This window comes from Cetorhinus maximus, chromosome 6 (genome assembly GCF_964194155.1).
Source record: "Cetorhinus maximus chromosome 6, sCetMax3.hap1.1, whole genome shotgun sequence".
Taxonomy (NCBI): Eukaryota; Metazoa; Chordata; class Chondrichthyes; order Lamniformes; family Cetorhinidae; genus Cetorhinus; species Cetorhinus maximus.
Window position 1 is genome coordinate 93,956,126 of NC_135884.1, and position 288,069 is coordinate 94,244,194.

Genomic DNA, 288,069 nt, shown 5'->3' on the forward strand with positions numbered 1-288,069 from the left:
CTGTCTCCGCTCTATGTGGGGATTTACTGTCTCCCCGTGTGTGGGTAATTACTGTCTTCCCCCTATGTGGGGAATTACTGTCTCCTCTCTATGTGGGGAATTACTGTCCCTCCTCTATGTGGAGGAATTACTGTCTCCCCCCTGTGTGGGGAATTACTGTCTCCCTTCTATGTGGGGAATTACTGTCTCCCCTCTATGTGGGGAATTACTGTCTTCCCTCTATGTGGGGAATTACTGTCTCCCCTCTATGTGGAGGAATTACTGTCTCCCCCCTGTGTGGGGAATTACTGTCTCCCTTCTATGTGGGGAATTACTGTCTCCCCTCTATGTGGGGAATTACTGTCTTCCCTCTATGTGGGGAATTACTGTCTCCCCCCTACGTGGGGAATTACTGTCTCCCCCCTACGTGGTGAATTACTGTCTCCCCTCTATGTGTGGATTTACCGTTTCCCCCCCTTTATGGGGAATAACTGTCTCCCCCCTGTGTGGGGAATTTCTGTCTTCCCCCTGTGTGGTAAATTACTGTCTCCCCTCTATGTGGGGAATTACTCTCTCCCCTCTATGTAGGGTATTACTGTCTCCTCCCTACATGGGGAATTTCTGTCTCCCCCCGATGTGGGGATTTACTTTCTCCGCTCTATGTGGATAATTACTGTCTACCCCCTATGTGGGAATTTACTGTCTCTGCTCTAGTTGGGAAATTACTATCTCCCCTCTATGTGGGGTATTACTGTCTCCTCCCCATGTGGGGAATTTCTGTGTCCCCCCTACGTGGCGAATTACTGTCCCTCCTCTATATGGAGGATTATTGTCTCTTCCACTATGTGGAGGAATTACTGTCTCCCCCCCTATGTGGGGAATTACTATCTTCTCTCTATGTGGGGCATTACTGTCTCCCCCCTATTTTGGGAATTACTGTCTCCCCCTCTATGTGGGGGAATTACTATCTCCTCCCTATGTGGGGAATTTTTGTCTCCCCCCCCCCTAGTGGAGGAATTACTGTCTGCTCCGTATGTGGGAAATTAAACTCTCCTCCCGCCTAAATGGAATACTTATTGTCTCCCCTCTATGTGGGGAATTAATGTCTCCCTTCTATGTGGGGTATTACTGTCTCCCCTCTATGTGGGGAATTTTTGTGTCCCCCCTACATGGGGAATTACCGTCCCTCCTCTATATGGAGGATTATTGTCTCTCCCTCTATGTGGGGAATTACTATCTCCCCTCTATGTGGGGAATTAATGTCTTCCCCCTATGCGGGAAATTACACTCTCCTCCCACCTAAGTGGAACACTTATTTTCTCCCCACTATGTGGAGGAATTACTGTCTCCCCCCTATTTGGGGAATTATTGCCCCTCCTCTATGTGGAGGAATTATTGTCTCCCCTCTATGTGGGGAATTACTATCTCCCCTCTATGTGGGGAATTAATGTCTTCCCCCTATGCGGGAAATTACACTCTCCTCCCACCTAAGTGGAACACTTATTTTCTCCCCTCTATGTGGAGGAATTACTGTCTCCCCCCACTATGTGGGAATTTACTGTCTCCGCTCTAGTTGGGAAATTACTGTCTCCCCTCTATGTGGGGTATTACTGTCTACTCCCCATGTGGGGAATTTCTGTGTCCCCCCTACGTGGGGAATTACCGTCCCTCCTCTATATGGAGGATTATTGTCTCTCCCACTATGTGGGGAATTAATGTCTCCCCTCTATGTGGAGGAATTACTGTCTCCCCCCTTTGTGGGGAATTACTGTCTCCCCCCTATTTGGGGAATTATTGCCCCTCCTCTATGTGGAGGAATTACTGTCTCCCCCCTTTGTGGGGAATTACTGTCTCCCCCCTATTTGGGGAATTATTGCCCCTCCTCTATGTGGAGGAATTACTGTCTCCCCTCTATGTGGGGAATTACTGTCTCCCTCCTACGTGGGGAATTGCTGTCTCCCCTCTATGTGGGGAATTACTGTCTCCCCCTATGTGGGGAATTACTGTATTCCCTCTATGTGGGGGAATTACTGTCTCCTCCCTATGTGGAGAATTACTGTCTCCCCCCCTGTGTGGGGAACTACTGTTCCCCTTTGTGTGGGGAATTAATGTCTCCCCCTATGTGGGGAATTGCTGTCTCCCCCCTATGTAGGGAATTACTCTCTTCCCACTATCTGGGGAATTACTGTCTCCTCGCTATGTAGGGAATTACTCTCTTCCCGCTATCTGGGGAATTACTGTCTCCCCGCTATGTAGAGCAATTACTGTCACCCACTAGGGGAATGCCTGTGGCAGGAATGCAGAGGTTTGAGCTTTTTCCTTTGTATTGGCATTGCCTAGCTCTCTTCAGAGGTAGTCACATCTTATACATAACCCTTCTTCTAAATGTTCTCTGTCAATATTCCTGGTTTATACTTACCCCGCAACAAGATCATTTCTTTGATCTTTGACCAGCTGGACACTCATTCAGGTATCTGGCTGGCTGGTCTGTTGTGTCTTAATGACTATGCGGAGGTTACAATCACTGACTCCCTGGACCTGAGCGAGTCCATCAATGGTCGTAAAACCCAGCCCTCTGAGCTTGCGCTGTTCTGTCTGTCATAAAATGTATGTTGTTTTGTGACATAAAAGCAGCAAATGCTGGAAAAAACTCAGTAGTTCTGGCAGCATCTGTGGAGTGAGAAACAGAGTTAATGACTCGAGTCTAATATATCTCTTTTTCAGAACTGAGAAAGAGGTAGAAATGTGATGGGTTTTATGCTTTTGAAAATGGAGGGGATGCGGGGAGGGTGGAGCAGAATAGAAGATCAGGGATAGATTAGAGATCAGGAGAGATTAAATACAGATATCATGGAACACAAAACAAAGGGAGTGGTGATGATAGAATGAAAGACTAAAGCAGGTGTTAATAGCGGAATAAAGGTCAGTGCTGTCTGAAAGCAAAACATGAGAACAAGATACAGACTGGCATTTGTGAGGGGATTCAAAATGTTGGACAGAGTACCCCTGGCCTCTATAATAGGGCATCCCTGATCTACCTAATGACTTGATGAGCTGCTGACTGCGAGATGCTACCTAGGCCTGTAGCTGATCCCTGGAATGACTTGGATGCAAAAAGGTTCAGCGTCACAGTGGCCTTGACAGCTGCAGGTAGGGGACAGCCATGGAAGCCATGAGCCAATGGGATATTGTGGACCAGAGCGCAAATATCCGAAACTATCTGCCTTGAGAGGCGCAGTCTCTTATGGATCTGGTGCACTGTAATTGCAGGTAGCTGACTCTTAGGTGGTTCATGACTCTCCTTTGCTCTGAAGAAGAGTCATGCAGAGTTGAAAAGTTAACTCTGTTTCTCTCTCCACAGGTGCTGCCAGACCTGCTGAGTTTTTCCAGCATTTTCTGTTTTTATTTCAGATTTCCAGCATCTGCAGTATTTTGCTTGTATTTTAGGAATTAATGAAGATCTGGAGGGGTGTTGGTACTCTTGAGTTATTGGAACTTGCAATCCTTAACACCTGAAAGGAAGACAAAAAATGTCTTTCGTCAAGGCATTGCATGAGATGGACTAAAACTTTGCACCAGGACAACTTTGAGATAAATTGAGTCGGAGCTGCTGAAGAGAGAAGCAAGGTGAGAGCGTGTATGTGGTTGTGGATGGCATTGTGTGTTTATCTCAGGATACAGCGAGAACAATGGTTCGAGGAAATCTGAATATCTCAGAGATACCTGTATTCATGAGTAGATCCGAAACATGAAGGGTGGAATTTTAGTTGGAATCCACTTAGAATAAGTCAGAGCTGGAGGCAGCTGCTGAGCAAGGAGATGGGACAGTGCACGTGAGTTTTGGCAGATACTTGATCAAACACAAGAAGGGAAATAGAAAGCACAAAAGATGAACAAGGCAAAGAGACACATGAAAATCCTGTCAGAGAGAAGAGCAGAGGTGGGCCTTCCTGGATGAGAAGCGGCAGTAAATTAAACACTAATGCAAAAGCAAAACACTGCGGATGCTGGAGATCTGAAATAAAAATGGCAAGTACTGAAAATACTCAGAAGGTCAGGCAGCATAAAAACTGAATTAATGATTCAGTTCGATGACTTTCATCAGAACTGTAACACCACTTCCCCAACCTCCACCTCAACCAGGATCAATGCCTGAGGTGCCTGTGATTCATCAAGGAGACAATCACTGAACTGTGCCAACTCCTTCAACCGGAGCTCCAGCCTCACAGCAGGGGGAGGATGGCACTGCCAGTGACTGTCAAGGTCACTGTCACTCTCAACACCTACAGAACTAGATCCTTCCAAGTGGAGCAGGTAACCATTTGACTCATTTTCCCTTTTGAAGTACTTACTCTCTTTCATGTCTTCCTTTGCTGTTCTTTCTGGGCTAAAAAGTAGTTTATCTCCATTTTTTGGGCATGGGGGTATCACAATTCATGAACTGCCCAGACCCATTTAATTTGAGGTGGGTAACATTCAGACATGGTACACCCATTTCATCTGCATGATTGTAGTGTTTAGTTGAGCAGGTGCTGCAATGCTGGCTTCTTCTTAATACTATTGTCTGCCTCTGTGCTCAGGATGGGAGGCCTGTACCATTGTTCACAAACCACATGGTTTTATTTTATTCATTCAATGGATGTGAGATTTGCTGGCTAGGCCAGCCTTTATTGCCCATCCCTAATTGCCCTTGAGAAGGTGGCGGTGAGCTGCCTTGTTAAACCGCTGTAATCCCTGTGGTGTAGGTACACCCACAGTGCTGTTAAGGAGGGAGTTCCAGGTTTTTGACTCAGCGACAGTGAAGGAACGGTGATATATTTCCAAGTCAGGATGGTGAGGGGAACTTCCAGGTGGTGGTGTTCCCATCTATCTGCTGCCCTTGTCCTTCTAGATGGTAGTGGTTGTGGGTTTGGAAGGTACTGTCTAAGGAGCCTTGGTGTGTTTCTGCAGTGCATGTTGTAGATGGTACACACTGCTGACACTGCGTTGGTGGCGGAGGGAATGAATGTTTGTGGAAGAGGTGCCAATCAAGCGGGCTGCTTTGTTCTGGACAGTGTCAAGCTTCTTGAGTGTTGTGGGAGCAGCACCCATCCTGGCAAAGGGAGAGTATTCCATCACATTCCTGACTTGTGCCCTGTCGATTGTGAACAGGCTTTGGGGAGCCAGGAGGTGAGTTACTCATCGCGCAGCTCTTAGTCTCTGACCTGCTCTTATAGCTACAGTATTTATATGGCTAGTCCAGTTCAGTTTCTGGTCAGTGGTAACCCCCAGGATGTTGATACTGGGGGATTCAGTGATGGTAATGCCATTGAATTTCAAGGGGTGATCGTTAGATTCTCTCTTGTTGGAGATGGTCATTGCCTGGCATTTATGTGGCGTGAATGTTACTTGCCACTTGTCAGCCCAAGGCTGGATGTTGTCCAGGTCTTGCTGCATTTGGACATGGACTGCTTCAGTATCTGAGGAGGTGAATGATGCTGAACATTGTGCAATCATCAGCGGACATCCCCACTTCTGACCTTATGATGGAAGGAAGGTCATTGATGAAGCAGCTGAAGATGGCTAGGCTTAGGACACTACCCTGAGGAACTCCTGCAGTGCTGTCCTGGAGCTGAGATGTCTGACCTCCAAAAACCACAATCATCTTCCTTTGTGCTAGGTATGACTCTAACCAGCGGAGAGGTTTCCCCCTGATTCCCATTGACTTCAGTTTTGCTAGGGCTCCTTGATGCCACACTTGGTCAAATGCAGCCTTGATGTCAAGGGCATTCACTCTCACCTCACCTCTGGAGTTCAGCTGGTTTGTCCATGTTTGAACCAAAGCTATAATAAAGTCAGGAGCTGAGTGGAGTGGCCCTGGCAAAACCCAATCTGAGCATCAGTGAACAGGTTATTGCTAAGCAAGTGCTGCTTGATAGCACTGTTGATGACCCCTTCCATCACTCTACTGATGATGGAGAGTAGACTGATGGGGCAGTAATTGGCCAGGTTGAATTTGGCATGCTTTTTGTGTACAGGACATACCTGGGCAATTTTCCACATAGCCGGGTAGATTCCAGTGTTGTACTGGAACAGCTTGGCTAGGGTCGCAGCAAGTTCTGGAAAATAAGTCTTCAGTACTATTGCCGGAATATTGTCAGGGCCCATAGCCTTTGCGGTATCTAGTATCCTTAGCATTTCTTGATATCACGTGGACTGAATCGAATTGGCTGAAGACTGGCATCTGTGATGCTGGGGAGCTACAGAGGAGGCCAAGATGGATTATCCACTCGGCATTTCTGGCTGAAGATTGTTGCGAATGCTTCAGCCTTATCTTTTGCACTGATGTGCTGGGCTCCCCCATCATTGAGGATGGGGATATTTGTGGAGCCTCCTCCTCCAGTAAGTTGTTTAATTGTCCACCACCATTCACAGCTGGATGTGACAGGACTGCAGAGCTTGAATCTGATCCGTTGGTTGTGGAATCACTTAGCTCTGTCTATCACTTGCTGCTTATGCTATTTGGGATATAAGAAATCCTGCGTTGTAGCTTCACCAGGTTGACACCTCATTTTTAGGTATGCCTGGTGCTGCTCCTGGCATGCCTCCTGCTCTCTTCATTGAACCAGGGTGATCCCCTGGCCTGGTGGTAATGGTAGAGTGGGGGATATGCTGGCCATGAGGTTACAGATCATGTTTGATTGTGTTGCTGCTGCTGATGGCCCACAATGCCTCATGGATGCCCAGTCTTGAGTTGCTCGATCCGTTTGAATTCTATCCCATTTAGCGTGGTGGTAGTACCACACAACATGATGGAGGGTATCCTGAACATGAAGACGGGACTTGCTCTCCACAAGGACTGTGCAGTGGTCACTCCTACCGATACTGTCATGGACAGATGCATCTGCGGCAGGCAGGTTGGTGAGGATGATGTCAAGTGTGCTTTTCCCTACTGTTGGTTCCCTCATCACCTGCTGCAGACCCAGTCTAGCAACTATGTCATTTAGGACTCAGCCAGCTCGGTCAGTAGTGGTACTACTGAGCCAATCTTGGTGATGGACATTGAAGGCTTCCACCCAGAGTACATTCTGCGCCATTGCCACCCTCAGTGCTTCCTCCAAATGGTGTTCAACTTGAAGGAGCACTGATTCATCAACTGAGGGAGGGCAGTATGTGGTAATCAGCAGGAGCTTTCCTTGCCCAAGTTTGACCTGCCATGAGACTTCATGAGGTCTGGAGTCGATGTTGAGGACTCCCAGGGCAACTCCCCCTGACTGTATACCACTGTGCCACCACCTCTGCTGGGTCTGTCCTGCCGGTGGGACAGGACAGACCCAGCCAGCCTGCTTTTCTTAAAGGCAGGCTGTCCCTCTGAAAGGAAAGCTGCACTGAATAATATTGCTGCCATTTAAATGATGACAAAATGAACACCAGGGCAGGGTGGGATGTAGCATTGGAGGTATTACTGGTGGTGGTTTTGGACATGAACAGATACACCATGGCTCCACAGAGGACCAGGAAGCCCTCAAAAATAACCTTCAGAAGGGAGTGGGAGAAAGTGGCCAGAATAGCCAACTCCCAGACTCTGGACCCATGGACCTGGCAGTAATACCACAGATGTCTATTGACTTTATGCGGGTGGTTAAGATTAGTGAATGCATCTTCACATTACCTCTTCTGCCCACCTCAACATCAACATTTAACACTGCTCAATGCACAACCATCACTCCCATCACTCATCTACCAGCAGCTTCTGGCACTCAGGACTCACGTCTAACATCCCGATACTCCACATCACCCTCACATACCTACTAATGCTGCCAACCTCATACCATCTTTCACTGTCTCCACATACATGCATATATTCAGCTATGGCAGGCACATCACCCAAACATTGTACAAACATATTCACTGACATTCTGCCCTCTCTCTTGCAGGACAAGGTGACACACAATAGAAAGGAACAGAGAAGAACCAGTGGGGGTCAAGGACAACTGCATCTCTTGAATCCCTTGGAGGAGATGGTCATTTGGATCATGGGACTGACTGCAGTGGGGCCTGTGGCATCCTGCATCGGTGAGAACATTGAGGGTCTTTCTGCCTTTTGCCTCTTCTGAAGGCCCAGCTCACCCTGATCCTGCTCTCTGACATGTTGAGCGAGCTGCAGAGGATCTCCTGTTTCCCATCCCAACTGCCTTCCCTTGCCCCAAATCCCCCCCTTCTGAGTTCCTACTTTCAGATACCGAAGAACTGCCGCTTGCCCAGCCATAGGGGTCCCAAGAGGAAGTGAAATGATAATTTTGACCAGTTTGTTTCTGTCAGTCTCTGCCTCATTCTATTAAAGTTAGTGTTACTAAAATGAAGAATTAACTGTGTTAAGTTTCTCCTTTTTAAACCTAACTTTGAATTTGATCTTGTTATGGCCACTTTCTCTTCACAATGTTCTCTTACTGTTAGCTTATTAACTAAATCTGGCTCATTACTAAATCTAATGTGGTCTGCCTTCTTGTTGGTTTTAGAAAATTATTCTGAATGCACTCAAGAAATTCACTACCTTTCTGACTTGAGCTAATCTGATATTTCCAAACTACGAAAAATAAAATCTCCCATTCAAGCAAGTCTGCTTTTGCTTTACGCCTCTATAATCTCTGAATTAATACCTTCTACCACAACATTGCTGCTAACAGGAGGCCTGTAGACAACTCCCCCTATGATTTTGAGTCCTCTCTCATTCCTCAGTTCTCACCACAGAGTCTCCGCTGATTGCTTTCCTTCACCTATGTCCTCTCTTAATAGTGTTTTAGCAATATCTTTAATTAATAAGACCACCCCTCTTCCTCTTCCAGTTTCCTGATCCTTTCTAAAGATCTTATAACCTGGAATATTTAACTCCTAATCATGACCAGTTTGCAGCCATATCTCAGTAATGGACACCATGTTATAACCTCTAAGCTGTATTTGAGCCTCTAATTTACTCAATTTACTCAGACAGCAATGGGACAGACAAGGGAGGCGGGTGGGGAGGGTCAGGAGAGGGCTGTTTTCAAGAAGGAGTTAGAAAAAGCTCTTGGGGCGAAAGGGATCAAGGGATATGTGGAGAAAGCGGGAGCAGGCTAATGAGTTGGATGATCAGCCATGATCATAATGAATGGCGGAGGAGGTTTGAAGGGCCGAATGGCCTATTCCTGCTCCTATTTTCTATGTTTCTATGTCAGGGCAGACACCCTTGTCAGCCAAGTATCCATAGGGAACCCATCCCAAATATAACTTCCCCCATCCCCAGAAACACTGGCACACCCATCCTGCATTTATCACCATCTGTGGCCAGAAAGAAAATGGGAAGTATGGTTAAGGTCTGAAGTTTTTAAAGTCAATATTAAGCCCATTAAAACTTAGTTGTGTTGGCGGCAGAAGAGTTTGCATTGCCCTTTTCTGCACCTGCTCCTTCATTGTGCCAAAGCTGAGTGCAGATTTTTCTTACAGTTGGAGGTGGCGAATATGGAGCAGCAAACAGATGCTCAGGATTCCAGCCTGAGGCACTCCTTAGTCATAGAGACAGAATGGGGGTGTCCTAAAACCCATCCATCCAGTGTTTCTTATCCTTTGAGAAATGGAGGACATTGTTGAACTCTGCACATTGAAGGCACCAGTGGCTGCTTCCTATTTAATGGCCACCAGTTGCTACCTGAACATTATTTAAGTGCTAACTCTTGCTATCAGTCTAAGTGTGCCAGCTGTGGTTCAGTTGGTATCATTTTTGCCTCTGAATTAAATGGTTGTGTGTTCAAATCCCACTTCACGACTTGACAAAAATCTAAGCTGATACTCCAGTGCAGTACTGAGTGCTGTTAGAAGTCCTCTCTCTTGGATGAGAGGCCCTACCTTCCCTCTCAGGTACAGAGAAAGATATGGTGATATAATTTTGAAGAAGAGCAGGGAAAGTTCTCTGCAGTGTCCTGGCCAATATTTATCCATTAATCAACATCTCAAAAATTGATTATTTGTCCATTTTCACATTACTGCTTGCGAGAGTTCACTGTGCTTCCTTCATTACAACAATGTCTACACTTCAAAAGTACTTCATTAGCTGTAAACTGCTTTGAGACATCCTATTGTGAAAGGTGTTATGTAAATGCAAATCTTTTTAGTTTTGGCCTTGTATACCAATATTCTACACTTGCTTTTTAAAATTGCTTCTCCATGTTATCTCAGTATTAAAGATGACAAACCTGCTAGAAGCCCCAAGTCTTTTTTCAAGTCTATCTCTGCTCATTTTGTTCCCTTTATAGTATACTTTGTTACTTTCCCAAAATTTGCATCACTATGTAGTTCTGCAATAGTCCCTCCCTACCACCAGATGATGCAACTGCACAGTATATAAGCATTTTTAATTCGACTGTGGCAAATTGTGGTATTGCCGGAACATAAAGATCGAATAGAGATTCTTAGTGCAGCACAACAGTGAATTACTTTTTGCAGCATGGTGCCTGTTATGTAGACAATATACTAAAAGTGGAACAGAGGTGAAATGCAGAGAGAGAAACAGAGTTAACATTTCAGAAATGTTATAAGATCATAAGAAATAGGAGCAGGAGTAGGCCATTCGGCCCATCGTGCCGGCTCCACTGCCCAGTAAGATCACGGCTGATCTGATTGTGGCCTTTCTGCCTGTTTGGAATAACATGACTCCCTTGTCAATAAAAATCTGTCTAACTCAGCCTTGAATATATTCAATGACCCAGCCTCCACTGCTCTCCGTGGAAGAGAATTCCAAAGACATATCTTAATTTAATTTGGCCATTGTTTTTTTGATACCAGAGTTTTAGTTAATGAACGTACTCTCCACAAATATACATAATATCCAGCTTCCATCTGTAATACAGTTGAGTTGTTGCATATGGCATATACACATTAACTTTACTTTCTGTGGCATGATTTTTGAATAATACTTTGCATGCAAACATTTTTAAGTTGGCCAATTTCCCTAAGTGGATTCTTCCAATATGTAGCATGCTCAGTCCATCAATACAATGGAAGGCAGATAGAAAACTGTTCATGAAAAAACTATTAATGATGTATGAAAACACATGATCCTGAATGACAATTTGGTAAAACCTAACAATAGTTTTTTAAAAGTTTAAAAAGTGAACCACTCAAACTACTCGAAAGATTTTTTGAAATGCATATCTGCCATCTTTTCTCAGTAACAGAAAGCTCTAATGTCCAAACTTTGGTCTTAAAATATATATACATTTTTTAAAAATGATCAGTTTGACAATAGTCTCAATAAATTTACCTCTCTTCTATCTTTTAATGCCTTAATTAGCTTTCACTTTAAGACACATTCGTCCTTAAAGCCTGAGCTTTGACTGAACATTTCCCTATAGAATATATGGAGGATTAACAACTATATTTGTGCATTTTGAACGTGTGCAGTTGCCAAAAATGCTCAGCATGCACCAGTAGGTTTCTGAATTAAAGTAGAAATACGTCTCAAGCTCACCCTGTGAGGAATTGTGAGCTTTCTTTTCCCAGAAACCTAGAAAGAAACTGGAGACTGAAATTTCAAAACTTTATTTCAGGCAAGCTCACATTTAAAATATTAACCAACAGCTGTTCTTTTTTCCATTATGCACTGTTTGCAGATGGACAGTGTTTGTGGTTAACAGCAACTGTGGCTTCCTTTGACAGTTAAGAAACAATAATCTTATCAAGAATGTGTTTGCTTTATGTGTTTAAAGGTCAAAGAGGATTTCGGTTTGTTTTTTCAGGTGGTTTAAACCTAGCTGAAAGATTTGTTTGATTTACTGCATTTCCCCCACCCCGATTGGTTCTTGTCCATGCCAATCAAGGTAAGCCCCTTACCTTCACATGGCAGTTGAAAATTCAGGTTAAAAAATAATCCTTCTGAACCATCTTTGTGATCTAAACAATCAGGGAATCCAAATACATATCCAGCAACTTTAGCTTTAATCTTCTGCTATGCAAATGATGGAAAGTTGGATACTTCTGCAGCTGAAGTTATGACGAGCCGGTTTGTCACTGCACTAGTCAGCTGTGGCTCAGTTCATAGCACCCTCACCTTTGAGTCAGAAGGTTGTGGGTTCATGTCCCACTCCCGGAAAAAAAAAAGAAGAAAAAAGAACTGACACTTCTCTGGACGATGGTGTAATATTCAATCAGTAAAATTAGATGTTGAGTCACTATGCTAAGGGCTGCTTTTCAGTTGTTAACCTTTGTTTGGTTGGAATGCCTCCAGAGCCCTCAGCTGCTGTCTATCTTTTATTTATTCTGTTGTCTATGAAATAAAGTAGGCTGTGAGTTTAGTGCCTGCAGACCCAGCCTTAGGATTGTGATGATTCTAGCGAGGCTTGTCATGGGAGGGAACTCTACCCGAGGTGTACTTTCTCATTATAATTTTTGTTTTTTGTCCTTTCTTGGTATCTTTTCATTTATTTTGTTTGTTTCTCTGTTTTTTAAAAACTTTTTAATCTCTTTGATAATTAATATAAGCTGTTAATTCATTAACCTGCAAATATTTAATTAACGTCTTCCATTTTTAAAAATTCATTCATGGGATGTGGGCTTGGCTGGTTGAGCCAGCATTTATTGCCCATCCCTAACTGCCTTTGAGAAAGTGCTGTTAGGAAGGGAGTTCCAGGATTTTGACCCAGTGACAGTGAAGGAATGGTGATATAATTCCAAGGTGAGTGACCTGGAGGGAAGCTTCCAGGTTGTGGTGTTCCCATCTATCTGCAGTTCTTGTCCTTCTGGATGGTAGTGGTTGTGGGTTTGGAAGGTGCGGTCTGAGGAGTCTTGCTGAATTCCTACAGTGCATCTTGTAGATGGTACACACTGCAGCTACTGACCGCTGATGGTGGAGGGAGTGAATGTTTGTGGATGGGGTGCCAATCAAGTAGGCTGCTTTGATTTGGATTGTGTTGAACTTCTTGAGTGTTGTTGGAGCTGCACTCATTCAGGCAAATGGACAGTATTCCATCACACTTCACACTCCTCACTTGTGCCTTGTAGGATGGTGGACAGGCTTTGGGGAGTCAGGAGGTGAGTTACTTGTCGCACAATTCCTAGCCTCTTACCTGCTCTTGTAACCACAGTATTTATATAGCTAGTCCAGTTCAGTTTCTGGTCAATGGTAACCCCCAGGATGTCAATGACCTGTTAAAGGACTATGCTCATTGGAATGGGGTGGTGTTGGGTGGGTGTTAGTGAGGGCTCTCGACATTGAGTTGACAGCAGTATTTCATCAATACTGAAAAATGTGTGACTCTAATATATCCTCTGCTGGAAAAGTCTTTAGTAAACACACTCGGGTTAAAATTTAACTTATGTTGGGGTGCAAAATGACAGTAGCATCTATTCCAATTCCATTGGCATCATAGGGCAATAGGGCAAATGCATTGACACAACAAAAATACTGAGTGAAGTGCTACAACATGGGCACACCCATGTGTTTAGGTGAACAGACTCCAGGGTGATGTTCATTCTGCAATGCTCCCACCAGTTTACAGGAAAGTGCTCTTAAGATAGATTTTAAGGTGACACTGCAAAAGGTTAGCTACTCTTAGGATTCCAGTTAATGTCTCCTTACACCTGTTCCAAGAATCTGGTCACACGTGAGGAATCGTTCACTCTTTCTGTCACCTCCTACAGGTAACCCCTGTGCTACTCATCAAAGCAGGATCCACTCTGCTCCAAGAAGGAAAATGCCAGTCTAATACTCTGTTCAGAACTTCCTACAGCAGGACCCCTGAAGTTGAATCCTGGAAAGTGTTATCTTGGTTTTGCTCCAGCATTTCTACACATTAGTAAAATGAGGTTTAAGCCAATCAGGAAACCCTTTAAGAGCTGCTGATAACAGACAATGCGTCTCGATTTCTTTGCGTGCTATTCACCGATGGTAGTCTGATATTTTGTCAAGTAGTTGACCTTACATTGCTGTGTGAGTTCAGCTCATAGTCTGACATGCACCAACCAAAAAGGAGTGTCCTTTTGGCAACAGTGTCAGGACAGCATTATAAGCCGCCTTCAAACTCTATGTGAATCTGAAGCACACAGGTTCCTGATTTCACAGCGAGTATAGTAATTCAAAAGGAATGCCAAAGTAGGATGGAGATGGAAATGATGAAAGGAGGATTAATCTAAACAATGAGATGAGCGAGATTGGCTGAATTATGCTTCTTTTAATCATATCTTCTGATACCTATGCGTTTGTGTACCATGACATTAGTAACACAGGCTAGGTAATGTGATGCAGTTTTATTGTTAGTTTCTGTCAGTTTCAACAATGAATGGTCTGATCAGCTTTCCTTTTCAAGAATCCCTACTTCATTCATTTTACTTTAAGGTTACAGATTGAAAATAAATCTTCTGCCGTTGTCACTGCAGTTGTGGGTTCAGCGCAAAAATAGAAAAACAATTGGTGATTTGATTTCCAGTCGTGTCCTATATATCAGATCCTTTAATCACAAAGCACATAAACCAATGTGAACCATAAAGTTATTTGAATGATTACTTAGTTTTAACCTGCTCTTTCACTTCAGGATAACACAGATTGTCATTCTTGGAATAACGCTAGGCCAGGCTTTGCTGTCAAGGTAATGTGAAACTAATGGAATGCAGTTACTGATGTGCAAATGGTACAGCAACTTTGGCAAGGGAAAGTTGGGCAGTTAAATGAAAACATCAAAAAGCTGCTGTGATATGCTGCTCCACTGTTACTTTCTCTGTTTGCTTTATCATACAATGGTATGATGTTGCTATACCTGCGCAATAGATATAAACTAAATTCACTACAGTAGGTTAACCCTTGTAATTTCAAGTGTAAATAGACTTCTAACTATACATTAAATGTTAATTACTGTCTGCCAATCTCTTTGGCTCTGAAAATTAACTGTCATAAGTGCAGAGGCTTATTCCTTCAGGTATTCATTGCTGTTGGAGATTTTAAAAAGTAACATTTTAAATTTGAACTTCTGCTTTTACTTTTCTGTTTTTGTTTATTTCTCTTTTAATCCAATCTTTTCCCACTCTTTTATTTTTCTTTCCGTACAAGATTTGGTCATTAATTCACCCATTCAAATAATACTCTTTATTTTACAGTCTGATTGGTTAAGATGGCACACAGTTGCTTGTCCTTTTCACTTATGTCCTAGATTACTTCTTTCCCTCATTGCACCATTGTCAGGTCACAATTTTGGCAACTTGCCGAAACTTGCTGAGTCCACTAATATTGAATCTTTTTTCTCCCCTGTAACAGAATTGATCAGCAACCAATCCATGTGAATTACTAGGATAGTAATCCTGGTGATACTAGTGAGATCCTAGAGCAAAGAATCTGGCTGAATTTTCTCTCTTTTCTTTTCTCTCTTTACAGATGCTGACAGAGTTGCTGAGTATTTGCAGAATTTTCTGATTTTATCTTCGACTGAAGGGTTTGGTTATGCAGATATGGGGAGTGTTCCTGCATTAGAATGCGCAAGATCCGAGCTGACATCTGTCTAGTCACCCTTTGCGTTGCCTGCAAGAAACCACAAATGTCAAACACGAAAATGAGCTAGATGTTTTATCTGCGAGCAACGCTGCGGGAGGTTGGCGAGTGGTAGGTAGGCTCCCTATTCTGCAACTGCGCCCCACTGCGACAGGAGCGGGCAACTGCTGTCTCTCTGTGACTCGCCCACGCTCTCGCACTCTGACAGTCACCCAGAGCGACGGTGATGATTGGCCGCTGGGTTTGTCAATCAGAGCTCTCCGCGGGTGTGATTGGCTATGCCGGGTGTCAGTCAGCGAGGAGGGCTGACTGACGGGGAGAGCAGTGGGCAGTTTTTGTAAGCCGGAGATTGTCCGCGGCCGGAGCGGCGAAGGAGTAGGGGGGGCGGTGAGTTGAGACTCGGCTTGGCCCGATCCGATAACTGGATAGGGATCCGGAGTGTGGGTGAGTGCCGCCGCGTCGACCCCCTCCTGCATGGTTTGTTTAGGGGGTGGTAGGGGGTGGTGGGGGGGGGACAGAGCCGGACCTCTCTCGCCGCTCGGAAAGGGCCTGATTTACGGCCTCGAGTGAAGGGGCTGCCCGAAGAGCGCAGGCCCCTGAGCGAGAGGAGCTGGAGCAGGAGCCCGGGGGGGGGGGGGGGGGGTGGTTGCGCTAGGAAGCTGAGCCTCTCCCTGCAGCCGGAGGGACGGAGCAGCGAGGCCTCGCCGGCAGCTGCTGGAGGAAGCTTCCTTATCCCTAATGGGAATCTCCTGGTGTCCCTGACACTGGCTGAAAGGGACAGGTTCCTTCACTGGGAAGTCTGGACAACTTCTTGTTTACTTACAGGGCAGAGCCGCTCACTCATATTTACAGCTGCTGTTGGGATTTGTACTGTCACCTTGTGTGTTCCATGGACACATGAAATTGTTGCCCAAACCCTGAAGAAAGTGTCTTTAAACAAAGTGGGGGATAGAATTTCATGTTTTTAAGTGTTTCCCTAGCCAAGTACTGTAGTGTGTGGTGCGAATGGAGTTTCTAACAACTTAAATTTTATTTCTTTTGATGGGGTTGATGGTTGTAATTAAGGCTGCAGCATGTCATGCTAACTTGGATGGGTTGGCTGGATACCAAGTGCAGTTACCTGGCTTGTACCAATTTTTGAGATGGAGGCTAAACTCTTGTTATGAAAATGCCTACCCCTTTAGCAGGGGGCTGCAATGACAAATGTCGACAAAGTGGAATGAATATAATTGTTTTTCAATTTATTTTTAGTTGAATAAATTGTATGGTATAATTGCGGCTGTGGCGCAGGGCAAAGTTATGATTTCAGAAAACCTTAACAATCCGCAAATGTGAGATATTGTGGGGTGAGTGATAAATAAACAGTGGGAAGCATTTAAAGAAATGATTCAAAATGTTCAATGAAAATATGTTGTTAACAAACAAAAGCTCAGCAAGAAAGATCCACCAGTGGCCTACTAGAGATGTTAAAGATAGCCTCTTTTTAAAAATTTAGTTCTTATAATGTTGTGAAGAATATTTGTAAGCCTGAGGATTGACAGAGTTTTAGAAAAGAGCAAAGGGTTACCAAAAAGTGGATAAAACAGGAAACAATGGAATGAGAATAAACTGGCCATGAATATCAGAGCAGTTTGTAAGAGCTTTTGCAAGTACATTAAAAGGGAAGTAGCTAAAGTGAATGATGATCCCTTCAGTGGTAGTGGTAGAAGATGTCATAGGGATTGAGGAAATGGAAGAGATGTTGAACAAATACTGTCCAAATTGAGAAGACTCAAATTGCATACCAGAAATACAGGATAGCCAAGGGGCTAATAAGAGTGAGAAACTTGAGATAATCAATATGGGCAGGGAAAAATGTATTGGAGAAACTTAAGGGACTAAAAGGTGACATTCCCTGGACCTGATTATCTACCTCCTAGGGTTCTAAAAGAGGTAGCTGCAGAGTTAGCAGATGCACTATTATCATTTTCTAAAATTCCCTAGATTCTAGAATGGTCGTTTGGTAGCACAGAACTTGAATACTGCTGAAAAAAAAAACATTTTGTTGAAGCTTTTTGTCTTGCACTCATCAGGACAATCACAAGAATACTAAAACAAAAACAGAATTACCTGGAAAAACTCAGCAGGTCTGGCAGCATCAGTGGAGAATACTAATGTCAGGGGAAGCAACAACTCTATACTGTATGAGGAGAGTGCTGATTGGTTGACAAGTGGACTCTGATTGATAGATATGTTGCCATGGAGAATGCACCACCGTTAACTGCCAAGCATTTTGAAGTTTTAAGCTTGACTCTGGTCAAGGCATTGCCCTGAGGAATGAACCAGCGAATGGCTATCACTTACTTTGTTTAGCTGAAGCAAGCATAATGTGTGTACATGTTCTTTCTGTTTGTAAAGAACAGGGCCCAGTGTGTTAATGTATGCAGCTTCCGGTGCGCACACATGTGCCACACTGAGCCCAACTGACAATCTTAAATTAGTTGTCATAATTTTTAGCACACAGGATTATTAAGCAAATGTTGTCCAGTTACAGAATCAAAGCCCGTGCTTGCACAACTCAGAACACAGTGTCCAACATTAGATGTGATTCCGCTTTGGACAACATTTGCTTAATAGCCCTCAGTGTGCAAAAAATTATGTTGGCAACTAATTTAAGATTGTCAGCAGGGCTCAGTGTGGCGTATGTGTGTGTGTACTGGAAGCTACATATATTAATACACAGGCCCCTGTTCTTTGCAGACAGAAAGATCATGTACAATCATTGTGCCTGTTTCAGCTAAACAAAATAAGTGATAGCCATTAACTAGAGCATTCTCCAAGGCAATGCCTCTACCAATCAGAGTCCACTTGTTAACCAATCAGCACTACCTTCTCATAGTGTAAAGTTGTTGCTTCCCCTAACATTGGTATTCTTGCGATTGTCCTGATGAGTGCAAGATGAAGCTTTGACAAAATGTTTTATTATCAGCAATACTCAGGTTCTAAAATGTTCCCACTGCATTGCAAGTTAGCAAATGTAAAACTGCTTTTCGGGAGAGAGAAAATGGGGAACTACAGGCCACTTAGCTTAACATCAGACATCGGGAAGATGCTTGAATCTATCATTAAGGAAGTTTTAACAATGTACTTAGAAAGTTGTAATATGATCAGACAAAGCCAACACAGTTTTATAAAAGCAAAACTTTGTCAAGCACGATTATTTGTATTTCTTTTGAGGGTCTAACCATTAGGGTAGATAAAGGGTAACCAGTAGAGATAGTATATTTGGATTTCCAATAGGCATTTAGTAAGGTGCCACACAAAAGGTTAAAATGCAAGATAAGGACTCATGGAATTGGTGGTAATATGGCTAGGGATTGGTTGATTGGAAGGAAACGGAGTAGGGATAAATGGGGCATTTTTAAGTTGGCAAGCTGTGACAAGTGGAGTGCCACAAGGATCAGTGCTGGGGCCTCAGCTATTTGAAATTTATGTCAATGCCTTGGGCAAAGAGCCTGAGAATAATGTTCCAAGTTTGCGAGGATACAAAGCTAGGTGAGAGTTTAAGCTGCGAGGAGGACGCAGGCTGTAAGGAGATATAGACAGGTTAAGTGAGTGGGTAATGAAATGCGGATGTAGGAAGTGAGAGTTTATTCACTTTGGTAGTGAGAATAGGAAAACAGAATATGGGTGTAAACTTCCGAATGCTGATGTTCAGAGAGACTTGGGTATACTTGTACAAAGAATGCAGAAAGTTAGCATGCAGGTACAGCAAGCAATTCTGAAGGCAAATGGCATGTTCGCCTTTACTGAAAGGGGATTGTAGTACAAGAATAAAAAAATCTTGCTACAGTTGTATAGGGCTTTGGTGAGACTAAATCTGAAGTAGTGTGTGCAATCTTGCTGATCATCTGGTATGTCCCCTTATTGAGCCCTTCATTAATACATCAAAATACTCATTTGGGGCTTTCATTTGGATTCCCATTTGGAAAATCCGTTCTGATTTTTTTTAAAGAAAAATATTGCTGCTTGGTTACAACAACAAATGGAGATTGCTACTGGAAAACAGCTATTCCAACATTCCTGGTCATATTGAAACAAATCAGTATAATTGTGGCCTGAAAAATAAAAAAAAGGGAGCATCTTAGTGGCCACAGATGTGCTTTCTCACAGCTGTGGCACAGAATGAGGCTGTTTGGACCATTCTGGTGCTGCTAGCTTTTCAATTTAAGGAAGATATAATTGTATTGGAAGCAGTTCAGAGCAGGTTCACTAGGCTGATTCCTAGGATGAAGGGGGAAAGGGTCTTATGAGGAAAAGTTGAGCAGGGTGGGCCTTTACTATACTCATAGGAGTTTAGAAGAATGAGAGATGATCTTGTTGAAAGATGTAAGATTCGGAGGGGGACTTGACAGAGTGGACGCTGGGAGGATGTTGGGGAAGTCTAGAACTAAAGGGCATGGTTTAAAAATAAAGGGTCCTGCATTTAAGATGGAGGTGAGGATTTTTTTTTCTTGAGGGTCTCTTCACCAGGGAGCAGTGGAGGCTGTGTTACTGAATATAAGGTTGAGTCAGACAGATTTTTGATCTACAAAGGGATTCAAGGGTTATGGTGAGTGTGGCGGTGCAGCAGTGGTGGTGGCTGGGGGGTGTAGGTAGGAAAATGGATTTAAGGCCACAATCAGATCAGCCATCATCTTACTGAATGGCTCCTATTTCTTATGAACCTATGAACTGGCATTGCCTGTCTCTTTAATCTCCTCCAGCCCCACAGCACTCAGATCTCTGTGCTGATCTAATTCTGGCCTCTTGAGCACACCCCAGTTTTTAATTGTTCCATCACTGGGGACTGTGCATTCAGCTGCCTGGGCTCTAAATTCTGGATTTCACTACCCCTCTGTGTTTCTCTCCTTTTTAAGACGTCCCTTTAAAACCTACCTCCTTGACTAAGCTTTTGGTCATCGGCCCTAATATCTTCTTCATGTGGCTCCGTGTCAAATTTTGTTTGATAATGTCCCTATGAAGCGTCCTGGGATGTTTTATTGTATTATAGCCTAGGTGTGGTTTTAGGACGTGCTGTCTTGCCTTGCATCTGACCATACACCAATCCCCTGACCTGATAGGCTAAAAGCCAGAAGAAAGGTGAAAACGTATACATCTGGGCCACAGTCGGTTGCAGGAGTTGCTTGAAAGCGCATGCTTGAAGGGATCATCACCTAATGGAGCTCCACTCCCAGATTTCATTTGGGTTTACTCCCTTGGCCTTTACCTCTTCCGATATTGTTAAAGGTGGTATCTGGCAGGGTCCAGGACATCCCTCGTCACTCCAACTGCCCCCACCGAGGGGCCTCCAATGGCAAATCCTGTCGCCCAGGCCTATATAAATACAAATTGTTGTTCACTATAATGGCATTTTTTTCCCTCTGCAAGGATTTATCCTCGATCTCAGTAGCCCCTTGGGCCATTAGAACATGGTTTGTCAGTAAGTATAGGAAACAAATCTATTAACTTACCTTTTCTTCATAATGATTTATTCTATTGTTACCAATTTTGACAGCCAGTGGAATCAATCTTTTGCGATTTATCTTAAAATATTTTGAAGTTGTAAAGTTCTTGAGTGGATTCCACCTTAACCTCTGTTCCATTTAAAAAGCATTTTGAGGCTATTTTATAATGATAACCTTGCATTTATCTTGTTTTTGTTGTATGCATTTTGACCGTAATATTCCTACTGTAGGATCCCTCGCCTCCATAAATCCATATGTGGGCTAACTAGTGTTCTGTACAAAATTTAACATCATATTGCTTTTGTATTTAATGCTTGTATGGGTTTTAAGTTTTTATGTATATAGCCCAGAGCCCTGTTTCCACTTGTAGTCTCACCTGCCCAATGACATATACATATTTTTTTCTGTAGTTTGAGAACATTTGGTTTTTGTCACTCTCCTGGAAACAGCAGGAAGGTCATGTGGATTCAATAGTGATGGCCACTGTTTTGTCAGTAGATTAAGTTAATGGAAGTTGATGGAGGCTGACTATGTACAGTACTTTGGACTGTAAACTAGGTAATGGCAATTAAAGCAGCAAACAATTGCTGTTATCTTGTTAATGTCAACCCCCAATTGAAATTTTGGGGTTAGTGTCAAATTATATAAAAACTAACCCTTTTTTGTATAAACAATTTTTCTTAGGATATGTGCTGGCAAGGCCATATCTGTTGCCCCTTGGTTTCCTCTAAGACGGTTAACAGTTTTTACAACTGAGTAGCCTTGTGGGCTACTTCAATGGGTGTTAAGTTTAGGCCAGATCAGGTAGGGATGGCATAAGTGACTAAGTTGAGTTCTTATGACCATCTGGCAGCATCGCTGCCCCCTCACAAGTGCCAGTTCACAGCATTACATCTATTGAAATTATTTTCATAATTTGCCATTATTGGAATTTGAATGCTTAATATCTGGATTGCTAATCTAGTACCATAACTAGTGGGCCAACTTCCATGCAGGCATGCCTGAGAATCCTGCCAAATATATTCACTTCTGATTTTATTATTGAGTTTTAGCACCTCTTGCCCACCAGTGGGGATCTCAGCCTGGCTCTGTGTGACAGTGTAGTCAATTCTAGCACTGCTATCTGAGAACTGCTGCTGCTGTATCGTTGCCAGACCTCGTTTCCTGGAGTCCGAGCTTGGGCAACATTGACAACTCTGGTTCTAGCAGAGCTGACAGCATGTTTTCAGAGGCTCCACTTTGAACTTGGGTACCTGCTTCATGCACACAATGCTGTAATGCACTGTTTTTGTTTTGATTAGTTACATAATCAAAGTTCATGCAAAGGCTAGAGGGCGGGCGAGATTAAATACCAAAGATGCCATGGAACAGAAGGCAAAGGGAGTAGTAATGATAGTAGTAAAGAAATAAAGCAGTGGTCCAGAGTAGGTGTTATTCGCAGAATAAAGGTCAGCTCTATTTGAAAGCAAAAACATGAAAACAAGATACAAACTGGTACTGGTTGGGGGGGAAGGAATAAAATGGAGGACCGTGTTTATGGTTTGAAATTGTTGAACTCAACCTTGAGTCCAGAAGGCATTAAAGTACCTAATTGGAAGATGAAGTGCTATTGCTCAAATTTGCGCCTGGCTTTCCTAGGACATTGTAGCAGGCCGAGGACTGAAATATGAGCATGAGAGCGAGATCGTGAATTGAAATGATGAGCAACTGGAAGGTCGGGGTTCATGCTTGCCGACTGAGCGGTGGTGTTCTGCAAAGTGGTCACCCAGTCTGTGTTTGGTCTCCCCAGTGTAGAGGGGACTGCATTGTGAGCAGTGAATACAGCCGACTAAATTGAAAAAGTGCAAGTAAATCGCTGCTTCACCTGGAAGGAGTTTTTGGGATTTTAGATAGTGAGGAGAGAGGAGGTAAAGGGCAGGTGTTAGATTTCCTGCAATTGCATTGGAACAGGATGAGGTGTTGGGGTGATAGAGGAGGAGACCAGGGTGTCTCAGAGGGAATGGTCCCTTTGGAATTCTGACAGGGGAAGGAAGGGGAAGATGTGTTTCATGGTGGCATTGTGCTGGAGGTAGCAGAAATGGCAGAGCTAATCCTTTGAATACGGAGGTTGGGTGACCGCTTTGTGGAACACTTCCATTCAGTCCACAAACATTACCTGTCCTTCAGTTGCTTGCTAATTCAATTCACCATCTTGCTCTCACATTCACGATTTTGTCCTTGGCCTGCTGCAGTATTCCAGGGAAACCCAGTGCAAGCTGGAGGAACAGAATCTTCTGATTAGGCATTTTACAGCCCTCTGGAGTGAACATTGAGTTCAACAACTTTTAGACTGTGAACACTGCCTTCTGTTTTGAATGTTTCCCCTAATTGCCAGTTTGTATCTTGTTTTCATGTTTTTTGCTTTCAGACAGAGCTGACCTTTACTCTGCTATCAACACCTACCCTGAACCAAAGCTTTTTTCTTCACTAGTACTAATACACTCCCTTTGCCTTTTGTGCCATGGCATTTTTGGTATTTACTCCCCCGGCCCTCTAACCTATCCCTCACCTCTTTTGATCCCCCTCTTTTACCCCCCCGGTCCCTGTTTCAACAGTATAAAACCCATCACATTTCTACCTCCAGTTCCAAAGAACTGTCATATTGGACCTGAAATGTTAACTGTTCTCCCTCCGCAGATGCTGCCAGACCTGCTGAGTTTTTCCAGCACATTGTTTATTTTGTTTTTATTAAAGATATTAATTTTGTTTTTACTAAAGATTCCCTATTTGACTTCCAGCATTTCTTACTTTTCTACATCAATATAGTTGTGGTGGGAGGAGAAGAAGAGTTCTTGCAAAATGATTTGAATAACAGCAGCTCAATAACTATCCCTGCTAATCTTTTTTTCCTTTGCTGCTGTAATTGTTACCCTTGGTTGACAGATATATGAGTCAACCCTGTCCTGTTCAACAGGGTTTGAAGGTTTGAGCCCTCTTGTCTATATAACGCAATAGAGACACAAGTTGCTTTCGATCAAAAACAATAATTTAAACAAAAGGCCACTCACTTTAAACTTCATACTATGCTTCCCAAGCCAGGCTGGCACCAACTTTAAAACCAACTAACCTCTCAGTTTTTAATGATGAGCTCTGCACAAATGCTGACTGCCCTTTTTGACCAATTTTGGACAGCTAGTACTAGTACAAACCTGAGATTAAATCTGTTCTAACAGGTATTAATCATAAAGGGCTGTAGCCAGTTAAGCCATTGCCCTTTTGTCATTGATTTTCAGAACCGCTGTCGGTTCAAGTCACTAGTCTAGGTTGAACTGTGACCAGGACCTTCTTGTAACCTGAGTGGCCATGTGCCACGGTAGACAGATTAAGTAGAACAACTTCTTAAGTAACAAAGTGTCCTGAGGATCAAGCTCTCTAGCTTGAGCATGTAAGTTGTGCTCCCTGGGATGGTTAAAGATTATCACTTCAGGTCACCATTGTTCTGGTCAAAGTGAACTTGCAGTTTGAGGAAACCATTCCCAGACAGTTGCTTGAGGTGACCACTTCGTTCTTGGGAGTTAACCCCCTATCTGCCAATTCAAGCAATACAACAAAGCAAGTTTACAAAAATTTCTAGCACAGCCAGCAATCCGTTTTTGCCACAATTAAATGTGCATTTAACTCTAGTCAAAAGCAAACCCCCTGTGCTGCTTTAAAACCTTCAATTTTCCACCTCTGCCATCCTTATAATCTGAGTGAGAGTTGCATGCTAGTTTTGAGTTCCTTGTAACTATTGTACAGTGCCTATGCGTATGTCTATATGTAGAAGTACAATATCTTTTCTTGTACTTTTTAGTTCCTGTCTGACAGGTGGAGGGGGATGGGAGAAATATCCCAGTTCACTCCATCATTTGCCACAATGTATGCAAGTAGGCACACTTCTGATTTGAATGGGGTGTTAAGGAATGATCGACTTGGGTATGATGACAAGCTTAGTTTTGTTGCCTCAGATGCCTTGGAGCCCTTGAGTCAAAAGCATTTACTGGAAAAACAAGCTTGGGTCTTGAGTGGGCACAAATCTAATGCAGAGATTTGAACACAAAAAAGAGTGCAGCATATCCTGTTCGACAGGATAACTTGTGGTTTGTTCCTTTTCTTTCACATGGGAACTTCCTGAAAATTCTGCCTAAATTACTCATCTGGTGCTCATTTAAAGCTCACATCGGCTCATCACTTCATGAACCCACGTACACATTGTGTGACCATACCATCAATACAATTCCTATCTCTTCCTTGTATGAGGATGGCACCTTCTGTTATTGCTGCAAACAGCCATTATGGTCACAGAACTGAATGAAGCACCAAGGCATGTGACTGAAAGGAATGGTTTACAAAACTGACCCACACGTGAGCTAGAGGTCAGTTGACAATCTTGCACAATTTGGCTGAAGTATAAATACTTGTGTGCATATTTGTGGTTTCACTATGCTTTACTTTATAACAGTTTTGTATGTTCTGTAATGCCCTTGCATTGTTGTTTTCAAACTTTGTGTAGGGGAGTTGTTCCAAATAGTGATAGAATAGAGAGTAAGTTTCTCTTGGGAATAACTCCTGAAAGACATTGTCAGCTACCAAACAGAAAACAATGTTGCAGAAAATACTCTCCATATGCTGCAACAGAAATAGCAAGCCTGTAAACCAGGAACATAAATCTTGAGTATCGCTGAAAAAGGCACAAGTTGAAGCTTTTCACCCCACACTCATCAGGACATTCACAAGAATACCAAGTGTATCGAGAGTGCTGATTGATTGGCAAGTTAACTTTGGTAGAGGCATTGCCATGGAGAATGCACCAGTTAACCAGCACAGCACACTCTTGTGAATATAAGGAACATATCTTTTTATTTCTATTGGACCGTTGTAAAAAATATAGCTTTTTATTTTCTGTTGGACTGTGGAAAAATTACAACGGTTGCAGTTTGAAAGACATGGCCACTGGAACAGGATGAGAAATATATACAGAGTTGCAGTCCTGGAACAGTGTGTGCCATGAAAGACAGGATGGTGCCAGAAAGGAGTCCTGGACCAAGGGAGCTGCCTGACAACAGCATTTTAATTGGCTCCTGACCAGGTGACCAGGATTTTGTGTGAGAGCAATGCAGAAAGCTCCTGGCCTGCAAAGAGAAAACATCTAAAATCTCTTTTCCTCATATCTCTACAACCTGCTCTCTTTCTCAGGAAACCCCTGTAAAAAGGAAAAGGGGAAAACCATTATTAGAAACATTGAAAAGCAAGTTCTCAATCAGTGAACTAAATACTGAAAGTGCTGGAAGACCACCTTATATCAACAAAAACTGAAAGGAATTTGGAAGACATTGATCAAAATCAACTCATTGAATCCTGTGCTAAGTGCGTGAGTGCGTGTGTGTAGGGATTTAAAAAGGGGGTAGAGTTTAAGCTGTAGTGTTAGAAGTTAGCAGTTCATATTTCTTTCCTTTGCCGCTAAGACAATTTGTTCAATAAACAGTTATTTACTTTTTAAGTTTACAATCCTGGTGCTTGTATTCTGTTAACCTAAATTAAACAGCTAAGTAGAATTGGGGCAGTCTGGTGGTTTGATCAAACTTTTCACATTTGTCATGGTTCGGGGAACAGTGGGGTTTGATATTACAGTGCACTATCCCCAGTGAGTCGTGACATGTACAAATTGTTGAAGTGTAAATTGTTGTTCCCTTTATATTTGGTATTCTTGCAAATGTCCTGATGAGTGCAAGAGGAAAAGCTTTGACATGTCTTTTTTTCAGCGAGACACACATCTGATGTGACTGGGATCCCTAAAGCTTTCCTTGTGAATCTCTTTTATAGCGTGATACTGCATATGCACTAGTGATGATTTCTACAGTGTGGTAACTACTGCTAAATACAGGATTAATATAATCACTTGGTACTGTAGATAATAACTGGGGTGGGGCAAATTATGACCTCTAGTAGAAGTTGCTTGTATTGCTTTTTACTTCAAATGGAACCTGTCACTTGTGCTGCAGCTTTGATTCACCACAACCTGACTACCTAGTTGAGCATTTGATGTTCCTTTTCATAACAAAAAAAGAAACTGCAAATGCTGGCAATCTGCAATATCATTAGATTTAGAATAGGTATGGAAGAAGATGAGCAATCAAATTAAATTTATCTCTAGATCTGGCTATTCTAGCATGCTCCTGGCCTACCTCCCAAATTCTACTCTCCCTAAACTCAATGTCATGTAAAAACCTGCCTGCGCCCTAACTCGCACCAAATCTTGTTCAACCTTGTACTCGCTAGCTAAGGTACACTCCCTCCAGGTTAAGCAATGCCTCAATCTTAAAATTCTTGTCCTTATTTTCAAATTCCTGTGTGGCCTTGTCCCTCCTTATTTCATAATCTCCTCCAGTTTCTCAAACCCCTGCAACAGCTGCAATCTAATCTTGGCATCTTGATCATCCCTGATTGTAATTGCCCTACTGTTGGTGGCTGCACCTTCAGCTACCTTGGGAGATGTCAGCTGTGGCTCAGTTCATAGCACCCTCGCCTTTGAATCAGAAGGTTGTGGGTTCATGTCCCACTCCCGGAAACCAAGAACTGTGAATGTACTCGAAAGAGTTACATGCGATCCCTGTTGATAACTCGAAAGAGTTACACCACGTGGACTTCAATAAGGCAATTTACCACCACCTTCTCAAGGATAATTAAGAGGTGTCAGCTGTGGCTCAGTCCATAGCACCCTCGCCTTTGAATCAGAGGGTTGTGGGTTCATGTCCCACTCCCGGAAACCAAGAACTGTGATTGTACTTGGAAGAGTTGCAATCTGTGACTGTTGATAACTCGAAAGAGTTTCAGCTACCTTGGCCCTAAGCTCTGAAACTCCCTCTATAATTCCCTCTATGCTTCCACCTTGCTTTCCTCCTTTAAGAAGCTCCTTAAAACCTGAAAATGATGGAAATATTCAACAGGTCTGGCAGTATCTGTGGGGAGAAGAACATGGGCCCAGACCTGAAGGATTAACTTTCATCAGCCCTGGAGCACAGGACTTTGGGTGAAAGCAGGGGAGTGGGACTAACTGTATAGCTCTTTCAAAGAGTCGGAATGGGTATGATAGGCCGAATGCTGCCTTCTGTGCTGTAGTTTTCTATGAAAACAGAAAATACTGGTGTAGACAGTCAGTATCTGTAAAACAAAAAGACAGGTTTTGGTGCATAGCCTTTGTCTATCTGCTGGAAGAGTATACATCTGTAATGTCATCATCTTTCTCACTCACATGCTTACTTAACCAGCTCTGTGCTGCTAGCATTTTTTTTCTTTCATTGTGGTTTCCAATGACTGTTGCTGTAAGTTTTACACTTACATTTGGAACAGTCTGCTCCATGATGCTCCAGTTAGTGTTTTTGATGCTCCCAGCACCTGATGGCAATTTAATTAACTCAGATTAATTTTGAGGGCAGAAGCTTCTAAATAATGACATTTTATTGAGGACAAGTACAGCTGAAGAAAATGGTGGAGTAGGTAACTGGATGGAGGACCGCTTGCTAGTCACTTGTTGCCAAACATCTCTGTGTTTCACCTCTCCTTTCTGCTAGCAGGACTGGGATTGTAAACTTGTCTTTCAGGTGGTCGCAACGTACCTACTACACCATGTGCTAACTGGTCATATGAAAGTTTTAAAATTTATAACATTATGATGCTCCCTTCCATCCCATCCTACCAAAAATATTCTTGCCCGGACCTTCCTACATCAGCTGTGGCTGTTTTGAGGTCGAGCTGGTGAGTGTATATTTTTCTTAGCCCCATTAAATGGTTACAAGCTGAAGTTGGGCCAGGTACATTTAGCAGTCCAGCCCAAAACACATACCTTTTGATGTAAATCTAAAATTCCATCCTTCAATTGCTCTTGTATTATCTCTTGGCAAACTGGTGAGAGTTTTTTAATCCCCTGTTCATCTGTTGCCCAATTTTATCCCCACAAGCAGAAGAGCTCACTCCCCACCCACACACCCACAGCCATGTTCCCGCTTTCTAAACATAGCTTTGACTTGTGTAGACACTATGGTGTTGGTACTCTGATCGTTTCAGAGTTCCATGAGTCCCTGGTCCAATGCCAGTGGAATGGTTGACAAAACAAGTTCCATTGTTCCTTTTTATTGTGGTTAACAGTGGGCTTTTGTCCCCTAGTGAAGATTGACAGATATAAATGATTGGGAGGTTCCTGGTAATAAGGTATTAACCACTGAACCAGCTTTTATTCTTCCTTAAGTAAACAATTTGTTACTATTCTGTGTTATAGGAATAGACAGATTATATTGTGAATTTTATTTTTAAAACATGAGTCTACATTAAGATATCTAAAGGTCAGTATGATATAATAATTGCAATGGAGAAGTCTGATATTTTAACTGCTAATTGTTATTTGCTATGCCGCAAACTGCTCTCTTGTTAATGACCTTCATGCCTATTTCTTTTGGCTGGACCAGATGAAGTCTGAAAATAAGATTTGGTAAATGTGATGCTGGATTGTCTTAAACTCAGTTGGCTCACACATGCCCTTTAGGGGAGGGACCCTGCCTTTCTTGACTGGCCTTGGTCTATATATATATGACTCCAGTGCCACACTAAGGTGTTGACTCTTGAATGCCTTCTGAAGTGGCCCGGCAAGCCATTCAGGTGTGCACTATAAAGAATACAAACTGTGGTACTTCAAGGAGGTGAATCACCAATTTATTTTTGAAGGTAATCAAGGATGATTGAACAACGCATTCTAAGAATGAATAAAATAAGTGTGTGACCTTGATTTCATTTTCCAACTTGAGGTGAGTATCCTATTCATCACCATGACCTCCTGTTTTTCCTATTTTTTTTGCCTTAGCCCCATGGCTACTGAATTGTGTCATTGTTACTTCCAGATTCTTAATTCCAGTTCTAGTGTCTCAGCCTCCATGAATCCATTCATCCAGAGCTCTGCCAGTAAGTGCCATTCAACTATTACTTCCATCCTTGCTTATATACACAACATTCCTGTCCCCTTTCAATTTTTGGCTTTGTTTTCAAATTCCTTAATAGCCACACCCAAAGCTAATTCTGCAATCTCCTCCTATGTTTCTAGTCCTTCAACTTTGTCGACATTGCTCAGTGCCCCCCTCTCCCCCTCTTGCTTTGGCCCTGCTTGTATAGCTTTTTAAAAAAAAAGATAGATTTTTAAAGCCTATATTTAATTTGACTAAGCCTTCAGTCACACTCGTCTCTTTTTTTATGGTTTAGTATTTTGTTTTTTTTTCCACGCGTCTATAGAGACATGGGACTTGATGAATATTGTAGAGCTTTTTAAGCTGAGAAAAGTTCTTAATGTGGGGATGAGGGTATACTAATATTCAAAAATCAGGGCTGTATATAGATGAAACAGGCACAACTAACCATTGCCCCTTGACATTGAAAGGCATTGCTATCGCTGAATCCCCACAATCAACATCCTGGGGGTTACCATTGAGCTGAAACTGAACTGGACTAGCCATATAACTACTGTGGTTACAAGAGCAGGCCAGAGGCTAGGAATGGGGACGTGGTGGTGTAGTGGTATGTTGCTGCACTAATAATCCAGGGACCCAGGGTAATGCTCTGGGGACGCAGGTTCGAATCCCACCACGAGATGGTGGGATTAAAATCTGGAATTAAAAATCTAATGATGACCCTGAAACCATGTCAATTGTCTAGTGTCCTTTAGGGAAGGAAATCTGCCGTCCTTACCTGGTCTGGCCAACATAGGAACAGGAGAAGGCAATTCAGCCTGTCGAGCCTGCTCTGCCATTCAATACGATCATGGCTGATCGAACACTTCAATGCCTTTTACCCACACTATCCCCATAATCCTTTACGCTACTGTTAATCAGAAATCTATAAATCTCTACCTTAAACATACTCAATGACTAAGCTTCCATGGCCCTCTGGGTTAGCGAATTCCAAAGATTCACACCTCTGAGTAAAGAAATTTCCCCTCATCTCGGTCCTAAGTGGCTTCCTCCTTATTTTGACATTGGGCGCCTAGAACCAGGGGACACAATGAGGGGAAACATCTTACCCTGCATCTACCCTGTCTATTCCTTTAAATATTTTGTAGGTTTCAATGAGATCACCTCTCATTCTTCGAAACGCTAGAGAATACAGGCTCAGTTTCCCGAATCTATCTTCATAAGACAATCCTGCCATCCCCGGAACAAGTCTACAATTACAATTACAACTGCAACTGAAGCAAGACTTCATTACTCCTGTACTCAAATCCTCTTGTGATAAAAGCTAAATTCCATTAGCCTTCCTAATTGTCTGCTGCACCTGCATGTTAGCTTTCGGTGACTTATGGACAAGGACACCCAGATCCCTTTGTACATCTACATGTTCTAACCTTTTACCGTTTAGGAAATACTCCGCACATCTGTTCCTTCTACCAAAGTGGATGACCTCACATTTTTCCACATTATTTTCCACCTGCCATGTTCTTGCCCACTCACTAAGTCTGCCCAAATCCTCCTGTAGCTGTTTTACATCTTCTTCACAACACACATTCCCGCCTAGTTTTGTCATCTGCGAACTTGGAAATATTACATTTGGTCCCCACATTCAAATCATTGATATATATTGTGAACAGCTGGGGCCCCAAGTACTGATGCTTGCGGTACCCCACTTTTCACAGCCTGCTAAAGCGAGAATGAATCGTTTATTCCTACTCTGTTTTCTGCCTGTTCGCCAATCCTTAATCCATGCCAGTATATTACCTCCAATCCAATGTGCTCTTATTTTGCTAATCAACCTCCTGTGGGGGACTTTATCGAAAGCCTTCTGAAAATCCAAGTATACTACGTCCATCGACTCTCCTTTATCAATTTTTAGTAACATTTTTAAAAAACTCCAAGTTCATCAAACATGATTTCCCATTTGCAAACTTATGCTGACTATGCCCAATCAGATCATGATTATCCAAGTGTTCATTTATTACACCCTTTAATAGATTCTAGCATTTTCCCTATTACTGATGTAAGGCTAACAGGTCTGTCGTTCCCTGTTTTCTCTCTCCCTCCCTTCTTAAATAGTGGAGTGACACTTGCTACCTTCCAATCTTCAGGAACCATTCCATAATCTATAGAATTTTGGAAAATGATCACCAATGCATCCACTATCTCTGTAGCAACCTCTTTCAATAATCTGGGATGCAGAATATCAGGTCCCAGGGACTTGTCAACTTTCAGTTCCATTAATGTCTCCAATTCAACCTTCTTTCTTATACTAATTTCCTTCAACCCCTCATCCTCCCTAGTCCCATGGATTGTTAAATCTGGGAAATTTCCCGTATCTTTCTCAGTGAAAGCAGACACAAAATAATCATAATGCTTCTCTGCCATTTCTGTATCCCCCATTGTGAATTCTCCTGACTCTGCCTGTAATGGACTCACATTTGTACTTTTTACATACCTATAGAAGCTTTTACAGTTCGTTTTTATGTTTTTTGCTAGATTGCATTCATATTCTATTCTCCCTTTACTAGTTTCTTGGTCTTCCTTTGCTGTATTCTAAAAACCTCCCAATCCCCAGGTTTACTACTACTTTTGGCAACTTTATAAGCCTTTTCTTCTAACCTTTTACAATCCTTAACTTCCTTTGTCAGCCACAGTTGACTGACTTTTTTTGGGTTTTTGCTCCTTGAAGTTTAGGTGCTGTAAGAAATATAATTGTTCTTTGAAGACTATCCATGCCTATGTACAGTCGTACCTTTTAATATATTTTCTCAATCCACCTCAGCCAACTTGCCCCTCATGCCTTCATAATTTCCTTTATTCAACTTTAACACCCTTGCTTCAGAGTGAACTACCTCACTTTCAAACATAATGTCAAATTATATCATATTGTGGTCACTCATCCCTAAAGGTTCTTCTACAACAAGATTATTAATTAGCCCCTTTTCCTTATGTAATACTGGATCTAAAATAGCCTGCCCTCTAGTCGGCTGTTCAACATACTGCTCCAGAAAACCATCCCTAACAAACTTGTCTTCCACAACATTAGTGCTCAATTAGTTTACCCAGTCTATATGCAGATTGAAGTCACCCATAATTGCTGTATTGCCCATGCTACATGCTTCTCTCATCTCCTGATTAGTACCATGCTCCACATTACCACTACTGTTTGGTGGCCGATAAACAACTCCAACCAATGTATGCTGCCCTTTGCTGTTTCTTAGCTCTACCCAGTTTCCACACATTGTTCTTCCGATTTGAGATCCTCCCTTACTGATGCACTGATCCCATCCCTTATTATCAGCGCAACCCCACCTCCTTTCCCTTCTTGCCTGTCCTTCCTAAATGTTGAATATCCTTGAATATTCAGTTCCCAGCCTTGGTCACCATGCAGCCATGTTTCCGTAATGGCAATTAGATCATACCCATTTGCCTCTATTTGTGCGTTTAGATCATCTACCTTATTGCGAATGCTTTGCACATTCAGGTAGAGTGCCCTTAACTTTGTCTTTTTGACATAATTCTGCCTTCGAAGCATACTCAATGCTACATGTGACTGCAGATCCACAACAACGTGGTTGAATCTTAACTGCTCCAGCAAGACAGTCAGACTTTTTAGCGGTTTGATGCAACTAAAAGGAATGAAACTGGATAGACCACCTGGCATCAACCTAGGCACCAGAAACGACAGTGGCAAGCTCAGCCCTGTCGACCCTGCAGAGTCCTCCTTGCTACCATCTGGGGGCTAGTGCCAAAATTGGGAGAGCTGTCTCACAGACTAGTCAAGCAACGGCCTGACATAGCCATACTCACGGAATCATACCTTCCAGATAATGTCCCAGACATCACCATCACCATCCCTGGGTATGTCCAGCAGAAGTGGCAGCACAGTGGTATACAGTTGGCTGGTAGTTGTCTCAACATTGACTCCAGACTCCATGAAGTCTCATGGCATCAGGTTAAACATAGGCAAGAAAGCCTCCTGCTGATTACCACATACTGCCTTCCCACAGCTGATGAATCAGTACTCCATATTGAACAGCACTTTTTTTTATTCGTACATGGGATGTGGGCGTCACTGGCTAGGCCAACATTTATTGTCCGTCCCTAATTACCCTTGTTCAGAGGGCATTTTAAGGGTCAACCACATTGCTGTGGGTCTGGAGTCACATGTAGGTCAGACCAGGTAAGGACAGCAGATTTCCTTCACTAAAGGACATTAGTGAACCAGGTAGGTTTTTAAAATAATCGACAATGGTTTCATGGTCATCATTAGAATTTTAATTCCAGATTTTTATTGGATTCAAATCCCATCATCTGCCTTGGGATTCAAACCCTGGTCCCCAGAGCATTACTCTGGAATGCTAGTCCAGTGACAATACCACTATGCCACCATCTTGGAGGAAGCACTATACTCTGGGTGGGGGAGTTTAATGTCCATCACTCGGAGTGGCTTGATAGCAGCATCACTGACTGAGCCGGCGGAGTCCTTAAGAACATAGCTGCTAGACTGGGCCTGCGGCAGGTGGTGAGGGAACCACCAAGAGGGAAAATTATTCTTGACTTCATCCTCACCAATCTGCTTGCTGCAGATGCATCTGTCCTTGACAGTATCGGTAGGAGCAACCACCACACAGTCCTTATGGAGACAAGGTCCTGTCTTCACACTGAGGATACCCTCCATCGTGTTGTGTGGCACTACCACTGTGCTAAATGCGATTTTGAACAGATCTAGCAACTTGAGACTTGGCATCCATGAGGCGCTGTGGGGCAGCAGCAGAATTGTACTCATCCTCGCACTGTAACCTCATGGCCTGGCATACCCCCCACTCTACCATTACCACCAAGCCAGGGGATCAACCCTGGTTCAATGAAGAGTGCAGGAGGGCATGCCAGGAGCAGCACCAAACATACCTAAAAATGAGGTGTCAATGTGGTGAAGCTACAACTCAGAACTATTTGTGTGCCAAGCAGTGTAAAAGGCATGCAATAGAGAGAGCTAAGAGACCCCGCAACCAACGGATCAGATGTTAGCTCTGCGATCCTGCCACATCTGGCCGTGAACGGTGGTGGACAATTAAACAACTCATTGGAGGAGGAGGTGATTCCACTAATATCTCCATCCTCAATGATGGGGGAGCCCATCGGTGCAAAAGATGAGGCTGAAGCATTTGCAACAATCTTCAGCCAGAAGTGCCACGCGGTTGATCGATCTTCTCCAGTGTTCCCCAACATCATAGATGCTGGTCTTAAGCCAGTTTGATTCACTCCACGTGATACCAAGAAACGGCTGAAGGCACTGGATACTGCAAAGGTTATGGCCCCTGACAATATTTCGGCAACAGTACTGAAGACTTGTGCTCCAGACCTTGCTGTGCCTCTAGCCAAGCTGCTCCAGTACAGCTACAACACTGGCATCCACCCGGCAATGTGGAAAATTTCCCAAGTGTGTCCTGCACATAAAAAGCAGGATAAATCCAATCTGGCCAATTACTGCCCCATCAGTCTACTGTTGATCATCAGTAAAGTAATGAAAGGGGTTATCACAGTGCTATCAAGTGGCACTTGCTTAGCAAGAACCTGCTCACTGATGCTCAGTTTGGGTTCCTCCAGGGCCACTCAGCTCCTGACTTCATTACAGCCTTGGTTCAAACATGGACAAAAGAACTGAACTCCAGAGGTGAAATGAAAGGGACTGCCCTTGCTATCAAGGCAGCATTTGACTGAGTGTGGCATCAAGGAGCCTAAGAAACACTGGTGTCAGTGGGAATTGCTGATTGGAGTCATACCTAGCACAAAGGAAGATGGTTGTGGTTGTTGGAGGTCAATCATCTCCATTCCAGGACATCACTGCAGGAGTTCCTCAGGGTAGTGTCCGAGGCCCAACCACCTTCAGCTGCTTCATCAATGACCTTCCTTTCATCATAAGGTCAGAAGTGGGGATGTTTGCAGATGATTGCACAATGTTCACTATTCATGACTCATCAGGTACTGAAAGTTCCATGTGCAAATGTAGCAAGATCTGAACAATATCCAGGTTTGGGCTGACAAGTGGCAAGTAACATTTGTACCACACAAGTGCCAGGCATTGACCATGTCCAACAAGAGAGAATCTAACCATCGCCCCTTGACATTCAATGGCATTACCATTGTTGAATCCCTCATGTATCAACATCCTGGGGTGTTACCATTGACTAGAAACTGGACTAACCATATAAATACTGTGACTACAAGAGCAGGTCAGAGGCTAGGAATCCTGTGGTGAGTAACTCGCCTCCTGACCCTCCAAAGCTTGTTGACCATCTACAAGGCACAATTCAGGAGTGCCATGGACTACTGTCTACTTACCTGGATGAGTGCAGTTCCAACAACGTTCAGAACGTTTGACACCATCCAGGCCATAGCCTGCTTGATTGGCACCCCTTCCAGAAACATTCACTCCTTCCATCACCAATGCACAGTGGCAGCAGTGTGTACCATCTACGAGATGCACTGCAGGAATTCACCAAGGCTCCTTAGACAGCACCTTCCAAACCCACGGCTGCTACCATTTAGAAGGACAAGGGCAGCAGATAGATGGGAACGGCACCACCTGGAAGTTCCCCTCCAAGACGCACAACAGGGATGCTTAGAAATATATCGCATTCCTTTGCTGCTGCTGGGTCAAAGCCCTGGAAGCCCCTCCCTAATAGCATTCTGGTTGTACCTACAGCACATGGACTGCAGCGGTTCAAGAAGGCAGCTCACCACCACCTTCTCAAGGGCAATCAGGGATGGGTAATAAATGTTATTCTAGCCAGAGATGCTAGAAAAAAAAACATGAATTTATTTGACCGGCCACAGCAGTATACTGTTTTTGATCTGTTGACAGCAACATTTGGCTCCTACCTGTAATTTCTCATGCATTTCCAGTTTGCTCCTAGCCAGTAAGTAAGAATTTGCATATTTATATAGCGCCTTTCGTGGCATCCAACTTAGAACTCATGAAGTACTTTTGAAGTGTAGTCACTACTGTAGTGTAGGACACCGAAGGAACCAATTTGCAAACAAGCTCCCTCCAATAATAGTGATGTTGATTAAAGGATAAATACTGGACAGGGCTCCAAGGAGAATTCCTATACCATGGGATCTTTTACATCTGCTAGAAAGGATGGACGTGGCCAGAGTTTGATGTCTTATCAGAGAGAGAGCGTTTCTGACATTACAACATTCCTTTGGCACTGCACTGGAGTTTGTTAGTGCCTAGTCTCTGGAGCAGGACTTAAACCCACAACCATCTGATTCCAAGGCAAATGTCTTGTCACTCGGCCACAGCTGGCACCATGTAATAGATGAATCACTTGCTGGCTTTGTGTGGACTTTCTTCATTGGGGATGTTCTGATGGCCAGAAAATATAATTTGTCTTTAATCAATTGATCAAGTGCAGCTATTTTTATTAACATCAGTGCTCTGGAATTAGTCTGTGTGTACAGCCTCGGGCCGTGTTGCAGGATTGTCAAACTAGTTCTAGAATATAAAGAAACATTAATGTTCGGAAACTCAACACCTGTGTAACATGGTCTTCATCTGGGGAATTTGGGCCCTCACTTCCTCTGCTTAGAAAAATATCAAGAACAGTGATTCTTGCAACAACATTGTTGTGGAGGAACTGGAGAAAGGCAATGGTAAGTTATTCAAAATACTAATATTAGTTAGGTTGAAAGAATCTTTGCATAGTTTTGTCAGTTTCTTATGATTTTAGTTGCATTTGGAAACTAATCTTCTGGCCATTGCAATCCTCCTTTCCTGTTTCCATCTGGTGTACAGATTGGCCTTGTCATTGTTTGAAGATGAGTTTGACTTTCGAGGCATTGCTAATTCATTGTGTTTACATCCTGCTGGGTGATTCTCCTCCCAGCTCAAAATGAGAAGCTTTTTTTTTACCCCCAGCTGCTTGTTTCTTAGCAACAGCTGACACTGTCTTACTAATGGTAGATCCTGTGACATTCTAACTCTTGGCCCCTTTCTTCCACATCTCCCCGAGCCTCAACGCCCTCCACTCAAAATAAAAATACCTGTAGTGGCATCTTGTTCCTAAGAGCTCTCAATGACTTATGTGGCTGGGAAATACCAGCATAATATTTGTAAAAGAGAGGAAATTTTTCTGAAAGCTAAACTTTTAAGACAGCTTCTTTGGCTGTAAAGGGCTTTCTTTCTTCCTTCATTTGTACATTCTTTTGTTGTTCTTCTGGAAATGAGTTTCATGTCAGGGACCTGTTAGCTGTTGTCTTCTTTCTCGAGGACCCTGGACCTAAATTTAATCTGGGTAAATAATGACAGTACCTGTGGCAAAAGGGTTTGGATGTAGACACAGTCGATGCAATTCCTTGTATTTGTGGCACTGAACTATCCACAGTTGTGTGGCAGTGTTATCTGGAGCATAAGAATGGCTGGCTGGCTGGTGAGGGAGAGAAAGGATAATGTCACATTGGATAATGTTATTCTGAGTTTATGGATCATGAGGTATTGCTTGACATGGAGGAAAGTTGAATACTCTGTTGGAGCAGGTCTGGTTTTATTTTAGTACTATTCCACTTTTTTTCCTGTTCCTTTTCTCCTCTTCCCCTGAACCCACCCACCTCCATCCTCAACCCAACACATAAGAAAGCAATAGATTAAACTGGTAGGAATAAATTTCAGATCAGTTATCAACTCATGATTTTTCTCCCTTCTCTCCCCTTTCTCCCCCCTCCCCACCCCCTCCATTAAAATGCTCATTTATCTTCCAGTTTTCTTTAGTGTCTAAATTGTTAACCTATCTTTTCCTTGCTATTGCTGATGGCTGATTTGTGTATTACTTTTTGCTTAAGTTAGCGTTTGGCAGATTTCTATTCCAATATATAGTAATTTATTAGAGAGACTAGAGAATAAGTATGGCCATTTATAAATTCATTTCATTTATAACAGCCTAGGTTGCTAAGAGCAGGCTTGCAGATGCAGTCATGTTCCTAGCTATAAATGATGGCTTTTAAATGCCTGCAGGTTGTGGACTAGTCTAACAATAGAATTGGTGTCCTCCTTCCAACACTTGTGCTCACAGCAAAAATACAGTTTCTGTAAGTAAGCCTATTAATTGAAACTTGAAACCTTATGTATGCCATGAATGGAGTTGCGTGCTACAAGAGTAACAGTGAACCATTTTAAATATTGGGCCCAGTACAATGCTCATCAGACCCTTTTGTTTATCTCAAGAAGTGGTAACTAATACTCTGAATTCAGATTTCATTTAGTAGTCAAGTTTATTTACAAATAACAACATAACCACATGGAAGCAGAAAAACACTAACTTTGTGAGACAGATCTTGACTTTGATAATGAATTGACAGCCCATATTTTATCTCCCAGCTTCAATGGAAGTAAGAAAGTTGAGATGTTGAAATGTTGCTGACTCACTATTGCCTGTTTTGAACCATCATAAAGGAGATCTGCCCCCTAACAGTGAAATGTTTGCTCTTGTCTATGTAGGTTGCTTTAAAACAGAAGGAATCTGAAACCTCTTATCTTTGCCATAGTTTTTGACTGAGTTGAAGTTGCCCACTCCACTGCTGTGACCTAGTTTAAACCTCGATCATGGTGATGCTCAACTCTCTGATAAGTTTTGCAGGAGTACCCATCTCTATATTGGGTGATATTATACCTGACTGGCTTTACTTTAGGCTTTTAGTACATGTGTGAATTTATGGCAGGCTATGTCCATTAGAGCCTAGTGGTTATAGTTTTGGACTATCAACCTAGAGGTCATGGGGTACAATTCCCAAGTGAGATCTCTTGCCCAGATCAGCAGAAAATATCTGGTCTTCTGCTGAAGTTACTGTTTGAAATTCAAGAAATCCCAGCAGAAATTAGATACCCAGATGTAAAAGTTGGGAAATTGAATTAGATAAATCTAGAGAATATGAGGGCTTGCACTGGAAAAATAACCATGAAAGCTGCTGGTTTACTTACCCTCCCTGAAGGCTAATTTGTTATTCTGGATGGCCTACTACACATAACTCCAGTCTCAGAATATCTGCTTGACTCTTAACCTCTGAAGTGGAATGGTAAGCCAACTAGTTGTTTAAATTTAATTTAAAAAAACTGCTACGGAACCATATTGCAGTGGGAGCAACATCACCATGAGGACTAAAATAATTAAAGAGCTGCCGCCATCTATGGGTGACTAGAGATGTGCAGGAAATATTACATTGCCCACGTCCTAACAAAATCATAATAAAATACTCTATAGGAACTTTAAATAAGTGCTATTAGGTTCCCTGGGTGTGGTCTTGTGTAGCTGACTTAAAGCAAAATGTAAAACTCCTGGAACTTGCTTAAGAGTGGTTGTAAGACTGAAAAGTCACTAATAACAGGTCTCCCTTGAAGCTGACCTTGGTAAATCCCAGGATTTTATTTTCATTCGGCTGTACGGTCCTGCACTTTGGGGCCTCTGTGACACACAATCCAACAGAGGGCGATAGTGAGAAGTGACTGAGAAGCATTCTGGGAGAAGTCAGCGCAGTCACCGCAACTCAGAAGGGGATCGAGGAGAAGGACCCTTGCACTCAACAGGAGGAAGAGCACCCAACAGAGGGCGGTAGTGAGAAGTGACTGAGAAGCATTCTGGGAGAAGCCAGCACAGTCACTGCAACTCAGAAGGGGATCGAGGAGGACCCACTGTCAAAGAATGGAATAGCCCCAAACATTACATTGCTGTAGTGTTTCCATCCCTCCCTCCTCCTCAAACCAAAAAAAAAGAGAGAGGGAGAGGCAGTACCTTCAGGAGTGCACCAGACCTGCGAGGGATACTCTTCTGAAAGTGGATTTTTTTAAAAAAGCAGCTGATTGGTGAGTAAATTCTGGTGAGTTTTTTTTTCAATCTATTAAAGTAATTCAGTTAATAAAGTAATATTAAATAAAGCTTAGACGAATATAGGAAATGCAGGGACGAAGTAAAAAAGGAAATAAGGAAATCAAAGAGAGGGCAAGAAAAAAATTAGCAAGTAAAGTTAAAGATAACCCAAAGATGTTTTACCAATACATTAATGCTAAAAGGTTAGTTAAGGAAAAAGTGGGACCTATCAGAGATGAAGATGGAAACTTGTGTGTAGATGCAGAGGCTGTGGGAAGGGTTTTGAATGAATATTTTGTCTCCATGTTTACAAAGGAAAGGGAGGATGTAGATATAGTAGTCCAGGAGGAACACTACAAGATATTGGACGGGATAGTCATAAGGAGAGAGGAAGTACTCGAAGGGTTGAAATTCTTGAAAGTTGATAAGTCACCAGGGCCAGATGGATTGTTTCCGAGGCTGCTGAAGGAAGTCAGGGAGGAGATAGCAGATGCTCTGAGGATGACTTTCCAATCTTCACTAGATACAGGGGAGGTACCGGAGGACTGGAGAAATGCAAATGTAGTTCCATTGTTTAAAAAGGGATCAAAGGAAATGCCAAACAATTATAGACCAGTTAGTCTTACATCGGTGGTGAGCAAATTAGTAGAATCAATCCTGAGAGATCAGATTAACTGTCATGTGGAAAGGCATGGACTAGTCAGGGATGGTCAGCATGGATTTGTAAAAGAAAGGTCTTGCCTCACAAATTTGATTGAATTCTTTGTGGAAGTGACAAGAAGGGTTGATGAAGGTAGTGCAGTGGATGTTGTGTACATGGATTTTAGCAAGGCATTTGACAAGGTCCCACATGGCAGATTGGTCAGAAAAGTAAAACCCCATGGGATTCAGGGTAATGTGGCAAACTGGATAAAAGGTTGGCTTTGTAACAGGAAACAAAAGGTAATGGTCGATGGATGCCCTTGCGAATGGAAAGTTGTCTCAAGTGGTGTTCCACAGGGCTCGGTGTTGGGACCCTTGCTGTTTGTGTTATATATTAATGATTTGGACGTGAACGTGGGGGACACGATTGGGAAATTTGCAGATGAGACAAAGATTGGTTGAGTAATGGATAGTGTAGAGGATAGCCATAATCTCCAAAATGATATAGATGGGTTGGTGGAGTGGGCGGTAAAGTGGCAGATGGATTTTAACATAGAGAAGTGTGAGGTCATACGTTTAGGGAAGTCAAACAGTTACAGGGATTACACAATAAATGGGAATATACTAAGAGGGGTAGATGAAGTGAGAGATCTTGGCGTACAAGTACACAAGGTCCCTGAAGGCAGCAGTTCAAGTAGACAAGGTTATAAAGAAGGCATATGGAATGCTCTCTTTCATTGGCAGAGGTATAGGATATAAAAGTAAGGATATAATGTTGGAATTGTATAAAACACTGGTGAGGCCACAACTGGAGTATTGTGTGCAGTTCTGGCACCACATTACAGGAAGGACGTAATAGCTCTGGAGAGAGTGCAGAGGAGGTTTACAAGAATGTTGCCAGGGTTAGAAAAGTGTAGCTATGAGGAGAGATTGGATAGGTTGGGGGTTATTCTCCTTAGAACAAAGAAGGCTGAGAGGTGACTTGATTGAGGTATACAAAATTATGAGGGGATTAGATAGAGTGGACAGGATAAAATTGTTTCCCTTGGTGGAGAATTCTAGAACCAGGGGACATAGATTCAAGATAAGTGGCAGAAGGTATAGTGGGGACATGAGGAAGAACTTTTTTACGCAGAGGGTAGTGGGTGTCTGGAATTCGCTATCCAAGTTGGTGGTAGAGGCAGAAACTCCTAAACTCTTTTTAAAAAGTACCTAGATCTGCACCTTAAGTGCTGAAAGCTGCAGGGCTATGGGCCAGGTGCAGGAAGGTGGGATTAGATAGGGCACCTGGGTGTCCTCGGGCTGACATGGACACGATAGGCCGAATGGCTTCCTTCTGTGTTGTAACTTTTCTATGGTTCTAAAAGCACATGCAGCCTGAATAATGGGGAGCACCAATGGTCTGGTTAAAATTGGTAATGCATGCACCTTAAACAAAGTGTTCTGCAGAGTTCCTGGAGCACTGGCAGAGCCTAACTCTAGTTAATGTATTATGGGCTGAAAAAAATGTCTGCATGACCCTTGTGATTCTGCATTGTGGGAAGAATTATAATTAAATGTGGCATTCAGTGTGGGAACAAACAGTGCCTTATGTAAATTCTTATGCTCTGTTGATCCTGGTGTTTGGAATATCGCTGAATTGTACTGGCCCTAATTAGTTTGAACAGAATATTACTCAGAACCTTGCTGTACTTTCACAGTTTCACTGTGCCCCACCATACTGATGTTTTCCAGGTTTTTTTTCTTCATTCATGGGAGGTGGGCATCGCTGGCCTGGCCTGTCCATCCCTAATTGCCCTCGAGAAGGTGGTGGTGAACTGCCCTCTTGAACCGCTGGAGTCCATGTGGCATAGGTACACCCACAGTGCCGTTAGGGTGGGAGTTCCAGGATTTTGACCCAGGAACAGTAACATATTTCCAAGTCAGGATGGTGAGTGGCTTGGAGGGGATCTTCCAGGTGGTGGTGCTCCCATGTGTCTGCTGCCCTTGTCCTTCTAGGTGGTAGCGGTCGTGGGTTTGGAAGGTGCTGCCTAAGGAGACTTGGTGAGTTCCTGTAGTGCACCTTGTAGATGGTACACACTGCTGCCACTGTGGTGGTGGTGATGGAGGGAGTGAATGATGGCGTGCCAATCAAGTGGGCTGCTTTGTCCTGGATGGTGTCAAGCTTCATGTGTTGTTGGAACTGCACTCATCCAGGCAAGTGGAGAGTATTCCATCACATTCCTGACTTGTGCCTTGTAGATGGTTGGCAGGCTTTGGGGAGTCAGGAGGTGAGTTACTCGCCGCAGGATTCCTGGCCTCTAACTTGCTCTTGTAGTCTCAGTATTTATATGGCTAATCCATTTCAGTTTCTAGTCAATGGTAACCCCCCCAGGGTGTCGTTAGTGGAGGATTCAGCGATGATAATTCCATTTAATGTCAAGGGGCGATTGTAAAATTCCCTCTTGTTGGAGATGGTCATTGACGGACACTTGTGTGGCACGAATGTTACTTGCTACTTGTCAGCCCAAGCCTGGATATTGTCCAGGTCTTGCTGCATTTGGACATGGACTGCTTCAGTATGTGAGGAGTTGCAAATTGTGCTGAACATGGGGCAATCATCAGCGAACAACCCCACTTCTAACTTTATGATGGAAGGAAGGTAATTGATTAAGCAGCCTAAGATGGTTGGGCCAAGAACACTACCTTGAGGAACTCCTGCGGTGATGTCCTGGAGCTGAGATGACTGACCTCCAACAACCACAACCATCTTCCTTCCTGCTAGGTATGACTCCCAAGTTGAAAGGTATACTGATTTCTTGCTGAGTTCGAAGGCCTATCGGTGAATTTTAGTGCCCATAAATGGAACCGCATACAGATCTTGGACTCAGCCTTACAGTGCATCTTTTGAGACAATCTTCAGCTTACTTCCTACAGGAAGTATCATCAAAAAGTTGTACCCACAAACATTTCCCTGCTGAAAACTGCAGTAATAACAGAGAACCCCTAGGGAGCAATATTATGGTACAACCAGAATGGAACACTTGCATTTATGTAGTGCCTTTCACAATCACAGGATGTCTCAAAAGTGCCTTACAGCAATTAAGTACTTACATATGTATTCACTGTTGTAGTGTAGGAAACAGTGGCATACAATTTGTGCACTGCAAACTCCCTCAAACAGCAATTTTATAATCAGTATGTTTTAATGATGTTGATTGAGGGATAAATATTGATCAAGGTGTTCGGAATAACTTCCCTGCTCTTTTTAAAATAGTGTCATGGGATATTTGTGTCGATCTGAGAGGGCTGACTGGGTCTCTGTTTAACATTTCAACTGAAAGATCTCTTCCTTTTGAAAGGAAGGAGCTCTCGGTTAGAACTGCAGTGCTACCTTAATGTTTTTGTACTCAAGTCCTGGAGTGGACCTGAACCCACAACCTTTGGGTTTAGAGGCAAAAGTGATAGCCATTGAGCCACAGCACGCCATGCCCTGTTTAGCTATCAGTTGTCAAACCTGATGTGGGAGATGCTGTATCTGTTTATTAAGCTGTGTTCATTGTCTCAGAAGTTTAAAATAAACCTCTGTTCCAGTGTTTAATCTATTGTTGTTTTCCTCACATTTATCATTGCATTTCAGAAGAATGGTTTTAGTTTCTAAAATATTTAAACTTTTTTTTAGATGAGTGGTGCATGTTTTAAGCTTTTGTTTCAAACAGACGTGATGGCGCAAATCTACTCCTGTAATCATATTTAGTATGCAAGTAATTGAGTCTTGGGCATCTTTCCCCTCACTTCACCCTGTTCCCACATCCTCCTTAAAGTGCATGTCCGCTATAAGCTTCAGTGTCTGTGATTACTGTTCATTTGTTGCTGCCTGGGAGATTTGATCAACATTATTTTCCCTGCCATTTCCCCTACTGTCTGTTCCATAGATCAATTGTGGGAGACGTAAGACATTGCTCCAGCTGGCTACAAAGCACAGTGGGTTGGCCTCATAGTTACTTTGTTCAGTACAGACTGAAAGGATCACATTATTCCAGTGAGGCAGCTGGTCCCATTAAATGTGGTCAATTCCCTGAGCAATTTCAATGAAATATTAAACAGTCTTAAACTATATTTGGAACTACTGCCGTTTCTGGCAATTTTAATGTTAGTGTTGACCTTTTAATTGGTTGTAAGAGTATGTGATAGTTGTGCATTGAGGTTAGATTTGTTTTGAGGCTGTATTTAGGCCCAATGATACCTTTTTTATTCTTCTTAGATAAATGCTAATTAAACCCTGCAGGTTTTTAGGCAGTAAATGGTATTTGCATATATTTTGCTTTAGATATTTAAGGGTTCGCCCAGTGCATTAGCATGAAGCTTTGAATGTCACTCCGCAATCAAACATTTCTTCCTTTCTACTATGTAGTTTAATCTTTTATAATTAAAATAAATCACCGTTAGAGCAAAAATGTCTTAAATTCTGCCAAAAGAATTGTAAGATATTTGCAGCATAGAAACAGGCCATTGGCCATAAAGGTCTATGGCAGTGTTTATGCTTCAGAAGAACCTCCTTCACCCCTCTTATTTCAACCCCATCGGCATTCCCTATTAAACCATTTTTCTATGTGCATATCTAGCTTCCCCTTGAATGCACCTATGCTATTTGCCTGTTTTGTATCTTCTGAAGTTCAATTAAGGGCTTATAATAGGATGGGTTCAGAATTGTCACTGTAGCTGAATTGCACCCTTTTTATTGGAATGCAATTTTGTAGTTTTTTTTTGATTTCTGATGGGGAAAGAGAAAACCATGCATTGTGAAAATAGAACAAAGATCAGTTAAGAAGTCTGGGTGGGCGGGTGGTGGTGGTAGCAGGGTGATGGGGAAACTCTTTCGAGTTACCAACAGTCACAGATTGCAACTTCTTTTGAGTACAATCACAGTTCTTGGTTTACCGGGAGTGGGACATGAACCCACAACCCTCTGATTCAAAGGCGAGGGTGCTATGAACTGAGCCGATGCACTTAATTATTTACCTAATGAGGTTTGGTTGATTTGCTTGACAATCATGGCATAGTAGACTTGACTCGCGCAACAGACAGACTTTATATAAAGATGCAGATAGCTGGTGTCAATTGTAATTAAATTCCTACTGAAATTGAACAGATTCTCCCTGTCTAGTACCATACACAGATACCCTTTTAATTGGTAAAAGTAAGTCTTGGAGAAATAAAACCTCACCTGATTGTTGAAATTTGTAAGAAGAGCGTGGGACTTGGGCTACAAAAGAAATATTGTCACACTGTCCATTGTTCTATGGGAAAGCACATTGTGCGAGTATGGCTGAAACATTTCGGAAAATAAGTTTGTGACTTTAGCGGCATTGGCTTTTCTATGGAGCAAAAATATAAACAATTTCAAGTTATTTCTCTTTCTCTTGCTCCCCCACCACCCCTATTAGTTACAATTTTGTTTCTAATTTCCATCAAAGAAAGATGCTTAAACTTAAATATATTGTGGACTGGCTTTAGATGCTGGATATGAACTGGCTGTGTTTCATAAAAGTATGAAGCCTGGGCCATTATGGATTGTCGGAATTCTTTAGAAGGTCCTTTTGCACGTGGAATTTCTGTACTGCTTTTCTGAATAATGCTGCCTTCACTCTGTTGGAGGCCTGGGTGGTACAATAGCATTCCACTACTTTGCAGTGTAACTGTTGATTCCCTTCATGAGTTTACTTGTTCTGCACCTCTTTTGAAGAGAAGTAAAAAATCCTAGGGTTGGTCAGTGAGGGATGCTCCAGGAGATCTAGGAGGAGATTTGGCCTCTTGTCCCTTTCTTATTGTCTCTGTCAGAATAGGATTTCTGGGTGGAGAAAAGAGCTATAAAAGTCATTTGGCTGTTCATGTTTTTTTTTGCCCTGAAGATTGCATTTGAAATCCTAACCTTCTCTATTTCTCTCCTATTCCAATAGATTGGTTCAGCAGCTGAGCTGAGACTGGTGGATTTCCCTCTGGCGTTCCCCCTCTTTAATGACAAATGGAATCTCCTGTTCATGTATTACAGCATTAGTGATTGCAGCAGCCAGGTGCCATGGAGAAGAAACGGAGAAAGAAATGAAAGCCTTCTGAACTTGGTTGTGCTGTCAACCACTGCTTAAATATCATGAAAACAAAAATAGTCTATTTTGCAAACGTCTCTTGCAAATTGAACACCAGTAAGCGAACTTTTTCAGTGAGCAGAATGAACTGATCCTTGAGACAGCGCAAAACGGATTGGATTTCTGGATCTTTGGAAACTTTTTAGGATTTTGTGACCATGCGATTGGAGAGTGGCTGGCTGCTGTTGGTGGTGATTGTTGTATTGTGCAGTGGGGGACGACTTGGTACAGAGTTGCGGAACAAGATTTGTCCAAATTGTACCCATCTGGCTCTGAAGTTGGAGTACACTTCCAGTGCTGTTGAACACGGTAAGCAGATCTAATTTAAATTATGATGACTCACATTTCACAAATATTCTGTTAAAATAATTGCAATTATTGTAATTTTCGACCGTTAAGGCTTGGATGTTATAGTAGCAATGACGGCAAAGCTGTCAGTGTTCACCGTCATTAATTCTCTGAAATGGACATCAACTTGGAGTCCACACATCTGCATTTGAACACATAACCAGAAGTTGCAGTCAGTGATTCTGTTTCTTCATAGTGTTCTGGTAAAGTTTCCAGACTCCACTCAATTAAAAATCAGTGAACTGACGAGAACTTGCCCTTTTACACCATTAGTCTGGCTGAATAAACCCCTGAAATGTTATGCCTTCTAATAAGGAGTAGCTGGATTTTTAACAGTGTACTAAATCTTAACTGCTGAATAACCTGGCTGGAAAACTAATTTTATATTTGTCAATGCCAAATTTTTACTTTTTAATTATTTTAATTTTTAAGTTTGATATTTCAGCTTCAAATGCATATGTCCCAATCACTTATCTGTCTTGCTGCTCTCAAAATTTATAAATTTTAGGATAGTCAATGCATTTTACTTCCTGGTTTGGCATCTGAAAATACTTCAGTGTGATTGGTTGCTTACACTGCTTGATGACATTACTGTTGCTGGATGCCTGGAATTCCCCTTGCCTTGGCACCAGATAGAAATTAATGTATGCAAAGGTGAAATCCATGCCTCACAGATCACTAGATCTATGTGGGCAGCCTTCTATGAGATCAGCAGTGAGTGTCATTGCTTTGTCCCTGCCCACAAAATCCAGGCCTATGTGGGGAGCTGGCTTGTCGATTTAGCTGGATTAAGTGTTACATTCACAGGGCTTGGGTTTGAATTCAATCAAGATTGTTATCTTAAATCCCATCCCGTCTCCCCACCCTTCCCGCCAACAAAAAGTGAGGAGCTCATGGACGACTTTTTCATATAGATTATTTGATTAGCTGCCTCTGCCATTTCCCTCCCTTTTCTTAGCCCACCAGGTGAAACTTCCTCTAAAGCTCCCCTCTCCAACCTTTCTGCCTTAGCCCTGAACTCTAGTTTCTCTCTTACCTTCCCTTAGGCCCTCTGAGCTTATCTTGGTCCATGAGACCCACCTCCTGCTCCTTGACTTTGTTCTCACTAAACTGCACACCACCCAACTTCCTTTCCTAGTCCCCATGTTTGCTGATATGCTATCATCACCCGTCTCAAAAACACAACTGTTAACCTTTCAAACTACCATCCCTGCTCCAACATCCTTTTCCTCAAGCCCTTAGCATGTTGTCGCCTCCCAAATATATGCCCATCTTTCCAGGAACTCCATGTTTAAATCCCTCCAATAAGATTTGCAATCTGACCACAGTACTGAAACAACTCTTGCCCAAGTCAGAAAAGACATACTAGTGACTTGAGCTCCCTTTAAGCTGCATGGGCGCAAGACTGCTCACAAATCAAATTTGCTGCTCGGAGTGGGGAAGTACGTGGGTGGAAGGGGAAAAGAGGCCAAGCACAAGTGCGGCCCCTTAGGATGTGCGCGTGCGAAGTGATCTTAAAGGGACCGTGCAGTACAAGAACCAGGTTGTGGCCAGCGAAGGTTAATTAGAGGGAACATAGCTAGTGGCTGTGACAGAAGTGAAGATGAGCTATCCACCCTTGTCCCTCTTGATCTGCCTGCATTCTTGACTGACCATACCATTCTGCTACACAATTGTCCAGCTGGTTGGGACTGTGCTTGCGTGGTTCCATTCTTGTGCATCTAATTGTACAGAGTATCACCTGCAATGGTTTCTCTTCCTGCTCCCACAGTTATCTCTGGTGTTCCCCAAAGGAAGGTGTTAAGGAGAGATCTTATTTGTTATTTACATGCTGCCCTTGGCACCATCTTCTGAAAACCATGTCAGTTTTCACATGTATGCTTATGATACCCAGCTTTACCTCATCATTCCCTTCATTCTTCCACCGTCGCTAAATTATCAAACTGTTTCTCCAACATCTAGAATTGAATTAGCAAAAATTTCCTTAAATTAAACATTGGGAAGACTGAAGCCACTATCTTCTGTCCCCGGTACAAACTCCATTTTCTAGCTAGCCCCAGCTAGCCTCCAGCCCCACTACCCTCCGGTATCTGCACTCCTTTAATTCTGGCCTCTTGTAATTATAATCGTGTCACCATTGGTGGCTGTCTTCAGCTGTGTTGGTCTAAGCTCTACAATTCCTTCCCTAAATCTTTCCATTTCTCTCTCTTCCTTTAAGATGCTCCTTTAAAATTTAGCACTTTGACCAGGCTTTTGACCATCTGCCCTAACATTGCCTTATATGGCTAGTGTCAAATTTTGCTTTACATCATTCCCATGAAGCACCTTTGGAGATTTTATTATGTTGCAGGTGCTATATAAAACCAAGTTACTGTTGCAGTAATGAACGCCAGTCAGCTGTGAGTTGTATAGGTTGACATTGAGACAAAGTCTTTGTATCAAATACAGGGAGTTAGTTATACCTTCACCTGCCTCATTGTTTGTCTTATGTGTTTGAAGCTGACATTGGCTGTCCACTCTGGACTATTATGCACTTTCTGTACTTCTCAATGAGGTTAATGGGGAGGGGTGGGGATGAGTCAGGGGCAGAAATAATGAAAGCTATTACAAATAGCATGAAACCTTCTATTCTTAAGGAAAGACAGTAAACCAATTGAGTCTGTTTTCCAATTAAAATTGATCATGGCTGATCATCTAGCACAACTCCACCTTCTTGTGCTTCCCCATGTCCTTTAATTCCATAATACCTAAATATCGATGGATCTATGTCTTGAATACTCTTGAATTGAGCTCAGTGACTGAACATTGACCACTTTGGGAGTAGAGAATTCCGAAAACTGACAATCCTTTGAGCAAAGAAATTTTGCTTCATCTCAGTCCTAAATGGCTGACGTTTACTTTATGACTGTGATCCCTAATTTTAAATTCTCCAGCCATGGCAAACATCTTCCCAGCATCTGCCCTGTCAAACCCCTTAAAAATGTTATGTTTCAGTGAGATCACCACTTGATCTTCTAAATTCTAGGGAACATAAGCTGAGTCTTCTCAATTTCCTCCACATAGGACAATCCCCTAACCCAGGAATCAATCTAATAAACTTTTGTTTCACTGCCTCCAAGACTGTTATATCCTTCCTTGGGTAAGGAGACCAAAACTTGTACAGTACTCCTAGTGTAATCTCATGGAGATCCAATAAAGTTGCAGTAAGACTTTCACCCTTGCAATGCAATCTCTTTGTAATAATGGTTCCCATACCATCTGCTTTCCTAATTAGATTATTTATACACTATTTCCCTTTCATACGTCTGTAACTCTGCCTCATCATGTTATGATTTTCCAAGTGCCCTGTTGTCATGTCCCTAATAAAAACAAACATTTTCCCTGCTGCTGATGTCCACGTTTTCTGTTTTTGAGTAGCGAGGTTACATTTGCTACTTTCCAATCCAGGGGCACTATTCTAGAATCTCGGGAATTCTGGAAGATCAAAACCACTGTGTCCACTATTTCTATAGTTACCTCTTTAAAAACCCTAAGATGCAGGCCTTTGGCTCCAGGGGATTTGTTGACTTTTAAGTCCATTAATTTCTCCAATACTATTTCTTTGCTAATATCCCCAAGTTCCTCATTTTCACTAGGTCCTTGGTTTGCCACTATTTCCAGAATATTTTTGTTCCTTCTACCAAGAAGACAGTAGAAACTATATTTGTTTAATATCTTTGCCATTTCCTTATTCCCCATGATAATTTCTCCTGTTTCTGCCTCTAAGGGACCCATGTTTAATCTCGCTAATCTTTCCTTTTCACATACCTATGGAAAGTATATATTTTTTATGCATCTTACTGGCTTACTCTCATTCTCTTTCTTTATAAATGTCCTTGGTTATTCTTTGAATTCCAAAAATGATGCATTTGCAGCACATAAAATACACTTTTATTCTTGTGTGGTCCTTTCTTTAATTTGCTGTTTGAAAGGGAGTGGGTCTATTTATTTTTAGACTTGAGTCGGTGTGTGATTTTAAAATGGTTCCTTATGGTTGTACAGTGAAAGGCATCCAGGGTGTATAAATATGGAAAGAACTCTAGACTCCTTTAGCTGATTGAAGGGCTGACGAAAAGCTTAGTTTGGATGCTGGTATTTTAATTATATTTTATACTTGGTTAGGCTGTTTCAAAGTAGGGCAGTTAACTGAAAATAGAAATACAGCTAATGCGTAAGATTTGTTGGTGAAGCTGGTCAATACAGTGAACTCCAATGGTGGGGTTCTCTCCAACAGTAAAGTTCTCAACTGAGGCCAACACTTGCTTTTGGAAAAATGACACGGGATGTTTGCTGTAATTATTTACCATTCATGTTTGGGGGCTGAGGCTTTGGTGCCTCTGAAAGGTTTGTCCTTTATGGTCTTCTGCCTTCGTCATTTGCCTGAGGGAACAGGTATGTCCCCTTTTTTGTGGGGCTGGTGGCAAAGAGAGAGAGAGAGACGTTGCACCAGTAATTTCAGCAGCAGCATGTGCTAAAACTGGTTGCATGCACTACTGACCAAGCTTTGATGGCTGACTACTTGTTATCTTAATCAGGGAGTGCCTTGTGGTAGGCTAAAGGGAGAGAAAATAACATTTGAAGATTAGGAATAAACCACAGGAATCTGAAATGGTTCCATACATGGGTTTCCCCGCACAGTCTGCCTAGTCAGTTGATAACTGGGATATGCTGCCTATTCTCAAGTGGCAAGGAACTAATTGGATGGCATAAAATATTCCTTTTGGAATCTATGTAAATATATATTTTTGAGAAAATCAGCTAGCTGTATGCTGAGGAGCGATTAGAATAAAGGAGGCCTTCCATCAAGATTTTAAAATAACTTCAAGATTGGGGAAAGATGATCTCATTTTTTGAAAGAAAAGTCCTGGTATATGCTATTATTGGAATAAAAGGCAGAGGGATTACGTGGCCCAGATCTTCCAGTCTATGGATTGTATGACCCAAGGTGTGTGTCTCAGGAAGTTTGAACTTCCAACAGGCAGTTCCCCTGTCCCTAGGACCCTCTGTGAATGTCTCCCGTCTCCCAGTAAGAGTCGGAAACTACAGACAGTTCCATGGTACTTACCCGAAATAGCTACCTAGGAAAGGTTAGACCTAAAAACCCTAGTTTTTAACTCCTGGGTAACATACAAGTGACACCCTGCACCCCCAACTACCCCTTCCACCATACTAACATGGTAACCCCTGACCAACCCCGGTCTGCCTTCCCAACCTGCCCCCCCTTGCCAACCTGCCCGCTTGCTAACATTCAGCCACTCGCCCATTTACCAAAATTCACACTGGACATTTAACCTTCCCAAACGGCAGCTAGTACCATAAAAAGGGGGTGTGGCTATTGTCTCCTCTTCTCCTGTCCCCCTCACCGCCATTACAAAGAGATGGTTGCAAGGTGACCAAGGTTGGGAAATTAATATTCCAGGATACACAACATTTTGGAAATACAGACACAATGGCAAAGGAGGAGGGGTAGGTGAAGGATGACATAAGGACATTAGTGATCTTGGAAGGATCTTGGCACAGAAGATCATGAAGTGGAATCAGTATGGGTGGAGATTTAGGAATATCAAGAGTTAGAAAAAGCTAATGCGAGTCGTTCATAGGCCTCCTGACAGTAGTTGTACTGTTGAACAGAGCACTAAACAGAAAATTATTGGAGCATGTAACAAAGGCAGTGAAATAAATATGGGGGACCTTTTTCTTCATATAGACTGAGACAATCAAATTGGCAAGAGTGGTCTAGAAGATAAATTTGTAGAATGTTTTTGTGCCAGTTTCCTGAAGCAATACATTTTGGAACTGATGAGGGATAAGCTGTTTTAGATCTTGTATTGTGTAATGAGCCAAGGTTAAATAGTAATGTCATATTAAAAGATCCGCTGGGAGCTGATGATCATAATACAATTGAATTCCATTAAGTTTGAAAGCAACGTACTCCATTCACAACAAGAATCTTTAAACTTTAAATGAAGCCAATTACATAGCTATGAGGGGAGAACTGGTTAAGATTGTTGAAGGTATGGCAGTAAATAAACAGAAGACACTTGAAGAAGCAATTCAAAATGCTAAGTAAAAATACATTCCATTGAGAAACAAACATTCAGCAAGAAAGATGTCGGCTGCATAAGAGAAATGGAAGGTGACCTAGGGGCTAAAAAGAATGAGGAAATCAAGGTAATTTATATCAGCAGAGGAAGAAGCACTGGAGAAGCTAAAGGGACTAAAATCTGACACATACCCAGGACCTGATGGCCTACATCCTCTGCTTCTAAAAGAGATAGCAAATCACAGCCAGAGCATCCAACAAAATTCCCTAGGTTCTGGAAGTTCTGGAAGCAGATTGGAAGTTAGCAAATGTGACTTTGTTATACAAGAAAGGAAGAAGAGAGAAAACCGGGAATTACAGGTCATGATGGCCTGGCATCAGTCATTGGGAAAGTGCTGTAATCAATGTTAAGGAAGCCTTAACAATGCACTTAATTACTGTCTGATCATATTATGATTTATCTAAGTTTGCTGATGATACAAAGTTAGGTGGAAATGCAAGTTGTGAGGACGGCGCAACGAGATATAGACAAGTTTGAGTGAGCAACAAGATGGGCAGATGGAATATAATGTGGGGAAGTGTGAAATTGTTCACTTCGGTTCTATGAATAGAAAAGCAGAATATTTTTTAAAAGGCATGAAACTTAGAAATGTTGATGTTCCAAAAGATTTGGGTGTGCTCATACAAAGCACTCTAAGTTAGCATGCAGGTACAGCAAGCAAATCAGAAGGCAAATGACATGTTGGCCTGCATTACAAGGGGACTGGAGTACAAGAATAAGGAAATCTTGCTACAATTGTACAAGGCTTTGGTGAGAACACACCTGGAATACAGTGTGCACTTTTGATCTCATTTAAGGATATGCTTGCAGTGGAGGCAGTACAGCAAAGGTTCACTAGATTGACCCTTGGGATGAGAGGGTTGTGCTAGGATGAGAGGCTGAGTAAATTAGGTTTATGTTCTCTGGAGTTCAGAAGAATGAGAGGTGATCGCATTGAAACATACAAGATTCTGAAGGGGTTTGACAGAGTCGTTGCTGAGAGGTTATTTCCCCTGTCTGAGGAATCTAGAACATTGGAGGGGGCCAGTCTCAGGATAAGGGGATGGTCGTTTAGGACTGAGGCGAGGAGAAATTACTTCATTCAAAGCGTTGTTAATCTTTGGAATTCTCTGCCCCAGAGGGTTGTGGATGTTCCATTGTTGAATACAGGCTGGGATAGACAGATTTTTGGTGTCTAAGGGAACTGAGGGATATTGGGCAGGAGGTGGTGGGATGAAAAGTGCAGCTGAGGCCTGAGATCAGCCATGATCGTACTGAGTTTTGGCACAGGCTGTATGGTCTACTCCTGCTACTATCTCTAGTGTTGTGCTGATGCAGTAGATGCATAGCAGATGCCACTCACTGACTACAACAATTTGCTTAGACTGCAAACATGATTGTGAAAAGAAAACTGTGATTGGCAGAAGTTCACATCAAATGGTTGAAGATGTGATAAATTGAAGAGTTGGGCTTAGTTATCCAATGGCTAAAACCCAAACAAAGGAATGATTCAGTTGGAGTCTGTTGTTCTTTCAGAGATCACAATCATTTAGGTGGCTCTTGCCTGTGCCAGCTATATTTCCATCAGCTGGAGCCTATTTCCATCAGCTGGAGCATATTTCCCTGTTGTTTTTCCCTTCCTCTGCCCTCTCGCTTGTGGGTGGGTGTTTGTGAGCCTTGGGGTGGAAGGGAGATGTGAACTTGATAATACCTTTTCAGGAGTGACCTGTCCTGAACGTGTGAACGGGGTCACTAATGGTGAAAGCTTCTAATGTTTAAGCATGAAGAAAACCCATTTTGTACCATATTTCCTTGTTCAATCCTAGAGTACATTGTGGCCTTTAAGGGATACTTCACTGCCACAGCCAGGAGCAAATTCATTTCCAGTGCACTGAAAAATACAGATGTGGTGGAATGGCGAATTGTTCCACGTGACAACCCTGCCAGTGACTACCCAAGTGACTTTGAAGTTGTTCAGATTAAAGAGAAGCAACGGGATACTGTACTAACTCTGGAAGACCATCCGCACATTAAACGAGTTACACCTCAGAGGAAAGTCATTCGCTCCCTCAAATTCACAGAGAGTAAGTATAATAAGAGAATTGAAATTTTGTGAAAACCATGTTATATAATCTATATAGCTTTTCGGTCTTCAGTTGCAGAGTAATTTTAATCTTCAGGATAACTCTACAGATTTGGAATTCTAGCCATTTGGAGTGTTAGGAACAAGGTGCTGATCTGTTAAACTGAAACCAGGAAATTTAACAACATGGCTGGCAACTGACTTGGCTAATTGACCTGTCTCTGTATTCCTGTTAAATACTGTGATCCTGCAATCATAAAGCTACTTATGTAACCTATTTGAATTTTCTGTAAGAAACCTCTTGTTTGCCTGCATCTTCATTTATGCAAATTTGTATATTAAATCAAGGTGTGTGTGTGTATCTGAAAGACTGTTTAGAAAACAAAGTTTTAAGAAAAAGAGAAACCCACAATAATAGTTTCCATAAAATTGCCATTACAAAACGTTTGCATAACTTCATCAGTTGCCTGAAATGACAGCTTTGAGAATTTACCACTTTTATTTTGAAGCCTTTTAGTAAAAGCAAAAACAAACACTTTCAAATCTTAATATGATGAGAAGACACACTCTTCTATCTTGCTGCTCCTGTAGAACATTGAGAAATTCTACGAACTGCACATGCAGTGAATGCTTAGATGTGACTCAAAGCTCCGTCAATTGTCATCAGGCCAGGCATCTGAGACCTTGAAGTGAAACCTTTAATGAAGCTGTTAAAAGATGCTATGGATGAATTTCATCATGTAGTAAAATATGTAATTTTTTTTGTTTTATTTTGTTCAAACCATTGCGTTAAATATTATACATTTTAGTTGGGGTGGGTTTTGATGGGAAGAGTGGCAGGTAAAGTTGTTTATTTATCATATTTAACATCATAAAACATCCCAAAGTGCTTAACAAGGCAAGATCTTTGACACAGACAAAAAAAATCAAAACAGATGACCAAAGACTTGATCCAAGATGTAGGTTTCAAGGAGCATCTTAAGAGAGGCAGAGATGTTTAAGGAGAGATTTCCAAAGCTTGGGGCCCATAGCAGCTGAAATCTCAGTGGTGGGGTGTTTAAAAATCAGAGATACTCAAGAGGAGGCTTGTAGGGCTAGAGGAGACAACAGAGAGAGGGAGGCTGAGGCCATGGCAGGATTTTAAAATTGAGGTGTTGTCAAATGGAGGGGCAATGAAGGTCAGCAGGTGTTGGGATGGGGGATGAATGAGATTTGGAGCGATTTAAGATGCAGACATCAGTGTTTTGTGAGAATACAAGTTTACATAAGGTGGAAGATGGGAGGCTGGCCAGGAGAGCATTGGAATAGTCAGTTCTAGAGGTAACAAAAGCATGGGTGAAGATTCCAGCGAAGATGAGCTGAGACACAGTGGATTGGGTGATGTTACGAAGATGAAAGTAGTTTAGGAAATGGTGCACCAAAAATTCAGGTCATAAACTCAATTTGGGTTCAAAACAGCACCAAGGTTGGGGGCAACCTTGGACAGCTGAAGGCAGTTGCTATGAGTGGAAACATACAAGGGAGTTTGTAGGAAGAACCAAAGACAATGGCTTTCATTTCCCCAATATTTAGTTGAAGGGACTTGCTCAATCAATATCAGAAGTTGGACAAGCAGTATAACAAATCGGTCAATGGAGAAGTACAAGGTCATGGTGGTGAGAGCGCTGAGTGTTGGCAGCATACATGAGCATCTGATATTGTATTTTTAGATAGTGCTGAGGGATAGCCTGTAGAAGGGGAATAGGAGGAGACCAACAGATCCTTTGCATAAGAACATACATATTAGGCGCAGGAGTAGGCCATTCAGCCCTCATTCAGCCCCGCCATTCGTTAAGATCGTGGCTAATCTGATTGTGGCCTCAACTCCACGTTCTACCTTCTTCCAATAACCTTTGACCCCTTCTTAGTGAAGAATCTTTCTACCTCTGCCTTAAAAATATTCATTGATCCTGACTACACCGCTCTCTGAGGAAGAGAGTTCCAAAGATTCATGACCCTCTGAGAGAAAAAAAGTCTTCTCATCTCTGTCTTAAATGGGAGACCCGTTATTTTCAAACTGTCTCTCCTGGTTCTAGTCTCTCACATAAAGGGAAACGCCCTCTCAGCATCCACCCTGTTAAGTCCTCTCAGGACCTTGTATGTATCAATAAGATCACCTTTCAATTTTCTAAACTCCAATGGATGCAGGCACAGCCTGTCCATCTTTTCCTTGTAAGATAACCTCCCACATCCCAGCTATCAGTTGATAGTGTGTCTCCAGAGGAAACAGTGCAAGAGTGGAAAGAGTAGTGATTGTCTGGCTATGATGAAGAAAGAATAGAACCAAACTCGGATGGTTCCACCCAGCTGGTTAATGGAGAGGTGTTGCAGGAGGATGGTGTGGTCAGCTGTGTCGAAGAGTTGGCAGGGATTGTTTATCATGGCAGAGTGCCATTTGTAAGTGCCTTGAGGGAGAGTACAGGACTGAACACAAAAGTGAGGTTGACCTGATAAAGCCATAGTGATCATGATCTTGGTCAAATTCTAAAAGCCTTTTAAGCATTCTGGGAGGTGGGCTGGTAGAAACAATGGCACTTGGTTGGATTCTATAATTGCATAATGGTGGACAGTTAAATTTATTTGCAAGTAAAAGAAAGCAGTCAGAAACTGCAGGTGTTATACTTATGAAAAAAATTGATTGTCATCTAGTATTTCAAAATAAATTCCAGAGATTGTTGAGTACATAATCCAGTAAACAGGATTTGTAGAAATTACCTTTTCATATTTGGTCAGTCCTTTCTCAACCGCCACTGTCAGCTGACTTGGATGGGGCTGTGAACAGCAGCCTTGTTACTATATTAAGGCATGTTCACGATGCAAGACCTGAAACAAGATGCCGGAAATCTTGTTTTCCTTTTTGTTGTTGCTCCTGTTACAGGTTTTGAAAATGAGACATAACAAATTTTCATACTGCAGTGAGGGAACTGGAGGTCTTGTGACACAGTGGGTAATGTCCCTACCTCTGAGCCAGAAGCTCCAGGTTCAAGTCCCGCTTCAGGACTTGATGGCCATGGAAAGTGCGTGTATAACATGGCGAAACAGGTTGATTATCAGCCTGTAAATCCTTCCAATACACTTGATGACAGGCTGTAACGAGCAAGAGTGTTTCCTGGTCACCCATACTGCAGAAGGCAATGGCAAACCACTGCCAAGCATAATGATGGATCAATCCAATGCAAGTTCATGGTCGCCAATGCTCTTAGCGCATGGTACCTGAAGGAGGAGGAATAGGGTAACAGAATCTGAGAACAGAACTATTGTTGACCAGTTAGTAGCACTGAGCTGGTTAAGGCCCAAAGGAGATGGTTTCCAGACTGGACCTGTGGCTGTTGATTGAGGAATCAATGTAAGGAAATAACCTACTTTTCAAAGGTGCATCTGTCCATGATGGCAGTAGTACAAGTAACCAAAACAATTATTTTTGTCAAGACAAGGCTTTTTCTCCACTGTGAAGATGACATCTATTTTGTCAGTCAGTAAGGTCAGGTTAAACAAAAAACCTAGATCTAAAACTTAGCAACTATGAGGTGTTCTGGGCCATGTGCAGAATTGTATACCTCTGTAATCTGCAGAATTTAGCTTTGGAGGAGCCTCAGCCAGTACCCTTGCCCAATAGGTACAAGGTTCTTGCTCCCGATGTGGACGAGGCACAGACTCCAGGGAGGATGAGCGAACTGACCCCAGCGCTGTGGTACAGAGCGCCATTCAAGTAAGGGGAGAAAAGAGAAATGGAGTAGTAATAGGGGATAGCATAGTTAGGGGAATAGATACTATTCTCTGTAGCGAAGACAGAGAGTCGCGAAGGCTGTGTTGCCTACCTGGTGCCAAGGTTAAGGACATCTCTTCTGGGCTGGAGAAGAACTAGGAGTGGGAGGGGAAGGATCCAGTTGTCATGGTCCACGTAGGTACCAATGACATAGGTAGGACTAGGAAAGAGGTTCTGCTGAGGGACTACGAGCAGCTCAGGGCTAAATTAAAAAGCAAAACCACAAAGGTAATAATCTCCGGATTACTACCTGAGCCACGGGCAAATTGGCGTAGGGTAAATAAGATTAGAGAGGTAAATGCGTGCCTCAAAGATTGGTGTGGAAGAAGTGGGTTCCAATTCATGAGGCACTGGCACCAGTACTAGGAAAGGAGAGAGCTGTTATGTTGGGACGGTGTTCATTTGAATCATACTGGGACCAGTGTCCTGGCAAATTGTGTAACTAGGGTTGTAGATAGGACTTTAAACTAATTAGCGGGGGAGGAAGGTTCAACTGAAGGGAAGTTTAAAAAAATCAAAATGAAATGAGAGTGCAGAGGTGCAGGGCAGTGAAGAGGCGAACGATAATGAAAGTGAGACAGGAAGAGGCAAAAATACAAACAGAAGAGTGCAGCAGAAATTAGAACCAGAATGAGTAATAATGGTAAAAAGTCAATGCTTAAGGCTCTTGTTACAAATGCTGCGTGCATTCAGGTAGAGATGGATGAGTTGACGGTACAAATATAAATGAATGAATATGACTTGATAGCTATTACAGGAACGTGGTTGCAGGGTGGCCAAGGCTGGGAACTCGATATTCAAGGCTATTTGACGTTCCGGAAAAATAGGTAAAAAGGAGAAGGAGATGATGTAGCATTGTTAATAAAGGAAGGTATCAGTGCGGTGGCAAGTAGTGATATAGGTGCAATAGATCGTGATGTGGAATCGGTTTGGGTGGAAATAAGGAATAGCAAGGGAAAGAACTCACAGGTGGGAGTCGTATATAGGCCCCCGAAGAGTTGCTTCACTTTGTAGGACAAAGTATAAATTGGGAAATAATGGAGGCATGTCACAAGAGCGAGGCAATTGTCATGGGTGATTTTAATCTGCATATTGACTGGACAAATCAGATTGGCAGGGGCAACATGGAAAACGAAGTTGTATAGTGCATGAGGGATTGTTTCTCAGAGCAATACATTATAGGACCTAAGATAAAAGCAAAAAGCTGCAGATGCTGGAAATCCAGAACAAAAACAAAAATACCTGTCAGCAGGTCTGACAGCATCTGCGGAGAGGAATATAGTTAACGTTTCAAGTCCGTGTGACTCTTCAACAGAGCTAAGGAAAAATAGGAAAGAGGTGAAATATAAGCTGGTTTAAGGGGGGGGTGGGACAGGTAGAGCTGGATAGATGGCCAGTGAAAGGTGGAGATTGCCAAAAGATGTCGTTATATGACCTACCTGGGAACAGGCTATTTTAGATTTAGTAATGTGTAATGGGGTGGTATTAATAAGAGATATCGTAGTTAAGGATCCTCTGGGAGGTAGCGATCACAACATGATAGAATTTCAAATTCAGTTCGAGGACGAGCAACTCGGGTCTCAAACCAGTGTCCTCAACTTAAGAGGTATGAAGAAAGAGTTGCCTAAAGCAGGCTGGGAAAATAGATTAAGAGGAAGGTCAGCGGATGAGCAGTGGCAGACATTTAAGCAGATATTTTGTAACCCACGGCAAAAATTTACCCTGATCAAAAAGGACTCAATGAGAAGGATGAACCACCGGTGGTTAACAAAGGCGGTCAAGGAAAGTGTCCAGTCAAAAACTAAGGTGTATAAAGTGGTGAAAACTAGTGGTATGCCAGAGGTTTGGGAATTTGTAAGGGACCAGCAGCAGATGACTAAAAAGCTAATAAAAAGGGAGAAAATTGATTATGAAAGTAAATTGGCAAGAAGTATAAAAACAAACAGCAAGAGCTTCTACGGGTATATGAAAAGAAAGAGAGTGACTAAAGTGAACATAACGTAAGAACTAGGAGCAGGAGTAGGCAATTCAGCCCCTCGAGCCTGCCCCGTCATTCAACACGATCATGGCTGATCTCATTTCGGCCTCAACTCCAATTTCCCGCTCTCTCCCCATAACCTTTCAACCTGTTACTAATTAAAAACCTATCTCCTCCTTAAATTTATTCAGCGACCCGGCATCCACTGCACTCTGAGGTAGTGAATTCCACAGATTCATGACCCTATGAGACAAGTAATTCCTCCTCATCTCAGCCTAAAACTATGGCCTCTCGTTCTAGAATGCCCCACAAGGGCAAACATCTGCTCCACGTCTACTTTGTCTATCCCCTTTATCATTTTATATACCCCAATTAGATCTCCTCTCATCCTTCTAAACTCTATTGAGTATAGGCCTAAACTGCTCAATCTCTCCTCATAAGACAAGCCCCGCATCTCTGGAATCAATCTAGTGAACCTCCTCTGACCCGCCTCCAATGCAACTACATCCTTCCTCAAGTAAGGGGACCAAAACTGTGCACAGTACTCCAGGTGCGGTCTCACCAATGCCTTGTACAGTTGCAACAACACTTCCCTATTTTTATACTCCATTCCTTTAGCAGTAAATGCCAAAATTCCATTTGCCTTCCCTATTACCTGCTGTACCTGCATACTAGCTTTCAGTGATTCATGCACGAGGACACCTAGATCCCTCTGCACTGTAGAATTCTGAAGTTTCTCTCCATTTAGATAATAAGTCACTTTTTTATTCGTACGACCAAAATGGATAACCTCACACTTATCCACGTTAAACTCCATCTGCCAAATTTTGGCCCATTCACCTAACCTATCCACATCTATTTGTAAATTTCTTATTCCTTCTTTGTAACTTACTTTCCCACCTATTTTGTGAGCATGGGTCCCTTGAGGGATGCGACTGGAGAATTGATAACAGGGAAATGGCAGATAATTTAAACCAGTATTTTGCATCGGTCTTCATGGTGGAGGACACTATAAACATTCCAAAGAGACCAGATAAGCAAGGAGCTAATGGGAGGAAAGATCTTGTAACAGTCTCTATGATGAGGGACAAAGCATTTGACAAAATAATGGGACTAAAGTTGCCAGGGCCTGATGGCCTCATCCAGAGGTTTTAAAGAAAGTGGCTGCAGAGATAGTGGAGGCATTGGTTGAAGTATTCCAGAACTCACTGAATTCTGGGAAGGCCCCAGTGGATTGGAAAACTGATAATGTGATGCCCTGTTCGAGAAGGGAGGAAGACAAAAAGCAGTGAAACTATAGGCCAGTCAGCCTAACATCTATTATTGGAAAAATGCTAGATTCCATTATTAAGGAAGAAATAGCAGGACATTTAGAAAAGCTTAGTGCAATCAAACAGAGTCAACATGGTTTTGTGAAAGGGAAATCATATTGTACAAATTTGCTAGAGTTCTTTGAGAATATAGCAAGCAGATTTGATAAAAGGGAATCGATTGATGTAGTGTATTTGGATTTCCATAAAGCATTCGATTAGGTGCCACATGAAAGGACACAAGATAGGAGCTCATGGTATTCTGGGTAAAGTATTAGCATGGATTGAGGATTGGTTAACACACAGAAGACAGAGTCTGGATTAATGGGTCTTTTTCAGGTTCCAAAGACGTAACTAGTTGAGTGTCACAAGGTTCAGTCCTAGGGCCTCAATTATTTACCATCTATATTGAGTTTGTTATGGACAAAGAAATCGACAAGTTGCAAAAAAGTGTTTTGGATTGGGGGAGAGTGAATTTTAGTAAAATGAGGCAGGATCTGGCCAAGGTAGACTGGGAATGGTTACTTGTGGGGAAATCTACAGAGGAACAGTGGGAGGTGTTCAAAAAGGAAATGGGGAGGGTACAGGCTCAACTTGTTCCCTCTAGGGTGATAGGCAGGAGTAACAAGCCCAGAGAACCATGGATGACCAGAGATATTCAGGTTACAATGAGAAGGAAAAGAGAAGCTTTTAGCAGGTACAAGGGAAGCAAATCAGCAGAGGCATTAGTGCAGTACAGAAAGTGCAGGGTGGAGCTTAAGAAAGCAATTAGGAGAGCAAAGAGGGGATATGAGAAAGCTCTGGCTGGTAAAAGTAGGGAAAATCCCAATATATTCTGTAAGTATATCAATGGGAAGAGGATAACCAGGGAAAGAGTAGGGCCCATAAGGGACCAAGGGGGCAATCTATGGGTGGAGCCAGAGGACACCACTAGAGTGTTGAATGAATATTTCACATCCGTCTTCACCCAAGAGAATGAGGATGAAGGTATCGAACTAAGGGAGAGAGACTGCGAGGTTCTTAAGCAAATTGATATAGGGAGTGACAAGGTATTGGAGGTGTTGGTAGGCTTAAAAGTGGACAAATCTCCAGGTCTGGATGATTTGTGTCCCAGACTGCTGAGGGAGGCAAGGGAGGAGATCTCAGGGGTTCTGACCCAAATTTTTAACTCCTCTCTGGCCACCGGGGAGGTGCCAGAGGACTGGAGAACAGCTAATGTGGTTCCACTATTTAAGAAGGGTTGTAGAGATAAGCCAGGGAACTACAGGCCAGTGAGTCTCACGTCAGTGGTAGGGAAACTATTGGAGAAAATTCTGAAGGAGAGTATCTATCTCCACTTGGAGAGGCAAGGTTTGATCAGGGATAGTCTGCATGGCTTTGTCAGAGGGAGGTCATGCCTAACAAATTTGATTGACTTTTTTGAGGAGGTGACCAGGGGTGTAGATGAAGGTAGTGCAGTTGATGTAGTCTATATGGATTTCAGCAAAGCCTTTGACAAGGTCCCACATGAGAGACTTATAAAGAAGGCAAATGCACATGGGATAAAGGGTAATTTGATAAGGTGGATTCAAAATTGGCTTAGTTGTAGGAGGCAGAGGGTGATGACAGAAGGATGCTTCAGTGACTGGAAGCCAGTGTCCAGTGGCGTACCACAGGGATCTGTGCTGGGTCCCCTATTATTTGTCATTTATATAAACGTCATAGATGACTATGTGAGGGGTAGGATTAGTAAGTTTGCGGATGACACAAAGATTGGCTGGGTGGTTAACAGTGAGGTTGAGTGTCTTGGGCTACAGGAAGATATAGATGGGATGGTCAAATGGGCAGATAAGAGGCAGATGGAATTTAACCCTGAAAAGTGTGAGGTGATACACTTTGGAAGGAGTAATTTGACAAGGAAGTATTCAATGAATGGCATGGCACTAGGAAGTTCTGAGGAACAAAGGGACCTTGGCGTGTGTGTCCATAGATCTCTGAAGGCAGAGGGGCATGTTAGTGGGGTGGTGAAAAAGGCATATGGGACACTTGCCTTTATCAATCGAGGCATAGATTACAAAAGTAAGGAGGTCATGTTGGAGTTGTATAGAACCTTAGTGAGGCCACAGCTGGAGTACTGTGTGGAGTTCTGGTCGCCACATTATAGGAAGGATGTGATTGCACTGGAGGGGGTGCAGAGGAGATTCACCAGGATGTTGCCTGGGATGAAACATTTAAATTATGAAGAGAGGTTGGATAGACTTGGGTTGTTTTTGTTGGAGCAGAGAAGACTGAGGGGTGACCTGATCGAGGTGTACAAGATTATGAGGGGCATGGACAGGGTGGATAGGGAGCAGCTGTTCCCCTTAGTTGACGGGTCAGTCACAAGGGGGCATAAGTTCAAGGTGAGGGGCAGGAGGTTTAGGGGGATGTGAGGAAAAACTTTTTTACCCAGAGGATGGTGACGGTCTGGAATGCACCGGGATGAGCACTTGGTACGTCATAACATTCAAGGCTATGGGCCAAGTGCTGGTAAATGGAATTAGGTAGGTAGGTCAGGTGTTTCTCATGTGTCGGTGCAGACTCGATGGGCCGAAGTGCCTCTTCTGCACTGTGATTCTGTGATGACTTGGAGGAGGGGGCAGAGTGCAATGTATCCAAATTTGCTGATGAGACAAATAGGTGGGAGGGCATGTTATGATGAGGACATAAGGAATCAGCAAGAGGATATAGGTTGAGTGAGTGGGCAAAAACTTGGCAGATGGAAAGTGTGAGGTCATGCACTTTGGTAGGAAGAATCAAAAGGCAAACTCTTATTTAAATGGAGAGAGAGGTCCAGCAAGTAATTAAGAAGGCAAATGCAATTTTGGCCTGTATTGCTAGGAGTTTGGAGTTTAAAAATAGGGAAGTCTTGTTACAACTGTACAGGGTGTTGGTGAGGCCGTACCCTGGAGTACTGTACAGTTTTTGTCCCTGTATTTAAGAAAGGATATACTGGCATTGGAGGCAGTTCAAAAGAAATTCACTAGACTGATTCCTGGGATGAAGGGGTTGACTTATCAAGAATGTCTAAACAGGTTAGACCTTTATTCATTAGAATTTAGAAGAATGAGGGGTGATCTTATTGAAACATACAAGATTCTGAGGGAGCTTGACAGGGTAGATGTTGAGAAGATGTTCCCACTTGTGGGGGAATCTCGAACTACGGTACATAGTTACAGAATAAGGGGACACTCATTTAAAACTGAGATGCGAAGGAATTTCTTCTCCTGAGGGTAGTTAATGTCTGGAATTCTCTATCCCAGAAAGTTGTGGAGGCTAGATTGCTGAAAGTATTTAAAGAGGAAGTAGATAGATTTTTGAAATATCAGGGAGTTGAGGGCTATGAATAACTGGCATGAAAGAGGAGTTGAGGCCTGGGGCAGACCAGCCAAGATCTTATTGAATGGTGGGGCAGGCTTGAGGGGCTGAATGGCCTACTCCTGTTCTTATTTCTTCTCAGAAATCTGGAGTGCAAAGGGACTTGTGAGTCCTAGTCCAGGATTCTCTTAAGGTTAACTTGCAGGTTGAGTCGGTAGTTAGGAAGGCAAATGCAATGTTGGCATTTATTTCGAGAGGACTAGAATATAAAAGCAGGGATGTGCTGCTGAGGCTTTATAAGGCTCTGGTCAGACCACATTTAGAATATTGTGAGCAATTTTGGGCCCCGTATCTCAGGAAGGATGTTCTGGCCCTGGAGAGGGTCCAGAGGAGGTTCACGAGAACGATCCCAGGAATGAAAGGCTTAACATATGAGGAACGTTTGAGGACTCTGGGTCTATACTCGATGGAGTTTAGAAGGATGAGGGGGGATCTGATTGAAACTTACAGAATACTGAAAGGCCTGGATGGAGTGGACGTGGGGAAGATGTTTCCATTAGTGGGAGAGACTAGGACCCGAGGGCACAACCTCAGAGTAAAGGGAAGACCTTTTGGAACAGAGATGAGGAGAAACTTCTTCAGCCAGAGAGTGGTGAATCTATGGAATTCATTGCTGCATAAGGCTGTGGAAGCCAGGTCATTGAGTGTATTTAAGACCGATATAGATAGGTTCTTGATTAGTATGGGGATCAAAGGTTACAGGGAGAAGGCGGGAGAATGGGGTTGAGAAACTTATCAGCCATGATTGAATGGCGGAGCAGACTCAATGGGCCGAATGGCCTAATTTCTGCTCCTCTGTCTTAAATATCTTAAATAAATATCTTAAATTGAAGCTGCTACGCAAGGCTAAACTGCAAAAGCAGTAGGCCATAGATGATGTTGAGTAGTCCACAAAGAAACTGATCAGAGGAAAACTCTGAAATACTATTGCATCCAACCAAGAGTGAGAAACCAGGTAGCTAACACTTTTATCACCTGAGCAGGTAGCTGCAAATGCCATCAGGACAGAATTCAATAGAAAAAATTTATATTTTTCCATTCAGTGAAGGGAACACATTTATCAATATCACAGCAATTTCAAGTGAATGTTAATTGTTTAGAGCTTGCAGTTAGTCAGGTAGCACAAGTTAATGGAGAGCTTTCTGCAGTTTCCAGATATATTATGCAGCAGGTATGAAGGTCAGAAGATCCAAGCCCAAGCTCCCCAATCAGTCAGTGTTTTTTGGGACCTGGCCAAAATTCAAAAACTGATGGACTATTCATGAGAATTGAACAAAGGAGCACAATAATACATAATACATAACCTATTACAATACTAATTGTTTGATTTGAGGAACACTACGTATGCAAGTATTCTAAATATATAAATATTAGCTAGATTTTTAAAACAACAAATTAGGTCTCTTCAACTGAAAGGTGCCATCAAGTATACTTTGGAGCAATATTTAATTGACAGGTGAGTTAGAATTGAAACTGAAAAATCCATTCCTTTTGTATTCCAGTCCCCTGAGTTAAATGAAGACTAATGTTCCAGGTAGTCTCGCTCATTGCTTTTTGTACTTGCCTGTTAATTTGAAACCATACATTTCAGGTAGGCTTGAAGATCAGTTCTGCACTTGCAAACAAAAGTTGGCCACAGGGTGGGAACCCAAATTTCCCAGACTGTAACTTGGTTTCCGGGTTCAGCTGCTGCATAACCAACTTGGTTACAGCCAGGGATGCAATTGTAAAACGAGTTGAAAGATTCCAGCTGCAATAACTAGGAGAACTGCGGACTACACCTTAGTTGGCAAAAGGTAACTTACTAAAGCAAGTGGTGTTCTAGTTAGAAGCACAACAGTAAAAAAAAAATGCAGTTGCTGGAAACATTCAGCAGGTGGGCAGCAGCTTGGAACAAGAAACAGTTAACATTTCAGGTCAGTGATCTTTCATTGGAACTGGAGGAAGTTAGGATTGACTGTTTATCAGCAAGTACTGAACTGGCAAAGAACAAGGAAGGATGGCATGGAGAGCTGGAGTGATTTAAATGACAAAAGGGACGATGCAGCCATGTAGTCTTGCATCGCATTGGAATCTGCATGTAAGCATTTCCATTGGGAATTCCAATGTTAAAATTCATGTCTGTATGTTGCCAGTAATACCAAAAAGTGGCGTTAAAATGGGAATTCTGCCATAGCATTTTAGTGTAGCACTATAGCACATAATTTGCCATCAGCAGTTCATCCCAGATTCCAATCCATGGGATTGCAATCCCAATGAGATTTTGAGCGCTGTCTCCTTAGGCTAGATACAGTGTGTTAAGCCTTTTTTCAGGGAGTTTCTACAAAGCTCAGCTCCAAAGGTAGATGATGTGACTCTTAATCTCAGGGTTGTCATTTTTGTATTGGGTAGTTTATTTTGACAATAAGGAAAAATTATTGATTTTTACCAAAAAAATCCTTAAACTAAATATTACAATCATTCTACACATTGCAAGTTGAGAATCTAATTTACTGATTTTTTTCTGATTATTTATTTTCATCATTTAACTGAATTATAAGAAGCATGTTTTCAGAGGGAATAGTTGCTAAATGATGGGTGGACTAAATGCAAGAACTTGCAATTGCTTGAGGACTGCACACACTTAAATGGATACCTTGAATTTTATTGTTAGCCTGTTGTCAAGTCAGCTTGTTTGTTTTAATGATGTTGCCTGACTCTCTGACACTGAACTGAGCATGTGCAAGAAGTGCTCCCCTCATGTTGCAGCACAAATAAACAGCTGGGTGTGAAATTGGGTCTGAAAGTAGTGCCTTAAGCTTGGGCAATTACAAAAGTTTTAAGACTGAGTTGGTTAAAGTGGACTTGGAAAATAAAAGGTAAGACTTGTAGATAAGCTGTGGCAGACATTTAAGGAGATATTTCATAGCTCTCAACAAAGGTATATTCCATTGCGAAAGAAATACTATATGAGAAGGATGAAACATCCGTAGCTAACTAAGAGAGTTAAGAATGGTGTCAAATTGAAAGAATATGTATATCATGTTGTGAAGGTTAGTGGTAGATCAGAAGGTTGGGTAAAGTTTAGAAACCAGCAAAGGAAAACTATAATGAAAGACAAAATAGATTGCAAGTAAACCAGCAAGAAACATAAAACAATCAGTAAGTGTTCTACAAGTGTATAAAAAGACAAGTAAATATTGATTCCTTGGTGGATGTGTGTGGAATTAATAATGGGGAAACAAGGAAATGCCAGAGACTTTAGAAGACACAAAAAGCATCCCAATAATAATAGTAGAAAATCAGGGAGCAAAAGGGAAGGACGAACTTAGAACAATCGCTATCACTCGAGGGGGAAAAGTACTAGGCAAACTAATAGGACTAAAGGCTGACAAGTTCCCTGAATCTTATGGCCTGCATCATAGGGTCTTAAGTGTCTGCAGAGATAATGAATGAATGAATTGTAATCCCACAAAATTCCCTAGATTCTGTAAAGGTCCCAGCCACAAATGTGAGATCAGTTCAAGAAAGGAGGGAGACCGAAAACAGGAAACCATAGGCCAGTTAACCTAATGTCTGTCATAGGGAAAATGCTGGAATACATTATTGAGGAAGTAGTAGCAGAGCATTTAGAAAATCATAATACAACATGGATTTATGAAAGGGAAATCGTTTTTGACATTTATTAGAGCTCTTTGAGGATGTGATGAGCAGGGTGGAAAGAGAGGGCATTTGATTTCCAAAAGGCCTTTGATAAGGTGCCATAGAAGGATCTACTGCACAAGATAAGAGCTCATGCTGTTGGGGTGCAGAGGGCGAGGATAATTGGATCATATTCAGTTGGGAGAACTGTAACTAGTGAGATGCCACAGCCGTGCTGGGGCCTCAACTGTTTACAATCTATATTAAGGACTTGGATGAAGGACAAGGGTATTATAGCCAAATTTGCTGACGATACAAAGATAGGTGGGAAAGCAAATTGTGACAATGATATCCTCTCCAAAGGGATATATATAGGTTAAGTGAGTGGGCAAATATTTGGTAGATGGAGTATAATGGATGAGAGTTGCGGGTTTGGGAGGTTTTGCTGTTGGACTGTGATTGAAAGCTGTCACATTTTTGAATTTTATCAGTTCTACCCCCAGCCCCCCGCCCACCTTTTGCTTTAAAACACAATTAAGTCAGCCTATTTCAAATATCTTCTGTGGGAAGTAAGTTTTTTTCCAACAGTGCAAGTCAAGACAGTCACACTTTTGTGTTCCATGTCGTATTAGACTTAAATGTATTTTTTGTTGCAGCAGACTCGGCTGCACCATGCAATGATAGTCGATGGACGCAGAAGTGGCAGTCTTCAAGACCTCTGAGGAGAACCAGCCTCTCTCTGGGCTCTGGATTCTGGCATGCTACAGGCAGGCATTCAAGCAGACGTCTGTTGAGGGCCATCCCCCGGCAGGTAGCTCAGACACTGCAGGCAGATGTATTGTGGCAGATGGGGCATACAGGTATGTATGGGACTCCAGTTGGTAATGTTATGTAACTGGACAAACAATTTATTTGATTTTGTGTAATTGAAAAGAGCTGAAAGGAGGCATCCATTGTTCTTTTTTGACTATTTCTATGGTGTTCAAAATTGGACATACTCTAGTACATTTGGCTTTCCAGAACAATTCTAGATAACAACTATAAATTAGAAATCATTTTAAAGGTGATGCTCGTGATTCCCACAGGACTCTTGCAGTGTTAACCCTCCCCCCGCCCCAAAGTGAAAACGGTTTGTAAGAGCAATGTGCCGAGGATGCTGGAAAACATTTTTTTTTTTTCATTTTGTGGATGGCCCAAGACATTTGTTCAAAGAAACTGATTTGTATGCCTGTTCTTTGGAATACACAATAAATTTTCTCTCCATCTTAATCAGTGTTTAGCAAAAAATACATTTTTCTGGTATAGCTTTATGAAGGGCACTTAGTAGCTTACTAGCTGGGGTTTTGTAATGTTTTTCTTTGCTTCATATGTCAAAAAGATGAATAATTTTCAAAGCTTTCAGTGAACTTTAAATTGCTGCATATGCTGTGGAACCAGCTTAACCTATATCTCTTAATATGCTAAATAATCTAAGTTTACATCTTAGTAGCTGTCACCTAATTTTATATCCAAAATCAAGAGTTTTAATATTGGATCATATGCTCTTCAGTGCACTTGAAGATGTGAGATCTCTCATCCCAACTTTTGCCTCTCGTGGGCAGTTTGTAGTCACATGCAGTTAAATTTCCACTGTCTCCTTTGGTAGCTACATAAGAGGTTGGCTGAAGATATGTGAAGTTCTTGAACATACTTGCTGAGTTATCTCTTGAAGTCAAGAACCATGCTCACTTAGAATTTGACTATTTTTAATACTCTGCTCCCATTTCACTACAATTTTGCTTGGCAGGTTATTCCAGATATTTACCACCCTTTGCAACAAGTTCCTTTTAGTTTTCTGTTTGGGCTATATTCAAACAATTTGACGCCTTATGGCTAGCATTTGTTTGTATTATCACACCTCTACCATTCCTGGATCACAAAGTACCATAAAACTCAACAGTTGCTCAAATTTTTGCACCAGTTTCTTTCATTGACATGTTACTTTTCAGTCTACTGACTATATGCGTTTAAACTTAATTCTCCAAAACATTGCATTTGACCACAAACCTATCTATTTTACCTTGGAAATCCCTTGAAAAATTTCTTTTGCACGGGTTTGTCCTTTTCTTTAGGGTCTAGGACTGGAGTTCTACTAGGTTTTCAGAGTTGCTAATGTTTACCTCTCTTCCTAGCAATGAATAATAATCTTTGAACCATAAGTTATGCTTGCAGACTCTTGTCTCTTTATGCAGGAATCTTGCAATTTTCCAGTTACAACCTGAACTGCAATGCCTGTTGATTCTAGTCCTCCTACTACTTGCAGCTTCCTGGCCTCTGAACCAATGCAGACCTACACCGCATTTCAGCCGGATGAGAATGTCCATGGCCACCACATGAAGTTACACTTCTAATGTAGAAAATGTTCCAAGGTTTTTTCCAGCAATATTGAATCTGGTTATGCTGCATGCAGTTGTGTAAGGATGCTTAGAGAATGTTAATGTTGTGAACTATGTAAGAAACGTTAGTGACATGGTATCAGATGAATCTTTAACCTCTTGAAGTTTACATCAGTGAATTGGCTATTGACTTGCAATCCATCTCTCCATTAAAATGCCTAAAATTTAGGTAGTCTTTCAGCTGCCTTGCTTTGCCTAATCCAAAGAAGGTGAACAGTTATATTACTGAATTAGTTAGCTTGACTTTTGCCAGACTCACCGGAGATGAAGTTAGAGAGAAATTTCAAACTGAAAAATTAATCCTGCAATCATGGCTAAGTAATGCAATCCTTAGGTTAGCATCAAGGAGCGTACTAGAGTACATGGGTAGCTATTAATTGACTAGGCCTAAAATCTGAACATTAGCTGGGCTTGTTTCTCAATTATGTTCATGATCAATATGATGGCACAGTTAACACAGTTGGGTTTGGTGGTTGGATTCCATCTGTTGCTGCTAAAGTTAATGGCTTTGAACAATGTGACAAACACATAACTATGCCCTTCCAGTACCAGTTGTAGTTAAATTGGCCTGTTTTCTTCTGTTTCCCCACCTGCTCTCCCCCACCCCACAGAAGTCTGACTGCTTACTCATATTTGTTTCTGTTTCGGTAACTTCAGTAATTACATTCACAATTGCATTTATTCTGCACCTGTAGCACTGAGATAATGCTTTGCACTGTGATAATGATTCAAGTTGTTACAGAGGTCTGGAATCATAGATGGGACCAGAGCTAACTCTGGTGGGAAGAAAGTGGAGTAAGGTTCCTTGAAAGGTGGACTGCCTTCACTGTGCTCCGGACCAGAACCCCAACTTCAGCTTGTTACTGCAATAACTTGGGAGTTTGTACAAAACGAAAAGGCTATGCTAAATTATATGCCCATCACAGGCAGTGTCATAATCCAAGCTGCCACCAGAACTACTCTTTCTCTCTGCTATTGTCGAAAAGATATCACTTATCCAGGATGAGACATTATTTCAAATTTAGTGGTAATTGCAAACCATTCGTTTCGTAGTCATGTCTATTTGATGTGTGCCCTAATGTAACCCATAGGAATTAACTGGAGCGAAGATGCAGACAAGTTGATTGTAACTGCGACTTCCAACAGGAAATTACTAGTAGTAACATTGTAACCGTGTTGCTACAAGTCCATAGTTGTGACAGTTTTAAGTAAAACAAGTGGGGAGGGCATTCAGTAGCGCGTATACAGTCGCCATGCTGTGCTAACTCAATGTTGTTATAATTAGGCAGCACTTTCTTGAGGATTTTTCCAGCTTGGTTGATACCCTTCAATGACAAAGCTGAAATAAGAAACCCTTTTTACTCGGAGCTTCCATCTCAATTGACAAGGCGTCCACATCCAGCAACCTGCTCTGAAAATTCTGCTCACATTTTGACTGCTGGGACAAATTCTAGCACAGCAGCTGAGACAATCCACAATATTCTAAAGCAATCCACAACATCCTAAATAAAACAACCCACAATATAAACAAAAAACGTCAATTTACCCTATCTCCCAATGTTAATGGATCCATTAAAAAAATTCCAGGATCTGCATCTGTGCCAAAAACTAATCAGTTCTTCCTTGGGCCATATGCTATCTGTGTACCAAGTTTCATTGAAATCTGTCTATTGTTTTCTGTGATGTTGTTTACTGCCAAACTGACTAAAGCAGGTGAAAACATTACCTCTGCCCACCTTCAGTGGAGGAGGTAATTAAAATTACTAAGTGTTCAAAGTGGGCCAGGCAGTGTCTGAAGCAAAATGGTTAATGTTATAACAACTATGATTTTCACGGAACTGGTCGTCACTGTGTATAGATTTTCAGTTTGGTTTTTAATCATGTTTCTAGGTGCTGGTGTAAAAGTAGCAGTGTTTGATACGGGACTTAGTGAAAAACATCCTCACTTCAAAAACGTGAAAGAGCGGACAAATTGGACAAATGAGAAAACTTTAGATGATGGTATGTATTCTCGAATTCTACAAAACCTGTTGCTGGTTTTTGGACGTGATTTAGTGTTTGGGGTTTACTTTTCAGAATATGATGTCACACTCAGCTGCTTTAGCTGAGCACAAAAGATTTTTGGACTGTTGGGACCACATTTCCTGCCCCCAGCCTGTAGCTGCGGCAAATTTTATGGAAAAAACATGTAATAGAAGATCTAATGTCATTAGATAGAGACTACTTATGTCATTAGATAAGGACTATTCATCTGCATTTACCATTTATGATCTGAGATTTTACTCGATGAATTGACAAGCATTGGCAAAAAAGGATTTAAGTTCATTTTTTTGTTTGTTGGCAGTTTTATATTTGTACTCATGGCAAGTATTTTAATCCAAACCAGAACTGGTTTTAGTGAATTTAACAAAGAGGGATAATTTTGAAGTATCACCACCACAGTTTGTGAATTGTTCAGAGGAGTTTTCTGCCCAAAGCCAATGGATTAGTAGTCGTTGGCACATGTAATGCTGTGTAATAGGGGACGTGGTAGATAACTGTTGAATTGCAAATGACAGGGAGGTACAACTTATAGCTGCTACAACTGCAGGCCAGGAGTCTGCCAAAACAGTGCACATTAACTAGTCATAGGGAGTAATGCTTAAGGAGTCTGGAAGGTTGTGAGCATGGTGCAATGACAGTCAACCATTTGCAGTGAAGATCAGCAATATCCTCCACTCTTGCTCCACAGGGTTCTTATATGTAACATATGGAACATCTCAATGATTTATGAAGTGAATTGCTTTCATTAAGTTATTGGTACCTATGGCACCCATATTCAACATTTTTTGCTTCCACTTTTAGTTTTAGATGAAAGAGTGGGGAAAGGCAATTTAGTTAATCAAATTCATCCCGATCAGAAATGATGCAGCCTCGCACACAATTGTCCCTCTCTAGTCACAAGATGCCTTTAAGTAATTAGCTCTAGGAGACTGGGAACTGGTATATCTTGCTTCCCCCTATCAGCCCACAGCTTGCTGTCCATAGATTGTCATGCCCTCCCTTCTCAGGGGCTTGCAGAAGACGCATGGAATTCATGTTCACTGTGTGCTTTTGTAATCTCTTGCTCAATCCTGCTGAATGAGTTGCCATGGGGGCCTTTAACAAGTCACCAGGACCAAGTCCTTGATCCAGCTGCATCCAAATTGTTTCAGCACTTCATTATTCCCCATCTCCATTACATCTATATCCTCATTTATAAATAGTCAAACCAATACCTTTTCTGATCTGTCCTAGCTTTTTTATACCCTTTCAACTGAATTTTCTATCCTTACCTCCTGTTTCCAAGTGGTTGGTCTTGTATTCCTTTTCTCTCTTCATTACTGTGAAGTGTTCTGAGACATTTTCTGCACAAAGGAGAGCTGTATAAATGCAAGTTTTATTGTATTGAGATTTGGCCAGATAGAGCAGTTAAGAACAACTAGCTTTGTGATGGCCACCTTTTCAGGCAGTATGTCCAAAACAGCAAATAAGGAAACTAGAATTACAAGTTGAAGGAAAAAATGTAGATGTTTTAAATATGCTATCTGGATGGTCCAGAGCTGCTTTAATCATCTTTTCCAAACAACTCTAAAAGCTGAAGAGACAATTACTTTTTATTGGTTCATGGGATGGGATGCCCATCCTCAATTGCCTTTGAGAACTGAGTGGCTTGTTAGGTCATTTCAGAGGGTATTTGAGAGTCGACCATGATGCAATAGGCCTGGAGTCACATGTAGGCCAGACCAGGTAAGGACAGCAGATTTCCTTCCCTAAAGGATATTAGTGAGCCAGATGGGTTTTTACAACAATCGAGAATGGTTTCATGGCCGTTGTTCCAGATTTTTATTGAATTCAAATTTCACCATCTGGTGTGGTGGGATTCGAACCAGAGTCCCCAGAGCATTACCATGGGTCTCTGGATTACTAGTCCAGTGATAATACCACTACACCACAAATTAAATTGTGTAATGCCACTTCCAGCAGTGCTACACAGACTTACCTGGTGGTAGACAGCGTCACAGGCTGCTGCCTGTATGGTCCGCATGGCGCTCTTCAGTGATGTTGAACGCCATGCTGGTAGTGGCCCATGGGGGTTCCTGATCCTGGGGAATCATGGTAAATCTGCGTAGCGGTGCTACATAAATGAATTTATCCCCCAATATGTCTAGTTTGTTTTAGTAATTTTCTTTTTTTTTATTCTTGAGATATTTTATTCAAGTTCTGTATTATAATATTTAAAAGCCTAGCACTATTGCAACTTTTCAGTATTGTAATGATTCAAAGCTTTTGTGTTAAAATAATTGCTTATCATTTAATTTGTCAACATGAGTAACACAACATGGGAGCTTAGTGATTGAAAGATCACATTGAAAATGATTTGAATGAAGTGACTTTAATTTTTAATTATTTAGCTTTATGATCTGGGCACAACTACCAAGCCACTGTTGCTTGCTCATCTCTAAGTTACCCCAAAGACAGCAAGAAGTCAACCACAATGTGTGGGGCTTCGCAGTAGGACAGACTGGGGTAGGTATGGCAGGCTCCTTTCTCGAAGGACATTAATGGCAATGCAGTAGCATTCACAGTTTTCTAGTGTTAGCCCACAAACTACGAGCTCAACTGAATCAAATTTTACAGCTTGAATATGAACTCTCAATTCTGTTTTACCAGTTTTGTGACCAGTCGAGTACCATAAGTATTATGACACAGCCGATGGTAAATGCTGAGCTGTTCAAATCCCAGAGAGAAATTTGAGACAACTGTCATAGCCCATTTTTGCAATTTGTATGTTTCGAGATGCAGGCTTTGAATTCAGTAGTAATAAGACCACCGAGTCTCGAGGTTTTTATAAAACTAAATTAAATATTTATTAATACAAGAAAGATTGTAAGCACATACATATATCTACAAAATTACTACTATAATAACTACAAAAATGCCCTAATTAATCTGACTCCTAGTTACACCTCCGTTAAGGCAACAGTAAAATACATAGATTTAAACAGACAAAGCACACTCTGGACAGTTGCATTCAAAATGAGTTTCTTTCAGCTCTGGGTCCTTGCAGACAGCACCTTGAGGCTTACAGGAAGGAGCTTTAGATTTTAGAATCCCTCTCCTTGTTGCCAACAGGCCTTCTCTTCCTTTATACATATTTTCCTCTTTGAATGCAAATTTTCATTGTATCACTGTCTTTTGAACTTTACCTCTTCTAATAATAAATCCCTTTCATAAACACTAATTTTATTAGTAAGTTTTGGAAAAAGTAAACACATTGTTTGACTTCTTCTGGCTAAGTGTAATATTTCACCCATTCTTTTGAATGGTTTATTTAAAAATGCAAATTGCACCCTTTACACTTCACCTTGTAACTTCCCTCTGTTTACCTAATTACCATTTCAAACCTACTTCTCTTCTATACATCAAAGCCTCTAGACTAGCTGGCTTTAATCCAATTAAGACACACACGCATAGACACAGACACCACCAGAACTCTATTTTAAAATAATTTCCAAAAACATTATAGACATTATATCTTGACATAACTAATAGGGACTGTATTTTGTTTTAAAAAAAAGCAGAGATTTTTTGAGGTATTCGGGATTTACAACAGCCCAGGGGCAGCCGAAAGAAGGGACATTTTGGATAACAAGGACAACTTCTGCATGTTAAATAAGAGGTTGGAGTTCAAGTAATTATAGGCTGTATGGTTTATGTTGTCAGTGGCTATGTTTGTGCTGTCACCAGCTTAATATGCATCCTTCAGCAAAAGCAACATTAACTGGGAAATCTTTACCAAATGGAGGATGGTGTTCCTGCTGCTAGCTTGGGTTTGGCAAAATCTCTTTGAGACAGTGATGCAGGTTAAGTTATCATTTATACAGCTCTATATCCAGAGCTAAAAGGCAGAAGAGTCATTTTCTTGTATTTTTTTGCAATCATTCTTTGGTAACAACATTTTGATATGTACCTCTTAAGGTGTAGATGATATAGAAAGATGATTCATTAAATTCAAGTTTTGTTCTTGAACCAGCTGAGAACAATGCTGTAAACTAAGTTTTTCTCTGTCTTCCTTTCTTTCTTTCTTTCATTCTCCTTTCTTTCTTTCCCTCTCCTTTCTTTCTTTCCCTCTCCTTTCTTTCTTTCCCTCCTTTCTTTCTTTCCCTCTCCTTTCTTTCTTTCCCTCTCCTTTCTTTCTTTCCCTCTCTTGCTCTTTCTCTCTCCCTCTCTTGCTCTTTCTCTCTCTCTCTCTTGCTCTTTCTGTCTCCCTCTCTTGCTCTTTCTCTTGCTCTTTCTTTCTCTCGCTCTTTCTTTCTCTCTCTCGCTTTTTCTCTCTCGCTTTTTCTCTCTCGCTTTTTCTCTCTCTCGCTCTTTCTCTCTCTCTCTTGCTCTTTCTCTCTCTCTCTCTCTCTCGCTCTTTCTCTCTCTCTCGCTCTTTCTCTCTCTCTCTCTCGCTCTTTCTCTCTCTCTCTCTCGCTCTTTCTCTCATTCTTTCTCTCTCTCGCTCTTTCTCTCTCTCTCTTGCTCTTTCGCTCTCTCTCGCTCTCACTCTTTCTCTCTCTCGCTCTCGCTCTTTCTCTCTCTCTCGCTCGCTCTTGCTCTTTCTCTCTCTCTCTCTCTCTCGCTCTTTCTCTCTCTCGCTCTTTCTCTCGCTCTTTCTCTCTCTCGCTCTTTCTCTCTCTCTCTCGCTCTTTCGCTCTCTCTCTCGCTCTTTTGCTCTCTCGCTCTTTCTTTCTCTCTCTCGCTCTTTCTCTCGCTTTTTCTCTCTTGCTTTCTCTTTCTCTCGCTCTTTCTCTCTCTCTCTTGCTCTTTCTCTCTCTCACTCTTTCTCTCTCGCTCTTTCTCTCTCTCGCTCTTTCTCTCGCTCTTTCTCTCACTCTTTCTCTCTCTCTCTCGCTCTTTCTCTCTCTCTCGCTGTTTCTCTCTCTCTCGCTCTTTCTCTCTCGCTCTTTCTCTCTCTCTCGCTCTTTCTCTCTCTCTCGCTCTTTCTCTCTCTCGCTCTCGCTCTTTCTCTCTCTCGCTCTTTCTCTCTCTCTCTCTCGCTCTCTCTCTCGCTCTTTCTCTCTCTCGCTCTTTCTCTCGCTCTTTCTCTCTCGCTCTTTCTCTCTCTCTCTCTCTCTCGCTCTTTCGCTCTCTCTCGCTCTTTTGCTCTCTCTCTCTCGCTCTTTCGCTCTCCCTCTCTCGCTCTTTCGTTCTCCCTCTTTCGTTCTCCCTCTTTCGTTCTCCCTCTTTCGTTCTCCCTCTTTCGTTCTCCCTCTTTCGTTCTCCCGCTTTCGCGCTCCCGCTTTCGCGCTCTCTTGCTCTTTCGCTCTCCCTTACTCTTTCGCTCTGCCTTGCTCTTTCGCTCTCTCACTCGCGCTCTCTCTCTTTCGCTCGCGCTCTCTCTTTCGCTCGCGCTCTCTCTCTCGCGCGTGCGAGAGAGAGCGCGCGAGAGAGAGAGCGCGCGCGCTCTTTCTCTCGCTCTTTCACACTCTCTGACAATACATGAAGTATATGCATCAGAATCTGAGTGGTTCACCTATAGTACTTTCAGTTGGCATCTTTTGAGATAATGTGCACCATTTAATGAATTACACTAGTTCACTAACAGAAAACACTACTTTAAAAACAGTGGTAACTTACTTTGGCCTAATGACTGTATCACATGTTCACTTGGACTGTAGAACAATTCACACATGCCTGTATGAATCTCAATTACTGATACTGTAATTTTAGAGTTATTTTGGTGTCTTCATCTTTCTATTTTGTTAAAACTTGCCTTGTAAATATGTGAAAATGCCTGAAAAGAATGGGAACAGCCCTTGCTGAAGTGTCTGCTGACTTGGGAGTTGGCAAGTTTCTCAGTGGACAGGATACACAGAGGTCTTAGACAGCTTCACTGACAAAGTGTAGAGTATTTAGAGTTCTCTGCCCTTCTCTCAGCCATCTATGCCGGTGTAAGAAAGAGCTTCACAGTTCAGACTAATACTGTGGTGCTGTGTCTGTCCCATCACTAACGATTAAATATTGAACATATTTTTTAAGATAGAGTCCTTTTACTCTATTGATGCGGGAAGGAAGAGGGCGAAGGGAAGGTATAATCTGTCAAAGTATGGACATGTCTAATGGGTGAAGATATTCATTGTTGATGGCATTTCATCCATCTTGAAAATTTGTCTTTTGTTTGCTTTTTGTGTTGACATTAGGCTTGGGGCATGGGACGTTTGTTGCAGGAGTGATTGCCAGCATGCGGGAATGTCAGGGATTGGCACCAGATGCAGAGTTGCACATCTTCAGAGTCTTCACTAACAACCAGGTAATGACTATTCACTTTCACTCTCCACCGACTTTGTTATCATGACGGATGAGTTACAAGAACAGTTTGCAGAATGATTATTGTTTCAGGAGAAATTGTTGTTGCCAATCAAATACGCTCTAGAAAATCTTTTAAGTTTCCTTCTAGGTTTCGCAACATGTAATACTTGCATTTAAAACGTAAGGGTAAGTTCATCTTGCGATGCACAGTTTCTACAGTCTAGTTATTTACTACGTGCCACAAGCAAACTTGTCACCTGATTTAATACCTCAGTTAATCAAACGATACATACAAATTTTCTTTGGCAAGTTCAATAACTTGATCATCAAATTGTTCTTTCAAGTCATGCAAAAAAAAAACTATTTTTAATGTGAATGAACCATCTAGATCAAGTGAAGTGGGACCAGTTGTTTGCACTAGCTGAACTGTTCCAAATAAGTGCCTTATTTTATGGTTGTCTGGGCTGCGACATGGACTAGAATGTTGCCTTGGCTTCCCAGCAGGCAGAACGAAATAGATTGTAGAAGTCTTAATTTTGTGAAGCCTGATGAGATAGATTAGTAAAGCAAGTTTGAGCATTTGGGGTAAGGGCATATAGGCATCAAGTTAACAAAACCATCAATGAAACAAGTTCACTGGAGAGAAACTGAGCAAGGTCTTTTCAGGTTGCTAAGTATCCTGGCGAGGAGAGCAGAGACACAGGATAAAATAACACAAGGAGAGCGGAGACGCAGGCTAGGAGAGCGGAGACGCAGGCTAGGAGAGCGGAGACGCAGGCTAGGAGAGCGGAGACGCAGGCTAGGAGAGCGGAGACGCAGGCTAGGAGAGCGGAGACGCAGGCTAGGAGAGCGGAGACGCAGGCTAGGAGAGCGGAGACGCAGGCTAGGAGAGCGGAGACGCAGGCTAGGAGAGCGGAGACGCAGGCTAGGAGAGCGGAGACGCAGGCTAGGAGAGCGGAGACGCAGGCTAGGAGAGCGGAGACGCAGGCTAGGAGAGCGGAGACGCAGGCTAGGAGAGCGGAGACGCAGGCTAGGAGAGCGGAGACGCAGGCTAGGAGAGCGGAGACGCAGGCTAGGAGAGCGGAGACGCAGGCTAGGAGAGCGGAGACGCAGGCTAGGAGAGCGGAGACGCAGGCTAGGAGAGCGGAGACGCAGGCTAGGAGAGCGGAGACGCAGGCTAGGAGAGCAGTGCAGAGCGGCCGAGACGCAGGCTGGAAGAGCACGAGGAGAGTAGAGGAGAGCGGCGGAGACACAGGCTGGAAGAGCACGAGGAGAGTAGAGGAGAGCGGCGGAGACACAGGCTGGAAGAGCACGAGGAGAGTAGAGGAGAGCGGCGGAGACACAGGCTGGAAGAGCACGAGGAGAGTAGAGGAGAGCGGCGGAGACACAGGCTGGAAGAGCACGAGGAGAGTAGAGGAGAGCGGCGGAGAAGCAGGCTGGAAGAGCACGAGTAGAGGAGAGCGGCGGAGATACAGGCTAGAAGAGCGTGAGGAGGCGCGGGTGGAGACGCGGGCGGGGGGAGCGGGCGGGGGGAGCGGGCGGAGACGCGGGCGGAGACGCGGGCGAGGGGAGCGGGCGGAGACGCGGGCGAGGGGAGCCCCTTCAACCTGTTTCTACCTGTCAGAGCTGAAGTGTGACGTCACAGGAAAACAGGCAGGTAATTGGTGGGTATCTCTTCTGTGTCTGTTTTGATTGGCAAAGTGGCCTAAATCAGGAGACATTATTACAGCTGAAGAGCACAGTTAAAGAAATTGACATTTAAAATATTTAACATCCAAATTAATTATTGAATAGAATAGAGGTGGCTGGGCAGGCGATGTGTTGCAGCTGTAGTATTTGGAGGCTGGTGGATGCCAGTGCGATCCATGGTGACCACACCTGCAGCAAGTGTTGGCTGCTCGAGGAACTTCGGCTCAGACTTGATGAACTGGAGTCTGAGCTGCAGACACTGTGACACATCAGGGAAGGGGAGAGTTACCTGGACACTGTTTCTGGAGGCAGTCACACCCCTTAGATTAATTACATCAAATTTGGACTGTGGTCAGGGGCAGGAGGGTGCAACTGCGAGTGAGGCAGGTATGGGGATCCAGAATGTAGCTTTGGAGGAGTCTCAGCAAGTGTGCTTGTCCAATTGGTACGAGGTTCCTTCTCCCATTGTGAACGAGGGCACAGACTGAAGGGAGGATGAGTGAACTGACCACAGCGCCGTGATACAGAGTGCCATTCAAGTGGGGGGAGAAAAGAGAAATGTAGGAATAGGGAATAGCATAGTTAGGGGAATAAATACTCTTCATTGCAGCAAAGACATTGTCCCAAAAGCTGTGTTGCATACCTGGTGCCAAGGTTAAGGACATCTCCTCTGGGCTGGAGAGGAACTTGGAGTGGGAGGGGAAAGATCCAGTTGTCATGGTCCACATAGGTACCAATGACAAAGGTAGGACCAGGAAAGAGGTTCTGCTGAGGGACTAGGAGCAGCTCAGGACTAAATTAAAAAACAAAACCACAAAGGTAATGATCTCTGGATTACTACCTGAGCCACGGGCAAATTGGCTAGGGTAAATAAGATTAGAGAGGTAAATGCGTGACTCAGAGATTGGTGTGGGAGAAATGGGTTCCAATTCATGGGGCACTGACACCAGTTCTAGGGAAGGAGAGAGCTGTTATGTTGGGACAGGCTTCATTTGAGCCATGCTGGGACCAGTGTCCTGGCGAATCGTATAACTAGAGTTGTAGATAGGACTTTAAACTAATTAATTGGGAGGGTTCAATTGAAGGGAAGTTTAAAAAATCAAAATGAAATGAGAGAGCAGAGGTTCAGAATAGTGAAGAGATGAACGATAATCAAAGTGTGACAGGAAGGGGAAGAAAATATAAGCAGAAGAGTGCAGCAGAAATTAGAACCAGAGTGAATAATAATAGCAAAAAGTCAAAGCTTAAGGCTCTTTATCTGAATGCACACAGCATTTGTAACAAGATAGATGAGTTGACGGCACAAATAGAAATAAATGAATATGACTTGATAGCTATTACAGAGGCTTGGTTGAAGGGTGACTGTACTCAGTATTCAAAGGTATTTGACGTTCCGGAAAAATAGGTGAAAAGAAAATGAGGTAGCTTTGTTAATAAAAGAAGGTATCAGGGTGGTGGCTGAATAGTGATATAGGTGCAATAGATCGTGATGTGGAACCAGTTTGGGTGGAAGGAATAGCAAGGGAAGAAGTCACGGGTGGGAGTCGTCTATAGGCCCCCGAGGAATTGCCTCACTGTCGGACAAAGTATAAATTGGGAAATAATGGAGGCGTGTAAGAAGGGCACTACAGTTGTCATGGGTAATTTTAATCTGCATATTTACTGGACAAATCAGATTGGCAGGGGTAACATGGAAGAAAAATTTGTAGAGTACATCAGGGATTGTGTCTCAGAGCAATACATTGCAGAACCTACCCAGGAACAGGCTATTTTAGATCTAGTAATGTGTAATGAGTTGGGTTTAATAAGAGATCTCGTAGTTAAAGATCCTCTAGGGGATAGCGATCACAACATGGTAGAATTTCAAATTCAGTTTGAGAGTGAGTAACACTGGTCCCAAACCAGTGTCCTCAACTTAAAAAAGGACAATTACAGAGATATGAAGAAAGAGCTGTCTAAAGCGGATTGGGAAAATAGACTGCGGGGAAGGTCAGTGGATGAGAAGCGGCAGACATTTAAGCAGATATTTCATAACACTCGGCAAAAATTTATCCTGATCAAAAAGAAGGACTCGATGAGAAAGATGAACCACCAGTGGTTAACAAAGGCGGTCAAGGAAAGTGCCCAATCAAAAACTAAGGCAAACCAAGCGGTGAAAATAGTGGTAGGCCAGAGGATTGGGAATTTTTAAAGGACCAGCAGCAGATGACTAAAAAGCTAATAAAAAGGGAGAAAATTGATTATGAAAGCAAATTGGCAAGAAATATAAAAACAAACAGCAAGAGCTTCTATGGGTATATGAAAAGAAAGAGAGTGACTAAAGTGAGCGTGGGAACCTTGGAGGATGCGACTGGAGAATTGATAACGTGGAACAGGGAAATGACAGATAGTTTAAACCAATATTTTGCAACGGCCTTCACGGTGGAGGACACGATAAATACCCCAAAGATATCAGATAAGCAAGGAGCTAATGGGAAGAAAGTTCTTGTAAGAGTCTCTATCACGAGGGACAAAGCATTTGACAAACTAATGGGACTAAAGGCAGACAAGTTGCCAGGCCTGATGGCAGAGTTGATAAAGAGGAACCGGTAGATGTAGTGTATTTGGATTTCCAGAAGGTGTTCGGTAAGGTGCCATACAAGGTTATTGTACAGGATAGGAGCTTAAGGTATTGGGGGTAATGTATTAGCATAGATTCAGGATTGGTTAACGTACAGAAGACAGTTGGGATTAATGGGTTTTTTTTTCAGGTTGGAACGACGTAACCAGTGGAGTGCCATGAGGATCAGTCCAAGGGCCTCAATTATTTACTATCTATTTTAATGACTATTTTAATGGGGTGGCTGGGAAGTGTAATGAAATGTACAAGATTCTGAGGGAGCTTGACAAGGGTAGATGTTGAGAAGATGTTTCCACTGGTGGGGGAACCTTGAACTAGGAGACGTAGTTACAGAATAAGGGGACATTCATTGAAAACTGAGATGCAAAGAAATTTCTTCTCTGAGGGTAGTGAATGTCTGGAATTCTCTACCCCAGAGAATTGTGGGGGCTAGATCACTGAAAGTATTTAAAGAGGAGGTAGATAGATTTTGAAATATCAGGGAGTTGAGGGCCATGAGAAGCTGGCATGAAAGAGGAGTTGAGGCCTGGGGCAGATCAGCCATGATCTTATTGAATGGTGGGGCAGGCTTGAGGGGCCGAATGGCTTACTGCTCCTATTTCTTAGTTCTTATATGTTCCTTGGGAACAACTGGCCAGATCAAAGAATGCACAATATTTGAAATACTTCACTGCTGACTGGTTATTTGTTATCTACTTTCCTGTTGGCTGAAGCCCAGGTGGAATTTGTTTTTAAAGTGTAATGTTTGTGCATCCTTTCCTTAAGCAGATTTATATTATACAAACTATTATGTACTGTTTGATAATTAGTCCACGATAAACAGGTTTTATGGCTGTATTTGAAGCAGATTCCACTTTTATGATTTTGCCTCTCATTTGTCGTCTTGGAATATTGGCTTTGTTTTTACTCATGCATACCTCTAACAGCTGTACACATGGTGTTGGCCTGTGTTTTGTACTTGGTATGCAGTTAATTAGAGTCTGTTAAGGACAAAGTCCTAGTTTTGCCAATTTGTGTTTGAGAGTCAGTGAGGTGAATGCTTAGAGCTCTGATCATGAAGTTACGTTATTATATCCTTCATCTTTTTCAATTTAGCTGAGTATTTAAAAGTGACCTCTTTGAAAAGTTAAAGGGAGACTGTGTCCATGTGGCTTATGATTAGTTTCCCATTCCTATGATGTAAAATATAAATTATATGTATATATAAATATATATTCAATTAACAGAAAAGATAGCAGTGGAAAATTCCCTGGGATCATTTCAGAAGTAGTTTGGAATTGTGATGTGGAGGAGACAAATTGTAAACTTGTTCATGAATGTGTTTTGCATGCTAAATCTTTTCTACCCGTTTACTTCTGAGCAGATTTCAGTTCTCTTTGTCTAATCAAAGCTATTGATTGGCCAGCATCAGTGCGTAGCCACTGGATGTCCATAATGCACATTCTCAAAGTGAACTGAATGTATATCTATAGCCCTTATGGCACATTTACATATAGTAAATCCTCACTTAGCGTTCTAGTTGTGTTCCTGAAAAGTGCGACTTTAAATGAAACAATGTTAAGCGAATCACGTTTTCCTATTAGAACCAATGTAAAAGCTGTAGTTAGGTTCCGCAAGATCTTTCTTATAAAAAAAATGGAAACGTTATGCCCTGTAAATTTAAATACTGTATATTCCTAAATTCCAATATTTGTAAATGAAATAACTTTTAAAATAAAATAAATTTTAAAAGGTTAAAAAATATGCTTTTCCACGTTTGTACTTGCTTCCTGCTGTGAGCGAGACCTTGGGAAAGGAGCGGCAAGAGGGAGGAAACCAGCGGGAGGGTTGGAGAGCAGGAGAGGCCACTCCAATTGGGCCATGTCTGCTACATCGACGTGGCGTGAAACAACACGAAAACAGAAACCCCACCGCTAAGTGTACATACTGGCCCTTGTTATATTTGCAACATTAAAGTGGAATGAGTTAAAATGGGCAATTACTGTATGTTTGAATTTAAAACCGAATGTGTGACTTTAGCAATTTGTATTTTTTCTTTTCCCATTCTTTTGTCCCTCCCATAATTTTTCATTTTTGTTCTGAGTATGATCAATTCTCTTCAGTTACAACCACTGCAGCCTTCAAGATAGTAATGTACAGTTTCTAATCATTAAAAATATTGCATTTTATTGTCATAAACTTTAAACTCTTAGTTCATTCCTCTTCCACAAAGATGTTTGGCTAAATAGCTCTTGTTGAAAAGTTAAAATTTAACGATGCTTTAGTGCCAAACTACGATGCCATGCAGAATTACCTTGGCCTGGTCTTGCATAGCCGTTTATTTAAAATGGGACAAAGGGGCACAAGGAGATTTAGGACTGGTGTCAGCAAGTTCTTCACTCAGTGATCAACAAATGGAATGTACTTTAAAGTAGGATAGTCTCATTGTTGCCCTGGGATCATTGGAAAAGTTGAAGTTGGTGAATTTTGGAGAGGCGGGTGGGTGGCCAACATTTTGTGGATGAGTGAGCTAAGTAGCCATCCTCTGTATCTCGGACCTTGAGTTGAAATACCTGTGTGGATTTTTAGCCAAGGAAATTCTGAGAAGAGGAGGAAGGAAGAATAAAAACAGAAAATGCTGGAAAACTCAGCAGGCCTGGCAGCACCTATGGCGAGAGAAACAGAGTTAAAGTTTCGAGATATAAGAACATGAGAACTAGGAACAGCAGTAGATCATTCGGCTCCTCGAGCCTGCTCTGCCATTCAAAAAGATCATGCCTGATCATCTTGTGTTTCTATTTCCATGTTCCCATCTAACCCTGATAACCTTTGATTCCCTTGCCTAATAAGAATCTGTCTACCTCTGCCTTTAAAAATATTCAATGACCCCGCCTCCACCACCTTCTGAGGCAGAGAGTTCTAAAGTCACACAACCCTCTGAGACAAAAGATTTCAAGTCCGTATGACTTTGCTTTGGAGTCAAATGGACTCGAAACATTAACTCTGTTTCTCTCTCCACAGATGCTACCAGACCTGAGTTTTTCCAGCATTTTCTCTTTCCATTTCAGATTTCCATTATCTGGATGGTAAAATAGATGGGGAAAAATTAAAAATAAAGTCTGTGTGCCCAGATGGTAGTGACTCCAGGGGCCTAGGTGTTTTGAATGCCTCTGTGACTTATAATAGTGTCTAGACGAGCACTTCTAAAGTCACCTAGTGATACACGGGTTTGCTCCTTCACCCTGACACCCCCAGGGCAACTTTACTGCAAGGGGACCTCAACAGATACCTTGATGTGAGTTTTTTATATTCATTCACGGGATGTGGGCTTTGTTGGCTGGGCTAGCATTTATTGCCCATCCCTAGTTGCCCTTGAGAAGGTGGTGAGCTGCCGCCTTGAACCACTGCAGTCCATGTGGTGTAGGTACAGCCACAATGCTGTTAGGAAGGGAGTTCCAGGATTTTGACCCAGCGACAGTGAAGGAACGGCGATATATTTCCAAGTCAGCATGGTGAGTAACTTAGAGGGAAACTTCCAGGTGGTGATATTCCCATCTATCTGCTGCCCTTGTCCTTTTAGATGGTAGTGGCCATGGGTTTGGAAGGTGCTGTCGAAGGAGCCTAAGTGATTTCCTGCAGTGCATCTTGCAGATGGTACACACTGCTGCTACTGTGTGTCAGTGGTGGAGGGAGTGAATGTTTGTGGATGTGGTGCCAATCAAACAGGCTGCTTTGTCCTGGATGGTGTCAAGCTTCTTGAGTGTTGTGGAAGCTGCAGTCATCCAGGCAAGTGGGGAGTATTCCATCACACTCCTGACTTGTGCCTTGTAGATGGTGGACAGGCTTTGGGGAGTCCGGAGGTGAGTTATTCATCGCACAATTCGTAGCCTCTGACCTGCTTCTGTAGCCACAGTATTTACATGGCTCTGAAGAAGGGTCATACGGACTTGAAACGTTAACTCTGTTTCTCTCTCCACAGATGCTGCTAGACCTGCTGAGTTTTTCCAGCATGTTCTGTCTTTGTTTCAGATTTCCAGCATCCGCAGTATTTTGCTTTTATCACAGTAGTTATATGGCTAGCCCAGTTCAGTTTCTGGTCATTTCATGCGTCATCCTTTTATTCATAAGGTGATAGTTGTTCAGATGTAAGGAACTGCTAAATGTGTACAAAAATATCCAAATAATTGAGCCTAGCCCTTTCTGTGGGGAAGTACTTTGTGGAGCCAAGTTGCTTTTATTTGTATCTGCCATCTGCTTCTGCTTGGTTCAGTAGTTGCACAATAGCCTGTAATAAACTGAATTGTGTAAAATGCTCGGATGTCGTGACTTTTTAAACAAAATGAAAGATTGCGACTAATTGGGATTCATCTTTGGTTCTGACCAACTTGATATCTGACTGAATTGTCAAGGAGCTATCATATTTTTCCTAATATTATTGTGGGACACTTTAAAGCAGGGGTGTGTGTGTATGGTTCTGTGTGTGGCTACTTTAATTAAACTGGAGATGATTAGACTGTAAGGTTTAAATTATCAAAGAAGCGAGGTGTGAAGCAGGTGTTTGAAATGGAGATGAATAAAACTAGGGTGAGGTCTCAGCAGAGATGGTGTGAATGAAATTTGCATTTTTAGATAAGTGGAGAAGTGTTTGATTTTCAAAAGAACTTGGAAAATATTTGCAGTTGGCAAGGTTATTACACATCGGTGTAAACATCGTAGAGTAGTTATAATGGGGGACTTTAATTACCCGTATATAAAGTGAGATAGTGGTAGTGTAAGGGACAGTGAGGGACAAGCTTTCCTAGATTGTGTTCAGGAAAATTTCCTACAGCAGTATATGTCCAGCCCAACAAGAAAGGAGGGACTGCTAAACCTGATTCTTGGGAATGAGTTGGGCCAAGTAGATCAAGTGACAGTAGGGCAACATTTAGGGGACAGTGATCATTGTGTCATAAGGTTTAGGATTACAGTGGAAAAGGATATTGGTCAATCCAGAGTAAGAATAATTAACTGGCACAGAGCAGAATTCAATGGGGCAAGAACGGAGCTGGGCCGGATAGACTGGAACCAAAGGTTGGCAGGAAAAACAGCAGTTGAACAATAGGCTACCTTCAAAGAGCAGATGGTTTGGGCACAGTCAAGGTATGTTCCCTCAAAAGGGAAGGGTAGGACAAACAAATCCAGATCTCCCTGGATGACAAAGGAGATAGAAATTAAGTTAAAGAAGAAAATGTGTGCTTACGACAGATGTCAGGCAACAAATACAATTGAAAACCAAGCTGAATACAGAAGGTTCAGAAGGGATGTGAAAAAGCAAATACGAGAAGCAAAGAGGGATTATGAAAAAAGACTGGCGGCTAACATAAAAAGAAATCCCAAAGTATTCTATAAGCACATCAATAGTAAAAGGATAGCAAAAGAAGGATTGAGGCCGATTAGGGACCATAAAGGGGATTTCCACATAGAGGCAAGAGGCATGGATGAGGTGTTAAATGAATGCTTTGCATCTGTCTTTACCTACAAGGTAGATGCTGCCCAGGCCATGGTGACAGAGGAGGAAACTCAATCGCTAGAAGGGTTTAAAATTGATGAGGAGGAGATATTGGATAAGCTGTCGGTACTTAAAGTTGATAAGGCACCCGGACCGGATGAGATGCATCCAAGAATATTGAAGGAAGTGAGAGTAGAAATTGCAGAGGCACTGGCAATAATCTTTCAATGTTCCCTGGATTCAGGGGAGGTGCCGGATGACTGAAGAATTGCAAACCTTATGCCCTTCTTCAAAAAAGGTTGTAAAGTTCTGCCCTGCAATTACAGACCAGCCAATTTAACTTTGGTGGTGGGGAAACTTCTATAAACAATTATTCAGGATAGAATTAATAGTCACATGGAAAAATGTGGATTGATTTGTTAAAGAAAATCGTGTCTAACTAATTTGCTGGAGTTTTTTGAAGAGGTATCAGAGATGGTTGATGAGGGCAAGGCCGTTGATGTGGTGTATATGGACTTTCATAAGGCGTTTGATAGTGCCACACTATAGACTTGTGAGGAAAGTCATAGGTCATGGAATAAAAGGGACAGTGGCAATGTGGATACAAAATTGGCTGAGGGATAGGAAACAGAGTAATGGTTAATAGGTATTTTTCAGGCTGGACGAAGGTTTGTAGTGGAGTTCCCCAGGGGTCAGTATTGGGACCTTTGCTCTTCCTGATATATATAAATGATCTAGATCTTGGTGTGCAGGGACAATTTCAAAGTTTGGGGATGACACAAAACTTGGGAGAATTGTAAACTGTGAGGACAGTGTAGAACATCAAAAGGACATTGATGGAGTGGGCAGATAGATTACAGATGAAGTTCAATGTGAAGAAGTGTGAGGTGATACGCTTTGGTACAATGAATATGGAGAGAGAGTATAAAATAAAGGATACTATTCTAAAGGGTATGCAGGAGCAGAGAGACCTGGGTGTCTATATACATAAGTCATTAAAGATGGCAGGACAGGTAGAGAGAGCCGTTTCTAAAGCATACAGTATTTTAGTTCATTAATAGGGGCATAGAGTACAAGAGCAGGGAGGTTATGATGAACTTACATAAGACACTGGTTAGACCTTAGCTGGAGTATTGTGTACAGTTCTGGGTGCCACACTATAGAAAGGATGTGAATGCATTGGAGAGCGTGCAGAAGAGGTTAACGAGAATGGTTCCAGAGATGAGAAACTTCAGTTATGAGGAAAGATTGGAGAAGTTGAGACTGTTTTCCTTGGAGAGGAGAGGGCTGAGAGGAGACTTGAAAGAAGTTTTCAAAATAATGAGGGACCTGGACAGAGTAGATAGGGAGAAACTGTTCCGCCCGTAAATGGATCTAAAACCAGAGGGCACAGTTTTAAACTGTTTTGCAAAAGAAGCAAATGCGAGGTGAGAAAAAACTTTTTCACACAGTGAGTAGTTGGGGTTTGGAATGCACTGCCTGGAAGTGTGGTGGAGGCAGGTTCAACTGAGGCATTCAAGAGGGATAATTATCTAAATAGAAACAATATGCAGGGTTACAGGGAAAAGGCAGGATATTGGCACTAAGTTTTAAAATGCTCAGAGTGCTGGTGCAGACATGATGGGATGAATAGCCTCCTTCTACACCCTAACAATTCTGTGATTCTGATTACGTTGATTTTTCCCAAAATTGCTGGCCATAATGAGAACATGAAGACTTTTATATTCTGGGAAAAGTAACTTCTAAAGACGAGTGGAAACAATGGGATTTACAAATCAAAAGAGAAAATATATATGTAAAGAAGGATGGAAGGATGTGAGAGGTGTAGCCGTGAGAGATCTGGAAAGGTGCCTGTGTGAAACAGACTTGGGAGGGGTGGGGGGGAAGCTTCTAGCCACCCTGCAGAAGTTTACTGTTCCAGTAACCAAAGTTGTGTTAGAAGCCTTTGGAATTCCATTGTCCAGTGGGTGCTTGTAGTAATATTGCTGGATTACTTTATAAATTTGGAATCTATTTGGACTGTTACCTTAAAGGGGGTGTGTAGTTGGGAGTTTGGTTAAGTAGAAATTTTGGGAACTGTTATACATGCGTAACTGTAATCTTGTGCATGTTTAAGTTTTTACATCTTTTGTTAATAAATGTTTTAATGTAATCTTTAAAATCTCTAAAGGTGCTAGTGGACTCATTACTTCTGACTTCAGTGCACCAGCCTTCTTGTAATAAATACAAATTGCAAAATTGTTGTGATAGTATGGCCAAGCTTCCCTTGTGGATTTGGTCAGCCTGGCAAATACCACCTGCCATATCATAAGAGTTTCTAAGCTTAGTGTTTTTTTTTAATCAAACGTGTTGGTGGGCTATCCCTTGGTTTAACTGAGGGTAAAAAGCTGTGTTCATTTATAGACCCCCTTTTTTTTATTGTTGCAGTAAAAGGATGATTGCTAAGCCTTTGTTATCCTGTTAGAATTTATCTTGCATTTCATTTGTCACAGGAAATTGTGTTCTCAATTTATCTGTCACTTCACATTTTATCCTGTTTTTTTAAATTACCTGTAAAACCAAAGTGCCTTTGGCAGAGTGCTTTAATTCTTGTGAGACTCCAGAGCTCTGTGTGCCAATGAACTTCAGTACTTCACTATCACAAGTGCTGTGTATTCATGACAATGGTGCACTGGATTGCCATTTGGAAGAGTAGACTCAGAGCTCAGCCTGAAACTGCATGTGACACTCATTAGCTTTACTCTGTTAGTTGAGATTCTTGTTGAAGTAGCTTGTGTTACTGGAAGGCCTTTTTATTAACTGCCTGTAAAGCGCCACTTGATTGATCAGAGTGTGGCAATGATGACTCTGCAGAAGTATCCTAACAGACTGCTTAGCAACAGTTAAGTAGGAGACATGGAGAAAGGGATTTGTGAAATAAAAGAATGGATATTTAGTTAAAAGCAGAATACTGTGGATGCTGGAAATCTGAAACAAAAACAAAAATTGCTGGAAAAACTCAGCAGGTCTGACAGCATCTGTGAAGAAGAAGACGGAGTTAACATTTCGAGTCTGGACATTTAGTGTTTTTTGATGTGGACCTAATGTAATTTTTGGAAATAAGTAATTCTGATTTTTTTTTAAACAGGTCTCTTACACCTCTTGGTTCCTGGATGCTTTTAATTATGCAATTTTGAAGAAGATAGATGTTCTGAATCTCAGCATAGGTGGACCAGACTTCATGGATCATCCTTTTGTCGATAAGGTAGGTTTTTGATTGACAGATGCAAAGAATATTCAATATGTAGCCATGTTTCTTAATGAGGGCATGAAATTTTTGATTTAATCAAGGAACGGTTGCTTTGCTGAAGCCAGATATCCTCCTATGTTTTGTACTGTAGAAATTATGTAACAAAAACTGTCTTGTATACACTACTTTACTAAACGTCCTTGACATTTTTGGTTTGGTGGCGATTTGGTGTGCTTAGCTTGGGTAGATCCAACAACAACTTTTTTTTGCATCAGAAGCAGATGCCGGTTGGTAGCTGCCTTTCATTCACCTAGTATCTGCCAAGTGCACAGTCTCATTTTCCTTACAGATACTGTCTGTGTACCTTAAATTCTGTGCCTCCTTGGCGAAGAGTCATAGTAGTATAAATCATCATTTTGTATAAACTGAGGCTTAGAATTGAGGGGTACTCTGTAAAGACATTTGCTTTTGAGTATCCCCTTTCAGAGTACTTGTGGATTGACTTGGCTTCAAAACCATTCCATTTTTATAGAGCTAATGATTAAATTTGTAGCTCGAGATGAATTGATCTTAAAGCTTGAATGTACAGTGTCATCACTGTAAGGAGGCAGAAGTGTGACTCTGACATGGGCATCTCACCCAATAAAAAAATGTCTTTGTTTCTCTTGCTGAGCTATTGATTTAGAAATTAAATTAGTGCCATGACAAATTTATTTGACAGATGGGAGTGCTGCAGTTCAGTGCATGCAAATAGTCCAGTCCGACAGCTGAATAAATGTGGCAAATCAGACGATGTGGTTTAATTATATTGTACAGGTTACATTGTATATGCAATTTCTCTAGATTTTAAAAAGGCCTTCAAAAAGATGCCACCTAATAGACTAATCACCAAGGCAGGAGAGTGTGGAATTGGTGGAGGTGTAAACTGGCTGCAAGACAAAAAGCAGAGAGTAGGAGTAAAGGGGAACATTTAGAGTGGAAGCAGAAGGTGGGAAGTGGAGTCCCACAAGGATCAGTACTGGGACCATTGTTGTTCACACTTCTTATACTACTGATTTAGACTTTGGAATCAAAAATGCAATTTCTAAATTTATGGATGATGACAAAGTGTGGGATGGTGTATAGAGGTAATACTGAGGAAGATTACAACAAATTACAAGAAGATGAATTTGCAGAATGGGCATAGAGCATAGATAACTGAGGTATTACATTTAGGTAAGAAAAATAAGGAGGCCATATATTGGAAAACAAGAATCCAAGTAGGGTAAAGAAACTAAGGGACCTGGAAATATAAATGCACAAATCATTAAAAGTAAAATACAAGTTAATAAGGACATCATAAACCCAAATACTTGTTTTTGTTTTACTTCTAGAGGGATAGAATTGGAAAGTAGAGATGATATGCTAAGCTTGTACAAAAGTCCTGATTACAAAAAGGATATCGAGACATTGCAGAGGGTTTGCAAGATGATATCAGAGTTTAAAGTTATCACTAAGGATGAATAAGCTTGGTTATTTTTCTGTTTAAGAGAGAAGATTGAGGGCTCACTGATGGAGATATTTTAGAATTATGAAAAGCTTTGATAGAGTTGACAAGAGTTTCATGAGTGGGAAAGATCTTGTCAATATAAGATCGTCATCAAGAAATCAATTGGAAAATTTAGAAGAAACTTCTTTACCCAGTGTTGAAAATGTGAAACTACCTACCACAGGGAGTAGTGAGGCAAATAGTATAGATGCATCTGAGGACAAAGAGAATACAGGGTTATTCTGATAGTTGGATGGGAGGGGGCTTGGGTGCAGCATAAACGACAGCATTGACTTGTTCTGTTGGATGTCCTGTTTCTGTATATGTTCAATGTAGTTCAGGGTATTTTAAACACTTCAGTTCTTAAATAGTTAATTAGTTCATTGCATCTGGCATGGAGTCCCAATCTTGATTTTTATTCCAAAGATATTTGCGTCATTAGCCTGATCAGATTGTGCACTTAAAGACAATGCCACAGTGTCCTTTCTTAATATTGTTGGAATAATATGCAGAGTCGCTTTCCATCCTGGTTTATCCTGTTCTATGTTCCAGTACTAAACAATTAATCCTTCAAACACTGGCAGGCTCAACAAGCCTGTAGGCTCCTCAGAACAACTATGCTTTTAGCTCACACCCTGGCACTGCAATAAAATGTTGCCAGAATATCTAAATGTCAGCAATAAGTTTAGTGCGATAATAATGTTATACAACTCAAATAATTTTAGATTTTTAAAAGGTCTTCTGTCTTTCCTCTTACCTTCCCCAATATATTTTTTGTTACTTGAAAACTTAAAACAAATTAGCTTGAAAATTAAATATTATCATTTAACACTTGCATTTTTACATTTTGTGAATGTTTGCCCCACCCTTTCTGGAGGAGAGAAGTCTCTATTCTTGGGTAAAGAAATAAATCTGATGCTAATGGTAATGTGATGAGATGACTGTAAGGCACCTTTAGAGGTTAGAGACAAATTTGCTGTTGAAACAATTTATTTGACAACCCTCCTTGATTTTATAGGTTTGGGAGCTGACAGCTAACAAAGTGATTATGGTCTCTGCAATTGGTAACGATGGCCCTCTCTATGGGTGAGTTTTGTATTCTTGATCTTGGTGTTCCTGTTTAAGTATGGGTATCAATATAAAAAAAGTAATGCACCCGAGTACACAGTACTGAAAATATATAGGCAGCTGGGGCACTGAAAAGCAAAATGTATAGGGCTACTGTTCTTTAAGTGGGCTGTATAAAATTTGGTGGCCAGATCTGCAATCAGAATGGAAACCGTAGCTCTTTGGGGGAAAAAATTGTTCCTGTTTGGAACCGAGAAGAAATGAACCTTTTGTTAACATTGTCTGTAGATTCCATGGATAAAGAGACAGCAAAGAAAGTTAGAACTGAGAAAAAGTGAATTTTGGCAATGTTCCACACCTGAAGTGTGACACAATTAATACAAGTGCACGGGCTGTGTGGTCTGTACTCACTAATTCAGGCAGTGGATGACTCCAACACATTAATTGTACTTATTAAATGGCACTTTGCACAAAACTCTTTACCTCACCCTCTTGAGTAATGCTGTACATCCCTGTTGCAGCAAATGCAGTGATGTGTTTCATTGTGTTTTGTGACTAGGGAAAGAAAATGCTAAACATTTTATGACATTGGTACCTCTTTAATGTCTGATTTTTGGGGTATTGAAGCCAGGAGGTTGGAAAATTACAGTGCCAGAATCACGAATGAGGATGTTGAACAGATTATCAGATATAATACCACAGCATTCATAGAATATAAGGCAGCTGAACAATGACTGGAAGCAGATGGTGAAAACCAGTTTGGGCATGTACAGTCTCTCTTGCATTTAACAGTAGATCTTGAGGCAGGAGTTATCCTGTTGTATCCAAACTCCGTGTCTAAATGGACAGTCTTTTTAATGTCAGCAAAACTCTGTCTTGCTTTCGTTGGATGTGGATGCTTTTAGACTTGCTGGAGTCTTCTGTTTAATTATTAACCTCCAAGTGCAATTTGTGGATCCCTTTGTGAATTCATTTTAAAAATAAGATCCATTTGTGATATGGAAACTGTTTCAAATCTGGGAAGTGACCAACATTGTTGTACTGTATTGTCATGTTTGCTGATATTAAACATTCTAAAAACTGAGATGCAAGATTTTCTGTATTCAGAAATGTCACGTAAAAATATAATTTTTAGCTTCAGGTTTCCAATCACAATAATTCCCACGTTTTGGGACTGTGGTTTCAGCCATTTTGGTTCCATTTTCTTTAACTCCATCCTTAAACATTTCCGCTGACTTTCTTCTACCTGGCTGAAAGCATTTCTTGAAATTATCAGGAGATGCAACTCAAAGACTTTTATGTTAACTCAAGAAAGTAGTGATTCAGACCAACTGTATTAAAGGGAATTTTTAAAAAAAACTATTCTTTCATGGGGTGTCAGCATTACTGGCTAGGCCAGTATTTATTGCCCACCCCTAATTACCCTTGAGAAGGTTTGGTGAGCCGCCATCTTGAACTGCTGCAGGCCATGTAGTTTTGGTACACCCACAGTGCTGTTAGGAAGGGAGCTCCAGGATTTTGACCAAGCAACAGTGAAGGAGCTGCCGATATTGTTCTAAGTTGGGAAGGTGTGTGACTTTGAGGGGAGCTTGCAGGCAGTGGCGTTCCCACGCATCTGCTATTTTCCTTTGAGATGGTAGCTGTAGCGGATTTAGAAGATGCTGTTGAAAGACCCTTGGTCAGTTACTGCAGTGCACCTTGTAGATGGTACACACTGCTGCCACTGTGTGTTTAGCTGAGTGAACAGCTGGGGAGGGAGACTGAATCAGTGCATGAGGCGCTAAGCTTCTGCTGGATGTTGAATAGTGTTAGATGTTGAGCTGAAGAAAGGATTGGGTCATCCAGGACTTATAGACATGAGTACATCTCAAAGTGCTTTTTGTCATGTTTTCTTTGGCACAAATGGGAGTTTAACATGACTGACTTATATCCCACGCACAGAATTTTCTCTCTGCTTATTGTTCAAGGGGACGGTCCATTGTAAAATTTCCCAAGTGACAGTGACTGTTGCCATAAGTTTATTTCTCTCACAAAACGTAATGCCTGATGCCTTGTTGACTGTTAATGCAATTACCAGCTAGTGTCATGTTGGCAGAGGGCCTCTATTGAAGTTTGAGGGATATCTTCAGTGTGGTTTAGTGTTGCTTAACTACAATTAACCATGCACAGTTGCTTGCCAGTGCAATAGGTTTTGCACAAGCCAGCATAGAGGTACCTAAGGATTGACCATGGATCAGCTTTCGTATAACAAGCTGTGACATTAAACTGTTATGCACCAGCTGTTTTCCATTACACAGTTAAAGGAATTGAACTCTTCCTTAGCAAATAATCCTAATTTGTTGTAGTTAGAATTTATTGTAGTATTATTTGTTTGAGACGATTGTATTGCCTTGACCTTTTCCAGCACCCTCAATAACCCCGCTGACCAGATGGATGTAATTGGTGTGGGTGGAATTGACTTTGAAGACAACATGGCTCGATTCTCTTCCAGAGGAATGACCACTTGGGTAAGTTGCAGAGTCACTTGCATGTAACACGGTGCTGTTGATTTTTTTGTATCCTCTTGTTGTACTGGATGACAGTGAGGTACATATAGTGCACACTTTGAAAATGGTTCCAATGAAAATCGACCTGAGTGACTTAACAGTGCAGAGCAGAAGAGAAAGTGTAGAGCCTCCCTATAGTTTAATACAAACTATAACAGTTGTCTTTTAGTGCTTGGACTTGTGCATACAAGAGATGGAATTCCTACTGACTATACCGCGGAGAGTTTCACAGATAAGACAAATGTGTGAAGCTTTGGTATTGTGTGTGAACATTTGGATTTATTTGGATTGTTGATCTGCAGCAGTTCTTTGTTTATTACAGCAAGGTAGAGATCATACCCAAACAAAATATATAACTTTATTGAATTGTATTGTTCAGAATTCTGTGCAATAGGTGTCTAGTGGGTGATCAGTCCATCAGGGAATAATACATTTTCTAGACTTTACACTGCTGGGTTTCACTTTTGGACAAAATCAGTATTGAAGAATTGTCACAAGATGATTTCTCCAGGTGAATTCTGGCTCTTAATATTGAGTTCAACAATTTCAGATCATGAACTCTCTCCTCCATCCCCACCCCCTTTCCGTCCCCCCTTTTTCCAATAATTTATAATTTTTTTACAAACATATTTTTCTTTTCCCTCCTATTTTTAAATTTATTTCGATCTATTGTTTCATCTCCACCTTTTCGCCTATTTCGATCCCTTCCCCTCACCCAACCCCCACTAGGGCCATCTGTCACTTGCGCATCCTGCTTTCTACCCTTAATGTCCCCCATTAGCACATCCTTTAGATAATATCACCACAGTTAACACCCCTTTGTCCTTTTGTCTATGACATCTTTGGCAGTCTCTTCTTGGCCTCCACCTATCACTGGCCCCCTATTGAGCTCTACCTGTCCCACCACTCCCCTCTACCAGCTTATATTTTATCTCATTTCTATATGTCTTAGTTCTGATGAAGGGTCATATGGACTCGAAACGTCAACTGTATCCCTCTCCGCAGATGCTGTCAGACCTGCTGAGTTTTTCCAGCTATTTTTGTTTTTGTTCTGGCTCTTAACTGATGGCCCCCTGATAAAGCAAGAGACTCATATTCATATATAAAAACAAAAAACTGCGGATGCTGGAAATTCAAAACAAAAACAGAATTACCTGGAAAAACTCAGCAAGTCTGGCAGCATCGGCGGAGAAGAAAAGAGTTGACGTTTCGAGTCCTCATGACCCATCTATGACATCTTTGGCAGTCTCTTCTTGGCCTCCACCTATCACTGGCCCCCTATCGAACTCTACCTGTCCCACCCACCCCCCTCTACCAGCTTGTATTTTATCTCATTTCTATATGTCTTAGTTCTGTTGAAGGGTCATGAGGACTTGAAACGTCAACTCGTGACTCATATTCATGCTTCTGTAGTAGTGCATTGGAATGCTGATATGTACTTGAGCTCCAGAACTAACCACGCCCCTAGCCAAGCAGTTCCAGTACAGCTACAACACTGGCATTTAACTGGCAATGTGGAACATTGCCCAAGTATGTCCTGTCCACAAAAAGCAGGACAAATCCAAAGCAGCCAATTACCGCTCCATCAGTTTATTCTTGATCATCAGCAAAGTGATGGAAGGTGTTGTTGACAGCACTATCAAGCAGCATTTGCACAACAATAGCCTGCTCACAGGCACTCAGTTTGGGTTCTGCCAGGGCCACTCCGCTCCTGGTCTTATTACAGCTTTGGGCCAAACATGGACAAAAGAGCTGAACTTAAGAATTAAGGTGAAAGTCACTGACCTTGACTTCAAGGCAACCTGTGACCTCTACCACCTAAAAGTACAAGGGCAGCAGATACATGGTAAAACCACCACCTGCAGGTTCCCCTCCAAGCCAAACATGATTCTGACTTGGAACTATATCGCCGTTCCTTCACTATTACTGGGCCAAAATCCTGGAATCCCTTCCCTAACATCACCTGTGGGTGTACCTACACCACATGGACTGCAGTGGTTCAAGAAGGTGGCTCACCACCACCTTCTCAAGGGCAGTTAAAGATGGGCAATAATGCTGGTCTAGCCAGTGAAGCCCACATCCCAAGAACGAATATTAAAAAACTTCATGTGTTTCTGCCTTCTCGTGTATACCATAATAATGCACCTTGAGTACTTCTGTGGTACCATCTGAAGTAACTCATCTCTTGCATTTTTTTTAAAGGCTGTACTGGATGTGAATGACCTTTATTGGACCCTATACTTATGAAATTTTATCTGCACAGCTGCTGAGAGTTTTATAGCTGAGAATTGTACCTCTTACAGGATTAGGAAACAATGGAATGCAGTGGGCTGGACTGCACACGTTACCTAACCTAACCCTGACATAAAGCGCATTTGTGTTAAATTTGATACAATTTCTTGTAACCAAGTGTAGAACTAGATGATGGTTTAAACATTAACACTCATTCCTTTGGTGCTGCCATGGTTTCTGGATATTTTCTTGGAGTTGAAAGCTCTGATGCATGGTCATTGATTTGAAACATTAACTTTGTTTCTTTCTACACGTATCGCCAAACCTGTTGAGTATTTCCAACATTTTCTGCTTTTCTTTTCTCTACTAACTGATCTAATCATTGAGCGCTTGTCTTCACCTTTTTAAATTGCAGCCCTCTGAAAATGAACAATTACTTAAAGCTCTCCTGTTGCACAAGCATAAATTAATAAGATACTTTTTGTTTTCTGGCAATGGTACAGGTGTTCAGAAATGTTGTCATACCTTTGGGCTTTTTATGTAATGATCCGAGTCCTGAATTCAAGTACAGGGTTTGAAAAAAGAAATGACTGCTGTGTTCAACCACTTAATTTAAGCAGAGCGTCTGTCAGAACACAAAAGGTTGGGTGACATGTTATTATAATAAACTGCATCTGCACTGGAGCTTGGTGTGATCTTAAATTATTTTGTTGAGGGGAAATAATTCAGGGCCAACACCCCCCACCCCTCCACCTCCTCCCCACAGGTATTCTCGGTAACATGCATCAGTTTGTTGTCATTCATGATTAAATAATTCAGCATGCGTTGGAGGACAAATGATTGCACAATGTTCACCACCATTCACGACTCCTTAGATACTGAAGTAGTCCATGCACGTATGCATCAAGACCTGGAAGCATTCAGGCTTGGGCTAATAAGTGGCAAGTAACATTCACGCTACACAAGTGCCAGGCAATGACCATCTCCAACAAGACAAAATCTAACCATCTCCCCTTGATATTCAGTGGCATTACCATCGCTGAATCCCCCACTATCAACATCCTTGGTGTTACCATTGACTAGAAACTGAACTGGACTAGCCGTATGAATACTGTGGCAACAAGAGCAGGTCAGTGGCAAGTGACTCACTTCCTGACCCCCCAAAGCCTGTCCACCATTGACAAGGCACAAGTCAGGTGTGTGATAGAATACACTCCACTTGCCTGGATGAGTGCAGCTCCAACAATACTTAAGAAGCTTGACACCATCCAGGACAAGGCAGCCCACTTGATTGGCACCCCATCCACCACCTTTAACATCCATTCCCTCCACCACTGACACACAGTGGCAGCAGTGTGTACCATCTACATGATGCACTGCAGGAACTCACCAAGGCTCCTTAGACAGCACCTTCCAAACCTGCGACCTCTACCACCTGGAAGGACAAGGGCAGCAGACACATGTGAGCACCACCACCTGGAAGTCCCCCTCCAAGCCACTCACCGCCCTGACTTGGAAATATATCGCTGTTCCTTCACTGGCGCTGGGTCAAAATCCTGGAACTCTTTCCCTAACAGCACTGTGAGTGTACCTACACCACAAGGACTGCAGCGGTTTAAGAAGGCAGCTCACCGCTACCTTCTTGAGGGCAGTTAGGGTTGAGCAATAAATGCTGGCCTAGCCAGCGACACCCACATTCCATGAAAGAATTTTTAAAAAGTACTGGGCCCCAGGTTACTAAACTGGCTTTAACACTTTTAGGCCTTGATCAAGAGTGCTTTTCTCTTAGGATCTTGAATAATTGTTTTAATATTTAAGAGTTTAATACAGAGCCAAGGGTTTAATTTGTCCAGAAATATTACTTCATTTTGTATGATAATTTAACTTCACTATAATGGTGTTCGAAACTAACATTCCTTTAGCAGTTAAATTACAGAATGAATTGAATGACTGGTCTTGCATCTGAAGGGCTAAGTAATTTAAAAGTTGATGTACTGGTACACTGTAGAAATTATAAAAAGAAAGATTGGATTGCTTAAAGATGCACTCAATTCTTGAACTGATTTAAAACAAAACATGAAGAAAACCAAGCTCAGGTTTGTAGCTTTTTTCCTGTTGTGCCAGCTTGGCTCAGTGGTAGCAGTCTCCCCCGAATCAGAAACTCGAGGGTTAAAGTCTTACTCCAGGGCTTGAAAACATAATTTAGGCTGATATTAGCGTAATATTGGATAAGGTTAAATCAAGGCCCTGTCTACTGTCTCTTATGATGTAAAAAGATCCCATAGTACTATACGAAGAGGAGCAGTGAAGGTTTCCCAGTGTTCCAGTAACTAATGCCATCAAAACCATTCAACCAGTGACTTACCTCATTTTGTTTTGGTGAGATCTTGACTGCTGCATTTCCAAGATAACAATGACTACACTTCAAAAACAAGTCATTGGCATTAAACTCCTTTTGAATGTCTTGAGGATATGCAATATACCAGTACAGGTTCTTTCTTTGGCTGGGAATTTTTATTCGTTCATGGGATGTGGATAGGCAAGTATGTATTGCCCACCTCTAATTTCCCTCGTTCAGAGGGCATTTTTAAGGGTCAACCACATTGCTGTGGGTCTGGAGTTACATGTAGGCCAGACCAGGTAAAGATAGCAGATTTCTTTCCCTAAAGGACATTAGTGAATCAGATCGGTTTTTACGACAAGTGGCAATGGTTTCGTTGTCGTCATCAGACTTTTAATTCTGATTTTAATTCAAATCTCACTATCTGCCATGGTGGGATTCAAACCCGGGTCCGGGAGCATTACCCTGGGTCTCTGGATTACTAGTCTAGTGATAATACCACTATGCCACCACTTCCCCCTAAAGAGAGGTGTGTGTAGTATTTTGAGCTTTGGATTGTTGTACTGTATCCATATTTTACAATCAACTGATGCGAGTTCAGTACACAAATGATGTTGCCATCTATATATAAAGGAAGAATCTAGGCTTTTCAAAGCTAGCTTAACGTTAACTGACCACTACATCCAAATTTACCCCCCTTTTGCTTGTTTCAACACCCTGAACCTTGGCTATTCTATTTGGTTTCTAAACGCAAGCTAAAAAGTAATCGTTACATTGGTTGGTAATGCAGTGAAAGGCATGTCAAATGACCACCTGTACCTTATGACACTCATTGTGCAGCATTGACCAGTTGCTAAAGTTCATGTATATTCAATATTAGGCATGTTTGTAACTTCAGAACTTGGGTTCCAGCCAGCTGAATACTTTTCTTTTCACCTTTTTTCATAGGAGCTTCCTGGTGGTTACGGAAGAATGAAACCGGATATTGTGACCTATGGCTCTGGTGTCCGAGGTTCTGGTATGCAGGGTGGTTGCCGCTCACTTTCAGGAACTAGTGTGGCATCACCAGTAGTGGCGGGTGCTGTCACTCTGCTTGCAAGGCAAGTAAATCATAGAGCAAGTGAAAGTTATTGCATATTATGCAGTAAAAGTGCATCTGGATTATTGGATATACCACTGTATGGGTCTTCGTGCAGCCTTGAAGTTCAAAATAGCAGCAGCCTGCATCTAATTCCATTAGCACTTGAAACTTCGTGCCACAACATAATCTAAAAGTACAATGTACCTGATGAACCGATTACAACAATGCATGCTGTTTCCTACATTACAGCAGTGACTACACTCAAAACTACTTCATTGCAGTAAAGCATTTTGCAACATCTTGTGGTTGTGAAAGGTGCTTTACAACATTAACTCCTGCCAACGCAAGATGCGCAGAATCCAATGACATTATTTGCAGGAAACACAAATCCACCCTCGTAAACGGTGACAGCTTCTTTTAGGCAGTCTTCAAACTTTTAATAATTAATCTTATTTCATTGCTCATGTATCCCCAAAATGATTTATACCACAAATAAAATATAACCAGGTGGACCATCACTCTGAGTTAATTAAATGGCTGGCCTGAAATTGGGGGCTGGGGTGAGGGTAGTTGGATGGAGTGGGCCCCTTTTGCCACTTGCTCTTTCCAGCCCTGTCTGAGGTTTGGGGTGAGCTGTGGATGGAGGACATTGTTAAAAGCGTTAACTTAATGCTACCGGCGCCATAATATTTGCAATTCCAGGGCCAGTGATGGCCGCTCATGCGCCTTGCTGCATATTGCCCCCTATAAAGCTGGCAGCCGTGCATGCAACTGAGCATGCGTGGCATTGACAGCAAATGAAACCGCTATATAAATGCAGGTCTTTCTTTTTGTGTGTTATCCCAGAATCATTTGTAGCCCAGCAGCACATCAGTGATGATACGCATGTCCGTTTCCTCCACCACTGAAGTTTTTGATGTTGGTGGAGGGATTACATTGATGCTGTTGCGTAATTGTGGGGTGGAAAATATCCCATGTGCGATCTCTCCTATAACTTGCTTATCAAATTACATGCAGGATGTTTCTCTATTTTGGGCAAACATGACCCAATGTCTGTAAATATTTAAATAGTATTCACCTACTGTAAATTAGCTTGAGGTTACAGTGGCTTTTGCAACATATGGGGAATGCTGTGTTTTCCTAAGGGCGTTGCTTTTTTAAGTAACTTTATGGATTTGGGGGCAGGGCCTGCTCCTGAAAATCTCAAAATGAGGAAACAATAAACCAAATAAGGACAAGCCTGGTTTTGCTTAATCTGTTCTTTGATTGAAGAAAAAATCTTTCATATTCAGTAACTGCTTCAGAACCATTGCCAGTCCCAACAGCACCAACACACTTTGGGCAAATGGTGCATTATAATTGGTTAGGCTTCAATTATTTATTCTTCAGTTTTGTTTGAGATTACGTGGTTATAGCTATTTTACTTATTGTGCCCTCTCCTCCTCTTCATCTTTTCTGTTCCTCCTTCTGCATTATTTCCCCATCTCTTTCCCTCCCCCCCCCCCCCCCTTGTTTCTTTAATTCACCTAGCTTCCCTAACCTTTGCTACTAAATGATATTAACCACTTACAGCATAGTTCCTTTCACTTTTATGCCTCAAGCTTAATTTATTTTTATCGCTGCCTCTCCTTCTGTGATCACTGGGATCTCATCTGAGAGACGGTATTCAGATTGCCTGCTTTGTGCCTCTGCAATGCCACTTTTTATCCAGTGTCTGCGATTACTTCTCAGCCTTAGAAATCTATTTATTTTCCGATTATGTGGAGAAGCATTTGGTACCTTTGCTCAGTTTCTTCCTTTAACATGATTGTTCAGGAGCTCTGTGTGAGGAAAATAAATCCACAATCTGCCTCACTGTAGCATAATAAGCTGGAACACCCATGCACTGTCTCTTATAGACTCATAGATGTTTAGAGCACAGATGGAGGCCATTCGGCTCATCATGCCTGCGCCGGTCAGCAAAGATCTGACTACGCTAATCCCATTTTCCACTAATGGTGCTGTTTAGTTATTTACTAAATAATTTCCAAGATTTTACCTTTTATAATTAGCTTTAAGTCTTGCATTATAGGTAGATATTTGAGCAAGCCACATTGTAGATTGGTCAAACATTAGTATGTGCCAATGTTTGCAGTTCTTTTGGAAATACCTTTACAGCCTGAAGTTAAACGAATGAGTTATTAGAGATATGAGAAACGGATGCCGGATTTGGGTTCAAGTTGCTACTGTTTGTTAACTAAATGACAGATGTTTTAAATTGGTTTTGGCTCAAGAGTTGGTTCAAGAGCTCAAGAACCTTCCAATGAAATTGGATTTATTTTCCTCGCAGAGTAATGCAATTGGGGGGAGATGTGGATTCAAGAAAATGGTTATAGATAATTCATAAATTAAGTGAACCTGTGTAATTAATGTATTATTCCCAAAAGTGTTTGCTTGTGTCTCCTAAGACCTTATTGGTCTATGATGCTCTTTGTTCCTATTGAGTGATGACCCAGACAAGTAACAAAATAGCATCTCATTAGTACAGCCTGCTGTAGACTATGAACTCTGACCTAGTATCTTTTAGGAAAACCATGAGAGAAATATTTAACTATCCCACTTTTACTCACTGGACTTCAGGAGTGTGCATTAAGATTAATGACATTTTGTAAGGTTAGCTGACCTTGGATAGTTGGTTGCATCGCCTGGTTCAAATTCACTGAAGTTTTGAAGGTTTTCAAATTGTGATGTTTTTGATCTATTTGATAAAATATTTACAAGTTATTTTTAAGTGAAAAAGCATGTGAGATGGAAACTTGATTTGGTAATGAGGAATATGGTTATCTTAGCTGAGCCATTCCAACTTCAAAAGATAAGTTTTTTTGCAATTTGTGCAAAATTCCTACCTATTTAATCAGCTGAATTCCCCTGTGAGTTTCCTTTGATGAAAACTTTCTTTTTGTTCTTTTGTCAGCACTGTGCAACACCGTGAGATGGTGAACCCAGCCAGTATGAAACAAGCATTGATAGCCTCTGCACGCAGATTGCCTGGGGTCAACATGTTCGAACAAGGTCATGGCAAACTGGATCTGCTGAAAGCGTACCAAATTCTCAAAATCTATAAGCCTCAAGCCAGGTGAGTACTGAAGTGAATTCGGGTAATGTACCTTTTTGTTCCTTCCTGTTTCCTCATTTTGTGTGTTGCAGGCAGTGATTCTTGGTTTTGAGTCCAGCAGGCCCTACCTTGAATACCTTGACCATTTCTTGAGTGTTGTGGGCTAATTTGACTAGAATGGCTGAGACTGATTTGCATCTCATGGATACAGTTGTTGCCCAGCTCTGCCTTTCCTCTAAGCTCTTGACTGCCTTTGTGCTGTCAGACTGCTTGTCTGACATGAAGGCTTGGTTAAGTCATAATACTGTCTTCAATCTCTGCTACAAACTCTGCACTCTTGCCTGATACCTTCCAGTTCCACAGTCACTGCATCAGGCCAAACCATACCACTCCATCACTGACATTCACCCAGAGCTGTACTTCAAAATTTGAATCCATAGTCATGACTGCTGACATCCATCTCTACATTATTGCCTTCCTCTGACCCTGTACTGAAATCCTTATTTATGCCTTTGTTGTCTCTAGGTTTAACAATAATATTTTGCTTGCTGGCTTCCAACTTTTGCTACATATGTCCTGTTCCATACTAAGATCTTTCCTAATCCCTTGTCCTTTCACAATGTGTTCTGCCATTGAAGAGCAATTTAATTTTTCATGTCATGTATAAGAGGTTTCGAAGGCTGTTTGTTAAAATGAAAATTAAATTCAGTGCCTTCCTTGTGTGCAATAAATGCAACAACATGGCTTCCTTCAATGGGTTTGTAATTAAAGCTTCAACTTTCTTGAGTGCTGGACGACAGGCCAGAAAATTCCAGGTTTGAATCAGTGTCTGTGTTGTTCCCCACAGTGGAGAAATTGAATCTTAATCTTGATTTCAGTGTTCCAATCTGCTTGCTACCATCTTTTAGTAACTGTAGTAGGTAATTGAGATAACATGGAACTTTGTGTGAGCAGTCACACTAATTTTCTCAGATTTTAGTGAAGCTCTTCTTTGTTACCTGTTTGAAGCAATGCATATTAAAACAACAGTACAGAATGACTTTTCATGAAGTATGTGAAATAAAACTTGATGGTTTGAATCTGACTTCCTGTTTTGAAAGTATTTCTCAGCCTCTTTTGAATGTGTTTTGTCCTGCTGCAAAGGTGCTCTTTGCCCTGCAGTATCTCTCCACCCGCCCCAGCCCTGCCGATATGGTGGCTGTTCATGCAAATGCTGAAAATGCCAGCAGGCAATTTCATTACTGGTGGGGGCGGGGGGAGGGATAAGTTTATCATAGCAAACTGGATCCTGAGGCAGAGCAAGATAGCATCATTACTGCACCCCTGACCGAGAACAGCTCAGTTTGGGGATCGAACCTCAAATTGGCCTTATTTACTTGGCTCAACTCATCAAATAAGCTTACAAACCATGAGATTGTTGATCATGCATAATATTAATTGTGCACGAATTAATTGACCAATTGTGCCCATATTATCAATGTAGTTTAGTAAAGAAATAATTTTTGAATGCATTTGTAACATAGGAGACTTGGAAGTTAACTGGCATCCTGCATTGAAGACGTCCAGAATCCAGAGTTTCTTGACACTTAAGGGAGAATGAGAGATTATTTTACATTTTGAGGCCTGCAATCAGGTTCACCAAAAGTCTTCTGGACAGGCAGATAGAGAGCAGATAATTGAACAAATGTGAAATCTTTGGAGAGCCTAGCTTTATTGAAACTGTATAATTTTTAAAATTAATTTCCTTTCAAAATACGTAATTTTAAGTAACTTTTTCTGATACATTATAATTTGGGATGTTGAACATAACAAATCATAGAAATGACAGCGTTGACTTCGGCCATTCAGTCTGTTGTATCTGTACTGATCCCTTAAAAAAGCAGTTGTGCTTAGTCCCACATCCCCATCTTTTTTCCATATCCTGTTAGTTCTTCATCCTCGAATATCTGCCCAATTTTCTTTTAAAACTAATATGCAATTGGCTTCCCCCACCTTTTCAGGTAGAGTATTCCAAATTCCAAGAACTGAGTGAAAAAATTCTCCTCATATCCCTTTAGATCCTGTACCAATAATTTTTAATCTGACCTATAGTTAGTGACCCACTTATCAGAGGGAATAACCTGTTTTCTCATCTTGAAAACCTCCATTAGGCCACCTTTTAACTTTATTCCTAATTTTTACAACTTCAGTGCCCCAACAGAAGTCCCTTATTCCTGATTAACACCCTAATACACCTCTTGCATACCTCCTCTAAGATCTTTAATCATTCCTGAAATATGGGACCCAGAATCATCCACAATACTCCAGCCGATGTCTTACCAGTGATTTATGAAATTCCAGCATGATTTTTTTGCTTTTATGCTCCATTTCTCTATTTATAAACCCAAGTAACCCATAACGTTTTTTTAACCACCTTATTAACTTGCCCTGCCATCTTTTTAAGAATTGGTGTAAATGGACACCAAGGTCCCTCTCCTCATCTACATTTTTCAAAGTCATAACATTCATTATATTTTTCCATTTAGTCCTCTCAAAATATATCACTTCACACTCCTTTGCATAAACTCCATCAGACGTCATGTCTGCCTGTTACACCATCCTGTCTGTGCAATCTTGATGCCTATGAACAGTTCTTATCACTATCTACTACTGTGCCAAATTTCATATCAGCTGCAAACTTTAGAATTTTGTTCCCTACACTAAGCTATCTACAAAAATTGGGGACAAAACTTGATGGACTTACTATTAATCTGTAGGGAATACCACTGCAAACCCCATTCCAGTCTGTGAAACATTCATCCATCATACCTTCTGCTTCTTGTTACTGAGCCAATTTTGTATCTGTACCACCACTTTCCGCTGAATTCCATGGGCTTACTTCTTAAATCAATCTCCTTTTTGGCACTTTGTCGAATGCCTTCCAAAACTCTTATACAACATTTATGGTACTCCAATACCTTGATCAGCCTAGGGAAGGCGGTGGTGTAGTGGTATTGTCAGCAGACCAGAAATCCAGGACCAGGGTAATGCTCTGGGGACCTGGGGCCTAATCCCACCACTGCAGATGGTAGATTTGAATTCAATAAAAATCTGCAATTAAAAGTCTGAAAGTTAAAGGTCTGGTTCACTAATGTCCTTTAGGGAAGGAAATCTGCCATCCTTACCTGATATGGCCTACGTGTGACTCCGCATTCACAGCAATGTGGTTGATTCTTAAGTGCCTTCTGAAATGGCCACTCAGTTGTAACAAATCGCTAAAAAGTCAACAAAAAGGAATGAAACCGGACAAGTCCCCCAACAAACTCAGCCCTGTTGACCCTCCAAAGTCGTCCTTACTAACATCTGGTTTGTGCCAAAATTGGGAGAGCTGTCTCACAGACTAGTCGAACAACATGCTTCCTCCAAGTGGGAGGGGAGGGGTGGGGAGGGGCGGGGGAGAGAAGGGGGAATAGGAGGGGGCGGAGAGGTGGCGATAATATCAGACATTACGGATAATGTCCCAGACACCACAATCACCATCCCTGGGTATGTCCTGTCCCACCAGCAGGACAGATCCAGCAGAGTGGCGGCACAGTGGCGAACAATCAGGAGGGAGTTGCTCTGGGATCCCTCAACTTCAAGTCCAGGCCCCATGACGTCTCATGGCATTAGGCCAAACATGGGCAAGGAAACCTCCTGCTGATTACCACGTACTCTTCCCCCTTAGCTGATGAGCCTCCATTTTGAACACCACTTGGAGGAAGTACAGAGGGTGGCAAGGACACCAAATGTACTCTGGGTGGGGGACTTCAATGTCCATCACCAAGAGTGGCATGGTAGCACCAAATTGGCCGAGTCCTAAAGGACGTAGTTGCTAGGCTGGGTCTGAAGCAGGTGTTGAGGGAAAAACACACTTGACCTCATCCTCACCAACCTGCCTGCTACAGATACAGCTGTCCATGACAGTATTGGTTGGAGTGATCACTGCATAGTCCTTGTGGAGACAAAGTCTCATCTTCACATTGAGGATACTCTCCATTGTTTTGTGTGACACTACCACTGTGCTAAATAGGATAGATTTCAAACGGGTATAGCATCTAAAGACTGGGCAACCATGAGGTGCTGTGGGCCATCAGGGGCAGGTTCTTGACCACAATCTGTAACCTCATGGTACAACGTATCCCCCACGCTACCATTACCTCCAAGCCAGGAAATTAATGAAGAGTGCAGGAGGGCATGCTGGGAGCAGCACCAGGCATACCTAAAAATGAGGTGTCAACCTGGTGAAGCTATAACATAGGACTGCTTGCGGGCCAAACAGCATAAGCAGAAAGTGATAGACAGAGTTAAGAGATCCCACAACCAATGGATCAGACCTAAGCTCTGCAGTCCTGCCACATCCAGTTGTGAATGGTAGTGGATAATTAAACAACTCGCTGGAGGAGGAGGACGAGGCTCCACAAATATCCCCATCCTCAATGATGGGGGAGCCCAGCACATCAGTGCAGAAGATAAGGCTGAAGCATTTGCTACAATCTTCAGCCAGAAGTGCTGAGCAGATGATCCATTTTGGCCTCCTCTGGAGGCCCCCAGCATCACAGATGCCAGCCTTCAGCCAATTCAATTCACTCTACATAATATCAAGAAACGGCTGAAGGCACTGGATAGTGCAAAGGCTATAGAACCATAGAACCATAGAAAAGTTACAGCACAGAAGGAGGCCATTCAGCCCTTCTTGTCCATGCCAGCCTGAGGACACCAAGGTGCCCTTTCTAATCCCACCTTCCTGCACCCAGCCCATAGCCCTGCAGTTTACAGCACTTTAGGTGCAGATCCAGGTACTTTTTAAAAGAATTTAAGGTTTCTGCCTCTACCACCAACTTGGGCAGCGAATTCCAGACACCCACTAACCTCTGCGTAAAAAAGTTCTTCCTCATGTCCCCCCTACACCTTCTGCCACTTATCTTGAATCTATGTCCCCTGGTTCTAGTGTGTGGGCTCTGGCAATTTCCCGGCAATAGTACTGAAGACCTCTGCTCCAGAACTTGCCGTGCCCCTGGCCCATCTGTTCCAGTACAGCTACAACACTGGCATCTACCCGGCTATGCGGAAAATTGCCCAGGTATGCCCTGTACACAAAAAAGCAGGACAAATCCAACCCGGTCAATTACCGCCCCATCAGTCTACTCTCGATTATCATTAAAGTAATGGAAGGAGTCATCAACAGTGCTATCAAGCAGCACTTGCTTAGCAATAATCTGCTCACTGATGCCCAGTTTGTGTTCCTCCAGGGCCACTCAGCACCTGACTTCATTTCAGCCTTGGTTCAAACATGGACATAAGAGCTGAACTCCCGAGGTGAAAGTGACTGCCCTTGACATCAAGGCCGCATTTGACCGAGAGTGGCATCAAGGAGCCCTAGCAAAACTGCAGTCAATGGGAATCAGGGGGAAAACTCTCCATTGGCTGGAGTCATACCTAGCACAAAGGAAGATGGTTGTGGTTGTTGGAGGTCAGTCATCTCGGCTCCAGGACACCACTGCAGGAGTTTCTCAGGGTGGTGCCCTGGGCCCAATCATCTTCAGCTGCTTAATCAATGACCTTCCTTCCATCATAAGGTCAGAAGTGGGGATGTTCGCTGATGATTGCACAGTGTTCAGCACCATACGCTATTCCTCAGATTCTGAAGCATGTTCAAATGCAACGTGACCTGGACAATATCCATACTTGGGCTGACAAATGGCAAGTAACATTCACACTACACAAGTGCCATCTCCAACAAAAGAGAGTTTAACCATTTCCCCTTGACATTCAATGACATTACTATCACTGAATCTCCCGCTATCAACATCCAGGGGGTTACCATTGACCAGAAACTGAACTGGACTAGCCATATAAATACTGTAGCTACAAGACCAGGTCAGAGACTAGCAATCCTGCGGCTCGTAACTCACCTCCTGATTCCCCCAAACTCTGTCTTCCATCTTCAAGGCACAAGTCAGGAGTGTGATGGAATACTCTCCACTTGCCTGGATGAGTGCAGCTCCAACAACACTCGAAGCTTGACATCATCCAGAACAAAGTAGCCTGCTTGATTGGCACCCCATATCCACAAACGTTCACTCCCTTCATCACCGATGCACAATGGCAGCAGTGTGTACCATCCACAAGATGCACCGCAGGCCGTAATCGTGACTATCCTCAAGAAAGGCGACAAGTCCGACTGCGGTAACTATTGAGGAATCTCCCTGCTGTCAGCCACAGGGAAGGTCATCACATGAATCCTCCTCAATCTCTGCCTCCCTGTGGCTGAAGAGCTCTTCCCAGAGTGAAAACGCGGAATCCACCTACTCAGGGGCACAACAGATATGATCTTCACCTGCAACTGCAAGAGAAATACAGGAAATAGCACCAATCCTTGTACATGGCCGCTTTTGACCTCACAAAGGCCTTCAACAATGTTAACCGTGAAGGATTGTGGAGCATCCTTCTTTGTTTCGGCTGCACCCAAAAGTTTGTCACCATTCTCCGTCTGCTCCACGATGACGTGCAAGCCGTGATCCTGACCGACCTATCCACCATAGACCGAATCCACAATCAGACCAGGGTCAAGCAAGGCTGTGTCATCGCACCGAAGCTCTTCTCGATTTTCCTTACCACAATGCTCCATCTCAACACCAGCATGCCCCCCTGTCCTTACAAGCTACCCACTGGAGTGGAGTTAAACTATAGAACAAGCGGGAACCTGTTCAACCTCTGTCTCCTGAAGGCCAGATCCAAGGTTGTCCTGCTCTCTGTTATATAACTACAGTATGCAGCTGATGCTTGTGTCTGCACACATTCGATGGCTGAGCTCCAAGCCATCGTCAACACTTTCACCAAGGTGTATGAGAGCAATGGGTCTTACACTAAACATCCATAAAAAAAAGGTCCTGCACCAACCAGCCCCCTCTATGCTGCACTGCCGCCGGCCCCCCCACAGATTAGCAAAATCCACAACAGGCCTTGGACAACATAGACCACTTTCCATACCTTGGAAGCCTACCGCCAACAAGGGCAGACATTGACAATGAGGTTCAACACCCCCTTCAGAGTGCCAGCACAGCCTCTGGCCCCATGAGTGTTTGAAGACCAAGAGCTGAAAGCCGGCACTAAACTCATGGTCTACAGAGCAGTAGTGATACCCAGCCTCCTATATGGCTCAGAGACGTGGACTATATATAGGAGGCAGCTAAAAACCCTGGAGAAGTACCACCAGCGCGACTTCCACAAGATCCTGTAAGCCCATTGACAGGATAGGCACATGAACATCAGTGTTCGCGCTCAGGCCAACATCCTTAGCATTGAAGCATTGACCACACTCGATCAGCTCTGCTGCGCGGGCCACATCATTCGCATGCCTGACATGAGATTCCTGAAATAAGCGCTCTACTTGAACCTTCGATATGGCAAGCAAGCCCCAGGAGGGTCGAGGAAAAGTTTCAAGGACATCCTCAAATCTTCCTTAGAAAAAGTGCAACATCCCCACCGACATCTGGGAATCCCTGGCCAATCCCTGGCCCAAGACCCCCCGAAGTGGAGGGAAAGCATCCACGAAGGAGCTGAGCCTCTAGAATCTCATCGCTAAGGGCTAGCTGAAGCCAAGCTTTGACAGTGAAAGGAGCACGTGGCAACCTGGGCACTCCACCCGCCAGTTCCCCCGACCACCATCTGCCCCACCTGTGTCAGAGACTGTAGATCGCGCATTGGACTCTTCAGTCACCTGAGAACTCGATTTTAGTGTGGAAGCAAGTCATCCTTGACCCCGAAGGACTGCCTAAGAAGAAGCAGCACTGCAGGAACACACCAGGGCTCTTTAGACAACACTTTCCAAACCCATGACTACAATCCAGAAAGCCAAGGGAAGTAGACACATGGGAAAAGCACCACCTGGAAGTTCCCCTCCAAGCCACTCACCATCCTGACTTAGAAATGTATTGCTGTTCCTTCACTATCACTGGGTTAAAATCCTGGAACTCCCACCCTAACAGCATTGTGGGTGTACCCACACCACATGGACTGCAGCGGTTCAAGAAGGCAGCTCATCATCACCACCTCCTCAAGGGCAACTAGGGATGGGGGGTAAAAGCTGGTCTAGCCAGTGACACCCACATCCCATGAATGAATGAATAAAAAAAACATTCTCTGTTATCTCATCAAAGAATTCAGTCATGATGTTAAAAGACAAATTGTGTCTGAATAAGCCTATGCTGGCTTTCCTTGACTAAACCATTCCTTTCCAAAGGAAAATTTATTCTGCCTCTGTTAGTGGTTTCCAATAACTTCACACTTATGTTCGACTGACCGGCCTGTAGTTTCCTGGTTTATCCCAATTCCATTTCTTGAAAATTGGTATTACATTAGCAACCCTCCAGTCCTTTGGCACTACTCCTGCATCTAATAAGGGTTGAAAGGTTGTTACGAATGCCTCTGATATTTCTATCTTTACTATTTCAAACAACCTAGGATGCATTCTGTCTGAATCGGCTCACATCAACTTTAGATCATGTTAATCTTTTTAGTGTGTATTCTCTATTTCTGTTCTGTCCATAACTTTTTTCATCTGTTACTTTAAACCTTCAGATCATCTTCTTCCTTTGTGAATATACTCGCCTCTACAAAAAGATCCCCTGTCAGGTCCTTAATGGGCCCCAACTTTTTCCTTAGCTAACTGCTTACACATTTTAGGTTTAAGATGTTTTAGGCTTCAATTTAATCCATCCATCCATTTTCACACCACATCTCCTGGTGAGGGTGTGGTGGCAGCAAGCTAAGCGGGGCTGACCAGACTTCCCTTTCCACAGCCACAGATTCCAGCTCCTACGAGATTCCCAGGCCAGCTGAGAGATGTAATCCCTCCAGCATACTCTGGGTCGGCCTCGAGGTCTCCGCCCAGTGGGCCGCGCCTGGTACAGTTCCAGCAGGAGCCTACCTGGGCATCCTTATCAGATACCGGAACCACCTCAACTGGTCCCTCTCGATCCAGAGGAGCAGCGTTTCTACTCCGAGGCTCTCCCAGATTGTCCAACCCTGTGGAGAAACCTCATCTCCGCCGGTTGTATCCGCAATCTTATCCTTTCGGTCATTACCCACAGTTCATGACCATAGATGAGGATGGGATGTAGATCAACCAGTAAACCGAGAGCTTATTCCTAGAACTTAGCTCCCACTTCACCACCACAGACCAGGAGAGCACCCGCAGAACTGCAGCCATCGCACCGATCCGCTGGTCAATCGCACACTCCACCCACCATCACCCGCGAACAAGATCCCGAGATACTTGAGCTCCTCCACTAAGGAAAGCTGTTTCCACCCCCCCACCCCCCCCCTCACCTGGACAGAGCAACCTGCTCTTTTATGGGAGAGAACCATGACTTCTGAGTTGGAGGTGCTGATCCGCATCCCAGCTACGTCACAATCGGCAGCGAAACGTTTAAGTGTGCACTGGAGATCACAGTCGGATGAGGCAAGAAGCGCAACATCATCTGCAAACAGCAGAGATGCCATCCTCAAGCCCCCAAACTGAATACTCTCTGTACCTCAGCTGCGCCCTTGATATCCTTGATGAAAATCACGAACAGTAGTGGAGACAAGACACCCTTGAACGAATTTGGCTTAATGCTGAGAATGCAGACACAGCTCTTGTTCCGTGAATAGAGGGACCTGATAGCACGCAGAAGCGGCACCAGCACCCCATATTCCCATAGCACCTCCCACAAAATACCCCGAGGAACACGGTCGCATTCCTTTCCCCGGTCTACAAAACGGAGGTAGACCGGATTAGCAAACTCCCATGAACCCTCAAATATCCAGAGAGGGCACAGAGCTTGCCCATTGTTCCATGGCCAGGGCAGAATCCGCATTGTTCCTCCTGAATTTATGGGACAACTAACGGATGAAGTCTCTTCGCCAGCACTCTGGCATAGGCTTTCCCGGGAAGGCTGAAGAGTGCGATCCCTCTGTAATTGGATCACATCCTCTGGTCCCCTTTCTTAAAGATGGGGGCCACCGCTCCAGTTTGCCAATTCAGTGGTACTGTCCCCGCCTTCCATGCAACATTGAAGAGTTAACCATGACACCCCAACATTGTCCAGCACCTTCAACATCTTTGGATGAATCTTGACCACCCCTGCTGCCTTACCGCCACGGAGGCCCTTGACCACCACAGCGACTTCAGCAACAGTGATAGATCTGATCTCACTGGGGGGTTTCTGGCGCTGCCTCCTGGAAGGACGACGTGCCCACTGGGTTGAGGACTTCCTCGAAATGCTCCTCCACCTCTTGACGATCTCTCCAATTTGGTCAGCGTTTCCCCACCCTTGCTGAGAACAGCTTGGGCGACATCCCGCCGACCCCTCCTAAGATGCTGTATGGTTTGCCAGAACAACTTTGACGCCATCTGATTGTCAGTCTCCATCACCTCTCCAAACTCCTCCCAAGCCCGAGCTTTCGCTTCAGTGACTGCTGCTGCTGTAGCCTTCCTGGCTGCGAGCATTGCCTAGAAGGCCTCCTTTTTCGAGTTGACAGCCTCCCTCCCCACTGGTGCCCACCAGTGGGTTCTATAGGGTTGCTGCCAGGGCAGGCACAACTTTTCGTGGCCACCTCAGCAATTGAGGACCTGAACATGGTCCATTCAGACTCAATGTCCTTGACTTCACCCTGGATACAAGAGAAATTCTTCCGGAGGTGGGAATTGAAATCGTTTTGCATGGATACGTCTACCAGACGTTCCCAGATTACCCTCACAGCACATTTGGGCCTCCCATGACTGTCGGCCCGCCGAATTCAACTCACCACCAAATGGTGATCAGTTGATAGCTCTGCCCCTCTTCCACCCGAGTGTCCAGAACATACGGTCTTAAGTCCAATGACATAACTATGAAGTCGATCATCGACCTTCAAGCCAAGGTGCTCTGGTGCCACAGGTACGTTTATGAGCATTCTTGTGCTTGAACACCCTCCGAGGATTGTAACCTTGTTGTGGTGGGGGGGCTTGTGTGATCCAATGAACCTTGGAGCTATGTCAGCTGGAGGCTAGAACTCCTGGTAAGGTATTCCTCAGCGAACAAGTCTAAGGTGAGGTTCTTGACAAAAAGCGATTCACCAAAGACCTCCATGATGGTTCTAGAAATAACACAGGGAATCTCGCCCGGAACAGGGATACCAGGACCTACACCTGGAGCCAAGCCTGGGGATGGTGTTCGCTGGCAAGCACCTGGTGGCCGGGCCACCCACGTAACCCGGCCGGGCTCAACCCGAAATGGCTTCGTGGAACTGCCTTCTGGGCCCACCACCCACAAGGCGAAGGGTGGGAGTCGGGTGTGATGCCAATATGGCAGTGAGCGAGAGCGGGACAGATCAAGACGGACTAGACCTTGGCTTCAATTTTATGTTGCTGCTAATCATTTCTCATTACCTCACTTTGTCTTTCTCCCCAACCATCCAGTATTAAAATTTTCAATTCCTTTCTTTACTTTCCATAATCTTCCTGGTTATTAACTGAATTTTGCTCTCCATATTTGTCAACCTTTTTCCTATTCTATTTTAACTTTTATTCCCATTTTCATCGATGGCTCTTGACTTTGGATTTTCTATCTTTTACCTTAACAGGAATATGCCTAGTTTGCACCTGAACTATCTCTTCCTTGAATGTTTTCCGTTGCTTCAATCCCGCTTTACCCTGCATTCGTCCTTTCCAATCTCCCTGTGCTTGGCACGTATATTATTGGAATTAGCTCTTCTTGAGTTGAACATTTATACCTTTGATATTTTCTGCTCACTTTCCATAATTACTTTTAACTGTATTAGGTCACTATTAGCTCACTGATCTCATTCTGTAACACGCTCCACTTGCCCTAATCTTCTAACACGATTCTTAATTCTTTGAGTTTCTAATCTTCTGTTGTCCCGGCTAGAAGTTGAAGCTAACGGTTTTGCCACAGACAGAAAGAAGGGTAACTGTTAAGAATGGATATCTCGTTATATAAATTCTTCTGTCTCCGGTTGAAGAGTGACATTGCACACAGTGAGCAAGTGACTTGCTTTCCGGCACCAAGCTAAAATATTGCAGACAGATCAGAAGATTGCGGAGAAATAACATTTTATAAAATGAGCATTATTAGGGTGCCTTATATGTATAATGGTTTGCAGTAAGAAAGTTTTGAATAGTAAGCACAGCAGACATGCATACAATTTTCATAAAACTTGAGCAAGGTTAAAAATTAGAAGCAAACATTTTTTCCTCACTGAACTGTGGATTCCTGAGAGAGTAGTTGAATTACAGGACAGTTCTGGATCAGGAATGCCATTTGGCTTATCTTAGTTTTTGCATCCAGTTGTTTCTTAGAACACCAACTTATATTTATATAACATGTTTTTAAAAAAAAAGTAAAATGTCCCAAGGTGCTTCACAGAGGCATCATCAATTGGGGAAGGTGACTAAAAGCTTGACCAGGTTTAAAGGAGTGTCGTAAAGGAGGAAAACAGAGTAGAGAGTCAGAGTGGGTTAGAAAGGGAATTTGAGAGGCTGGAGCCCATGCAGCTGAAGGCATAAACACCACTGGTGGAGAGTTTTTTTAAATTTGTAGTGTTGGAGACCTAAAATGAAGGAACACAGATATTCCCGAGGGTTATAGAAATGGAGAAGATCAGAGAGAGAGGGAGGGGTGTGGGATTTGAAAACCACCAAGGGAATCTTAAAATCAAGGCGTTGCTTAACCGGAAACTATTGTAGGTCAGCAAGTACAGGGGTGATGGTGAATGGGATTTGATATGTGTTAGGACACGGGCAGCAGGGTTTTGGATGAGTTCAGGTTTGCGAAGGCTAGAACATGGGAAGCTGGCTCAGGAGTGTGTGGGAATATCCAAATCTAAAGATACTGACGGAATAGCTGAGGGTTTCAGCAGCAGCTGAGCTGAGGTTTGGGCTGAGTCGAGCAATGTTTGAGATGCATTATGGAAAAGATTCCAGGGTTTTTAACCTTACATTTCTTTGAGGTTTATTCCATAACTATGATCACTTAGTGAAGAAATTCCTCATCTTTACATGCTTAAATCTGTATCCCATTTTGTACTTTTGAAATTAATTATATATTTAATTAAAATTTCAGGTTTATCTTTCACATCCCTTGAACACCTCTATAAAATCCCATCTTTGGCACCTTCTTTCCAGGATGAAAAGCCCAATTTTCCCTTTTCCTTCTAACTCAATGCTTAACACTTGGGGACCATCCTTTTGGCTACCTCCAGTATTTAAATATTTCCCTTGTGTCTTGCTGATCGGAACTGGATACACTGCTCAAGGTTCTGTCAAACCAGAGCACTCTACAGACTTCAAGTACATAACCATAACAATAGAATATAACGTTCTGTTTCTGTTGTCTTTGCTGCTCTGCATATTTGGAAGTGCTGAATGTTTGGTCTGCGGAGACCCCCACATATCTTTAGATATTGACATCATTTATGGATTGTGTGCATCACTTACTGTACTTAGAAAAGAAAGGTACTTTACATTTGTTTGCATTACCATATAGGCTGAGTAATGGTTGATCTCATGTAAAAACCAGCCCCTGACTTTTGGCCAAAAAAATCATTCATTTGAGGTGAGTTGAGGGTGACTGCCATTTACATCAAGGCAGCATTTGACTGATAGTGGCAACAAGGAACCCTAGAAAAACTGGGGTCAATGGGAATTAGGGAGAAAACTCTCTGCTGGTTGGAGTCATACCTAACACAAAGGAAGATGGTTGTGGTTGTTGGAGGTCAGTCATCTCAGTTCCAGGACATCACTGTAGGAGTTTCTCAAGGTAGTGTTCTAGCCCAACCATCTTCAGCTGCTTCATCAATGAACATCTGTCCACCATAAGGTCAGAAGTGTGGATGTGCAGTCACCATTTGTGACTCCTCCGATACTGAAGTAGTCCATGTCCAAATGCAACGAGACCTGCACAATATCCAGACTTGGGCTAATATGTGACAAGTAACATTCACATCACACAAGTGCCAGGCATTGACCATCTCCAACAAGAGAGAATCTAACCATCGCTCCTTGACATTCAAAGGCATTACCATTTCTGAATCCGCGACTATCAACATCCTGGAGGTTACCATTGACCAGAAGCTGAACTGGACTAGCCATATAAATACTGTGGTTACAAGAGCAGGTCAGAGACTAGGAATCCTGCGGCTCGTAACTCACCTCCTGACTCCCCAAAGCCTGTCCACCATCTAAAAGACACAAGTCAGAAGCGTGATGGAATACTCTCCACTTGCCTGGATGAGTACAGTTCCAACAACACTCAGGAAGCTTGACACTATCCAGGACAAAGCAGCCCGCTTGATTGGCACCCCATCCACAAACATTCACTCCCTCACAGTGGCAGCAGTGTGTACCGTCTATAAGGTACACTGCAGGAACTCACCAAGGCACCTTAGACAGCACCTTCCAAACCCACGACCACTACCCCCTAGAAGGACAAGGGCAGCAGACACATGGGAACACTGTCACCTGAAAGTTCCCCTCCAAGTCACTCACCATCCTAACTTGGAAATATATTGCCATTCCTTCACTGTCACTGGGTCAAAATCCTGGAACTCCCTCCCTAACAGTGCTGTGGGTGTACCTACACCACATGGAGTGCAGCAGTTCAAGAAGGCAGCTCACCACCACCTTCTGAAGGGTGATTAGGAATGGGCAATAAACACTGGCCCAGCCAGCGATGCCCACATCCCATGTACAGATCGACCCCCAACTTTTGGCCAGAAAAATCCAAGCTCTTCGCACTTACCACCTGTTCGCCGCTGAAGTCAAACTTGCCCTGGTGCAAGTCTATTTGATAGAATCAGAGAATAGCACGGCATCAAAGACGGCTGTTCTGCGCCTTGTATCTGTGCACGTCAAGGCTACCACCCCTCTGCTGTGCGCTGTCTTCCCATGATGTGAAGGAATGGCAGATACCCAGCCCAGTTCAGACTTAAAGTCGTCGAGATTGCAGAGCAGACAAATACTGTTGCAGCAGATAGAGAATTCAGGATATCGGAGAAGAATGATAAGAGATTGGAGGAAGCTCTCTACACAGCTTGGGCAGATGCCTAAGAATAAATGCACAGAGGAAAACCTAGAATGTTGCTGCAGTTGGAAGACACAGTTGCAAAATGCGTCCATGAAAATCGCCAGAATAGACTCTGTTTTTTGGATCTATCCAAATCTTTGCCCTGAAAATTGCAAGAAAATTAGGCATTGCAAATTTCAAAGCTGGATTCCAGGGCTGGATGGCATACCAGGTTTATGAAGAGAAACAATTTTATCCTGCAACAGAATACCAAGATTTAACAGTGACTGGCAACCGAACTTGATGGTAGGCTTATCACATTTCAGCAGTTTATAATCAAACATCGACAAAAGAATGGATACAGTCTGGCCTGTATTGAGAGCATGGATGAGACTAAATTTTCACATGTCAGCCAGTCAAATGGTGAGCAAAGTTGGAAGGAAAGGTTTTTAGTGAAGACAACTGGCTGTGAGAAGAGTAGATTGACAGTTGTGCTGCCGTTCATGTCTGGTGGGATAAAGCTTAAACCAATGGTTTAAACATCAATTCCCAAAAGGAGTACTCATCCACATTCATGATAAAGGATGGATGGATGAAGGTGGCTTGAAAATATGGCTGAGAAAAGTTTGGAGTTTCCGACCAAGTGAATTATGTAAAGGTAAAAGTCTTCTCATCTGGAACATTTTCAGATCTCGTGTTGTCGATGATGATGTTGCTGAAGTTAGATCGCAAAACAATGGTACTGCAGTGATTCTTGGTGGTTTAACCAGCCTTGTTCAACCATTGGATGTCACTCTAAGCAAGCCTTTCAAGGATAGCATGAGAGAAAAGTGGATTGACTGGATAATTGGCGGAGAGAAGACATTCACCAAGAGAGGAAGTATACAGGCTCTGACATTAGCAATTCTACGTGAGTGGGTTGTGGAGGCCTGATATGAAATTGGAACAGAGATTTCCGTCATATCATTCAAGAAATATAGGATATTCAATGCACTTGATGGCATAGAAGATTTGTGGGATGAAATGGCTGATGTCAATATGAATACTGATGAAGATGTTGACGATCCATACAATGATATCATTCAAGAAGCAGATTGGGGCGCATTATTTGGTTCTGAAGATGAGAGTGATTTTTATGGATTTTAATACATGTTCAGTGCACACCCTGCTGCTAGAGTGAAATTGTATAAATTCCGATATTGGATTTTGTTTTTGAATTTGATAAATTTAATGAATTTAGTGTAAAGAAATTGTCTGCCTCCATGGAGTTGGTTATTTATAAATAAAAAGTTTAAATAATACTTTCAGCTTCTTTTGCAATACTTTTGGGGAAGGGTTGGTGGGGACAGTGATGTGGTAACTCTGCGATAGCGAGACAAAAATGTTACTTGTGTAAAAGTTGACCTCCCTACTTGTTGAGTAAAATTTAGTCTTAGAAACTCAACTTTTATACAAGTATATATGGTAAATTTTATCCACCAATGCTCTGCCCAGTTTAATATTTTATTCAGCTCATTCTTTAATTACAGTGTTGCCTTCACTGATTTTTATTAATATCCTGAAAATGTAAATTGCTGGTATCTGTTTAGGAAGAAAGCAGAGGTTCACAGAAATATTAACACTTCCTTTTGAGAAGAGTTATGGGAAGGGAGTTAGTGAACTGTAAAGCAAGGGTGATGAGGAAGTCCCTGATGGAATAATCAGACGTAACCTCGGCGGATCATGCTTAGTGAGTCAGTGATATTTTCTTAGTCCAGAATTTTGTAAGTAATGGAAGAGGATCCCCTCCCCAAAGTGCAAACTTGCTAAAAGGGTTAGTTCCAAGTGATTTTATATCCTCCAACTCCCTGTGCCCCCCTCCCACTCCCTCTAGTTCCTGTAGGTTAGTTCCAGTTCCAATTCCAGTTATTGTGTATGTGTCTTATGTGTTGATCATGTGAAGTTGGAAGATAAGTTTGATTAATATTACCTGTATTACTGACAATGCAGTATATACTATAGTACAAGCTTTCAGTTGTCTAGGTTGTGCCTTTTGGAATGTGTTCTCTAAACTAAACATTTTTGTATTACTACTTTGCCTTCTGCCTTAAAGGCTTCTGATTTACCTATCTATTTGATTATATATTCAATCATTGCTCCTAATTCATCTACCACTAGGTCTGTTCTCCTATGTGCTGACCTTGGAATTAAGTTAAAGGTACTGTACAAGTGTAAGTCATTGTTGCTCACTGAGCAGTTGGTAGAAAGAACAGAGATAAGTGGCATGTCTGTACAGTGCAGATGCTAATCACTTTTGAAACATCAGTGTCTTTGGAATTAATGAGGACTGCAGAAGGCTCTTTATTTGATATGCAGACATCTGTGAATCCTCACTAAACGCCAAACTGTTTATTTTGTGAGCAGAACCTGTTACATCCAGTTGCATTCTTTTCTTGTGATGTGATTGCATTATATTCTGTAATTGCCAACTTTATTTCCTTTCAGCTTGAGCCCAAGCTACATTGATCTGACTGAGTGCCCTTACATGTGGCCCTACTGCTCCCAGCCCATCTATTGTGGAGGAATGCCAACTATCGTCAATGTAACAATCTTAAATGGCATGGGTGTCACAGGTCGGATTATTGACAAGGTAAGCAATGTAATGTGATGGTGGTAACAATGTGGAATTTGCAAAATCGTTGAAATGTCTTTTTGCCCCTGTTTATGGGTAGTACCGATGTCTGATACCGACACTCATTTCCTCAGTAAATACTGTATAGAATATGTCCGCATCTAACACTATGCAAAACATATACACCAGCAATGTTGAGTATTCATATTTTCGAGTACATTATCTGTTAGGATCATATCTCTCAAGACTGAAGTTTTCTTTTACAAAATGGAATGATTTCTCATGACCTGTTCATCTGGATGCTAACCTGGGATTTTTTTTTAGAAAAGGTCGCAAGTTCACCTTGGAACTATCAACAAGCAGCCATCACCTGACCTGTGTGGTACTTGAGAAGGAGCTGCTTGTTTGTCTTGAACTGCAAAGCACTTTAATTAATGAAAAGCTGGGAGACAAAAAGGCAGTCACATGACAGAGGAAGCTTAAGTTGTGAGCCTGCACTTTTGGAGGGCAGTCTAATTGGAGAACAGGCTGAGGAAAGAAGGCTATCTTGACTGGCTCCTTTCTACCTTGCCAAAAATTTGTGTGTGGCTTTCAACCTGTAGCCAGATAGCCCTCACCTGAGTGTAACTAGTCTATATTTGGACCTGCAAAGCTGAGTTGGTGAGAATTTACAGGCATCCAGGTCGACAGCGTTGAGACCCTGTGGACTTTATCCTTTATTTTATAACGACCACCCTCCATAGCCCATCTCTGTGAGAGAGAGACTCTATCTGTTTGTCCTTTGTTTGTCTGTGTGTGTGTGTTTGTGTGTGTGCTGGGGAATTCTTTAGGAAGAGATAGATAGTTATACTTCCTGATTACAGTTGTGTGTTAAACAGTACTTGCAACTTGTTAAAAGAAGTTTTGTTTTAAAACAAATTAATCATTGAATTTTTGGAAGAAGCTTGGTCAGAGTCTCTTCTTCTAGTTCCTAGATGTATAGGTTCACAATTGGCCATTTTGGTGAGAAAATTAAACATTTAAGTTAATGATGCAACCAGTCAAGTAATGGGTCTCAATAATTCGCGCACTCTTCCCATCCTGGTCATAACATACCCTTGTAGCCCCATTCCTTTTTATTGAGTAAAATGAAATTGAATGGTAAACAAGAATAGTTTGGGGTGAGGTGGCATGATGCTTTAGTACATCTCAGTATAAATACCCAATGCCGCAGTGTGGGTGGATGTTGTTTTGTGATTGCCTCTCCCTCAAGAAAGATTCAGATCTGAATTGCGTTACTGTTTAGAGAAATCAGTTAGCGCTCCTGCTCTTCTCCACAGTGAGGGAGAGTTGTTGCAGGTTACACTTGTATAACTCCAAATAGTTGCCTTCATAGTAGCTTTGATACAGGTCTGAAAATGGTCCTGGGAAGTGCATTGTATGGGGAGGCAACCACCTTGGACAAATAAAAATATATTATCTTGTAATGTAGAATGGAATACAATATCTGAATGCTTCCGAGGCGAAATTACCTCTTAACCCAGTGCATACAAGTTACACTCCCTAGCACAAGAACGTGATTGATTTAGCCTCTGAAGTAACTGAGGATGTAAGGTAGGGTAGTCAACAGCGCATACTAAGCAACCACTGTTTCCAACTTTATTATGCTAAATGTAGACCTCTTTCCTCATTTCTCTTCCTTTCCTTTCAATCCATGGAGTCAAATTGCAAAACCAAGCCGTCTATTTTCTAGATTTTCTAATCTAATTAATTTTTTAAATAAAATGAGTAACCAAATTGGATGAAGGACAGAAAACGAAATGAGCCTTGCTCAAGGGTAAGAATGTGAAATCCTGGTGCTTGCATCAAAAAAAATAAGGAAGACATTCAGCTCAATTTAGTTCATCCACCTGAAAAAATCTACAATATTCTTTAATTGCTGCATCCCACTATATGTTAAATTACTGTTTTCTCTCCACAACCTTAACTGACGGTCCATTTTTGAGTGCTGACTGCTCGACCTAACTTATTTCCTGACATTGGCCCTAAATTTACTTCCAGCAGTTTGAAACCATGTTTGTTTTTCCTATTGTGGTAGCATATTTGGAAGTAGTGTCTCTTTCATAAAATTTTACTATCGTTTTATAGTGATCTCTCAGCCTCTCCAAGACTATAGAGCTCAAATTTATCAAATCTGGTCATTCAGAATTCCATACTCTGACACCCTGAATCAGGAATGAGGCTGCTCTCTACACCAGTTCCGGGACTTGTATAGTTTATTAAAGGTCGACACCGGACTAAAGCTGTGGCCTGAGCAGCGTACTGCATAGCTTCAGAATAATATTTGATTTAGTAATAAAGTTGAACTGCTTACTTGCAGCCCTCCATCTGTTGGTGTTCAAAAGTTGCACTTTTTTTTTCTGTTTCGATGACTGCAGAGATCAAGAGGTTATTTACCAGAGAGGTTTGATTCGTTCCATAGCTTATAATAATAAAAATAGGAAGTGGCCCACATTCGATCTCAGTCCCCTAATGTTCTGGGGAAAAATGTGCAAGAGATCGGCAATGATGGCTATCTCTAATATTTAAATGGATGTTATGACGTGGCAGATGATGTGTGCCAGGTGGATCAAATCCACGAGGGAAACTTTGTAACAATTTGTAAACAATTTGTATTTTATTTCGAGATGTGTGCCTTGAATTCAGAAGTAATAAGATTATCGTGACTTCAGGGGTTTTTAGAAAACTAAATTAAACATTTATTAGCAAAAGAAAAGATTTGAAACATGTACATAAGTCTACAAATTATTATTATAAACTCCTAAAACCCTAATTAATCTAACTCCCAGTTACACCCCTGTTAAGGCAACGGTAAAAACAAATAGATTTAAACAGCCCCAGGCAAAGCACACCATACCCTGGACAGTGAATTTCAAAGTGAGTTTTCTTAGCTTTGGTTCCTGTAGAAGGCAACTTGATGCACAGAGGCTGGAGGCTTTTCACACTTGTGTTGGATCTTAGAATGCTTTCTCCTCTTACAAATGGCCTCATCCCCATTTATGCATGTCTCTCCCTTTTTAATGCAAATTCCATTGTTCCGATATGTCTTTGAAGCTTTAGTCCTCTCATAATACAAATCTTTTCATAGTACCAATTTTATCAGTAACCTTTGGGAAAAATAAACACACTGTTTGGTTTGGCTTCTTCAGGCTAGCTGTAACATCTTACCTTCTCTTTGAAATTCAAACTACCCTAATTTATCTATAAATGCAAATTTTCCTCACACCTCACATCCTAAAACTTCAGCCATGTTTACGTATTTAGCATTTCAAACCTAGCTTCTTGTTGATAACTCAAAGCCTCCAGACCAGCTGCCTCCAATTCAATTAAATCCTCCCCACACACACAATAACTAATCGAAACCCTACTATGAACTCACTTTTACAATAAATCACAATAATATAATGAAAATGATTATATTTTCATGACAAAGGAAGAAAGGATATAGAACTGTGCAAAATGACCAGTGGGGGCACAATGCTGCTGTGCTCCTCCTCCGTTTGTCACCATGGTTTTGAGTCACACTACAATAATTTCAGCAACCTTTTAGCTCCATACATGTTTCATGTGCCTTGCCAGGGATTTAGTATCAGTACTGTGTGTTGTTGGAAATTATGGCTACTACTTGCATTTTGTGGCAAACTGTTGTCTAAATTCTTTTACAAATCTCCTTTTGTCCTTTCCTTCCCCAGCTGTTTCCTAAACCATTTCTGTTACTTGTCAGTTATACGCAAGGTTTTTTGCACACACTTTATTCTTTTCTAGCCCATATGGCAGCCGTATTTACCTCAGAATGGAGACAACATAGAGGTTGCGTTTTCCTATTCACAAGTCCTCTGGCCTTGGTCTGGATTTCTAGCTATATCGATATCTGTAACCAAGAAAGCTGCATCGTGGGAAGGCATTGCTCAGGGCCATGTTATGGTTACTGTTGCCTCACCAGCTGAAAATGATGTAAGTGTGTCAGATCAATGATTTTTCTTGTGCTTGATATGTTGTAAAACTGAAATATTGCATAGATTCAGGAAGTTATGTCCCATACTTATCTGCAAACTCATTGATGCAACAGCAAAAATGAACCAGTGCTATGTATCAAGTAGCACACCAATAACAAACACCCTTCCTGCAGGTGACCTGTGTGTATAATACATGCTTATAGTCCACAGCAGTGTGGTTGACTCTTAGCTGCCTTCTGAAATAGCCTAGCAAGCCACTCTGTTCAAGAGCAATTAGGATGGGCTACAAATGCTGGCCTTGCCAGCGATGCCCACATCCCATGAAAGAATTTTAAAAAAACACTAGAATTTGTGCAAATGTGGGATAAATGTCCTGGGTATTACAACTCTGTTAGGTTCTCCTGTGTTTTGCCAGAGTTGCCTACAAAAGTTATTTCATTTCAGAGCAATATGTTGTACATGAATCATTTTGAACCTCTAGATTTCTCCAGATCTATTTGCCCATATTGATGCTAATTTTTACATGGGGATGAAGGAACAGGAATAGACTATTCAGCATTTGGAGTCTGTTCTGCCGTTCAATTCCTGGCACTTCAACACACTTCACCTCGATGTCCTTAGCTAACCAAAATATGCCAATCTCAGTCTTAAATTTCAATTGATCCAGCATCTGCAGCCTTTTTGGGGGAGGGAATGTTATGTTTCCACAGCTTTTTATGTGGGTGGAAAAAAAATGCTCCTGATCTCACTGCTGAATGGTCTTGCTCCAATGTTAACATTGTGCCCCTTATACCGAATTCCCCCACTGGAGAGAATATCTCTATCAAATCTTTTTAATGTTTTAAATGCCTGAATTAGATCATCCTCAACCTTCTAATCTCAAAGGAATACTAGCCATGTTTATGTGACATGCCCTTATAATTTAATTCTTAAAGTTCCATTACCTGTTTACAGTCGTTATGTGTTTAGCTGTCTCTGTGTTGCCTGTGGAGCTTTGGCACTCAAAAGGGGTAACTGTATACCGCAGCTTGCTGCTTTGCTTAGCTTAGTTGGCAGTGTTCTCCCCTCAGAAGTTTGTAATTCAGCCCTCACTATCATTTGAGCATAAAGTAAGCTGACATCCTGTTCAGCATGGTGCATTATCCTCCTGAGGAGATTAAATCAAGGTACAGTGTTGCTGGTCCTATGAATGTTAAGAATCCTATTACATTGTTTGAAGTGAGGTGTTTGTCCTGGCTAACATTTCTTCAACTAAAGTCACCAAAAAATGATTTTTTTGTGGGATCTCATTGTACTCAATGGCTGCTTGGTTTACCTACCTTACTAATTTTATTTGAGTAATTTGTTGTACTTGGAACAATTTAAAATGTTTTTGACAGATGGAATAAATCATATAAATGCAATTTTTTGGCTTGTAATGGAGGTCGTTTAGGATGCAAGTCAATTTTTTGGAAGAAAAATATCATTCATTACCAGCCAAACAGCCACAGATTAGAGGAAGACAAAATTATATCTAACACTTTTTTTCTGCAAGTTCCCAAATTAATTTGTGGATCATCTCTAATCTACAAGAACTCATGAGTTTGATATAATTCCATGCCACTTCTTTCACATCTTTCCTCAAAATTTTAATACCACTAACTGTCGGTTCAAGGGACATCATCATTCACTCTCTCACACTCACTGTCATTGTCCTCATCCAGTCCATGTGATCACTCACCACCTACACCCAGGCATACTTATCATCTGGCCTGGCAAGTGTCCTGCTTACACTTTCTCCATCTCTAGTCATGCAGGACAAACTGGCACACAACAACAGGGAGGGGTCACAGGCCGGTGGAGGAATGCCTGAAATCAAGGTCCTCACGGACTTTGAAAACAGAGCCATTCAGCTCAAGCAGTGCCTAGACTTTAAACCTTTGAAACATGGTTAACTTTCTACAAAGTGTCTCAATCTTCCATGTTGTCCACCCATGAGGTGAAGATGGTTGAATTATGTGAAGTAATGAGCCAATCTAAAAAATTTGGGTTGTCATGGCTTTACCATATGGAAACATAATAGTGCCATCAACTTTCAATTTTGCTTGGGATTTCTTCCAAACTATTGCCAGTTCCCAGCAAAAAAAACACCTTCAGTGAAGGAGAAATGTAACAAAAAAAAGTTACAGAACAATGAGTAAATTAGAAACCAGAATGGAGAGCAACCAAAATTCAGTACTAAAGGAACAAAATTAAGGCATTAAATTCAGTATAAAATTTGCTTTCTCCATTTTTGCTTTTGCAAGCCTGTCTTGCTTTTAGATAAGGCAGGGAAATGAGTTCCTAATTTTTTGACTTATTGTCACTCATTGACACTAATATTCACATAAATCTTACTGATCAGCTTCTCAGTGTTTATTGAATTAATTCTATGTGCTATCTGCACCACTGGCTTTGATCTGAAACGAGTGTCCTTTGGGGAAAGTGAAGTGGCTATCATGGCTTCCCAGGAACAATTCAGACCATCAATTCTGATAAATAATTTATGTGATCTTGCAATTGAAGTCAAATTAGTTGTTCAGGAGCCACTTTTCAATGTTGAAGATTATCATTTCCAAATATTTTGGGTGCAGGGCAGACTAAGAGTTAAATAGGATTTTCTATTTTTTTTGCTGAGTAGCCTGAAATTAGTGTGCAGTGTGTTGACAATTTCTGCAAATGTCTGTGTAGTGTTAACTAGTCTTCTCTGTTCCTCTCCTTAAGTCGAACAATGGCAATGAAATGACATCAACTGTGAAGCTGCCAGTCAAGGTGAAGATCATTCCAACACCACCTCGCAGTAAGAGAGTCCTGTGGGATCAGTATCACAACCTACGTTACCCACCTGGTTACTTTCCAAGGGATAACCTGCGCATGAAAAATGATCCGCTAGATTGGTGAGTTCCTTCAAGGATTCTTGTTGAACTGTGTTTATTCTCTTCACAGTTCCTGTGCTATATTTTGAGTGAAAAACTCCAGTTTTATTGAAGTAGCGTGTGCTGATGGAAGCAGCTATAGGAGTTAAAGCAAATATGTTCCGTGGTTTGCAAATTTTATTAATGTGTGTGTTGACAATGGTATATCATTTGGAGCCAAACTCTGAAAAACAATTCTTTGCTGTAACGTTAATGTAATTGAAAAATCCTAATTGTATTAAATGAGCAGACTATTTTAACCTGACAAGCTGGTCTCTTTACAGTCCCTCTGTTGGAAGAGAATATTGCTTAATAGAGCACTGAGCACAAACTTCTAATGTAGATTTGACACAAAAATATTGGCTATTTGGTTCATTTGGTACTTTATTTTGCAGAAGTTAAAACCATTTTGGCAGATGGTGGTGGAGTGCAATTTTGCCACTCCCCAACAGGACAGAGCCCACTTGGGAAAGCCAACCTTAATGTATTCATGTTAACACATATTTGGGAGTTGATCTGTGAGGCTGAAACATGGAGCAGTTTGCATTCTTTCAACAAGTGCTCATGTAGCGACCTGATTGGAAGGCAGTGAGGATATAGCACAATGCTACTGCAAAGTGGCTGGGGGAGATAGAACAAGCTCCAACTGCCAGTTCCTGTAATTGAAAGTTGATTGAATGAGGAAAGATGTCAATTAGCTTTAATATTGTATATTCTTTCTTATTGAGCTTCAGCCGTGACATCTGGAGAAACTTGATTTAAGAGATTCAAACATGGGAAATGACATGGGTTTGGGAGGCAACAATGTGTTCAAGGACATTGAAGAGGCAAGGGAGGTTGGAGATGGAGTGATAGAAGGATTGAGCGTAGATTTAGAGGGGTTACTGATGGCAACTTTGCAAGGAAGGGAGCAGCACCTGCAAAGCGAGTGAAAAATGGTAGCTTGCATCAATGCCAGAAAGGGAAGTTGGGTAGCTAGTGGTAATGGAGTCAAAGGGATAAGAGATGTATCCCAAGGATATGATGAGCTCTAAGAGGGGTGGGGAGGGATGGGACAAACTAGTAAAAACTGATCAGGGCTTGGACCAGGGATGCCCCAAGACAAGGGGAAGGGAAGCAGACTCAGCTCCTTACACATTGGAGATGAAGGTCGAGAAAGCAAGGTGAAGGGTTGAAGGAGGCTTGGTAGTGGAGAAAAGAAAGCTGGCTATTATCTTTGCTATGGCCTTAGCATAGTGGGTGGTTTTAGCAGAGGAAAGGGATATCTGATTGCACTTGATGTGATCTAGTTAGATACATTGATGGTTGTTAGCTTTATTTATCTTATTGGTACCAATATGCTTTGTGAAAAATCACACTTAAAGAACCTTACCGACCACTATTAGAAGCTATTAGGTAGCTCAAAATGATCTCAAGATGTAAGCTAGTTTGAAAGTGCAAGTTCTATTGATGTTGGCTGGTTATTTTTCAATTGAAAATTTAACATGCTTACATTACTACTCGACCGTATTAAAATTTCCCCAAAGTATTTAAATGTAAGATTATTTCAATAATGAAAAAAACTATTCCAATGTACATTTATTTCTTTTAATTAGGAATGGTGACCATGTCCACACAAATTTTAGGGATATGTACCAGCACTTGCGAAGCATGGGATATTTTGTGGAGGTACTCGGAGCACCTATCACCTGTTTTGATGCCAGCCAGTATGGTATGTTTTATATTAAACTTTTATCTGCTAAACTTTCTCTCCATCATAAAGTTTAAAGTGTTGATTTTCACTGCGTAGTGTTCAGTACCATTCAGTCCAATACCATTTAGAATTCCTGGACAACATTCAGGACTGGCTGATGAATGACAAACATGCGCACCACACAAGTGCCAGGCAATGACCATTTCCAACAAAAGAGAATCTAATCATCTTCCCTTGATATTCAATTGCATGGTAATTGCTGAAAACCCCCCACCATCAACATTCTGGGGATTATTATTAACCAGAAACTTAATTGGAGCGACTATCTTCAACCAAAAGTGTCAAGTGGATGATTCATCTGAATCTACTTCTGAAGTCCCAGCATCTCGATGCCAGTCTTCAGCCAATCTGATTCACTCCGTGTGATACCTAGCAGCTGAAGGCAATGGATACTGCTATGGCTCTGGGCTCTGACCACATCCCGGCAATAGTACTGAAGACTTATGCTATGCCCCTAATTAGGCTGTTCCAGTACAGCTTAAATACTGGCATCCGCCTGACAATGTGGAAAATTGCCCAGGTATGTCCTATCCACAAAAAGCATCTGGCGAATGACTGCCCCATCAACCTCCCCTCCATCAGCAGCAAAGTGACGGAGGGGGTTATCGACATTGGTATCAAGTGGCACTTGCACAGCAATAACTTACTCACTGATACACTGTTTGGGTTCTGCTTGGGCCACTCAGCTCCTAAACTCATTACATCCTTGGTCCAAACATGGACAAAAGAACTGAACTCAAGGGCAGGTGAGAGTCACCGTCCTTGACATCATGGCAGTATTTGGCTGAGTATGGCATCAAGGAACCCTGGAAAAATTGAAGTCAGTGGGAACCACGGGGAAAACTCTCCACTGATTGGAGTCATCCTAGCACAAAGAAAGATGGTTGTAGTTGTTGGAGACCAATCGGCTTGGCCCCAGGACATTGCTGCAGGAGTTCCTCAGGGTAGTGTCCTAGGCCCAACCCACTTCAACTGCTTTGTCAATGACCTTCCCTACATCATAAGGTCAGAAGTGGGATGTTCATTCACCATTGTAACAATTTTCATCACCATTTTCAACTGCACAAATACTGAAACAGTCTGTGCCCATATGCAGCAAGACCTGAACATGTTTCAGGCTTGGGCTAATATGTGACAAGTAACATTGGTGCCAGGCAATGACCATCTGCAGCAAGAGAGAATCCAGCCATCACCCATTGACATTCGGTGACATTACCATCACCGAATCCCCCACTATCAACGTTCTGGGGATTACCGTTGACAAGAAATTGAACTGGACCAGCTATATAAATACTGTGGCTACAAGAGTAGGTCAGAGGCTGGGAATTTTGAGGTAACTTAGTCACCTGCTAACTCCCCAAAGTCTGTCCACTGTCTAAAAGGCACAAGTCAGGAGTGTGATGGAATACTCTCCAGTTGCCTGGGTGAATGTAGCTCCAAAAACTCTCGAAGCTCGACATCATCCAGGACAAAGCACTGCATCCACCACCTTAAACAGTCAATAACTCCTCCACTGGTACTCAGTGGCAGCAGTAGCACCATCTACAAGATACTTTGCAGCAACTCGTCAAGGTTCCTTCGACAGCACCTTCCAAACCCATGGCCTCCGCCACCTAGAAGAAGAAAGGCAGTAGGTGCATGGGAGCACCGCTCTTTGAAAACTCCCCTCCTCGTCGCACACCATCTGACTTGGAACTATATCGCCATTCTTTCACTGACATTGGGTCAAATTCCTAGAACTTCCTCCCTGACAGCACTGCAAGTATACTTACATCACATGTGGCTACAAGAGCAGGCCAGAGGCTAGGAATCCTGCAGCAAGTAACTCACCTCCTAACTCCCTATCCACCATCTACAGGCATAAGTCAGAAGTGTGACGGAATACTGTCCACTTCCCTGGATGATTGCAGCTCCAAAAACACTCAAGCCTGACAAAATCCAGGACAAAGCAGCCTGCTTGATTGGCACCCCCTACACAAGCATTCACTCCCTCCAGGACTGATGAACATTAGCAGCAGTGTGTATCATCTGCAAGATGCACTGCAGGTGCTCAGCAAGGCTTCTTAGGCAGCACCTTCCAAACCCATGACTGCTACCATCTAGAAGGACAAGGGCAGCAGACACATGGAAACACCACCACCTGGAAGTTTCCCTCTAAACCACTCACCATCCTGACTTGGAAATATATCGCCATTCCTTCACTGTCACTGGGTCAAAATCTTAGAACTCCCTCACCACCATCACCACCTCGAGGACAATTGGGGAAGGAAAATAAATGCTAGCCTAGTCAGCGATGTCCGCATCCCGTAAATGAATTTAAAAAATTTTAGCTGTTCAGGGTATCGTACCACTACCCTTCCAAAAGGCTGTTGGAGGGATGGGCATTAAATGCTGGCCTTGCCAGCGTAGCTCTCATCCCACAAACAATTTTTTAAAAAGTTTAATAGGACTATTGTGGAAGTTTGTGTTCAAATACAGTTCTTCTGAGGATAGTGCATGAAGTTTTGCGAACCAATCTTAGGGCTTCAAGTGATGATGAAAATAAGATTTTCAAATTGGCACCTGCCAAATCACAAGAGTACTGAACCTCAAGTTGCTGAAGGCCTTGGACTTCAGTAAAGGCTATTCTCCACCTGGTTCTTGATGCTCTTTAAGTCTTTCCCAGTCAGTTTCATGATCCGTAGCCCTTTCTTTGGCTGTCTGTGATTGGAAGTTACCAACTGATTGAATAAAATCAAACTAGTCTTTGTAGGCAACGTGTTTTGTTTTCCTGCACAGTTTTAAGCTTAGTCTGAATTAAGTTGCTGGTGAGTAGATTGAGTGCTGACAAAACATAACTGCTCACTTCCTTTGTTGGCAGGTGGCAGAGAGAGGCACTGTGCCAGCCCTTAACAATGTTTTTGTGTTTTGAAGTGAAGTTCTGGTTAACTCGCAGGCTTTCGGAGATGTGCAGCATGCAGGCTTTGTTCTTGTCTGCTGTTGATGCTTTCAACTTAGTCTACCAATGAACATCTAATGTGGAACTTATTAATAGAGCTGTGTCCTACAGTACATTTTTGAGGGTTGTTAATCATGTATGCTGAAATTAATTTGTCAATATTGCCTGCACCTCCATGAATCATTAAACCACCACCAGGCTACCTTATCACTGCTCTGCGCATTGATTGGGAGGTGGGGCCAAGCTGCAGACAGGTGAAATGTGTGGCTGAAGTTTTCCTAGCCTGTCAGCATTCAAAAAATAGCAGAAGTTTCAGAGTGCTTTTCTTTGCAGAAGTTTAGTGGAGTTGCAATATCGGCCTTCCAATTGCCAGAATTAATTGAGGCATACTATATAAGTATAACCATTTGTTTCTTTCTCTTTGAAGGACCACCTAGTTAGAGGTCTCAGTTATGAAGGGGTTTTATGGGGTGGAGATGTTTACTCTGTGAGGGCTCATAATTTCAAGATAGTCACCAGAAAATCCAGTGGAGATTTCAGGCAAAATGTCTTTACCCGGAGAATGATTATTAGGTGGAACTTGTTACCCCAGGAGCTGCTTGAGGCATAGGTGCATTTAAGATGAAGCTTGAAAAGTACATGAGAAATTTGCTTGTAATAACCAGAATGAGGTACTTTTTCATGTTTGGATGAGAAGAACACTGTTACATGACTTCTATGTAAACTATTAAAAGGTCATGTTAGTGGTTGAACTACATTTAAAAGTTGAAGACAGCCATATGCAAAGTAAACAATATTGCATTTATTTTGCTTGGAAGCATTGGCTGCTGGGCTTTATCCAAGGCACTGTGTTCCAATGAAAATTTTTGGTTTGCTTTCTGAAACTATTTTGAGGCTTGACTAACTTTTCAGGCAAGAGCATACCCCCAGCTGTAATACTACCAGGGTTTGAGCTGGCTTGAAAGGCAGTTCTGTGATTAATTGCATTTAAGGCCTATTTAATGCAGCCATTTGAACTATTGGGATATGCTTCCAGCTATGAATTGGTGTTGCTTTTTCCCCTACAGGTACCCTGCTGATGGTAGACAGTGAAGAAGAGTACTTTCCTGAGGAGATTACTAAACTGAGGCGAGATGTTGATAATGGCCTTTCTGTAATTGTCTTTAGTGATTGGTACAACACATCTGTAATGAGAAAAGTGAAATTCTATGATGAAAATACAAGGTATAAACATACTGTATTGCCTTTTACTTGATTTTATATTTCTCTCACCCCTCTCCACACTCAAAGTATCTCGTGGCAAAATATTTTTCTTAAAAAGAAATGTTAGCTTAGGTAGAATGCACATCTTCCCTTTTTTTCAGATGGTATTGGAGCTATTTTTGGATCTCCAGTTTCTGTCTTTTACAATGACTAAAAGCCATTTGGCTAATCAGTGCTCATTCCTTCAATACTCAAGTACCCCTGTTCTAGCATTCAACTGCATTGAAGATGTCCTAAAGTTTTAGTTTTTGCTACCTTGCTTGTCTGATAATCCCAGTAATTTATCTAAGTGAAGACATTCTTCATCATTTGCCTCTAAACTTTGCAGTGACTTTCATTTAAGGTCTATGGTCCTACAATCTGACTTGCTCTGAAGTAACATCTATGTTTACCACATGTATGCGCATTCAATGTAAAATCCATCCTCACAGAATAAGTGTGTAGAAAATTATAACTTTTCACCTTCCATCTTAAATCCTTCTTTCCAACTAATATTCTTTATCACAAATCAACCCAAGTCTGCCTTTGTTTTTAAAGAAAAGCACCACATGTGGTACTAGGCTAATCTGCTCAGGAAGGACTAAGTTTGATACCAGGCATGTGCTAGTTTGGTTAAATCTCCATTGGGGTATGGCCATGTGGCATTGCCTGGGCAAAAATCTGCCAATCTTCTGTTCAGCATCCTTTAATCCTAGCTGCTGTGTGTGTGAATGTTGAATGCAAACAGAATCTGATTTAGCTGTGATGCCAAGTATGATTGAACAGTCATAATTTTTGAATGGCTGCCTGGGGTCTATGAAGGATACATACTAGATGGTGACACCTTTTAAAGTATAACTCAGGAGCAGTCATGATTTTAAACAGGAAGGTGAGAAAATTAGTCAGAATAAAAAATAATTCTTGCGGTATCTTTTAGTTCAAATTAACAAAAGTTAATTGCACTAACTAACTAAAGCAGTACCTAACTGTGATTGTTCCTTGCTTGTCCCTTGGTTGTAGGCAGTGGTGGATGCCAGATACTGGAGGGGCAAACATCCCAGCACTCAATGACCTGTTATCGGTGTGGGGCATGGCTTTCGGTGATGGCTTGTACGAAGGAGATTTCAGCATGGCAAACCATGACAGTGAGATTCTAACTGTGTTACCTTGAACTGCCTACAATGTAGCACTTCATTTTTTGCGCATGATTATACCGGAAGTGATTTAATACGAAAAGTCCTTTTTATGGATATTCTAAGTTTCCAGCAAAATAATTTCATGGCTAATGCTTTTTTTGGATGTTGAATGAATATATCTGAATTTTATAAATGCTCTTGACTTACTTCCCTTTCTAACCCCAATGCCCAAAGAAATCAAAATTTAATTTTTCCCATTGTGTTCTCTGTATTTGAAAGTGTGAATGTTGATTTGATGCTAACCATGTGGTCACAGCAATGTTGTTGGGCCAGTGAGCCTTAATGTTCAGAGGTTACTGCTGGTGATGATGTAAGACTGTAAATTCATGGACATGCACCTTCAGTGCAGAAAACCATGTCATTGTATGAAAAATTTCCAATCAGGATTACGACACAAACAGGACATTTGGCCCAACGGCTGCATGTTGGCAATTTTTCCCCCAATTTGAGCCTGCTCCCATCTTTCCTCCTACTATTTACATCTTACAACGTTACATCTACCATTGTAACCTTCCCTTCCCCTCTCCCTCATGTTTGCCTAGTCCCCCCACTTAAATGCATCTATACTATGCGTTTCAATCAATCCCTGTGGTAGCAAGTTCCACATTCTTACCACTCTTTGGATAAAGAAATTTCTTCTGAATTCTCTGTTGAATTTCATGGTGACTATCTAATATTGGTGGCTTTAAGTATGCAGTTCCCCAAAAGAGGAAACATTCCATCAAGGTCTGGAGAGGGAGGTGCATAAGGTACGAAGCATGGGGGCCAGTACTCTCGGCGGGGTTAGGAGCCAGGGGGGTTGGAGCCAGGCTCATTGGCTGAGTAGCCTATCACATGGGATGGTCTCTCTGCCAGATTGGTTGTTTTGAGTGTCCAAAGCAGCCAATCAGATGTGTAGACAATCCTGATAGAGAGGCTACTCAGCCAATGTTTGCTGCTGTTCTGAACAACAGCAATCTGGCTGAGTAGGACGTGCCAGATTCCCAGTCCCTCTTTTGCTTACCTCGTGGACTGTTCTGTTTCTGTTGGGCATTGTCGGGTGCTCTTCACTTCAGACATGGCTGGGGGAAACTGAACACAAGGTAAGGTAAGGACCGAGTACCTCTACATTTAGTTTATCCCTAGAAGGCTCCTCCTGACCTCTCTCGATGGTGTGGCCCTGGCTGTTCCTGACCCGACCTCCCTTAATCGTGTGGCCCCTTCCCTGGCTTTCCAACCTCTTCCTTTGAGGTGATGGTGTCTGTGGAATGTGCGCTACCTTTGGCAAAAGGAAGGCCGGTGTTAGTTAAACCCAACCCCTTAGCTTGGCCCTAGTCCCCTCCCCTTCCCTGATGACCAAGACTTGGGGCTTATAGTCTGTCTCCCTCTAGCTCTGTTTCTTAAGTGAAAAGGCAAAAAAAGATTTTATTAGTTAGCTCTGCTGCTTGGCACTTTTAATGGTCATTTTTATTAATTGCTCATTTTTTTAAATTATCAATTTATTGCTTTGGTTTTTTTTTTTGCTCAGCAAGTTGTTTGTTTTCCCTATACCTTTGAAATTCATGTTAATGTTGTGCCAAACCAGATCTGAGACAGTTGCTATTGGGTTTCTTGCTGAAGGAGATTGAGAACCTCACAAGAAGTCTGATTGATTGCTTTTTGGGAGGGCTAGCAAAAGGAATTATTTTTGCTCCAAAAGAAACAGTAAGTGTTGGAAATGCTCAGCGCACCTGGCGGCATCTGTGCGGAGGGCAACTGAGGTCAGTGACCCTTCATAAAAACTAATGCAGATAGTGAACCTGACACATTGACTCTGTGTCTCTCTCCACAGATGCTGCCTGACCTGCTGAGTATTTCCTCTATTTTCTGTTTATATTTCAGATTTCCAACATCTGCAGCATTGTGCTCTCCTATTATATGCTCCATGCTGGGCTTTAGTGAGTGTGGTGAATTTAAATTTAAAATGAAAAAATATTTATCACTCAATGTAAAGTGTAATTTTTCTGTCAACAAAGCCCATTTGTGTGGATAGAAATAGCATATTATTGCAGGTGAATTGGTTGGTGCTAATTTACTGAAAGGTTTTGCCATGTTTAAACTTGGAACTGAAACCAGGAGTAATGTGCCAATCAAAAAGATTTTTTCATTTGTAAATAGGGGTTGTTGCTAGCGATGCTTGAGATTCAAGTCTTTTGCATGTCACTATCCAGATATTGCATAGGGCCAGGCTCAAAGAAGCAGAGATGATTGCATAATATGAATGACCAAGTTGTCTGTAATTGCCTGACAAAGCCGTGGTTGTAAAGTATATCATACTAAAACCTGAGCTTCCGATGGGCTTTATAAATTGAGGCATAAAGTACAAAAGCTGAGATGTTTTGCTGAACCTATATAAAACAGTTCAACCCCACTTTGGCTCTGGTTCCCAATTCTGGGTACCCAAAGGTTGTGAAGGCTTTGTTTAGGGTTCAGAAGAGATTTACTAGAGTGGCTGCAGGTCTGAGGGATTACAGAGAAGCTGGGGTTGTTCTCTTCAGAGCCAAGAACCCTGAGGGGATTTGATGGAGGCGTATAAAATAATGAAGGGTTTAGACAGAATAAGTAGAAACTGCTTCCAGTGGATGAAAAATCAATAATCAGGTGACTCAGATTTAACTTCATTCAAGTTGATTGGCAAAAGAACCAGCAGTGAAGAAAAACTTTTACACGAGAAACGGTTAGGATTTGGAATTTGGTCCTTCCCTGGTATTGTGATGGAAACACTTTCAAATTGATGTTCAAAAGGAAATTGGATGAATATTATGAGAAGAAAGATTTATAGGGAAAGAGTGGGGGGGCGCTGTGGATGTGTTAGGACTGACTGGACTCTTCAAAAGAACTTGATGGGCTGAATGGCCTCCTCCTGGGCTAAGACCTCTATTTGGCCAGCCCTCAGCTGCCTTTTATCAAAAGGGACTCCACCTGTCAGTCCTTTCCTGATATGTATACCCATGCATTTTTAGTATAATCCTTGTAAATCTTCTCTGCACCTTCCCCAGTGCCTCATATCCTGTTTATAATATGGCAACCAGAACTGCACGCAGTACTCACTCGGCCTAACCCAGGTTTGATACATGTTTAGCATAACATTCAGGCTAGTGCTTGAAATATTGTCCTATATTTGTCAGCACATCCTAGTATAGGATGAGCATTTTTATTTTCAGTCCAAAAGCTGCTTTATATGGAAATTCACAGTATGGTTTACAGAAATATTCTGAAATAAAAGCAAAATGCTTCTACTTTCCTTTCAGTGTACTATGCTTCAGGGAGCAGTATTGCGAAATTTCCTGAGGATGGTCTTGTTCTTGCTCAAACTCTAAAGGATCAAGGTAGGAACTATAATTTAGCCACTGTATTTTACTCTCTTCTTGCAGGGTTGACAGACACTGATACCCATTCGAGAGACCTGGCATCGGGGAGACCTTTAAACCACATCCTGCCTTTGCATATGAACCTGCACTCTTCCCCACCTGCTGGCAGCCCCCTCCCTGCAACCCACATTCTCCCCCTCTTGCCTGTCCCCAAAGATTCAGTGCTGATCCCTGTTTGAAGTCGTCTGCATTACCAACATAGCCACCACTCCCAGTGGCGCTGAGGTACTGGAGAGCTGCTGGCCACTGGCTGGTAGCTGTCAGGGGCAGGACTTCTGGCCGACAGGAGGCTTGATCGCAAGGGAGATCTGACACTGTCCATTTAAGTGCCTGGCTGCACGTAAAGAGCATTGGGCCTCCTGAAGATGAGTAATGTGGGGCTCCCAACAATTCTGCAACTGATTTGGAGGGGGAGGGTGGGATGGGAATCTCCTGTCACACAAACTAAGTTCCACCCCTTATCTTTCCTCTGTCACTGGCCATCAGTGTCTGCTTGGCCACAATGCAGAAATAAAAGCCACTATAAAATAAACACTTGAAACCAAATTTATAAACTAAATCATGTCATGTTGCATACAAAACCTCCCTTGTGCATTCTTGTGGTACCTCTCTTCCATTTAATCAGCCTGTCCAGTGGTCCTGCTTAGTGTTACGCCATTGGCTGCAGCATGACTGGTGGACTTTCAGAGGAAGGGACTGCAGATGGCCTTTGAAGGTGGCCTTGAGCAGCTCTGGGCCTAAAACATGCAACTGCAGACTGTGCCATATTGGTAAGGGTGGCAGAGTCTGGGCTGGCTGGTTTACAAGGCAACAGCAATGACGCTGGTGGAGTGACAGAGCTGGGAGGATGCATGCTGTCTTCCTGAGAGAGAACAGGAGGTTTGTGCTTCAACCAGTTGTTCAGAGCAGCGTCTGAGGAATCTTAATTGTATGTTGTTGCACTGCTGTGACACCTTGCAATTCCTTTTGCACACTACTAATACATGTTCAGTGGCAGCAGTTTGAGTTTCTATTGCAACTCTCAATATTGGATGGCTCCTTGTGCTGCATTGAAAGCCCTGATATTGGCTATCAGATTGTGCATTGTTGTTGGGTCTGCAAGTGTGTAAACAGAGTTGGCCATCATTTCCATGCTGGAAAGGGTTGGCTCAGCACAAAGCCCTGTGTCAAGTTGGTGCCAGTCTCCTCTGTGCTCCTTGACATTAACCCCAGGCTTTCTGGCAGGCTTCCCCATGCATCAAGTATTTTGTTGTGCACACTCTTCTGCAGGCTTCTCCATCGAATTGCTCACCTGTGTCCCTTGCAGCAGTGCCCTGCAGCTTGTTGACACCTGTGCTGTCCTTGCGCCCGGTACCCCGCTGCATGTAGATCCTGGTTCTGTGCTATCCTTTAAATTACATGTAATGTCAGTACCTGAGTTGATGGCTGTGAATGTGAAATCAATTTATAGTATGTGACCTTTATCACTCTCTTGCTGTTTCTCCATTGCCTGGTCAAGGCACAAAATGTTAAAGTTGTGGTGCAGGGAGGGGATTGAGAAATAGTAGGAGATGCATGGCTATAGCATTGAATGTGTGTGTGTGGAAATGGAGAAGAATTAGGTTTGATAGCATCAAATATGGTCTCAACAATGGCCAGCAGCCTCCTACATGGAGGTTAGGGCATGCAGGCATGCTTGTCCTCCTACAATTAACTCCTGCTGTCTTTGGTTGGGCACCACCTTGTCTTGCAAGAGAGAGGGACATGTGTCTGAGTGTCATGCCATCTGTTTGATTGTCATTATTGAATAGGCAGCAGTGTGTGCAGCCTGTGAGATGTGGGAGTGAGCATTGCAGTGGTGCTAAGCACACAAATGGGTGGCCTGAGTTCTGATTGGTAGAGATAGGGTAGGTGAATGAGGATGTAGTGAGTTGAACAGTGTATTAGGCTAGTTTGTAAGATGAGGAATTTGAAGTTGCATTCAGTGGCCTTGCCCATTCATGGAAGGTCATTTAACTTGTTGTAACCCTGTTTCCAGGTTCTCAGGGCCTGACTCCTAACATTGACCCCCCTTTAGCTACCTGCTCCCACTGCTTTCTAAGCATGTGTCTGGAGGACCGCCTGGACCTCTGCAGATTCAGCACATCTCTATTACTTCCCACCTCCTCCACCAAGGTCTCCAGTGCAATGTCCGAAAACCTTGGAACCCGTGTTATATCAAGTTGTACCCCTCTTCACTGTATCGCAAATCAAAATCACCTCATGCATGACTGCCAGCACCTGCTCCAGCCACAATAGCCTGTCCTTTTATAGGTACAGTCTTGTTTTAAGCAATGCAGGGTATCTTTAGCTGGTGTTTCAAATTACGATTTTGTCCCCAGCTGATGGATCAAACCAATCAACAACATGGCAGGATGCAGCAGTCATTGAAATGAGCAGGCAGCGCAAAGTAGATGTGCTGCCTACAATGTATTGTGATTCCTGCGCCTGTTTTAGGGGCTATTGAATTTAGCCCCCAGTGAATTTAGTCCTAGAAGAGTTCCATGAGTAAATTGTTGGCTTGTTCTATTATCAGATTTTGTTACTTGTTAGTTATGAAAAATAATTGGGACTTGGGACTAATAAAGTGTTTGACTAAAATTGGGCTTAGTTCATACTTTCTGATTAAACTACTAGCAGGCAGTTTGGGGTATGTTAACCATCATTCAGGGATCTGATGGTTCAGTTGGAAGAGCACTCTGTGGTGTGGCTATGAGTCATTCTGATCAGGGAGACCTCTTTGTCAATTGCTACTGTGTTTTGTGATCTTAGCTAGTGGGTGTGACATTTAGCCTGAATATTGCGTCTTCCTGTTCCCGATCCATATCCATTGGCCCCCTGCTGGAAATTAATATGTCCAGTCATTGATTTTGTTAGTCCCTTGTCTGATTTCATTTCTCTGCCAACAATCACTGTCTAGACTACTTCATAGAGTGAAAGACTAGAAGACAAGAGCAGAAGGGAACAGTGGCGGAGATAACATGTTATTTACAGCTAAGTAGAATCTTTATCTAAACAAAAAACTACTACGGATGCTGGAAATCCAAAACAAAAGCAGAATTACCTGGAAAAACTCAGCAGGTCTGGCAGCATCGGCGGAGAAGAAAAGAGTTGACGTTTCGAGTCCTCATGTTCTGCTGAAGGGTCGTGAGGACTCGAAACGTCAACTCTTTTCTTCTCCGCCGATGCTGCCAGACCTGCTGAGTTTTTCCAGGTAATTCTGTTTTTGTTTAGAATCTTTATCTGGCATGCTCAGGGAATGGGTGGTGCCGATTAATCAAAAATGCCAGTTAACTGAGAGTTACATTACCCCTGACACACAATAAGGTGCTGCTCTGCCTTTGAGGGATTCAGGGGAGAGGGGAAGCAGCTGGGCAGTCAAGGGCCCCAGAAAAGCTGGGCATCATAGGAAATATCGAGTTGTCAGCTGCAGATTGGTTTTTGAAAAAAATCACATTGAGTGCACTGACAGTTAGTCTGAGTGATATATTTTTGGTTCAGGCACAATAACCAAAAACTGACCCAGTAATTTAATAATTTCAGTGTAAAGCCTGAGAAAAAACACTTTCTTACCTTAGTGCCACAAACAGCGCCACCTTTAGCTTGTACCACTACCATTAACACCCCTTTGTCCTTTTGTTCATGACATCATTGGCAATCTCTATTTTGCACCCACCTATCGCTGGCCTTCTATCCAGCTTCACCTGCTCCACCCCCCTTAAATAGTATAAATGTTATCACATTTTTACTTCTCTTTAGCTCTGAAGAAGTCATTTGGACTCGAAACGTTAACTCTGTTTTTCTCACCACAGATACTGTTAGACTTGAGTTTTTCCAGCATTTTCTGTTTTTGCTTCAGTACCGTATACAGTTTTGGTCTCCTTATTTAGGAAAGGATATATATGTGTTAGAAGCAGTTCAGAGAAGGTTCACTCGACCTGGCATGGTGGGGAGTTATCTTATAAAGACAGGCTGGACAGTTTGGGCCTGTATCTATTGGCATTTAGAAGAATGAGAGGTGATCTTATTGAAACATATGAGATCCTGAGGGAACTTGATGGGGTGAATGCTGAAAGGATGCTCCCCCTTGTGGGAGAGACTAGAACTAGGGGACTGTGAGGATTCCGGTTTTGGAAAATTTGAAGGACATTGAATTTTGGACATCCTCCCTCCTGAGTTACTTTTTAAAGTTTGCAATATTAATTTGGGCTGTGAATATGCCATTCTTCAAGAAACCACGGCTTAAGATAAATGTCCAGCGGGGAACACCTGAGAAGGGAAGGGAAATTTTGTATATCTAAGGTAACAAAGAACTGCTGTTGCCAGGCTAAAGACTCTTGCTGGTTAGTGAAAAACACCTGGCTGGAGAGAAGTATTCTCTGAACATCTTAGTCTGCCTGAGAGTTTTAATGACTGATTGTGGGTGTGCCTTAGAAGCAGACTGCAAGAAAAGACACTCTCTTTCCCTCTTTCTGCCCCACGTTTGTTTTAAACTTTCCTCAGAAACATCTCATCAGAATAAATCATCTGGTTTTTTTTGAAAGTCTGCAAAGTTGTGAAAAGTAAGAGTCATCAAGGAAACTTTCACCAAAAAAATCTGCCTGAAGGAACTTGCAAACCTATTGTGACCAGAGTTCTGTTAGATCAACAGCGTCAAGATCTTATCTAATTTTATCCTTTTTAAAAAGAAACGTTCTCATCCTCCAGCCTCTGCAGGAAATTGTTTTGTCCTGTTTTGTCTTTGTCTTGTGTGTATGGAGGTTAGAATATCTGTTTTTTTAGGAAGGGGAAAATTGTTACACTTCTAAACTACAACTTATATGTTAACCAGTTTATTAAATTTCTTTTAAAGTAGTTTGTTTTAAAATAACTTTTTTTTTGTGTTTACTGAAAGAAGCCTCGTTAGAGTCTTTTTATGCTGGAATAACAATACCAAAGATAAACAGTTCTGTGGGTGAATTAAACATTTAAACTATTGTTACGACTTGTGGAGGAGTGGGGCTAGAATTAACTGCACATCCCTCCCATCTCAGCCTGTAACAGGACCCAGTTTAAAAATGGGGGGGCCTTCAAAAGACCGAGATGAGAAGAAATTTTTTCTGAGGGTCATGAATTGTTGAAACTCTCTTCCCCAGACAGAGGCGGAGGCAGTGTCAGTGAATATTTTTAAGGCAAAGGTGGATAGATCCTTGACTAACAAGGGAGTCGAAGATTATTGGGGGTAAGTGGAATGTGGAGTTGAGGCCACAATCAGGTCCGCCATGATCTTATTGAATGGCGGAGCAGCCTCGAAGGGTAGAATGGCAGACTGCTCCTAACTCATATGTTCATTTGGTTGTATGACACGCAAGTGCATAATATTCCAGAGGTGAAAAAAAATGCAATCTTGACAACCAGATGTGAAGTAAGGATGAAAACTCAGAGCTGACCAAAATGACAAGAATGACACTTTCTGTTTCAGCAGGTATCAGGCTCCAAACGGGAGACCTTGAGCGGTGGGGGAGGGGTTATTGTATCTATTGTGGAGTTTTCGATGAACTGAAGCTTGTAAAGGACGGAAGAGATTGAAACGAATCATGTGCTTAATACATTCCTGCTTCCAGGGAGCAAACAAACCATGTAACAGATGCAATCAAGCTGTTGCTGTGTATTATGATTGGCATAAATGATTAAGCTCTGCTTATTTTGGTTCTCATGACTGTGTAATTATTTCTCAAGTGGGATTTTTTAGCAGCACTATGAAGGGACATGTGGACATGCATGCGTTCAGCATGTCAAGAGACCCAAAGAAAAAAAAAACTTGTTTTTTCATTGACATTTGAGTAAGCCCCAATCCAGCCATTCTGGCACTCAGTTTAACAATGAGTCAGATTAATTTGAAATGAAAGCAACTACCCTTAAGGCACTGCTTACTTGTTCTGCTTTCACTTTGCCAGGAAATGTAATCAGTAAATCAATGCTAGAGAAATTATATCCAAAATAAACCAAATGGAGGACTTGTCACAGTAGGATTTTGTTGCAAGTGAATGGTCCTTTGTTCAGACATTTAACGTTTAAAAGTTCACTTCTTTTTGCTCAGTCACCTTGTCTATTATCTTGTGTGGTTAGATTACAGGAGGCCCTCGATCAAACATGCATTATTATTGCTCAATTTATGAAGTAGAATGTGTATGAAAAATCCCTTGCTTTTACTTGCATTGCTTTTGTGTAATTCTCAAAAGCTGTGTTATAGATGGACGGGTTGCAAATATATAGAGGGGCTGGTTAAAGTGCAAGGATTAATACTTGTCCTATGTGTAGCAAGACATAATGGATGTAAGTTCCCAACTAATCATAGAATAGAATCCTGGCATGGTTATAGCACAGAAGGAGGTCATTTGGCCCATTGTGTCTGTGCTGGTCCTCTGATGGAGAAATTCATCCAGTGCACTCCCTTGCCTTTTCCCTGTAGCCCTGCAAATTTTTCCTTTTTCAGATTATGATCTAATTACCTTTTGAAAGCCTCAAATGACCCCTCCCTCACCAAACACTCAGGTACTACATTCTCAACTACTCCCTGCATGGAAGTGTTTCCTCCTATCACCATTGCTTCTTTTTCCAATTAGCTTTTGGTTCTCAATCCTTCCATAAATAGGAATAGTTTCTCCCTATGTACTCTGTTCCGACTCCTCAAAAATTTGAGTACCTCTATCAGATCTCCTCTCCACCATCTCTGTTGCAAGGAGAACAGTCCCAACTTCAATTTTTCAATGTAACTGAAGTTCCTCATCCTTAGAACCATTCTCACAAATCTTTTGTGCACCCTTTCTAATGCCTTCACATCCTAGTGTTGAACTAACATTTCTAGGATTTATAATGAATTAGAATTCTGCTGTTTCTCTGCTGTAGATTGGCATAACTGCTCCCTCTCTGATTTTCTTGCAGGTGAAGAGAGTAAAATTGCTCCAAAAACTACATTGGGCATTTTCCTTGATTTTGAAATTGATTTTAATTTACTTATAGTTTTCTGGTTAGTTGTAAGTTGGCTCGTGCTATTGTCACTACCCAGTTTTTTTATATTAAGTGGAATGTACAGGTTTTGTTTCACTCATTTTTAAAGAATTTGCCACTTTCAAGTCAGCAAAATCTCAATCTTGGCCTCGTGTCTTGCAGGGCTCGAAGTTTTAAAACAAGAGACAACTGTCGTTAAAAATGTTCCTATTCTTGGATTGTACCAGACACCATCTGATGGTGGTGGGCGGATTGTCTTATATGGAGATTCCAATTGCCTGGATGACAGCCACAGACAGAAAGGTAAAAAAAAACTTGTCTGACTTATATTTCTGTAGTCTTGGGGGTGTAGAAAAAATCTGCATAGTTCTTCTGTCAAAAATGCAGTCAAGTGTACATGCTTTTGAAGTGGTGTCTCTTGAATGTGTTCCTGTTATTGCAGCTGATGACAAATTACTAGTACTAATCTTTTGCTAGTTGAGTCCCCCTAGCTTGTTCAAAGCCTGTTTCCATTTGCTTGACTCATTTGTACCACTGGACAAAAGTACAGTATTCTGAAATGGTATTTAGTCAAAGCCGACCTCCATCTGCAGCTAGTGTTTGGCTTTAACAGTGGTGGTCATCTGCAGACCTAAACTGGCCCCACCTTTTGGACAATGTGGTGAATGGCTGATAATGGGTTAAAGAAAAGTAATACCCGATAATTATTTTATCTTGTAATCTATAGTTTAACTGTTGCTTGTGATGATTTTATCAGCCCTATGCGGACATCGCTATACATTAACTGTGTGGAATATTTTGGCTGTTAACATTCACAACAGATAAAACAAATGGACCAAAAGCTAACAAGATTATCCAGACAACTCAGTAAAATATTTAATTACAAGCTTGTAATTATAGCTTGTAGTTAAAATTCAACAGCTGAAATTCTGCTTTTCTGTTTGATTCTGTTTGATGTTACCTGAATACTTCAGTTAATTACTGTTTTGCAATAATTCACAGTATTTATTGTTCTATATATATAAACCATTTGAATTCCTCAACTACAATGCAGCTTGTAATCAGCCCCAGGCATAAGTTATTCCATGTCTGTGGTTCGTTTGAATTTTATGGGAGTACTACAAATTTGACTTGAAAACTTCTGACTTCCATTTGTGTAATTTTAAGTCTCGCATTTAGCACATATCCATAGGGTGTTGCAGCTCAATCTCCAGGATGTGAAAAATACCCATAAGGTGTAAACTGATCATCAGTGGCTGAAATCTTTCTTTGATAAATCACAAGCAGTCAACTGTTAAACAAACCATGCTGATTTGCAACCTGTAATTCTAGCTTTGTGCTTTTCTTAAAAAAACAATCTTATGCACTTGACTAGGTAGTCTTTGTTAGTTTTTATTCCATTTGTTTTAACTGTTGCAAATGTCAGATTTAATGCTGCTGTGAAGTGGCTTGGGATGTTTGACTACAATAAATATGCTATGACACTGCTGCTTAAATGTGTCATTAGTTTAAAAATCACATCACTTTTTTTTTGAATAAAGATCACTCTGTTTTCACATGCACTTGGATGCAGTAAAGTATATGAATAAGTCAGCATTCAACCAGCAGCTGCAACCACAAAAGGACCCAGTGAAATCACTAAATCTAATTTGCCAGCTGTTTGAGCGATGTTGGTTTGTCACCTAACTGTCGATGCACACTGGAAAGGAACAAAATGAATAAACACAATTAAACAGTTCAGAAAAAATACCCACAAAATTGCTACCTTCTGTTAGAAATTCATCCATTGAGCTTTGTTCTAGGGAGGATCCCAGGGGAATTCAGTTTTGCTCCTTTTTAACTTAATCAGTATTCTTGTCAATGTTGAACGATTAGGCTACCATCTCCCAGCAGGTTGCAAACTTCATAAAACCGCCCACAGGATCACTGGCTGCCATTCTATTTTTGACCCAATCAAACCTGGGAATATGCCCTATTCAGCATACTCATTCTTCAGATGTTTTTAATATTTGCTTAGTGTAATGATATCTAGGAGCTTGGCCAGTCTGGAAGAGTGGGACATGAAAACATCACAAATCTAGATGCAGCTGGAAGCATACAGAGCTGAGCAGACGAGCAATAGAATAGATTAGAGAAAATGCAAATCAGAAAGGCAAGCAGCTTTTTGAGAACAAATGTAAGGGAAATTTTATTAATTGCGAAATTAACCGAGCCGTGTTATACATTCAGGGCAGAAAGCAATTCAGACAACAGAGGGGAAGGTCTTGTATATTAGAATATTGAAGTGAGGAAGAATAAGATCTGGAAAACGGAAACCATATGCTAATTATAGTTTGATGTCATTGATTTGAATGCAATTCATTTATTGAAGCTTTTGGTGTATTAAATTATTTCGGAATGATTTTTAATTATGATTAATTATTGCTGTTCATTGGTGTAAGTGCTGGAAGATGAGACCAAGACTAACCCCACTAACAGCTTGTTTGCACCCATATACACCCCACCTTGGCAGCCAGTCAGTCATAATCACTTCAATAAATCAGATATTAAATGTAATCTAAGTGAACACTGCATATTATCCTGAATTTATACAGGAATTGTAAATTTTCATGTGCTTATAATTTTATTTCTCTATGTAAACTGCATCTATATCTAAATCTGATTTTTTTAAATATAAGTAGGATCATAGAATAATACAGCTCAGAAGGAGTCCATTGTGTAGAATGGGCCTATATTCCTGAATTCAGAAGAATGAAGTGAACTCACTGAAATGTTTGAAATTCTTAACTTGGCATGGTAGATGCCATGAGCATGTTTACCCTGGATGGTCAGGGCATTGGGGAACAGTCTCAAAATAAGGGGTCGGTCATTTGGGCTAAAATTAGGAGAAATTTCTTCGCTCAAAGGGATTTGAATGCTGTATATACTTGTAAAAGGCAATCTTGTGTAAAATTTGACCCTGTGACTCCTGACCTGAAAAAACTAAATTTTTCATATACTCCTGTAAAAGTTGACCCTATTTTTTCAGGGACAAAATTGCTTTATGATTATTAATTACTTGTAATTATTACAATTCATTAATTTAAAGATACAGGTAGCAATCTCTAGATTTTCACTCCACCAATTCTAGCAGCAATCTCCCAGTCAATTGACAAGAATGATGTGTACCACATGATCTATCACAATGCCTTCGAGAAAGAATAACAAGTATGCCGCTCAATTGGAAACAAAAGTTGTAGCTGAGAAGATTAATAATTGTGCAGCAGCAAGAGAGTTTAATGTTTCCAAGAAAATAATTAAAGACTGGAGGAAGATATCCAATAAACTAAAAAAGATGCCGATGAATAAATGCGCCAGCAGAGGAAGGCCGAGCAAGTGGCCTCGCCTCGAGGTAAAAGTGGCAGAATGGGTTAATGAGCATCAGCAAAACGATAATACTATCACCCATGGTGCCATCAGACGCGGAGACACAAAGGAAGATGGTATTCCAGAATTTGAGGTAGTGCACTGTGGTTTTTTGTTTTATTATTCATTCACGGGATGTGGCTTCGCTGGCTGGGCCAGCATTTATTGCTCATCTCTAGTTGCCCTTGAGAAGTGGTGGTGAGCAGCCGCCTTGAACCTCTGCAGTCCATGTGGTGTAGGTACACCCACAGTGCTGTTATGAAGGGGGTTCCAGGATTTTGACCCAGCGATAGTGAAGGAATGGCGATATATTTCCAAGTCAGGATGGTGAGCCACTTGGAGGGGAACTTCAAGGTGGTGGTGTTCCCATCTATCTGCTGCCCTTGTCCTTCTAAATGGTAGTGGTCGTGGGTTTGGAAGATGCACATGATTAATGAAGAGGCATGTTTTAGTAATCCGCCAGAAAACATTTCACAGTGTCGGTCACCCAAACTCATCAAATTCCACCATTTTGTTATTCGACATTGAGAAAAGAATGTGTTTTGATTGGCCTGCATTGGAAATATGGATGAAACACCGATGAACTGCGACATGCTAGCAAACAAGACTGTTACTAAGATTGGTTTTTTAAAAAGCCTTTGTAAAGACGACTGGTAATGTGGTTCATCGTGTTCCATCTTGTATGGCGGATGGCACAAGATTAAAGCCATTGATGATATTCAAGCACAAATCTCTCCCCAACGAGAAATTTGAGAAAGGAGGTGCCATCCATGTTAGTGAGAAAGGCTAGATGGATGAAGGCATTCGCAAGAAATGGCTCAAAGAAGTGTGGAATTTAAGACCAGCAGGACTGCATAGAGAAAATCGTTTGCCCACCTGGGATATGTTCAAATCCCATATTGTTGACGATGTAGTTCGTGACATGAGATCAACCAACACTGATGTGGCAGTTATTCCCTGGTGGTTTTATGAGTGTTGTTCAACCCTTGGATGTGTGGCCTCAAGACCAGTATCCAAAAGACATGGTTCAGTTGGAAGGCAAAACACATATACTAAGGGCAGAAGTAAGCAAGCCCCCTCACGACCAACATTGTGTCAGTTGGCCATAGGTGCATGGAATAAACTTGGTCCCAGTATTGTCAAAAAGTAATTTGTGTGGAATATCAAATGTGCTCACTGGTACCCAGGGCAGTTACTTGTAGAATTATGGTGCTGGAATTACTGGTTCTACTGATTGATGCTGCAGACGAGGAAGATCCATGTGATGTTATGCAACCAGGCAATTGGGATGAATGGTTCAGTGATTCAGATGGTGTTCAGAGCGATTTAGAAGGATTTCAACGTAAAGTGTTGTAGCTAATTCAATATGGTATATATTTATTCTAAGTTGGATGAAATGTTTATAGATTGTAGTGTTATAAAATAAATAAATGTTCGAGAACTAACATGAATTCTTTCATGTTGTTGGTTTTTATTTTATTCCCTTGTGACAGTCTTCTTTGGGCCCAAATCAAGAACTTATGTCAATCCTTCAAAACATTATTCGTGTAAAAGTTGACCCCACGACTTCTGGCCTTAATAAAAAAGTATCAGAAATTTGACTTCTACATGAGTATATACGATATTTGGAATTCTGTGAATGTTTAGTCATTGAGACTATGATCGATAGATATTTAGGTACTAAGGGAAATGGGGATACAGTGGTAAGGTGCAGTTGATGTAAGACATCTGCCATGATCTTATTGAATGTCTGAGTAGGTTCAAGGGGTTGTATAGCCTGCTCCTGCTACTTGTGTTCTTGTATTCATTTGGCCCATTCCAGCTGTTCTGGCTCTTTGAAAGAGCAATCCAATTAGTTCCACACCTCTACCCTTCCCCAAAGCTCTGCAAATCTCCCCCTTCAATCAGTATCCCTTTTGAAAGTTACTATTGAATCTGTATTCACTACTTTTTCAGGCAGTGATTCCAGATCTAAACAACTCGTTGGTTGTTTTTAAAAAGAAATATTTCCACATGTCATCTCTGGCTGTTGTGCCAATTACCCCAAATCTGTGTTCTGCCTTCTGGTTACCAATCCCTCTGTCACTGGAATAGACTCTCCTTGTTTACTCTTTATTTCCCTGCATAATTTTGAGCACCTCTAATAAATCTCTTCTTAACCTCTCTGCTCCAAGGAGAACAATGCCAACTTCTCCAGTCTCTCCACATTAATGTCCTCATCCCTGGTACCATCCTAGTAAATCACCTCTCTACACTCTCCAAGGTCTTGCTATCACAGTACTCAGCTGAAGCCTAACCAGTAATTTATAAAAGTTTAGCATAAACTTTCTTGCTTTTGCTCTCTCTATGCCTCTGTTTATAAATCTTGTATGTTTTTTTTTAACCGCCTTCACAACTTCTCCTGCCACCTTCAAAGATTTGTGCATATACACACCCAGGTCTTTCTGTCAATATACTCCCTTTAAAATTGTACCATTTAGTTTATATTGTCTCTTCTCATTTTTCTTACTTAAAGATATCTCTATCATCTGTTATATGCCTGCTTATTTCACCGGTCTGCCTATCTCCTCCTGAAGTCTCGTACTATCCTCCACATTGCTTACTACATTTCTAAGTTTCATGCCATCGGCAGACTTTGAAATTGTACCCAAATGTAGATGATCAATGGATATCATAAAGAGCAGTGATTTCCATCACCACCCACTATATACTCCCCTCCAGCCTGAAAAACAACCATATTTATCCAAATAAAGGCAGTTATTTTGTAAAGTATATATACTTGTATCTGTTCGTTCCATTAAAGTTCTAAATTGATTTATATTTACATATAATTATATTGTGTGTATTGAGAGAGAACAGGATGGATACATTTAATTAGCCTACTCTGACATATGAATGCATACATACATTTTGAGATATAAATAAACTTGATTTTAAGTACCGAGCACAGATACTGCTCTGTATATAGATTATACAATGTGTTATGACCGCAGCTGATGTTATTCGCTGAGCAAGCCAAATCCCAGATGGAAACTTGTCTTACTGATCGTAACTTTTTTTTATATTTTGAAAATGAGAGGATAACTACTGATCCCAGAAGCACAGAATCCCAGTAATATTTACAGGATTTTAAAATTAAAAGATTTATTAACAAGAAGGAAAAAAACCTTAAACACACAAGATTAAAATTACACAGTTAAAACAGTCTTACAAAGCATTCCCCCAACAAACCCTTTTGGTCAGAACACACAAGTGGTAGGTGGGAGGTTACAGTCAGATCAGTCATGATCTTATTGAATGGCGGAGCTGGCTTGAAGGGCTGGGTGGCCTACTTCTGTTCCTAGTTTGAATGTACGTATGTTCGTACGACCAGCTTCTGTCACTAGATGGAGCCTGTTCAATTTAAAAGTACTGTACTGAGGGGAGTACTGTAATCTTTTTAAACAAGGCTTGTCCAGTGTATGGCTTGCGGACCACAGTTCAGCCCACCTAGTCTCTATCTGGCCCATGGACTCACTGTTCAAAATACAGGTAAGTTTAATGAAGGATCTGCACGGAGTTGCTCCTCCAATCCTCCAGGCTGTGTCTCTCCCGTGTTTGCTGATTCGTTCACGGTGAGCCTATCAGCAACAAATCCGGGGGAGAAACAGTCTGATTGGAGGAGCAGCAAGCAGTATGAAGGTGAGTGGCATCTGTTTTTTTCCCACAGCATGTGCCCTCTGCCTTTGACTGCGTGCGCTCTCGCCTTCCATGGCAGGCACTGTCCCCCTAAAGGAGCGCAGTGGTCAAGATGGCAAAGTGGGGTGGGGAAGCCATGAGGAACAGCAGAGTTGCAACAACACTGCCTGCCTGGCCCCCTGCCTGGGGCAGTTGAAATCTCCAACAGGGCGGAGTGAGGAAGCTTGTCTTGGCAACATCGCAGCCATACCAAATGCCTCCTCAGCGGTAAAATCTCCAAACCCCCCCAGGCCCCGGTGAGAAGTGAGTGAGTCTGTGTGTGGGTGGGTGAAAGCTAGAACCCTAAGACAGGAAGTGAGCTGGACACATACAGAAGTCCTTCCCCCCCCCCATCTCCCTCCCCAAAAATCTATCCACAAAGCAGGCCAGGAGAGAAGGAAAACCCAAGCTGAAATAATCCATTTCTGACCCCCACTTTCGTATAAATTCCACCGAGGCCAGCACAGTGTGTGCCACCAGAGTTAAAAACGAGGTCAGAGTTCGTTAAACCAAACTCCTTGGCTCAGCCGCAGTCCCCTGCCCTTTCCTGGTGACTTGTATTTGGGGCCTAGTCTGTCTCTCCAGCTCTGCTTCTTGAGTGAAAGGACAAAGAAGGTTTTATTGGTTAGCTCTGCTGCTTGATGATCACTTTTATTAATTAATCTTTTTTAAAATGATCAATTTATTGCTTAGACATTGATTCATGTTTAATGTTATGCCAAACCTTATCTTGCCAAAATTTGTTCATCGGCCCCTGGAGTGAGGAAAAAAAGTTGAAATCAGGCCCCTCAAACAAAAAGATCGTACAATCCTGTTTTAAACAATTTAATTGTATTGTATATTGTATTTCTTTTATATTTAGTGATGTATTTTATTTTGCAAGTTATTTCAGCTGGCAATGCACAATACCAATGCAATACCCATGCATGGCGCAGTATTTCAACTTGTACGTTGGTTTTTCTGGACAAGAGATGTCCAAAAGAACTAAATTCCAGCTTAAACATTGATTCTTATGGGAGCCCATGATACACTTAAAGTTGCAATTTTCAGGAATGCAACCACAACTTTAAGTGAGGACTTAATTTACAAGAACTTGACTTAAGCAGTGAGAGCAGGAGGGTGCCTTTCGGATCCTTGAGCCCTGCTCCGCCATTCAGTAAGACTAAGGTTTATCTTCTCCCTCAGCCACACCTCCACTCCCCTTCCCCTGCCATCCCCATATCACTTGGTTGCATGTATGCAAAAATCTGACACACTCTGCTTGAATATAACCAATGATTGAACATCCACAGCCCTCTGGGGCAGAGAATTCCAAAGATTCACAGGCCTGTGTGCTTGAAGAAATTTCTCCTCATCTCAGTCCTAAATGGCCAATCCCAAGATCATTGCTGAGAGTTTAAAATCCTTTTGCTGTGTAGCATGGTTTGCTGCCAACTTTAAATAGTCTGGAATACAATGTTACTATTTATGAAGAGAGATTTTGCTACAGGTTAGCGCATGGGAAGTTCTGGTACAAGAGGATCTTTTTAATGGGTCTGCTCTGTAACATTTTATTTTCTTTGTGGCTTTTCTGAATTCTTGTCGCCTGAATGTAAAGTTTTGGAATTTGGTTTGAAGAACTGACTGCTCACTTATCCTTTATCCCCAGATTGCTTCTGGTTGCTTGATGCTCTCCTTCAGTACACCTCATATGGTGTGATGCCCCCAAGCCTAAGCCACTCTGAAAATAGGCAGCAACCTCCTCCTGGAACAGACCACCCACTACCAGAGAGGATGGAAGGTAAGGCAATTTGTAAACTCATGACTCGAGTAAAACTCGACTGTGGAGATGTTCTGTCGTAATGTCAGTTCAGTGTTCCATCTGCAAACATGTGATGCTCCCTTTCTCTGATTGTTTTCCTTATTCTGGGATGTGTCCATATATTACTATGGACCTTTTCAATTATTGATGTCCTTAAATGTAAAACTGAAATGCTATGAAAGTGAGAAGTTTTAGATCAGGACTGCAGTATTCACTACAACATTTAATAACTTGATGTTTTCTAAATGTGGAATTTTATGACTTTTGGTGTGTATGTGAAGTCAGAAATTGCAGTATCTTATTCATGTCTCACTGTTTATGTCAGCACTACATAAATGCAAAACTCGTTAAATTTTTGATTAAGTTCAATTAATTAATTAAGTTAATTAATTAATAATTATTAATTATTAATTAATTAATTAAGTTCAATTAATGATACAGACTTTTATCGGTGACAAACTCCTGCTGACTAATTGAATTAACACCACTGGCTGCCATTGTAAAGATTTACATTTGATAAAATTGTTCAACAGAATTTAGTCCTGTAAAATGCTCCATCTCCCCCTGCTGCTTCAGGCATAAATTGTTCTTTGAAAAGCTGAACACTGAACTCATAAAATGAGGTACTGTACTTTCATTTGTATACATGCATATAGGTTGGTGCTATTTCTTTTACATAACTTGTATGTTTAAGTTATTTTATAGAGATAAATTTATGAACACCATCAAATATTTAAAGTTTCATTCTAAAGTCCATGTTGAATAGCATTTAATTCTGATTTTTATTCAAACTTTTAGGCAACCACTTGTATCGATTTTCCAAGGTTCTTGAACCGCACCTTGCGGACCCCAAACCTCGTCCTCTGCCAGCATGCCCTCGCCTATCCTGGGCCAAACCACAACCTCTAAATGAGACGGCACCAAGGTTCGTGTGTGACAACAGATACTTACATCTTGGTTCATATCAATTCACATTTGTATAAATCATAATGTGGTGACTCAACAAAAAATTAGCAATATAAAAAAAAAGTCTTAAGTACTTAAATTGATTTCAACAGTAACCTTCGGTTTTATGGTACTTATTTAGAAGAGTCTCAGCAGCTCACAGAGCAGAGAGAAGAAAAATATGGAACTTTCTGATATGCAGAAAATACATGAAATCAGAAAGCAGAAACAGAAGAGAAAGGGAAATAAGAGTTAAGCAGGTGGGCAAAGTCCTAAAGAAGAGGTTTACAAAGGTTGTGGAAAATTGGTCAACAAGAGTTTTGCAGGAATCCTTCCGGAAGGCGCGTGTGATAAAGCAAAACAGGTAGTTTTGGTGGGATAGGGGAAGTGCGGAATGAGTGCCAAAGCATGTGAGGGGACATTAAGCTGAGAAATAGAGAGAGAGATAAGAGGGGAGGGCCTTCTCTGGCAAGAGAAGCAAGTGGAATTTAGCAAGAGACGGTAAATGACAGTGTTTGACTTTGTGGTGGGGAGTACACATAGCGTGGTGGTCTGGATAGGTTGCCCTTTGAGGAGGCAGTATAACCAGTAATATGGATAATTACAGCATTAAGGCAGGAAAAGTGTAGATGTAGGGTTGGAACCAGATGTTGCTCTGGAAGTGGCAAAGAAGTCTTGGCACCATATCAAATTTGATGAAAAGAAGTTAACTTGGAATTGAACAGATCACCAGGTTTCCAAACTGAAAGGATATGCCTGAGGAAGCAGCTGGGACTACTGATGTTCAAGACAGAGGGATGTAGATACTGGCACAAGCCAGAGGTTAGTTTTTATTTTATAACCACTGGGAGAAATTGACTTCTCAATGTTAAGACCCTTTAGCAACAGAGTTGGTATTGATGTTACATACAGAGACCTAAATCTGGGCTTTCCAAATTGGTTTCCATCCACAACACCGACAACAGCTTTAACCAAGTCTCACAAATTACATAATCTGTTGATTGTGTTCTTCCGCCCCCCCCCCCCCTCCCCCTCAACCTCTCTGCAACCTTGGACAGTCCTTAGCTGCACCATTATCCTCCGAAGCCTTTCCTCTGTTGTTCAGCTCAGCGAAGCTTCCTCTGCTTGGTTCCACACTTAGCTTTGCAAAGGTATCTACAGCATGCCTTTCAGTGGTTTCCCACACTGTTACCTCACGTTCCCCCCAGGGAACTCCCTCTCTTTCTCATCCACATAGTCATTTGTCAATCCCACATGTGTCCTGGTTTACTCCCTCTCTTTCTCATCCACATAGCCATTTGTCAATCCCAAATGTGTCCTGATGACTTCTCAGAGCTACCTCTCCACCGTCTCTCTTGACTCCACCACTGCCTTTGTTGACAAACAGCTTGTCCAATATTCTGTACTGGATGAACCACAATTCCTTCCAGTCAAATATTGGAGTGCTGAAAGACATCACCTTCGAACTCCACCACATATTCCTTACCCATGCTGCCAATTTCATCCCCTTCCCCAATCATCAGCTCAGGCTGAACTAAATATGTCACAACTTTAGCATCTCATTTGGCCAAGAGTGAGTTTCTAATTCTATACCCTGTTCATCACAAATGGTTTTGTAACTCATTTGTTCTTTCATCTGATCTTGACTGTTTGACTCAATGACCTCTGGGAGACCATTCCATGTTTATAATGGAGGAGAAATTCCTTCAATGGAGACACTAATTTTATAATTGTATCCTCTAGTCGTGTTGATGTTTAATACAAGGTTAACATTGTTTCAAAAGCTATCTGTAAATAGGATTTTCGGATATTTTTCAACATCAGCATTGCTCAAAGGCTTCCTTAGGAAAACTGATGCTGAGTATTTTGCCTTTGTATAAAGTCAGTAAGGTATGCCTGCTTTTCCATACTAATGGAACGGTTTATTTCCAACTCCCTAACGTTGTCTGCCTCTGTCCCTGCCTCAGGCCATGTGCTGCTGAAGCTCTCATCTATGCCTTTGTCACCCTATATATCCCTGCTACGATTTGCATGATGTTCCATGGTTAGTGTGACCACCACAGGCCTGACTGCCCAGAATCCCCCGGACCCATTTGTACCAATAGCAAAATTATCTTTATACTCAACAATGGAGCTCATCTGGATATTTCTGAAAATATGGAAGACAACTTCGACCTTGGGGAGGGTGAACTAGCTACTATGTTTTTTTTTAAAAACTTATAGTTTTTTGCATCCCTCCAAAATACACTATCCTGGCTTGTGTAAGTGAAACCAATACACCACTGGTATTCGGGAAAGTGGGGGAACATTACCTAATTGAGCAGGCAATGAGTGACTATTTATTTTGGCTCTTTTGGTAAAATTGCAGTGGAGCTTTAAACAGCTGCTGGAGGATAGAAATGTTGAAAAGTTTGCAAGTTGCTCCACACAATCACTCTCTTTTGTAACTCATTTGTTCTTTCATCTGTTCTTGACTGTTTGACTCAATGACCTTTGGGAGACCGTTCCATGTTTATAATGGAGGGGAAATTCCTTCAATAGAGACACTAATTTTATAATTGTATCCTCTAGTCTGTCGATGTTTAACACAAGGTTAACATTGTTTCAAAAGCTATTTGTAAATAGGATTTTCAGATATTTTTCAACATCAGCATTGCTCAATGGCTTCTTGAGGAAAATTGATGCTGAGTATTTTGCCTTTGTATAAAGTCAGTAAGGCATGCCTGCTTTTCCATACTAATGTATGAACTCTTATTCAGCAAAGTTGCATTGTTAGATTTATTGTGTGCCTGTATTGTACTGAAAATTGGTTGATCCAAATCTTGGATCTAAGGTGGGCAGTTGAAGAGTAGCTGACAAAACATGTTTGCAATTATTAGCCATTCGGTTTGCTCTGAGAGAGAAGGCCTACAATGTATGGAGAATTGATTATTTTTTTAAACTGTACTTAGAAGGCGATGTCAAAAATGTAAATTTAGTGTCTGAACTAGAAGGTCCATACTGTGCAAGGTCCTATGTTGTCAAATATTTGAAGGAACATAGGCACTTCAAATTACAGCAGCTAAAATATTCCATTATGGGAGGACCATGATCCATACGGCAAAGATCAACAATTAGATAATATCTGCATGATTGAGCAAGATGCCAAGACTCCACTCCCAGTCTCAACTTCTCCATTGTTCACCTCTGTTGGTTGCAGCAATCAAAGATGTTTTTGTCCCCCCTCCCAGCTGGCAATATTGCATATTTTAGTGTTTGAAGGAGATGAGGTAAACCACTAAGCTAACTATGCCCTCTCCTCCACTGGAGACGCACTCAAGGTATATATTGTTTACTGCCATTCATCAGCAATCAGAATCTATTTTTAAAATGTAGAGCCATCTAGAAGGATCACTTGTCTCTTATTAAAAAATCTATAATTTTATTGTAATCAACTTGTGGCCTTTGAAAATGTGATTGGATCACCCTTGCATATGAACGTTCAAGAACACGAAACAGGAGCAGGAATCGACCATATAGTCCGTCAAGACTGTTTTGCCATTCAATACGACCATAGCTGATCTGAGGCTTCAACTTCACTTTCCTGCCCCTTCCCATATCCCTTGCTTCACTGAGGCACCAAAAATCTCTCCCTCCCAGCCTTAAATGTATTCAATGATGGAGCACCCTCAACTCTCTGAGGTAGAGAATTCCAAAGATGCACAACCCTTTGAGTGAAGTAATTTCTCAATCCTAAATTATCGGCCCCTTATCCTCAGACTGTGCTCCTGTGTTTCTGCTGGTTGGGGAATCTAAAACAATCTCTCAACAGCTAAAAGCAAAACAAAAATAAAAATACCTGGAAAAACTCAGCAGGTCTGACAGCATCTGCGGAGAGGAACACAGTTAATGTTTCGAGTTCGTTTGACTCTTCAACAGAACTAAGTAAAAATAGAAGAGAGGTGAAATATAAGCTGGTTTAAGGGGGTGGTGGGACAAGTAGAACTGGATAGAGGGCCAGTGATAGGTGGAGATAGCCAAAAGATGTCATAGACAAAAGGACAAAGAGGTGTTGACGGTGGTGATATTATCTAAGGAATGTGCTAATAGGTGACATTAAGGGTAGAAAGCAGGACGAGCAAGGGACAGATAGCCCTACTGGGGGTGGGGTGGGGGGAAGGGATTGAAATAGGCTAAAAGGTAGAGATAAAACAATGGATGGAAATACATTTAAAAATAATGGAAATAGGTGGGAAAAGAAAAATCTATATAAATTATTGGAAAAAAGGGGGGAGCGGAAAGGGGGTGGGGATGGAGGAGAGAGTTCATGATCTAAAATTGTTGCACTCAATATTCAGTCTGGAAGGCTGGAAAGTGCCTAGTCGGAAGATGAGGTGCTGTTCCTCCAGTTAGCATTGAGCTTCACTGGAACATTGCAGCAGGCCAACAGCTACCCTATCAAGCCTTTCAAAATCTTTTATGTTTCATTGAGATCGCCTCTCATTCTAAACTCAGGCCCAGTTTACTCAGCCTCTCATTAGAGACCAACCCCCTCATCTAAGGAATCAATTTAGTGAACTTCGTGGTATTGCCTCCAATGCAAATATATCCTTCCTTAAATAGAGAGACTAAAACCACACATAGTATTTTAGCTATGGTCTTACCAAAGTCCCGTTGAATTGTAGCAAGATTTCTACATTCATGCTTATTCAAACTGGCCACGAGAGTACAAAATTAATATTGGATTTAATATTGAAATGTGTAGAGAGAATTTGATTTTGAAAGTTAAATACAGGAACCTTTTTATCAAGGCTAGATGTTTCAGTCAGAAATTTCAATTGTTTCCTAGCTTAGCGAAGAATTTTCTGATAGTTGCTTTTTTGTGCCTCTTTCCCTCCTGTCGACAACGGCTGATCTCCAATCTGAGTTTTAACATGAAGTAATTCAAATTGCAAATTGTGAATATTACTTAAAATAACAGGAGCAGGATTTATAAAGTAAATTTAGCCTCTGGAGTTAATACAAGCCTATGCCATAAGTAAACATCTCTTACTTTTCCTTCTCAGTAACCTTTGGAAGCACCAGAAGTTGTTGTCCATTGACCTAGACAAAATGGTTCTGCCAAATTTCAAGCAAAATCGCCCCCAAGTGCGACCTTTATCACCAGGTGAAAGTGGAGCCTGGGACATTCCTGGAGGTGAGTGTTGGAGTCACAGCACTTATCTGTTGAACTTTGGGAAATGAACAGAGACCAGGGTGATTACACTGGTGACTCCTCCCAGCCCAGACTGTCAAAAAAAAAATATTCCAACAGTTTACTTCACAAGCGAAAGAACAATGGGAATGTTTGCACAAATAACACTATTTCTTGTTAACATTTAGAGGGTCGTTTCAAAAACGTTGCAAAGCACTTTGTGATGTGAAACACTGGATGACTGCAATTAATAATGCCTTTATATAGCTGTTAAAGTTCATAATGGAAGACCTTTATTCCTGGTGTCTTTATTTCTGAGTGATGTTGAAAGGTTTGTAAGATTGGAAAAGGATGAGGAAAACTAAATAAGTAAAATAATGTTGTAAATCTTAAATAAGCGTTCTCTGATTTTATTGCATTTGCTTGCTTAAAGATTACTTTAACAAAGGGAATTTTCAGAGTGAACTAGTTACAAGAAGAATGATTACTTGAACTACAGACCTCGTTTGCTGCAAGTGGTTGTTGCTAGAATAATTGAAGACAATCCAAGATGTAAAATTATGAAAACCCCAAATAGCCCCTTCGAGAAATAGGTTCAATTTTTCAATAATCTGCAGTGTAACAAAAACAAGACAGCTGAATTGATGCAACTAATTAGATAAGTACACTTGTTCAGTTTAATGTCTTACATTTCAAAATAATGTTTAATGTTGCACCAATGTAGCTTGGGCTAGGAAGATTGGCTTGTGACCATGGACTTTGAAGATGAGAGAATCCAACAGCATTATACGGAAGAAACTACCAGTATAAAGCTCTCCTGTTTGCTCTATTATACCAGGACTTTTAATTTTATTTATTGTTACATTATCTTCACAAAACTATTTCTAGATAATTATCTTGTCCAAATTCCACTGTGTGCTGCATGTCTCCATGGAGCGGTCAGCCAATTCATGCAGTTAAGGCCTGGCATGGGCCATTTTGTGATGGCACTAATACTTTCCCACTGTTGCAGCAGCCCCCTCCTCTGTGGGGAGGCCACTTATTCATTTGAGACAGCCTCCCAGAGGCAAGCTGGATGGCCATAGGAGCTATAACTTCCATGCCCCAGTGACGGAACCACAGAGATCAAAGACCACGAACCTCATCAGTCACTATTCCTGAGGAAGGATTTCTACTCCACCCGATGGTCCTACTGGCTTTGGGCTCCTTTATTTGTTGACTTCTCTGCTGGCAATCAACGGCACCTCTAGGTTGAGGTGCTCTCGTGTTCGTCTGCCTCAGCGGTGCCCACCATGCCTAGTGGGGCTGCTGGTCTGTTGTCATCGCAAGTCCACCTACTGTCCTTAGTTGGACTTGTCTTCCAGAGACTGCTTTTTAATTAGCCAGCTCTGGGAAAATCACAACCAATGTCCTGCCATGGCCACTACGGATTCCCTGACCGGGAATTGAGGCTGATGTCAGGTTTGTGACCAAACTGGGAAAATCTGTCTCTGAACCTCAGAACTAGCATATGATCAGCCCTGTGTAAATTCCAGATAACCAGATAGAGCTTTGTTGTTCATGGGCTAGTCCAAACCAGGCAGCCCACCTGTTCCATAAGATGTTGAATCAGGACCGTATTTATCTTTATAGTCCAAAGTTCAGGGATTATTAAAACTAGCTCAACTTTATTGCAGGCCTTTTATTTGAGGAATCAGCCTAAACTATTGAGTAACTGAGCTAAATGTACTTCACAGTTCGTTAACAAATTGTCAATAAGTGGCTATTGGATCTGTTATGCTGTAACTTCATTACAAGTTGCTGCTGTCCTGGATATCTCTCACCAGTTTATTGAACATTTCCAGCAATATAATTGGCTGCAGTTTACCTTTCACTGCTAATGTAATGATGCTTCCAATTTTAGGAAGATCTTTTGAGGGAAGAAAGAGAAGTTGCATTATTAGAGATGTAAATCATTTGTCCTCTTCAAGATGGTGCTTTAGTCAGCAGTGTGGCCACATAATTTAGAAGATACTATCTACACATTTCTTGTCTTAGTCCTGCATTCTGGACCTTTAGAAGCAGGAACTGCTTCCTCTGCAAAGAGCTGCCAAAGCTCAATTATTTCCTGGTCTTGCATGTATTAGCTGGCTGACAGAAAGTGACTCTTTGTTTTAGTGGGCTACGTCTTTTCATTAGCTTAAGGGCCAATCCACATTTATTTGTCATCCTTCTACTTTTTAGCTCAATGCTTGAGGTTGAGTACTGTGTCATTAATTGTGATTTGTTTGCTTTTAAGGTATAATGCCCGGTCGATATAACCAAGACGTGGGGCAGACAATTCCAGTTTTTGCTTTCCTTGGTGCTATGGTGGTGCTGGCGTTCTTTGTGGTACAGATAAAGTCTAAGAGCAAGCCAAAGAGACGGAAGCCACGGGTCAAACGTCCTCTACTGCTTCAGCAGGTGCATCCGCCAAAGACACCCTCTGTATGATTGGGCCAGTGGACAACGACTAATCAAGATACATCAACTGTGGACAGGGAATTGTGCTGTTGGCTGCTCCAAATGAGTGTTGTAAAAATATCCAGTAAAGACACTTCATGGGCTTGCTGATGTTTTTGACACATTTAAAGGCAATGTGGTTTTAGCTGAGTTGAGGAGACCTTTTTTAAATGGCAACCATAACTACCAAAGACATTGTGTTTGGTTGCTTTATATTTATATTCCCCTGGGAACAAAATTGTTCTAAGCAAATCAGTCAGTACAGACATTGGGACATCTTGCTTCAGTTCTTGGTTTTATTTTATTGTCATCATGTAGAATACTTGTTACAAGGGCATTTATTGGTGAGAAATGTATTTTGTAACATGAATCTGCAGCCTTGCCATGCTTAAGAGAATGAATTACTGATTCAGATAATGTGGACTATGGCACCTGGCAAGAATAATTGGTTATAACTGTACCAAGGCGCTCTGTGCTTGAATTGACTTATTTTTATAAAATGGAAACTGCTACAATTCACTGTAAATATTTAAGATGGCAGTTTGCAACCTATTTTCCCCATTATCGGTGGAATAAATTTACAGCTCTGCAAATAGACACTTTTTCTGGAAAGTTGATTTGATTTTTGACCATTCTGAATGCAGAAAGGAAATTGGACCAAGTATGTTGCATCTTAACACAGGTAAGTGTGCTCATGTGATAGTCGGGAATTCAAAAACTCATTTCAAAATGAGTTCAGCAGCTTATCCTGGCAGTTTGGTCAGTCACCATCCTTTGATTATCCAACCAGGGCTTTTACCTATTCTTGCGGAATGCAGGTAGTCTTGTTTTAATGGATTTTCTGATGTTGAGCTGTCATTTAATCTCATGCTCGTGGTAGCCTGAGCCATTAGTTAGTTGATCCAACATAAGTCAAAATCCTAACTGCTCATGTACATCCTTACAACTGTTACCCCTGCGTCCTCTTGCAGTGCAAGTCAGGGAACAGTGTTAGGGACTTGAGATGTTTTACCTTTTTCTTCAATCACATAATTCAAATCTGGTGAAAGCAGTAATGTTTAATATGGTGACAGGACAGAAAAGAAATCGAAAGGGGAGGCAGTGGCATAATGGTATTGTCAATGGACTAGTAATTCAGAAACCCAGGGTAATGCTCTGGGGACCTGGGTTTGAATTCTACATCAGTTGGTGGAATGTGAGTTCAATAAAACCATTGTAAATTGTTGTAAAAACCCATCTGGTCCAATCTGCCGTCCTTACCTGGTCTGGCCTACATGTGACTCTAGACCCACATCAGTGTGGTTGACTCTTAACAAGGGCAATAAGTGATGGTCAATAAATGCTTGCCTAGCCAGCGATTATCACATCCCATGAATGAATAAAAAAAAGAGGGAAAGAGCAGAGCAAGTGACCATCTGCTATCCTATGCTATGTTTATTGACTTACATTAGCTCTCAGTCAAATAACGCCTTGATTATAAAATTCCCATCCTTGTTTTTAAATTCCTATATGGCCCCACCCCTCCCTATCTCTGTAATCTCCTCCAGTCCCAAAACCCTCTGAGATACCTGCATTCCTCTAACTTTGGCCTCTTGGGGGTCCCCAATTTTGATTGCTGCAGCACTGGTGGCCGTGCCTTCAGTTGTCTGGGCCCCAAGAGCTGGAATTCCTCCCTGCACCTCTCTGCCCCTCTACTTCTCCTTCCTCTTTAAAGACACTGCTTGAAACCTACCTCTCTTACCAAGCTTTTAGTCATCTGACCGAATATCTCCTGATGTGGCTCACTGCTTAATAATGCTCCTGTGAAGCACCTTGAGAGGTTTAATTACGTGAAAGGTACTGTACAAATATATGTTGGAGCTGAAGTGTCTCTGCTAGGAGAAAATTACTTCACTGTGTCGTCTTAACAGGTTCTGTAGTTTTGACAACAAAATTGAGAAAGGAATGAAGTTATGATCCTTCGTTCCCATCCCTCATTGTTCATGTTGCTTTTGATTAGCCTTTAAGTCACTTGCCTGTTGCACTAATGTTGAAGTACTTACTGTCTTCCACAAGAGGCCACTTTGAGCGACATGCTACTATTTGCAAGTACCAGTGACGTTCAGTGGCAGAAATCAGGTACTGCAATAATTAAAAACAGTCAACTAAGATTTTAATCTTGCTTCTAATTTACCTTGTAAAATCTCAGTTTGTGGTACCTGTTCTAAATAGAGTAATGCTACCCAATTTCTGAGATTATTTTATAATTGTAGCATAGGGTAATTAAAATTAAAGTTCAAGCTTTTTATATATTCTGTCACAACACGTGGTATGCCTGTAAAACTTATTGGGATGATGGATATTTTGCTTTTTAAAAAGAGCATAAGCTGTGGACAATTTACCTGAAGAAAATGTACTCTGGGGAGTCAAGTGATCTTTTATGTTTTCTGTACGGATAGAGACAGACGTGCTTGAGTATACCTTTGAGAAGTTACTTGCAAATGGCCTTCCCATTGACTACGCTTCACCATTTCAATGGAAGAGATTTAAAATGATAATGGCTACAGGACTTGCTGGCCCCATGAAATTGGAATTTCAAATAAAGACATTTCGGGGGCTAATCATAGCTGGAATGTTGATGAGATAGCAAGCATCCACCATTGTGTGATGAACTGCTTAGCCGTCAACCTGTTGTCACATGACAGAAACTGGTTTGTGATAGCAAATGCCTTCTTAATCCACGAGGGCAACTCACTGAAGCAGTCTGGGACCAACACTTCAGGGAGAGATTTTGCCCAGGACAAGGAAAGAACCCTGCCTCAAAAAGAAAATCATCTCAGGCAGTGAAGAGGGGCTATTTCTGCAGGATCATAACCTTCACTAAAGGAGCTTGGGCACAATATTGACTGAAAAGCCAGAAGCTTCCACCCACCTCAGTTTTCAGTGAACCAAGAGAGAATCCTTTCGGCTTGCAACATTCAGTCACCATTTTAAGGACTGTTTAAAGTAGTGACCTGTTTTTTTTTCCCACCCTTTTAGTAATCTAAGTCCATGTTACCTCTTTAGAAATCATCTTTTCGCGTGCACATGCGTGCTTTTGAGGAGTGGACAGGGCCAGGGAGAGAAATAATGGACCCTGATGTTTTTCCTGTTTCCTGGCCTCTTACTCCAATCCCTGCTTTAACCCTCACCTTTAATTAGGAGCTAGCTGACATGAAACTGCTTCATGAATTGAAGTTGAAGCCAACTGGATTGACTTAAGTCAAAAAAGAGGGCCTGACTTTAGCAATTTTTTTTAAAAATTGCCCCTGTGGAGGAACTATTTCATGATTTTGTTGCCACAGGGTGCTGTCACAAAATCAATATATGACCTTAATTTACAATGAGTATATTGTAAAGATTACTAAATCGCCACATTTTGTCAAAACTGGATTTTTTTTTTAAAAATTTGTTCATGGGATGTGGGTGTTGATGGCTAGGCCAGCATTTATTGACCATCTCTAATTGCCTTTGAGAAGTGGTGAACTGCCTGAACTACTGCAGTCCATGTGTTGTAGGAACACCCAATGTGCTGTTAGGGAGTTCCAGGATTTTGCCCAGCGACAGTGAAGAAGTGGCTGATACTGTTCCAAGTCAGAACAGTGTGTGGCTTGGAGGGGAACATGCATGTGGTGTGTTCCCATGCACCTGCTGCCCTTGTCCTTCTTGGTGTTAGAGGTCGCAGCTTTGAAAATGCTGTTGAAAGAGCTTTGAGCTGCTGTAGTGCATTTTGTAGATGATACGCACTACTGGCACTCTGCATTGGTAGTGGAGGGATTGAATGTTTGGTGGATGGAGTGCCAATCAAGTGGGCTGCTTTTTGCTGGATACTATCAAATTTGAATGTTTTTGGAGCTGCACTCATCCAGGCAAGTGGAGAGTATCCCATCACACTCCTGATTTGTGCCTTGTAAATGGTGGACAAGCTTTGGGGAGTCGGGAGTGAATTACTCGCCACAGAATTCCCAGCCTCGGACTTGCTCCTGCCTCCACAGTATTTATATGGCTGGTCTGCTTCCGCTTCTGGTCAATGGTAACCCCCAGGATGTTGTTACTGGGGGATTCAGCAATGGTAATGCCATTGAATTTCAATGGGATATGGTTAGATTCTCTCTTGATAGGGGTAGTCATTGTCCGGCACTTGTGTGGCGCAAATGTTACTTGCCACCCATCAGCTCAAGCTTGAATATTGTCCAGATTTTTCTGCATATGGACACGGACTGCTTCAGTATCTGAGGAGTCACAAATGGTGCTGAACATTGTGCAATCATCAGTGAACATCCCCATTTCTGACCTGATGATGGAAGTAAGGTCACAGGAAGCAGCTAAAGATGGTTGGGCCTAGGACACTACCCTGCAGCGATGTCCTGGGACTAAGATGATGACCTCCAACAACCACAACCATCTTCCTTTGAGCTAGGTATAACTCCAACCAGTGGAGAATTTTCCTCCTGATTCCCATTGATTTCTGTTTTTCTAGGGCTCCTTGATGCCACACTTGGTCAAATGTTGCCTTGAAAGCAAGGGCAGTCACATGCTGCCTTGATATCAAGGGCAGTCACTCTCACCTCACCTCTGGAGTTCAGCTCTTCTGTCCAGGTTTGGGCCAAGGCTATAATGAGATCAGGAGCTGAGTGGCCCTGGCAGAACCCAAACTAAGCGTCAGTGAGCAGGTTATTAAGTGGCACTTAAGAGCACTGCCAACGACACCTTCCATCACTTTGCATGTAGATTCATATGTATTTCCAGCGTGGTTTTCCTCTCAATAATTCTGGACAATTTATATCAAGCTGGTTTGTTGAAGATAACCTTTGTCCCATTGTGGTCTCCTGCATATAAACATATAAACACTCTGCTGGTCAAAGATACCCAGAGGGATACCAGAACTGAAGCCCTAACTGTTCCACTGTTCCCACACTCGATGGTGGCCCTTCCCAACCTTCTCCCACAGCATGTCCCTCTCCCAAGTGCTCACTCGCCGCAACGTTTCTCATTTACATACAGCCTTAGCGACTTGATCCAGAAATGAGCCTTAGGGCCAAACATGTACACAGATGATACATAGCTCTACCTCACCACCTTTCACTACTCTTTCATTGCCTCTGATTTATCACATTACTTGTCCTACACCCAGTATTGGATGAACAGAAATTTCCCTCCATTAAATATTGGGAAGACTGAAGCTATTGGCCCATAAAATCGGTTTGCTGGCCACTGACTCCATTGCTATCTGTGACCATTTTCTGATGCTAAACTAGACAGTTCATAGCTTCTGTGCCCTCTTTGACATTGAGCTCAGCTTCTGACCTCCTATCTGCTCCCATCACTAAGACTTCCTATTTCCACCTCTGTATTACTGCCCACATCTGCCTAAGCTCATGTTGCAGAAACACTCTCATTGTTTGCTGGCTCTAGATTCAACTGTTCCAATGCTTTGCTGGCCTGTGTCTCACCCGAAATCTTCATAAACCTGAGCTCATCCAAAACTCTGCTGCTTGTATCCTAACCACCAAGTCATGTTCACTCAGTACCCCTGTGCTCGTTGGCTGCTGCTCCGGCAATGGTTTGATATAATGTTTTTTAAAAGTCATCTTTACTTCCAAATTCCTTCATGCCCTTTACTGTCTCTATCTCAGTAACATCCTCCAGCCCTACATACCTGACAATTGCGCTTCTTCACTCTTGGCTTCTTCCACATCCCTGATTTTCATTGCTCCACTATTAGTGGCCATGTCTTCAGCTATCAAACCTCTAAGCTCCCTTTAAACCTCACTGCCTCTCTACCTACTTTTTAAGACACTACTTAAAACCTACCTCTTTGATCAAGCTTTTGTTCAACTACCAAGGCACATAAGGAGATACTATTTTATTTTATAAACACGACTGTGAAGTGCCTTGTGTTGGCTTCAGTGAGGACGCAGTGGCATTCAAACCAACCTCCCTGAATTTGAGTTTCTGTGCAAGATCAGATATGATCTTCTGATAGCTGTTCTGTAAGTTCTCCTCCAAGCCACACACCATCCTTACATAGAATTATACCACTGTTCCTTCACTGTTACTGGGTCAAAACCTGAAACTCCCCAACAGTTCCTACACTAGATGGACTGCAGCAGTTCAAGAAAGCAGCTCATTACCATCACCTCAAGGGGGGGCAACAAATGCTGGCCTTATCGATGATATTCGGATTCCATGAAAGAGAAAAAAAATTAAATACATAGTGTTGTAATAGGACAGCTGAATCCCTTAGGATTTAGATGTGTGATCAAGTACTATTAATAAGTTTGACCCAGGTCTGTAACAAATATAATGGGAATGTCTAGGCAGATGAAAAAGTTGGGTGAAAAAATATTTGAAGATCTGCCAGCATATTGCAACTGGATAAACAGTAGATGACATTTACATTTGCATTTTGGAAGCACTGATAGTGATTACACAATTATGGCCTTTTACAACTTTCAGTACTTCAAACATTTGTTCAAATAATAGTGTGCCTGGAACTTAGAATTCAAGTATTGTTTACATGACAACATTCCTTTACATCCAATGTTCTATATTTATATCACTAATCTTGGAATTTCTTTCCACAGCCGAAATAGTTTTATTTTTAATTGAGACATTTGGTGTAGGGCGCAGGTTGATAAATACAAGATGGCTGGCTCGTAGCACTTCTGTTTTTGGTGTCCATTAGACTTCATCCTATATTTCAGGGGTACCTAAAACTGTTGATTCAAAATTATGTACCAATAGGAAAAAGGTGTAGGCATGTTTTGGTCCATGTTGGGCTGCAAAACTACTAAAGCTTTTAGAATGTTGCAGCTTCTACACAGCTGCAGGTTATAATCCAAAAGGTAGCAGACACTGAAACCATGGTGTAATTTGTCCAAATTTGCCTAAGCCTTTCCTAAAGAATATCAATTGGGCAGAAGAGTCAAGTGAGCTCTGAAGAAAAGTGAACTAAATTAGGGAATAAAACAGAGCATAAGGCATTATTAAAAATGTTGACAGGAATAGTATGGGGTTTGCAGGGTATTTTTATGCAGTTGGGCTGTTTGTGAACAAAGTAAAGCTCAATTAAGCATACTACTTTGTGAAATGTATCAACCAACTTGCCACTCCAGGCAATATCTAGTCGTCCCATTTAAATTGAATATTGCATTTTGGAGTTTTCACACAATCACAGTGCAGAAGAGGTCCTTCGGCCCATCGAGTCTGCACCGACACATGAGAAACACCTGACCTACCTACCTAATCCCATTTACCAGCACTTGGCCCATAGCCTTGAATGTTATGACGTGCCAAGTGCTCATCCAGGTACTTTTTAAAGGATGTGAGGCAACCTGCCTCCACCACCCTCCCAGGCAGTGCATTCCAGACCGTCACCACCCTCTGGGTAAAAAAGTTTTTCCTCACATCCCCCCTAAACCTCCTGGCCCTCACCTTGAACTTATGCCCCCTTGTGCCTGACCCTTCAACTAAGGGGAACAGCTGCTCCCTATCCACCCTGTCCATGCCCCTCATAATCTTGTACACCTCGATCAGGTCGCCCCTCAGTCTTCTCTGCTCCAACGAAAACAACCCAAGTCTATCCAACCTCTCTTCATAAATTAAATGTTTCATCCCAGGCAACATCCTGGTGAATCTCCTTTGCACCCCCTCCAGTGCAATCACATCCTTCCCATAATGTGGCAACCAGAACTGCACACAGTACTCCAGCTGTTGCCTCACTAAGGTTCTATACAACTCCAACATGACCTCCCTACTTTTGTAATCTATGCCTATTTTCATATATTCTACCTGAGGGTCAGCATCACTGATCACAACATAAGGATGTAAACAGATCAATTCATTTACTATTAAACAGGTAAAGAAACACTACCCTGTACAACCTGTTTACAGTAATTACAAACATTACAATTCTCATCAAAACACCAAAGCAACAAAAAACACTTGCACTATCTTTCATGCCAAACTGGTCCTTGCTCACTTTACACATGGCAAAAGGCTGTCATAGCGCCAGATCTAGCTCATTCTCTCTGCTTGCTTTAAACTCTGACTTTAGAGGTCATGTTGGTCTTGGTATTATCATAAAACATAGAATTGCATATAAGGTGCAATGCCAGAGCAGGTCATTTGTTTTGCTTCAGCTCCTGGCTGCTAAGAATGTTTCTTTTTTCCTGAAGAGAGACAGAAACAAAGCATGCAGCCTTCTGCTAAAGGCTTACAAAACAATACCTGCAAATTCTGTAACATTCTTAAAGATACCATTTCTTGCAGTTGGGTCCCGAGGTGGCTGATCAAGTCCAACGTACGATCTGCAAATTCAGCCACATGTGAGGCAGGTAGTATTTGGAGGGTCGGGTAGATAAGTTGTTGCCAACCCCGGGTAATTGAGATGCATACATGATTAAAACACTAGGTATGCACAAAGTAAACTTGCCGTTATACAATGCCTTTCACTACCTCATGAAGTTAGAAAATTCTTTATAATCAATGAAGTACTTTGTACAATTTTTGTAGTATAGGGAAATGAAGTAGCCATCTGTAACCAAAGTGCCAAGGCGACCAAATTGAGTAGAATGGCCTGTAAGCAGCAAGGTGCCAAGACATGTTTCTTGAGCACGTCATCTGAAGTCACCTGTAATGTCTTGTATAACTTGCAGAAAAAAACTAGTGTGTAAAGGAAATGTCAAGCAAATGAGCGTGTAAATATTGACCTATTAGCTGATTTGGGGCATCGAAACCTAGTTCAGTCTTCAGGTCAAATTAGCTCAGAAAACAAGGACAGTTGGAGTGGGGCAAAAGAGGGTTACAATGCTGGAGGCCAGAGTGAAGAAGGACAGCAGAATGTTGGTGAGGGGCGTACGGTGAGGTTGATTGGTGCTGTGGAATGCTTTTTTTTCCAATTCCTTGAAACTTAGATTTGGCTGCCTTTTAATTCTATCTATCCTCAATTATCTCTCCTGCAGCTCTTCTTCACGGCATTATCCGGTCTTCTGTACTTCTCATTGTTGTCTCGCCTTTGTTTCAATCTTCTTTTCCTGGTGGTTCTTGCTCCTTGCCAGTTTTCTTTCATCAATCAACTTCCATGTTGGCCATGTGCAACGGAGCAACTGAAGGGCAGGGACATGTCAGATAGTTTCCAGCTGGCCCCCTCCAACAGATTCAAAGTACTAATGAAGTTGGGCAACATTGAGGAAGGAGGAAAAAATTCCCTGATAGCCATAGAACTATTAGAAGAGGCCTTTGATTGCACCTCAACTAATTCGTACCTCTCCTGTTTAGATACTTAAAAATAAACTTGTTTTAGTATTTGATTTTTATGTATTGCAGCTCTGGCATAATTTATTTTGGTAAATGTTGCATTAAGCATGCAAGTTGTGAATTGTAGTGCACTAGGTGCAAACATGATGGGCCAATTGGATGCTACCTGCACTGAACTAATCATATTATCAACCCAATTAAGATCAATAAATTCTATTGTCCAACAATCAAAGCAGGGATTCCCTGATCTATATGACTGCTCTATGCTGTCTTTACAAATTAGCTGTCAAGGAGTTATTTTAAAAGTTGCAAGTAAAGAAATGCACATTTCAAGGCACGATACTCATTAAAATTTTCTTTTGAATCACTCTCCATGATGAAAGTGTATCACTACTCACTGAAATAGCATCCAATGAGTGCACAAGTGCTTGGAACTTCCGGCCTAAGCATTGTTTCCAGGGCAATTTTTCTTGACTATAGCAATCAAGGCAACTATGTTCTGTAATATAAACATCAACCATCACTAATCTTGAGATTTGTTTCCACACCTAGAATTAGTCATTTCTAATTGAGACATTTGGTGTGGCACAATAGCCCATATAGCAAATGACTGACATGTGGAAGTTCTGAAATATAAGTCACCTGAAAGGTAGCGAACACTGAGCTAGGGCAATATAAGGGCTGACTGTTTCAATATTGCTTTAATGGGTTTATGTAAATCATGTGTGCATCATCACTGCAGGAAGTGATATCATACAGCATGTTGATTCCCTAGTAAGACGTGCATGTGGAGCTCTTCTGTAACTTGTATATAGTAATGTGAATCTTCAATAAAAAGAACCCAAAATATGTGTTACCAGTCATCAGTGTGTGATTGGTCAGTTTATGTGAAGAACCCAGTAACACAACACTGACCACTGCTAATTTAAGATAGGGTAGAGGCAGGCAAAGGGTGTGTGTTTGAGTCAGTGTTGTCGTGTGAGTTGGTGTTATCGTCTGTTGCTACAATCCCCAGGTCAACTAGATTGTTGCAGCTTCAAAGTAAAGCTATGGATGGTCCCACAGACACTACAGTGACAGTACACTGCAAAACACTACAGGAATCATTGTGTGTTTTGACCAGGCTTGGATGTTATTTTTTGGGAAAGATTGGAAAAAGGAGGTCATTGAGATACAAAAGTAAGTGAAGTAAATCTAATGGAGCAGATTACATATCCTTAAAATATTGAAAGGAATGATATGGATGTTTGGGGGGAAACATTCAACCTGATTTGTGAACAAGTGAAACACAATACTGTGTCAAATGCGTTGGCAAGTTTTCAGCTTCAGACCTGTCTATCAAGCCTGCAGCTCAACCTAAATTAGGTTATCGAGTTTTTATCCAGAATACACTAATTGGATTTAACATTACCCATTCCATGAGTGGACTTCATATCTCTATAAAGCAGTGTGTTTACTTGCCTAGTATTTTGTTAAATGAAGTCATTGTACTCTAGCTTACTAAAATATTGTACATAACCAGCTTAAAAGAACATAGGACTTGGGAGCAGCAGTAGGCTCTTTGGCATGTAGATGATTTGTAGACTTCATAAGCTGAGAGGCTATAAGCCAACGGACAAAATCATTTACTATTAAAACAGGTAAACGAACAGTATTCAGGTTAATCTATTTACCGTAATTACTCTGCTATACAGAGCCAGATCTTGCTACTTCTCATTTTAAACTCCCTGGCTGGCTCAGGTAAATTGAGATTCAGGTAAATATCATTGAACATCCTCTGAAGATAATGTGAAACTTGGAACATTTGACAATCCTGAATCTTGTAGTATAAGGGTCTCGTAAATACAGGCTTAATGTGGGACTGAGTACAGTACCGCCCACACAGTGATGTACGAAGGCATATGATCCAGAGTTACAGCAAGTGTGGTGTTGGCCAGAGACATGTTAAGATCTAGACATGGAGGTAGCTTCTCGCCTGTACCGTTTACTGTATATGTGTATACAGTTGCAAGTAGTTAGTAAAGACTAACTGTTGACATACATAAGACGACAAAGACTTTCTTAACAGATACTTTCTGTAACCAACACCATTATAACATGGTGGCAGTTGGGGATTTTAAAAAACCCTCAACCTCATAAGAATGCTGAAAATCTAAGAAAAGGAAAATCTTCAACAGATTCTGAACTGAAAGAAGCTCCCAACTGAAGCTACAGACGCTGAGAAAATTTACCAATGAAAGCTCCAGGCAGAAGAGCCTGGAAGCTAAAGGCAGAAGTCATGCTGCGCAGAGGACTTCATTGAAGTCCAGATACAACACGCAGTCACTAGCCTGCAAGGGTGTGCTAAATCTTCTTAACTTTACTAAGTTAGTCAGAAGCGCTGTTTGAAGAAAACCTGTCGCGAAACCTGATCCCCAACTCCAAGCCTCAACACTTGGCCTCTGAGTTGAAAAGAACAAAAATAACTTACTCAACTCTCGGGAACCTCATGACTGAATCCTTAAACAGCAAGCCTGTTGTTAAATTAAACACCTTGCTACTCGCAATGCTACATCACTGGCTAAATCAAGTCACCAGGCAGCTGAGCCATTCAGCCATTGTTCAACATTCTTCTTCCCGAAGAAGTTCACTGCCATTTCACAAAGCCTGCTAAAACCGGCAAGCATGGGAAATCCATTGCTGTGCAGTGAACGGCGATGCCATCTTGGAAGCTTGGAAGCTCTTAAAGCTATAACCACACTTTAAAAATCTTCAACATGCATCACAGTCCCACACTTTTAACTCCACTAGGACTTGTTCAGGCCAGTCACAAAATTGGAGTCTTTGGAGGGAAAAATTTTTAAGATACAGCATTGCTTCAGATTTAAATAAAGTCAGAAGAAAAAGTAAACACTTCTTTACTCAATAGGGCCAATTGCAGACAACATTATTGCATGGCAGGATATTAATGAGTCATCTGCCAAATTTGAGGAGGTTTTAAAATCCTTTGACATTTATTTCAACTTGAAATCCAACAAAATATTGGAAAGAGCTAAATTCTACTGCTTGGGGAACCTGTCAATTCCTTCATAAATGATCTCTACAGGATGGCAAAGGAGTGCGAAAATGAAGATTTTAAAGTCTGAGCTCATCTGAGACAGGATCATGATGTATGTTGCAGATGGTTCACACTTTGACCTCCTACAAGCTAAAGATGATCTTACCTGAGACAAGGCAATCCAGCTCGCTAGATTGTCTGAGCTGCCCAAGCAACACAGGACAACCATAAGGGGAGAAAATACAACATTGGGCAGAAGCCAACCCTCAGTCCAGACTACCAGGTCACAAAGATGCAGGGACAATCCAAGTCAGGGAGACCAATTATTCAACTGTCCAGCACAGCGACTTTGCCAGCATTGCAGTGCAAAGCACCCTCCGGAGAGTGCCCTGCGAATACAGCCCTCTGCTTCTGCAATACAGAGGGGCACTTTGGCAAACTGCGCAAGTCAAAACCCCAGCACTGCACAGATTGCCCAAAGGTAACCTACAAGTTCGAGACAGAAAACTCAGAAGAGAGACAGCCATGCGATTTTGGTGAAGTCAAATAATGTTGTTCTTCATTTTGGAATGCTGACATCATGGTAATGGTCATCTAATAAATTTCAAATTAGATTCAGATGCCAGCCTGACGCTCATGTCAGACAAGGAACCATAGCTCAAAGATCTCCAATTTCAAACAGCGGACACTTCTCTTCACACGGCAGGAGGACTCCACCTTCCAGTCAAAGGCACCCTGCAGGTACAAGGACAAAACGATCCAAGCAACCCTCTTCGTGGTCCACAACCACCACTACTCTCTTAAGCTGCAATGCCTGTTTCAAGCTTAACCTCCTGCAACAGATTGAGGTCACCTAGCTAAGGGTGGGCTCCAAATACAGGCAAGAGTTCTCGAATCTCTTCACAGGACTGGGCTACCTGAAAAATGCCAACTGGATTACCCTCAGGTGTGATGTCAAGCCAGTCACTCCACAATAGGTCCCCCAACCCCTCATGAAGGAAGTACAGCAGCAGCTGGATGCAATGGTGAACATGGGAGTCATTTCTGCAGTCAAACAACCTACCGCATGGTGCTCAGGGTGGTCCCAGTCAGAAAACTGGGTCTCCGCATCTGAGTAGACCTCACATAGCTTAACAAGGCTGTAGCCAGGGAGGTCCATCCCATGTCCTCAGTGGATGAAAGCCTGACTAAACTTTCAAGGAGCATGGAGTTTTCCAAACTAGACACTATAAACAGTTCCTGGCAGCTTCCCCTCGATGAGGATCCTGGCTCCTAACTACATTCTTTATCCCCTTTGGCAGATTTTGTTTCAACCGTCTGCCCTTTGGGATTATGTCGGCTCCAGAAATATCCCAATGCACGATGTCAGACATACTGCAGGGTCTTCAGGGGGTCATTTGCCATATGAACAATGTCTTGGTTCACAGGGTCACGATGGAAGAGCACGATGAAACGCTCACGGCATTCTTCGAGCAACTGCAAGAGGCAGGGCTTATGCTGAATGATAAATATGAGTTTACCGAGGCCTCCATTCGGTCTTGGACCATGTCGTCAGAAACAAAGGTGTCACAGCAAACCTGTACAAAACCAGAGTGATCACCTTCCTCCATCCTCCATTCGCAACCTCAGCATCTCATAGGGATGGTGAACCAGCTGGTGAAGTTTTTATCTCGCTTGGCACAAGTCATGGAACCATTGAGTCACCTGCTCAAGAAAGACCACATGTGATACTGGGATTCCCAGCAAGAGCATGCATTCACTCACACCAAAGAGATGATGTTCTCCACTGATATTCTGACCCACTACCACCTGGCCCTGCCCACCACCATAGCAGCTGAGGCCTTGACCACAGCCCTCAGGGCGGTTCTCTTTTAGAAGCAATCGGACGGCAGTCGGAGACTATGCTTCTGGAGGAATGTTGGACATGGAAACCCAGGTTATCAAGAAGGAAGCTCTTGCGGTCACATGGACCTGTGAAAAGTTTTCTGACTGCATCATTGGCCTCAAGGTCGCAATCAAGGTGAACGATGAACCACTGGTCTCCTTGTTAAACAAAAAGGAGCTCGCAAAGATGCCTCCTCAGTTCCAGAGATTTTGCCTACACCTCAGTCAGTCTCATAGGTGAACCTCATGTCCAGGCGAGAAATCAGGTGATGGCAGATGCACTTTCAAGGGCCATCATGGACCTTCCAACCAAACAAGACATCAACTTTGTCACTGAGCTAGAGTCCTACTCCCAAATCACTGCCGGACACCTGCCAGCAACCACGATCAGACTCCAAAAGGTCTGTCAAGAGCAGCTCCATGATAAAAAGTGTGCCTCTATCTGCACCTACTGCTGAGAAGGGCGGCCTCATCAGAGATCAAGCGATGGTACAGACAAAACATGGTTCAAACAGCCAAGCCACTTTACAGCCATAGATGACCTCTTGATCTATGATGAACGGCTGGTTGTTCCGACCTCTCTGCAGGTGGATGTGCTTCAGAAGATATACCAGGGTCATCTGGTCATCAATAAGTGCAGGGCACAGGCCCAATCTGCCATCTGGTGGCCGGGTATCAGCAAAGCAATAAAGGAGACTATCACGAATTGCCAGGTTTGTGCATTGCACCTCTAGGACCAAAGGAAGCCATTCATTCCCATGCAATTCCCCAACAGGTCATGGGAAAGGCTGGCTGTGGACCCTTCCTAATTGTTGTAGACTGCTTCTCCAGATGGGTGGAAGTTAAACAACTTTATATGACCACCACAGAGGCGGTCAGCAAAGCACCCATGCAAGCCATGGCATCCTGGACGAGTTCACATCTGATAATGGCCCACAAATCTCTAATGAATGCTTTGCGCACTTCGCAGCTGTAGCCGGCTTCCGCCCACATACCAGCTCCCGAAGATACCCATAGTCGAATGGTAAAGCGGAATAAGGGGTCTGTATGGTGAAAGTCCTCCTGAAAAAAAATGAGGACTTCCTCACCACTCTGCTCACTTACAGGTCCCACCCCCTTAAAATGCAGCCTCTCGCTGTCTGAGCTTCTGATGGGCAGAAACCTCGTACACAACTCCCAATCCTGCATAAGAAACTCCTGCTATGGTTGGTAGCCAAGGACTATCAGGTCATACAAGTAAGACAGCACTCCGACAGATGGAAGCAATCTTCTGCTTACAACAGACGGCACCACACTAAACACTTGCCAGCTGCAGCAGGGTGACAAGATGTGGATCTCTGAGTTCGGGAGACAAACCACAGTTCTCCAATAGAAAGAGGACCAACCCTTTATCAGATTGGCACACCAGAGAGCACAGTCAGATGCAACAAGAGGAGTCTCCTCCTCCTCCCTAGACAGTCTCCCTCGATCACATGGTAGAGGGCTGTCGATGAGGATACCCAAATGTCAATCCTGCCTCCCATGGCAATGTTGTTAATGCTAATACTGTAATAGTAATAACGTTGGAATAGCATTAAGATTGTAACAATAAGGCAAATGCATAAGGCTTGTAACACTGCAAGGCTTGAAGTAAACTAATGTAACTCTACAGCCTGTCGGAGAATGGCAAAGGAATGAATGGCTTCCTTTGGTCCAGGCAGTTCAATGCACAAACCTGGCAATTCGCAGTGGTTTCCCCTATTGCTTTGGAGATACCTGGCCACCAGATGGCAGATTGGGCCTGTGTCCTACACTTGGTGTAAAGACTTGCAGGGAGGCATAGCATAAGGGTCTGGTATATACAAGGTTAACATGGGACTGAGTACAGTAGCACCCAGACAGTGATGGAAGAAGGCACATGACCCAGATCTAGATCAATGCGGTGTTGGTCAGAGACATGTTAAGGTCTAGACATGGAGATAGCTTCTTACCTGACGATAATGACATGCTGTTGAGGAAGTTTTCTTAGTCTTAAGCCGACAGGTACACTCTGTAAGCAACACCATTACAACAATCTCACAATTACTTTAAATTGCCAGTCATTTACAAGTTATCAAACACCTAGAATGTTCATCCATTCAAATAAACCTGACATTGTAGTAAAGCTCAAAAGACTTCCCTCAGCCGGTCTATACCACTTGAAGTTTCAAATTGAGGACATTGAACAGAATGATCTATAAGCAGCAAGGGGTTAGAAATACCTCTTTAGAGTTGCCTTCTTGAATCCAGATCATAATGTATAGTTTTGTAGTTAGCAGAATCCAGTATTACAGCTGTATGTGCATTGTGCCAATAAGAAAAAAGCAGATGATCTAAAAGGCAAAACATTTTTTTAGTCACAGCAAGGAAGCAAAAATGGGACCTTTCCTACCAAAAGTTCATTGTCGCAATCTCTTCATGCTCAACAGTATATTGTAACATTACTGTGAAAAATAGACTAAAGCCAAACTTTGAACCCATTGCAAAGCCATCCAAGTTAAAATAGCTGCATCGTCCACTCTGCTTAAACCAATTACAAACAGTCATTTAATAAGACTTCATGTATAAACTAATGAATTGTTGGAAGTGAACCAAAGGCTGTAATCTAATCAAAGGCTTTGAGAGATATATCATGAAATGGTTGTGATTAGGTTATAACTGGTCAACTCAGATTAATTTTAAAATGAAGTTAATACAATGTTCATGTAAATGCCCCAGAATATTCTAACCTAGGCTCTTTTTGAGTCAGCTGTGACTCAGTTTTCAGTGAATTCTCTTTGCTCATGAAATCTAAATTCAGTGATTGACTTGTTATTCTCCTAGACGCTAGAGGTTTCTTCTTAAACTCTTCCACCTTGCTACATACCTCCACACTTTCAAAAACTTTGGCATAGTAATCAATGTATAATTAAAGAGAAGATATGCAGTAAGTTGTTATGGTCTGTAATGACCTGACACAGTGGTAGAAACAGATTCAATAGTAACGTGTAAAAGGAAATTGGATATGTGCACAATAGGGAAAACATGGCAGGACTATGAGTGGCGTGAAACTAATTGAAAAGCTCCTTCAAAGAACTGACATGGGCACAATGGGCAAATGGTCTAAATCTGTGTTGTAATGTTTTATGAAATTCTATTTTGTTCATCACCTCTTCAATGGTGCTTTCACGTGGAATCAATGTCCTTACTGTCCAGTGCAATGACAGGAGCCACTCTTGCTTTCAAAGAGGAATGATTCCTGATGTGGAAATATTACAGGACATTCTGAACTTCTGCCCAGTTTTTTTCCTGGCGAGCAATTCCATTGTGAAGTCTCTTGGAGGTTTCGCCATCTTCAATGCACAGAATTATGATGTGCTAATGTGCAGTAATGTTACCAGCAAGATCATAATGTAACCAGCATTCTATTAAGTTTAAAAAGATAGAAGCTTGCAGTTGATTTAGTAAAGTACACAATCAGCACTTTATATTGCCCACAGAGCTAAGTAGTCCTTTTCTGCTAATACAAAAGCAAAATACTGCAGATATTGGAAATTTGAACTAAAAACAGAAAATGCTGGAAACCAAACAGGTCAGAGAGCATCAATACCTGAAACCTTAACTCTTTCACTCTCCACTGATGCTGCCTGAACTCCTGAGTATTTCCAGCATTTTCTGTTTTGATTACTCCCTTTCTGCTATTGGCCTGACTGAGGGCATTGAGTCTCAGTGAAGGTGAAAGATAATTAGAGAGTTTGAGGAAACTCCAAAGGAAGCACAGAATTACTGATCTAAAATCCGTTTCCCATCCAATCAAAATAACATTGAAGCAACCAAACTTGCGGCTCTATTCCCATCTGTCTGTGTATGTAACATCCCATGATCATATCTTGCTGAACTCCTTTGTTTAAATGCCAGAGGAAGTTTGGCTCTGGTCATGAGTTTTGGTTGTACCTAATTTAATTTCTTGGTCTTTTGCAGTTTGGAGTCACTATCAGATGTGCAATGGCAGGGTACGAAATTACTGATCTTATTTTGATCATGATCTTAGTGAAATATTTTGCATAACCATTTAATAATTTCCCTTTTTAAATGTGGGAAAGTCCCTATTATAAGCTGTGGTGACCTCGAGAGCATCCAAAAAAAGGACACTGAAAGCTAAGTGAGTTACGGAAAATTGAAACAGAGACTACTTCTGAACAAACATTCAACATTTCAAATTCAGCAGCTATACCAATACAATGGAAATCATTGTTCATGAAGTAGCTCATAGAAGATTTCGGTTTGTTACTGCAAGGATTTTGGAGACAGGTAAAAAGCACTTTGCAGATGGCTCAGTACAGAATTGCCAACAGTAAGCCATATCTGGTAGGTTTGTTGGGCTGTTAGTAATATGTATATAGATAAATACTGCACTGACTTGTCTGTAATAAGAGTGACGGGAATGATCACCTCACAGTGAGGTAGGGCAGTAAATGATAGACCTGTGACTCATTTTCAAAACCGAGGCCAAGTCTGTGTATTTTGAAAGGCAGTTATTTACATCAAATAGTTTATTATGATGTGTGATAAATAAGTGCTTTCCTGATGCAGCATAGTTAGTTCACTAACACTTACTGCCATGTAGCAGAGATGGACAAAAAACCTGTGCAGCTTAATTCCCAGGCTAGATTGCGTTAGAGACCATGGAAAGAGAGAGAGAGAGATCACTAAGGAAGAATTCTATTTTGTCTGTCCTCAGCACTTCCTAACAGTAGGTCTGATATACCATTGGGACAATCTGGGAGCCAGCTCGGTGCTTGTCCTTTTAGTTGCAACATGGCCAACCAGATTTATGAATTAAACTTACAGGAATGGGAATTAATCAAAGGTATTCATATGAATAAGAACAAATTTAAGATAAGTACATCCAGCTGATAATGCCCATATTATAAGTTCCTTTTAGAATACAGATGTGACTCATTTTTAACATCCAGCCTGATTCATCATACATTTTTTGGAAATATTTTTAAGAGATTTTTGCTTGGTAATATGACAGACTTTGCAGAGTTTATGAAGAGAGCAGAGTGCAGTAATGTGGTGATGTATTCTTGATCACAGTGACATGACATGTGATCTGTAGTTCCCAAGGTGTGTAATCAGAATGGTCAGCTTTATTCACTGTGGAGGAAAACAAGCTTCAGATACAGAGATCACTGGGGGTTAATTCTTAACTCTGTGATTTCACTTTACAGCACAACGTCCATTAGTGCATCAGCCTCTGGGACGGCTTCATCATCTTCCTCCACTCTGACTCTCTCCCTCTCTATGTATAAAATCTAAGTGCTTTGAATGGGGAGGTGTTGAGCAATTAGTGAAAAATGCTGGGAGTCTCTCTGCCCACTCCCCGAAGTCTCCAGAAAGACCCAAAATCACCCAACAGCTTCCAGTTGTCTATTAAATAAATTCCTGGGTTTTTGCCTCCAATGTGCTATCTGGCAAAACATTGATCACTCTTTTGTGAAAAAGCTTTCTGATCGGTTCCAAATTTACTCATTTGAATTTCCTGACTCCTTGTCCACCCTCAATTTATTTGAAAATAATATTCCAAATCTATTTTTAAAATTTTATTAAACATTTTTTTCTGCCAGTTTAAGATCATTTCTCCTCAGGAACTGAAAAGTCCATGATTCTATAGGCTATTCTCATTACTCAGACCTTTAACACTAAGGATCAGCTTTATGGCTCTTTTTCTGCACTGGATCCAGTCCTTGAATATCTCTCATGTCTTAACGACCGGAACTGTACAGTTAAGTCATAACTTTTTGACTTAGACTTTACTGTTATTCAACGTGGTTTCACAGAATCACAGAATTGGTACAGCACAGAGGGAGGTCATGCAGCCCATCGTGTCAGCATCTGGCTTGCTGGATAATCCTAATGGCTATATCGCCCTCTGCTTTGCATTGGTAACATATCAAATTCACTACGATTTCTTGTGTTTCTCTCAACTTCACCATTGGCTATTTCAAAACCATTCCACTTGATGGCCTTGGAGTAATCAAAGTTTGGAATAGATCAGAGGCAATTGTAGTGTCAAGGGGCCAAGTATGGAGTCACCTTCAGTCCATTATTTTCACAGATGAGAAAGATAGTCAGCAATTCCATGAGGACCATTAGATACACAGAACTGTAAAGTGTCCTCCTAGGAGGATTAATCGACCATATTTAAGATTACTCAGAACTGGACTTCCCAAACTGTTGTTCATGACCCTGCAGTGGGGTTGCAAGACGAGGTCCTGAGTTCACAAGCCCTGAGGCAGCAATGGCTGATGTGGGGCTCGGACTGAATGCTAACTACTGCAAGGCCCTTTAAATCCTCACATTTATGTCTATTGGTGGGCAAGGCCTAATGGACAGATCTTTGAAGCCTGCTTGCTGCAAAAAAAAATTCCTGTGAAAGGGTAAGTGTTTTTTTAGAAAAACCCTGCACTTTAAACACCACGCTGAAGTTCTCTCCATCACCACCCCCACACCTCTCTCTGCCTCCCCATCCCCACACGCCCCACACCCCTCCCTACTCAGGAGCTAAACATATCCCTTCTCCTAAACCCCTCAGAAATAAACTAAACCCAACCCCTCCCCCCAGCTCAGCAGCTGAAGCTGTAGAGAAATTATGATTGTAGCAAGAAATATGTCACATGTGATTTGCCTTTTATATATGTATGCGAGGGCTTTGAATACCCCAGTTAGATTACAACTCCTGATACATAGTATTTATATAAATTGTCTGAATGGTTCCATTTTATTCCAGCTCGTAGCTCACTATTAAGGTTTCCATATTCTGTACATTTTTTTTTAACAAAAGGGCGACTCTTAAGTTACTCAAGTCTGCATGCTAACCTGGTGTATTTATTTCTTGGTGGAAGTGGTGCTCAAGTAGATTGCAAGAATTTGTGTTGTGGTAACTTTCTGTTTTTGACTGTTTGGATACTGGATGATGGAATGATGGAACGCGGCAGCTTTCAAATAGCAGTTGTTGCTCTGCAGGGTCGCTTCATGTTTAAAATGTCCCATGTGTGCAAAGGAGTGGCCCTGGCAGGAGGTGCGGCAGCTTGCAGAGTTGATGCAGGAGGAATGCAGACTGTATGAGGAGCAGATTGGCAGGATAATGGCACAAAAGGAGGAGTCGTACCAAAAGGTAACGGGTGGTATTTAGAATTTTTGATCTTTGCTTTTTCCTATAAATGATTTAGAATTGTATGTCTGTATTTTCAAATCAAGTGTATTAACCAATGCTTCATTTATTTAAAAACTCGCTGTCATTTTAGCTGTTTGCTAGAACTAGATGAGCCAATTTGTGGAACATTATAGCCGACAGCCTAGTTCACACTGGGACAATGAGGTCAGTTCTTATCCTAGATCTACAGTTAGGATGGATTCTATTCATGTTTTCTCTTAACCTACGCACGTTAAGAGGAAGCTAGTTATATTTACTGTGAAATCATTGATGGACAGTCCCCTTTCACTGACCTGTCACATTAAGGAAAAAAAAGGATAGGGAGACGTGGGCAGTGAGTAAAATCTGAGGTGGAAACTGGGCCAAGTGAGGAGGAATTGACCTATTTGCCCGTAGCCAGATTGGCTATTTCTGGGGCAGTTTTCCTGATTTAATTGAGCTCAGTAAATGAGGATAGTTATAGTCCATTTCCTGTTCTTGTTGAATCAAGGAGATATTTGATAACATCTGTTACACTCTATCTTCATGTCTGTAAAACAAAATTGTTTACTGATGTACTTTTGGCCTCTTCTTAGTGTTGCTCAGTTTGAGCTCAAATATTGGAGATGGTTAGGTGTGGGGCATGTGTGAAATGCGCAAAATGGTATTGAGATCAAAACTGGTCCTACCTCTTCCCCCTCCAGTTTACGCTATCATATAATTGTATATTGCGTAATAGGGGTATATCCTGAATGCAAGTTGTTCAGGCCACTTAAAGAAATGACCAGCACCACTGCACCCAAGAGAATTGATGGCACAAATAGAAGTAAACAGGTAAGATCTAATTGGCAAGATGGAGAGGTGGCTACAGGATGACCAAGGCTAGGACTGAATGTTCAAGCACATTCAGCATTTAGGAAGAATGAACAAAAAGGAAAAGGAGGTGGTCAGTATGTAAGTGAGAGAGGATCTTAGATTGGAAGATCAAGATGTAGAATCAGTTTGGTTGGAGCTAAGAAACAGCAAGGGGCAGCAAACATTGGAACGAGTTGTTTATAGGCAACCAAACTGTGATGGCAATGTAGGGCATGGTATAAATCAGGAAATTAGAGGTACATGTAACAAAGGTAATGCAGTAATCATGGGGGACTTCAATCTACATATAGACTGGGGAAACCTAATTAGCATTAACGATGTGGAGGACGAATTCCTTTGGCATTCTTTGGAGATGGTTTTCTAGAACAGTATGTTGAGAAACCAACTAGAGAATGGTTATTTTAGATCTAGTATTGTGTAATGAGAAAGGGCTAATTCATAATCTTGTTGTTAAAGAGCTTTTAGGTAAGAGTGACCATAATATGGTAGAATTTTACATTAAATTTGAAAGTGATGTAGTTCAACCCAATTCTGATGTCTTAAATCTAAACAAAGGAAACTGTGAAGGTATGAGGGGAAAATTGGCTGTGGTAGATTTGGAAACTACATTAAAAGGTATGATGGTAGTCAGGCAATGGCTAGCATTTAAAGAATTAGTACATGCTTTACAACAAATTTGCAACAAAACATTAGCAAAGGCAAATGTAGGCCCATTACAGGCAGAGATGGGAGAATTTAAAATGTGGAATAAGGCAATAGCAAAGAAACTAAACAAATACTTTGTGTGTGTCTTCAAAGAGGAAGGCACAAAAAAACCTCCCAGGAATACTAGAGAACCAGAGACTAGCGAGAATGAGGAAGTGAAAGAAATTAGTATTAGTTTAAAAAAAAGTAATACTGGGGAAATTAATTGGACTGAAAGTTCATTAAGTCCCCTGGACCTGATGATCTCCATCCCAGAGTGTTGAAAGAGGTGGCGTAGAGATAATGGATGCATTGATGGTCATCCTCCAAAGTTCTATGGCCTGTAACTTCTGAGCTCCAGGACAGTGTATTGAGAGGGTACCCCAAAGATGCACTGGGGATCCCCCTGCCCCACCCCACCACCAGAAGTTCCCAGGTGAGGATAGCATGGCAATTTCCTGAGAAGCTCAAATTTCCTTCGGGATATTGCCCGGCACCGGGAACCATCCGATATTGCAATTTAAATTGCAAACTTCAGATGGTTCCAAGTATCATACAGCAATAGTTATCCAGAAAAAGTTAGAAGAATTAAAACCATTTCCAGCTCACTTCTGGGTAATTATAGCACTGACCCATCCCAACACCCCCACGGGACTCCACTCACCCCATCCCCACCACCACTCCCGACCGCCCACAGGACTCCCCCACCCCCTCATACCATACCTCCTCGAATACCCCCCAACACCCCACAGAACTGTACCCCGTCTAACGCCAACGCAATTCTCCCTGATACCCATCAACCCAACCTGACCCACCACCAACCCCCCCACACCCACCCCCACTGGCCTGACTCAACCAGACCCCTGACCCAACCTGACCAGAGCCCCCTAGGTCTAACTACCCTCCCCCTCCCAAATCCTACCCACTTACCTTGTCAAAGTGGCTGAACCTTTAAACATAGCTGGTTTATCGCAGCTGGTGCTGTACAAAAGGTGGCATGCCTTACTTATCTTCGACTGAGCTGCCATCAACTGCAGGCTTCTGGAACCCACTGTGCTGGAGTGATCTCACCCGACGGGTGTCGGAAGGTCGGGTGAGATAGGAGCGGCTTCATTTTAAGGTAAGAAACTTGGAGAAGAGTGGCAAATCAACTCTATGCCACTCCACTAGAAGTTACATGCCCATAGATTCAGGAACAGTCCTGCAGATAAGAAGGTAGCAAATGTAACCCCACTATTTAATAAAGGAGGGAGGGGAAAAAAAAAAGAACTACAGACCTTTTAGCCTGACAACAGTAAGAAAAATGCTGGAATCTATTATAAAGGATGTGATAACTGAACACTTAGAAAATAAATGTAGGATTGGGCAGAGTCAACATGGATTTATGAAAGGGAAATCATGTTTGGCAAACCTGTTAACATTTTTTTGAGACTGTAAATAGCAGACTAGATGAGGGGGAACCAATGGATGCGGTAAATTTGAAGTTTCAGAAGGCTTTTTGAGAAGGTGCCACACGAGGTTAGTAAGCAAAATTAGAGCACATGGGATTGGAGATAATATAGTGGCATGGATTGGTCGACGGACAGAAAACAGAATAGGAATAAACGGGTCATTCTCAGGATTGCAGGCCACAACTAGTGGGGCATCACAAGGATCAGTGCTTGAGCCCCAGCTATTCACAATCCGTATCAATGATTTGGATATGTGGACCAAATGTAAGATTTCCAAGTTTGATGGGAATGTGAGGAGGATGCAAAGATGTTTCAAGGGGATTTAGACAGGCTAAGTGAGTGCGCAAAAACATGGCAGATGGAATGTAATGTGGAAAAATGTGAAATTATCTACTTTGGTAGGAAAAACAGAAATGCAGAATGTTTCCTAAAAGGTGAGAGATTGGGAAGCATTAGTGTCTAAAGGGACCTGGGTGTTTTCGTGCATAAGTCACTGAAAGCTCACATGAAGGTGCAGCAAGCAATTAGGAAGGTAAATGGTATGTTGGCCTTTATTGCAAGAAGATTTGAGAACAAGAGTAAAGAAGCCTTGCTGCAATTGTAGAGGCTTGATGAGGCTACACCTGGAGTATTTGTTCTCATCACCTAAGGAAGGATTTACTTGCCATAGGGGGGAGTGCAACGAAAGCTCACCAGACTGATTTCTGGGATGGCTGGATTATCCTATGAGGAACGATTGAGGGGACTAGGCCAAAATTCTCTAGGGTTTAGAAGAATGAGAAGTTATTTCATTGAAACATACAAAATCGACAAGGTAGTTGAAGGAAGGATGTTTCCCCTGGATGGTGGGTCTAGAGCCGGGGGGAACAGTCTCAGAATAAGAGGTAAGCCATTTAGAACTGAGATGAGGAGGAATTTCTTCAGTCAGAGGGTGGTAAATCTTTGGAATTTTCTACCCTAGAGGACAGTGGAGGCTCAGTTGTTGAGCATGTTCAAGACAGAAACCGATGGATTTCTAAATATTAAAGATATCAAAGGATATGGGATAGTGCATGAAAATGGTGTTGAGATAGACATGACCTGGTTGAATGGCGGAGCAGGCTTGAGGGGCCATACTCCTATTTCCTACATCCTTATGTTCTCTATTCTTCAGTTCTAAACTCATGTCCCCGCAGTTCACATTCCTGACGTCACTGATACCTTTTCTCATTTTGTCCCTCAGTGTCCAGATTGCGATCTCTATGTACAGAGAATGGATCCAGAGAAGCTGTGTGTTCAGTGTCTGCCTTGCTCAGAGAAATCAAAGAAAATCTTTCAGTTCTGCTGGGAGTGTCTGAGGGAGTGGAAGAATACCAATGTGCAGGATAATAACTGCGGTAGCGAATTAACGAATCCTGCAGTCTGACAGCTCTGCTTCTGGGCTGCGGCACAATCAAAGACGAGGTGTGTCCCGAAATATGGGCCTGCCCCAACTGTGAGACGTTAACACATCATTGCACGAGAGACTGTCCAGATGCAAGGTGTCCCAATTGTGATTATCCATTTTGTTATCGGTGTCTTGAGTTAAAAGGGTGTTGTACAGATTGCCGTATAGACAAAAGACAAAAGCTGACAGGCAAAAAGGTCTACAAGATAAGAGTGCGCCACAGGAAGTAGATTCACTTCTAAGACTAGCTAACCATTATTATTAGCAGAAAGGATGTCTTTCTCCAAGAGTGGCAAAGAAACAGACGGACAAGAAATTTACATTTAGAGGCGCAGAGAACCCAACTTTCTGAAAATCCACGTGTAATTTCCTAAACCTTGAGTTTGGGAAGTTCCTGTTCAACATCTCCATTGATACAAAGTAGAACCTTTATCTGATGTGACAGTTGTACCTTTATCCCTTGCTGCCTTCCACAGGAATAGCTCCCTATCTAACTGGTGGTAAACCACTGTTCAGTGCAGTGTGATGTATTTCCTGGTCAAGAAAATGGTGTCAATGCTCTTACACATTTTATGGTGAAATGTCTTGCTTTGTTTGTGAGGAATTTCACTTGCCTCTGTCCACCTTGAACCTGTAAACACTACTCTATCAGGCAGTGTATTCCCAGCTTAATCACATGCACGGCATAAAAACCATTGGGCAGGATTGTGCCCTTGTTGGGTAGGCTCGGTGGGAGCGGTCGGGAAGCTGATCGGGGCCGGACTGTCATTTCACCCTGGCGGGCCTGAAATGTGTGCGGGTGCGCTCAGCACTGCCTGTGTGGGGGGTGGGGGTAGGAGGAGGGCGCACTGGAAAAGCTCCCTGAGGCACAGAGCTGCCTCAGGGAGATGAAGAGTTTAAGAATGAAAAATAACAAATTTTAAAGTGTTAAAAAAACATGTCCCCTCATGTAACTCTGTCACATGAGCAGGGACATGTTATTAATGAAATGTTTAAATTTTTATTTAATTTTTAATAGCTGTTGGAAACCTCATCCTGCCTGTGGATGAGGTTTCCTAAAAAGTGCAAAAGGCTGCTAGGCCTTTTCGCCTGCCCGCCAAGCGTAAGCTTGAATGAGCAGCGAAAAATTTAATTCAATTACATTTTTAATGGCCTTAATAGGCTTTTTAATTGTTGGTCGGGGCGCTACCGACTGCCGTGCGCGCCTGCCAACCGAAATGTTGCACAAATGCACGATGTTGCCAGGACACTTGCCCAACATCGTCATGCATCATTTTATGCTCAAGCGGGTCAGCGCCCGCCCACCTGCTCAGCGCAAAATCCTGCCCATTGTCCTCATGTCACTTCTGGTTCTTTTGCCAGTCATCCTAAATCTGTGCTCTCTGGTCAGCAACCCCTTCCTGTCATGGGAAACAGTTTCTCACGTGTACTCCATATAAACTCAATGATGTCAAACACCTCTTTCATGGTGATTATGAAGTCCTGACTCATCTCAACCCAATACAGTTTAAATACAGAAGCTAATATTACAAAACATTGACCCCCTTAAATTAAATGTTTCCCAACTTGACAAAGCACGCCTTCCAATTCCTCTTATTCCTAGATGGTGTCCTCTTCAAATCTGTCCTTCTAATCCCACCCTTGCTTTATTGTACAACTCCACTGAAAGTAGTTAGCACACCTGAATCTCTGTAGCATCTTCCGATTAGTTGGAATGAATTTGAAAATTGCAATCACATTCTGTCTTTTGCACTAATTACGTTACCTCAGTTCTCTGTATCAAGGGCCATTAACCTGCTCAGTTAGTAAGTAAAAAGCAAAAAACTGCGGATGCTGGAAATCCACAACAAAAATAAAAATACCTGGAAAAACACAGCAGGTCGGGCAGCATCTGCGGAGAGGAACACAGTTAACGTTTCGAGTCCATATGACTCTTCAACAGAACTAAGTAAAAATAGAAAAGAGGTGAAATATAAGCTGGTTTAAGGGGGGTGGGACAAGTAGAGCTGGATAGAGGGCCAGTGATAGGTGGAGATTGCCAAAAGATGTCATAGACAAAAGGACAAAGAGGTGTTGAAGGTGGTGATATTATCTAAGGAATGTGCTAATTAAAGGTAGAAAGCAGGACAAGCAAGGTACAGATAGCCCTAGTAAGGGTGGGATGGGGTGAAGGGAAGGGTTCAAAATAGGCTAAAAGGTAGAGATAAAACAATGGATGGAAATACATTTAAAAATAATGGAAATAGGTGGGAAAAGAAAAATCTATATAAATTATTGGGGAAAAAAGGGGGGGATCGGAAAGGGGGTGGGGATGGAGGAGAGAGTTCATGATCTAAAATTGTTGAACTCAATATTCAATCCGGAAGACTGTAAAGTGCCTAGTCGGAAGATGAGGTGCTGTTCCTCCAGTTTGCATTGAGCTTCACTGGAACAATGCAGAAGGCCAAGGACGGACATGTGGGCAAGAGAGCAGGGTGGAGTGTTAAAATGGCAAGCGACAAGGAGGTCTGGGTCATGCTTGCAGACAGACTGAAGGTATTCTGCAAAGCGGTCACCCAGTCTGCGTTTGGTCTCTCCAATGTAGAGGAAACCACATTGGGAGCAACGAATGCAGTAGACTAAATTGAGGGAAGTGCAAATGAAATGCTGCTTCACTTGAAAGGAATGTTTGGGCCCTTGGACAGTGAGGAGAGGGGAAGTAAAGGGTCAGGTGATGCACCTTCTGCGGTTGCATCGGAAGGTGCCGTGGGAGGGGGTTGAGGTGTAGGGGGTGATGGAGGAGTGCATCAGGGTGTCACGGAGGGAACGATCCCTGCGGAATGCTGCCGGGGGGGTGAAGGGAAGATGTGTTTGGTGGTGGCATCATGCTGGAGTTGGCGGAAATGGCGGAGGATGATCCTTTGAATGTGGAGGCTGGTGGGGTGATAAGTGAGGACAAGGGGGACCCTATCATGGTTCTGGGAGCGAGAGGAAGGTGTGAGGGCAGATGTGCGGGAGATGGGCCGGACACGGTTGAGGGCCCTGTCAACCACCATGGGTGGAAAACCTCGGTTAAGGAAGAAGGAGGACATGTCAGAGGAACTGTTTTTGAAAGTGGCATCATCAGAACAGATGTGACGGAGGCGAAGGAACTGAGAGAATGGGATGGAGTCCTTACAGGAAGCGGGGTGTGAGGAGCTGTAGTCAAGGTAGCTGTGGGAGTCGGTAGGCTTGTAATGAATATTGGTGGTCAGTCTATCACCAGAAATTGAGAGAGGTCAAGGAAGGGAAGGGAAGTGTCAGAGATGGACCATGTGAAAATGATGGAGGGGTGGAAATTGGAAGCAAAATTAATAAATTTTTTTCAGGTCCAGACGAGAGCATGAAGCAGCACCGAAGCAGTCATCAATGTACCGGAGAAAGAGTTGTGGGAGGGGGCCGGAGTAGGACTTGAACAAGGAATGTTCCACATACCCCATAAAGAGACAGTCATAACTGGGGCCCATGCGGGTACCCATAGCCACACCTTTTATTTGGAGGAAGTGGGAGGAATTAAAGGAGAAATTGTTTAGTGTGAGAACAAGTTCAGCCAGATGGAGGAGAGTAGTGGTGGATGGGGATTGTTCGGGCCTCTGTTCGAGGAAGAAGTGGAGAGCCATCAGACCATCCCGGTGGGGGATGGAGGTGTAGAGGGATTGGACGTCCATGGTGAAGAGGGGATGGTTGGGGTCAGGGAACTGGAAATTGTTGATATGATGTAGGGTGTAAGAGGAATCACAGATGTAGGTAGGAAGGGACTGGACAAGGGGAGAGAGAATGGAATCAAGATAGCGAGAAATGTGTTCCATGGGGCAGGAACAGGCTGACATGATCGGTCTGCCGGGACAGTCCTGTTTGTGGATTTTGGGTAGGAGATAGAAGCGGGCCGTCCGAGGTTGGGAGACTATGAGGTTGGAAGCTGTGGAAGGAAGATCTCCAGAGGAGATGACGTCAGTAACAGTCCTGGAAACAATGGCTTGATGTTCAGTGGTGGGGTCATGGTCCAGGGGGAGGTAGGAGGAAGTGTCTGCGAGTTGACGCTCAGCCTCTGCGAGGTAGAGGTCAGTGCGCCAGACAACAACAGCACCACCCTTGTCAGCAGGTTTGATGACAATGTTGGGGTTGGACCTGAGAGAACGGAGTGCAGTGAGTTCAGAGAGAGACAGATTAGAATGGGTGAGAGGAGCAGAGAAATTGAGGCGACTAATGTCACGCCGACAGTTCTCAATGAAAATATCAAGAGAAGGTAAGAATCCAGAGGGAGGGGTCCAGGTGGAGGGAGAATATTGGAGGTGGGTAAAAAGATCTGTTGAACGGGAGAGGACTCCTGCCCAAAGAAGTGAGCACGGAGACAAAGACGGCGGAAGAAGAGTTCAGCATCGTGCCGAGCCCGAAATTCATTGAGATGAGGACGTAAGGGTATGAAACTAAGTCCTTTGCTGAGCAGTGAACGTTCAGCATCGGAGAGGGAAAGGTTAGGAGGTATAGTGAATACACGGCTGGGGCTGGGATTGGAAGATGGGGTGAGGAGAGAGGGACAGGCAGGGGTGGAGGGTCCTGGATGGGTGTTGGTGTGGATGAGTTGTTGGAGTTTGCATTCCTTTGCACCTGAAAGAAAGAGACAAAGTTTCTTGTTGAGGCGTCGGATGAGACGAAGAATAAAATGAAACTGGGGGCACGGGCAGCTCAGAAATAGAGTGCGGTGGTGCTGCTGGAGGGAGAGGTCGAGTGTGTTCATATGGCGGCACATGGCACTGAGTGTGGATCTCAGAATGCGACAAGAACAGCAGTCCGAGGAGCGTTGTATGTCCCGGAGATACCTGTAATCCTGGGTGGGTTCGAAACATGAGGAATGGAACTTCAGTTGAAATGGGGTAAGTCAGAGATGGAGTCAGTCACTGAGGAAGGAAATATGGCTGTGAAAGCGGGTTTTAGTAAACACCTTGTCAAACACCAGGAGAGAAATGGAAAGCAATGAAGGTGAACAGTTAGTAAGTAGTTTGCTAAAAGAAATACGTTTTTTCAAAGTATTCCATTTTCCCACCCAATCTTGTCGCATTTGAAAACTACAGCTTTTGACTGGCATGATTAGGCTGAAAGGTTTCACTAGTCAGTCATGGTGGTGACAACCTTCTGTTTCCTCTTGGTCAACTGATCAACATATATTGATCTCCATGTGCTTTCACTTTGAACTCTTCATTATGTTTTTTGAACATTGCAATTTGGAATCTACTGCCTCAAGGTCCAGCCGAGGAAATCATGGGGAGGGGTAAAATACAGGGGAGTTAAGTTTATTTTAAACTAGTTCAATAGTTTCTTGACAGCTCAGGGAATTTTTTCCTGAGTAGCTGAACCAACTGAGCAAGTTTGTGGGCTATCTCCTGATCCTACCCGTAGTAAAAATCATGACACTTTGCCGTCACTTGGCAAATAATTGCTAAGGGCCTGCCTTTGGGCAGAGAACTCAGGAAGAAGTTGTTGAACCAAATGGACTGCGAAGGTGCTGTAATTGTTCCATGTCTGTACTGCGTCACTTTAGGCCTCAATGTGTAAGGGGAAATCAATTAGTGTTCCTGCTTGGAATTGCAATCCAGCATCCAGTCAGCTATGCTGAAAATGTGCTCCTATGGTCTGTGACATTATAACTCTTATCTTTGTTAGATATTGTTATCATTAGTCAATGCGTGCAGTGATAATTCAGGGTATTTTTTTCAGCAAAGCTTTTAGCTCGGGGCTTTTAGCACTGGTTTCACAGGTTGAACGTTTCTATGGCAATCACAATGGGATTGCCCAAGGAGCTTCCAATGATTGGTCAGTCAACATGTTCAATAACAAATATGTTGGTCATTGTTCAAGGTTGGCTTGGCATTCATTTTTGAGAATGCAGCTTCCTGTACATGGGTGTTGATGTAATGTAGTTATGGAGAATGCAGTTTTCCATTGCTTCTTACTTCAGTGTAACTTTGCCTGGAAATGAAGCCTTCACAGTTTCAATTTTGCAACTATTACTTTAGAGAGCTTTGTGTCTAATTCTTGTGCTGGCCAGCAGAAGAGCTTGTTCAGTCAGATGTTGAGGCATCCTTCACAGCTGAAGAAATCGCTTTTTATTTTGCAGACTATGATTAAAGAGAAAGTAAGTGGGACAGTAATGTTTTATATGGTTTACTGTTCATTCACCTGCTGAACTAAATAAAGTTATATATTTTTCTGGCAAGACTGCATCTTCAATTTGCTGTACGAGGAAAGAAGAAACATAGATGTTCCTCCATCATGATGCCTTGGCCTTGATATTGTTTATCTTCATACTAGACAGAAATTGAAACATGATGGATCACAGGAAATTCAGGGGCCCCTGCTGGGAGGGGCCAATAAGACTAAACCTGAGAAGATTTCTAGTGTTTAAAACACAAAAGAAGTAACATGGATGATGAGTACAATGGTGGTTTGGTTATGAGGCCCTCCTTGTGGAATAACCTCAACAGCTACTTGTATAGGCTCATGCAATTATAGTTGGTGAGAGACCAGAGGGTAACCAGTGACCAAGGGATCTTTTCCCAACAAGCAATCATTGCCTTGCAGAGGGGAAATGACAGATTTTGATAAAATGACAGCTTGAAAATGCAACAGTGAATCTATCTTGATCCCCTTTCTGTGTCATTTCTTCTTTTGAGTACAGGGTAATTTCCAATGACAGATCTACTAACTTTCCGTGACTTCTGTCGTCTTATGAAATGTTGGAGTGGGACAAAATCGGTTGATTGCTTTAAGGGGGAGTGAAGTCTGCACAGACTCCTGAACTTATTGCTTGTCAGTCCTCAGTCATTCCTCTAATGGTCATGCAGGCATTTCCAGCTTAGTAATAATTAAAATCAATAGATACATTACGTATATAATGCAATCACTGCACCAACAGAGGGCGAGTGAGATTCATTCATTTTTATGGTAAACAATTTTCACAAATTTTCTAAGACTTGACAGTTGGGATGTAAAAGCCTCAGGTTAAATTATTCCTCCTTTCCACTCTTACTAGAAGTTGCAGTGTGTTTTTCAATTTTTAAAAAATTTTGGGTAGCCAACACTTTCTAAATATTTATGTATTATACCAGTCCTTTTGTGTTGTTAATACAAGTCATAGATGGTGTTAAGCAGTGACAATGCACCTTCATCATACATTGCCATGAACCTTCCTGGTCACCGTGTTGAGGGTGAACCAGACTATTCACAACCTCTGCAAACAGTTGACAAGCTCCCAATTGACCCTAAGCTGACTTTCTGATCCCATATCCTCCATCACCAAGACTGTCACTGCTGCTTCAGTAATATCACCTTTCTCTGCACCTGCCTCTGCCCATCTATGCCTTTATGTCTAGACTCAATTATTCCAATGCTCTCCTCTTCCACCCTCTTAAATTTGAGCTCATCCCAAACTCTGCCTCCCAAATCCTAACTCGCACCAAATCCCATTCATCTCTCACCCCTGTGCTCACTGAGCAACATTGTCTCCAGGTCCAGTAACAGCTTGAATTTAAAATTCACACCCTTGTGTTTAAATTCCTTACCCCTCTCTATTTCTGTAACTCTATTCAAGCTCTCTAACCCACCCAGAATTCTGTGCTACTCCAACTCTGCTCTCTCATGCTTTTCCCACTTCCTCTGATCTACCATTGGTGGCTGTGCCTTCAGTTTCTAGGCTCTAAGCTCCAGAATTCCATCCCTAAATATCTGCCTCCACCTTTTAAGGCATTCCTTAAAACTTGTGTTTTTGACCAAGCTTTTGTCCACCTGTCCTAATATCTCATTATATATCTCTTTATCCGATTAAGCACCTTGGGACATTTTAATATTTTAAAGGCGCTGTATAAATCTAAGTTTTTGTTGCTTGAAATCTCCATTAGAGTACAATTATTACAATTTTTAAAAAACTAGTGAGAATCTATTCCGGAATCCACAACAAATTGGTATATTTTGAACAATAAACTGAGCCGTTTGTGTCTTTGAGACCATTATCTGAGCAAGGATATTGGAACAAATGAATTGTTTCATATCATGTCCTTCAACCTGTAATCAAAGTAATCTATAGTGTGAAGCATTCTGCCCTGATTGTGAACTAGATATTAATCACAGCTGTTTGAATTGGCATATACTTACGCATTGCAACCATGGCTATTTACTATTGACCATGTGTGGATTTGAAGTAGGAAATATTAATGATTGCCCCAGGCACTCACTCTCAAATGATCTTTCTTGCTCCCTCTTCCACTCTTCAAACCCTCGCACTTTGAAATCCCATGTGATCATCACCCCCAACTGTAGTATAAGGGTATCTGGAATAGAAAGGGTCAGTGTGGAACCATGTGCCCACACTGTAATATAAAGATAAAAGCAAAAAACTACGAATGCTGGGAATACAAATCCAAAACAAAAATAAAAATACCTGGAAAAACTCAGCAGGTCTGACAGCATCTGCGGCGAGGAACACAGTTAACGTTTCAAGTCCGTATGATTCTTCAACAGAAGTAAGGAAAAATGGAAGAGAGGTGAAATATATGCTGGTTTAAGGGGGACTGGGCCTAGTAGGGCTGGATAGAGGGCCAGTGATAGGTGGAGATTGCCAAAAGATGTCATAGACAAAAGGAGAAAGGTGTTGACGGTGGTGATATTATCTAAGAAATGTGCTAATAGGTAGAAAGCAGGAGGAAGCAAGGGACAGATAGCCCTAGTGGGGGTGGGGTGGGGGGAAGGGATCGAAATAGGCTAAAAGGTAGAGATATAACAATGGATGGAAATACATTTAAAAATAATGGAAATAGGTGGGAAAAGAAAAATCTATATATATTATTGGAAAAAAGGGGGGGATTGGAAAGGGGGTGGGGATGGAGGAGAGAGTTCATGATCTAAAATTGTTGAACTCAATATTCAGTCTAAAAGGCTGTAAAGTGCCTAGTCGGAAGATGAGGTGCTGTTCCTCCAGTTTGCAGGCCCTCATCTTCCGACTAGGCACTTTACAGCCTTCCAGACTGAATATTGAGTTCAACAACTTTAGATCATGAACTCTCTCCTCCATCCTCACCCCCTTTTCATATCCCCCTTTTTCCAATAATTTATATAGATTTTTCTTTTCCCACCTATTTCCATTATTTTTAAATGTATTTCCATCCATTGTTTTATCTCTACCTTTTAGCCTATTTCGATCCCTTCCCCCCACCCCACCCCACCCCCACTAGGGCTATCTGTACCTTGCTCGTCCTGCTTTCTACCCTAAATGTCACCTATTAGCACATTTCTTAGATAATATCACCACCTTCAACACCTCTTTGCCCTTTTGTCTATGACATCTTTTGGTTATCTCCACCAATCACTGGCCCTCTATCCAGCTCTACTTGTCCCACCCCCCCTTAAAGCAGCTTATATTTCACCTCTCTTCTATTTTTCCTTAGTTCTGTTGAAGAGTCATACGGACTCGAAACGTTAACTGTGCTCCTCTCCGCAGATGCTGTCGGACCTGTAATGTAAAGACATGACCGGAGCCTAGAGGGCAGTCTTGGACTGGACAGACACCTGCGTGAAGGAAGCGTGGAGTTAGCTCATAGTCTGGACTATACAAAACTCAGAACCTCTTCTTAAGCTGTACAGAACAGATTACAACACCAACCCTTCTCCCACTCGGTATGAGTAAGTTTTCACGCTTGGGATTTTTTTTTGAAAGTATGGAAGTTATGAATTGTTGCAGCCTCAGTGCTAACTACCCCCAGGCGAGTTAACGCACCACTGCCCAGGAGTCGAACCAGGTACCTCCTGCACCTTACGGTTCTTTACAGGTCTGAGCTTTCCAGGAGGCAATTTGCAGATTTAGGTTCAAAGGGAGCGAGCCGGGTCGCAAACCTGTTTCAACAAACTTCATTGTGTGGTTTTGCAATTTGATGCAGTTTGTTTTTGCAGATTCCAATACAAGAGGTTTAAAAGGTTCGTTCACAGTTGAAAGTAAATGACTGATGAAGAATCGTTCGAAATTGGCTGCAAAAAGTTCATGCAATTCCTTCGCAAATGCTGGGTAAAACATCAGCCCTCGATGCGGGAATCGTTAATCAAACGGGTTTGAGCGAGTTTGTCTATCCAAACTTCGCTATTATGTTACCCAGCTGATGGCGCTGTGCATTAACTCTGGCAGCAACATCACTTGTGTATGTAGATGATAAACTACAGTAGCTACTGCAACTTAGCAGGGAAGTTACATGTGATGAAGAGGTGTAATTATAGGTCTTAGTAGCACAGGTTTAATAGGCAAGCGAGAAAGAAATTGCCAAGTTGAAATTATTATAGATAAACACAGGTTCAACTTCCTATTCGGTTAAAGAGCTAAATGCTTTCACTGAGCCAGTTCTGCTGAAACATTAACGCTGTTTCTCGCTCCATGGTTGCTGCTAGACCTGAGTATTTCCAACATTTTCTGTTTTGGTTTCACTGAGGGTAACCAGAAGAGAGGAAAATTAGAGTAAGGTGTTTCACAGATTAATGGCAGCAACTGTGAGCAGTTATCACTGACCACCCCCCCCGCCCTCCTCCCCCCAAATGGACCGCAATCATCACAACCTGAAGTAATTATTCCAAATAATCAGCAGAGTGAAAGTGAGTGAATTTCCACATATTCAAACCAGTTGATTTCTCTTTGAGCAGAAAAATCACCAAATTGAAGTTAACATTTTAAAACGATTTTTAAAATTATTTTTCTCAATGCACATTCCTGGGGCAAGGATAACTGTTGTCCCCTTCAAGGCAGTCGAGCATTTATTGTTCCCTGGTGTGAATATGTTAACTGATATCATTTGACAGTTCCTGATTGTACTTGTGATGTCTGGTTTAGAAATAAAATAATGATTGGAGATTTAGGTTTTGGTGCATTTTACATTGATTCACCCAGTCTTATAACAGATTCCAAATTGCAATTGCTGCTGTTTTCTGAACTGCAATAAAAGGGAAAGAAAACAAAAGCAAAATGCTGAAAATCTGGAAGGAAAGCAGAGCATGCTCGATTTTTAAAAAAAATTCATTCACGGGATGTGGGCATCGCTGGCTCGGCCAGCATTTATTGCCCATCCCTAATTGCCATTGGGAAGGTGGTGGTGAGCTGCCTACTCGAATCGCTGCAGTCCATAATGCTCAGCAAGTCCGGCATCAACTGCGAAGAGAGAAACAGAACTCCAAAGTGATAGAATATTGGATATGCTTATAGCCTGTGTCCCACTGCACACCCCGTGTAACTTCTTGTCTTCACATCATAGACCTATATTTCAGAATTGTTTTTCAGATGCCAGTTTTTTTTGACTTACTTCCAGCTATCGCTGAAGTATTTGATCACCTTTCACTAGTTTTCTAAATATGTATGGAAAAACTTGATTGAATTTAAGACCATGACATGACCCTGTAAAAGGGGTTGCAAATAATGACCATAAAAAGACTGCGAAAGATAACACACGGTAGGAAGCTTCAACTAACTGACGGGTGTGAAGGGGGCGAGGAAATGTATGACATGATCAGGTTATCACCACTGCACCATCTTCACACATGAGGATGCAGTGGAGTCGGAACATCTGCCTGCTGTCTCTTTTTATTAGAAATACACAATTAGCGTAGCAATTTCCCCGAAGCCTTCTCTAATACGTTTGTGAACAATGAATGAAGTCTTGCGCGTCCTGCTCCGATACCTGTGCATGCAGCAACTTAACAACGGACACCTTCTTTAGCAGCAGCAGCGGCCTTACCATAAAAACCAAAGACGATTCACACATCCGAAATCCAGCAATACATATGGTTCCTCATTGCACGAAGGTCCTCGTCCGCATTTTGGAGGGCGTACACTTGATGTAGACATCAAGCTGGCCACCTTGCAGCTCACCGAGACTCAAGATGCAGGATTAACACGGGTACTTCATGGCAGGATTCAGTACCGCGCCATCTCTGGTTTATACCCTACAGTCCTCGCTAGACGCAAATTTCCGGTCTGCTCACACCAGCGTTGCACAGAGCGTGTGAGGCGCAACCGAGTGAGACTTGTCACCAGGTTCCTCAGTCAGTGGAACACGTGAATTCCAATCTCCATATACCGAGGGGCGCAATGACTTGACTCTGCAAGGAGACGTTATTTGGGACTGCCGCTACTTCACCAGGAGATGGTGATGTTTATAGCTGTGTGCGCAGTTAGGGGCTCTTCCACCCATCAGTTCACTGATTTCTCAATGACAACCGAGAAGACGGAGTTTAATTGTGGTTATTGAGGAGCCTGACTGTTTGAACACCAAAACAGCCAAATCCAAAGCCAAAAAGTCATTTTGATCTTCATGTAGAAATAAAATTTCCGTTTTCTTGAACGCAAATTTAATGCACCAGGGCTTATGGAGTCTGCCATGTGAATGAAACTGAAGTGATATTACACCAGTTACAGAAATAAAAAACCTTTATTTCGTTGATAGAATTTACAAAGCAGAGGTATACATCATATCAAATGTACACATTGAGTTCTCGAGCTGCACAGGACCTTCTGAACAATCAATCGCCAAAACCACTGACTCTGATCTCTAACCTTCCATAATCTCAACACTAAGATCAACACATTGGGTTTATTTTCTCATTTATGTATGCTGTTGTAAGCTCTGTCCTCAGCTGACTGGGGTTTGCTGTGGTACATATTAGTTTCATTTTTATAGCATTGAAACCCTAAACCTCTGCCATGACCATTATGCCACTCAGACTTACACAGCACATTTCTGTCCTTTTTATTCGTTCATGGGATGTGGGCATTGCTGGCTAGGCCAGCATTTATTGCCCATTGTCAGTCAGAGGGCATTTTAAGAGCCAACCACATTGCTGTAGGTCTGGAGTTACATGTAGGCCAGACCAACAGATTTCCTTACCTAAAGGACATTAGTGAACCAGATGGGTTTTTATGACAATCAGCAATGGTTTCATGGCCATCATCAGACTTTCATTTATAGATTTTTATTGAATTCAAATTTCACCATCTGCCACGGATGGGATTCAAACCCAGGTCCCCAGAGCATTACCCTGGGTCTGTAGAATACTAGTGCAGTGACAATACCACTGCACCACTGCCTCCTCCCATTCTGTCTGCAGTCATGGTGTCCCCAACAATGCATGTAGATTGTAATTGTACCATCAAGCCCAATTCCTATCTCCCCCTCAACACCAAGTATCATCTACAGTTGCTGTACATGCAGTGGGAGCTCTCTAGTAATTCAAGGTGTATATCAATTCATAAGCTAGTAATTTTACCAAGTTCCATCTGTGAGACTTTCAAGGAAGACAATGCTCTTGAAATGAATGGCAAATGCATCAGCTTCATTGGAAAGTGGGTTGCTAACAGAAAACAGGAGAGGGTAATGGATAGAGAAAATTGTCTGGGACAGAGAGTAAATGAGTTCTGCAGAATAAAATCATTGAGGTTAAAATATACTAATATTTTGCTTGGAAAGAATTGAGCTATGATATGGTTCCCATCAGAAGCAATTAACACTACAATTAGTTATTTTATTAGAAGAAGGACTACACAGAGTGGGTGTAATTCAATAGCTCTTTAAAAGGCCTGGGATAGGCATGGTGGCCTGAATGGCCACTTTTTTTTTGTATGATTCTATGAAGAACCACATAAATATGTGGTTAACTTTGGTCATACATGAAGCACTATGTGGAAGACATTCCTATGTCTTGACATAATGACAATAAGGGTTTTAGTAGAATGGAGTAAATTAATGTAGTCATTTGAACTGATGTTTTGCTGCATTACAATCTGGGGTCAGCTTAGCTGTTCATTTGTACCTGGAGATGAAATACATCATAGTACAAACTGTACATGGTCTGTGGAAGGATTGATCCAAATGGCACTTACTTATCGTATGTTATCTCTTTGAAGAAGTTGCTCATTAAATTTAGCTGATTGCATTATTTATTTTATAATCTTCTCTGCTGGCTCTGCACAAAAAGCCCCTCTATGTTCATAATCATTGTTTCTTTTTGTTGTTTGAAAACTCTCAATCATTTCCTCACAACTTACTTTCCAGAAATATTATTTCAATCCCTCAGTGACATTTGCAACCAGTTCTGCACGCAGGCCCGTTCAACCAAAAAGAGTAAAATGGCCAAATATTCCTGTGAGCATACTGTGTAGGTTTTGTTTTCTAATGTACTTTGTGCTCTTCAAGGTAAGGACGTTAGCCTTGGTGGGGGAGGAGAGGGGTTTGGACATTTTTCTTGTAATTTAATACCAATCCAATTTCAGTTTCTAGTTTTAATTTGTGTAGACTCCAAAGTTCCTTTACAGTTCTGATGAAGAGTCATACGGACTTGAAATGTTAACTGTATTCCTCTCCGCAGATGCTGTCAGACCTGCTGAGTTTTTCCAGCTATTTTTGTTTTTGTTCCTTTACTGTGTGCTGCATTCAGACGATTGCTGTCTAACACTAATGAAACTATTGTCATTAACATCGGTTGCCATCATATTATTTGTTATATTTATAACACAAAGGCTGTTATTCAGCAACATTCATGTGAGGGGACAGAGTAAGAAAATATTTACTGAAAATATTATGGTTTGAATGAATCCTATAAAAAGTGGTATAAGTATATATATTTAAACTGTTAATTCAGGACCAGCTAAGTTTGCAGAAGCAACTTCTTGCTAGTACCTGATGTGTTGTGCTCAGGTTCACTGCACAGAGCGGCCCATCTTTCTGCCTTGGTATTGTTTGAGTGGGGGTGTTGCATAAACAACCTTGTCATCTCTCTGCTGGTTCCTTGGTGGCAGGTGGGGGCATTTTGTTCTTTTTTCCATCTGCGGGAATTTTGTGTCTTTTGCAAGGCTGTTGAAATCCAAGTCTGTATATGCCATCTTGAAATTAGCTGGTTTCTGCATTTGCTGCAAGACAATAGTACAAAAGAGATTGACAAGATATTGACTTTGACAGTATCAAAATCCCTCTGTACCCCATAAAGAAATGCACTGTGCTTGCCCCAGGCTTTCTCTCCCCCTCACTATTTACCTGACTGCCAGTCACCTTTCCTGCAAGTGCTTGGTTGCATCTCCAACCCCTGCTGAATTGCCGCTCCCACCTGCCAGCCAGGTGCAGAACAAGCGTATTTGGGCAGGACTCTAACAAAATTTGATGAAATGAGAACAAAACAAAAACAGAATTACCTGGAAAAACTCAGCAGGTCTGGCAGCATCGGTGGAGAAGAGAAGAGTCGACGTTTCGAGTCCACATGACCCAGGGTCATGTGGACTCGAAACATCGACTCTTTTCTTCTCCACCGATGCTGCCAGACCTGCTGAGTTTTTCCAGGTAATTCTGTTTTTGTTTTGGATTTCCAGCATCTGCAGAGGTTTTTTGTTTTGATGAAATGAGGCCTGTTTATTAAAATTGACTGGTTCTCAATGCCTCCATTGCTGCTGAATGTGTTGCTTGCTTCAGTGTATGTGCGCAACATTTCCACCACCCCCTGGTTAAAATTGGGGCCATACTGTTGCGTTTTATACATGTAGTGTCACTTCAACAAGGTATCAGAGGAAACCCAGTCTATTAAACCATACTCCAGCATGAGTTTGTAATTCCAGGAGAATTATTAAATATACAAACTTTTATGCATAAACGAAAGTAATTTGACAATCCTACAAGATAACAAAGGGAACACATCAATTTTTATGTATTACATTCTAACCATGCCTATGATTCAGAACTGAATATCCATAGAAAAATGCAGTGAGAAACCTTTGCTGCATAATCACAATTCTCTTTTTTGTTGTCCATGTTTAAGATATTTTATTCTACAAAATTTTTAAGGAATTTCAGAGGAGCTAATTTTTAAAAAGAAAGCTTATAGACAAGTTACCTGCTTTTCCCGAACATGTCTTTTCTCTGTTTTTCTCCTTTTACCTAGCAGAGAATAAATGGATAATAAATAACATGACTTTAAACAAATTCTCTGGCAGGTAGGAACAGGCAGATCAGCAAATTGCCTTTCAATGTATTACCGCCTTTGATCTGCACCAATTAATAGAAACACTGTAATTTCACAAACTAATAAACTGATTTTTCAAACCAGATGTCTACTAATTGTTCCATAATGTTTCATTGATTCATTTTAATGATTCTTTCTCATTACCTCACTTGGAGATGAAATTACAGATCAGTTCAGAACAATCTGATTAATATCAGTTGGCAATCAAATAAGTCTCAATAAAAATGACTAAAGTCAGTCCCAGCTATTGCTCAAGGCAAATGGCCTCAATATGAATTAACCTAATTAGATTTAGTTACTAACTTTCCTTGATTGATCAAATTAGCTTCAACATATCTAGCTGGTCTCTTATCCCAGTTCATGAAAGAAAGCAAGAATGATCCCCAATATCTAACTCATGAAGGTCAGTGGGAGTCATCCCCAATATCTACATTGTGAAGGTAGGTGGGAGTGATCCCAGCACTTGGATAGTATCCTTTATTTAAGTTATGAATTAATATACTCCATGGCCTTTGGATGTAGTGGGCCTGGTGGACCTTTAAACTGATGTAATCTATGCAGTTTAAATAGATAATGAGGTTACTTATTGGCCTTTGCTATTGATAAAGTGCAGAATTTACTGTTTTAGAAAGCTCTTGAGAAATCTAACATGACTTAAACACCTGGGATAAAGGAGAGTTACCAAAATGTTATCTGTATACTTGTAAGGAAATTATACAACTCCAAGGTAACACAACATACTCTGCTTGCAATATTTATGCATGCCACTCTTTTGTGTCATATCTACCAGTAATAGGACAGCGCTGGGCCATGGGACTGCACTGTGCAAGCTGCAATATTAGGATAGTTGATGCAATACATGGTATAAATATCTGTGGCATTGATTCATTCTTATGCCTCTCGCATTAACTGAGATATGACAAGATTTACTCCATTCAGATGTCAAACTAGCAACTGAAGAGGCTGTCTAGTGGTGTACAATAAATGCTGTATTATTCACCACATAAGAGTATCAACTTTCCCATTGTCACAAAACCTTCTTCAGTGTTTACTGAAAGCATTGTTTAAATTCATGAGTACAGTTACTTCAGACAATTATCACTTACGTTATCACTTCAGTTCATTATAATGCATTTTTAAAAGTCAAGTATATTGAAAATTCTAAAGTTAAACCATTTAGCAAAGTGCAGCATGCTTACCTCCGCAGACACAGAATTTACAAAGTATTGATGTAATAATCAGGAGCAGCAGGAGGAAAGCCCCACTCCCAATACAGATATAGATCCACCAGGGCAGAACGTCTGATTTTTGCTCTGCAAAATTTCAAAGCGCAAATACAATACTCGATGTAATAGTTATATTGCACCACAGGAAACGTATGAACAATAAAGCATGTGCATGTTACAGCATTTAATTTAAACACTGATGTACAGAGTAACAGTGTGATTTAATCTGACTCTACCACATCCTGATAAGTAAACATGGTGGTTGCAAATAATACTGGTTAGAAATATATGTATATTGTTGTTAAAATTGTCAGGGTGACAAAGGGGTATTGGGTAGAGGAGAAATGTTTTAATTTATCTTCTCTATCCTCTCCTATTCTAACTGTGCTCACGTTCATTGTAAAAGCCTACCCTTCTCTGAGCTCTGCTCAGCTCCTGATTAAATTCGTCAATGCCATTTAAAATTGAACAGTTTCTACTTTAATTTCTCAATTACAGGGACAGGAGTTTTCTAAAATGTAGGAATATCGCTACCTTAAAGAGGTTCCAAGTTTGTGAGAAGGCATTTGGCAAAATATTTCTTTGCTTCCAAGCACCTTAAGCAGTGACATGTATCACATTAGTATACTTGACTTTTTTCAATTCCAGATCACATTGTTGCAGCAAAAACTATACTTTGCTCTTTTGGGTCTTCACTCCAATAAATATAGGTGTACTATAAACACTTTCTGATGAAGACTAAGTACCTTTAAAATGAAAGCCAATGCCATCCATGTGATTCGAATGAATGAAGTTGCCTGTTAGGACTGTGATCCTTTGTGTTAAGATAAAATGCACAGGTTCTATTGTATTTCCCTCCCTCTCCTGGCATTGGCACCGGAAGTGTGACCGAATGAGACTGTCTCCTGAACTAACCCCTGGAAATTTGCCGGTCAGTCTTATTTCAATGCTTGCAGCAAGCTCCTGCCCAAAGTGGGAAATGGTTGTTGCTAAATGATTCTAATACTTAAAATACATTATCCCAGAAGTTTTCCATTAGCTGCTTTTACTTGGAGAGGGAGATGCCACTGATAGGGGACATAATGCAATCTGACAGCACAGGAGGAGGCCATTCGGCCCTTCCAGTTAGTTCCATTCCCATGTTATTTCCCTATAAACCCTGGATTTTTTTTTTCTTTTCAGATTTATGTCCAATTCCCCTTTGGAAAGTTTCTACTTCCCCACCCTCTCAGCCAATGCATTCCAGGTAGAAGGTATCCCTTCCTTGCCTGGCTCTCGCCGCTTGGTGAGTTTGTATGCCGGCTGAGCTTTGATGTTAGTGAGAAGAGCAGTACTTCTTCAAGCTAGGCATGATGTTGATGTTAGTCACGTTCATTGTTACTAAAGCGGGAGTGGCCCAAAATGTCACCTGTGATTTCGATCTAGATTATCGCTTTATTTAAATACCCGGAATGAATCCGAACGTTACCCCTCCCGTACCAGGAGATATTCCCACCACAACGTGTCTTGTGAACTGTACTCCGGGGAAATCCAAGCTGATGTAAATGCAATGCCATATATCTGTGCACATTACAAAACCGCGCGGGACGTTTGAGAAGCTGTGAAAATGGCCATACCTGCAAGACTGGAAAAGTAGGTGTAATGGGTTTGCATCTGGTTGTCCGGGTATGAGACCCGGCAGGTATAAACCGTCCCATTCGGAACAGGCTGCGATTCCTCCAAATAGCTGGAAGCTTCGAACAGCTTTTCCGGCCGAGGCTGTATATCCCCGCGGATCCCCGTTACAACCTCGGTGCCGTTCACAAACCAGTTGATGCTCAGCTCCTTGGAGTAAAAACGGCCAGAGCTACAGGCAAGTCTGAGGAAAACCCCCGAGCCTTTCCCAGACACGGTGGGAACAATCTGCGGAGAATAGGGAGGCGCTTTGAGGCGGGGGGGCAGAAAAAAAAGCTCATTATTCTGATGCCGGTTTCGACTGGAGATTTTATTCAGTCCCAAATTTAATCATCCCCCACCCCCCTCCCCCCGGTTTTATTTCGCTTTGAAGCGTTCATTCGATGGATCTTTCTCGCATTCAACTACTTCTCATTCTCATCTACATTACCCATCCTCTCCCGATCCTAGGACCCTTTGTAATATTGGTGTTTGTGAAGGAGGGGTCAAAGTCAAGAGCCATTTCTCCCGGGTTTCCGCCGAAGTTGCAACGGGGGAGATTCGCTCTGGAATTAGAAACTGGGACAGGGTCTGCCAGGATCAGTCAATTGTTTCCCAATCCCGGCAATTCAAGCACCGACCAGAATAAATCTGAAGAAGAGCCATGCGGAGTCGAAACGTTAACTCTGTTTCTCTCTCCACAGAAGCTGCCTGACCTGCTGAGTTTTTCCAGCATGTTCAGAGTAAACCAGCCCCTGGACAGCTTTCATTCTCAGACACAGCTGTCGGTATTTGTTTCAATGCCTGAGTTTTGCTCCATTTCTGGTATCTCCCGCCCGCTAAACTGTTCACAAAGCCCCTCGGGCAGGTCAGAGGGTTGAATTTAAATTTACGCACATTTATATTATGAATAACTACAGATCCATTGAGAATTGCTCGGGTTAAGTCACTCATCAGAGTCTCTCATTAACCACCCACTGAATGTCCAGACAGACTTGGTTATAAGTCCATTTAATAATACCCAGCAATATTATTTGATGACTGTCCAGCTCCTGCACAGGGAAAGGGCTGTTCGCTCAGGTTAAAGTCCATGGAATGGAAGGCAAAGTATTGAGCTGATCAGGAAATCGGGTGAGGCCCAGGAGACAGAGATTGGGAGAATGGGCGGATACTCTAAATGACTAATGGTGTCCCACAAGAATCTCTGATGAAGCCTTAACTGTTCACCAGTTTGTTGACCATTTAGACGAAGGGATAGAGAGCCACCTATCCAGATTTGCCGAAGGCACACAGATAAGCAGCTTTCACAGCGGTGTAAATAGGAACATAGTCGATCAATATCTCTTCATAATTCGAAGTGAATGGGTAAAAGATTTCAATATTGGCAAATGTGAGGTCACCCACTTGGGAGCTAAAAAGAATAGAACAGAGTATATTCTAAAACTGGAATCAGTGGGTGTCCAAAAGAGATGCGGGGGTCCAGGTACATCAATTATTAAAATATCATGAACTGATGCAGAAAATAACTAAAATGGCGAATGACCTTTATATCTGGAGAACTCGGACACAACGGGATAAAGTCATGCTTCATTTATACAAAGAGCACAGTACCGGGAGCACTGTGAGCGCTTCTGGCCACTCTTTGGGAAGGATACATTGGTCTTGAAGCGACTGCAGTGTAGGTTTACCAGGATGGTATGGTTAAGTCACAGGAGGAGGTTTCAGCAACTGGCGTTGTATTCCCTGGAGTTCAGAAGGTTAAGGGGTGATTTCAATGTATTAATGGGAAAGGAGAGGGTCGATAGATGATACCATCTGCTGGTTGAGGAGTCCAGGACTACGGCTATAGTATAAAAATAGATCCAGACCTTTTAGGGGTGGAATGAGGAAACTCTCCTACCTATAAAGGGCGGTAGAAATTTGGAAATCTCTTCCGCAAAAAAAAACAATTGATATTAGACCAATTGCACATTTTAACTCTGAGACTGGTAAGACTTTTGTTAGCCAAAGGGACCTAGGACAAAGGCGGGTATGTGGAATGAGGTGAAAAATGATCTCACGGACTGGCAGAACGGGCTCCAAGGCCTGCTGTTCCCATGTCTCTATGGCAAGGTTGGCGGCGCCGCTTCCAATGGAAATTGAGAAACATCATTGTGCCCCCTGCCACAATCCTCCCCTTTTCTTCAACAAACAAATTGTTTTTGGATTGAGTCAACAATTCCTGATCCATCAAAACTGCTAAAAGTGGAGGGACACGAATGATATTTAACTCTAAGCAATAGAGGAGCTCATTGCTGGTATATTAATGCGGCTCTTTCTAGGTAAACTTCCCTCCATCCCCCTCTGGGGAGAAGCGGTGATCGGCTTCAGTACAAACCGCCCTTTGGGGTAGTAAACTTGTGGAAGGAGTGTGTTTTTGTGTGGTGTAGACTTTTTGTTTCTCTGTGTATTTACACTGCTCTCTCAGGCTGTATATTTCAGATAGAAGTTTCTGCTGGTTGATATTGAACACTGGGTTCTTCCTGTTTGTGGGTACGCATTGTACGGTTTACTTTGAAATGCACTCCTGTGCAGTGGGTCTAATAAATGATTACCAGCTCCATTGTTGTAATTCGCTTCCTGTTTTACTCGGATTCGATCGGTTGCTGAGGCAGAGAGGAATCGCGGGGGGCGGATGTGGTCCCGGTAAAGAGCACCCCCATTCTGTTAGAGGGCTTAGGGCCGTGAGCCAATCTCTTATCACACCGTGGGATCCTAGTGAATACATTCTTCGCACGACTATCTGAAGCGCTCCTCCTTTAACATTTTGGCAGGCTTTCCACAGCGTAGAGGCAGAGTTTGTGTTTGCCTTGACACTCATTCTCTCCACCCATCACCTACCATTAACATTCCAGTTCTCACATCACAGCCACACCGTTTGTTAAATCCACCCCCCATCTCTTCTCCCACTGCCCGCCTGGGTCTGCCCATTCAGGTTTCTACAACATGAACCATACTGGTCGAAGTAATTGATAAAGTTGTTTGTAACAGGTCACCGCTGGATCTCTAGCAACCTCTCCATTGTCTCTCTGTCCCTCTGTCTATGTCCATGACATTGTCCTCACAGGATCTTCGTGTTAGCTGAGATTATGTTGCCACCAGTCTCTTCTATCGACTGTACACTCACTTCTGCGTATCCTTGTGCCCGATGATTGGCACCTTTATCTTCATTTATATCCAATTCTTTTGGAACACGAGCTGAAGGTGTGGGTTAGATTCAATGTGTAAAGCGGTGATGCTCTCTCCTAACTCTCTAACTCCCGGCTGCATCTAAAGGCGCCCGCACCTGTCCAGTTGTTTTTCTGATCCTTAGATATAAACTCTGCCAAAACTGCCTCTGGCTGAATATCAATAAAGTTGAAGAAGATATCTTCAATTTTTATAAACCTCCGCTCAGCGCCAACCAGCCTCGGATTAAACCTGCAAATGGCGAGCTTGGTTTACTGTTCAATTGCAAACTGAGCCCATTAGGACTATTGCAGCTCAAACTCTGCACTCTTTGCCAAAGCCTCCTTAACGTGACCACTTCGAGGAACGAAGTTGCCCGGTGAAGCGGTCGAAAGTAGGGCAGCCTGTTCCCCTACCCACTCAGCCCGTATCCAGCTCCACTGACCCTCTACTCCAACTAATCTATTCCAAAATCCTGATCCTTATCTTCAAATCCGTCCGTCCACTTCCCCCATCCCATTTCGGTATTGCCCAGCCGGCCATACTCTCCTAATGCACCGTCTTCTCCCACCCCCCCGCCCCCACACAACTGGCCCAATTTTGACCGGCTCGCTGGTGTTCAGCCCTTCACCCCGCTGGAACTCTCTGTCCGACACCTACAACCTGCGATCAACTCATCATCGCCTTCAAACACCTCTTCTCTCTTTGGTTTTCTCCTGCCCGCTCCTATTCACAATCCACTCCTTGACCAGTGGTCCGTGAAGAGCACGGAAATATCTGTCTGAGCATGTGGGGAGCACTACAACAATCATAGCTAAACTAGCAGAAGGAATTTGAGTAATTCTGAGTACACCGCTAATGGTCTAATGTGTCTGTCATATGGGATAAAATTAATAGACCGAATGCATTTTGCAAATAGGTTGGTGGCAGTAATTCAGCAGTTGAAATCGTTCACCAATCTCTGCCCTGTTTTAGTAAGAAGCCCTCTTGTCTATTAATGCTCCCACCGTTGGATTCCAAGGCCCGACTGGCTCCTTTCCAAGGCGCTCAGATGTCAGAGGTCCACCCGCCGCTCGCCACTTTCATCGCTGATGAAATCTCACAGCAACATCGAAAAGGTCATGGATAATTTCAAAGTGTCAGATGCCTGACACGTTTCTGGTCTTCGTGTTGAAGGATAAAACACAAGGCAGCGAGTAACAGAGCCTCCTTTGTCTCGCCGTTTAATACCCGCACTGAGACCGACACAGTGAGAGGATGAATTCACAAAGTGGGGCGAGGAATCCCGAGAGAATCGGGAAGCGTCTCCCTGTGTGAGCTGTGCAGGAGGAGCCGCCCCAGCTCCACACGCCCCAGTAAAACAGACACCATGCCACATGGGAAGGAGGAGTGACAGTCTCGCTCCTTCATCGTGTTTAGGGTGAAGGTGAGCTGCCTTCTCTCTCAGAGATGGCGCTCATTCTACTTCAGGGATGAGGCTAACTCCTGGGAACTCCTTTTAGGAACAGAGGGACACAGGAGTAGGAGTAGGCCATTCAGCCCATCGAACCTGCTTTTTGAAAGAAGAGCTGGATCTTTCTATTCAATGAGACCCGAATGGTTTCTTCCTGTGCTCGCTGAGACACGTCTCCCTTTCCAAATGATTTTATTTAATTTTCTGCCAATGGTTCCGATTATGTCGACATTAAATCCAGTTCAAAATTAGGAGCAGATCTTTTGGCAGCTGGAGGGAGCGAAAAGCGGGCCAAAAACCGCAATGCGCTGGACCAGAAAGCAAGTTAACACTGCAGGGAAATGAGCGAGGACTTTGATATAAACGCGCCAAGTGTTTGTGGAATCTTACAATTGGGTTAACTCGTTAAAACCTTTAATTACTGGCATAAAATAAACGAGTTAATTCATCCGATAATTAACTGGGAGGATTTTTAATACAAATCCCAGGCAGTAATTTTCAGGCGAAAGTTTTTAAAAACTCTCAGACAGCCGCAGATTTCTTCACTCCTCTTTTGCTGGATTTTCATTCTGTGTTTTAATGGATTTTGTCCAGTCGATGTTTTTGGTGGGTCAGCTGGACAGATGAAGACAGAAATTTCGCTGATCATATCAGACACACCGCGTGTCCAATATTGAACAGGAATCAGGGAATGGGGGTGGAGCCGGTTATTGTTCAGGTAAAAGTCATTATTCATATTTCACAAGGTTTGAAACTCGGGTGAATTTCTCGGCGAAAGACAGGAAGGGAAGGGCTGGAGATTGAACCCATCACACAGGATAGTTCACCCGGCTTCATGAACAGGGCCCAGATTGCACCCCCACACACAGACAGAAGGAGCACTCCCCGCCCTGGTTAAAGTGGGCTGTGTGTTGGAAGCTGCAGATACGGGGCTTGAGGATTTGAGGGACAACGAGCCGCCGCCAGGAGGCCGCCCAGAGGGAAATACTTCAACTCCGGCCGCTCGGTCCCGACACAAACATTTCCATCAGCTCCAGGATTCCCACACATTCTCGGCGGCCCCGCGGGGGAATTTGGAGCCTGTTTTGGTGGAGAGTTTGATAACCCATGAGAAGCCGGTGATTGACAGTGTAAGGACGGTGGAATCACTCAGTCGTACAGCTTGTAACTCCCGCATCTTTTCCCCCTCAGACCAACACTCCGGCACTGAAATGATCCCAGTCTCAGGTACAGAACCTAGTGGATCCCTGATCTGGATTCCAGCTCGTTGGGTCTGAATTCCCTCCCCCCGTGACCCCCTGCTCTCCTGGTCAGTGCCGCTGCCAGCCCTGGGTCAGTGATTTCAGTCTAAATGTTCAGATCACTGGCCTGACCCTCTCTCACTAACCTCTCATCTCACTAAGAACTGAGACCAGCGGCAGGATGAGCTGCGTCAGGATCGTTCCCACTTTACACGGGATATTTTGGGCTGTGGGCCACTCACCGGTTACCAGGAGCCTTGTGCCGGTCCCATTCCCCGCTTTGTCCGCGCTACTGGCTCTGCAGTAATAGAGGCCCGAGTCCGGGACATCCACATCCAGGAGCAGGAAGGCGGCGCTGGCTTTATTCCGGATTTCAAACCGATACCTGCTGTCAGTTACTGCCGAGAGGAAGCTCCGCTCGCCGTCCCTCCACCATTTCACCTGGACACCTCTGACAAAGGCGAAGGTGCAGAAAAAAGTCGCGTTGGCTCCTCTGCTCTTGTTCAGCTTGTCGGGATACTGACCTACACGGAGCTTGGGACTCCCGGTAACTGTGGAGAAAGAGAGACTTTCAGAGAGAAAACAAGCCAAATGCTGCAAACGCTCAGCAGGGCAGGCGGAACCTGTAAATGCAGAGGAGCAGAGTTAACATCTCACAACTAACAACACTGCAGGGATTTCTGCAGACGCCCTGAAGCGTCTCCCATCCAAATGCTGGGATCATCATGGAGAGAAAATGAAGGAGTCAGGGAGAAGACTTCCCTCTCAAGCGAAGAAGCGGCAAGAAAGATTCTTGAATGGAAAATATTGCGGGTTGTGTTGTGGAGACCCACCTGTAGAGAGGATCGTGAGAGTGAGCACAGTGTGGAGGGGAATCCAGTTGACCATGACTCAAGGTGGCAGTTAGACGGTACAGCTGCTGCTGAGGATGACAGAGCCCCGGAGCTCCCCCCGCTTCGAGCTGCGGTTTGCAGACAGCGTCTGACTGCGCTGTCAGCTCTGTACATGGAACAGTCCCACCCCACACACACACACACAGAGTGAGCAGACAAACTGCCAGATCTCCCCGAAAGATCAAAGCGGAAATATTATCAGAGCTTCAATCACCTCGCCCTCCCCAAACTTGCCTGCACAAACTCTACACAGCCACTAATACTCAGGGGCAGGCGGAGACTTTCCCTCACGCTGACTGTGCCGGATCCCATACAGCGTCCCTGTTGCTGAGCCTGTCACCTCCCCAGCAGTGGGAACACCTGCCCGGAGGAGATACCCCCACCACCCAGGTCCCCCCCTCTCTCTCTTCGAGAAAACAAGAAGGAACAAGATCAGGGAATTTCCCCCAAATGTAAAAAATGGGTGAATAACTGACTCTTTGTGTCAGTCCCCCTACCCCAGCTCCCAGTGACTCTCCCTGTGCCAGTCTCCATACCCCAGCTCCCAGTGACTCTCTCTGTGTCCCTATACCCCAGCTCCCAGTGACTCTCTCTGTGTCCCTATACCCCAGCTCCCAGTGACTCTCTCTGTGTCCCCATACCCCAGCTCCCAGTGACTCTCTCTGTGTCCCCATACCCCAGCTCCCAGTGACTCTCTGTGTCCCCATACCCCAGCTCCCAGTGACTCTCTCTGTGTCCCTATACCCCAGCTCCCAGTGACTCTCTCTGTGTCCCTATACCCCAGCTCCCAGTGACTCTCTCTGTGTCCCTATACCCCAGCTCCCAGTGACTCTCTCTGTGTCCCTATACCCCAGCTCCCAGTGACTCTCTCTGTGTCCCCATACCCCAGCTCCCAGTGACTCTCTGTGTCCCCATACCCCAGCTCCCAGTGACTCTCTGTGTCCCCATACCCCAGCTCCCAGTGACTCTGTCTGTGTCAGTCCCCATACCCCAGCTCCCAGTGACTCTCTGTGTCCCCATACCCCAGCTCCCAGTGACTCTCCCTGTGCCAGTCCCCATACCCCAGCTCCCAGTGACTCTCCCTGTGCCAGTCCCCATACCCCAGCTCCCAGTGACTCTGTCTGTGTCAGTCCCCATACCCCAGCTCCCAGTGACTCTGTCTGTGTCAGTCCCCATACCCCAGCTCCCAGTGACTCTCCCTGTGCCAGTCCCCATGCCCCAGCTCCCAGTGACTCTCTCTGTGTCAGTCCCCATGCCCCAGCTCCCAGTGACTATTACTGTGTCAGTCCCCATACCCCAGCTCCCAGAGGCTCTCCCTGTGTCAGTCCCCCTACCCCAGCTCCCAGGCTCTCCCCCTATGTCAGTCCCTCTACCCCAGCTCCCAGTGACTATAACTGTGTCAGTCCCCATACCCCAGCTCCCAGAGACTCTTTCTGTGTCCGTCCCCCTACCCCAGCTCCCAGTCTCTCTCTCTATGTCAGTCCCCCCTACTCCAGCTCCCGGTGACTCTCTCTGTGTCAGTCTCCTTACCCCAGCTCCCAGTGACTCAAAATCACAGAATCACACAGCACAGAAGAGGTATTCGGCCCCTCGAGCCTGCACCAATGCATGAGAAACACCTGAACTACCTACCTATCCCCACTTACCAGCACTTTGCCCAAAGCCTTGAATGTTATGACATGCCAAGTGCTCATCCAGGTACTTTTTAAAGGGTGTGAGGCAACCCGCCTCCACCACCCTCCCAGGCAGCGCATTCCAGACCGTCACCACCCTCTTGGTAAAAAAGTTTATCCTCACATCCCCCCTAAACCTCCTGCCCCATACCTTTAACTTATGTCCCCTTGTGACTGACCCTTCAACTAAGGGGTACAGCTGTTCCCTATCCACCCTGTCCATACCCCTCATAATCTTGTATGCCTCGATCAGGTTTCCCCTCAGTCTTCCCTGCTGCAACAAAAACAACCCAAGTCTATCCAACCTCTCCTCATAACTTAAATGTTTCATCCCAGGCAACATCCTGGTGAATCTCCTCTGCATCCCCTCCAGTGCAATCACATCCTTCCTATAATGTGGCGACCAGAACTCCACACAGCACTCCAACTGTGGCCTCACCAAGGTTATATACATCTCCAACATGACTTCCATACATTTGTAATCTATGCCTCGATTGATAAAGGCAAGTATCCCTCATGCCTTTTTCACCACCCCACTAACATGCCCCTCTGCCTTCAGAGATCTATGGACACACACACCAAGGTCCCTTTGTTCCTCAGAGCTTCCTAGTGTCATGCCGTTCATTGAATATTTCCTTGTCAATTTACTCCTTCCAAAGTGTATCACCTCACACTTTTCAGGGTTAAATTCCATCTGCCACTTATCTGCCCATTTGACCATCCCGTCTATATTTTCCTATAGCCCAAGACACTCAACCTCACTGTTAACCACCCAGCCAACCTTTGTGTCATCCGCAAACTTACTAATCCTAGCCCCCACATAGTAATCTACGTCGTTATATAAATGACAAATAATAGGGGACCCAGTGACTCTCTCTGTGTCAGTCCCACTACCCCAGCTCCCAATGACTCTTTCTGGGTCAGTCCCCCTACCCCATTTCCCAGTGACTTTCCCTGTGTCAGTCACCTCTACCACAACTCCCACTGACTATTTCTGTGTCAGTCGCACATACCCTAGCTCACAGTGACTCTTTCTGCGTCAGTCCACCCTATCCCAGCTCCCAGTGTCCGTCTCTGTGTCAGTCCTAATGTCCCAGCTCCCAGTGAATTTCTCTGTGTCAGTCCCTATACCTCAGCTCCCATTGACTCTCCCTGTGTCTGTCCCCATGCCCCAGCTTCCACTGACTTCCTCTGTGTCAGTATTCACTACCCCAGCTCGCAGTGACTCTCTCTGTGTCAGTCCCCACCTACCCCAGCTTCCAGTGTCTTTCAGTGTCAGCTCCCATACTCCAGATCCCATTGACTGTCTCTGTGTCAGTCCCGCGCTTACCCAGCTCCCAGTGTTTATCTCTGTGTCAGTCCCCATGCCCCAGCTCCCAATGACTCTCTCTGTGTCAGTCCCCATATCCCAGCTGCCAGTAACTCTCTCTGTGTCAGTCCCCACCTACCCCAGCTTCCAGTGTCTCTCTGTGTCAGTCCCCATACTCCAGATCACATTGACTGTCTCTGTGTCAGTCCCGCGCTTGCCCAGCTCCCAGTGTTTATCTCTGTGTCAGTCCCTACCTACCCCAGCTCCCAGTGACTCTTTCTGTGTCAGTCCCCCCATCCAGCTCCCAGAGACTCGCTTTGTGTCTGCCCCCTACCCCAGCTCCCAGTGACTCAATCTGAGTCAGTCCCCTTACCCCAGCTCCCAGTGACTAACTCTGTATCAGTCCCCCCCTACCCGAGCTTCCAGTGACACTCTCTGTGTCAGTCCCCATATCCCAGCTCCCAATGAGTCTCTCTTCGTCAGTCCCCATACCCCAGCTCCCAGTGACTCTCTCTGTGTCAGTCCCCATACTCCAGATCCCATTGACTGTGTCTGTGTCAGTCCCGCGCTTGCCCAGCTCCCAGTGCTTATCTCTGTGTCAGCCCCCGTACCCCGGCTCCCAGTGATTTTCTCTCTGTTAGTCCCAATGCACCAGCTCCCAGTGACTCTCTCTGTGTCAGTCCCCCCCTTACCCAGCTCCCAGTGCTTTTCCATGTGTCAGTCTGCCCTACCCCATCTCCCAGTGACTCTTTCTGTGTCAGCCCCCCCATACCCCAGCTCCCAGGGACTCTCTCTGTGTCAGTCCCCAATACTCAGCTCCCAGTAACTCTCCCTGCGACAGTCCCCATACCCAGCTCCCAGTGCCTCTCGCTATGTTAGTCCCCCCTTTGCCCAGCTCCCAGTGTTCCTCTCTGTCTCAGTCCCCCCCTTACCCAGCTCCCAGTGACTGTTTCTGTGTCAGTCCCCCATACCCCAGCTCCCAGTGACTTTCTCAGTGTCAGTCCCCCTACCCAAGCACCCAGTGACTCTCTCTGTGTCAGTCCCCATATCCCAGGTCCCAGTGACTATCTCTGTGTCTGTCCCCAGGCCCCAGCTCACATTGACTTCCCCTGTGTCAGTCCCCATACCCCTGCTTCCAGTGTCTCTCTCTGTGTCAATGCCCCACTACTCCAGATCACATTGACTTCCCCGGTGTCAGTCCCCATACCCCTGCTTCCAGTGTCTCTCTCTGTGTCAATGCCCCACTACTCCAGCTTCCAGTGAGTATTAATGTGCCAGTCCGCCATACCCCGGCTCCCAGTGACTCTCCTCGTGTCAGTCCCCCCTTTCCTCATCTCCCAGTGACTCTCTCTGTGTCAGTCACACTATCCCAGCTCCCAGTGACCCTCTCTGTGCCAGTCCATCTATCCCAGATCCCAATGAGTCTCTCTGTGTCACTCCCCTTGCCCCAACTCCCAATGACTCTCTCTGTGTCAGTCCCCATGCCCCAGCTCACATTGACTTCGAATGTGTCACTCCCCATACCCCTGCTTCCGGTATCTATATCTGTGCCAGTCCCCACCTACCCCAGCTCCCAGTGACTATTACTGTGTCATTCCCACATATCCCAGCTCCCAGTGACTCTCCCATGGTCAGTCCTGATACCCCAGCTCCCATGACTCTCTCTTTGTCAGTCGCCCTACCCCAGTTCTCGGTGAATCTCTCTGTGTCAGTCCCCCTACCCCAGCTCCCAGTGAATCTCCCTCCGTCAGTCCCCCTTCCCCAGCTCCCAGTGAATCTCCCTCCGTCAGTCCCCATGCCCCAGCTCCCATTGTTTCTCTCTGTGTGAGCCCCCTGCCCTTACCCAGCTCCTAATGTTTCTCTCTGTGTCAGTCCGCTCTACCCCAGCTCCCAGTGACTGTTTCTGTGTCAGTCCCCACATTCCCTACTTCCCAGTGACACTTTGTGTGTCAGGCCCCCATTACCCCAGCTCCCAGAGATTCGCTCTGTGTTCGTCCCCATAACCCAGCTCCCAGTGACTCTCTCTGTGTCAGCCCCCATACCCCATCTCCCAGTGACTCTCTCAGTGTCAGTCCCCATTCTTCAGCTCCCAGTGACTTTCTCCATGTCAGTCCACCTACCCAAGCTCTGAGTGACTCTTTCTGTGTCAGACCCCATGCCCCATCTCCCAGTGACTCTCTCTGTGTCAGTACCCCCCTTTGCCAGCTCCCAGTGTTTCTCTCTGTGTCAGCCCGCACTACGCCAGCTCCCAGTGACTGTTTCTGTGTCAGTCCCCCATACCCTACCTCCCAATGACTCTTCCTGTGTCAGTCCCCCCTACCCAAGATCCCAGTGACTTTCTCTGTGTCAGTCCACATTCCTCTGATTACAGTGACTCTCCCTGTGTCTGTCCCCCCCTACTCCACCTCCCAGTGACTCTCTCTGTGTCAGTCCCCATACCGCAGCTCCCAGTGACTCATTCAGTGCCAGTCCCCGCCTACTCCAGCTCCCAGTGACTATTACTGTGTCAGTCCCCCATAGCCCAGCTCCCAGTGACTCTCCTTGTTTCAGTCCCCATCCCGCAGCTCCCAGTGACTCTCTCTGTGTCAGTCCCCGTACCTCAGCTCCCAGTGAATCTCCCTCCGTCAGCCCCCTTACCCAGCTCCCAGTGTTTCTTTCTGTGTCAGACCGCTCTACCCCAGCTCCCAGTGACTCTCTCTATGTCAGTCCCCCACTACTCCAGCTCCCATTTACTGTTTCTGTGTCAGTCCCCCATACCCCAGCACCCAGTGACTGTTTCTGTGTCAGTCCCCCATACCCTACCTCCCAGTGACTCTTTCTGTGTCAGTCCCCCCCTACCCCAGCTCCCAAAGATTCGCTCAGTGTTAGTCCCTATACCCCAGCTCCCATGACTCTCTCTGTGTCAGTCCCTCACCCCAGCTCCCAGCGATTCTCCCTGCGTCAGTCCCCTTACCCCAGCCCCCAGTAACTCTCTCTGTGTCACTCCCCCTACCCAAGCTCCCAGTGACTCTCTTTGTGTCAGCCCCCATACCTCAGCTCCCAGTGACTCTCTCTGTGTCAGTCCCCCTGCCAGAGCTCCCAGTGACTCTGTCTGTGTCAGTCCCCATTCCATAAGACTATAAGACATAGGAGCAGAAATTAGGCCATTCGGCCCATCGAGTCTGCTCCGCCATTCAATCATGGCTGATAAGTTTCTCAACCTCATTCTCCCGCCTTCTCCCCATAACCTTTGATCCCCTTACCAATCAAGAACCTATCTATATCGGTCTTAAATACACTCAATGACGTGGCCTCCACAACCTTATGTGGCAATGAATTCCATAGATTCACTACTCTCTAGCTAAAGAAGTTTCTCCTCATCTCTGTTCAAAAAGGTCTTCCCTTTACTCTGAGGCTGTGCCCTCGGGTCCTAGTCTCTCCTACTAATGGAAACATCTTCCCCATGTCCACTCTATCCAGGCCTTTCAGTATTCTGAAAGTTTCAATCAAATCCCCCCTCATCCTTCTAAACTCCATCGAGCATGGACCCAGAGTCCTCAAATGTTCCTCATATGTTAAGCCTTTCATTCCTGGGATCATTCTCATGAACCTCCTCTGGACCCTCTCCAGGGCCAGCACATCCTTCCTGAGATACGGGGCCCAAAATTGCTCACAGTATTCTAAATGTGGTCTGACCAGAGCCTTATAAACCCTCAGCAGCACATCCCTACTTTTATATTCTAGTCCTCTCGAAATAAATGCCAACTTTGCATTTGCCTTCCTAACTACCGACTCAACCTGCAAGTTAACCTTAAGAGAATCCTGGACCAAGACTCCCAAGTCCCTTTGCACTCTAGATTTTTGAATTCTCTCCCCATTTAGAAAATAGTCCATGCCTCTATTCTTCCTACCAAAGTTCATGACCTCACACTTCCCCACGTTGTATTCCAACTGCCACTTCTTTGCCCATTCTCCTAACCTGTCCAAATCCTTCTGCAGCCTCCCGCCTCCTCAATACTACCTGTCCCTCCACCTATCTTTGTATCATCTGCAAACTTAGCCAGGATGCCCTCAGTTCCTTCATCTAGATCATTAATGTATAAAGTGAAAAGTTGTGGTCCCAACACTGACCCCTGCGGAACTCCACTAGTCACCGGCCACCATCCTGAGAAGGACCCCCTTATCCCCACTCTCTGCCTCCTGCCAGACAGCCAATCTTCTATCCATGCTAATACCTTGCCTCTAACACCATGGGCTCTTATCTTACTGAGCAGTCTCCTGTGCGGCACCTTGTCAAAGGCCTTCTGGAAGTCCAAGTAGATAACATCCATTGGCATCCTTTGTCTTACCTACTCCTTACCTCCTCAAAGAATTCTAACAGATTTGTCAGGCATGACCTCCCCTTGATGAAACCACGCTGACTTTGCCCTATTTTACCATGCACTTCCAAGTATTCTGAAATCTCATCCTTAATAATGGACTCTAAAATCTTACCAACGACTGAGGTCAGGCTAATCGGCCTGTAATTTCCCGTCTTTTGCCTCACTCCCTTCTTAAACAGGGAGGTTACATTAGCGATCTTCCAGTCCTCTGGGACCCTCCCTGACTCCTGAAAGATCACCACTAACGCCTCCACTATCTCTTCAGCTATCTCCTTCAGAACTCTGGAGTGTAATCCATCTGGTCCAGGTGATTTATTCACCTTCAGACCTTTCAGTTTTCCTAGCACCTCCTCCTTGGTAATGGCCACCATGCTCACCTCTGCCCCCCGACTCTCTTGAACTTTGGGGATGTCACTCATGTCTTCCACTGTGAAGACTGACGCAAAGTACCTATTCAGTTACTCCGCCAAGTCTTTGTTCCCCACTACTATTTCTCCAGTGTCATTTTCCAGCGGCCCAATGTCCACTTTTGCCTCTCTCTTACCCTTTATATATCTAAAAAAAACTCTTGCAATCTTCTTTTATATTACTGGCTAGTTTACCCTCATATTTAATCTTCTCCCTCCTTATTTCTTTTTTAGTTGTCCTCTGTTGGTCTTTGTAGGCTTCCCAATCCCCTGGTTTCCCACTGCTCTTCACCGCATTGTATGCTTTCTCTTTAGCTATTATGCTGTCCCTGACTTCCCTTGTCAGCCATGGTTGCCTTGTCCTCCCTTTAGTATGCTTCTTCTTCCTAGGGATGAATTTTTGCTGTGTCTCCCAAATTACTCCCAGAAACTCCTGCCATTGCTGTTCCACTGTCTTTCCTGCTAGGCTCATCTCCCAGTCAATTCTGGCCAGCTTCTCCCCCATGCCTCTGTAGTTGCCTTTATTCAACTGTAATACTGTTACATCTGATTCCAGCTTTTTCCTCTCAAATTGCAGGGTAAATTCTATCATATTATGGTCACTTCTTCCTAAGGGTTAATTCACCTTAAGCTCCCTTATCAAATCTGCCTCTTTACACATCACTAAATCGAGAATTGCCTGTTCCCTAGTGGGCTCCACCACAAGCTGCTCCAAAAAGCCATCTCGTAGACACTGCTTCTAGTGACTCTCCCTGTGTCAGTCCCCCACTACCCCAGCTGCCATTGACTGTTTCTGTGTCAGTCCCTGCCTACCCCAGCTCCCTTTGACTGCTTCTATGTCAGTCCCCCATACCCCAGCTCACAGTGACTGTTTCTGTGTCAGTCTCCCATACCCCATCTCCCAGTGACTTTCTCTGTGTCAGCCCATATTCCCCTGATTCCAGTGACTCTCCCTGTGTCAGTACCCCCCTACTCCACCTCCCAGTGACTCTCCCTGTGTCAGTCCCCTCCTACTCCACCTCCCAGTGACTCTCTCTGTGTCAGTCCCCTCCTACTCCAGCTCCCAGTGACTATAACTGTGTCAGTCCCCCATACCCAAGCTCCCAGTGACTCTCCCTGTGTCAGTCAACATTCCGCAGTTCCCAGTGATTCTCTGTGTCAGTCCCCATGACTCAGCTCCCAATGAATATCTCTGTGTCAGTCCCAATAACTGAGGTCCCAGTGAATCTCCCTCCATCAGTCCCCGTACCTCAGCTCCCAGTGACACTCTGTGACAGTCCCCCTACTCAAGCTCGCAGTGACTCTCCCTGTGTCAGTCCCCATACCCCAGCTCCCAGTGAATCTCCCTCCGTCAGTCCCCCTACCCCAACTCCAGGTGAATATCTCTGTCAGTCCCCCTACCATATCTCACAGTGAATCTCCCTCTGTCATTCCCCCTACCCCAGCTCCCAGTGAATCTCACTCCATCAGTCCCCCTACCCCAGCTCCCAGTGAGTCTCTCTGTGTCAGTCCCCATGCCCCATCTCCCAGTGACTCTCTCTGTGTCAGTACCCCACTTACCCAGCTCCCAGTGTTTCTCTCTGTGTCAGACCGCTCTACCCCAGCTCCTAGTGAATGTTTCTGTGTCAGTCCCCCATACCCTACATCCTAATTACTCTTTATGTGTCAGTCCCCATGACCCAGCTCCCAATGACTACCTCTGTGTCATTCCCCATATCCCAGTGAATCTCCCTCTGTCAGTCCCCGTACCTCAGCTCCCAGTGAATCTCCCTTCATCAGTCCCCGTAACTCAGCTCCCAGTGACACTCTCTGTGTCCATCCCCCTACCCCAGCTACCAGTGAAACTCCCTCCATCTGTCCCCGTACCTCAGCTCCCAGTGTTTCTCTCTGTGTCAGTCCCCCTACTCACGCTCTCAGTGACTCTCGCTGTGTCAGTCCCCATACCCCAGCTCCCAATGAGACTCTCTGTGTCAGTAGTCTCCTTACCCAGCTCCCAGTGTTTCTCTCTGTGTCAGGCCGCTCTACCCCAGCTCCCAGAGACTGTTTCTGTGTCAGTCCCCCATACCTTATCTCCCAGTGACTCTTTCCATGTCAGTCCCCCACCCCAGCTCCCAGAGATTCTCCCTGCGTCAGTCCCTGTACCCCAGCTCCCATTGACTTTCTCTGTGTCAGTCCCCATTCCCGTGCTTCCAGTGACTCTCCCTGTGTTGGTCCCCCTCTACCCCAGCTCCCATTGACTGTTTCTGCGTCAGTCCCCCATACCCCAGCCGCCAGTGACTTTCTCTGTGTCAGTCGCCATGCCCCAGCTCCCAGTGAACTTCTCTGTGTCAGTCCACATTCCCCTAATTCCAGTGACTCTCCCTGTGTCAGTCCCCCCCTACTCCACCTCCCAGTGACTATTACTGTGTCAGTCCCACATACCCCAGCTCCCAGTGACTCTCCCTGTGTCAGTCCCCCCTACACCAGCTCCCATTGACAGTTTCTGTGTCAGTCCCCCATACCACAGCTCCCAGTGACTTTCTCTGGGTCAGTCCCTATGCCCCAGCTCCCAGTGACTTCCTCTGTGTCAGTCCACATTCCCCTGATTCCGGTGACTCTCCCTGTGTCAGTTCCCCCCTACTCCACCTCCCAGGGACTCTCTCTGTGTCAGTCACCCATACCCCAGCTCCCAGTGACTCTCCCTCTCTCAGTACCCCACTACTCCATCTCCCAGTGACTATTACTGTGTCAGTCCCCCATACCCCAGCTCCCAGTGAGTCTCCCTGTGTCAGTCCCTTTTCTGCAGCTCCCAGTGACTCTCCCTGTGTCAGTCCCCATTCCGCAGCTCCCAGTGACTCTCTCTGTGTCAGTCTTCATGACCCAGCTCCCAATGTCTATCTCTGTGACAGTCCCCATATCCCAGCTCCCAGTGAATCTCCCTCCGTCAGTCCCCGTACCTCAGCTCCCAGCGAATCTCCCTCCGTCAGTCCCCGTACCTCAGCTCCCAGTGACTTTCTCCGAGTCAGTCCCCCTACCCCAGCTCCCAGTGACTCTCTGTGTCTTTCCCCCTACCCCAACTCCACGTGAATCTCCCTCCGTCATTCCCCCTACCCCAGTTCCCAGTGAATCTCTCTCCGTCAGTCCCCCTACCCCAGCTCTTAGTGACACTCTCCGTGTCAGTCCCCCTACCCAAGCACCCAGTGACTCTCTCTTTGTCAGTCACCATGCCCCACCTCCCAGTGACTCTCTCTATGTCAGTCCCCATACCTCAGCTCCCATTGACTGTTTCTGTGTCAGTCCCCCATACCCCAGCTCCCATTGACTGTTCCTGTGTCAGTCCCCCATACCCTAGCTCCCATTGACTGTTTCTGTGTCAGTCCCCCATACCCCAGCTCCCAGTGACTGTTTCTGTGTCAGTCCCCCATACCCCAGCTCCCAGTGACTTTCTCTGGGTCAGTCCCCATGCCCCAGCTCCCAGTGACCTTCTCTGTGTCAGTCCACATTCCCCTAATTCCAGTGACTCTCCCTGTGTCATTCCCCCCACTCCACCTCCCAGTGACTATTACTGTGTCAGTACTCCGTACCCCAGCTCCCTGTGACTCTCTCTGTGTCAGTCCCCCCCTACTCCAGCTCCCAGTGACTATAACTGTGTCAGTCCCCCATACCCCAGCTCCCTGTGACTCTCTGTGTCAGTCCCCCCCTACTCCAGCTCCCAGTGACTATTACTGTGTCAGTCCCCCATACCCCAGCTCCCTGTGACTCTCCCTGTGTCAGTCCCCATACCGCAGCTCCCAGTGACTCTCTCTGTGTCAGTCCCCATGACCGGGTCCCAATTTCTATGTCTGTGTCAGTTCCTATATCCCAGCTCCCAGTGAATCTCTCTCCGTCAGTCCCCGTACCTCAGCTCCCAGTGAATCTCCCTCCTTCAGTCCCCGTACCTTAGCTCCCAGTGAATCTCCCTCCATCAGTCGCCCTACCCCAGCTCCCAATGAATCTCTCTGTGTCAGTCCCCATGCCCCACCTCCCAGTGACTCTCTGTGTCAGTACCCCCCTTACCCAGCTCCCAGTGTTTCTCTCTGTGTCAGCACCCCCCTTACCCAGCTCCCAGTGTTTCTCTCTGTGTTAGTCCACCCTACACCAGCTCCCAGTGACTGTTTCTGTGTCAGTACCACCCTACCCCAGCTCACATTGACAGTTTCTGTGTCAGTCCCCCACACCCCAGCTCCCAGTGACAGTTTCTGTGTCAGTCCCCCAAACTCCAGCTCACATTGACAGTTTCTGTGTCAGTCCCCCACACCCCAGCTCCCAGTGACTTTCTCTGTGTCAGTCCCCCATACCCCAGCTCCCAGTGACTCTCTCTCTGTCAGTACCCACCTACTCCAGCTCCCAGTGACTATTACCGTGTCAGTCCCCCATGCCCAGTGAGTCTCCCTGTGTCAGTCCCTTTTCCGCAGCTCCCAGTGACTCTCTCTGTGTCAGTCCCCATATCCCAGCTCCCAGTGACTCTCTGTGTCAGTCCTCATATCCCAGCTCCCAGTGACTCTCTCTGTGTCAGTCCCCATATCCCAGCTCCCAGTGAATCTACCTCCGTCAGTCCTCGTACCTCAGCTCCCAGTGTTTCTCTCTGTGTCAGCCCCCGCCTTACCCAGCTCCCAGTGTTTCTCTGTGTCAGTCCGCTCTACTCCAGCTCCCAGTGACTGTTTCTGTGTCAGTCCCGCATAGCCTACCTCCCAGTGACTCTTTCTGTGTCAGTCCCCCGTTACCCCAGCTCCCAGAGATTCGCTCTGTGTCAGTCCCCCTAACCAAGCTCCCAGTGACTCTCTCTGTGTCAGCCCCCATACCTCAGCTCCCAGTGAGTCTCTGTGTGTCAGTTAGCATGCTCCATCTCCCAGTGAGTCTCTCTGTGTCAGTACCCCACTTAGCCAGCTCCCAGTGTTTCTCTCTGTGTCAGCACCCCCTTTACCTTGCTCCCAGTGTTTCTCTCTGGGTCAGTCCGCCCTACACCAGCTCGCAGTGACTGTTTCTGTGTCAGTCCCCCATACCCTACCTCCCGGTGACTCTTCCTATGTCAGTACCCCCCTACCCCAGCTCCCAGTGACTCTCTCTTTGTCAGGCCTCATTCCCCAGCTCCCAGTGTCTCTGTCTGTGTCAGTCCCCATGCCCCAGCTCCCAGTGAATTTCTCTGTGTCAGTCCTCATACTCCACCTCCCAGTGACTCTCTCTGTGTCAGTCCCCCTACCCCAGCTACCAGTGAATCTCTCTGTGTCAGTCCCCATTCCACAGTTCCCAGTGACTCTCTCTTTGTCAGGCCTCATTCCAAAGCTCCCAGTGTCTCTGTCTGTGTCAGTCCCAATGCCCCAGCTCCCAGTGTCTCTGTCTGTGTCAGTCCCATGACCCAGCTCCCAATGACTATCTGTGTCAGTCCCACTACCCCAGCTACCAGTGAATCTCCCTCCGTCAATCCCCATACTCCACCTCCCAGTGTCTATCTCTGTGTCAGTCCGCTCACAGTTCGATTCAGTGTCACAAGCTGGTGAGAACATCACAGACTCGCCTGAGCAGCTGATGGAGGCTGTGACCGCCGAGGTCACTGACAGCCAGAGGACTGTTGGAGGCCAGGCCCATGATGGGCCTCTGGATTCGGCAACATGGCACCTGCTGCAGCTGCATCTAGAGGTGAGAGAACATCTGCTGGCAGTTCCAGGAGCTCAGCACACACATGTCAGGACAATGGAGAGTCTATTCAGGCCATGAGGTTCCTCCAGCAGCTCTTCCATTTCTGGATCGCAGGGAGCTGTAAGTGGAATGGGGGGGAAGCTGCTGCCTGTATACGGGGGATCCTCTCAATGAGCTGCAGTTGTGGACAGTGGCTTCTCCGCCCTCAGCCAGTGACCGCGGTACCTCCACTGGCTGCAGCAGCTGCCTCTCCACTCACCCCGTTTTCAATCTCCCGACTGCCTCTCCACTCACCCCATTTTCAATCTCCCGACTGCCTCTCCACTCGCCCCGTTTTCAATCTCCTGACTGCCTCTCCACTCGCCCCGTTTTCAATCTCCCAACTGTCTCTCCACTCGCCCCGTTTTCAATCTCCCGACTGCCTCTCCACTCGCCCCGTTTTCAATCTCCCGACTGCCTCTCCACTCGCCCTGTTTTCAATCTCCCGACTGCCTCTCCACTCGCCCTGTTTTCAATCTCCCGACTGCCTCTCCACTCGCCCTGTTTTCAATCTCCCGACTGCCTCTCCACTCGCCCTGTTTTCAATCTCCCGACTGCCTCTCCACTCATGCTGTTTTCAGACTCGAGGGAAGGACAGTCTGTAATTACAGCATTTTAAGGGAAATCATTCACAGGGAACCTCAGTTCAGGAGATTTGGTTAAAAAAAAACTGTTCTTCAACTGCAAGGGCTTGGAATCCGAAATATGGCACAGACACTAGTCCCACAAGACATCGGAGTTCAGATGTGAGTGAAGACCTCACTCCAAGCTCAGTGATTTGGGCAAAAGGTTTTGTTTTATCTGAATGTTGAGATCAGCTATTTAGAAGCCACTCATCTTAACAGTGAAGGCTAGAGTGTCAAATTTGTTTTAACAAAGGTGCCCCAGGCTGAGAGAGCCGGGAGAGGCAAGTTTCAACAGCTCTTGGCAGAGCTCAGCTGAACTGTCGGGCGGTTCTGTCATTTTGTTCTCTCAGTTTAGGCACCAAATCCAGCTTTCCTGTCCTGTCAGTCAAGGCGCAGTAGCAACCCAGCAGAATAAAACTGCACAGTTTCAATACGGCAACAGAAACAGCCGGCAAAGCAAAATCTCTGCAATCTAAAGATCTGCAATTTAAAACCCTTTCTCCTTATTTCTAGCCAGATTAAAAGAAGCCAAGAATCTAAAAAACTACTTTTAAAATATACAAGACAGAGAAAGAATAATGTAAGTTTCTCCTTAGCAGTGCCACTGTTAAGAGCCAACAATAGTACATTGTTGCAGCATTTAGGGACAACAGAAAGATGACAGGTTTAGATTCACACTCGGAGATACAGCATACAGCAACTACATTCGTGGAACACCCAGTGCAGCGAATAACCAAGAACATCACACCGGCAAAGAAAGATTTGACTATGAACTGGCGAGCAGGAGATCTACTTGCAGAATTTGAACTCTTTTGACAGAAGACGTGCTTACACTTTGTAGACCAGCAGGTACAGGACATGGGGAAAAAAGCTGCCTAATGACTAATTGCTGTTGGCAAGGAGGGGTTAATGCATGTAAACTCATCAGGTCTATCTGCTGAAGACCAAAGGGACCCCAATAAAATCTTCAAACGCATCGAAGATCAACTAAAGGTCCGAGTTAACTTTAGAATTCGCAGGCTAGAGTTTATGGCATAGAAACAACAGCCAAGTGATAGCATTGATCAATTTGTAAGTAGGTGCTGGTGCAAAGGAGCCAAATGCGACTTCAATGCCAAAGACCTTGCGGGGAGATTGGTGGAGCTTGTCATCACTTCAACACCCATCCAGTCTTTCAGGGAAGCGCTACTAGACAATACCAAAGGTTACACAATAGATGCACGATTGGATGGATTTGTTTTAACAAAGGTGCCCCAGGCTGAGAGAGCCGGGAGAGGCAAGTTTCAACAGGCATTAGTGGCTGGGTCAGTCCCTTCAAGCCCTCGATCACAAAGCTCCCATTGCCGCAGTGACCAAAACCTGCATGTGTTGTGATCTTACACACTTTTTAAAATTCATTCAAGGGATGTGAGCTTCACTGGCTAGACCAGCATTTATTGCCCATCCCTAATTGCCCTTGAGAAGGTGGTGGTGAGCTGCCTTCTTGAACCGCTGCAGTCCATGTGCTGTAGTTACAACCACAGTGCTGTTAGGGAGGGAGTTCCAGGATTTGGACCCAGCGACAGTGAAGGAATGGCGATATATTTCCAAGTCAGGATGCGTGAGTGACTTGGAGGGAATCTGCCAGGTGGTAGTGTTCCCATCTATCTGCTGCCCTTGTCCTTCTAGATGGCAGTGTTTGTGGGTTTGAAAGGTGCTGTCTAAGGAGCCTTAGTGAATTACCCAGGCCGTGTCCAGCATATTCCAACATGTGCAAATTATGTTCCACCAAAGGACATTGAGCAATAATGTGTCATAAACACAACCAAACAGACAAGCCCAGAGTACAAAACTCACGACAAAAATGCTGATATAATTCTGTTACCTGTGTATTAAAGAACGAGTGTTCTCTATATTTATGCCTGGACCCAAGACAACTAAACATGGCACTAAAGCAATGTCCTCACAAAACCCCCACACTTGAGGGACTGAACTGCAAGCTTGCAGGAGGAAGATACCTCTCGAGGTTGGACTGTGTGTGTGTGGGTATCAATGATTCATTTAACTGGAGGAAGTAAAGACAGTCTGTGGATGTGGGAACTGAGAGATGAACGATAAAGGTGCTGGGTGCATGCATTTGTAAGAGAGGCTATTGTGAAGTTGAATGTGTGAGTAAATAGGTTGGGTTTTTAAATTTGCAGCAGGTGATAGGTAGGGACTGGACTTTTCAGTTGTTAAATTTCAAAGGGAAGTTTAGAAGCGACAAGGGACTTTACAACTTACAAAGGTTCTAAGTAAAGAGGCAATAGGGAAACATGAAAGATTTTTATATTTTGGAACATTTGAGTTCAAAGAGGTGGTTAAGACAATGAAATCGAAGATGAAAGGGGAAAAGGATATTTAAAGAAAGATGTTGAGCTGAGTTGTGTAGCTGTGTGGGGGAGGTGGCCTGAGACCAGATCTGTGCTGGGAGAAGGTTTGGAAGTTGTGAATTTGGAGCAGTCATCGAGTTTTAACCAGAGAAGACTTTGTTTTCAGAAAGCAGTCTGTTTCTAAACTTTTCTTTTGGGTTTCCACAGCAGAGTGGAAGAGAATGAGAAGTCATGTGGTATACCTTTTACTAAAGTGACAGCAGTTTTGCCTTGGGTAATATTACTGGATTTTTATCATTAAAAATCTATAAGGGAGCTGTTGCTTACTTGTGTGTTCTAACCAAGTGGGTTTTTTGGGGATGTTTTGTAAAACAGTTTTAATTGTATAACTGTAATCTTATGTGCTTAAGTTTTATTTTCCTCTTGTTAATAAATCTTTTAATTTTAAAATCCTAAAAATGTCACTGGGATTCTATGCTTCTGGGATCAGTAGCTATTCCTTTGTTTTCAAATTGTTAAACAAAGGTTCTGGTCAGTAAGACAAGTTTCCCTTTTGGATTTGTCCGGCTCAGCAAATAACATCGGCTGTGGTCGTAAGAGAAGCTAAGAATGGTTACTGGTCCATCCATCTGGCACTAGCATCACAAGACCTCATCACTTTTCATACCCGTTTTAGACAGCATTGCTTCTTGTGCTTACCATTTGGACTCTTGGTGAGCCAATGTTTCAACAACACACGGACTGCATCATAGATGTGCCTTGGTGCCTGTGCATCGCCGAAGACAGAGCAGCCCTTTGCAGGGCTAAAACAGAACATGACAACAACCTACACGTGCTCATAGACCATAAGACTTAGGAGCAGAAGTAAGCCATTCGGCCCATCAAATCAACTCTGCCATTCAATCAGATCCTGGTTGATCTGATAATCCTCAACTCAACTTTTCTGCCTTTTCCCCATAACCCTTCATTCCCTTACTGATTAAAAAAATTATCTATCTCAGCCTTGAATATACTTAAAGGTCCAGCCTCTACAGCCCTCTGTGGTAAAGAATTCCACAGATTCACTACCCTCAGAGAAGAAATTCCTCCTCATCTCTGTCATCTCTGTCTTAAATGGGCGACCCCTTACTTTGAGATTATGCCCTCTGTTCCTAGACTCTCCCACAAGGGGAAACAACCTCCCAGCATCGACCCTGTCAAACCCCTAAGAATCTTATATGTTCCAATAAGGTTGCCTCTCATTCTTCTAAACTCCAATGAGTACAGGCCCAACCTACTCAAACTCTCCTCATAAGAAAATCACTCCATACCCAGGATCAACCTATTGAACCTTCTCTGGACTGCCTCCAATGCCAGTATATCTTCCCTTAGATAAGGGGACCAAAACTGTTCACAGATGAAAGCATGGCCTTGTTTTAAAAAGTGCCAAAAGCCAAATCAATGCGAGTCAGATCAACTTTTTTGGCTCCATCTACTCCACTCAAGATATTCAGCCTGATCCAGCAAAATAGAAGATGTACAAAAGATGCCTACCCCACAACACAAGGACAACCTGCAAAGGTGTCTTGGGTTTTTCAACTTTCTATCTCTGTACATCACAGGTTTTGCAGCCAAAGTTTCCCTGCTCAGGAACCTCTTCAAGAAGGACACACCATATGTATAGCAAGGAGGCTACCAGCACCTTTTTCAGAGTTTGGAGGGAGCCCTGTCTTTGAGCTCATGTGTCTTGCGATACTACGAGTCCCCCCAAACCCACTCCACTCAAGGTGGATGTGTCACAAAAGGGTCTTGTGAGTGCTTACCACAGGGATGCAAACCTGTTGCTTTTGCCTCAAAAGGCTCTCGCCACTGCACAAGCCAATTTCTCTAACATTGAACATGAAATTCTTGCATGAGTATTTGGCATCCAATGTTTCCACATGTTTCTGTTTGGAAAACACTTCATGGTCCAAACAGACCACAAGCTGCTGGAGATGATCTGCTGAAAACCATTCATTAGTGCACAATCACAGCTCCAGCACCTACTGGTGAAGATTCAGGGTTATGACCTTGATGTCCAATATAAACCAGGCTCTAAAATGGTAACCTCTGGCATCCTGAGTCAGTTACGCAACCCGTCCAACAACAGAGATGTGAGTCTGGACCTCCGTGTGGACAATATGAGGTGGAAGGAAATCTCCACGTTGACTTCAACTGCTTCAGGCAAAGTCAAGCCAAAATGATACAACATTCGGCCCAAGAAGACCCACAGCTACAACAGCTGAAGGGAGTTATTATCGCTGGTTGGCTCGATCACATCACGGATGTTCACGAAAAGATCCGGTAATTCCGGCACTACAGAGATGAACCGGGCATCTCCAAAAGCATCATATTCAACGGCAAGCAAGTCCTCATACCTCAGGCAATGCATCAAACCATGTTAAATCACCTAAACATCGGACACATGGGCACAAAACAAACCAAATGCCTTGTGAGAGAATCAGACAATTGGCCAAGTATTAACAAGGACATTAACAGATTGATACACACATGCCATACGTGTCACATGCACCAACTACAACAGAGCAGAAAATCATTGTTACCACATGAAATCCCCTCTGTCCCATGTTTGAAAACCGCCACTGATTTATTCCGCCTCGACAGTGAAGATTACATCTTGGTAACTGAATATTTTACCATCATGACTGTTCCCTGGGAACCAGGCACACAGCTGCACAATGCACTTTCCGTGGTTGAAGACCAGTTGCGCATTGAGGGAATGGAAAGCCCTTCCTGTTGATGAAGGCTGCTGGCTGGCCTGTGGGAACCTTGATGGTCACATGTGTTCAGTCGATGGCACCTTGCACCTGGGGGAATCCAGCGATGGCCCCTAAGCCAAGAGCCTTCTCCACCTGGCTGCCTGGGTGGGTCTGGTAGCACACAAAGTCACCAGTCCTCTTGAACAAGGAATTGCTCACCTCCTTGGTACAATGATGAGCTGCTGCCTGGGAGAAGCTGCATGTGTGCCCAGTGGGTCTCTGGAAAGAGACGGATGTGTTGAAGTTCAGTGCCATGGTTATCTTCAGGGCCATGGGCATTGGGTGTCACCAAGGCCCATGGGTCACACCTCATCCTTCAGCATGACACACACGTCACTGACAGCCTCCCTTGACAGCTGCAGTCTTCATTGACGCTGTCACTGGACAACTGAACTGCTTCTGATGCATTTACATCTTTCCTTAAATAGGGAAACCAGTACTGTACACAGTATTTCAGATGTGGTCTCACCAGTGCCCTGGACAACTGAAGCATAACCTCCCTACTTTTGTCATCAATTCTCCTCACAATGAATGATAACATTCTAATAGCTTTCCGAATGACTTGCCATACCTGCATACCAGTCTTTTGTGATTCATGCACTAGGACAACCTGATCCCTCTGCATCTCAGAGCTCTGCAATCACCATTTTGATAATCAGCTTCTTTTTTAACCTTCCTGCCAAAATGGACAATTTCATATTTGCCCACATTATACTCCATTTGCCAGATCTTTGCCCACTCATTTAGCCCATCTATGTCACTTTGTAGCCTCCTTATGTTCTCTTCACAATTTACTTTCCTACCTAGCTTTATGCCATCAGCAAATTTAGCAACAATTCCTTTGGTCCCTTCATCCAAGTCATTTATATAAGTTGTTAAATGTTGAGGCCCCAGCACTGATCCCTGTGGCACACCACTCGTTACATCCTGCCAACCAGAAAAAGACCCATTTGTGCCAAGTCTCTGCTTCCTGTTACTTAGTTAATCTTCTATCCATGCCAATACACTACGCCCTACACCATGAGCTTTTATTTTCCACAATAACATTTGATGCGGCACTTTATCAAATGCCTTCTGGAAATCTAAGTACAGCACATCCATCGGTTCCCCTTTATCCACAGCACATGTGACTACTTCAAAGAACTCCAATAAATTGGTTAAACATGATTTCCTTTTCACAAAAACATGTTGCCTCTGCCAGATTGCCTTGAATTTTTCTCAGTGCCCTGCTATATCATCTTTAATAATAGTTGTAATGTTTTTCCTTTGACAGATGTTAAGCTAACTGGCCTGTCATTTCCTGCTTTCTGTCTCCCTTCCTTTTTGTATAAAGGAGTTACATTTGCTATTTTCCAATCTAATGGAACCTTCCCCGAATCCAATGAAATTTAGAAAAATAAAACCAATGCATCAACTATCTCACTCGTCACTTCTTTCAAGACCTTAGGGTGAAGTTCATCTGGACCTGGGGATTTGTCAGCCCGCAGCCCCAACAAATTGCTCAATACCACTCCTCTGGTGATTGTAATTTTCCCGAGTTCCTCATTCCCTTCCATTTCATGATTTACGGCTATTTCCAGGATGTTACTCATGTCCTCTGTAGTGAAGACTGAAGCAAAATACCTGTTTAATTCATCCACCATCTCCTTACTTTCCATTATCAATCCCCAGACGCACTTTCTATAGGACCAACTCTCACTTTGTTAACTGTTTTCTTATTTAAATATCTATAGAAACTCTTACTATCCATCTTTATATTATTAGCTAGCATTCTCTCATACTCTAATTTTACCCTTCTTATTCACCTTTCTGTCGTTCTTTATATTCCTTCCAACTTTCTGACCGGCCACACGTCTTTGTGTAACTATATGTTTTTACTTTAAGTTTGATACCGTCTTTAACTTTATGAGTTAACCACGGATAGTGGGCCCGCCCCTTGGAATTTTTCTCTCATTGGAATGTGTCTATTCTGTGTAATCGGAAATATCCCTTTAAATGTCAGCCACTAAACCTCCACTGAACTATCCCTTAACTTCATTTTCCAGTTCACTTTGGCTAGCTCCACTTTCATGCCCTCATAATTGCCCTTATTTAAGTTTAAAATACTAGCCTTTGATGCGCTCGTTTCTCCCTCAAAATTCAATCACATTATGATCGCTGCTACCTAGGGGTGCCTTCACTAGGAGGTTATCAATTAATTCTATCTCATTGCTCAATACCAGGTCTAGTATAGAAAATAGAAATTCCCCCATGATTATTACTGTACCTTTCTGACAAGCTCCCATTATCTCTTCTTTTATACTTTGTCTTAACGTGTAGTTCCAATTCGGGGACCTGTACACCACTCCCACAAGTGACTTCTTGCCTTTATCATTTCTCATCTCAACCCAAACCACTTGTACATCCTGGTTTCCTGAACTTACGTCATCCCTCTCTAATGTGCTAAGACCATCATTAATTTACAGAGCCATCCCTCCACCTTTTCGTAACTTCTTGTTCTCCCTAAATGTCACAGCCCCTTCAATATTCAGGTCCCAGGCTCTATCATCCTGTAGACATGTCTCTATAATTGCTATCTGAAGCACTTATTTATTTCAATTTGCGCTATCAGTTCATCTGTTTTGTTTTGATTGCTATGTGCTTTTAGATACAGAGTCTTCAGTTTTTTTCCTTTTATTATTTTTGTAACATCTAGCCTTATCTGCTGATTTACTCTTAGATTTGTGCTCTGTCCCTTCCTGTCATGGTCTGTTTATCATTTCCCATATTAATACCTTTCTCTCTTGCCTTGTCTCTACTCTTTGGTTTACCACATCTTCCCAAATTTGACCTCTTTCCCCCACTATTCAGTTTAAAACCCTGTGAAAACACTTACCCAAGAGAAATTGGCAGTAACAACAAATTCTGTATTGCTTTGGAAATCCACGTTGATCACAGCCGCCTTGACATTCGGGGTTACAAAGGTTTCACTGTCCTTGGAAAAGTCCATTTCCATCATTACCTTACTTAGCTCAGACTCCAGGCTATAAAATAAACAGACAGTTAACATTGAATCAGATAATAATAACAGGAATTCACTCATTAGGGTGGATCTAACTTTGTGTAATAGTGAAACATTGGGAATAAAAATCAAGAGAGATGTAAAACAAGCTGTGGATTCACAATCTTGGTTCACACTATCACAGGAAATCAAAACCAACCGGATGCCTTTGCGCCACTGCTGGGATGTGTCGGAATGATGGAGGGGGGGACAAGTCACAGCTGCAATAATTTGGCTTTTCCTGGAAAATCTTCACAAAAATGTTAATTATCAAACTTAACTTTTCATGATCAAATCTGTATTTGTGCTGGTATATAAAATACTTATTTATTTCAAATGCAATTTACATTAAGATGTTCTACATAACCAAACCCTGAGTCGCCCAACAATGAAAATCCTACTTTAAATAGAAACTAAACTGCGCAGAATTTGAACCAAATGCTCCCACAGCACACCAGGAATTCCTTTGCATGTGCAAACCCAAAATCATCCAAATTTTCTGTCCTGGGTCATTTGCAGATTTCAGAGGGACCATGACAGGAGACAAGGCTAAAAAACTTTTATTTTTATATTCACCATTTTATATTCATCACGTCACTAAGGGTAAGGGGAGGCTAGATAGAAATGTTCAAAATCATGAAGGGTCTAGACAGCTTGGATAGAGAGAGAAACTGTTCCCATTGTCTGAAGGTTAGAGCACCAGAGGACAACGATTTAAGTTGACTGGCAAAAGAAACAACAGCGATATGAGGAAAAACATTTTTATCCAGCGAATGGTTGGAGCCTGGAATGCACCACCTGAGAATGTGATGGAGGAAGATTCCATCAGGGCTTTCAAAATGGAATCAGGTAAGTACCTGAAGAGAGAAAAATTGCAAAGTTACGGGGGAGAGGACAGGGCAGTGGGACTGGCGGAGTTGTTCTTGCAGAAAGACAGCATGAACACAGACTGTGAGGGATAAAGTGTATTGAGGTGCAGACGACAATCATCCTTTCCCTGGTGAAAAACATTGTCAGACATTGCCCTCCATTGCTCTTTCCTAGTGAGCCCATTTTGACACTGTATCCCCGTGTGATGGAATGTTTAGCCACCTTCAGTTCCTCAGCAATTTGCAGCCATGTGTGCCTTCAAGCTGTTTGTCAGATTTTTCTGTCTGAGGAGGTGTACAGCACCCCCTCCACTTCACATCCTGCAGCAGCACCTCCCTAATCATCTCATCAAACTGAGATTGTGTTGATGCTATCCTATTCTCCTGGATCACGAGATGGGAAATTAAAACCAGTAGGAGCACAGTGAGAAAGAAGGACTTGTATTTATATAACACCTTTCACAAGGTCAGAATGTTCCAAAACCCTTTATAATCAATGAAGTGATTTTGAAGTGTCGTCAGCGTTTAAATGTAGGATGGATGGCCGAAAATTTGTGCACAATAAACAGCAATGGGATAATGAGCACATAAACTGTTTTAATGATGCTGATTGTGGGATGAATGTTGGCCAGGACACCAGGGAGAACTCCCCTGTTGTTGTCACATCATTGGGATAAACACACACACACACGAGGAAAGAAATCAAATGAACTGTAAATCATTGGCCACCTTATTTAAGGAAGGATGTAAATGCATTGTAAGCAATTCAGACAAGGTTTACCAGATGAATGCCTGGAATGGGAGGGTTGTCTCATGAAGAAAGGTTGGACAGGCTAGGCTTGTATCCGCTGGAGTTTAGAAGGGTAAGAGGCAACTTGATTGAAACATAATATCCTGAGGGGTCTTGACAGGGTGGACGTGGAGAGGATGTTTCTTCTCGTGGGTGAATCGAGAACTAAGGGTCACTGTTTAAAAATGAGGATCACCCATTTAAAATGGAGATGAGGAGAATTTTTTTCACTCGGGGGTTGTGAGACTTTGGACCTCTCTTCCTGATTTATTACAATCAAAGTGAATGATCTCAGATATCCCCACATTGAACTCCATCTGCCATAGTTTTGCCACCTCACTTAATCCGTCTATGTCCCATTGTAACATGGGAAATTTCACAACCTGACCCTCCCAATGGGGAGCAGCACTCATTAGGGGCGTATCTTGAGAAACCTGCTGTTATTATATCATGGCCTTTGCTCTGACGTCCACCAACTCTGTGCCTGTTCTAAAACATCTGGGTCTATGTATCTCCTCCATTTCCACTATTCATTTTCCCTCCTGTACAAGTCTGCACTGTTTGCCCCTCCCTCTTGCTACCTCTAATCCTCTCTCAGTTGCTCTGTCATCCTCACTGGAGGAGGAGGCTTCACAAATATCCCCATCTTCAATGATAGAGGAGCCCAGCACATTAGTGCAAAAGATAAGGCTGAAGCATTTACTACAACCTACAGCCAGAAGTGCCAAGTTGATGATCCATCTTGGCCTCCTCCGGAGGTCCCCAGCATCACAGAAATCAGTCTTCAGCCAATTAGATTCACTCCACACGATACCAAGAAATGGCTGAAGGCACTCGATACTGCAAAGGGTACGACAATATTCCGGCAATAGTATTGGAGACCTGTGCTCCAGAACTTGCCGTGCCTCTAGCCAAGCTGTTCCAGTATGGCTGCAACACTGGTATCTACCCGGCTATGTGGAAAATTGCTCAGGTACGTCCTGTGGACCAAAAGCAGGATAAGTCCAACTCAGCCAATTACCGCCCCATCAGTCTACTCTCAATCATCAGGAAAGTAATGGAAGTGGTCATCAACATTGCTATCAAGTGGCACTTGCTTAGCAATAACCTGCTCACTGACACCCAGTTTGGGTTCCGCTGGGGCCACTCAGCTCCTGACCACATTACAGTCTTGGTTCAAACATGAACAAAAGAGCTGAACTCTCGAGGTGAGGCAAGAGTGACTGCCGTTGGACATCAAGGCTTTATTTGATCAAGTGTGGCATCAAGGAGCCCTAGCAAAACTGCAGTCAATGGGAATCAGGGGGAAAATTCTCCATTGGTTGGAGTCATACCTAGCACAAAGGAAGATGGTTGTGGTTATTGGAGCTCAGTCATCTCAGCTCCAGGGCATCACTGCAGGAGTTCCTCAGGTTAGTGTCCTAGGCCCAACCATCTTTAGCTGCTTCATCAATGACCTTCCTTCCATCATAAGGTCAGAAGTGGGGATATTCGCTGTGCAATGTTCAGCACCATTCATGGCTCGTCAGATACTGAAGCAGTCCACATTCAAATGCAGCAAGATCTGGACAATATCCAGGCTTGGGCTGAGAAGTGACAAGTAACATTCGCGCCACACAAGTGTCAAGCAATGACCATCTCCAACAAGAGAGAATCTAACCATCGCCCCTTGACATTCAATGGCATTGCCATCACTGAATCCCCCACTATCAACATCCTGGGGGTTACCATTGACCAGAAACTGAACTGGACTAGCCATATAAATACTGTGGCTACAAGAGCAGCTCAGATGCTAGGAATTGTACAACGAGTAACTCACCTCCTGACTCCCCAAACCCTGTCCACCATCTACAAGGCACAAGTCAGGAGTGTGATGGAAAACTCCCCACTTGCCTGGATGAGTGCAGCTCTCAACACTCAAGAAGCTTGACGCCATCCAGGACAAAGCTGCCCACTTGATTGGCACCAAATCCACAAACATTTACTCCCTCTACCAATGATGCACAATAGTAGCAGTGTGTCCCAAATACAAGATGCATTGCGGGAATTCACTAAGGCTCCTTTGACAGCATCTTCCATCCCACAGCTGCTGTCATCTTGAAGGACAATGGCAGCAGATAGATGGGAGCATCACCACCTGGATGTTCCCCTCCAAATCACTCGCCGTCCTGGCTTGGAAATACATCACTGTTCCTTCACTGTCACTGGGTCAAAATCCTGGAACTTGCTTCCTAACAGCACTGTGGATGTACCTACACCACATGTACTGCAGTGGTTCAAGAAGGCAGCTCATCACCACCTTCTGAAGGGCAATAAATGCTGGCTCAGCCAGCGATGCCCACATCCCATGAATGAATTTTAAAAAAACATTAATATGTCTCTAATTCAGGTGATGACGATTCTGTCTAAACTATTTGCTTTGCTTCAGCCTCAAAAGGATATTCTTTTCAGGAATGTAAATATCACTGAAATCGGAAACAGTCCAGATAACAAATTGGTGAGATTGACCATTTAGAATGAACATGGCTTTACCAAGATCCAACAGATTTCCTGGTTCTTCAGTTCCAAGAATTTTAGAGTGGGTCAGGAGAGGATGGAATGGGCGATCCTCTTAGTTATTAATGGAATGGAGGATGATTGGAACAGAAAACTTGCAACTGAATTCTGGATGTTCAACAGGTAACAGTGATTATAATCTTCTGAGCAGGAGTAGGAAACTTGAATATTGTAGATAAAAAGAGTAAATCCACTCCTTTTAATTTAAAGGTGATATTTATGCTTGAAACTGTCATGCCCCAGTATACTCTGAACTTCAAATTATTTTTTATATTTTAAAACTGACCACAAAAGGCTGCAAAGGATAGCTGCCCATGGCTCACCTGACCTCTTTTGTGGATTGAAGCCACTCCCCTATCTGAGGAGGGATCAAAAGGAACATTCTAGACTAATGTTGACTTAATGCCCTTTCCTGAAACTAATTCAAAAGGGTAAATATCACTCAATGGGTCATTCACACCCAAAGACACTGCAGTCTCCGACTCTCAAGTTGTTCAACCAATCACACACCTTATTTTGAATAGGATGTTGAACTTATAAAGGGTCACATGGTGTGACAGCCAGGTTTGTGTCTGCGTTTAAACCTGCAAGAAGCTGCTTGCAGACGGAGTTCCAGCGAAAGTCATTGAACTAGTGAAAGTCATCCAAGCAGCCAAGGTAATAAACAGCAACACTTTGAACATGGGATATCCTAAGGACTCCCCCAACCTGTCCCAATGACAAAGAACCTCGCAGCTCACTGAAAACCCTTGTTTCACAAGACCTTCACTTCAATTCTAAAGCATCAACTTTGTCTAAGAAACTACAGGCCTGCCACAAAAGAGGCTGAGATAATTATAAACTGTAACAATATATTACCTTTATCTCTATCTAATCTGTGTGCATGTTAGAGTGTGCAAGAGACAAGTCAGTAAAACATTGGATTAAATTCAGGATTAGTGTGTGATTAAAAAAAACCTTTGTTATTTTTAAATTCACAAAACGCTTGCTGCTGTAATTATTTAATTGAGAAGCTCAGAGGGTAGGAAAGCACACCCCTCTTAAATACAGACACACTACTCACAGACAGTAAAGGAAACATATAAATTCCATCCATGACAAAACAAAATTTGATAATTCCGACAAGTGTAATTTTGATTAAACAGTGCAGCAAAACACTACACGAGCACCACAGAACACCATAAAATATCAAAGTAACTATTTAAATAAACCTTACTGTAACCCGAGTACGATACAAGTCCTGCAATGCAAAGTTCAGCCATTTTGTGAAATATTCTTGAATTATGACTTGCTTCTTCCTGACAGCAAATTTACAACAAAATTGTTGCTTTAAGTTACAAACATTTAGAAATTGACCAATAGGAAAAGACCAGCTGATCCATCAAACCTGTCATGTTGCAAATGATCACCATGATTGTCAAGACTCCCCACTCACCAGCCAATATGCTGCACAAAATGCTCCATTCAGACCTTAGCTTTTAGATATCAGTCAATTCCTCAGCAACCTTTCACAGTTGGGACTGGTTCCCCTCTCTCTGTTTGCTCACTGGATCCATTCATTTGAGCCTTTTTCTCAATCCCAGCCACCCCCAGCTTTCTTTTTCTCCCATCAAGTTCATGTAAAATAAGATGGGAATTCACCGATTGACTTTTTCCTTCTGAGGATTTCTCCTTGGTAAAAGCTGCTGCTCTGTGTGGTTAGAGCCTGTTTCAAAAAGGCCTTTTCGTCAGTGTTAAAGACATTTTTAGGTTTAAAACAAGTTGATATTTCTGGGATTGTTACCATACACCCAGTTGCACTCTGTGAGAACATTGCTTCCCTCCCCATGTGTCAGCCTGGATGAGATTTTGTGACTGTTTTTAAGGTGGTTGATCTATTGAAACCAGGTAGATTCCAAATTCTTCAATGATTTCACTCACCTTTCCCTGCAAGATAAGTTTGGTCTGCTCTCGCCTACTTGAACAAGCTCAACAAATCTGATTCAACACTGGGATGAAGTTAAGTTCATCTTCCACTGGATACACAAAGTCTACCGGCCACCTGCACTGACTCTCTTACTGGACGGGGTGGATGTTAAATTTCAGTATCACAACTTTCTCCAGGTCTCCTCTATATATTTGATACTGTGACATTCTGGCTAGCCAGACTCACCAAACTGCTTTGTCTCCACCTAAGAATGTACTGCATTCAGCTGGGAGAAGCTGTGATGTCTCACTACCTGATGTTGATCGTGGAGTTGAATTTGAGTAAAGTGGCAGAATAAACTGTTCAGACTCCACTTGTAGCAGGAACGTGAATTAGAATTAAGAGGTTTGAAATAAACAACACATTTCCAATGCATTTTAAACAAGGAACATTTTGTCTGGGATTTTTATTGAAAATAACAATTTGAACAAAGCAGTTTTGTATGACAAGGGGCAGATTTTATCTCTTGTCGGCAAACTCAAAACTCGATGAACAATCTTCACAGGATATATTCCAGAATCAGAGAAACAGAAAAACCATCAATTAATCTGTTGAATCTTTGGGGCTGAATTTCTAAAACATGTTCTTTCTAAACCATCATCTTTTAAACACTTTTCTCCACTTCAAGCTGTTGACACTTACCCGACTGAAATGCTCTCATTGCATTCCTCCAGGATTCTGTTAGTCAGTAAAATTGCATAACGAGCATCATTTAGTTTCAATGGCCCTTTCCCTGCGAGTTGAGTCAGTTTCTCTTTCTGATTTTTACAGCCAGACAATGGTGATTCTAATTGAAAAGAGACAGTGAAAAAGATGCGGGACACTCAATCTTTTGAATATTAAAATAAATATTTTGAATACATTTGATGGAATTAATTAAAAGACAAAACCTGCAATAATCTAAATCCAGTTTAGCTTCTCTAAGACTCTATTTGGAGAAGATATTTTATGTACTTTCTCTTGCAAATTGCAGTGTAATGTTTAAAAATTGCCAATGCTATGATTTCAGGCAAGTTTGGTGTCCATGTGATGTGACTTTCACTTCAAACCAATGCTAAGCTGGTGATGTAAATCTGGAGTCCGGTCCGATGTGACTCTGGAGTGAAGCAAAGTGAAACTCCCTGGGTTGGGTAGCCTTACACCACATTGATCTGACTTCACATAGAGTGTGAATCCAGTGTGGTGTCCAATCAGGTTTACAAAGTGCTCCATTGGTCCTTTGGAAACTTTGAAAAGCTACCTGTATTTCATTTAAAAGTTTAATCTGTGGACATTCTCCCGTTCATCTCTAAACATTTCAATTCCTAGACTTAGGGAGGCAGCTTGTACACACGTGTCTCCAGGCTTGTGTAGAACTCTGTCCTGAACAGCAGAGTGAAAAATCTAAAATAATAACATGGGTATTGCTGAAAAAAGAAACATGTCAAAGCTTTTCGTCTTGCACTCATCAGGACACTTTGCAAGAATACTGAAGGGGAAAACAACAATTTAAACTGTATGAGAAGAGAGTGCTGATTGGTTGGCAAGTGGACTCTGATTGGTAGAGATGTTGCTATGGAGAATGCACCAGTAATGGTGACTGACAGTAAACTGCCAAGCATTGTTTGAAATTTAAACTAGGCAGCTTGACCCTGATTAGTCAAGGCATTGCACTGAGGAATGAGTCAGCGAACGGCTGTTACTTATTTTGCTGAGCTGAAACAAGCGCAGTGTATGTACATGTTCTTTCTGTCTGCAAAGAACAGGACCTTGTGTATTAATATATGTAGCTTCCAGCACACACAAATGTGCCACACTGTGGGCCCAACTGACAATCTTAAATTGGCTTTCAGCATAATTCTTAGCACACTGAAGATTATTTAGCAAATGTTGTCCAATTGCGGAATCACATCTAATGTTGGACACTGTGTTTTGAGTTTTGCAAGTAAGGGCTGGTAGGGTACAGTCTGTACCTTAGGTATGGCCTGTAGCAGAAAATGCTGGAAATACTCAGCAAGTCTGACAGCATTTGTGGAGAGAGAAACTGAATTCAGTTTTATGTCAATGACCTTTTGCCTGAACTTTCTACCAAGTGAAAGGCACAGTGGAAGAAACAATAACAACCCAAGTAAAGGAGAATGAGAGCTTCGGACTCTGGAAGTAAATCACTGTGATCGTGACAGAAGATTGGACACATTAAACCCTTAACACTCATCCTGCCAAATGACAAATTATTTCATATCTGTTGTTTATAGGGCGAATCCTTCTATTAAACTGCTTAACAATAAAACGAATTTCATTTTATAAAAAATAAATATCAGTCTAGTTTGAACAGACATCTTCAACTCTAGCTGGACAGGAATGAATATTCCTTTGATACTGTAAGTACATATTTTTATGAGAAATGTACTTGAAAAGTTAAAGGAATGCATACTTCATAATCTGTGCTTAGAATCATCAATTCCTTTCACTAAACAGCTCAGTAAATGAATTGTTCAGTGACATATAACAACATTATTTGCATAATTAAAGTTTTGATTTCAGTGTTTATTTGGGTTACATTACATAGCCCAGGCTTTCCACCTCCTCCTCCCTACTGACTGGGGGACATCTCTGGGGAGAGGGTCTCTGCTCTCCAAGAAGCTGTTCCCCTGACCCCATACAACAGTCTGACCTCAAGGTCACTAATATACTAGAGGCAGTGCCATCGGCCTCCATTTAGGGTCCTTCTGAAAAGAGACCCCGCGTGCTGCCCACACTTTTTTTTGTACTAAGCCCCCTTCTGCCAAACACAAATGTTGAATTCCTGGGCTGAGCCGGCAGCCCTTGTCTAGTGTTCAAATATCCAAAATTGTGGGAAATGTGGTGGAGAGCACAATTCTCTCATTTACATACTATTTACATAGTGCAATCTAGATATAGGCAGGTGTATTCTGGGTTGAAAGAATGAATGACCCCATTCCCCAGGGTAGTGGAGAGGTATCTATTAAAGGAAAGGGATGTGCACAGAGGTGGGAACAGGGAGCAGCAGATCCCTGCACATACTTAAGAACAGAGATGTGGTAGGAGATCCAGGCCAGCACTTAAATGTGGGTAGAGGGTCCAGGCCAGCTCAGAATTGTGGCAGGGGGACCAGGGCAGCTTGTGGATGTGATAGCGGGTCCGGGGCAGCAGGGAGATGTGGTAGGGAATCTGGGCCAGCTCAGAGATGTGGTATGCAGTCCAGGCCAGCTTAGAGAAGTGGTAGGAGGTCCGGGGCAGCCTGGAGATGTGGTAGGGCGGTCCGGTCCAGCACCTAGGTGGGGATAGGGGGTCCGCACACTTCCATGAAGGTGTACAAGACCCGCTGGATTCAGGTGAGCAGAGCCAGCTCCAATGACTACGATAGCGGTGCACATCCCCGGGGAGTTGATGATCCTTATTTCAAAGCACGGGTCTTATTGCTTGGAGGTAATGGAAATGCTGGTCATTTGTGAAATTGGGAATTGTCTCTGATAAGTTGATTAATTATTGCTCCTGTCTGCGCAGAATCCCCCGAGGCTGTTAGAGCAAAAAGGGAGGGGGCCAGCCTTCAGCAACCTCGTGTGGTGGATAGCAGTGTGGGGCAGAGCTGGGAGCAAGTTTCTGGCCCAAGCAGACCAAGAGGGTGCTTGATGCCTCTAGTGCGGCCAGGGTAGGTGCTCTCCATCAGCAACTCATTTTGTCCCATCTCACATAACAGTCAACATTTTCCTTGAACAGGACTGTACGGGCACTTTTGTGAACAGTCTGTCAACTGTATCTGGGCAGTGGCAAAACCATTCCTAACCTCTAAATTTTCATATGTTGATAGAAGGAGAAGGAGGACAAGACAATGAATGCCTGGAGAAAACAGCTCCGAAGCTTCTCACAGACGTCCTGAAGATATGTGCGGTGCTCCAGAGGTCATGATGCCGCCAGGGGACATGGCAGACTCTCCCTCCATTTCATTAATGGAGGTAGAAATGGACAGCTCTCCATCAAGGGGGCTGACTCTGAGTGCCGGGAAAGGCCACACAGGGACTTGAGGAACAGAACAAAGTCCTGAGGGTGGAAGACCTAACCCACAACCTGGAGGAGCCACAAGCAGAAGCCAACACCTCCAGGACCCAATGGAGAAGATGCAGGACCTCAACTTATACCTTCAGGAGCAGCGAAGGAGCTGCTCACCAGGTAACATTTCTGTTTCCATAGCCTGAATGCTCAGGAAAATTTTCTGTTTGAAAGGTGCAGTGCAGCACCCAGGCCACAGTGAGGTCCGCATAAGGAGCCAACATCTTTTACTTTGTGTTGCAGCTCCAGAGCCTCAACAGTAATAGTAGATGAGACGTCTTCACTAGCCAGCTATGGACAAAGGCAGACCTATTTGGGACTCCTCATCTCTAAATTGTGCTAATGGTTCTCCAGTTACCTACTCAAAATGTAATAGGGTTTAACAAGCGTGTCTCGTCAGCTGAATAGCTTGACCCAAAACCACTCTGTTACACGACTGAGATTTGAGCTGTTTGAATTGCTTTATGAACATACATACAAACAAAGAGCAGAATCAGGCCATTCAACCCCTCGAGACTGTTCTGCCATTTAATAAGATCATGGCTGATCTGATAGTAATCTGAAATCTGCATCCCAGTAACCACTGTTAACCTATCACCCCTTGCTTATCAAGAATCTATCCACCTCTGTCTTAAAAATACTCAATGACTCTGCTCCCACCACCTTTTCAGGGAGAGAGTTCCAAAGACTCATGACAGCCTGAGTGTAAAATTTTGCCTCATCTCTGTTCCAAATGGGCAACCGCTAAATTTTAAACAGTGACCCCCTAGTTCTAGATTCTCCCACAAGAGGAAACATCCTCTCCACTTCCACCCTGTCAAGACTCTTCAGGGTGTTATATGTTTCAATCAACTCACCTCTTACTCTTCTAAACTCCAGCAGATACAAGCCTAGCCTGTCCAGCCTTTCCTCATAAGACAACCCACCTGGCCCAGGTATTGGTCTGGTAAACCTTCTCTGAACTGCTTCAAACATATTTACATCCTTCCTTCAATAAGGTGACCAATACTGTACACAATACTCCAAATGAGGTCTCACCAATGCCCTGTACAACTGAAGCATAGCCTCCCTACTTTTGTATTCAATTCCCCTTGCAACAAATGATAACATTCTATTAGCTTTCCTAATTACTTGCTGTTCTTGATCCCCGCCTTTTGTGATTCATGCACTAGGACACCCGGATCCCTTTGCACTTCAGAGCTCTGCAATCTCTCACCACTTAGATAATTTGCTTCTCTTTTACTCTTCCTGCCAAAATGGAGAATTTCACATTTTCTCACATTAAACTCCATCTGCCAGATCTTTGCCCACTTACTTAACCTATTTGTAGCCTCCTTATGTCCTCTTCACAACTTACTTTCCTACCTATCTTTGTGTCATCAGGAAATTTGGCAACTATCCCTTCAATCCCTTCATCAAAGTTATTTATATAAATTGTAAACAGTTGAGTTCCCAGCACTGATCCATGTGGCATACCACTCACTACACCTCACCAACCTGAAAAAGACACATTTACGCCTACTCTTTGCTTCCTGTTAGACAGCCAATCTTCCATCCATGCCAATATGTTACCCCCTATACCAAGAGCTTTTATTTTCCACAATAACCTTTGATGTGGCACTTTATCAAATGCCTTCTGGAAATCTAAGTACAGTACATCCACTGGTTCCCCTTTATCAACAGCACATGTTACTTCCTCAAAGAACTCCAATAAGTTGGTTAAACACGATTTCCATTTCACAGAACCATATTGACTCTGCCTGATGAATTTGAGCTTATCCAAGTGCCCTGCTGTAATTTCTTTAATAATAGCTTCCAACAGTTTCCCCACGACAGATGTTAAGCTAACTGGCCTGTAGTTTCCTGCTTTCTGTCTCCCTCCATTTTTGAATAAAGGAGTTACATTTACTATCTTCCAATCTAATGGAACCTTCCCTGAAGCTAGGGACTTTTGGAAAATTGAAACCAATGCATCAACTATCTCACTAGACACTTCTTTTAAGACCCTCAGATGAAGTCCATCAGGACCTGGGCTCTTGTCAGCCCACAGCTCCAACAATTTACTCAGTACCACTTCTCTGGTGAGTGTAATTTTCCTGACTTCCTTCCCCACTCCCATTTCCTGGTTTATAGCTGCCTCTGGGATGTTACTTATATCATCCATTGTGAAAACTGATGCAAAATACGTGTTCAATTCATCTGCCGTCTCCCTGTTTTCCATTATCAACCCTCCAGGTTCATTTTCTAAGGGACCAGCGCTCACTTTGCTAATGTTTTTCTTTTTTAGATATTTATAAAAACTCTTACCATCTGTTTTTATAATTCTGGCTAACTTTCTCTCAGACTCTAATTTTTCCCTCCTTATTAGTCTTTAAGTCATTCTTTGCTGTTCCTTATATTTTGTCTAATCTTCTGGCCTTCCACCTATCTTTGCACAACTCTATGCTTTATCTTTAAGTTTGATACTATCTTTCACATTTCTAGTTAACCATGGGTGGTGTGCCCATCCTTTGGACTTTTTCTTACTCATTGGAATGTACCTATTCTGTGCATTCTGAAATATCCCCTTAAATATTAGCCACTGCATTTCTAATTTAACCTGGTTTGCCAATTCACTTTCACCAGCTCAGCTTTCATGCCCCCATAATTACCCTTATTTAAGTTTAAAAACTTAATCTCAGACTGGCTCCTCTTTCCCTCAAACTGAATGTAAAATTCAATCATATTATGGTTGCTGCTACTTAGGAGTGCCTTCACTATGAGATCATTAATTACTCCAATTTCATTGCACAATACCAGGTCCAATATAGCCTGCTCTCTGGTTGGCTCCAGAACATGCTGTTCCAAGAAACTATCTCAAAAACATTCAATGTATTCCTCATCTAGGTTATCTTTGCCCATCTGACTTTTCCAGTCTATATGTAAATTAAAATCTCCCGTGATTATTGCTGTTCATTTCTGACAAGCTCCAATTCTTTCTTCCTTTATGCTCAACCCTACCATGTGGTTACTGTTAGCGGGCCTGTACACAACTCTCACAGGTGACTTCTTGCCTTTACCACTGCTCATCTCTACCCAAACTCTTTCCACATCCTGGTTTCCTGAACTTAGGTCATCCCTCTCTATTGGGCTAATACCATCATTAATTAACAGAGTCACCCCTCCACCTTTTCCTCGCTTCCTGTCCTTCCTAAATATGCTTTACCCTTCAATGTTCAGATCCCAATCCATGTCCTCCTGCAGTCATGTCTCCATAATGGCTATCAAATCGTAATTATTTATTTCTATGTATGCTCTCAGTTCATCATCCAGCTTTCCGATTCCATCTTCAGTTGAGGTTTAACTTCAGAAGAGAAAACAGGACTCTAGCTTGGCAGCTGGCCTCTCTGGCCTCCATCTCTCTGAGAGTCTGATCTCCAGAAAGAATCCAATATTTTGCCGATAGAGTGAACTGATACCCAGGATATAACAGCACTTTGCTTCATCTTCAACAGACTCAACCAGCAACCGAGTTCCGAGGATCAAGACCAGGAATTCTACCAGACAAAGCCCTCTGAAAAAGTCTTCATTGGACATTGACTTACTGGACTCTGGACTCACATGAAACCATAATTCTTATTTTTATCATGGTCTTTGCCCTGAACCCCTTTCATTCCCTTTTCCCTCTTTTATGATATGAATTCAGAAGTGCCGGACGAAGCAAAGCCCCTTCCTGTGTTTTGTGTATGTGTGTATAAAATAAACTACTCGCTTATTTTACCTTTCTCGAGTTTGCTGTGGGGTTATTAATAGAGGATTGAATCTCTCCAAACTGAAGGGTTGGGGAAAACAAGCCACCACTTATAATGGGGGAAATCACAGTCAAAAACACCTTTCTGTTTACAGATGGGTGCTGAGAGGAGAAATCAGGGCTGTTCTAAATTAATCCCCCTCCTGTCCGTAACATGGTGATGGATTAGATATGTGGTCGGAAACTCCTGTCAAATATGATTCCAAGATTGCGACAGTCATAATTATGGTGGCCAATCAGGAGAATCCTCATGGAAATGCCTGGCGACAGCAAACACCTGATTGCTTGGGTTTCAGTTACCCATGGTTTTTCAGTTACAGGCTAATTGTCTTTTTTTGTAGTTAAACCTGAAAATTCCACTACAAATTTACAATGTGCTATATGAACTTCATATATATATTATTAATATCAAGATTTTTCAAAGAATATTGTGATAAATCCTATGACATACAGTGGATCATTTAGAGGGTTTAAAGTAATGTTAAACTCATTGAACATTTTTCATTAAAACTACATTTAACTAGTTGTAGCCCTTCGGCCAGTGATTGCATTCTCACTAAATTAACAGTGTTATGGGTTCAAGCCCCATTCTAGAGTTTTGGCCACATATCGAGGTTGACAGGTCATTATAGTACAGCAGGAGTGCAGCAGTCCCTGAAGTGTTGCAGTTTCAGAGAGGCATTAAGCCTCATCTCTGTCTAACCTTGAAGGTAGATGAAAATATTGCATGGCACTATTTGAAGAAGAGCAGGGGAGCTCTCTCCACGGTCCTGGATAATATTTATCTTTCATCCAATATCACTAAACTACTTGCACACGAGCAGGGGAGAGGCCTCAGCCTAAGTGAGACACAACCAGAGTGACTGTGGGCATTGGCAATTTGGTGCACAGTGGGAGTTCGGTAGAGAGGGGAAGAGGTGTTCTTTGCATTTTTTCTTTGCTATCCAACTTCTTAAATCTTCAGGGAGTCATATTGTCCTGCTGCAGCAGTAAAGGCTACAAGGGAAAGGAATGACTGGTAAGTAGTGGGTAAGGTCGGGTAAGTATTTACTACTTTTATCGCTTATGGTTTAAGGTCATTTTGTGGCTTATAGCTTGTATATTCTGTTGTAAAGATGATCAGGAAAGAAGGGCCCTAGAGTAATTGATGGAAAAGGTTTAATTTAAAAGGGATACGTCATGGCAGGAGAGCTCAAAGCTGTGGGGTGCTCCCCGTGCTCCATGTGGGAAGCCGGGAACATTTCCAGTGCCCGGGACCAGCATGTGTGCAGGAAGTATGTCCAGATTCAGCTCCAGGAAGCTCGGTTTCAGAGCTGGAACAGTGGCTGGGGACACTATGGTGCATCCGCGAGTCTGACAGCATCGTGGATACCACGTTTAGAGAGGTGGTCACACCGCAGCTGAAGGGACTTGAGGAAGGAAGGGAATGGGTGACCACCAGCAGTCCAAGAGAAACAGGCAGGTAGTTCAGGAGTCCCCTGGGGTCCCACTCTCAAATTGGTATAATATTTTGGAGGCTGATGAGGGTGCTGGTTCCTCTAGAGGGTGCGGACAGAGCCAAACTTCTAGCACCACAAGCAGCCTGTCTGTACAGGAGGGGAGGAAGAGAGGTAGAGCAATAGTAATCGAGGATTCTATAGTCAGGGGAACAGATAGATGCTACTGTGGCTGTCAATGTGACTCCATGATGGTGTGTTGTCTCCCTGGCACCAGGGTCCGGGATATCACTGAACGGCTGCAGGGCATCCTGAAGGGGGAGGGTGATAAGGCAGAGGTCATGGTGCATGTTGGTACCAATGGCATAGGTAGAAAGAGGGATGAGGTCTTGCATCAAGAATTCAGGGAGTTAGGCAGTAGACTAAAAAGCAAGACCTCTTGGGTTGTAATCTCTGGATTATTCCCAGTGCCATGTGCTAGTGAGCTCAGAAATAGAAGAATAGTGCAGATGAATAAGTGGCTTAAGAGTTGGTGCAGGAGGGAGGATTTTAGATTCCTGGATCACTGGGACCGTTTCTGGGGAAAGTGGGACCTGTACAAGTGGGACAGTCTACATTTGAACCAGAGTGGGACTAACATCCTTGTGGGCGGGTTTGCTAGTGCTGTTGGGAGGAGTTTCAACTAATTCTGCGGGGTGGGGTGGGGGTGGGAGGGGACACAGAAGTTAGCAGAATAGGCACACATCATTATACAGTAAAGCAATCAAGTCAGAGGGAGTACAGCTGCAATAAGCTTCAAGGGAGTAAGGCAAGGCTGGATGGCCTCTACTTTAATGCCAGGAGTATTACTGGTAAAATGGATGAGTTAAGGATGAGGATTGACACGTGGAATTGTGATATAGTAGCCATCACTGAGGCATGGTTGAGGGAGAAGCAGGATTGGCAGCTCAACATTCCGGGATATAAAATCTTCAGGCGAGACAGGGGAGGGGGTAAAAGAGGAGGAGGCACTGCATTATTAGTTAAGGAGTCAGTTACTGCAGTAAGGAGAGATGATATCTTGGAGGGGACATCGAATGAAGCTTTGTGGGTAGAGCTTAGGAATAAAAAAGGGGCAGCCACATTGTTAGGTGTTTATTATAGGCCCCCAGATAGTCAGCGGGAAATTGAGGAGCAAATACATGCACAATTTGTGGAGGTGTGTAAAAACAATAACAATAGGGTAATTATATTAGGCGATTTCAACTTTCCCAACATTAATTGGGATAGACATAGTGTTAAGGGTTTGGATGGAGTGGATTTCTTGAAATGTGTACAGGAAACCTTTTTAGGTCAATATGTAGAGGGTCCAAAAAGGGACGGTGCATTGCTGGACCTAATTGTGGGGAATGAAGCCGCACAGGTGGCTGAGGTGGTGGTGGGGGAGCATTTAAGTGATAGCAACCACAACATGGTACAATTTAAGCTTGTTATGGACAAAGAAATAGACAAGTTGCAAAAAAATGATTTGGATTGGGGGAGAGCGGATTTTAGTAAAATAAGGCAGGATCTGGCCAAGGTAGACTGGGAACAGCTACTTGTGGGGAAATGTACAGAGGAGCAGTGGGAGGGTGATCAAAAAGGAAATGGGGAGGTTACAGGCTCAACATGTTCCCTCTAGGGTGATAGGAAGGAGTAACAAGCCCAGAGAACCATGGATGACCAGAGATATTCAGGTTACGATGAGAAGGAAAAGAGAGGCTTTTAGCAGGTACAAGGGAAGCAAATCAGCAGAGGCATTAGTGGAGTACAGAAAGTGCAGGGTGGAGCTTAAGAAAGCAATTAGGAGAGCAAAGAGGGGATATGAGAAAGCTCTGGCTGGTAAAAGAAGGGAAAATCCCAAATTATTCTATAAGTATATCAATGGGAAGAGGATAACCAGGGAATGAGTAGGGCCCATTAGGGACCAAGGGAGCAATCTATGGGTGGAGCCATAGGACATTGGTAGAGTGTTGAACGAATACCCCACATCCATCTTAACCTAAGAGAATGAGGATGAAGGTATCGAACTCGGGGAGAGAGACTGCGAGGTTCTTGAGCAAATTGATATAGGGAGTGACAAGGCATTGAAGGTATTGGCAGGCTTAAAAGTGGACAAATCTCCAGGTCCGGATCATTTATGTCCCAGACTGTTGAGGGAGGCAAGGGAGGAGATCGCAGCGGCTCTGACCCAAATTTTTTATTCCTCTCTGGACACTGGGGAGGTGCCAGAGGGCTGGAGAACAGCTAATGTGGTTCGGCTATTTAAGAAGGGTTGTAGAGATAAGCTAGGGAACTACAGACCCGTGAGTTTCACGTCAGTGGTAGGGAAACTATTAAAGAAAATTCTGAAGGAGTGAATCTATCTCCACTTGGAGAGGCAAGGTTTGATCAGGGATAGTCAGCGTGGCTTTGTCAGAGGGAGGTCATGCCTAACAAATTTGATTGAATTTTTTGAGGAGGTGACCAGGTGTGCAGATGAGGGTAGTGCAGTTGATGTAGTTTATATGGATTTCAGCAAAGCCTTTGACAAGGTCCCACATGGGAGACTTATAAAGAAGGCAAAAGCACATGGGATACAGGATAATTTGATAGGGTGGATTCAAAATTGGCTTAGTTGTAGGAGACAGAGGGTGATGACAGAAGGATGCTTTAGTGACTGGAGGCCAGTGTCCAGTGGCATACCACAGGGATCTGTGCTGGGTCCTCTATTATTCATCATTCATATAAACGACATTGATGGCTATGTGGGGGGTGGGATTAGTAAGTTTGCGAATGACGCAAAGATTGGCCAGGCGGTTAATAGTGAGGTTGAGTGTCTTGGGCTACAGGAAGATATAGACGGAATGTTCAAACGGACAGATAAGTGGCAGATGGAATTTAACCCTGAAAAGTGTGAGGTGATACACTTTGGAAGGAGTAATTTGACAAGGAAGTATTCAATGAATGGCATGACACTAGGAAGTTCTGCGGAAGAAAGGGACCTAGGCGTGTGTGTCCATAGATCTCTGAAGGTGGAGGGGCGTGTTCGTGGGGTGGTGAAAAAGGAATATGGGACACTTGCCTTTATCAATCGAGGCATAGATTACAAAAGTAGGGAGATCATGTTGGAGCTGTGCAGAACCTTGGTGAGGCCACAGCTGGAGTACTGTGTGGAGTTCTGGTCGCCACATTATAGGAAGGATGTGATTGCACTGGAGGGGGTGCAGAGGAGATACACCAGGATGTTGCCTGGGATGAAACATTTAAGTTATGAAAAGAGGTTGGATAGACTTGGGTTATTTTCATTGGAGCAGAGAAGACTCAGGGGTGACCTGATCGAGGTGTACAAGATTATGAGGGGCATGGACAGGGTGGATAGGGAGCAGCTGTTCCCCTTAGTTGAAGGGTCAGTCATGAAGGGTTCTCAAAATTCCCACATTTATCATATCATCAACAAGGATCTGACTTTTTGACTTTTATGGCAGAGGACCCAACTGCTGAGTTAAGTGTAGAACCCTGCAGACAGGAGGCTAGGCCCATGAAGGCCTGGGACTGGACATGCCCAGGTTTGTTGAGTGCAGTGTGGATTGTGACCTGAAACCAGACAACGAAAGGAGACAGAATATGCATTCTTCCATTTAAAACAATCAATCCAGAGAAAGACTTCATCTCACACGAAACTAAAGCCCATTAAAATCTTGCATAAATAATCGCTACTAACTACTAAGGCAGGAAGGCAGCAATCAATGCAATTATGCGAACCTATCAATACTCCACATATACAATGGCTCTCAGTTCAAGACTAGTTACGGGGACAGGAAGACAACAATAAACATCACACGAGCCCATTAAAAACAACGAGACAACAATAATCTGAAGAAGCCCACCAAAATCAGATAAAGAACTAACCTTGATTTGGATTCAAAGAAGAAATTCGAAAAACAATATAACTGGGCCACCAGTTACGAAGAGGGTGACCAGTTTTGGAGTGGTTGAAGCAGAGTTTAAGCAGGGAAAGGTAGCTAAGCCAAGCGGAGGAAGGAGATCTGGAGGTTTGCAGACCCGCAGGCAACATCATGGCGAGGGGCATGGGGTGGCAGGCTCAACCAAAGACAACAAGGCTGCAACCTCAGCCCTCCACGACGATTGGCCACCCACAACCACGCCCTCCACCCAACTGAGGAACCTTCGCAGATTCCACAGACCAGGACCACGTGGGGACGGCAGGCCCCAGAGGACACAAAGAGTGTACCCCAAAACTGCAACTGGCTTACCTGGCTGGATTTCAAACTGTCAAGGAACCCTGGTTGGTGAGCATGATCCCTGACCTCTCCTAGTTCAATATGTGGCCAAGACTCTAGAATGGGACTTGAACCCATAACATTGTGAGCTCAGTGAGATTACAATCACTGGTCCAAGGGTGACAAATAGTTAAATGTAGTTTTAATGAAAGCTGTTCAGTGATTTTAATATTACTTTAAATCCTCTAAATGATCTACTGAGTGTCACTGGATTTATAACAATATTATTTGAAAAATCTCGATATTAGTCATATAATGATTAAGAAAAGATGAAATAAGGGGAATAAGGTGGAAAAATCTAATTAAAGATGAAGCAGCTGGTCAAGTGAACTTTTTGTAACTATGTAAATTCACTGCTCAAACATTGTGCTGTAGAATCCCTAAGCCAGTACATAGAAGGTCCTACAAGAGAGGGGGCGGTCCTGAACTTAATTTTAGGGAATGAAGCCAGGCAAGTGGCAGAGGTATCAGTGGGGGAGCATTTTGCAGATAGTGATCATAACTCAAATAGATTCAAGGTTGTTATGGAAAAGGACAAGGATGGGCCAAAAATCAGAGCTCTGAATTGGGGGAAGGCCAATTTTAATAAGATCAGATATGATTTGGTCAGAGTGGACTGTGAGTAGCTACTATTAGCTAATTCTGAATCAGATCAGTGGGACTCATTCAAGAAGGAAACAGGGAGAGTACAGGATATTCCAGTAAAGACAAAGGGTGGGACCAACAAATCCAGGGAACCCTGGATGTTGAGGGATATACAGGATTGGATAAAGAGGAAAAGGGAAGCTTATAGCAGATACCGAGGGCTCAAAGCAGCAGAAGTCCTAGAGGAGTGTAGAATGTGTGGGGGGAACTTAAAAAGGAAGTTAGGAGAGCCAAAAGGGGGCATGAAAAAACATTGGCAGGTAAAATAAAGGAAAATCCAAAGTTATTTTACAAGTACATTAAGAGTAAGAGGATAACTAAGGAAAGAGTAGGGCCCATTAAGGACCATAGTGGTAATTTGTGTGTGGAGACGGAAGATGTTGGTCGGGTTCTAAATGAATACTTTGTGTCGGTGTTCACAAGTGAGAGGGACAACATGGATATGGAAATCAGGCAGAAGGACTGTGATATAATTAAAGAAATTAGCATAGAAAGGGAGGAGGTTCTAGGTGTTCTGGCAGGTTTAAAAGTAGATAAATCTCCAGGCCTGAATGAAATATTTCCCAGGCTGTTGAGTGAGGCAAGGGAGAAGATAGCAGGGGCACTGGCAATAATTTTCAATACCTCTCTGGCCACAGGAGAGGTGCCAGAGGACTACAGAACAGCCAATATGTTACTGTTATTCAAGAAGGAAGGAAGGGATAAACCAGGGAACTACAGGCCAGTCAGTCTAACCTCAGTGGTGGGGAAACTATTGGAAGCAATTCTGAGGGGGAGAATTAATCTACACTTGGAGAGGCAGGAATTAATCAAGGACAGTCAGCATGGTTTTGTTAAGGGGAGGTCATACCTGACCAATCTGATTGAATTTTTCGAAGAGGTGACCAGGTGTGTAGATGAGGGCAATGCATTTGATGTAGTCTACTTGGACTTCAGCAAGTCTTTTGATAAGCCTGCATGAGAGACTGATAACGAAGGTAAGAGCTCATGGGATCCAAGGAAATTTGGCAAATTGGATTCAGAATTGGCTGAGTGGCAGGAAGCAGAGGGTGATAGTCGAGGGGTGTTTTTGTGACTGGATGCCTGTGTCCATTGGGGTTCCACAAGGATCGGTGTTGGGTCCCTTGCTATTTGTGGTATATATAAACAATTTAGACTTGAATGTAGGATGGTTGATCAGTAAGTTCACGGAGGAAACGAAAATTGGTGGAGTGGTAAATAGTGAGGAGCATAGCCTTAGATTACAGGAGGATATAGACAGGCTGGTCAGATGGGCTGATAAGTGACAAATGGAATTTAATCCGGATAAGTGTGAGGTGATGCACTTGGGCAGGGCAAACAAGGCACGGGAATACACGATGAATGGTAAGACCCTGGGAAGTACCAAGGATCAGAGGGACCTTGGTATGCATGTCCACCGGTCCCTCAAGATAGTGGGACAGGTAGATAAGTTGGTTGAGAAGGCATATGGGATATTTGCCTTTATTAGCCAAGGCATAGAATATAAGAGCAGGGAGGTTATGCTGGAACTGTATATAACGCTGGTTAGGCCACAGCTAGAGTATTACGCGCAGTTCTGGAATCCACATTATAGGAAGGAGGTGATTGCACTAGAGAGAGTGCAGAGGAGATTTACCAGGATGTTGCCTGGGCTGGAGAGTTTTAGTTATGAGGAGAGATTGGATAGACTGGGGTTATTTTCCCTGGAGCAGAGGAGATTGAGGGGGGTCATGATTGAGGTGTATAAAATTATGAGGGCATAGATAAGATAGACAGGAAGAAACTTTTCCCCTTCGTGGAGGGATCAATAACTGGGGGGCATAAATTTAAGTTAGGGGGCAGGAGGTTTAAAGGGGATGTGAGGAAGAATTTTTTCACCCAGAGGGTGGTGGGAATCTGGAACTCACTGCCTGAAAGGGTGGTAGAGGCAGAAACCCTTATAACATTTAAGAAGTATTTGGATGTGCACTTGTGATGCTATGGCATAGAGGGCTATGGGCCTGGTGCTGGAAAATGGGATTAGAATAGTTAGGTACTTGTTTGACCGGTGCAGACTCGATGGGCTGAAGGGCCTTTTTCTGTGCTGTAGACCTCGGTGACTCTATGACTCTATGATAGTCACTTTTGAGGGTGGGGCCTCTCCTTGCAGGCTTCTAATCGCTCTTTTGAACAAGACATCTGAATCTCGAGTCGTTTTTGGGTACACAGGCAAGCCCTCATGCTTTCATTACAAACTGAAATTCTTTCTTTTATGTTGAGTAACAGTAAATAGGCTTCAGATTGTCAAGGAAAATCTTATAAAATGGTTCTCCCACTGTGGAACATGGGCCTAAATTTTACAGTTTTCAGTCTGTCAGAAGAGTGTGTACAAATCCCTAACACAGTCTCAGTTAGTGCAGCTCCAAGTCACATCCAGCATTACAATGATTTTCCTGCATTTAGAATATAAAAGGTGATTGAAATGCTGCACTACTGTGAAAAATATAAATATCCCCTATTCCCCCCTAAACACTCCATTCCTCTACTGTTCCAGATCCCTTGTTTATTCTTCCATTTTGCCCTGCCTTTGGCAGCAAGCTGAGACCCTGCTTGAATTCTCATTGTTTCTTTTTATATTTAGATTACATAAAGTTTGTCCTGTTATGTTTTGGGGACTCACCATAACCCTGGAGGAAAGAAAGTGGGGCCTGGTTAAAACGGAGCATTCAGCCTTAGTGTACAGTTCCTATTGGCACAATTTTAATAGCTCACAGCAAATCAGTGAATGAGATACTCATCAGAAGCCTAGGCAGGAGCCTCTGAAATTTATGCAAATTGCAATCTCATGACATCAGTAATTCCTGCATTTTCTCTTCCCCTTCGTGTCTATGAAGGTTAAAGATGAAAATGTTTTAAGATGCATTTTTAACTTTACACCTGCTCAAACTGACAGGGACTTGATCTGTCCAGATCAATGGGATCATTGAACTGTCAGTGAGATCAGCAACAACGGGAAATGTTACTGCATAGAGTAAATATAAAGAAATGAAGTGTATTCTGCCACTGTGTGTTTCATGGACATTAAAGACCTGATCAAAATGGAACAGGCTTAAGTGGATAAATTACCTACTCCTGTTCTTAGAGGTGTGTTTAATGAGTATCTTAAAGGAGCAGAGAATGGTGAAGAGGAAGAGGGTGTTAGGGAGGGAATCCCAGATTATGGGACCTTGGTAGCTGAAAGCATGTCTGCCAATGAGCAGACAAAGGGTGGTGAGCTGCACAAGAGCCTGAGTCAGAGAAATGGAGAGGACTGGAGAGAGGTAGTTGTAGTGCTGAAGGTGGTAACAGGGACAGGAGGTGCAAGACCACGGGGAGAATCAAACACATGGATGGAAATTTTAAATCTGAGAGTTGAGGAACCAGGAGCCAGTGCAGGCTGATGGGAAAGTGGGTGTTGGCCAAGCAGGACTTGGTTGAGGATTGGATACCAGTGGCAGGGTTTTAGATGAGCCGAAGTTTATAAAGGATGGAGGATGGGAACTAGGCCAGGAGAACCTTCTAGTAATTGAGGCTGGAGACAATGGAGGGATGAATAAGAGTTTCAGCCACAGGTGGTGTGAGATAGAAGCAGAGATGGGGACATTAGGTAGACATAGGCAGTCTTTGTGATGGAGAGGATATGGGCTCAGAGTCTCAGCTGAGAGTTAAAGAGAAGGCTAACATTGTGAACAAACTGCTTCCTCCCCAGTGGGCAAAGCGGGGGATGGAGGGAGGAATGGGTTAAGAAGAATGGGACAGGCCAAAGTCAAGGGCTTTGATATTTTCGACATGTAAATGGATGAAGTTGGAGCTCACCCAAAAAAGAACACTGCAAAAGTGGTCTGTCAATACAAGGACAGTGGAGAGATGCAGAGGGAAAAGCAGTATTGTTAATTTAATCTGTGACTTTACTGAAATGAACTTAATTGAGATCTTACACTCAAAGGTAAGAGTCTGTTTAGAGAGTTCACACTGCTCCCTCCTCCTGCCTGGTCTGTCCACTTTCTCAGCCTGAGCCTGTCAGCGAGGAAGAACTCAGTAATAAAAGCTGATGTTACACGATTCTCACAAAGGAGGGCTTTATAACACTGAAAGACATTGCTGCTGGACAGCAATTGGACTGATCTCTCTTACTGGAGGAAATTTCAGTATTCTGAAGGACCCGTGTGAAATTTCTAATCTTTTATTCAGTTATTGTACAGCAGCATTTGTCTGATATCTTTGTTTCTGTAATGGTCTGAATTAATTATTTTACCTTCTATAAAGCAGTGTAGCAGAGTGTTACTTTCTGTCTTTCCTTTTGACAGTCAACTACTGGAAATGTACACAAATTCCATTACACAACGTTAGTATTAAATAGGGTCAATGTTAGTGCTGAGATACACAAGCCTTCGGATGTGTGTTGGATGTGTATCCGTATCCCATTGGATCACCAGCCTGGTACAACCATTGAAAGTGAAATGGGATTTTAAAGATACAAAACAAAGGAAGTGCTGAAAAATGAATTACCTTTTCCAGTGTGGAAGCAGAAGAAATATAAAATAAGATATTGACATTTCATCAGCCTGGGAAAGGAGCTTGTTTTGAGAGGCATCTTCCACTGGATTCCTCCTCTGGAAAATCAACATTTTCAATATGGGATCATTGAGTGAATATTGCTTAAATGCTGGTTATATTTAAAATGTGTAAAATTAAAGTTTAGTTAATCGATTAAATCTCTTTGGACCAACATCCAGTGACACAAAATGAAAGGATGGAGTTCCTACTTGTGATCAGTGTCATCAGTGAATTGGTTGGGGGAAATTATTTCGATTTTGGTGGAGAGAGAAGCTCAGATGGAGATTTCAGGCCACATGGACACAGCTGTGAGTGGCCATGTGAAGCAGGACTGATAGGAGCTGGGGGCAGCTCGTCTGTCCCCTCTGTCATTTCAGGAGGAGACCAGAGACTGGAAATAAAGACGGAGGCAGTGTGACCATTAAATTAAATTACCGAGCTCACTTCTGGTCACATTGAAGATGGTGTAGAGGACAATAGTAAGACTGCTCCCCAGTTTAAAGGATAGAAAGGTTAGGGAAACTCAAACTCCACAATCTAAAATCTACACGCAGGATGCTATCACCGATGCATATAAAATATTAAATGTTACAGATAAGGTGAACCCAGAGTGTGGCTGTTTTGGGGAGCGGGAAGGGGGCGGTTGGGGGGGTGGAAATTCCATTGATCCTGAGTCAGGAAACAGGGGCTGAAACTCACAATTAACCCGTGCCCATTCCCATTGAGACAGGCAGAATGCAAACTTCATGTTGTCGCCTCCCCTCACAGAATCACAGAATTCTTACCGTGCAGGACGAAGCCTTTCAGACCATTGTCTGCACCAGCTCTCCAAATGAGCAACTCACCGAGAGCCATTCTCCCCGCTTTTCCCCATAACCCTGCACATTCTTTCTCTTCAAATAACAGCCTCTTTCCCTTTTAAATGCCCTCATTCTCAATCATTTGATGAGTGGGAACAGTTCCTCCCTGTCTACCCTGACCAGACCCCTCATGATTTTGAATACCTCAAAGAAATTCTACTTCAATCACCAGCCAACTTTATTACACTCACCAAACCCCAAATCTTAAAAGATGAATCCTAATTTGGGGGAGCACTCAGGCCCCTCCTAAATTTTGAGACACATACCAGACTAGTCAGATATACACTAGACCAGACTAGCAGCATTGAAACAGTGAACCTGGAATTCTAATTCCAATTACACTGGCTTCCCACTGTTTCTGGAGGTTCCCACAGCCCTCGGAAACAGCGGGAATTCTGTCTACACCTCACAAATGATAAGCAGGGGATGGGAAAATGCTCAACTGGGAAATTCGCTCCTGATCCGGAGCCAAGATGCCAGCGTTTGTGCATAGATTGGATCACCATGTGGGTGAGCCATATCAATCTCACAGATCAGAAGGAGCATTGCTGGGTTCAGACAGCCGTCTCTCCACAATCCTAGGCACAGGACTGGAGGAGGTTCTGAGAACATGGGGCATGTGGGCACCAGAGTTACACCCAAAGTCGTGCACTAGTCCTGTACAAATGTGATGCCCCCCTGCAGATCCCACTAATCCTGGCAGGGTCATTACTGGAGGAAAATGTGAAGTACAACATCAGACCAGGAAATTCAGCAACAGTGTGTATAAATGTCAACTAAACAGGACACTTATCTAGGTTCATCAAATACTTCACACAGAATATTATCTGAATATAATTATAAAGTTTCCATTATATCAAACCACATACTTATATTCAGGGATTTGTAAAAAGCAGTAATCTATAGGATTGACCCTTAGCATTCCAAACACAACAGTCAGTGTGCTAACAGTTCCAAGTTCCACTTCATTCAGGAAGGTTAGGTTCAGGACAATAAATTAACACAAACAGGTTGATAATCCTCATCATACTTTATCAATCCATACATAAATAGTGAAAGAATACAAGTTTAAAAAATAGTAAAACAACACCAACTCCTGACCTGTGAGTTGCTGATTCCTGGACACTGTATGTGAACCCAATGTAGGAATTCTGTACGTGCTGGAAATTTGGCTGTGATGTCAATTTTGCATTGACGACCAACTTCCGTAATCTCATGAGACAATGGGAACTATGTTTTGTGTGTTGATCATTTGTGTACCAGCATAATGTAAATGGAAATATGAAAACAGCAGTATTAATATTCAGTGTGATGTCATTAGTAACAAGGCACAATCACTGATCTGGGCTTAGACCGTCAAGAAATGTTTTCCATTAATGGACTAAAAGATGTGCCTAGAACAGTTGTGCTGCTAACTAAAAGAGAAAAAAAAATCGGAAAGGAAAGGAAAGGAAACAAAATTGTGGACATGGTTTCTGGTCTGAAATGGAACTCAATGTTGAGTCCAGAAGGCTGTGAAGTGCCTAATTGAAAGATGAGTGAAATTGAAAGGTGCTGTTCCTGAAGTTAAGGACAATGCTATTTTCTGATGTTATTGAACGATCATGTAACTCATGAAGTAAGCCACACTTGACCAGATGTTAATATTGTGACGGCCTCAGAGGAACATGCCAGTTGGTGAAAATCCTCAATGGAACTGGATAACATTGGACACTGAAATGATTAACAATTTCCCTAAATACAATGTGGATGTGAATATTCATTTAAAGAATATTTAAAAATGCAGCACTCTGACTATTTCCACATCGCAGCAATCTCCAGTTAACAAATAACAAATGCCACGTTCTCCTTCACTTCACAAAGGAACTGCAAGATCCAGCCTTATTGCTCCCAAAGACCAGCATACTCCGTTAACCATCCCCCAACTCCAACACCCCACTCCTCGTGCCCATCCGCACTATTGCTAAATCCCACAACCATACCGCCTCTCACCTCTCATTTTCCTCTGTATCATTGGCTTTTGAAAGGTATATAAAGTTACATATATAAAGGAACATAAACAATAATCAGGGTATTCAACATGCTCTTCATTTAACAATTTACAGAATTCCACAATATGTTTCTCGAAACACCAGTCCAAATCCTATATTACCATGTAAAAAAGTACAATTTCACTTATTTAGTCACTGTGAGCTAGTGACAGTAACAACAATATCATCTGCATCATTGTGTAATACACTCTTATTCTTATAGGTCCTTGTTCAACTTACTGTGAGCAACTGCACAGGAGGTCAATTAGTATTTATAAAATTCTGACATCTGTTACTCTTAAATTTGTCACATATTGAAGACTATGTCACACTTGCACCTGATTGGCTCAAACGTCACATTTGTGTAAGAGCAACAAACCACACCTGAGCAGAAAGGGGAGCAGCCAGTAAATAAGTCACACCTTAAACTAAGGCCCTTTGAGGGGGATGTAAAAGATCCCCTAGCACTATTTTGAAAAAGGAGCAGGAGAATTCTCCCCAGTGTCCTGCCCAATGTCTCTCCTTCAATCAACGTCAAAAAAAACACATCATCTGGTGATTATCACATTGTTCTTTGTGGGAGCTTGCTGTAAACGTATTTCATTAGCTGTAAAGCACATTGCGACATCTGATGGTGGTAAAAAGCGCTCTATAAATGCAAGCCTTCCTTTCTATAAAATAAGATAAAGAAAAGTTAGTTATTTCCTGTTCATTTCTCATGAAACCCTGATCTTTCCTAAGGAGAAAAGTTGGGGATTTTGAATCAGCTTCAAATCTACAAGTTCCCCCTCAGCAAGAGCCATTAGTCCCTCTTTGATTTTAGACGAGGCATGTTTACTCTGATAGACCCTGTGCTTTGAAAGTGATACCAGATTTAATACAGCTGCCCCTTGGCAGCTTGTTACAGAAAGGAGAGAGGAAAACTGAACTTCTTTATCCACTCGCCAACCGTCCGTCAGCAGGAGGTGTTTTTTGAATTGTTTTAAGCAGGCTGTGGCATGTTTCCCAAACCCTCAGTTTATGGGGTCTAATTTGAAGTAATTCACAGCAAACTCACATTATGATTAACTCAGGGGGTTAAATTATTTACACATTCCAACCCGAGGGAGGAGTGTTCACAATGTCCCACTCCACTATGCACACACACACAGTAAGATAGAGAAAAAAGAAAGTTTTACAACTATGGGTAGTAACAATAAAAGAACCACAGAAACGAATATTAATTCACATGATTATCAGGGTCCAGTGAGGAGTTCTTTCACGTAGGAGCTCGAGTTCAGCTAGCTGAAGACCAAAATTGCAGAGCTCTCTTTACAGTTGGTGCCGATACCACAAGATGAAGTTGATACACAGAGACTGGGTCAGTTCTGCAGGTGATGGTAGGAAAACTTCCAGCAGAGACAGGCTTCGAGGAGCAGGCTGTTGTTCAGCCTGGAGTCCTGCTCTTTGGTGTTCATGGGTTGGATGTGAAACAGCAGGCTCCTTGTGAGGCCAAAGATGTAATGTTAAAACTGACCAAAGACCAGAGGCTTGGGTCATGTGACATGGTTGGATGCTTGTGCCCATCCCCCCATCTCCATCATAAATGGATATCTGGGCTCTTTAGATTTGATTACAGCCCATCTGTGAAAAGATTAAAAACTATGAGGTAGGCAATGGAAAACTAATTCAGATACTCTTCCCTTGTAAATGGCTCAGATTCTAATGTGTGAGACTCGAGATACAACCTTCCTCAGGGCTGAACACAATGGATGGAAGGAATAATCTGTGTAAAGTAAATAGTGGAGAAGGAGCTGAAAATTAAAATTTGGGGCTAATTTTTTGAATGCAGGGAGACTCACTGGCTGATTGCACTTATTAGGAAATTGGGGAGGTACTACGCGAGATTCTCCTTCAATTAAATTTAATAAGGGGTTTGGAGTGGGTGGGAGAGCATAAGAATGTCCAATGAGCTATAAACAAAGTCAAAGGCAACTTTTTACAGCACAGTTTCAGTGCTCTGATCAGGTCAGAAGCTGGATTAAGACACTGACATACTACTTGTAGAGATAGGTGAGTGTGGAGTTTTGGTAACAACAGCATGTTTAACAGTTTAGAGATAGAGAACAATCTGAGGGAAGAGGAGTTGTGGGGGGTGGGAGTGGAAGGGCAAAACTGCTTTTTGAAAGGGGTTTGGTTGGTGCCAGAAACGAGGGTGAAGTTGAAAATATTGAGTGTGGAATTGAGAAGAGGGGCTGGTGCAGTTGGGAACAGGGTCAGAATGGGGCACAGAGAGTAGGTGATGAAAATAAACACCTGGGGATGGAAATGTAGGACTATTATTTCAAATCTTTTCTATTATGATCCGCAGTTGCTAAGAGAACTGTGTGAATACTGCAACTATGCTGCATCATAAAATTCAGACTATAAGAAAAATTCATCAGGAGATTTTAATTTGAATTTAACTTTATATTTAAAGAAATAACTTGCATTTGTATATTGCCTTTTATGACCTCAGGATGTCCCAGAGTGCTTTACAGCCTGTGAGGCACTTTTGAAGTCCAGGCACTGTTACAATAGGAAATACCGCAGCTAATTTGTGCACAGCAAGATCCCATAAACAATAATGAAATAATGACCAGACAGAACGATTACGGGGATGTTAGCTGAGAGATAAATATTAGCCAGAAAATCAGAGGAATCATAGAACAATTACAACACAGGAGGCCATTCAGCCACCATTTACGTGCCAGCTCTCTGCAAGAGCAACTCACATAGTCTCACTGCCCCGTTTATTCCCTGTAGCCCTGCAATTCTTTTCTCTTCAGATAATTGTCCAATTCTCTTTCGAATGTGACAATTGAATCTGCCCCTGATCTTTTTCAAGGAGTGATAGGGAATGTATTATGTCCACATGAGGTATAAATTTAATCTCTCACCTGAAAGACAATCCCCTCTGACAGTGCAGCACTGGAGTCTTGTCCTGCATTATGTTCTGACGTCTTTACTTAACATCAACAACATGGTGTTATAGACCAGTGTCTGTTTATTTGCCTAGATTTTCATTTCTTTGGCTTTGCTTCTTCGAAACTGATTTTATTTGTTGTTAACAAACAACAATACGAACTGAGCTTTGCCCTTTGTTCTCTCTGTTAGAGTTTTATTTCCTCCTAATAAAGATGGTTGTTTCAAATTATTAAATGGAGAAGAGGTACAAATACACCCATCAGGATAAGCAGTAAATCCAAAAACATTGCTGTGACCCGGTATGAACTGGGCAAGTACACATTTCTTTGAAAAATCAACAATTTGGCAGGTTTCAGGCCAATTCTAATTTGGGTGCATTAGACAGACCTGAATGTGTCTATGAAAAGCATGTAGTAATTTAAACTAGGACTAGAGCTTAATATGCAGTGGGAGGTCTGTTTGTGTGTTCGATCTAGAGTCTCAGTTAGGAAGGAACTATTCAGGGAAGTTTGAGTGAAAAAATTGCTGTTGAGGACATTGAAGGATGCAGCTTCCTGCCTGACTGGTTAAGAATAGATCTGTCACCTGGACAGGTATCTCCACCCTGGGGCCTCTACATATTCTGCACAGATATCTCCGCCCAGGGTCCCCTACATACTCTGTACAGGTATCTCCGCCCAGGGCCCTCCACATACTCTGTACAGGTATCTCCACCCAGGGCCCTCCACATACTCTGTACAGGTATCTCCACCCAGGGCCCTCCACATACTCTGTACAGGTATCTCCACCCAGGGCCCTCCACACTCTCTGTGGACAGGTATCTCCACCCAGGGCCCTCCACACTCTCTGTGGACAGGTATCTCCACCCTGGGCTCTCCACACTCTCTGTGGACAGGTATCTCCACCCAGGGCTCTCCACACTCTCTGTGGACAGGTATCTCCACCCAGGGCCCTCCACACTCTCTGTGGACAGGTATCTCCACCCTGGGCTCTCCACACTCTCTGTGGACAGGTATCTCCACCCTGGGCTCTCCACACTCTCTGTGGACAGGTATCTCCGCCCAGGGCCCTCCACACTCTCTGTGGACAGGTATCTCCACCCTGGGCCCTCCACACTCTCTGTGGACAGGTATCTCCACCCTGGGCTCTCCACACTCTCTGTGGACAGGTATCTCCACCCTGGGCTCTCCACACTCTCTGTGGACAGGTATCTCCGCCCAGGGCCCTCCACACTCTCTGTGGACAGGTATCTCCACCCTGGGCTCTCCACACTCTCTGTACAGGTATCTCCACCCTGGGCTCTCCACACTCTCTGTGGACAGGTATCTCCATCCAGGGCCCTCCACACTCTCTGTACAGGTATCTTCACCCAGGGCCCTCCACACTCTCTGTGGACAGGTATCTCCACCCTGGGCCCTTCACATCCTTTCATTCCAGCAGCTGCGGAATAGGAAGATTTAATTTCAGATTGGGTGTGGTTAATCTTTCTTGTTTTAATTTAGAATACTTGAGCCTAATTATGATTTTACTTTGATTCAGTTCTGTTTTCTGCTCACTGTTCCACATGGTCAGGTTTGGCAGAATCTCCATTCGACTCTTGCTGGCCTAGTGATAGGTGCAGACTCATCACCCGCTCAGAATCATTATAATCCATCTTCTCAAATTCCACTTCATCCTCATCCCACAATCTGTCATGATTGACAATCTGCAGACGGTGTAACCATGCACCTCCCTACCGCCCCCATCCTCACCCCCATACCCTTGTGTCTTTCACCTTCTCGATACCCAAGAACTACCCCGTGGCCAGGCAGTGATGGGGGAGGCTGAAGTCCACGAGGAAGAAGAGATTGATGAGGAAGAAACCCCATCCCTTGACCTGACACTCACAGTCACCAGCTCAGAAACTGATACTACACATACTTTGAAGGGTGGCATAAAGCAGAATCTGCACGTGGACAGTCCCTGGGCAGGAATGGGCTGCAGCCAGGGCAGTGGGAAAGGATTGTAAGGGTGGAAGCTCCAAGGAGGGTGAGGTTGCAGATGGCTTCTGTTGCAGAGTTCTCAGATGGGGACTTCATTGTGATGGCGTGCAGGAAAAGGCTGATGCGCATGCACACAGGAACGCTTAGTGCATTGGCAGGCCCACCAGAAAGTCTGCTTTCACACTCATGGAGCAGGGAGGAGTCCGGCTCCAACTTGGCACAAGGATTTCTGCAGAACTAGAAGCCCGTCCTTTCCAACGTGGGAGTAGTGGCCAACTCAATGGGTAAACACTTCCTGGGGTAGACCATTTAGGGCTGAAATGAGGAGAAACATCTTCACTCAGAGGGTGGTGAATCTATGGAATTCTCTACCACAGGAGGCTATAGAGGCCAAGTCACTCAATATATTTAAGAAGTAAATAGATAGATTTCTGGACTCTGAAGGTGTCAAGGGGTATGGGGAGAAGGCAGGAGTGTGGCGTTGAAATAGAGGATCAGCCATGATCCTACTGAAAAGTGGAGCAGGCTTGAAGGGCCGAATGGCCTACTGCTGCGTCTATTTTCCATGTTTCTAAGAATTAGAACTGAGGAGGTGAGAGGGTTCTAAGCCATCATTGTGCAGATTATCAACTCTCAGTGGCTGCTGACATCAAGTCAATATGAGTCAGTATATGCGATGTGGCTGGAAGATATTTAATATTGCCCCCAGATAACTGGGAGATCTCCATCGCACCATCTCCAATGGTCAGGCATGTCGGTACCCAGCTTATCTCCAGTGCCTTCTCCTCTGCAGCTGTCAGTATGGAGGTGACTGCAAGGCCACTATCTGGCCCTCAGACTCTCTCTTGTGTCCTATGATCTCTTCTCCTCCCAGGATAGAAAGGAGAGTGTGAGGAGTACGATCTGTGGGATATGTTGAGAAGATAGAAGACCAACATTTGTGCAGGGTCACTGTGAGGATGGCAATAGCTGAAGGCGTGTGTCCAATGTGGCTGTTCCGTGGAGGTGCCCTGATAGAGAGGGATGGGTGTACCTGCAAGGTTCGATGGTCTGAGGACTGATGTGTAGAGGAATGTTGGGGAATTAGTGTGAGGGGAGTTTGCACTTGAATGTGCCATGTCACTCTCTTTCCCTGCCCAATCAGCTCATTAAAAATCTTACGCCGCTGTATCCAGGAGCAAGGCACCCACTCCGGTTGCTGACGTCCCCTCTCACTTCCCACCAATCCTGTTCTCTGTGACTGCCTTCTTACTCAGATCCATGGGGAACAGAATCGCCCTGCCGGCCCTTCCAGCTCGAAGCACGATGAAGAGGAAACATCTGAGAATTGTGATGCAGTCTCGCCAAATTGACACTCCATCTGTGAAGCTCCTGACTCTGTTTTGATACTTCTAGATTGTTTCCATTCTGAACCTTGCAGGGTCCCTTTAAATAATGGATCTGAAACAGACGGCTATGGGTCGTCATAAAGCCCACCCACTGTAAATGTTCAAGAAACCCGGGAATCAGGTACAAACGTTGTGGTTGAGTAAAAAAGTGACTGACAAACACACTGCTGAAACCTCCTGATTCCCAACGTGCTGTTAGCCTCCTCCATCGGGTCAGACAGTTGACATTCAGCCTGTTATGTCACCAAAGCTGAGAAAAATTCAAAATCGTCAATGCATTTCAAAACCAGGGGCTGCCCTGTGGCTGATGTGAATGTGGGGGAGGGGCTGCCCTGTGGCTGATGTGAATGTGGGGGAGGGGCTGCCCTGTGGCTGATGTGAATGTGGGGGAGGGGCTGCCCTGTGGCTGATGTGAATGTGGGGGAGGGGCTGCCCTGTGGCTGATGTGAATGTGGGGGAGGGGCTGCCCTGTGGCTGATGTGAATGTGGGGGGGGGGGGGGGGGGGGGGGAGGGGTGGGAGGGGCTGCCCTGTGGCTGATGTGAATGTGGGGGGGGGGGGGGGGGGGAGAGGGGCTGCCCTCTGGCTGATGTGAATGTGGGGGAGGGGCTGCCCTGTGGCTGATGTGAATGTCGGGGAGGGGCTGCCCTGTGGCTGATGTGAATGTGGGGGAGGGGCTGCCCTGTGGCTGATGTGAATGTGGGGGAGGGGCTGCCCTGTGGCTGATGTGAATGTGGGGGGAGGGGAGGGGAGGGGCTGCCCTGTGGCTGATGTGAATGTGGGGGGGGGGGGGGGGGGGAGGGGCTGCCCTCTGGCTGATGTGAATGTGGGGGAGGGGCTGCCCTGTGGCTGATGTGAATGTGGTGGGGGTGAGGGGGAGGGGCTGCCCTGTGGCTGATGTGAATGTGGTGGGGGTGAGGGGGAGGGGCTGCCCTGTGGCTGATGTGATCGGTGGGGGGCACAGGGCTGTCCCGCAGTTGAGGCGAATTAGGGTGGGGCAGGCTCTGCCTAGCAGTTGAAGGTAGTACACGGGGACGTGCGGGGTCAGGAAGAGGGAAGTGACCAGGCGCTAGGGAAATCTTGTATAAAGTGACCATTCCTTTACAGCTGAGACTGTTCAGACACAGCCACATTGACATGTGCGGAGTCAGTTCTCCAGCTTGTCTGCCCACTCAATCAATGCAGAGACACCCTCAGGCACAGACTGCAAACTAATGAGTGTTTTAGTGGACGGCAGAACAGTTGGACGACTGGGCGAGTTGTACAATCTCTTGCTAAAACTGGCCATGGAGCAGTCACTGCTGAAGGTGCTCACAGCCCCTTTCAATGTCAGCATTCAGGTTTGGACCAGTCTCCCCCATGGTTGAAGCTAACAGTGCAGCCTTGCAGTGCGGGTTAGGAGAATACCTGTGCCTGAGCTGAGGGCACAGCATGCAGTCCAGTGGGCAAAGCTGCTGCCAATCAGTCGGGTGGAATGGGGCAGACGAGGGTGAGGTTTTGACCAGCCATACAGCGCAATAACCTCTGGCCATCCAAGTGGTGGTGACTCTCTCCGGGATGTGTTAAAGGCCTCCAGATTTAACCACGTGAGGTTCTTAGAAAACCCTTGCTAACCCACTCATCTCTTTCACCTTGCAGGGGGAGTACATCAGGATCATGGAGTCTGGCGAACTAGCCGTATACCTTGTGGTGTACAGGGAGCGGAGACCATGGAGACGAGAGTGACTGAGGTGACTGGCTGCGCAGAGGGAGGGGCAGCACCCTCAGGAAGAAGGGGCAGCTGAGGATCCCGCATATGCTGCTGAAGAGCCCCAGTGAGCCATCGCTAGCTGGACCCAGGGTCTATAGACACCGGCTTTCATTCCTACAGATGACCAAGAACCAGTGTCGCCAAAGACTGCGCATGTCTAGGGAGCTGGTCAGTCACATCTGCCAGCTACTGCAGGATTTGGCACCATGTGGGCATGCAGGGCATCCACTGCCAGCAGCCGTCAAAGTGACAGCGGCACTCAATTTTTACTCCAGTGGCTCCTTTCAGGGCTCCACAGGTGACCTTTGTGGGATATCACAAGCCTCCACCCATAAATGCATCCATGATGACATGAATGCCATTATTCGCAAGGGCACACAACTTTGTGCATTTCGCCCGGGACCAGGAGAGCCAGGATTCAAGAACGATTGGATTTGCCCAGACCATCGGGATGCTGAAGATTAAGTTCCGGTGCCTGGGCCAGTCTGGTGGAGCCCAGCAATATAGTCCACAGATGGTGTCACACATCGTCATTACCTGCTGCACCCTTTACAACTTGCTGCTGCAACGGGGAGAGGAGCTGGTATGAGGGGGAGATGGAGGAGCTGCACGTCTCCTCCAATGAGATGGACACCAATGGGAATGAGGGTGAGGAGGTCCTCGGAGGTGACAATAACGGGGACGAGGCAGGCGCATACGGGAGGCCCTCATAGCAGCTAAATTTATGGGGGATGATGATGACATGCAGTGAGGTAACTCCGTAGACCCTCACGTCGCATCTGTCAACACTTGACTCCAGTCTGGCTTATGGCAGCCTGAAAACCCTCTGTGATAATGCCCCTGTCATGGAGATGAAGTGGAGGCCCCAGTCTCTTGATTGCAGGAGGATGATGAGGGCATGCAGTGAGGACACTTCAGAAATCTTCACACAGCCTCTGAGAATGTCTAACTCCTGTCTGGCCAAGGCAGATCACTTGCGTTCTGTGATCAAGGTCACATCATGGAAATGCAGCCATGAAACTTTAGGAGCATTTGATCCTTGTCCGCCTTCAGCACCTCAGCCCTTCAGGAGCTGGTGCACACGACCAGTGGTCACAAATGCTGAAGAGTTGGGGGCCAACCCCTCTATAAAGGTGCTGAGAGCAACCGAGGGAATGAGGGAACTCTGTGGCACCTGCCCACTACATTCTGGCAGCAATGACAAGCACCGCCGAGGTGCGAGCATCAGTAATGTGTCCAGGGAATGTGAGGCCAGTCCATCACTTTTGTTTGAAGGCTGCACAAAGCACAGGGAAGAGGCCCTGGACTGAGACACCTGCCTTTATCTTGTGCAGAGAGGTTTCACATCTGAGTGACACGAACACTGCTCAACAGAACAAGGAGCCATAGGCAGGGAGACATTCTTGGGAGTTTATTGACAATAATGAACATCATGTGCAAGTGATTAACACCTGTGCCCAGGCTGTGCAACTAATTCTCCTTAACTGTCTTAACCCTGCCGCTATATTTTTGTGCCCCCTGGACATCCACAGTGGAGGTGGAGGCAGCCTGATGACTGCGACGCTCTGTCTGTGATGAGATTGGCCGGCGTCCTCTGGAGGGCTGAGACTTGGAGGGCCCTGACCTGCTGTCGGGGTCCTGCTGTGTGGCAGTGGCACCTCCCTCGGCCTGTGGAACTGGGGCTGCTGAGGTCACAGGAAGAGGGGAGTCGGATGGGCTGGACAATCTCGGAGTCACCTGGAACTTTTGGCCCGGAGTTTGCACTTACTGAGCCTCCTCCCTATGGGTTCCCAGGGGTCCCACGCTGACTCTTTGAGGGACAGGGGTAGCTGGAGTGAGATCGAGCAGTCCGGGACTCCTCTCATGTAGACTGTTGGAGGCCAACAATGGCATCAGCGATGGAGTTCAGCCCGCGCAGCAGTGCAGGAACAGTCCTGGGCCAAGGTCTCCATGGCAGCTGCCATCCTACCAGTGTTGACCTCAGTGTGTTGGCATGCAGGCGCTACCACCTCAGCCTGAAGACAGACAGACTCCTCCATCATGCCTTGCAATCTGAGGAGTGCAGCGGACATCCCTTCCTGACGTACCCGAGCTTGCCTTTGCAGATCCAGCAACTGAGACATCACCGAGTCCAGAGGCTCATCATCTGACTTGGACTCAGCAATGTTCTGCCTCCAGCAGTCCTCTGAGTGCCGGACACCTTGGAAATCTCTGCCTCCACCTGCTGTGGGTCAGACAGTGCGATGTACTCAGCAGATTGTGATCCCGGGGCTACTCTAAAGGTAGGTCCCACCGAGGTGTGTGTCTCTGCGCTGGTGGAGGGCGTGGGTGAGTGCTATGCCGGAACTTCAGGGAAGGATCTTCCATATTCTTCTTCAGAGGTTTCTTTGGAGGTTGATTGGAGGCCCTGGGCCGTGGACTCTGTCGACTGTTTGGCAGTCCTCCATTGGAACTGGCAGCCCCCAACTGACCCAATCTTCGGGAGCCCTGAGGGAATTTCGATCCTAATTGGCAGCGGGAATCCCGCCGCCGGGTCTCCCAGCTCCACAGGGAGAAATAAATGACAATGATTGGATTAAGAGAGCAGTTAAAATAAAGATAATAACATTTAAAAATAGAAAGATGTTTTGTTTTGTAACTATATCCTCACTAGAAACATCTTCTCAACATCTACCCTGTCAAACCCCCTCAGAATCTTCTACATTTCAATGGGGGAGGCAGAGTGGTATTGTTGCTGGGCTGGTATTCCAGAGACCCAGGATAATGCTCTGGGGACATGGGTTTGAATCCCCTGTTGGCAGATGGTGAAATTTGAATTCAATTAAAAAAACCTGGAATTAAAAGCCTGATGATGACTATGAAACCATTGTCGATTGTCTGGTTCATGAATGTTCTTTAGGGAAGGAAATCTGCTGTCCTTACCTGGTCTGACCTACATGTGACTCCAGACCCACAGCAATGTGGTTGACTCTTAAAATGCCCTCTAAACAAGGGCAATAAATGCTGGCCTAGCCAGCGATGCATCCAATGAATAACAAAAAATAAGATCACCCCTCATTCTTCTGAATTCTAATGAATAAAGGCTTAACCTGTTTAGTCATTCTTGGTAAGTCAACCCCTTCATCCCAGGAATCAGCCGAGTGAATCTCTTTTGAACTGCCTCCAATGTCAGTATTTCCTTTCTTAAATATGGGGACCAAAACTGTACACAGTACTCCAGGCATGGCCTCACCAACACCCTGTACAGTTGTAACAAGGCTTCCCTATTTTTAAAGTCCAGCCCCCCCAGCAATACAGGCCAAAATCCATTTACCTTCTTAATTACTAGCCACACTTGCATGCTAACTTTTTGTGTTTCATGCACAAGAACATCCAGATCCCTTTGTGCTGCACTTTTTTGGAGTGTCTCTCCATTTAAATAATAGTCTGCCTTTTGATATTTCCTACCAAAGTGCATGACCTCACACTTTCCTACATTAAACTCCATCTGCCAAGTTTTTCCTCAGTCACTCATTTATATCCCCTTGCAGATTCCTTATGTCATCATCACAACATGTCCTCCCACCTATTTTTGTATCATCAGCAAATTTGGATACGTAACACTCTGCCCACTCCTCCAAGTCATTAATATAGATAATAAATAATTGAGGCCCTAGGACTGATCCTTACAGCACTCCACTAGTTACATCTTTCCAACTTGAAGAAGACCCATTAATCCCCACTCTCTGTCTTCTGTGTGTTAGCCAATCCTCAATCCATGCTAATACATTACCCCCAATGTCCTGCTATTCTTTCCTTAATAATGGACTCTGGCATTTTCCCACTGACAGATGTTAGGCTGACTGGCCTATAGTTTCCTACTTTTTGTCTCCCTCCCTTCTTGAACATGGGTGACACATTAGTGGTTTTCCAATCCGCTGGGACTCTCCCGAATCCAGTGAGTTCTGGAAAAGTTCGACCAATGCCTCCACTATCTCTGCAGCCACTTCCTTTAAAACCCTTGGATGCAGGCCATCAGGACCTGGTGACTTATCTGCCTTTAGTCCCATTAGTTTGTCAAATGCTTTGTCCCTTGTGATAGAGACTGTTACAAGATCTTTCCTCCCATTACCTCCTTGCTCATCTGATATCTTTGCGATGTTTATAGTGTCCTCCACCGTAAAGACCGATGCAAAATATTGGTTTAAATTATCCGCCATTTCCCTGTTCCCTGATATCAATTCTCCAGTCGCATCCTCTAAGGGTCCCACGCTCACTTTAGCCATTCTTTTTATGCACCCTTAGAAGCTCTTGCTGTTTGTTTTTATATTTCTTGCCAATTTACTTCCATAATCAATTTTCTCCCTCTTTATTAGCTTTTCAGTCATCAGCTGCTGGTTCCTAAAAAATTCCCAATCCTCTGGCCTACCACTAGTTTTCGCCACTTTGTATGCCTTAGTTTTGGATTGGATACTCTCCTTGACATTTCACACTTCACAAATACAAAATTGATATTTTAGAACCAGTGAGAGCTCAGCAGTCAAGTTATTAAAAACCCAATGACACCTCATTTTTAAAAAAATTCATTCATGGGATGTGGGCATCTCTGACTAGGGCAGCAATTATTGCCAATCACTAATTGCCCTTGAGAATATGGTGATGAGCTACCTTCTTGAATCGCTGCAGTCCATGTGGTGTATGTACACTCACAGCGCTATTAGGGAGGGAGTTCCAGGATTTTGACCCAGTGATAATGAAGGAATGGCAATATATTTCCAAGTCAGCATGGTGAGTGACTTGGAGGGAAACTTCCAGGTGGTGGTGTTCCCATGTATCTGCTGCCCTTATCCATCCAGATGGTAGCGGAAGGTGCTGTCTAAGGAGCCTTGGTGAATTCCTGCAGTACATCTTGTGCATGGTGGAGAGTATTCCACCACACTCCTGACTTGTGACTTGTAGATGGTGGACAGGTTTTGGAGAGTCAAGGGGTGAGTTACTTGCCCCAGGATTCCTTGCCTCTGACCTGCGCTTGTAGCCACAGTATTTATATGGCTAGTCCAGTTCAGTTTATGGTCAATGGTAACCCTCAGGATGTTGATAGTGGGGGACTCAGTGATGGTAATGCCATTGAATCATTTCACAAGATATGACTTTTTCCCAGGATTTTTACCACGAGACTAACACTGTTAGACTGAAAGATTTGAAAGTTTTAATCAAATTATGATTGCAATACAGATTGCAGTGTGTAGGAATCTATCTCACACCATATGGAGCAGCTCAGAATGACTGACAGCAACTTGAGGGTTTCCACGTTATTCTGTTGAGGAGCAGACTCCCGATGTTGCTGTCAGTTTCAGTAGAGAAATAATGGTGAATGGTGACAGTTTCATTGTCAGCATTACCACAGTAAAATCCAGACCATAGAAACAGTGCCCCTGAAATTCTAACTCTGGTTATGCTTAGCGTCTGCTGTCTCTGGGGGTTCACGCAGTGACATTGGAAGTGCCGGAAATACTGTTACTCCTTATAAAATGATGGGCGCTGGACTGGAATTTCCTTAGCTTGAAAATCTGCTCTTGATGCAGGGCCAAGACCCCAATATTTGTGGAGAGAGGGTCACCAAGTGAGTAAGTCATATGGACATCCACAGAGAGCAGAAGGAGCATTGCTGGGTTCAGGCAGGCCAATCTCCCCAATCCTCGCCAGAAGAGTGTTGGAGCTTCTGATAACATGGGGCAGCTGGGCACCAGAGTTACACTCCTGCAGATCGCGGTGGTTCTGGCAGGGGCAGTGCTGGAGGGAAACGTGAGACACAATCTCAGTCCAAGGAGATTCAGCACCAGTTTGTGTGACAGTGCAGTAATCAGTGCTCTTATATAGGTTTACAAAATACTTCACATGGAAGATTCTCTGAATATAATGATAACATCTCCATTGACACCACATTCTGGACTTTGGAAAAAACTTGGATTTCATTCAGGAATATTAGGTTCAAGACAATAAATTTAAACAAGCACACTAACAACCCTAATACTATTTGTCAACCTATACATAAATAGTGAAAAATACAGCATTAAAAAATAGTAAAATAATATCAACACCTTACCTGTGAGTTGCTGATTCTGGCCACTGTATGTGAACACAATGTAGGAATTCTAAACGTGTTGGAAATTTGCCTATAATATCTATTTTGCATTGATAACCAGCTTCCATGAATCCATGGAACAATGGGCATGTGTGTTTATTGCACCAACTCTGCAAATATGAAAAAATGTAGCATCAATATTCAGTGAGCTGCCATTAGTGACTAGCCATAATTTCTGATCTGGGCTTAGACCCGCAGGAAATGTTTCCCATTAATAGACTAAATGAACACGAGCAACCACTGAGCCGAGTACGAGGCAGATCCAAAGAAGTTAAAGACGGTGCTATTTTCTGATGTTGTTGAGCATTTATGTAACCCACACAGTGAGTCACACTTGAGCCAGACATTAAAATTGTGACAGTCTCAGAGGAGCATTCCAGTAGGTGAAAATCCTGCATGGAGGAGGATAACATTAGACACAGAAATGATGAACAGCTCACTCAAGTACAATGTAGCTGTTAATATTCATTAAAATATTTAAAATGTAACCAAATTCACTACATATTCTTTAAAATAAGTCAATGCACAGAAACTCCAAATAAAGAAACATCTTCAGAATGGTTTTTATAGTTGTTAAAACTTATGTTAAAAATCTGATTTTTCGCAAGAGCTAACATTACTCTGGGCGGAGTGGGGAATGTATGTATTGTGATGCACAAGACATCATATTTGTGTGGGACAGGCTAGTGGAGCAGTGGGGATTCTCAGATGTGCAATTTTTTTATGTTTCCATAAATCAACAAATACCTTTCAAAATGCCCTTCTTCTCTTCTCCCTGGAAGCCTGCCAAATATTAATGGTAGGTTTCCAAAAGCTTAACACCTTAGCTGGACCACACAGACAGCAACTGTTCACCAATGTAGGAGGTATTAATTCTTTTCAGCTGGTAAACTAAAAGGTAGTCGAATTTTGGAACTTCATTCCGCAATTAGCATTTGATGCTGAATTAACAGTAAATTTTAAATTTGGGATTGATAGATTTTGTTATCCAAAGGTATTCAAGGATTTGGGTCAAAGTGGGCACATGGAGTTAGGTCACAGATCAGCCATGGTCTCATTGAATGGTGGAACAGGATCAAGGGGCCAAATTGCCTGCTTCTATCCCTAAGATTTATAACATCATGAAACATAAAACATTATATCTCACAGTAACATAATTGAATTTACCCATAAAGTTGTCTTTTGAACTTTTGAGTATCTTCATTAACACTCCAGCTTGAGAGTCTCAGCATCTCTCAAGAGTCTGAAGTTGACATTTATCTTTTTGCCCTGAGACATTACTCTGCTGAAAGGAGATCCCACAATCTGGGTGTGTACAATGTGCCCAATTTACCAATTGCAATTCTCATGGCTCTAATAGAAGAAGGTTTGGTAATCCTGTCATAGGACTTCTCAGTTCCTTGTTTCTCCAAATGATTTCCAAATAAGCTGACAAATTGTGTTTCAGTATTTTCCAGTTGGTTATTATGCTAGCAACTGCTTCTTGTGTGATGAACAGCTTGATTTATTCCATAGCCATCCAGACAGAGAAATACACCCAGGCCGGAGTATTGTGCAGATCTGGTGGCCCCATACCCCAAAACTCAAGGGTAAGTCCGGCTCCCCAGGGCTGGGAAACCCCAACCTGATTTTACATTCATCAGGCTGTTTATTGGCTCAGGGTGAAACATCCACCTGTATCTGTGAGGAAGTCCTGCCTCTGAGAACAGCTGGTCAATCAGGTGGCTGGCAGCTCTCCAACCCCAGCAATGTCACTAGGAGCAATGGGAATGCAGCCAGTCCACCATGAGGAATGTCGCTGGAGCTAGACATAAAGGTAAGTGGGGAGCTACAACAGGTCTAGTCAGACAGGCGTCAGAGAGGGCATGATCGGGAGGGTAGGGAATGGTACAAGCTGAGGTCATGCATATTTTGAGGGCAACTGCCATTGGCACAGGGTGCCCGAACTGAAGGGATCCTCCAGCTCTGGCAGTCTAACCATGCGGTGTGGCACCCCGATACCAGTAAAATACACCCACTGCAGGAGGAGCCCTTAAGCAGCCATTAATTGACATGTCTCTCACCATACCACCCAATTTGATGCCCACCCCTTCTACCAGCCCATTCCCGGTGCTGGGCAAATAATATTTTGGCACAGATTAACAGAGTTTTATTGTTTAAATTTAGAAATCCAAAAGAATGACCATGAATGCACCACTCAGTGGAGAAATCAAGGTGCATTTTTGATTTTGAACCTATTGAAAGATGAATTTGAATTATTGTGCTGCACTTTCATCATTTTTTGCCTTTTGTTAGAATCTTGATTAATCTGAATGGGCTGTTGTTCATATTCATCATGGAGTTTTTGGGATCAATATTTTTTTAATTTATTTATGGGATTAGGTGTCGCTGTCTAGGACAGCATTTATTGCCCTTCCCTAATTGCCCTTATTCAGGGGGCACTTAATAGTTAACCACATTGCTGTGGGACTAGAGCCACATGTAGACCAGACCAGGTAAGGACAGCAGGCTTCCTTTAGTTAACCAGATGGGTTTTTACGACAATCAGCAATGGTTTCGTGATCATGATCAGATTTTTAATTCCAGATTCAGATTTCACCATCTACCATGGTGGGATTCGAACCCGGGTCCACAGAGAATTACCCTGGGTCTCTGGAATACTAGTGCAGTGACAACACCACTATGCCACCACTGCCACCTATGACAATGCCCTCAGTGTCTGGAGCACCCTCCCAGCACTTTTACACTCAGGCCCCTGCTTATTGCTTCCAGATCCCACCCCCATCAGACTCCAGAAGATCCCTCCTCGGTGCTTTCTGACCTGGTGCTCTGCACCCCCCACCCCCCAAACCACCGTTCCTGTCCTAATAATATCCAGTTAAGTGGCGCCATTGTCTAATCCTCTCATCTGCCCATCAGTGATCCATGGAATGAAGGAACAATGTTCAGCTTTGGAATACCTGCCACACCCACACTCACTTGAACAGCCGCTCCATCCCAGCTCATGGCGCGCTGAGCCCATCAGTATATTCTACCCTCAAACATACATTTATTATCTCAAATGAAAGCAGTTTCCAACACAATCTAACCTTCACTCCTCCAGCTGCCCTTTTACTGCAACCATACTTAAAGTAACCTTCTTTGCCAGTACTCCTATAAAAGTCACAATTTCTCTGACTATCAGACCTGTGTACACCACCTCCTGCCCAATCCACCCCTAACTACTCCTAGTTTCTTCTTTAACATGCCCTCAAACTGAGACAACTCCCCGACACATTTTAACCACCCTCTCAGATATTTCCATCTCCCCTGGACATGAATTCTCCCTCATTCCAGGATCTATTTTATTGTGGCCCTATAACTCCACCCACACTCATGTCAGACTCTGGGAATCCCTCCCATAACTTAAATATCCAAGAGCAGGTGAAAGACTGGAAATTATCTAGCAGGGTAGTGTCCTAGGCCCAACCATCTTCAGCTGCTTCATCAGTGACCTTCCTTCCATTATAAGATCAGAAGTGGAGATGTTCGCTGATGATTGCCCAATGTTCAGCGCCATTTGTGACTCCTCAGATACTGAAGCAGTCCATGTCCAATTGCAGCAAGATCTGGACAATAACCAGGCTTGGGCTGACAAGTGGCAAGTAACACTCGCGCCACACAAGGGACCATCTCCAACAAGACAAAATCTAACCATTGTCCCATGACATTCAATGGCATTACAATTGCTGAATCCCCCACTATCAACATCCTGGGGGATACCATTGACCAGAAACTGAACTGGACTAACCGTATAAATACTGTGGCTACAAGAACAGGTCAGAGGTTAGGAATCCTGTGGCGAATAACTCACCTCCTGACTCCCAAAGCCTGTCCACCATCTACAAGGCACAAGTCAGGAGTGTGCTGGAATACTCTCCACTTGCCAACAACACTCAAGAAGCTCAACACCATGCAGGACAATGCAGCCTGCTTGATTGGCACCCCAACCACAAACATTCACTCCATCTACCACTGACGAATAATGGCAGCAGTGCGTACCATCTACAAGATGCACTGCAGGAACTCACCAAGCCTCCTTAGGCAGCACCTTCCAAACCCACGGCCACTACCACCTAGAGGGACAAGGGCAGCAGATACACGGGAACACCACCGCCTGGAAGTTCCCCTCCAAGACACTCAACATCCTGACTAGGAGCTATATTGCCATTCCTTCGCTGTCGTTGGAACTCCCACCCTAACAGCACTGTGGGTGTCCCTACACCACATGGACTGCAGCGATTCAAGGCAGCAGCTCACCACCACCTTCTCTAAGGTAATTAGTGATAGCTAATAGATAAAAGCAAAATTCTGCAGATGCTGGAAATGTTACACGAAAACAGAAAATGCTGGAAAAATTCAGCAGGCCTGACAGCATCTGTGGAGTTCTGAAGAATGGTCATGCAGACTCGAAACGTTAACTCTGTTTCTCCCTCCACAGATACTGTCAGACCTGCTGAAGTGAGCAAGTTCACATTACTTTGAAAGTTCAACAATTTGGCTCATTTCAGGCCAGTCCTGATTTCAATGTCCTTAAACAGACCTGAATGCTTCTGTGAAGGGCAGATCATAAGTTAAACCAGTGCTAGAGTTTAATATTGGGTGGGAA

The 288,069-nt window shown here is 43.2% G+C and overlaps 2 protein-coding genes across 5 annotated transcripts; one reads left to right on the forward strand and one right to left on the reverse strand.

Annotated features, from left to right (window-relative positions):
• The first annotated feature begins 15,769 nt into the window (after window positions 1-15,769).
• mbtps1 (membrane-bound transcription factor peptidase, site 1) lies at window positions 15,770-168,153 on the forward strand. Of its 4 annotated transcripts, none has more exons than XM_078544090.1 (23): window positions 15,770-15,910; window positions 47,407-47,901; window positions 55,889-56,146; window positions 70,912-71,115; window positions 74,581-74,691; window positions 80,898-81,007; window positions 93,910-94,026; window positions 96,558-96,625; window positions 99,012-99,114; window positions 104,675-104,826; window positions 107,761-107,922; window positions 125,454-125,598; window positions 129,385-129,573; window positions 132,318-132,490; window positions 134,104-134,219; window positions 138,267-138,423; window positions 139,462-139,586; window positions 142,907-142,984; window positions 150,197-150,337; window positions 158,805-158,936; window positions 159,756-159,882; window positions 164,948-165,078; window positions 167,354-168,153. In XM_078544090.1, the coding sequence occupies exons 2-23, from the start codon at window positions 47,751-47,753 to the stop codon at window positions 167,545-167,547; spliced, it is 3,144 nt and encodes a 1,047-aa protein (XP_078400216.1). In that variant the 5' UTR covers window positions 15,770-15,910; window positions 47,407-47,750; the 3' UTR covers window positions 167,548-168,153. The 4 variants fall into 4 exon arrangements, with proteins under 4 accessions (XP_078400216.1, XP_078400219.1, XP_078400217.1 ...); XM_078544091.1 differs by having other exon boundaries at window positions 15,798-15,910; window positions 70,915-71,115; XM_078544092.1 differs by lacking the exon at window positions 55,889-56,146 and having other exon boundaries at window positions 15,798-15,910; window positions 70,915-71,115.
• Window positions 168,154-205,856: 37,703 nt separating this feature from the next.
• On the reverse strand, window positions 205,857-219,245 carry LOC144681929 (uncharacterized). The gene is made up of 6 exons (XM_078544105.1): window positions 219,046-219,245; window positions 218,455-218,763; window positions 212,275-212,580; window positions 210,632-210,745; window positions 209,304-209,347; window positions 205,857-208,332 (listed from the first exon to the last, which is right to left on the reverse strand). Exons 1-6 carry the CDS (start codon window positions 219,098-219,100, stop codon window positions 208,123-208,125), a joined length of 1,038 nt encoding a protein of 345 aa, XP_078400231.1. The 5' UTR covers window positions 219,101-219,245; the 3' UTR covers window positions 205,857-208,122.
• Window positions 219,246-288,069: the final 68,824 nt, after the last annotated feature.

Excerpts from the sequence above, each read along its gene's own strand:
- mbtps1 (XM_078544090.1), top strand. The coding sequence starts at position 47,751 with ATGCGATTGGAGAGTGGCTGGCTGCTGTTGGTGGTGATTGTTGTATTG. Across the intron at positions 71,116-74,580 it reads GTGGCAGATGGGGCATACAG|GTGCTGGTGTAAAAGTAGCA; the intron begins GTATGTATGGGA and ends TCATGTTTCTAG. Across the intron at positions 99,115-104,674 it reads CCAGAGGAATGACCACTTGG|GAGCTTCCTGGTGGTTACGG; the intron begins GTAAGTTGCAGA and ends CTTTTTTCATAG.
- LOC144681929 (XM_078544105.1), bottom strand. The coding sequence starts at position 219,100 with ATGGTCAACTGGATTCCCCTCCACACTGTGCTCACTCTCACGATCCTC. Across the intron at positions 218,764-219,045 it reads TCTCACGATCCTCTCTACAG|TTACCGGGAGTCCCAAGCTC; the intron begins GTGGGTCTCCAC and ends CTTTCTCCACAG. Across the intron at positions 209,348-210,631 it reads TAAATTCTGTGTCTGCGGAG|GTAAAAGGAGAAAAACAGAG; the intron begins GTAAGCATGCTG and ends ATTCTCTGCTAG.